The following is a 288,358-nucleotide window of genomic DNA, read 5'->3' as shown; positions in this document are numbered from 1 at the left end:
TGCCCACCATGCTGGCAGCAGGTTTGTATTTATAGTCCTCTCCTGCACCTCGCTGTGCAATTTCTCTGACACCCTATCACCACCACACACACACACACACACACACACACACACACACACACACACACACTCTCCTCCTCCTCCTCCTCCTCCTCCTCTTCAGCCTTGTCTTTTCTATCCGTCTTCACCTCCCTTGGTCTCAGTGATCCTACATCTGATATCCTGCCACCCACGTACCCAGCTGCCCCTTCTTTTCTGCAACCGGTTCCTGGCGTCCGCGGTGTTCCAGGATGGTGCTGCTGGCGACTCCCTACTTCCTGTCAGCACAAGAAATGACCCGCCGGTGCACTAAGTGTTGCCCAGGGAGCGCCAGAGGGGAGGAGCAGTCATGAAGGGCAGAGATCGAACAAGTCAAGATTGTGATTATGATCAGTTTGTAAATTAATGATCAGTTTATTAGTGTGATCTCAGCACTAGATGGCTCCAGTGTTGATCAATTGTCTTTAAAGCTACTCTAATCTATATGTATATATTAACAAATGAAAAAAAAGAAAAAAGACATATTTAATGTGAAATGTGTTGCTCATAGTGACAAACCCATAGAGAATAATCACCTGACTGCTGTTCCCCTCAGCTCTCCAAAGCATTTTAGCTTCTCTCAGCTCATTGTTTTGGTTACAGCCTGCAACTTTACTATTCTGGTTCACTCTCATGGCTTTCTTTTTCTTTGTTCCCAGCAGTGAAAAAGCTCTAAATACCTGTTGTACTTGTTGTATGCTACCTGAGCACCAAACCGCAAACACACATATGTCAGCGACAAGCTGGGACACATAAGCATGTTATTGAGAATAGCATTGGGTAACAGACAGTAGCTAATAGCAAACATTAGCACTGCAAATACCACAATGTTCTCTGGTACTTCAGCTGGTTTCCTGTAACAGTTAAAAACATGAAGTCTGAGTCGTAATTGCACTTCAAAATCCTGTTTGTGCCCCCCCACTTTAAAAATATCGCAAATATCTTGCTTAATATGCTACTGTTTGGCCAGCCATCAGATTCTGGCTGAGAATGTGAATTGAGCTGCTCATTGCGAGGTCCTGATACTCTCCAAAAAAATTGCCATAGATGAGTAGCAGACATGGATGGCCTGCCTACACAGTTCTATAGTACATTTTGGCATCTGTGGACAAGGACGTGTTTCTCGCATGCACATTCAAAAAATTGCTCACTGAATGAGCATGCAGCAGTTCGTAAAAATGAAAAATCAACAGCAACAGTTAAATTTAATGTCTTTGTTTGGAGAGGTGATGAAAAGAGAGAAAGGAAATGTGAGATGATTGATTAGAAGGCTATTCAGTAATTTAGCCTGGGATAATAATATGTTCTGTCTAGACCTGTTGATGTACTATTCTGGCAGAATTTAGCATGATGACCAACTTGACTGTTTCCTGGATTTTGTATTGGTTACTGTAGTCCCTAAATGTATGTAGAAATGCATGAAATGGGATTCAAATTGCAATTTTTTCAGTTTTTCTGGGAGCATAAGGAAAAGTCGTTCCTGATTGATTAGATAAGGTAACATTTATAAACTCATATTATCTCACATCACACATCATCTGAAATTTTGCCTCTACCATCCTCACACAATTATTACAACCACATACGACAGGCATTTTAATGGGTACTTAATAAGTAAAGTGCATTTTAAATTGAACTGTGCTGATTTTATAGAGTCTTAATGTGAGTCAAGATTCTCAGAACCTTTATGTCACTGTATGACTTGGACAGGTGGATGACGTGTTTTAAAGTGCAGATTTAGAGAGATAAATAGTCCCACTGTCTGACCCCTGGGCTTAACTATGGCTCTGTGGTGCCATAGCTAAAAAACAAAAAGTAGAAAAAAATTTAACAGACTGCAGGTGGCTTCTTGGGTTTCTGGTGAAATAAATCATGTGGTGAACAGCTAACAGGTGACAGGGGGACTGCAGTGGAAAATTGCTTGATCACTCAATAAACACACAAAGAGAGTACTGTCAGGTTTTGAAATAATGTAATCAAATAATGCAATCAGAAGTACAATGCATCATATATCTGAGAGAGAGAGCATAGCACCTAGAATTACCTTTTCTCTCTCTGGCAATTTGGCACTCAGCCAGTTCTTAAATACCCCTGTACAGAGTCGAAAATATCTATAGCTAACCCTAAAGGTTAGTGAACAACCCTCAGATACAAACAAGTTCAAGAGTTCAACTAGCCTAGGAGTAGGATTTCATAAACCACAGTGTCACAGTGACATTACGATCACATTGAATTGATCAACATGTAACACATAAAAGAGACAGAGAAATCTACGTAACTATGATTTGTCTTACCACTGGCTCAGATAAGAGAACAACAACATCAACTAACTGTTAAACAGAGGCTATATAACTTACATACAGTGAAATGTCTCATTTTACTGTTTGTGTCAGCAGCATTGACTCGGCGCATGCTCTGCTGCAACGACACTGTCTAGATCCCTGGCCTGGAATTGGACACGTTATGGCACAAGTTTTGTCCCCTCTGCCATAGCATTGCTAAACAAAATACCACGCCGAGTGTAACTTGTATATATGTGCTATGTATGTGTGTATGAATGTGGATGTATCCCGTATGGATGTCTGTCATGTAGTTATGTTGTTGATCTGTACTGTATTTATGTATCTATGTATTTATGTGAGGCTCTGTACAGATTGTACAGATTGTGGCAACACATTTCCTTGAAGGACAATAAAGAATCTATCTATTTTACACAGCAAGGAAAAAATAGACACAGCATTTAGGTATGTGGAACGGGTATTGAATGACAGACTAACACTGACCACTTAGTTTGAGAATAACATTTATAAAATATATAATATATACAAGAAATACATCAAATGATAACCACTATTTAAATCTCTCTCAAAGGACTGATCTGATACTGATTTTTGTGACAGAAGAGAGATTGGAGGGATGATGGCGTGAATGCTCACACTCAGCATTTTTAATTTCTGTGGCTGGCTTTGATGTGGTTCCTGGAGTTAGTTATACAAGGACATTTTCATTTAGGAAAAAGATTCTCCTCTGTCTATTTTCACTGTCCGTATTTATCCTGATGCCTTAATTTCGGCTTTACTGACACCTAAAAAAAGATTTCAGAATCTATTGTGTACAAAAACACCTCCTCTTCTCTCCTCCACACTCTTTATCTCCTATTGGCGGATGAATAATTAATTCCTTATTCAAAGGAAAAGGGCAAGCAGACTCACAATATTGTCTATGAACGAGTACTTATAACCCACAGACCATTGTCACGTCCATGTCTCCCAAGGGAGCAATTCCAACACAATTTACTGAACATGAACATTAGACTGTCAGAACCAGGGCAGAGCCACTGCCTTCCCAACACAATAACTCTGGTCAACTAATGCACAGGGGAGAGAAAGACATCGGGGAAGGCTTTGCTTTCAGGTAATGGCTCTTAGCGACTCCTATTCATTAAACAGAGTGTCTGAACAATAGAGCTCTACGTAATGCATCTGCTTTACACATCCTGCATTATTTATGAGTCAAGAACAGCTTTATATTCAGAATAGGTTAAAAGCTTAAAGGTTGTTGAGGGACTTGTTTTTATTCAAGCTGGTTCATTTAGTGTAATGTTGAAATCCTAAAGGGACACTGATAAACCACAATAACCAACTTTTACAAGACCAGCAAACCAACAAATTTCACGTAACAATAAATGAATAACTAATAACTTAGTGCTAATAACTTAGCACAAAAAGTAAGGAAATTTGTGTTTGGTAGATTATTTCTTTGTTGTAACAATGCTTCTTGGCAATAAATCTTATACCGTCTGGACGCATCGCTGAACATAATGTACTTCCACATGTTCAGGTTCCAGTGCACATGTTGCCGGCACCAGCGCAAAAGGGCCTGACGGTGAAGGGCAGTCATGGCATGCCTCTTGGCAGCCCTATGAGACTGGAGATTGGCTGTGTGCAGTCTGTTCCAGATTGTCTGGGCAGAGAGCCGTCGACCATATCGTCCTGCAAACCTTGACTGCAAATCCTACGGTACCTAAGTTCTGACAGGGTGAGAAAACGGTCTTCTTGGGGTGTTGTCTTCTTGGGACACCCACTTCGTGGCCTGTCTCTGACATCCCCCGTTATATGGAACTTGGCCTTCACTTTGGAGATGTTACTAGGGCTCACTCCACATAATGCCGCAACTTGGTTTTGCGGAAGACCAGCTTGAGGTTGCCCTATTGCATGGGCCCTATCCAGATCAGTCAAACGTGGCATGTTGATTCTTGGAGCAGACACCTACTGACCACTGTAGCAGGGCCCATGCTCACAATCAGGTGCTGCCAAAAGTTCAAAACAAGAGTCAATAGCAATGGCAAAATAAGCTGTTTGGCATGGGCAGAGAGGATTTGGCAAATTTTTCATGGGCGCAACCCACATACTCAGCTCTGCTGCTTATCCCACAAATGCATGTTCCTTACAAATGTGGCACCATTTAAAAGGGAAATAAACAGGCTTTCCAATGGTATAAGATTTATTGACAAGAAGCAACAAAGAAATAATCTAAGAAACACAAATTTCCTTACTTTTTGTGCTAAGTTTATATTGTTATGCTGTTGGGTGAACAAGACGGACACAGAACAGCGGAAGTGACACATGGAGATTCATGATAAGGCAAAGACGGGACTTACTTCAGCCAAGAGGCTACTACAAAACCTAGACCAGCATTCACATCTATAGTCAATGGAATTGGTAAAATGTTGGTAAGGTACATGTGATGTGTTGGAGCTGTGGCAAGGAGTGATCTGGGTTTGGGTGATTAAGGAGGCTTGCAGCTATGATGTAGGAAGACAGAGCAGAGCTAAATGTGTTAAGTGGCATCAAAATTGTTTTACACAGACACATCTCAATCACGTTTTTCAGTTGTCCATCTCATGCTCGTCTGAGGGAATGCATCTTTATGCATGTAACCCTGACCCTATGTCAGTTTTCTTCTGTTATACACACACAACTTGAGTGATTGTGTATTGGGCTCTGTCAACATGTGATGTCAAAAAGCGGGTGACCTACACTCAGTACTGTCCCTGAACACATCCTGTGTATATAGATGGAGGGCTGAACTGCTGCTGCTGCTCTGTCAATGTGCTGCTTATGCTACGCCTCCTTTATTTTGTAACCTGAAAAGGAACTAAACTTATCACACAGTTTAAGAACATGAGATTGAGCTTTTAATGTCTGAAAAGAATAATGTCATCTGCATAAAGTGACACAGAAAGGTTAGGGCCTTTGACCAATATAGAGGATATGTGTTGATTTTGCCTGATGGAAAAAAGAATGTGGTGATGAAGGACATCCTGTCTTGTACCTCTGCATAACATAAAGTCAGCTGTACGTGGATGTCCAATTTCAATTCAAAGAAGTTCCAAAACCAAATGTTTGTGGACAGCCCAAAGGTAAAACCCACTCCATCTTGTCAGAGGCTTTCTCTGCATTTAGAGAAAGAACTGTGCAAGTCTAAGGAAAATTTATACTTGAATCTAAAATATGTAATAAATGAGAGATGTTACATAAGGCTAGACATCCTTTAATTAAACCTGTCTGATCAAAATGGATAAGGAAGCCAATGCAACCGTCTAATCTCCTTAGCAAGAACTTTGGTGAATAATTCAAGATCACTATTTAAAATGTAAATGTTGGTATTAACGATATTAAAGCAGTTATCTGGTCCCTGTGGAATGTTCCAATGTCAATTGATCAATTAATGGATTTAAGAGGTTCTTTAAGAAGAACTGTCCCAACAAGATCCCAAATTATAACAATAATTCTGGTGGATTTCCATCAGGAAATTGATTTTGGTATGGATTCTAGGCGTCTTTAAGCTCATTTAAATTAATGAAATTATCTAGCTTCTTTGCTTGGTGATAAAGAAGTATTTATATATGCTGGTTGGGTTCTCTAGGATTTCAGAAGTATATAGCAGTGTTTTCCTTATATGAGTGCCACTTAATATCAATGGACTACTGATGATTTTCACTCGCACACTGTGTGAGCACAATAACACCCTAGTGCTTCAAATCCAAGAATCTTCCCTCTCCTCATTCTTCAAAGGACATCTACGTGAAAGGTACTGTTATAGGAATAGTGTAGCTGCTTTAGGGCAGTGCGTAATATGTATGTGTAGTGAGTGTGTGGTTGAGCGAGAGGAGAGAGCGAGCGGCAGAAAAGTGATGTGAATACAAGTGGAGCAGAGGAGAAGTTTAGCAGTAAGTTGTCAATCTTGCAGTAAATGTACAGTACAGGCTACATTCTGTCAGCTTTTCAAGACCAAAAAAAGTCTTGTCTGTTGTTTCTACAACTGCTGGAAAAGTGAAGGGCGTTGCAACCAAAGTTAGCAACAATGGGTTAGCCTAAACTGACCAGGCTCACTTAAAGTGGACTGACCTCTAAGATGGACCAGCTATTCTCATTTTACTGTCAAACTCAGCTGCTCTGTCTATAACAGAGAACGGAGAAATGTCTGGCTGCTGTGTTTCTCCCGAGTTTGGCTCAGCACCCATTCTTAATCATTATTCATGAATTATTTGAGTGCAAGTCTTACTAGAATTGATCATTGTATCCATAAATAAGTATTTTATCAAAAAAAATGTAATAACTTCTCTTTAAACTTACAACAATAAAGAAGGTTAGAAACATGAGAATTAATGGAAGACATACAGTAATAATAGGTCCTCATCCTTACTAGTAGACACAAAAGTAATAAATGTTTTCTCCTTGCTAGAATTGTAACACTTTTGGTTTTATTTGAAGCACAAGAATATGAGATAATTTTGTAAGACTTAAAACCTATAAACATCAGCTTGTTTTGAATCGCTTTCATGAATGAAAGCTAAATCAATATCTTTCATTTTTAGGGAATTCCAAACATTTAACTCTTTTGACTGGTAATTTAGCACAGGATATGAAGTCAAGATTTACCATCTATAGATTCCATTTTCATAGTCTGAAACAGTACCTCAGTGTCAGTATCCAAACAACAGGAAGAACAAAGGGGGACAATTAATAACTGATCAACCTGTAGCAAAAGTAAAAAGAAGAAGCAAAAACAAGATACTGCTATTTAATTTGACTCACCAAAAGTATAATCAAAGTAAAATGCATTAGCTTTTATGCCATGGGGACATAATGTTTTAGATCTTCAAATGTTTTTAGTGTTCAACCTTTTTAGTATACAGTACTAATCTGTACTTGGATCAGAGTATCAGCTTTGTAGTGCCCCCACTGTCAACCTCAAGCAGCAGTCCAATCTGCCTCACCAAATTGATGCAGTCTGAATTTCCTGCCCTGGACGAGTTCAGGTCCACTGGTATGTGCTGCCAAGAAACAGAAATGTAAAAATATTCAGTTTTTGGCATATCAGAAATGAAAAACTTCCAATGGCCACCTTTCAATATCCTGTACTTGTGCTCTTTGTTCAAGTGGCCTCTGTGCGAGGAAGCTGGAAAGCAACCCCCTCACTAAGGTGAAAAACACACATGAACTTTGACTTTGTTAAGTTGGACATAATATACTAATACAGGAAGTTAATTTTTTCTATGGTGTGCTTTGAAACCCCCCTAATCATTTTCTTTTTTAGGTCTGCTGCCTGGTAGGCGTGATTTCATGGGGTGCACACCTGAGAATGCAGCCACAGGACTCCAGCAGCTGGCAATTATCTTGTTAGGCTGTACCAAGCAGCCAGAGGAGTATTTAGAGGGGTTTAGTTAAGTATGATGTTTGTTAGGTATTACTTCTGTTCAATATGCATTTTATTTGATCTTTATAAGTCAGTGGTAGACCTAGGGTTATTATTTCTGTGTATACAGTATGTAAATATTATAAAGATTAAAACAAGAACCCTTCTTGTTTGAAGCAATCTGTTTTTTTTCACCGTTTTCCAAGAGCACCCGACACATTTTTGATCTACATTTGATTATATAGAGCAACCAGTCATCTCTTTTCCTATTATAAAGGTTAAGTTGTAAATTTGTTTTTAGTTCTCTGTGTGCATTTTCACTTACAATTTGCTGTGTGTGTATAAATGCTGGATGGGAAAGTAGTGTTGTGCATCAGAGAGAGGCAGCATCAGTGGATGAGTTAGTAGACTTGTAGTGTTTTCCCCTTGGTTTGGAGCCAGAGCCTCCATGTGTAACCGCTGCACACTCTGATGATAAGTATAAATTCCACATAATGCACACACATACATTCACATACAGTACATGCAAAAATTCACACGCAAACACACGCACAGAGAGAGCTGGCAACTATTTCTGTGTTCTCAGTACAGATGGGGATGTAGGAGTGATTTAATGAGGTGTGTGTGTGCATGTGTTAGAGGGGTGATAGAAGGGGTAATCGTCACCCTGCTGGTAAATTCTGTCCTCTATAACCTCTCACTTCCACCTATATCATCACCTCGCTGCTTCCAGCTAAGTGTGTACATGTATGTGTTTTACAGTGTCACACACATATAGCATACTGTGTATCAATACACACAGAAATAACAAAAGAAATCCTAAAGACAGAAATAATATACTGTAGATACAAACTCGACATATTAAAGGATATGGCAGGAGATCTTCTATATTTTTCTTATTGCCAACAATCTCATGTGCAAGGCCAAAAAACACTGAATTGATCCATATCTTCTCCTCTGTGTCGATTTAAAGGCCCTTTGTATGGACCTGTAATTCTGTTTATATGAACGGAAGTACATGTGTGCCCAATAAGTGTGTGCTTGTGTTGCACTGTATGCAGAAGTCCCATTCAACCTGAATAGCTAGACCCACTTTCAGGCTCAATAGCTTATTGTCTCTGACAGGGACTTAATCACGCAACATAATACATAAGCACAGAAAACAAAATAACACTGCAACTAACAGGGTCCAAGCTGAAATTGGGTCAATTCATTTGATAGTGAGTTAGCTTGATTTATTATTTTGAGGTGTTATAAGATGAAACATTGTGCTGAAAGTTGCATTTGTATGGGGCCATAGTGTCTGAGCACGACAACAACAACAACAAAAAAATGTGAAACACAGATAATGTTGGCCTTTCACATATTGTATGCTGTAAAAAAAGAAATAAATGATGCTATTGTGAGGCTGGCCTGTTATTGGCACAATTTAGTCTCATACAGGTCTAAGAAATGTGTTAACTCTCATGTCAGTTGTTTGGTGAGTATGGCTTACTTTTTGTTCAAATGTATTCATTGTAAAATATATATAGTTAGACTGAATAGAATTATTTACAAGCCTAACCTTCAAGAAAATAATTTGAAAAAAATGTCCCACAAAGTCTGGTTTTGTGTGTCCTCATCATACTATTTCTTTGTTTGTTTGATCTTTGTCAGGATCTATATGAATAATCCATGACATACAACACAACACTCACAAAGCTAAACTATTCACAAAGTTAAACTTTATTCATATAAAAGCAGAATTTCATTTCACATGTTTGTCCTTGGCTACATAGCAACAGCTCACTGCTTAAAAGAGCCAATGGAGAATCTGACACAGACTCTCTTCCTCTTTGTCTCTATGACCTCTGACAGGACAGTCACTGGAAGTTAGCCACAGTGTGAATGGACTTGTTGGCTGAGACACAAGTCAAAATGAATACCTGGTGTCGTATCAGGAGGATTGGTCCAAATTCTCCTGCCAGCTAGAACTTTGGTCACTTTTGGCCTGTGGTGATGGAAGGAGCTTCAGAAAAGGTTGTCAGAGGAATCTGTCAAGCTGAAACAACAGAAATCTGATTTTGGATGTGGGGTTTGGTTCCTCCCACTCAACGGTATCATATGGAGTTTTCCTATATGACAGTGGGATGGTAAAACAAAGAGGCATTTGCTTTCCTTAATTCCATGTTTGCGATTTGCCTTTATCGTGCCTGTTGCCTGCAGCGTTTCTTCTTGTTGTGTAATCTGTTTACGATTAACTATGGTATGTCTCAGGTCACATTTGATGCCAGACAGTATTGAAACATTCCTAAAATAAGGTAGCATTCAGCGACATTGAAAATTCTTGTTTACAAGCATTCCATATTTTCACACACATGACGTCTATTAAATCCAGTGCATGTTCAGTGTTTTCTGCCAACGTGTTAGTTGTGTAACAGTAGAAGATAACCTAGCTAAAAGACAGGAAATATATTGACACAGTGAAAGCTCGGTATATTTGATGAAATATGAAAGCTGTTACAAGAAAACTGTGACACACACACTGGAATTCAAATAATGTGATTAATTGAACATGTCATTGTGTTTCATTATGTCTTGTCAGATTGCATATTGTACATAGACAGGCTCCTCATTCTATTCATCTTGCATGATACATTATAAGTGTCTAATATACTTATATGTGGACACCTATGATCTACTGTTAAGATTTATATGAGCAAGGTTAACCTCCCAACTTCTTCAGTTATGGTGCTTGGAATTTTTTTTTTTTACCTTGGAAGTGTTAGATCAGGACTCAGGGGCAAACTCTGAATGATTCAGAGAGCCCTAGAGCTAGATGGGGGACCTGGACCAAACATCACAGACATTTACTGTTTCAGGCCCCCAGTTGAGCTATTGTCAGGGGGCTCCCCCAGAATTTCTAGCAACACCCCTACAAGGACTTCTGCACAGTTGCATCACTGTCTAATGGTGCCCATCAGTTAACATATTCCCAACTGCAGCATCAGTGGTTTTGTCCTTTGGAGTGATGAGATGTTGTTAGCACACTCGCTCTCATAGAAAATACTGTAAACTAACCTCAGGTGTCTGGGGTGGTGAAGTTGTGAAGAACTGGAAAACAAGGGACTCCAGCTCAACCATACTAACCGCCAATACCAATCAATCCTGAATTAAAGAGTGCAGTAAAAAGCAGCAGAGGTACACAGCAGGTCGATGTCCGAGTTTGTTGCAGTTTGTTAAATACAGGATTTTTATTGGCCAGGGAATGCATTCTAAGATCTTATATTCCTTACTCTAATCATATTGCTCCACAGTAAAAAACAAACAAACAAACAAACAAACAAACAAACAAACATTACTGCAGACACACTCAGGGACATAGTTACAAACAGGGAAAATGCTTCTAATACTACATTACTGGTATGGAATTAATAGTGCTAAGGTTTATTTTATACCTGCCAGCGGCAGAAATTAAAAATTGTGTGTTTAACTGTGGCAATTTGCAGGTGCCTGAAAGATGACAGTTGAGGTGATCAAAAGCTCACTCAAAAGCGGTGCAGGTCAGGTTGCAGTTAAAATTTGCTCCCAGTTGGGATTAAATTGTTGATCTGGACCAGAGTCTGCCTATTGAGTACCCCTGCCCTATATGTTACTGTGCATGTTGTAAAGTAGACCTTCTAACGGTGTACACCATTGTACTTACAGGGGACTTGAGGTGACCTGAGGTGGCATAGGTTTGTGTGGGTTGACACTGCTGTTGCACAGGGTGCTGTCATTGTCATGTCATTAAGGAGTGCAGTGAGTACAAAAGCTTTTTTATGGTGAGGTGCAGTAAATACTATAGTAAATACAGCTGAACCTAAAACCATGAGTGTCCATCTAACAGCCAATGAGGCAGATGATTGATTTTATGTCCTGTTACAGTGTAACTGTCAAGAACCTACAGCTTGCTGCTCATTAATGGTCATATTCTACTCAATAACATTAGAAAAGGTTCCCTTTATTCAAAAAATACCTACAGTATAAGTTCTAACTTCCCAGATTGTTACCCTCATGTCTTGTTCCATTGACTGATACATACTGTACTGTTACACTGTTAGTACAACAAATTACACTGTAAATCTACAGCGTTACCAACATTTTTATGTTACATTTAAGCCAGGGTTTACGGATGTTATGCTAATCCTTATTTTGAATATGAACTTTCAGTGACAACTATACTGTATACTGTACTGCTACACCGTTCAATTACATTAACTGTACATTACTGTAAATTGAGAGTAATGACGCTGTATGTTGCAGGCTGTAATCTAAAATGTTACCAAAATTCTCACAATTTCTTAAAAGAAATAACTGTCCTGGAAAACTTTAATTTTTACATTTTTTAATGAAAAAAATATCACTTGATCACATCAGTGGTAAGGTATCACTGATGCTGTTTGTATTATTAAACTGCACTTGGTTGTAAGTAGTAGTGTAAAATATAACAGAGCATAACAGTGGTAAGTTACTAACTGGATTTAAAGATTTTCAAGCTTTTTCACACTTGCAAAAAGGTTAACTCTAAGGTTAAATATAAAATCAGTAAAAAAAAGAGAGAGATGTTGAGTGCTAACAGCAGCTGACGTGCATCTCATCTCGGTTTGCAAGGTGATGTAGGCCGATGAATAATTGAAACTGTGGATGTACAGCCACAAAGTGTAGCACTGGGCCGGCTGTGATAGAGCCTGGCTGAACAAACCGAGAACAGCAGGAGTGTTTTAGCAGGCTGGCTGCCGCTCTGTGATGCCACCTCTAGTCTGGCAGGGACAGATCGCTGTGTAACGAGCCTCATTAGAACACAACTCCATCGACACATCAAAGCCTTCCCTTTTTATACTAGGAGTGGGATCACAATCCTTGGGATATTTCAGCACCTACTCCATCCCCAAACCTTCACATCTCCCTCTCTGAGAGCAGGAGGAGGCAAAGTCAAAGTTTTGGGTCATTTTCAGATCTCTGCTGCTGAGTAGCGGAGGCGGCGCTGATTAATACAGAATTATGATAATGATCTGGAGGATAGGGAAAGGGCAGATGAGGCTTCTTATTATCTTTACAGCTCAGGTGATGATGGATCCGGGCTCTGCTGCTCTCTGACATTGGGAGGGGACACAGACAGACGTTTTCATTTTGTCAAGTCAGCAGGCCCCAAATCAGGAGGATGTTTTTTTTCTTTTTCCAGGCCGCCGCCGTCCGTTTTTTGGTCAGGGCATTCATGCTGGGTTGTAAATATCTCAGGGAGGAGAGTGTGACCTCGTTTCCACCTGATCTCCCCCAAATACACACACACGCATACACGCATGCACACACACACGTGCACGTGCGCGCACACACACACACACACCTCCTCCTCTGTTCTGCATTACTCTAATTGGAGCGCAGGGTATGCAGGCATTGCCAGACACCCCCTTCTCTCTCTGCCTGTCTTGATCAGTCTCTCTCCCTCCTTCCATGTCAAAGTCACATTTTTGTCTCTCTGTCATGTCTCTGTCTCTCTTTTTCTGTCAGTTTTCAGTTGAACTGAACTGAATTCAAGTTAACAAGCTGATTTATCTAGCAATTTGTTCAAGATTTTTGTAGGATTTTGTAGAGGTGGTTGCTCATGGTGGATATTTATTTGTGACACAGCTTCTTTTCACATAGGTTGGAGATGATGCTTAACAACTGAAAGTCAACCAGATGGATTTTCTTCCTCTAAACAATCACTATTTTGTCAGGGACCACACTTTTATATTTCATGTATCCATGATCGTTTATTAATGAAAACCAAGTTCAACAAAAAACAGCTGTAATATTTTGATGAAGGTCCTAAACATCACTGCCAACTTTGTAAGGTAATCAAACCACCTTGGTCACCCAATTAATTTTTTGGACCGATAGGCAAGGTTCCACAGTACATATCAAAACACTTAAACCCTCAAATATTAAAGGAATTTAATAATTGTGACTACACATCTGACCACACATCTTTTGTCTCTCCACTCCAGTTACTCCTGCGTCTCCTTTCTCTTCTCTCTCTGCTCAAACTGTCAAACCTTTTTTGGCACTTCTGGATAAGGTGAAAATGATTGAAAACCAAGCAAACAGCTATCTCCAGCATCCAGGCATACACACCATACTCAGTACAAACTTTCCTATGTACTACAGAAAATATTAGAGGGAACACTATTTATGGAAACTCTTAAGTACTACCTCAACCACCAGAATCCAGGGATGCTCTACATAACATAATTAACAGTGCACATACGAGATATATTTCACAAGTTCAATTTGTGCTGTGGTCAGACACTACTCATTTCCAGATGGAAAACTGAGGAAAAAGGGTCAAAAGGATCCTCTCATGCAACACTAAATTAAGAGCAATTTGTTGAACATTTGTTTCTCGCCTCAAGTCCACTGAATGACACATCACATACATGGTTTAACAGTGGGAAGTCAGTCAGTAAAAGTCTCATTGATTCAAACATTGGGTTTTTGCTGAATTTCTTAAGCTAATTGTAATCATCATATAGGACCACTAAGTTCACCAGAACCCCCCCCCCCCCAAAAAAAAAACTTCCCCTGGGGAAATCATATTGCAAATGGTCAAGGAAAGTAGTTAATTATTGCTATCACTGGTCATGTTTTATTTTATCTTGTATTTATCCCTTTTAGATGTCAAAACATATTCCTAGAATATATTTAGAATTTTTCAGAAAATGAACTAAACAGGTCTGCTGCCCGTTTTTGTCATATTTTTATATGTATTTATTGTATACATCATATACCACAGGAAAGCTACAGGACTTACAAATTGGCACATGGCATCACATAGGAAATTGTGAGAAAATAGCAAGTACATTGTACTGAAATATGTCAATGTGAAGCCCCTCGAAACCGTATTATGCTTATTAACCCCCTTTACACCTTGCATCAAAATGCGTTTTGGGTGATCAGATTGTAGTTGGATAGTACTTGACCACATGAAAGTACAGGTTTAAATGCACCCAAGATGCACTGAGGACGGATTGTGATCTGACTGGCCAAACCACCTCTGGAGGTGGTCAGGGATGCATTGTGACCACATTGAACACAAGTGTAAATGCAATTATGTTGTCAATCCACATACAACAACTACATGGGCGGAAATATGTAATTGCGCACGACTGTTCCAAACCAGAAAGGTAGCAGCCATTAGCCAGTCAGCGAGCTAAGCTACTAGCAAGGAAGCAGCAAGAAAGCTATGGACATTCAAGACATTTGTGGATGGAGTCAAGATGGGACCAAGTGTAGGCTTCTTCCCCTGCTTTGAAAAGCAAGCAAAAGTCCATACAATAGCGCAGATGGCTACCATCTTTACTTTTGTTGTTGTTTTTTGGACCAGTGCAGACAAGAGGAGGATGTGATGTTTGGTTGTTCGAGCTGGACAGAGTGATCAGATCTCAGTGTGGACACTGGAGACACATATTAATACCAGGTAAATGTTAATGTGAATGTAATCAGGTTAAATCATATTCTAGTTACAATCTGGATGCGAGACTGATTTTAATGCAAGGTGTTAAGGGACTAACTGTTACAGTAATAGCTGATAGTTGATCATTTTGTAGTTTATCCTAAGGTCCAGTCCAGCTTTCTCAATCAAAACTGCAGATGTGTCATTCTTTTGGAATGAAGGTCTTAATACTTTTGACTTCCGTTAAACACATTTAAATGAGTGATCAGGTCAGTGTCCTTCTCAGGTAGCCTAATTGTAGACACTTTAAACCAGACATTTTAAACATTTGGCTAACTTGTCATATGGCATTGCAGTGTGTAGTGCAGGTAAAGACTCCAATTTCAGTGTGTGTTAGTGGTGGGATGGGAAAATATGTCAGCTAATAGCATTACAGTCACTATTGTTTTAAACTACTGAGAACTTACAGATTTTGGGTGTGCAATATCAGCAATATCACAGTCAAACATGAAAAGGGAAAAAAAAATCGAAAAAAAAATCCACAGTGACATATGCATCATGTAATGAGCATAAATTTAAAAGTATTAAATTTAAGTAATTCAATTAATCATTAAATACAATTGATAACTAAAACAATGAAAAATTCTGCAAAACAAAATTAACTTTTTTAATGATCAAGAAGATCCTCTCCGCTCTGTCTCACGTCTCTCCCCCTCTCTTTCCAGATGAAAGTAGTTGCTGTAGTCATTCCACTGCTGTTTAATGAACATATTTCCAGTCCACCCACATGCTTATTCAGAGCCACCCACATCAAAGAACCTAGGAGGAACCTTGACTGGTGCTGTGATGAAGACGAGGACTACTGCTCTGTTATTCCAGCACTGCCTTGGGCTTCAGCTTCAGTGCCTGGGAGTTCCTCCACTTAATGTCCTTCTTTCTGACAGTGCAGAGCTCCTCGGCCATGATTAAGATGGTGTGCTAACATTTTTAAACGCTCAGAAAATAAAAACTTAAAACTAGAGGTCAAGTAAATATAGGTAGTTGAGATGTCTGGTCCTGGTTTATAGAAACATGTCTCTATTGAGGCAGAACCTTTATCTTGAACAAAAGTACACTGTGCATAGATGTAAAGCTGATATAAAATATGTACACACCCACTCCAATTTTCTTGTTTTCAATGTTCTGATGCCTTACTTACTATGAACCCCCCAATGCTGTTCTCCACTACCTTCAAGTTTTAACCTGTGACATTTTCATATCAATACCAGGTACCTCTCTGGTGCACAGAAACAGCAACACAAGTTTAATGGGAATAAACAGAGGAAGTGAACTGAGTAGTTAAGCATGAAGTGAAGGCCATACCTTGCTTCATGAAGGTGAGCTCTAAGAACTTAACTATATCAACAGATGTCCCATGAAAAAAAGTAATGGATTAATCACACAGCATGCTCATTAAGCATGCTAAAAAGGAAGGTGACTATCTCAGAGCTAAAACCACACTGTTACATAGCGATTGCCTTTCCAAGATGAGAAGCACTTAAAAACTAGAAGGGACTGAAGAAGCTGCAGATGCTGCTCTTATTCAGCTCAAGACAGTCTGATTATACTCAGCTCAATCACTAGAAACATAAAACATTAACTCCAAACTGACCTTTGTAGTCACAAGCCTGCCTATGCTGATTTTTCTTTTTGCTTGTGAATTAATACTGATCTGATGAAATGAATTCTTGCACATTTAACACGTACTGTGCTGGTTTCTGTGCCATCTTGTGAGTTTGCTGTGGATATGATGGCTGTCAGAAATGTCATCAGCAGAGCTCAGGATTTTAAGTGAGGAGGTGGTGGGAAACTCACACGTTCCTCAGGAATCTGTCATGTTTGGTGCTGATTTCAGAAATAGAAATAAAATACCACCTGACTAAAGCACCAGAAGGGCAGATGGCATTTTTCATGAATCACCTTTCCAACATGTTCATGACCAGATGGTCTGGTGGCATCAAAAAATCCACAACAGAAATGGTAAAACTGAACTACTGTGATTCTTATGAATTTCAAAATATTACATGGCCAATTAAACCTTTTACAGTAACATGAGTGCAGCCTGTCTGTATCTCAAACAGTTAGTGGGAATGCAAAAGGGGATCCAAGAAAGATGAGCTACAAAGTAAATACAATAGAAGACGCCTTTGTCACCGACACTGTGCTGTTTTCACTTGGGAACTGATCAGTTAATCACTGATACATCTGTCTTAGATGTTTTGCAGATCATTTCAGATATCAGCTTGTCAGCTGTCTACTCAGTTAATGACTACTACTCCTGTTAAGCACATCTGGTTTGAACACTGTCAGATGCAGCGTATCTTGTACAAGACAGCAGAGTTCCATGCTTGCATTCACTTCAGTTGCTTTGCTAATTAGCTTCATGGATAGTTAGTGAGCTAATAAAGCCAAAACCTACTGCTTGTTCAGGTTACCTGAAGAAACTCCAACTACAACTGACTGAGTGTTGTAGACTACAGGTTCAGAGACGGTGGGGTTAAAGTGCATGATCCCGTCCAGAGTGTTTGTCCTCCATATTGTTAATTTTATAACTAAGATTAAAAACAAAATCAAAATCTGGCTGCTTGTATCTCCACAAAAGCTCACTAATCAACTTGTTATGTCTTGTTTGTTACAAGAACCTGGTTCCCCCCTGCTTCTAGTCTTTCTGCTAAGCTAAGCTAACTGTCTGCTAGCTCTAGTTTCATTTTACTGTCAAAATATGTCAGTGGTATCAGTCTAAAGCAAAACTAAACTAAACTAAAGCAAAATACCATATTTCCCAAAATGTCATTATTTCCTTCAAAGAAGACATATTATGCACATTTTCAGGGTCTAAATTTTTTATCTTGGGTTCTACTGGAATATCTTTGCATGATTTACAGTTCAATTAACTCCTTATTAACTCATTCTGACCCTTTAATGCTGCTCCTCAGTTCAGCCTCTGTCTGAAACAGGCTGTTTTAGCTCCGGACTCTTTAAGGCCCCCCTCCCGATCAGCCCACTCTATTCTGGTTGGCCAGCTCTTGGAAGCTGCGCTACGGCAGACTTCCGCCAGGTCCAAAGGCACCTGTTCTTGTTCTTTACTCAAATTCTCAACTTCTCAAATACATCTGCACATGTTTGAGCCCGAATCTGATCTGCAATATGAGAGTGGACAACACAAACAACACATGGAAAAACCTTAGCAACAACCTTAGCAAAAAAAAAGGTTACACAATGGACGGCCATTTAAGGGCAGGTACAAAAGGTAGAAAAAACCGTTGCAAATGAAATGAAATGAAACAAAGCAGGTCGAAGCCTGGGTATTTGACTTGCAGGAAGCATTTTTACATAGGTTAACCTCAAGTTTTGGAACTTAGACCATGTTTAACATAAATGCCCAACATCATAACAGTTTATATATGACACAAAAAGACAAAAACCTAGCCAAGGACAGTCTGAAACTCCATTAGCTGTCATCCTCTGGTCTGCTGACAATTGCTGATACCCACGAGCAATGCGTCAGTGCCTCAGCACCAAGCACACGTGTACTGGACAAGCTAGAATGCTCTCTCTGCAGTGAGGCACCAGCAGTGTTACAAGTATTTTGGTTACTCCCTGGAGCTGTAGTTAGAACATGAAGATAGTGACAACCTTCTATGCCAGAAAGGGTGGATCAGGACCACCCCTGACAGAGGAGGATGACCACCCTCTGAAAGACACAGACAATGATGCTCTCTTGTCCATTTCTGCTCAGGCGAAGTTATATTACTCCAGCTTCTCCTCTGATAAGACATGATTTTCCCTGCTACTGCAGACTACAGGAGCTGTAGACTGTGATAAAAGCACCTGCAAGTCATTTTCCTGCCAACCTCCATGCCCTAGCTGTTGATAGAGGAGGCCTAAAGACAGGTGACAGGAGGGACACCTGTCTTTTGTTATCCCATCCTGACTAACATATGGGAGTGGTTGGAACTCCTGAAACTGTATTTATGTTTTATTCTTGAGGCATTCTGGTGGTCCTGCCATGTGGGGTTTATTTTGATTTAGAGTCTTAGTTTGGGATAGAAATCTGTGATTTCAAGGTTTGCAAAAGGTAAGGTTTGTAGTAGAAATGAATTTGATTTGATTAACAGTCAAATACATAAATACAAATTTGTCTAGTGTTGTTATAAAGGAGATTACTGATCTTTCCTTCAACCTGTATGTTGAATTGGTTGGGTAGTACAAGGTGTCCCCCAGGAAATTGGTTTGAAAATATGGTTATCGGCCCTCTCATTAAATACAAGCCCGTTGCTGTTGCTACTCCATTTGTAGATATTTGGGAAACAAGATCCTGCAAAACCTTCTGCAAAACAACATTACAATATTTTGTAATATCTGTTTACCCTTGTTGAGGAAATATCCTGCTATACAGTATATGAACCGATAATTAATAGAGGTTTATTACTACTGATGAATAGGTCGATTGCTAGTTAGCTAACGAGCAGCTAGCTTGGTTAGCTAGCAGGTTGCCCCGTAAATAGATCTCTATGCAGTTAGCAGAAAAATAGCTAAACCAGATGGCTGCTTATGTATTCACTTTTGGTTGGACTGAGTGTTTGAAATAATTTATGTAAAATGTAAATTTATTTGAAAAGCTTTAAGAGGCTTGCACCGCTCAGCCCAGTATACGTTCTTTCAGAGTCGCATTTAAAACTCAGCAACAAAAGTGGTAAGCACAAAATGGCTATGAGACTAAGACCCAGGTTGAAAATGGCAATCAACTATCAAATGCTGCAGGAAACTGAAACTAGAAGCATGGCAGCATAAACAGTAGCCAGATGACAGATGGTGTTAGGTGTCTTACATTATGGAAAAGTTTACAAAGCTCACTTTGACCGTAGCTAACTATCCTCTGTCTGGGTCTGCTATTTCTGGCTTTGTATGTGTGATAGGAGGCGCGGGCATGGACAGATGCACAGTAGTTGCACTCTTTTCAATTCATATTCTACTAAAGGGTTATTATAGTGGGGGAAGTACCACTGCAAAGCAATGAGATATTTCCTTTATGTGTGAGAAGATAAGGCAATGATGCTGATATTCAAAGATTTTAATTTTGTTGCCACTCTTCTTGTCTAGCCATTGAAAATTATTCAGTGAGCGTTCAGTGACAGGACTCTTAATTTGTGTAGGAGCTTCTTAATGTTTGGATTATTCCTCCCACCTCACATCTCAGAGGAGAAGCATAATTAAGCAAGTTGCTGCACACAGTACATGCAAAACTGCACGTTGTACCTGTGCAATTGTGTAATTAAATTTTAAAACTTGACACTTGCTTGACACAAATCGGTAGCACAAGGTAACTCTGGTTGTAATAATGCTCGATTAAAAATAGAGCGTTTTCTAGTGAAAAAATAAAAGCCTGTAATAAACCTGTAGAGCCAGACGCTAACACTGTTCGGAGAATGGGTTCAATTTTCTGTACATGATGGGGAAAACAAGGCAGTAAAACTGTGAGAGTTATGGACCAGTTCCATAGTGACCTGTATACAGTCATATTTAAAACATTCATTTTGTGGTTTATGGAAAGATGGGTGAACCATGACTTATAGCTGGTGACCATGATGTTTTGTCCTGCCATGCTAGATGCCAACAAAGGTGAGGTGAGATCACCTATCCAGGAACACACATACACATCCATACTCTTACACAGTGCAGAATTTCTGATTCCTTGGAGTCTTAATTTGGTTATTATATTTCTTTTTTATGATCTCTTGATATATAGTCTATCATTTTTGTTTAAATTTGTGTTCCTTGGTCTCTATAAAGCAAATGTTTTGGCAACCTGAAAGTGCTCCTTAGTTTGATGCACAGGCAGGTTCCAATGACCTAACATGGCAGTGAAGTTCATTTTTTGACAACACAGTAGCTGATAGAAACATATATGAACTAAACTTGAGGGCAAAAGACTGAGAGACTTGTGTATTCCCACTGCAATCAGAATACCTTATTAGCACTCTGGACAATGTAGCCAGCTGTGCCTGTATAACAACTTTGTATTTTACACAAATTACAGACATCTGGTAGGGATTTGTAATGTCAATTGAACAACAGCGGACAAACAATATCAAGATCTGATATTGTCCTGGATTTAACCTCAGAGCTGTGCAGGGTTTGCATGAACAATCACCTCCATACAGTTTTAAAGCTCTCTCACCATTTCAGTTATCAGATGGATTTTGGTCTTAGAACTGTGTTTACTTTCACTGTGTGTGTGTGTGTGTGTGTGTGTGTGTGTGTGTGTGTGTGTGTGTGTGCATGCATGTGTGTGTGCGTGTGCGCACGTGTACATGAATCCATGAAGGTTGAAATTAGCCGCCTGAAAAATATGATTTCAATCACATTGTGTTGAAATTAAACCAGTGTTTGAACCTCTATATGTGTCTGTGAGTCCCTCATTAACATCTGTATTCCTGGACCTGCAGAACAACTTGTTTTGTTTTAGCCTTTGGACCGATGGCGTCCGATAGTACTGCAATCTTCTAGGCTGCATATTAGTAGCTGAGCTGATAACATCCACTGACACAGTCACCATGGCCTAAGTAATGACATTCACAAAAAGCCAAGCCCTCTGCACTCTCCCCTCACTTATCAGGCATGCATTAAAGTAGTTTCCAAGTACTTTTCAATGATGGTGCAAATTGGAGTTGTGAGGTCTCTGTGTGTGAGTCAGCAGTGCTGTGTGCACTTTAGCCCGAGCCAGTCCTACTGAGTTGGCTGCCATACAATCCCTCCTAATATAATAGAAACCAATTAACTGAGTGGGTGGCTTTACCCAAATCTTGATTTAAAATGGAGCTTTATTAAAAAGAGTTACAATGTGGCAGCATGCTTAACCTGACTTGTGGCAGAGATATGATAAGGAATGTAATCCCTGAGGCGAGAGCTGATTAGCTTATCCAGTCAGAGTCACAGCTAGTGCAGAATGAAAATGGCTGCCATCTTGGGAAAAATAAAACGTTATTTAAAGTCTTCACAAATTTTTTTTGTTTTGTTTTTTAGAGACACGGAGAAAGACAGGCATAGTGGGAGAGAGACAGAATTCAGCTGAATGATAAGTCATTATTAATTCATAACTGTCCGTTGTGACTTTCACCTGATTTCTCTCCTAAAAGCACAACAGGTTCCAGCCTACAAATCTGTGAATGGCTCCCTTTTATATAACCTCTTCTTTATAAGCAGTGCTGATCAACCAGGACTTGACCAGCAGCAGTAGAGTTCAACGGGGCTCCACATGGACTCTTTTCACTAAGGTTAACCTATATGCTCACTGCATACTTGTCAACATTGGGCTTTGAAAATAAGGGAGATATTCCAATTTTTACATTATGAAAAGGGTTCCCTCTTTTGGCTCTGGAGATCTTCACCAGGTGCCTGTACTGCCTGCCCTGCTGTAATGGAATGAACTGTTAGTGTATTCTCTCTGGCTTCTTGGGCACACTTTAGTTTAACTGACCTAGCATGGTCAACATCATTTTTCCCACCATGACCAATACTAAAGCCCAGTTACTGATGTCAACAACCTTGTAACAGCTTAAGAAAACTTCATGTTAACATTGTGTGTAGTGTTAGTACCTGTGAAGTATTAAAAGATCTGTATATCCTTTTATAGCAGGTTTCAATCTTGTGCTTTGACTTTTGTAACTGGGGATGCCCTTTAAGTTATATTTGGATAGCCGATTGTGCCTTTAAAAATATTTACCAGAACAGTAATTCATCTAGATACAAGTGTAAGTTCCTTACCAGCTTTGAATTTGTGTCACTCCATCACCTGACACCTGGGCTGCTTCATGTTTCTCTTTCCTCACTAAACTTTTTCTTTCAGTCATAGACTGTAAAAAAAAAAAAAAAAATGGGCGTAGTCACTGTGACGTCACCCACTGGTTTGAGGACTGCCGTTTTGATTTGATTGTCACCATCTTTGATTTTTGGAGCCAGAAGTGACCATATTTTAATGAGAAGATGGAGCTGACCCCAATGCTAGCTGCTAACTTGGTTAGCATGGTGCATTTACAGGCTATGGTTAACTGTGATAATGCTAATGCCAATTTTCGCTAGTAAAAAACAGGCCTAAAACCATTAAAACAAAATGAACTTACATACTACTTGGGAAATAGGGTCATTTTTTCATAGACGTCCATAAAATTGGACTTCTTTTTTGCAACCAGTGGAGTCACCCCCTGCTGGCCATTAGAGAGAATGCAGGTTTAAGGCATTTCCGCATTGGCTTCACTTTTCGGACTGGGAGTTACCCACTCGGTATGGTGTTAATTACAGTAATTGTGTACACATGACACACAGTGGGAATGCATCAGCAGTCAAGCCATCCAAACTTTTTGCTAGCTACTTACTTTGTGGTCCTTTGTCTGACATTATTATCTGATGATGCACATGTCAGTTAATGTCATATATGTTCCTCTGAACTCTGATTCATTCGTCTGTCCCATAAAAGTGGCTCCAGTCTGCCTGCAAGCTTCAGCACAGAGGGTTTGTTTGTTTTAACACGGTTGGTGGTTTTTTGGTTGCTCCTTGTTAACAGTAAGGGCTGCCTAAGTGTCTCATACGAAGATACAATGTTCAAATGGAAAACAAAACAAGCGCTCCTAGAAGCTACAACAGAAACTGCAATAAGAGGCCAGTCTCAGCCACTAACAGCTGTAAAGTGATGGAAGTTTGCACAGGTTAGACTGCATAAATGCTATTTCAGAATTTGAGAGATGAGTAAATGGTGTTTACATCAGGGTTGTCAACTTTGGGTACCTGGCTGAAGTGAGATTTTGATGCCATGGGCTTAATCACGCATACGTGCAGGCACACACGCACTTAATCACGTGCACATATTTGGACTCAATTGACCATCAGGGTTTAAAACAGTATACACTTTACACATGTGGTGGGAGCGGGAGCTTTGATCTAAGATTTAAGGATATAGCCTGACTACACCACAATAGTAGACATACACTAATCCAATAAAGGGCACACAGGTTCGTTCACTAATGAAAGTCAAAGATGTGTTGTTTCCGATATCAAAACTGCAACGTTTATTTGAATGTTCACAAGTTAAAAGGCAATAACAAGGGTTTACACTCTCTCACACACAGTCACTCGGCCAAATATGTACATCAGTGTTCTTCACTATTTCTTTCATGGGTGCTGCACTGGCAGGACAGACAGCCGCAGTAACCATGAAGTAAATCTACCAACTAATTTGTCATCCCACGACATACAATATGTAATGCAGAAAATACAATCTGAATTAAAAATAGGCTTACCTTAAACCTAGGGTATCTAATGTATTTTAGAAGCATTTTTGTTATATTTGTTGAAATTCTCTGTACATCCCAACAGCAATCAATAAATCAAATGAAAAGCCAGAATCTGTGACTGTTGCAGGCCTGTAATAATCCTGTCCAATCATTTCATTTAGCCTGAATGAAATGTCATTTTATAACAGGTTTCAAACTTGTTCTTTGACTTTTGTTAGTGGGATGTCTTTACATTTGAATAACAGATTGTGAATTAAAAATATTTACCCGAACAGTAATTAATCTAGATACAGCTGTAATTTCCTTACCAGTTTTCCTGCTTTGAATCTGTTCATGTCTCTCTATCAGATGACGCCTGGGTGGCCTCTGTGTTCCTATTTCCTCCTTAAACTTTTTCTTTCAATCTTTTTGAAAGTTCTTTACTTTCTCCTTGTTTTTCTTTCAACACTATTACATCCTGCAATTCATCCTCACTTCTGTCTCTGCAGTAGAGAGTGGGTCTGAGCCTTTGACAGCTGTAAGGGGATGTTTGCGTGAACGCTATTTCAGAATTTGAGAGGTGGCTAAATGGCGTTCATGTGCGTTTAGTCTCCATTACAGCCCTGTGTATAACTGTAAAAAAATAACTTGCGTAGTTTAACCATCACTTTATACCAAAAAGACTCTGACTGTTCATCTCTGTTGCTGTCGCAATGTTTTGGCGTGAGAATTGTTTGGGCAGCGTGAGAGCGTGAGACTGAAGGTGAAAGCGTGTGTCACATGCCAGAAGCATGAGAGTTGGCAACCCTGGTTTACATGTGTTTTATCTCCACTACAGCCCTTTGTATAACTGCAAAAATAAAAAAGTAAAACACAGGAGATTTATGTGGGAAAATACCAAACGGGAGCACTGTGGGAGTGGGGGTGAAAATGCGGGAGAAACCCGTGAAAAATGGTTTACAGGTGTGGCTCACTGATTGGCTGTGATGTCAATAACATTTTAATGAGGAATCAATGAGACCAATACACCCAGGACCACTGGTCAAAGGGTCGAAGGACCAGCAGGTCCACACAACTTAGCACATCTATCTATCTATCTATCTATCTATCTATCTATCTATCTATCTGTCTATCTGTCTGTCTGTCTGTCTAGGGAGTAGTCAAGTGATGTTTAATGTATAATAATCCATAATACATTATGTTTGTTGCTATGAAACATGCCCTTGCTTCTCACACAGTGTGGGCTCTTATTTTATCCTTGCCAGAACGCCTCATTGTCAATCAAACAGTGAATGTAAACTGTAATGTAAATGGATCTGTGGTAGCAACCTCCAGCTGGCTTGTTTGACTTGGCTGGCCGGCGCTGTGTAGTGTAGGTACAGCCATCTTTTACTTTTACTCCTGCAGGCTTCCTGTTTGCCTGCTCCTTGTCAGTGTTTATCTATGGATTACACCTTGTCTGCTTGTCTGCATGTCGCACTCCAATTGCTGCCTCGTCTTCTTGCTGAACAAGCATCTCTCTTGGACGGGCACTGTGGTGCAAATGAGGAAACAGCATCTTTTTACACAGAACAGGATTTATAGGAAAGGTGTTATGGATTTAGTCCTTTTTTCCTAAAAATATAATTGTGTTCCCAGAAATTGGCAGTATTATGTTAAACCTGTTCTCTCAAGCTAGAAATTGAAATGTGTGCATTGGAAAAGTATGTGTTGCTCCTTCTGCAGTGTATAGATTTCTGTTATAGAGGTAAGTGAAGAGGGTTGATGTTACTTTGAGTGACAGTGCTCTAATCTACCAACCCAGAATCCTTTGGAATAACATACATATTAGATGTTTCTGTGCCTTATGTTTGCTTTTTTATTAAAAGTAACCATGATCTTTACCTAATATCAATGATACCATAGTTGCTATACCACAGATATTGCAGAAAGTGGATTTTTAAAAAGATTGGAATTGATTCAATCCAGGGTTTTGTAGAATCGTCCAACCTTAGGGTTGTACCTACAGTGAGGGCCACATTTTCAATCCCTGGAACTGTGTCCTAGTACACGTTGAACTACCCTTGGGCACATAACTCAACCATAACCCACACCTCTTCATTAATTATTAGTTGCCGTGGGCATGAACTTGTTATATTGAACAGATCACAACTATACAACCAATGTGCCCTGTAACATCATCTGAGCTGTGTTGCTTACTGTAAATCAAACAGAAATAAAGATAGTTTTTAGTATAATTTTGGTTTTCTTTTAAATATAAGCCTTTAGTTTTTATTTTAATACATTTATTTGACAGGGACCATGTACAAATAAATAAATTAAATTAAATACTCTCACAGAAGGAGAAGAGATGTATTGTAACAGATTTAGCTACTTGCTAATTTCCATCTAATAGGTGTTCAGATATTTCACTCAAAACCACCAATGCCAACCTCATGGTGGTGCCAGATGAAAAGTCATGGGATCACCAAAGTAATTTGGATTAATTATCCGGGGACCCTGAATGCATGCACCAGATTTTATTGCAACATGTTCAATTGTTGTTGAGATATTTCATAAAAAGGGGACACCTAAACAACAATATAACTTTTCCTATGAGGACATTTTGACATGTCAGAGTAGGAAAATCACAGGTGTGATGGCTGAATGCCATTTAGCTGCTTCAGTTTCAGGGTCTGGTATTGTGCATGCTGTCTCACTTTCATGGCTTATTGTAACACTTGAATAGATCTGAACAATTGTTTATGTTATTGGTAACACCTGAGGGGTGTACTACGAAGCGAGATTAGTGGGTTAGCGAGGTATGTTGAGCCTAAAGCCAGTGTTTTCAATATCACAAAGGTGGCTCTCTTTTAACCTGGCTACATCATCATGCTAACTTATGCTGCAAACTTAACCTTGTCTGGAGCAGGTTACGATGTGAGTCTCAAATTAAAATAAAAAGTGCTGATTTGCTGGAGTCCGTTTAACACTGCTAGTACTGCAGCTATTAGAACACTGATTAGAGAATTGATTAGTGTTTTACCATATTTACCATTGATTTAATATGTCATATTGTAAATTTGTAATGGTGCAATAGGTTTGGGTTACTTGTGGGATGGGATTTTGTTACAATATATCAAACTTTATTTCAAATAAAAAAAAAACTAATAAAAAATACTTTGAACAAAAAAATAAATAAATGAAATTGATTAGTCTATTGGTATTTATCACAAATAATATTCAGTCTATAATATTAATTTCAACTTCGATTTGGCCAAAACCTGGAGTGATTTCCAAGTATCCTTCATTATGGGACAGTCAGACCTGACTACACTTCTTGAGTGTAATGTTTAAATCTGCTGCATCAATCTTAAAGTTTAAGAATTAGTGAGGGAGGCACGGAGAGTGCATTGAGTGGTAAATAAATACATTAACTACGATTTAGTTTTTTCATGAACTAATTTACACGATCAGTAACTTTCTCTCTCACCTTTTTTGCTGTGATAATGTATTTATATTCTTCATAGCTCTCCATTATAATGATCTGTCCCTCCTGACATAGGTAGGCGACATGCGATCGGTCAATTTTGTGCGGAAAAAGAGTCAAACGCCACTTTTTATGGGGACGTGCACAGACCCAGAAGCAGAGAGCCTGAGTTAACAAAGAAAGTTCATAACCACTGTTGTGATACCACTTATCTCTGATCGCGAGTTTAGGGTTTGTCGAGCTAGCTCACAAAAAGAAAGCCTGGGTATGTTGAACTTGCTTCGTAGCACACCCCTCTGTGCTTTTCCTACTATATGACAAGTCAGACCCACTGGCATTGCTGTCCCTTGATCCATGCTGCTAGTGTGGCTAAAAATGCAGCGTAGATATACAATGGACCTCTGCAATGGCTCCCTTGAACATTACAGCATACTGGATACAGCTGGGAGCATATCATTACACAAAACCCAGCAAACAAGTTACCATGATATCATTTGTCCCTTCAGCTGATTAGGAAAAAAAAAACTCAAACAATTCCCTCTTGGGATATTAAAATGTTCAGCAGGGCCTTAAGCGTACAGTAAAAATGCTACATGTATATGTCATCATCATATCTTATCAGTGTTTCCCGAGTAGATTGACTGTGCTATTATCTTCATCTGAGGCCTGAGAGTTGGGGCTGGTAGTTACTAATGATTTTGAGGACTTCTATGAGAATGCACATACACGCACACACACACACACACACACACACACACACACACACACACACACACACACACACACACACACACACACACACACAAAGGGGCAGAATAGTGTGAGCTCCAACACAGAAGCAAAAAAGTAAAAACAATGATGAAGGCAAGATTGCTAAAACACATTTGGGAAACAGTCATGTGACTTCTTTAGTTTTACAGATAGCAGATAGCAAATGAAGGAACAACTAATAGTATTTCAATCTTTGATTTCGCTGTCACTCCTCCAGTATGGTGTGTGTGTGTCTTCTAACTATTGGTTAGGTACTTTCTGAACACATGGTGACAGGCCACCATTAGACTCTAATTTCAGTTATCTAAATAACAAGAAGTCATGTCACCTCTGAATGAGTAAGGTCATGACTTTCTCATTTCCAAGCTGTAATGTCTATTTATTCTCTTCATTCCATTTAGTTCTGGTCAGGCTCATTTTGTGAACATTACTGGTCACATAGCCAGCACTTGATAATTGATCAGTGACTGATATAGGCCAGGATAATGATAGACTGTCTGATATGGATCTGTCTATCTTGTTATTTATATTTTTTTCTCCTTGATACGCTCTGATAGGAATCTACTAACATTGTCTGGTTGGTGTAGATAAAACAGAAAAACACACACACACACATAATTCTCCTAAAGGAAAAAAGAAACACTTATTCAAAATCAAACTGCGTCACAATAGTTCACAATTTTAGAGTGGCAGCCCATTACTTGATGAAACCTCTACTTGACACAGGCTGTATGTTGCTGACATGCTCTTTGATGCACAGGGGGCTAATTGCAGGGAAAGGCGGTGAAAGTTGTGTGAGCCCACCTGCTGCGATGTAAGTATAGAGAAGTATCACATGCCAGATTTCTGAAGATACTGGCTGCGAGAGAACCAGGTCACTGCTTTATTTTGCCACTTGCAAAATTCTCCTCCAAGACAGCCCAAGTCTTTGATCTGGAAGGGAAAAAATATTGAAGATTTAAAATTGGTCATTAAGCTGACACTCTGAATGAGCTTGACCTCTATCACAAGAAAGCCGTGAGTGCAACAATAATAAAAAGAATAAGCTTCACTTTCTTGATAATCAACATTAAATGGAAACAGTATGAGGCTTGAGGGTCAAAGACATACAAGTGTTTTATTAAATGTAATAAATATCTCTATATGCATGATATGATCAAAAGCTGTGAAACAGAAAGAGAAATACATTGCACAGTTGATGTCTCACATATGAGTCCAATAAAATACTGACATAAGAATTTCATTTCACCCTCAAGCAAAACACTGGTTATAACATGAAGTAAATTAGTGATGGTGTGGTTGCCCAGGGGTTACAGAAACAGCGCTGTGAATGCTGAAATTCTCTGATGACGCTGCACATGGGCCAAAAGATTGCATAATGTTAAATAATATTAGAGATGGGTGATAAATGCTAAAACTAATTTCACTGAAGTCTTAAGCTTATTTTAAGATTCTCTGCTCTTTAGTTATTAAAGGGTTTGATATTTGAAATGTATTACTATTATTATCAACATTTTTTGTTCAATAATATGTTTGCATTTACAGCAAAGAATATAAGAATTTATCATAATGCACTATTAAGTGTTAGTGTTAGATGCTAAAGGCTTATCTACACATGTTGCCATCCGTGTCATTTTTATGCTTCAAGTTTATAATCATCTACTACGTGCACAACTACAGTGGTTGTGTAGCGGATGTAGCGAGGTGTGACATCATCCTTTGGTTTGCATTGGAGCCAGTTTGAAGCTCAATCTTTTCTGTTTGGAGCCAGGAGCTTCTAAATAAGGAGTGCGGGGATGTGCACAAATCTGAAACTGTGTTTTAATGACTCTCTGTAGTCTCCTTGGTAATCTAGTCCAGGTTAGACAAGTCTAAGTACAGTGGTTTTTTGATCTGGACCTGTTTTCATCATCAAAATAAAGGTTTCACAAATCTGAAAGTGGATTTAAACAGCATTAAGGCCTTTGCTATGATGTCTAACACTTTTTCATGAGTGTAAATGGTAGAAAAACAGAGAATCAGCTGTTAAATATCATTATTCATGTTTCCCTTTGTTCACTCAGGCAGCTGCCTGTCTTTGACTGTGTCAGTAATCAAACCAAACAACCAATCAAAAGTCATGGTCAGTATTCTAAGTGACCAATCCAAGGATCGGACTGTCCATTCCTGCCTCTGAAGTCTCAAAAGTCAATTTGACAAGCATGCAAGTGTTGTGAGCGCATAGTGAGGGTTGAGCTTGCACTCGTCACTTGTGCACATGGAGCAGAAATGATCTCTTGCGATGATGGTTTTCTGCTTGCAGATACTGTTCTGTGCGCTTGTATAACGTGCACGTGCATGGTTTATATGTACGCGGATTTTGAATCTAATTAAATGCCATATTTAGGCTATTCCTTCAGTTTGATACAGACTTTTTCCCCCTTTGCAATAAGAAATCTTAATAACAGTCACTTCTCACAGAGGCTCTGACTTAGGGGCCACCTGATCCCTTCGGCCTTGTGCCCAGTAGGCCAGCTGGGAAACCCATCCACTGGTTCTTTGAAGTCACACCAGGACTGACAAAAGCTTGTTGGGAACAGGAGAGTTGCACCGTTGTTTGTTTGAAGACAACACTTGACTTGGTTAACTAAGCATGGGTTATTTTGAAAATATTGTTATCATTTAAATCTTTTTAAAGGTTTTAATAATACTTTATTTTAAATTTAATAAAAAATATTAAATATGTATTAAATACTGTATTTCCTCTAATAGAGGCTGGTAATCAATTAAAATGAGATGCAGCTGTGGCTCAGGAGGTACAGTGATTCGTCCACTAATCAGACGGTAAGTGGTTCGATTCCCGGCTTATCCTTAAGCAAGATACTGAACCCCAAATTGCTCCTGTGTGTGTGACTGGGTGAGTGAGCATTAGAGACACTGTAAAGCGCTTTGAATAAAAATGAGCAGATGAGCAGGTTGGCACCTTGCATGGCAGCCTCTGTCATCATGTGTGAATAGGTGAATGTTGGCATGTGTTGTAAAGCGCTTTGAGTGGTCGGTAGACTAGAAAAGCACTAGAAATGCAGTCTATTTACCATTTAAAAGCCGGGTCTACGATAATGGCTGGGGGCATGGTTAATATGAACAAATAAAGGCTGGCCCAAAAAATGGAAACAACAAGGGTGGATAAACTCCTGGTGCCTGTTATATAATGTGCATGCCAGTTAAGCATAAATTGTAGTTACCTGGATGGAACTCCAGTTCTATGAGTACTTGTGGAGAATGTAGGCTGTGTTTCCAACTGTTTTAATAAATTCAACAATATACATGCTATTTTCAATCAAAGCAGACCATCACTGAGAGGGAAGGGGGACGGAAGGGACGCTATATCATTTAAATATGGAGATAATGGTGCATATTTTAATACGAGCATTCATCCATGAGCATACTACCTGTATGCTAAAGCTAAGTGCCCTGCCAAAATGTTCTGGGTGGAACTTATTATTATCATTCCATACATCAGAGTAAGCAATTAATGGTAACGCAGTGACAAAAATTCAACAGAGCCAATGGAAGCACATCAGAAAACAAGGAGGCTTCGTACTAAAATATGAGCAAATATACTTATCAAACAGAGGGCATTAGCAATAAAGGTCTCTCTGTAATATAAGTCTGCTCCCAATAAATGCCTAGCATCCTCTGCAGTTGAGGTAAATAAAAGCCCCAGTCACTATTTGAGGAAATATGGTATATATATATATGTTAGATACATAGATTATTGCTGGAAACAAAAAGCAAAAATTCATTCTGACATATCGTGTGCATATGAATTTATGAGAAAGACTTTCAGACTCAAAAAAAAAAACAAAAAAACTTGACTTACATGTCAAGAGTCATTCTTGGAGAGCAGGTATCATACAGTATTTGTACAATGATGGACATCTCATTTTGTAAAGAGCCTTAAAATTGCAAAGCTGCCCCGCTCTTGCTGATTTGTCTTGTCGCTCTGTGTGTTGAAGTGTAGCAAAAGGTGACAGAAACCACATTTTTACCTCCACACCTGTCTTACTAACGACTCTCAAGTTGTTATCTCACACTATCTCTTTCTTTGCCGTGACTCTTCCTGCCTTTGGTTTTCTAGAAATGCATACCCTTAATCATTGCAGAAGTGCCATTTTTCACCAGACGTTTGCTGAATTGCTTCTCCACTTTGGCTCCATCCCCAAGAGGAAAAATTACATTTTATTCACTTTTCACCAGCGGAAATGTACAAGAAATAACGATGGGTAACCTGTTGTTTGAGAGACTTTCCAATAACCAGTATTCAAACATTAAAGAGAAAATATCAATAAATGTGCACATGTAAACACATCCCAAACACACTCATATAGCATATTTGCTTTCCTCCTGAAAAAGATAAAGGTCTATTCTGGGTCTTTGGCCTTTATAATGCTCCCTCTCATTTCTCCACAGTGTTGTTTGTCCTCTTAGCTGCCTCCCTGCCAGCGAGTGGTGCCTCTTCCACTCCCCGCTCGTTCTGCTATTCTTGCCAAGCTGAGCCACAACTGTCCCTCATGCTATGTCTGCTAGATGTGTGAAGAAAGCTTGGAGGGAGCAAGGCGAAAACGGACCTCTTAAGTGAGTCGGACCCAGTCAGGCGGGACGGCTGGAAATGTCTTCCTCTTTGATTCCCCAGGGAACAGAGACGGAAAACAAATGGAGTCTGACTCGCTTATTTTCTCAAGGTCCTGGAAGTGACCTGCCGCTTCTGTGGAACTGGGGCTGGAGTGCTGATGTGCACCGCCTGGTCGCCAAGCTGTCCAGTGGTCTGTCAGCCCGACACAATGGAAAGGGCCTCTCAACCCTCACCCTTCCATCCAATCCCAGCCACAGACCAAAGCACAGCCTGCTCAGTGGCACTGCTGACAACTCAGTCGCCCTGTGACACAGCGACGACCTAGTGAGTAATTGGTCGCTAGAAGTCGGCAGGCATCGACTTGTGTGGCTTTGCAGGCAGTGATGACTCACTATGTGCTTGCAGTTACTTGCCATTCAGTGGACATACATGCGAGAAAAAATACGAGATCCTGAGGGATAAAACGGATATTCACAGAGAAGTAATAGCCAATGAATAATTAATGCAACAATAACAGCACACATGCACTCACATTTATCTAATCATTCCGCAGTGGGAATGTGTACATAATAAGAATATTATCTGTCTGCAGTGAGGCTGCCAGCACACTCGGCCCATTTGGCTGGGAGCTAACAGAGGAGTTTGGCAACCAGTTATCGCACCGCTGTATCTCACAAACTGGATAGCTGATTCTGGCAGATGAATACAGGATTTTAACACTTCAGAGCTTTAAGTCTGAATTCAGCATTGTGTTAATGATCCAGATCCTAAGAGAGACAGAGAGGAAGGGAAGGAAAGTTACTGATAGAGGTTCAAACATAGTGCACATGATGTATGTACACGTGGAAACACACTCTTTCACATATTCACACATCATACACATTCCCTGCAGGGCCATGCAACACAGATACTGCTCCTCTATTCTGCAATGCACACAAAAGTTAGGTAGTGAGACACAAAATCCTTTAATACATGCATCAATACTGAACACAAAATGGTCTTTTATCAAACCTGTTGCCTCATTCACAGGCAGACAATTCAGTGTCTTTCTCAAGGACACTTTCATGTGACACATGGCTATGAATCGACACAAACTGGCTGAAGAAAGTATTGAACGCATGAGATTACATCAAGAGGAGTGTTCTTAATGGGTAGGGATGTATAGATACTACAACTACAGTTTTGTAGGCAACTAAAGCACAATTATCATTTTTATGGTTATGTTTAGGCACTCAAAGCACCTAGTTAGGGATAGAGAACGATCAGGGTCTTGTTGAAATATTGAAAAAGTAATGCTGAGTTGAAGCACAAGACAGTAATTTTTCAACATTTAATCAAACCAACAAACAAATCCAATTTTTTGGCCACTTGGGGGCAGCAGAAACAAGCTGTGAACATTGACATATCATTTTTAAATTGATATGTTCAACTTGTTGGTCAACAGCTGGCTATTTGCACGTCCAGATACACAGAAACAATAGCACTTTTTTGTTTATGATCATAATTTTAGTCAGTTTTTACAGGTAGTTAACCATAACAATGCACACATAGTTTACAGAGACCGGAGGTAAACATAAAAACAAAGAATACTAAGAGAAAAGAAGACAATATTGACAATGACTTATAATGGTAATAATAATGATAATGGTGACAGCGACAACAGTAATAATAGAAACAATAATGATAATTATAAAATAAAATAGCACTACATGGAAAACAGAAAACTAGGAAAAAATGTCATGGTCTTGGCAACCTGATTAATAAAAGTCCAATATTTACTCTTTTAGCACTGGCTTGGTTTCTGCCAACTCCTGGGGGACATGTCTGGTTCTTTAGCTGCAAAATGCTCCACTGTTCACCACTTAGTTTCTAACCATGTTTGGGGTTTTTTTTTTTAGCTGAAGACAGCTTCCTACTGCATCTGGAAACAACATAAATGACAGCAGTGGGAGTGAACCAAATCAGTAAAGTTGTGTGTGTAAAAGTGTTGTATAAAAACCTAAACAATGAGCTGAAGGACACTAAAGCACTCCATAGAGCTGAGGACTGCAGAGTCAAGTGATAGTTATCATTACTATGAACCCACATACACATAGTAATTTGATCCATTGTTAATGTAACAATATCAATCATAGCAATTTCAAAGGTGTTTTAGCAGTGTAGATCTAACCATGTAGCCAACACAGGACTAAAACCTCTCCGGTGTCAACATCCTGCGCATACACCCACTGTTCACCCTAAACAGCTTCCTACAACATTTGTGTGGTGCATGCCAGTGAACATAATCCAGGAAACAAATTTGGAAATTGGGAAAAACCATTCATTACTAAATAAATATAATTTTTAGGGGACAGGGTTTATTAAAACCTTAGCTGCACAGCACCAACATAATTAACAGGCAACAGACTTCATCCTTGTAATATCAACTAAAGAGCTAGCAGCAAGCCATCAAACCTTTTTTTTGTTGTTTGTTTAATCCACCCTTTATATCTCATCAGGCTGCCTTAAGCACAGTGCTCTCTTCCAACTCTACCCTTTTATACAAGTACAAATCTACAATTTCACATCTGGACCTGCTCGATGTGACCACAGTCATTTTATCTATGACTACAGAGAGGTTGATTGAGAGGTTTCACAGTCTGGCTGCAGAACAGCTCCCTTGACTCACTTAGATGTTAAATACATTGCTTAATGGCACCTTGACAGGAGACGGGTGCTTGATGAGGGCATTTTGCTCTCATTTTTCCAGCCCAAATTATCCCAGCAGGTCACAGATTTAAATACGCAACCTTAAACTCACAAACCCACATCTTTAAACCATTTCAGGAAGCTCTCCACTCCAATCACACAGCCAGTGAGGCTAATTGTCATATAGAAATAACTTACTCTTTTTTAAATTTCTTTCTGCAGTAGCCTCTAGGAAGCATGAAGAGCATTACAAATCCTGCAGAGACAGGAAGTGAATGTGGAGTTTTGACTGTTATGTCAGCAAGACTCAAAGCTATGTTAGTTTGGTAGGAAAAGAGTTTGTCAGGTGTACAAGGCCACTCAGCCACTATAGATATCTACAAAGTCTCCAAATAAGATCAGAAATCAGGATTGAACTTTTAAAGACATGTACTTGCTGCTCAGAATTATTTTGAACATTTTTTGAAAGATGAGGTTTGTCTGACAATTTGCACATTGGGGTCCTAAAATTGAACAAACCTCTTCTTTATCACCACTCCAATTTTCTAGTCTGCTCACTGTTTTCATAGTCATGGTCACACTCATAATCCAAATATAGCATCACCATCAAAATTTGAAACACAGGATGGTCACTATCAAATTGATTGACAGGTCTTTCAATACTGTGCAATTGCTGAATCTGAGTTATTTCATCATTATTCATAAACACAGTACTATTATTCCCCTGTGGTATATTTTCTTTTCTGGAAACCTGTTGAAATTATTTTTTTGTTCCTCCGAGGCTATGAGGCAACAGTCCAGGCAAGGTCGTCGCTGCTGTCACCAGCTTAAACAGAGTGAATGAAGCTCCGGTGTCAGGGCTCCGCTAATTTGAAACATCTAAAAAACCTTTGTGCCTTGTTCAAATCTATCAACGCCTGTGATGTAATTACATTTTAAATAGGCTCGGGTGATAAATTGAATCTCTATACTGTTCTGCCCCTAACCAAACTTGATTAATCTAGTTTTAATCAGTTGGTGGCAGGGAGGTGCCTTGATGTTTCATTTAACCAAGGCTGACGGCTGAGACAGTCAAGCCTTTGTCAGATGAGTCCTGCTCAGACACTTAGTTTTTTCTGTGTGGGGATACTGAATCATGGTGGCGGTAATGGTAATCGTGGTGATGTGTGTCTGTGGGGCGTCCACCCTCCAGTGACTGTCCTGTGTAGATCTAAAAGAATGGCCGTTGTAAAGCAGCTGCTCCTTTCAGTTACTTACAGTAGGCGGGTGAGATAAAAGTCCAGCTAAGGAGAATTGCTTCTAATTATAGATAATAGACACAGACTCATTCCCCCAGCTTCTTCCTCCTCCCAGTGGCCATGCTGGGAAGAGAAACACTTTTAAACAAAGGAACCTTTGCTCTCTCATGCTGCAAAGTAAGAAGCTAAATGCAATATGAAGCCCAGTGAATCGTTATCTTGAGATGTGGCACTAGTGAGCTCCACCGATCATAAATAATAATTACGTCATTAAATAAAGCCTTCTGTATGAAACCAAACCCGCTATTTCATATAACTGAAACTGAAAGCTCACATGTCTTTGTTTTAGTAATGTTGATGATCAACCATTCTGCACATAGGTAAGTGGAAATACCAGCTGTACTCATCTGTATTTTGGAAGATGTCAGCATTGCGTTCTGTGTATTTGCAAAACTATGATCTCAAGTGCCTTCAGGGGCGGCCCATGGTTTGGGGGCAAATGAGTGTATAAATATACATTTACTGCTGTATTATTGAAGAGTAAACCAGAAAATATTCACGTTTTAAGAAGCCGAAGCCAGTGAATTATTGCTTAATAGAAAAGTTTGACATTTTGTGAAATCAAGCCAATTTGTCAAGTCAAGCCAATTTTATTTATATAGCGCTAAATAACAACAGGAGTTATCTCAGGGCACTTTTCACATAGAGCAGGTCTAGACCAGAGAGGGGGAGAGAGAGACACAGAGAAGCACAGCAACAACAATAATAACAATAACAACATGGAAAGATGCAATTAGATGCAGATTCGCCCAGGGACAGTGGGGCGAATCGACATGTCCACGCAAGTTGAACATTTCTCAACTTCAAGGTGCAGTGTGTAGAATTTAGTGGCATCTAGCAGAATGGACTGGGCAGAAATGGCATATAATATTCATAAGTATCTTTTAATTAGTGTATAATCACCTGAAAATAAGAATCGTCGTGTTTCATTCTTTGCAAGTTTCATGGCCACCGTAGGTTCTCCTACACGCTTGGAGGGATATGGGTATTCTGTTGGTTGCAATCTGCAGCCTCACTGCTAGATGCCACTAAATCCCACACACTGGTCCTTTAAGTGAAAAAATTGCGCATATCCTGGAGCTTTACAAATATACTTCATAAATGTACAGAGATGAGAGGAAAAGGGAGAGAGACTGGAGGAAAATAACAAGTAGGAAATAACATAAGGACTGGAGTTTCTGGTGAGTTTTAAATTCAGTCAGAAGCTGAGCTTAACACAAACACACAAGCACACACCAATAGACACAGTTGGTGCGTCTGTTGTTAGCTAGCTTATAGCTAGTACAGTTGGTATTTTGGCTGTTTGGGACAACTAAACACAAACGATCCAGCGGTCAAAGGCGTGCAAATGAGGTAACCATTTGCTTGCTTTATGTCTGAACACACCTTTAAGCTCCCTAATTAACACACATCTTGTTTGTTTAGTCTGTACAAAAACAGGAGTTTAACGACAAGTTTTGGTATTAGGCAACCTGGGAAAATGTGCAGGACTACTACTTGGCCAGTTGCAGTGGACGGACAGGGGACTTTTTCTTTGTATGGTTTAAACAAACAGAATATAACATGTTAATTAGTGAGCTTTAGAGGTGCTGGTTGGCAGATAATTTTTATGGTTGGCCAGAGGCAGGCTAGCTGTTTCCACCTGTTTCCAGTCTTTGTTCTAAGCTTAAAAAGCCAAAATGTCAAACTGTTCCTTTAAGAAATTATTCATTTTATGTAGATTGACTAATCGACAAATTAAATAATTGTTGCATCCGTACTATTGTAATTGCACTCGACCTAATTTAAATGTTTAGATGAGAATGTTGATTGTAAGTCAGAAATCAGATAAATGTCCTGCCTTACCTGATAATTAAATGTGTCAGCTGGTTTCTATGTGAACCTGGCTATTTTGAAGAAGAGGACAGATGAGTCATGTGTGGCTGCTGTGCAAATATTTTTGAATTTAAGACTACAGCTGGTCCACATGACTCCAGTGTAGTGTAATAGTCCTTAATGATATAAATCCACATAGAATAAAATCCACCAATTCCTCCACAAAACATGAACTGTCATCACTCTGAGGGGATTACATCCTTCTTCTCCTGTGTGATAGAGGCACTGAGGGGTGTAAATCTCAGGTCAGGATGACAATGTGTAATGCACCATGACTAATTGACTGTAGCATTTTGAATGGCAAGAGTTGAATGGATGTGAAAACAGAGAAACGATAGGAGCTGTTGTGGAGGAGTGTGGGATGTATTTAGCTACTGGACCGCTGGACGCGTTGGCTGCATCCAGCAGAGCTGGAGCGGCTGGAAAATCACACCAGTGGATGAGCTGGGGGAAAAAAAACATTCCTCCCATGCTGTCATTGTGAAGTTTTTCTCTCCTTTTTGTCCTGTCTTATTCATGTCTTCTTTCCTCCCACTTGCCTCCTTTTCAATTCTCCTCTGTCTGTCTGTTCGTCCTTGCTTTCATTTCTTCCCCTCTTCAGTCAAACGAAAATCTTCATTGGCTCTTCTTCATTGCCTCTAACAGTATAATGTACAAACAGTTGTCAAGAACCAGAGTATCTTCCAAAAAACATTTCATACGGAAGGCTATAAATTCATATGTTTACTGATTGCTGAAACTGTGTACAATAAAAAATTAATCACTCCTCTACTCTCATGTAGTTGAGGTGGGCAAGGATCTGAGTTTTTGAAAGAAATGATGGCATGATCTGCCCTTCAAAACTAGAATAAAAATATAAATGAATAAATTAGAAATGTGTATCAAAGGCAGAAGTTTCATACCTCTAACCATTCATACCACACCTACTGTAAAGGGAGGACATTTATGACAGAAATGCTGCTGCTGCTCTGTGCTTGTGTATGATTCCCTTTCTTATTGGAAATTAAACAAGATACAATAGAGTGGAGGACAACAGGAACTGAATGAATGATGTCTGTGACACTTGAGAAGTTGCTCCGTAGTTGAAACGTTTCTGTCATGTGCATAGATCAGACTTTGCACTGATTGAATGTGATGAGTCCCTACATTAGTCTTGAGAAGCACAGAGGAAAATGGACTCCTTTATCTGTTTAAACAAATTATGATCTTGCTAATGCAATATTTAAATATATATAAAAATATTTATTTGACTATATCTTTGATGGAAACTTGAACTTGACCAGATGGAATTATTCCTTACTTCATGTTGACACAAGTTCAAGTAGTGAGTCAGCAGAGCCCTCTCTGGTCCACCTTGTGTGTTTCTAACTCTTTTTTTTAATTGTTTTTTGTAACTTTGGTATTGTTTTGTGATTTGTATTGTATTGTGATTATCCAGATAGTTCCTGCTAAATTACTGGAATAACCTTCCAGGCACTGCTAGTGATTTTTACTATTCACACATGCAGCTACAGTGAGGAACATTTCTGTCATGCACCTTTTCACACATGCCATGGCAATGCCAGAATAGATGGGGCAAGGGAGAGTCCAGCACATGGCAGTAATGCGACACTTGTGAATGCCAACCACCATAAAACTCAACAGAAGAAGAAGAAGAAGAAGAAGAAGAAGAAGAAGAAGAAGAAGAAGAAGATGGGGAAAGGCCGGATGTACATGAACGCGGCCATAGATATAGAAACGTAGACACCTCATTGGCTGCTGCTGTATGTCACCACTGTATGTCTGCATGTCCACCATATCGGGTCAAGAACTGCCGATAAACAAATAGGATTTTTTTTTCCAACCTCATTCTGCGAAGACCCTCCCCTACACTGCCCCTGATTGGCTCTGAACCTGATATTCTTACCCTAACCCCAGAGCTCTGCCTAACCCTAAGTATCTCATGCCTCATGCCTAAACCTAACCAACGAAAGCAATAAGTATTAGCCAATCAGAGGCAGGGTGGGTCGTCGTGTGTCTTTGGGAAGTTGGGGGGGGGGGATAAGGCAAACAATGTGTATTGAGAGATGCAGACTTCACTACAACACCAACTGTAACTCACTTAATTCTGGACCGATTTACATGAAATTTGGTTTGTTATGAGAAATTTAACATGATACTGGTTACTTGTTGGATTTAAGTCAGGTACCGGGGCAGATCTAATTAGCTCTATGGAATAAGACCAAGCATATCATGCTCTGGCTGCAAAAACCATTGTAACAATACAGAGTTTGTCTGTAAACACAATTTTCCCAGTCTGATAATGGTCATTTTTATTTTAGGGTTACCATCTCAGTAGGTAGCTAGTTTACTTATCTCCCCTACTGCAACAGTAATGTTCATACACAACCTCATCCATATATATATATTTTCTAAGCTGCTGAATCACATCTACATATAGTGAGAATGACAACACCAACACTCTGGGCCTCCTGTCTACATGGGGGCCTGTCAATTGTTCACACCACATAATATATTATAACTAGAAATTTTCAGAGGAATTTTGAGTGTGCCTGCTTCTTGGTATCTCAATAGGATTGGATGTGGTCCTCACGAACATAGAACTCCCTCACACACACTGATCTAAAATTCGAACTGTTCCTCACAAAGATAGACATCCTAACATATACACTAACACACAGACACACACACACACACACACACACACACACACACACACACACACACACACAAGTCTAAAATTTAAATTGGTCCTCTGTATATGTGTGTGTGTATGTGTGTGACAGAGTACACACACATTCTTTAACTTGCCCCTATCAATAGGTTCATAGGCCACACAGGGAGAGAGGTAACACAGTGGTTGAGTAGGAATTGTCAGTATCATTTGTAACACCAAATGGCAAAAGTACAAACAGCTAGGAAAATGAGTTTATTGGCTATTCTGTATAGTTGTGGTAATGTAGGCAGTAGCTTATGTTTTTTTCAGAATGAATACTCAAGCAAATACTGAAAGTTTGTATACTTTATTGTTTTTAACACTACTTTTATAACTTTCAGGGCCAAAGAATTACATCTTTAACCAATCAGTTTTACCAAAATAAACAATGTAAAAACAACTACAGGATCTAAGTAAAATGAAAAAAAAAGTCCCAGTGTTTTATCAAATTAATGTCAAAGATGGAAGAAACAGCTGTTGTATTGGATTGCATTTGGTTGCACAGTTGTACCTATTGAAGTGGCCGGTGAGTGTATTTTGAGATATACTGTATAATTGCTAACTGATATACATATCAAAGAAACAATATGTAAACAAGATGAAGCGGGATACTACATGATGATCCTATGAAATATAACAATTGTGCTATACAACACAGCTCCGAGTATCATGCAAAAGTGCTGCACATAAAAACCGCTTACCGAGGTTGATGAGTTCAGCAGTTCAGGAGATGCAGACACAGTTACAGGATTATCACTTGCCTCACCAGCTTGTGTAGATGTCCTAATTTACCAGGGTTTATTGGGCATCTTCAAATTAAATAAGAAAGGGACGTTTACTTTCAATATCAGGTTTAGTGGTAATTCCAGTTATGTTAGCAAGAGATCATTTGTATGCTCATCATTCCATATATTAACACTGTTTACCACAAAGAGCACAATAATATTATGACTTGAAAATACACTTACCTTGTTAAGATGGTCTGGAAAGGATGCAAAAACTGCACATGCACAATTTTCCCAATTCTGTCAAAATCAACTGCCTTGAAATGAGAGCTATAGAGAACTATAGTATCATTTGGCTCAAAATCCTTCCGTCTGACAGCTATGGCCCAAGCTTTACTTTGTCCAGGATCTTTGAGGAACCTTTGACAAAAACAAGGCCATCTCAAAACTGCATCTGGCATGGATAGCTGAATAGTGCATTAAACTGGCAGCATAAATATGGCTTACTAGATCTAGCTAATTTAGGCTTGCTAGTTTGTATAATCTCATGAGCACAAAAACATTCAAACTGATAATTTTGTATAAATTTTACAAAGAATGAGGTCATTATTAGGGAAATATCACGTTTACCCCCAGTAACGTCATGTTTTTGTTAGGTAGCCATCATCATGACGGTGTTTGGTCATTTTTAGGATAGTCTGAAGCGATATTTCATGTTCACTAACTTAAACAACAGTAAAATACAATATAATTGCCACTTACTTGTGAAAAGTTATCCTGTTTTGCCTGTTTTGAATGTTTCATCTGTTTGTAGAGCCAAATGCAGCACATGCCTGTGGCATTTTTCCAAGCGGTTTACTCTCTCTGACTCTTGACTGTTGACCACCCCCATATGGTGACCATGCAGACATACATCAAATTGCAAACACGGTATCTACCTTTTTATATCTATGTACGTAGTGGAAGATGTCCCTTATTTTCAGGAACTTGGCAGGTGAGGTGCTGTTCTACCTCACACAAGCTCCGCCCTCTACTGGACTCTATGGGTAATACTCTCCTCTAATCACATGCATGTAATTGCCTACTGAAATTTTCATGTACGTAGCTGACCAATCAGGACGCGCCTGCTGAAGGCAGTGCTTCACTGCCACTCTCATCCTTTTCTCTTCAGTGACGGGGAAATCAGCTCACTGATCTTACCTCACCTCCTACCTCGCTGCTACAAGCTCGTTCCTGCCCGTTGTGCCCCAGTCCCATCACTGCTGCTGATGGGCATCTCTTCTGCTTTGAGTGCCTCGGATGGGACCACGTAGAGTGCAGCATGATGCAGCCACTGCCTTGCATGCACTGCAGGACACTACCGCCTGTTCAATCCCGGCAATGGTGGGACCATTTTCAGCTGTGTGATGTCTCACTGCACTGCGATGAGTTCAGGTTGATGAGTTCAGCAGTTCAGGAGATGCAGACACAGGTACAGGATTATCACTTGCCTCACCAGCTTGTGTAGATGTCCTAATTTACCAGGGTTTATTGGGCATCTTCAAATTAAATAAGAAAGGGACGTTTACTTTCAATATCAGGTTTAATGGTAATTCCAGTTATGTTAGCAAGAGATCATTTATACGCTCATCATTCCAGTCAGTTTCCACTATATATTAACATTGCGATGAGAGCTAACTGGAGTTCAAGACTGATCTCCATGGCGAAGATGAGTTCATTGGTATATCTGGCCCTCCAAAGCTGCCACCGGATGCCTCCGAGTGGGTTCTCCGATGGACGATGACGACAACCTCTTGTCTGTCTCTGTAACTTCACTGACCTTCGGAAATCCGCCACCGACTTGTTTCGCAATGATTTCCCGAAGGTTATGGCCATGGCGGTGGAGCATGTTGGGCTCCCTTTGCCCCCCAGTATCCCGCCAAAACCAGTCAGGTGCCTCCATGAATGATTTTACGGCCCGAATCATCTGGCTAAACCCACCTGTGTTTCATCTCCCAGTGCGTTCAAGTGTCCTGGAAGGAGTCACTGGCGGGACTGGTTTCCATCCTGAGATTGCAGGGCCACAAAGAGACAGGCTGACCTGGTGTGCTCCTCCTAAAAGAGGCCCTCACATCCCTCCTGATTCCTCACTCGGCTAGCTGGGCGGCAAGTGGGAAGCTGCAGCCTCCGCTGATGCAGGATACAGACATGTTGGAATATTTTGAGAAAACATTCCGGCTGTGCGTACTCTGCATACTTCCTGGTTCCCAAGAAGATAGGAGTTTGCAGACCCATTTTGGATCTCCGCTGTGTGAACCAATGCACTGAAATGTAAATGTGAAATGTAGGCAGTACAAATTTGCCTGAATATCAATCCCTGCTTCCATTCACACATGACCCCATGCAGGAAATGTTCCTGAACATTACAGGGATAGACTGCATGTGTGAAAGAGGCTTTGATAGCAAATTATGCTGCCTATTTCATAATGTCCAACAAGTGACAAATGACAAGATGTTAAGATGGGACTCACTTATTTCTTTTTTTTTTCACATTCTGAAGGCTATGTGAAGGCTATGTGTTTTGCTAAATTTCTTTTTTTTTTCTTCTTACATCTTTTGCCCCGATTGCACCTGTTTAGACTGATCTGCCATGAGTGACATCTCCTCTGCAACTTAAATGTGGCTCATTCACACAGTGTTTCTTGGTTTTTAAAACATTCTATTTTGTTTGTGTATAAGAAATAACAATTGAGTGATTCATTTTTTACAGTGGGGGTGCCACCATGGTGAATCAAGCTGGGGACCTTTGTTACATCTTTCTCTCTCTGGTTTGCTATCAGCTTTCTACTGGCACTATCTCATAAAGGTATAAAATGCCTCAAAAGAATGCAGGCTAAGGCACACATTTAATCTCTCTCTCTGCATTCTTTACCCTGTGCTGCTGTACTCTGAAAGAGACCTCAGAAAGAACAAGAATGGAGGGGGTGTGGCTTTATATGTAGATAAAGCTTCAATTATAAGGTGGTGGAAAGCATAACAACAGCTGTTGATGACCTGCTAGAATGTATTACAATAGAAATCTGTATGGAAAAAAGAAAAATGTAATTGTGAGCTGGATCTAATATTGAAATATTTAAAAATTGGATGGAAAAAATGTTTGCAAAAACAATTTCAAAGGTTATCTTCATATGTGGGGGTATAGGCCTGTTAAATCCACATAAGCACAAAATAACTGAAGATTTTATCACTGCAATATATAGTATGAACTTATATCCAAAAATCAGTAGACCCAGCAGAATAACTTCACACTGTGCCACACTCATGGATAATATATTCACAAACATTATGGAAGACAATACAGCGATTGGACTATTATTAAATGACATCAGTAACCACTTCCCAGTTTTTGTAGTCTATGACTGTAATTATAGGGAGGTTAAAGAAGTCAATAACTTTAAATATAAAAGAGTGAGAACAGAGGAATCATGAATGCATTCAAAAATAAATTACTAACACGAAATTGGAAAATAGTATACAAAGAAAAAGATAGACAAAGCATACTGAACATTCCTAAAAATATTCAAATCATTGTATGACAAAAAATGTCCAATAAAATAATACAATAGAAAACAAAAAAATTACAGATAGTCTGTGGATCACAAAGGGACTACAAAATGCCTGTAAAAATAAAAATACACTTTATAGAGAATTCATAAAGTATAGACCTGTAGAGGCAGAAAAGAAATATAGAAAATGTAAAAATAAGTTAACTAACATTATGAGGAATAAGTAAGAAGCAATACTATGATAAAATATTAGAGGATAACAAAAGCAACATCAAAGGCATATGGAGTGTTAAACAGCATTATTAGAAATTGATCTAGAAACTCAAGTTACCCTCAGTATTCCATTGATAATAATAAGACCATAAATAATATGGATGATATGGTTAGTGGTTTTAATAAATTCTTTATAATTGTGGGACCAAAATTGGCAGAAAAAAATCAATAACCCAGAACCAACCAAAGAGGGGACTGATGATGATTATGGGGTTAGAAATCAGAGTTCAATGTTTCTTAGAGCAGTAGAGGAAAAGGGGAGCATGGACATTGTACGTAAATCTAAAAACAAAAATTCTACTGACTGGAATGAAATTGATATGACAATAGTCAAGAAAGTCATCAAAGGAATTGCAAAAGCATTAACTCACATCTGTAACTTGTCTTTCCAAACTGGTAAACTTCCAACTTCTTTACTTTCCCAATTCTCCAAGATACTGGAAAAACTCCTTACTGAAAGACTAGACAAATTCATTGGGAAGCATCAAAAACCTGCTTGCTCTTTGCATGCCACCCTGCATGACATGGGCCAAACTCTTAAAAAGGCCACTGCATTGTATGATCATATTTGGGAAATAGCATTTTACATCTTTTCTGTATTAGTGACCTAAGTCACTTGCTGTAGTTGAAGAACTGAAAAAAGGGAAAATAGTTTTTAGACATATTGTTGCTCCCAAGAAAGTTCCATTAAGATCCATAAAAGCCTTTCTTCGACTCCCGTGGTGTTCTGTGCAGTTGTTTGCAGCAGAAAGTGAACTAAGAGCTAAGAAACATTGTAATTACCTGCAAGTAATATATGAATGAAACATGACCGTTTGTGTCATGCTGTCTATGACACATCTCTCAAGGAATTATAGTCATTGTGATTGACTTACTTCAAGTCCTCTCTCATTGAGTGTTTGAATGACTTTGTCCTCCCCATGAGATTTCTAACCTCTTTTGCAAAAAGGCCAGAACGCAGCAATTTGACAAACACAAAAGAATTCAATGTGCCAAGTGCAAAACTACAATAACAGTAACAATAATTCTTTGTGTAAGTGCTGAAAAGACATCAGTCCAGTTGTCAGCCAGCAGGGTCAGATGCCATGCCAACAGAGATCTTGGATAAAGTCATTTTTGAGTCTGCAGTTTATTCTGCTAACAGACAGACTGAGCCATGGTCCAGAAAAGTATGTTCTCCAGCCACAATGGACACTCTACTCAATATAACAACACATTTTTCAGCTATGGACAAGCCATCTGGGTTTAAACGGTTGTACTACTGGTTATAAAGGAGAATCTTTAACTTTCTCTTAAACAATTCCTTTAGCTTGAAGGAATGGTTTTCCAGTTAGTCTCATCAAGAGTGAACACCACCCAGAATCTCCAAATCCAGGCAAAAAACATAACATATAAATAAAAGAAAATTTGCTGTAAAGACCAAATACACAACTGTGATATGAAAACCAATGTTAAAGCGCCATCAGCGCACTTCTAGACTATTTTAAACTACTACTTGAATTGGCTTCCTATTGTGGCTTCCTTCATTTCCTGCATTATAACGACTGCTATAATTTCAGGGTTCGATCTCAGAAACACTCAAGTACTAATCAACTCCTGCTTCCACTATATCGCCTATGATCACTATGTAAAGCTTTTTTCCAGCAAACACTCTTAAGATGATATTATCAGTGAAATGTCAACTCATTTCCAGTATCTTGTTATGAGATATCGATGCTGGAAAAGAATGTGTTATTTTGGGGCTACCAAAACAAAAGAAAATTTAAAGAAACGTCTTCAACACTGCTGTGATTTGAAATTGTTGATGTTTGATGTTGAAACTATAGCCAGCAGCTAGCTAGTTTAACATAGTGTAATGATAGAAAATAGGGGGAAACATTATTGGCTTTACAGGGGGTTATGTGCAGGACATATTATGGACGGGGCACACGCCGTAAAAAGTGTTTTTCAATAGCAGATGAAGAATCGTAATGTTTTGAATGAGTCTCATTCAGATTTCTGCTTTAGTGATGGCAATGTGCTTTTGTGGATTATATCAACTTGAAATTACACTTGCTATTCTTATTTCAGTGAAAGCTTGTGAGTTAGGTTTCTCTTAGTATCGTTTGTCTGATGTCATGACATCCATGCCTCTATGGGGCTAGAACAGTGACAGTTAAATTTTGGCATCAAAAATAAAAATTTGGCATTGAAAACAAAACTTGACCTGAAAAAGGAAACATTGGCATTGAACCACTTGTAGAAAGTTGTATTGGCACTGAAAAAAGTTCCACTGAAAAATAAAACACAATCTTATTATCTTATTTTGTGTTGAGGACTTGGCAAGTTCTGGGGAGGATGCTTAATATTCGTAACCTGGAAGTATTTATTTAAATAATTTAATTCAGAAGGTCAAGTGTCTGAAAAACAGTGAGTCTAGGTTAGTGGACAAGTAGGTAAGTATTTTGTGTGTAGGACTCTCATGGTTTAATACCGTAAGTGAAAGTTGTGTATTCATGTTGTGTACTGGTGTGGCTGCTTATCAGCACATTAGCAGGGCAATATTGAGCTTACAGTAGCTTGCCATCAAGCCAGTTACAGGGCCCTCAGCCGCGGTTCTGTTCAAACCACTTTGGATGTGTGTATGTGTGTGTATGTGCACATGTGCACGTACATGTGTATACATGAGCGTTGGTTCACACATTTGCCAGGCCACGGTCCGCATGGTCACACTTTTTGGACTACACCCAGATCCTCACAGCCACAGTGAGGAAGATCTAATTTTTGTAACTGTGGTGCTTTCAGAAAGCATGAATTTACTCCCGCTGCCTGCATTGCTTCCAATGTAATTACAAAGATGGCCAGAGGAGAAGGAAGAGAGAGGGTGCCTGCCGCTCTTGTACATGCAGCATCTGGATTGCCAACCAAAGAACACCAAACTTTGCTGTGTTAGAGATGCAGTGATAACAAGGTGTTGCGCCAGCGCCTTGGTGGTAGGGCTGCCTTCGTGTTTACATTGGAAATTATGGAGGCAGCGGTGATAAATGCTTGCTGTGTGAAAGCACCACAGTTATAAGTCACTTGGTGGCTAATGTTAAGATAAGCGTTACCCAGCTCAGTATTGCTGTGCTAATGTGCTAATAAACAGCTGTGTTAAGCCAGGCTCAGACTACAGAAGTTTTATAATCCTAACTGATTTTGAAATCGGGTTGCATCATGTACATAAGGAGAAACTTCAGAGATGTTCGTCTCTTTAATCCCAAATATGCAAACACTACAAGATTTGAAAATAATGGTGCATCATGCACTACAGGATATTAAGATTATCGTGCCAGAGGGAGCAATGCACCACCTCACATGATCTCATGTGATCTCATGGGAAAGCAGGCGTAAACAAAATGCATACTGTCATGGTGCAACAACTCTTTGTCCTTGAAAGTTATTTAGGCACATTATTTAGGCAGCTGTGTTCTCGCCACTTATAATAATAATAATAATATCTTTATTTATATAGCACCTTTAAAAACAGAGTTTACAAAGTGCTTTGACAGACAAAGCAAAAGCAGCACAATGCAAAGACAGGACACAGAAAACAATAATAGGTCTGACAAATAAAGACAAAGAAAAACAATAAAGAGATGATAAAAAGATTAAAAGACAATAGTAAGATGATCAAAAGACAAAATTACATAAAAGCAAGTCTGTTGTCTGTATGGGTTTTAAGAAGTGATTTAAAAGAAGTTACTGATTCTGCGAGCCTTATCTCCTCAGGCAGGTCATTCCAAAGTCAAGGGGCCCTGATGGCAAAAGCACGGTCACCTTTAGATTTAGGCCTTGACTTTGGAACAGCCAGAAGTGCCCCACCTGAGGATCTAAGGCTGTGGGCTGGCTCGTACGGGGTTAACATATCTGTTATGTAGCTTGGAGCCAGACCCAGACGTGCTTTAAAAGTGATCAGTGAAATCTTAAAATCAATTCTAAAACAAACAGGGAGCCAATGGAGAGAGGCCAGAATCGGGGTGATGTGATGTTGTGTGTTAAAACCAGTTAGAAGCTGCTGCGTTCTGAACTAGTTGTAGGCGAGAGAGGGATTTTTGTGTTATGCCGGAAAGGAGGGAGTTACAGTAATCTAATCTGGAGAAAATGAAAGCATGGATGATTTTTTCAAGGTCAGAGTGGGAGAGTATTGGCTTAATTCTAGAAATGGTTCTTATTTGGAGGAAGCAGGACTGGACAACTTTTTTAATGTGTGGTTTGAAACTTAGATCTGAATCAAACAGTACTCCTAGATTTCTGGCAGTGGGCTTCATCTAGGTGGATAAGGGACCAAGACTGATAGGGTTTTTTGGATTAGGGGGACTGAACAGTATGATTTCTGTTTTTGAGTTGTTGAGTTGAAGGAAATTTTGTGCCATCCAACAGTTGACATCGCTTATGGACAAACCTTTCTTCCATCTCAGCTGTCCAATGCACCTGTACAACAGCTTGTTGTTGTTGTTACTTTGTGGTCGCCATTTCAAAAGTCCCCTCATTCACTTGTCTCTCTCATTGGCTGTTGTGGTCCCACTTAGACAGTAGTGATGTAATCATCCAGGTTTTAAATCCTAAATATCAAACATGTTTGAAATTATCGGGGTGCCCCGATGAGTCTGCAAGCAGTTCTGGAGGTTTAAGATTGGATCTTTTTCCCTCCCCTTAATTTTAATTTAAAGGGGAGGTATTATGCTTTTCCTTTTTTTCAGACATATATATAATGTCACAATGTCGAATGTTCATGTTAAAAGTGGCCGACGTGTCAAATAACGAGGTAAACGTACGTTGCAGTAATCCCTGTGAGCAAAAAGCAGCAGCATCAGACTGCTCTGAATGCTTGAGTTCCAATGGTTTTTTCTACTTTCAGCCCAAGCTGACATCAGTTCGTGACACATTTCTTCATATGGACATCTCCTACGTACACAGCACGCAAGTTCGCTGCTCCACTACGGGAATAGTTACGCCAAGCCATGACGCCATTACACAGCACAGCAAAGTAAAATAAGTAGTTTACCTGTTGGAGGTGTGCTGGTTGTCTGCGGCTCTTCATGAAACATCTCACTGTGGCTGTTTCTGCTTGTACTATTCCTGCCTGTGTTATTTCTAACTGATCTGCTGAACAAACAGCTACAAATAGCTCCATATGTTGTTGTTTCCACCGGTTTTTAGCGCCACTAACGAAGCTCCGCTAAGTCAGTGAGAGACACATTTTTACTTCACTAAAAATTTCTTCACAATAAAAGCCTCCCGTTAGTCAGTCATTTAAAAGCTTTTAATTTGAAGCAGCAAAGCAGGAAATGTTTGGTTTGCATTGATGGTTAGTTACACAACTCTGATACGTAAAGCTGGCCAATCAGAACACAGTAGGCTCATCGGGAGGGGGGCCTTAAAGAGACAGGAGCTAAAATGGAGTGTAAGAGAAACTGTATATATTGAGGGGCTGCATCAGGGGCCAGTATGAGATAAATGAGTTTTTTGAACTTTGAATCATGCAGAGCTACTCTAGTGGAGTCCAAAAATAAAAATTTAGAGCCAAAATTAGCGTAATAGGTCCTCTTTAATTTTATTCTCATGATTTTTTCCCAGTTTGGTGTTAGTCACTTCAGGCCTGGACACAACTCATTGGACTACTAGGTAAGTTATACTCCTAGAATAGAGTGCTACAGTGCTATGGCAGTGCTATTGACAAGGCTGTAATGTGGCTGTATGTGCAGGATGGTGTGTTCTGAAGTGAACAAAATGTTTGGACTTACAAACTGAACTGAAAGTAATTTCAACAGTTATAATAAAGGTGAAGTGCAGGTGATCGTTAACAGGACTTTTTTAACTTGAGCTTCGACAACAGCTTTTGTTAATGTACTAATTGTTTTGCAAAAATTGTTTAGTAAAATGCACAAATTAGTAACCCATGCTAGCTTGAACTGCCTTTAAATCGGACAAATCTATTTTAAAAAGCACATCGAGGACCTGAAATGTGAAATGACCTGAAAACTGAGCCTCCAACAGAGAACATGTAAAAAATAATTCCAGAGTTCAGCCAAAGCTAATATGAGACTTTTTCAGTGTGATATTAGCCAAATCAAGCAGATATCTTCCAAATGTAGTCTTTTTAGCACTAAACTCCCTGTATTTGTCACTATCCCTCTGCTCCGGCTCAGCAAGGAAACACTGTCTAGGGAAACACAAAGGAAATTTGGGACTAAAAAGTCAAACTTTGGAAGATACCCACTCGATTTTATTAACTCATTGAACTCTGCTGAAGTCTCATTTTAACTTCATCTTAATTCAGTTTATATATATATATATATATATATATATATATATATAGTACTGTGGGCACTGTTGGGCACTTTAGATGTTTAGATTTTTATCCATTATGCAATGCCATCAGGGAGGAGGTTGATTGGTCCCAAATTTATTCATGACATGACAATGACTGAAAACATACAGCTGGAGTCATAGAGAACTATTTTCAGCAACAAGAAGAATGACGAGTCCTGCAACAGATGGTATGGTATGGCCCCCACAGAGCCCTGATCTCAACATCATGGAGTCAATCTGGGATTACATGAAGAAGCACCTGAGATAGCCTAAATAATAAATCCACAGAAGAACATTCTTTCTCCAAGATGGTTACAACAACCAACCTCCAAGTTACCATGAAAAATATTGATTTCATTTTTCATTCTGTTTACTGAACTTTGCATGAAGTTAATTGATAAATAAAAACTATTCATGGCATTGTCTTTGAAAGCATCCTCATTTTACTTTTAATGCCTAAAACTTTTGCACAGTACTGTATATATATATTTGTATTAGGGCTGTCAATCGATCAAAAACAATTAATAGCACAATTTGCTGTGATTTATTGCGACTAATCACTTTTTTCTTCTTAATATTGAAAGCTTGTAATGATGGATATTAAAATGTAAAATCATGGAATGAACGTAGAATCAACACCAAGGAGGTAAATTCAAATACTATTGTTTAATAGCATGTTTTTAACTTTGAACACATATTCTCTCCTGTGAACTACATATTTCCAATAAAACCATCAAGGCCACTGACTGTCATCTTGAAAGGCATATTTCTTATAAGCACTAACAGGACTCTAAAGTGCCCAGGCCTTTAAAGTGCCAGTTGAATTTCAAAACCATCAAGGCCATTAAAATTATATATCAGCTTAGAAGGCAATCATTTCTTATATGCACTAATATAAATGATGATTAACAACAATAAATGTATTCCATGTTCAAGTGCCAGTTGAATTTCAACCAGATCCACAGTAGTCCATGCAAATATGAAAAAAGAACAAGGAAAGATTCTGATTCACACATGGAAGACAGAGAGAGAGTTCAAAGGGACCCCTTTTCCCTCGCCAAAATTTAGCCTAATTTTGGAATGTTATTTACTCTCATTCCCTACAAGCTAGCATGACATTGTACCAATGGATGCCTTGGGTTGCCTAGTTTCATATGATACCAGTATCTTCACTCTAGCTTTAAAAGTGAGCCTGCTGCAGCCTCTGAGAAACAGTAATGCGTTAATCATGTTAATTTTTTTAATATGTTAAATATTTCAAATTAATTCAAAAACTAGTGCATTAATTTTGACAGCACTAATTTATGTGAAATTATTTTAAGAAAGAGATCTTTTTGCAACTAGTATTGACAGAAGAAACAACTACAACAATCAATAATGCTTTCAATGTACATATGGGCAGGTGTGTATTGCTTTAACACAAACTTAATGTGAACTTATCCCTAAACATCTATTCAGAGAGGGCTGGCTACATTTGATGAGATGGACTTCTGTGTTTTTAACGATTGGATCTGCATTTTCCCAAATTATTTACATACAGCCAGTAAAGCCCATCTCTTTGTTTTTTCAAGTGTTGCACTTCATGTGGAGATACAAGGACTGTGGGAGAGCATTTACAAGAAGATCTGAGCTGCTCAAGCACTACAAACTGAATCATAGATATTATCGACGGGGGCCATTCATATCCATGCACTTAAAATTATGTATGTAGAATTAAGCATTGGAATGCACTATTGAGACATTTAGCAAGAAATCACTCTGCCCAATGAACAGTCACCAAATCTGAATCCATGTTCACATGCCATATTTATGATCATAATCAACTCTCTACAGAAAGGGAATATTTTCAACACATCTTTCAGCATCTTAAAAATAAGCAGACTGTAACGTGTGTTCCAAAACTGTGAATATAAAACCAACATATATGAGAACTTCAAAAGTCATAAATACAGAAAACACTCTGATACAGTGAATATCGTGAGCCTGGGATAAATTCTGTTGAAGAATCTTGTGCTAGTGTTGCCAGTAATATTTCAGATGGGGAAAGTATAGAGAGCAATTTCAATTTAAATCTGCTTTTGACAATGAGGATTCTGAAAACTTGGAGGATACTGAACTTAAAACTGATTCAGTCCTCCTTAAGTTAGAAAACATCTTTCATGTGTCTACTGCAGCTGTAGATGAGCTTTCGCAGGAATTAACTATTTAAACGATTTGATTGATTCTCTTTGTCTTCTTATTACTCAAAAGACCATGAGCCAAGTATTACAAGATAATGGATGCCAGTTTGACCAGTCAGTTGTTAAAAAGCTAGCCAGTGCACTCTGTGGGACAAACCCTGTTAAAAAAAATATTTGGAGATAAAGGTCCACTTTCCAGTGCGTAGAGGTGAACGGCTTATTATAAGAGCCACTTTAATGTAGTGGAACCAGTGGAATACATACTGTACTTGACTGAAAGGATAGTAAGCCATTCCAGTATATTTCAATTTTAAAGTCTTAGCAGCAAATTCTTGACTGCCAGACAATCTTGGATCAGGCTGGTAATTTGAATAGTGTAGATAAACAGCCACAGAGATCTTGTCTGCAAATATACAAATCTCTCTTAGATGGTGCCTTCTTCAAAGAATTTCATTGATATTATACATTGATGAATTTGAAATATGTAATATGGTGCATCCAAGAGGAAGCATTAAATTTGTGGTTTGCATTGGATTCTGGATAATTTACCACCAGGCTGTAACTCTGCTTTGTCCTCCATCTATTTGGCTGCTTTAATCAAAAGTAATGATCTGAAGTGCTATGGGTATGAGAAAGTGTTAGAACCTGTAATTAATGATCTTGTAATTTTGGAACCGAGTGGGATATTTGTGACAAAGTTGGGCAAAACAGTAAAAGGCACAATTCAGTGTGTGGTTGCTGACAACCTTGGTGTACAACCTTGGATTTGTTGAAAATTTCCTAGGGTCATACATATGTAGATTTTGCGCTGCAGAAAGATCAGAGTTCCAGACTAATGAAGTTAGAAGTGGAGTTTTTACTTTGAGAACCAAAAACATTCATGCAGATCATTTAGGAATCCTTGAGGAGAATGAATTGCCCAATTATTATAGTGTGAAATCAAAGTGTATTTTGTTAAAGCACCTGTTATAGACATTACCGCTGGGTTTCCTCTAGATATCGTGCATGATCTTTTTGAAGGAATTGTCCTTTTAAACTTGCACTTTGCCTCAGTGTATTCATCAAAAAAAACTATAACTATAAAAAACTAAGTGGGCTGACGAAACTAATCGACCTCATCCCGTGGCTCTTAGTTTTGAATCCAAAACAATTGTTGGGGGAGATGCACATGAGAACTGAATCAAATTTTTGCCTTTGTTGATAAGCTTGTTGTCTTTCCTGATCTTACCAAGGACTCCATTGCATATCTTTAAGATCTCTGAGCACAGAATTTGATTTCAAGAGGTTTTCCCAGACTGCAACCTTACACCAAACACCATTTCTTGGAGCATTATTCATGCTTGATCCATCAGTTCGGTCCATTCATTGCCCTATTGAAGCAAAGCATAGCTTTTTTAAAAGGGTTGCGAGGAATATCAGATTGTACATCATTTGCACACGTGTAGCTTTACAAGACCTCCATTGGAAGTGACAGATGTTTCCACTGTCACATGAATGTTCTTAACAAGGAAATCTCAAATGCTCTGAGACATAAGTCTTAAAATATGGACAAAGTGTGACATGTAATGGACTAAACTCCAAGTGTGGGATGATCTTGATCCATGGCTCACTGGGATGACTGCCAGAGTTTAGTGAAATCATCCAAATGGTGATACTGCAGGACAAGTTAATCTTCATTGTGAAGAAGCTTAGTGGATGGCATATTGAACATTATAGAGCTTATGATCTCAAAATGTCGCCAGGCAAGGAAGTGGAACTTATTGAGCCACAAGAACTACATGATACATACCCACTGGCAGATTACAAAATTGGAGGGATGAATCTTGTCACAATTGAGGCTATATTCATGTTAAAGAGTGAGGCATCTGAATGTGATAAGTTATTTTTTTAAGTAGGAAAACAAAAGCCAGACTCATACACTACTATTGTGTTCTTAAAACATTTGTTTCATACCAAAAGCCAGAATGGTGTTTCAATCAAAAATGGTCTTTATTAATTGACCTGCAAATACTTACAGTAGGTAAAAAATAATAGGATATAATTTCTGAAAATACTTTAACAGTTTTAAAGTATTTTCAGAAATTATATCCTATTATTATTTATTATTTTTGTGGTCTTAGTTGTTACCCTTCACCTGCAAAACACCTATACATTTGTTTTTGTGTGCCCTTTTAAAGCAGCTATAAATGGTTTGTTATTGTTGAAAAGGCTAACTGGCCCAAATTTTATTAACCAATCAGAGCTTTCAAATTTCAACATTGAAGTTCTTGCATATTTATCCAAGTTGTCAACTGCAGCTTTCATTTATTTCATGGAACCCAACATTGAGGTTGAGGGTATAGACATAATGTCCGGGGTTTTTTTGGTTGTTTTTTTTATGTAGGCTGCTGGAATCCAGTCAGCAAATGCTAATGGAACAGGGATTTATACTCAGTTGCCATTTTATAAAGGCCATTCACTGAAGTAGAATAACACACTTGTAAGATGATTCCTACAGTTGCTTAACCCTATTTTATCATTTAAAATCTACACTCAGGGCCAAATCCACAAAGAATGGATTGCACCTGCTAATAGCACCGTGAATTGCGCACCATTTGCACCTGCAATCTGCCCCATTTTAGAGTCCTATAAAAGATTTTGCGCTGATGATATGACGGCGCAAATGTTTTGCAGCTGAGTGCAATTTTCCCTTGTTTTGCATTTGTTTGAGTGAGCCGAGCGATTTCCAGTGTTTCAGGCTTTTCTCCACATTTCAGCACACAGATAATGAAAACTGCAGAGAGCTCAAAAGCCTCAAATTGCGTGTCTTTAATTAACAGAGGCGTGCACCCACAGAGCTCTCCACAGAGCTTCTCTAGTATTTTGCATCAATAAAATAATCTACTGAAATGTCCATCTATTAATGTGACTCAGGCAGGTCTGAAACGTGTTAGATTAATGTCTGTATTAGGGATGTGTTGAATGCCCAGTATTTGTATTTGTATCTGTATTTGTTGAGGCAGTAAAATTATTTGTATTTGTATTTGTATTGACTAAAAGTGGAAAGAGGCTTAAAAATCCTGTTTTTGTTTTTATTACACTTTTAATTTTAGAAAATTAAAGTGTTACAATAAGTGTTCATGAATAAACTACCTTACGAAGGAGGTCCCCACACCAGGTCTCGAACTGGAGTCTCCCAGATCATAGACAACTGTGCTGACTAGTGAGCTAAAACTTAACTCATCGCCTCATTGCAGACAGACCTCTACCTATTTATACACCAATAACACAGAGACAGCACACTGTGTAATGTGTAGGGAGGAACTTCAAAGGCAATTATTGCTTTGCACTTCTCATTTATTACCTATTTTTACAACCTAACTTTGTGGAAAGAAGAAGGGGAATAACAGGTTATGTAGAGTCCCTTGAGAGCACTTCGCGTGTGTCAGAAGCTCAGCTTTATCTCTGGGGAACACCCCCAACTCCGGGAATGATGTCCAAATTAGGAAATGTGCGTCATGTAGCAGGTGGATGTGACTCCCCTCGTTGACCCTTTGCTGATAGACATAACAGTGGAGCAGAGGAGAGAGAGTGAGATAGCAATGTAACCAACCTGCCCACTGGTATTTGACATGGGTTTTTTTCTTTCTTTCCGGAAACAAATCATTTTTAAAATATTTGTATGAATCAAATATTTGTAAAAAAACACTATTTGTGCTTTGCCGAGTAATGTATTCATATTTGGGCATACCCCTAGTCTTTATGCAAATTAATTGTGTTGTGATAATGTAGATAAATTGTTTTTCTTCTGTTTTGATTAGATTTGTATGCATCAATAGCACATGACCTTTGTTACAGCCTGATCAGTCAGTGAAAGATGCAATGACAGCAGAACAGAACACAGATGACACTGTCAGTGACCCAGATCACATGTGAGAGATGTCTGACAACACTGCAGGGTACCTGTCAACCACAGCATCTGAACCATATACCCGAGAAAATGACTCTCAAGCCTACAAAAAAGCCCAACAAAGGCCAAACTGTTGATCCCCTTAAAAAGTGGAAGCTTGATTTGTTACAGGAGATGTCTGTTGCGATCCAGAAGCCAGCTGCTGACAGATGGCAGCTGATGGTTTGGGAATTAAGTAGCAGAAGGACTGAGGTTGATGAAAAACCCTGTGATCAAGACGAGGCTAAAGAGAAAGATTATGAATGATGTAGAGTATATGAGGCCTAGGAGTGTGACCAGCCAGTTTCAATGCCATGCTCATACCTGCCATCACCTACATGTCCCCCTCCTCCACCTGTACAGGTTCTTTCCACACACACACCTTTAGAGTCACTAACACACCAGCAGCCCCCCACATACATATCTATGCAGTCACTACCTCACCACCATCAGTACAAATGTTAGACGATTGTGGTTTTGAGCTATCAACAAAAAAACTGCTGATTACAGAGAGTAAAAGACAAATTCCAGGAAAGGTTTAAAATGGTAGTTTTAACAAATAACAAATCCACTGTTATTTGTTCTATTTTGCAATTGCAGTTCAATGCTACTAGCACTTTAAAACGTTTTGTATTTTGTATTCTGGTCTGATGTATGGCACTACACTCTGAAAGCCAAGTGGATACTTTATTAATAATAACGTTTTGGCCTCTTGAACATATGATGAAGGTCAGATGGTCCAGTCATCGTTATTAATAAATGATCCTCTTGGCCTTCAGAGAGTGTAGCACCTTCCCTTTTGTTTTGATCTTTATTACCTTGTCAAGGTTGAGCATTATTGTGGTGCAGAATATTCTCCACCGGTTGACAAGAATGCCAAAACCATTCTCCACCACTCTGCGGGCTTGGGACAGTGTGCAGTTGAATACCCTCTGATCATGGTCCATTTGCCGGAAAGGACATGGCTTCATTAGGTCACAATGGAGAAGATATGCACCATCCCCCCCCATATATGTATAGGGGGCTTCAATGGCTGAACCTGGCAGTCGTTTTGCAGAGGGAATGATGAGGAGGCCCCGGTCAAGTGCTCCCTCTAAATCCGAAAGATTCGGGCATCTGAGGCCCTGCCCTGAGCATCCCACTGACATACCTAAATTGGTGTGTCACATCAACAACAGCGTTCATCTGCATGAATAACTGATATTTGTAGTTGCGGAAGGTGCTTCTGCTGTGTGCAGCTGGCTCTATGTTGATGTGTTTCCCACAAGTGCCAACCTCCGAGGCTGACTAACTCAATATGCAAAAATCTGACCGGATACAATAAAAAGTATCCTTTATGTAACAAGCAGCTCCATTGGAAGAAACATCACACAGCAAAAAATGAAGATGTAGTTTTTTAAAATTTGACTCAGAAGTTGGAAGTGGTTTTATATGGTATGTGGGCTTAATAGGGACGTTTACCCTATGTATCCTTACTGAAGTAAAGATACAGAATATAATCTTGATCACAAACCTGTTGCCAATAATCTCAGTGTTATGGCAAGTCTCTCCTTGGCAGTGATGGTGAGCTTCATGTTTGTATCCTTCTTGGTTATCAGAGGTGCAACTCTTCTCAGCAGGACCTCAAATTCCTTGGCAGTCATTCTGATCATATCCCTGAATCCCATTCTGTACTCTACCTGTCAACATTGTAATACAAATAAAGGCAAAGAAATTTAAGGCAGGGCACTGACAGAGTGCATGATGCATATGTTGTTTTTCTACCCAACACAGTAACCTTTGTAGTAGCCCAAAGTACAGTAATATTAATATGGAACGGTATCTCCAGTGGAAGGTCAGAGAATTTATAAAATGACTACATTTCTAATGATCACAAGTTTCACTCTCCCGTCCACCTGTGTACAAATAACAATAACGTCAGCTTGTAGCTTGTAGCAGTAGCTTGCACTAGCTCCGTTTAAGACTAACATTAAAACTTTATTTCCAACTCATGATTTCATCCACAGTTTTTTTTCTCATTTTTTGTTTTTCGGTGCAAAACATAGCACACACATGTGCAATCAGCTGTATAATTGTGTACAGGATGAGTCCAGTTGCATTTTCTTTCATTCAGGATACCCTATCTACTGCCATTTGTTTTTTTGTTTTAGATCAATGCAGATTTTCAGAGGCTCATGGCTGTTCCTCTTGAGGAGAAGACCATGGCCCAGTTAGACATGCACTCAAGTCAGCTGATCTGAATCATTCCTGCCAAAGGAGGAGCAACACGCCAAAAGACTGCTGACATATGGACACTTTGGACCAGGTAGATCTGTATCATCAAACGAGACCCTGAGTTTCCTTGGTAGCTAAGAGGGGTGTCACAGTTTATCTGTATCCTTCACAGATGCATTAACATGGGCAGACCAATACTGACCATGTCGTTCATGTGCAGGCAATGTTTTCAGCTACTCAGAGGCTATACCACTGAGCTCACATCCCCTTTTCTTTCTTTCTTTCTTTTTTTTTTTTAAATGAAACTCTGGCATCGTAAATGCCAGTCTATTTTTAAATAAAGTAAGTGTGGGACCTGTAACAGTAAGGACATCTGTCTTCAGTGATTTGGAGAAATGAAATTAATCAAGATTATGTTGTCCTAGACTGAGGACATTCATCTTCGGAGGGAGTGTGTCCTGAAAGCCCTCATCATCTTCCTGGAAGAAGAGAGACAAGATGACCTGATCAAGGAATATCTTGTAAGTTTCAACACAAGTTTGCATGTCAGCACGTCTTGTCAAAGGACGCACACAAAAAATATCCTAATTTGCTGATGCTGTAAAAGGGAGATTTTCTCAACTGTAACAACAACCATAACACCTGAAGCCTAGTTGGATTGATTACATGTTGTATTTATAATCTTGGCCATATTGGACATCATGTATTGTCTCGCAACAATGCACAACACATTGGATCAAACACTTTTTTGTAAAGTAATAAGGATTTGCCTGGCTTAGTTGATTGTACAAGTTTAAAGGAATAGTTTTGGGAAATCTTCTCTTTCTTGCTTACAGATGGTCAGATTGATACACATCTCTCTGCTGGTTGTGGTGTGTGGTGACACCAAGCCAAGAAATAGTCCAGCACATAACACACATCAACCAAAAACTGGCACATTGTGGCTAAATTACCAAAACAACAAACAGAAAACTCAAGACACAAAGTATCCTTAAATTACTTTTTTAATGTTGAAATATCAACATAAATATCTTTTCAACTTCATCTTGACCCGTTTTAATACCAGACTTGGCCAGTCATGAAATGTATGGCTGAACTTGTGCCAAATCTATATAGTGTGTTTGGCATTATTCAGTGAAATGTAGTCATTAACAATTTGTATCCATTGTCTTCAATAATTGTGCAGCCCTAGCAAAATCAAAATCCTCCTTTCATAAACTGTGGTGGTATATATTGTTTTTGTGCTCTGATCAAGATGAGGCATCAGAATTATCAGTGAGTTATCACAGAGTAGGACTCAGGCCAGTGATATTGTTGTCTCATACATAGTGCATAGTTACTGCATATAGTGCAAAGTGATACCAGTGATGATTTGTGTTTGTGTCATGTAACCTCCTGTAGGACTCTAGAGCAGATGAGGGACCTGGAGCAGCTCACCATGGCAGTGTTTGGAAGGAGGGGGAAGGGCTGCAGGAGCCACCTGAAGACAATGGCATTGTCACTGACGGCGTGGAGGTGTTGCATGAACTGACTTAAGTTGCCTCAGCTTGCGCCCTGCTTCTAGGTTTGATATATTCACTCAACCTAGCTTATCCAGAACCCTTTCATTTCACTTTTGAAGTAGTACAAGCAGCACAAGATGTCCCCCAAAGTACAAAATCTGTGTGGCAGACTTCAAAACTTGCAGTAATGATACACTACGATGTATTCCTCCTCTGGGCTATAAAATGCCCTAGTGCCATATTGTGGAAGCACAATGGTGTTTAAACACAGAACATGTAAAAATAAAGCCTCTTTTGGATGTTGGACCTTTGTATGCACCAAGAGACAGTCAAGAGACACAACAATTATTCCATAAACCAAAATGTGAAAGCTTTTTTAACAGGTTTTTGTAGGTGCAGAAGTTATCGTTTTATCCAAACATGTTTCTTTCTATTTGTGGTGAAAGGTTGTATTTCAGTTTTGATGTGTTCCAAAAAACAGTTGCATATCACACAGTATCTGTAGAGCAGAAGCTATGTTAATGGTTAGAGCTCCCAGGAAGAACTCACTGTGGTGTTAATATGTTGGTTTTATGTGTTGTATGTCTATTTACCACAAATGTGTACCGTTAACATCACTGCTGACAATTTTCAAGAGCATATCACAGCATGTATGTTAGAATGTAACACATTTCCCTCCTTCCAGGAAGCCATTGGTTTCAGTGAGTATTAGTACTAGTATAGTGGTATGAGACATAAAGAGACTTGAACATTACAGGAAGTAGGTTTGCAACTAATTTTTTTCATAAACGGATTATTTTCTCAATCAATCATTTGGTCTATGAAATATCAAAATAATAAATAATAAATAATAATAATAATAATAATAATTAAATTTAGAAAAAGGACATAAATTAGTAAACTTTTTTATGCATTTAATGTATAATATGTTGATCTAAAAGCCACGTTGGTGACCATAAAGTTAAGGGTATGGGTTTTTTTTACATTTATATAATAAAGGTCAGATTTGATTTTTTTTCAGTCATCTTAAAATTGTAACTGTTAACACAGTATTTTAATTATACTTAACAGACTAAGATTTCACAGCAAGTTTACTACAAATATGACTTTTCCTGAAACTATACTATATTAGGTTGTAAAGGAGCAGTATTTTGCTTTTGAGTAATTAATGCAAACCATTGCAATCATAGCAATCAAATTATTAACAGGGGGGCAAACTTGTCACTTTTCAACGGAATTTGCCATTTTCAATTCAAAATAAATTAATTATTTAACAGTTAAAAGTAATTTATGTGATTCATGTAGATCTGATGACTTTTTGAATGTCAGGTGTGGGATAAGATAAATACCAGTTTGCCACAGATGGTAGCTGGCCAGCTAACATAGTTAGCAAGTTCATGTTTTGCAGACTAATTCAAAGTACTGTAAATGTAAAACAGGTTACCCGGTCTCCCCACAACGGACTTCAGTTTGACTGGTTTTATATAAAATAATCTGCAGACCTGATCTACATGGTGGAGTGATGTGTGTATTTACTTTAGCTAATGTTAGTCCAGCTGCTGGAAACCGCTGCTCAGCTGAACAGACGTACAAATACTCTTGCTCCGACTTTGTCAGTCCATTTACTGCCACCACTAAAATGCATTTATACTGAAAGAAGGGGAGCTTCACTGTTACAGTTCGTCATTTTTGTGCTGATTTTGTTGGAAGCATGTGTAATTAGAGTCCTGCTGTCTGACACTCAGCTCTCAGCCTGCATTAACTGAGCAGCTGCTTCTGTAAAAGATGTTAGTTTAGCATTAGCATGAGCCTCAGATAGCTAAACTGCACAGCCGCTAGACAACAACTCCGAAGAATTTTCACAACTTTATGCTTCAGAGTTCATCAACAGTACCGCCACAGATCAGATCGAGGCACCCTATGACTTTTCTTTCCTGGAAGGCAGGGAGGTGCGATTGTTTTACATTTTGATTACATTTTCCTTACGGGCGGTCACCAAATACACCTGTAATTCAGTCTCATTAAAAAGTGAGAGGCTCTACCTGGTTACTTACATCGCACATCCCTCATCTTACGATTATCCGTTAATATATATTTAATTTGTTAAATTATTAACCAATAATCGATGAATCACTGACATCCCTACTTTATATCATCTATTTTCTCTGTATTAGAAGGCCCAATGTGCAACATAGCCAAGCCTATGTGAAATTTCCTAAAAACCTGAACGTGTGTGTGGGTGGATGTGTTTTAAGGCCAGGCACCACAGTTGAATAGGGACAAAATAACTCTTGTTCTTCTGTCAGAATGAAACTTATTAATATAGACCCACATACAATATATATCTGTATTATAACCTTTATTTTATGTCATGCAAATATGCAAATTAGGCAAACTCATGAAATAAGTAGCAAATATAGCAATTTGCAGGTGCTTTGTCTTCCCTTAATGTGGGACACACATTTTTCACGAGTTCCATGGCCACTGTAGATTTTCCTTCATGATTGGAAGGTGAGGGTGACGGGAGGGGTATTCAGTTGCTTGCAATAGGCAAATTCACCGCTAGATGCCACTAATTCCTACACACTGGTCCTTTAAAGCAGTTGTGTTAATCTAACTTGTTGACTTTATTTGTAAAACTTAATTAATTTGTGTGTTACCAGTTGAAGTAATTTAATTAAGTTTATCCAACTATTCTCTTTTTTTCAGTGCAGTGACTTGCTGGAGTCTCTGCTGACACTTTACGGGGGTGAAGATCAGGGGATTTTCCTGGTGTTATGAAAAGTTGTCTAAATGTATTCAAAATGAGCATCAGCATCCTTTGAGATCCGAATACTGACATGATGCTAAAAGACAAACATGAATATAAAGTCACAAAAGAATGCATCATGGTCTGGTGCAGAACTGCCCCTACTATGTTAAAATCATTCACATCATCACAACTTTGCATTATCATTTTTACTGATTTTACAATTGACACTCTATTAAAAAGCATTTCCCGTATTTTAGATCTGTGAACATGCAAAAATGCTTTTATCTTCTGTCTACAGAAGCAATTTGTTGGGAAAGCCAGTAACTGGAAGCACAATGTTCTGTTGAACTCTCAGTCTGATTCTCTGCACTGGTTCTGTAACGAAGACTTGCCTATCACTCCTTTCTCTGGTGTACAAGAGATCTGAGAGCATGTTGTCTTTTAAGTCGCTCAGTTTGGAGAGGTGGCAGAATACTCACTCCACTTAATTAGTCCTCAACAACTTTATGCTCTGCTCATGCAGCCCTTCATCTTCACCTAGACCCTTTGAAGGCTTTAGAGTTATATTGGGTGTTCCTGACTGATTCCAGCAGACCAGTGAAGCTGAAGGAAGGTGGCAAATGTCATGGCAAACAGACATTTTAAATTGGTGCATGGTTGATGATCAATGAAGGACGATAATTGATTGAGCTGGAAGATGTATAATGGAGACTCTGCGTCTGGTTTCAGGTTGGCCTTCCCAGAGAGAGGTGTAGTGACGGGTGACAGCCACAGTGATGGCAGCCTGTTTGAAAGGGTTAGTGAAGATGGCCTGGGAGAACAGAAAGTTGTCATGTGCTCAATAAGATGTTTCATGAGTTTTTAAAACTTCATTAATAGAAATATTTCAAAGACAAGGACGAATAGAATGTCACAATGGGATCTAGGGACTGGTGGTACTGAGGAACCAATCACATTTTAATATGGCTCAGGATGACGTTTGAAAAGATCATCCCTGAAGGGCTTTCATATCTGTTTAGTTTTTGAAAACTGAAACTTCAGCTAAGATTAGGCCTGAAGGACAGTGACAGGTGGTTGTTACTATTAGCCAGCTCTCTGCCAAAAAATCTGGAAAGGTGTAAAAGGCAGATATGTCACACTGAACTTGCAGACGAACTTCACTGAAGATTACATGTGAAAAAATAGTTTTAGTAAATACATAAGCAATATAATGTTTTTAAATCGATGAGTGAAATGAAATAAAATAAAATAAACCAAATTACTACATGAAAATCATAAGAAATATATAGACAATAAAGTGCAATTATTTAATTATTTAAGTTTAAATGCATTTTAAAAATAGATTTATTTCATTGAACATATATGTATATATATATATATATATATATATATATATATATATATATATATATGATTGAATATTGAATACACACATTACTCCATTGCTTAACTTTTGTTAAGCAATGTTTGTTTTTGTGTTGTTGTTTTTTTTCTTTCATAATGTTATAGAGCACAACAATGGAAACAGTCCTCTGATTACGATTTCTTAATGGTGATGCCTCAGACTGTACTTTTCCACATGTAACAAAAAAGTTGAATTTGGCACATGAAGCCTATGGTCAGAGCCCACAGATCCACATAGATATACTATGTTAGGGACCCAGATGGGAAAAAGTAGCAGTTATGGAAGTGTTTGCATCTCCTTATACGTAGCAGTAACTCATACAGTAATGGATGGAAAAGAATATTTAAATTAAGTGAAACTCCAACTTGTTGAACTGTCACATCCTGAGCATTGGCTCAGGTATTTACTCCACTGAGTGCCATCTACTCAAGTGTTTCATATTTTCATCGGCATTCTTAAAAAGTGAATGAACATACTGAAGGAAATTGCATAATGGCCTAGTTTCAGTACAGAAAAGTGGTCATGATAACTAAGCTACACAAAGTAAATAGGAAGGCAATGGGGAGAGGCCATTGGGAATTTGAAGGGAAATAAAAACTGTTTACCAGCAACACCCGTGCACAGGGCTGTTTAGTACCAGCAAATTGATGTGAATATTGTACATTAATTTAATGAGACAGGGTTGTTCAAATTAAAATAATTTGTGTTAAATATACTGTACTAGAATATAAAAGCATCACTGCAGCATTCTATAATGGTGCTTTGCTGGGTTCTTTCAGATAACCAATGTAGGAACAACATCAATTTAATTTGATGCTACAGTCTCAAAAATGCCTTGATAATTACATTTCAACATTAAATCATTTTCATGCCGCCTCCCTCTAAAACTGAAGCGTCCTTATTGTAAGAATCTTACAAAATAATGCTCTATCTATTTAAATCCAATTCTGTCTCACACAGGCTTTGCCCTCGCCCTCTACTGGACTCTATGGATAATACTCTCATCTAATCACATGTATGCAATCATGACGGGAAAAAGAAAAGGAAAAAGTAATTTTCTCTTAATGAAAAACAAAGTCTCCTTGAAGCTTATGACAAAGTGCCAAAAACAAGCCAGCGAGATGCAGCAGCGAAACAAGCGTTTGAAACAGCTGTTCTGTATTTTGAAACAGTCAATAAAATTCAGTAAATAGCAAAGCTGCCCGTTTCATTACTTTATATTCATGTAATAAATATACAAATATCAATTAAATGGTAATCTGCATGAGAAATTAAGAAAAAGAAAAAAATATTGGTTATAACAATCATCCACTTATAGTGAACAATTTGACTCGGACGGATGTAATCACTATAAGCGGTTTCCACTGTATTCATAATATTTTAATAAAAACAAATCACATCTCCCCTCCTCCACCTCTCCGGCCCTCCGTGATGCTGGGATGATAGAGTCTCAGGCTGCTTCATCCAGCCGATCACTGAGTCTGTGTAGTACAAAAAGCACTTGCTCAACTGGCGTCCCTGCCTCTGTTCTCTCTCTTAGAGAAGCAGACGGCGGGCTGCCTTATTCAGCTGCAGGCTGTGCTAGTTGAAAGAAGCTCAGCGCTGAGCGCACCCATGAGCACTATGTTAGGCGTGATGTGGTGAGAAAGAAACACATCCCACCTGATACTCAAAATCAGATCTGTGTCTTGCTGCACCTGCTGGTACCATTATTTATCGGACCAACCGAAGCGGTGCGTCTCCCCGGGAAATGGCGAGGTTGCTAGTGGTGTTATATCCTTCACGCCCACAAATTGACAGGGTGGGGATGTCTCATGTCTGCTTAGTGTCAGCACTGTCTCCTGCTGTTTGTCACCCTGCACAGGACCGGCGTATACAGCTAACCACTTGGGGTTACGTTAGCACGGCCGACCACATTGCTTCCTCCTCAGAGAGTAATGCTCTGGACCCACACACAGACTGAGGAGAGGAGACACCAAGTCTGCTCTGCTCCCCTCTGGTTATTTCTGTGGGAAATACGGAGGATAACAGATGCACTGACACAACTTCTGATGCTGTGCTGAGGCAGCCAATGGTAATGTGTTCGCAGACCGCTCTGTCGGCTCCGCCCTTTTACCAGCCCCAATCATCCATTTATGGAAGATTAGGCGGCAGAGAGGGCCAAATCGGAATATCATAGCTTTCTGGCTGCTGCCCCCCAGTTGACTGCCTGTCCTCTTACACAGTTTTATGATGCATGGCATCACGGCTATCAGAGTGGATGGACAAGACACTGAGACAGGGTTATTCTCTCCAGTTTTGCCGTGTCCCCCCTCTGTTCTCGGGCATCAAGAAGATAAATCTATCCTCCCTAGAGGAGATAGATTCTCTCTCTGAGGAGATCCAGGACCTGTTACTGAAACAGGCTGTCTCGATCGTTCCCACTCACAACAGACAGAGGGGGTTTTATTCTGCATATTTCCTACTTCCCAAGAAGATAGGATGTTTTAGACCCATTTTGGATCTCCACATACTGAACCAATGCATTGCCCAAAAGACGTTCCGCATGCTAATGTTGAGGACTGCTGCAACTCTGGTCCTCACGTGTTCTTTTAATGAAGCAATAGGAGAAGAAATTGTTAGGCTCAAAATCAGCTTTATTTTAATATCAGTAAATATGCAATATTACAGAGCTCTGGGTCTGACTATAGTCTCCCTGACAAGCAACAGAGTGTCTGTCAGTTCATGAAGTCTGACACACTATCTCTCCCTGACCCAGTATTTTATAATACATAGATCAAGAAATGTGCAACCGGGGTGTTGTCGTCTTCTCATTGGTTGACGGCGTCCTGCTTCTCCTTTTCGTGGTATCTGACTCCATACGTCCGGCCATGCCTCTGGGTGATCTGAAACTTCAAGAGACAAACATCCTGCTTTGCACAACCTACTGATCAATATCACCTGTTTCTTACAGTGTGCAGCTTAAGACCTTGAGACTATATATGGCTTTGTTTTTCACAGTTGAATGGGCGCATCCCACTCTCATGCTTCCTGTTTTGTTAGCTGAAAGCAGAAGCTGAGGTTAAACTGACCTGTTACTATATTCTGGGAATAAGTGAATTTGTAAGTTTCTCACATCCAGTGTGTTTCCACTTTAAAGTCACAATGTTCAAATACAGCATAATAAGCTTTCTCACACGCAGTATAAAAAATGAATCTAATATCTGAAACACCTCTATTAAAAATAAGCTTATAAAATCTCTTTGCTAAAAAGCAAATCAAGGACTTTGTTTTATTGCAATTATGTTTTAGCAAAAGCATCAATCATAAGAAAATATCCTTCAATTCCCCCTTTTGGTCTCACCTAACTGAGACCAACACCCAGTTACACAGAGTCTTCTTCCAGGATGTCATCAATGGCTAGGGTGTGATTCAGTTCTATGCCTCCATAACGCTGGAGACAGGGGTCTTTATGCTTATCAGATTGAACTGGGAGAGAGCATCTGGACCTGTTCAGGTGTGAGGTGGTGTGTGAGTGTTCCCTTGAGGTTGTGTGTGAGTGGGTGTAGGTGATTGGACCTGTCCCCGGTATCCCTGGTTCCTCTTGGGATGAAGGAGTCCTCCCTTCCTTGTGCCGCCATTCCCACCACAGTGGAGGAACTGCAACAATAAGAGCAAAAAGACAAAACACACCCAACCATCCCCACTTATTATCGGGGATGCACATGATTAACTGCGAATCAAATATAAGTATAAGGTAACAGTAAGAGTAATAACCGATATAATGAAAACTGTAGAGACAATGACTGTGAGTCTAATTCTAGCTCTGTGGTGCTCTTCAGCCAACTGAATTAATGCTTGCCCACCAACTGTCTGGCAGATTGGTGTGTGGTTGAACTGAGGATCAGTGTGTGTGACTAACATGCAGTAAAATAAAATGAATAATACTTAAGTAAAAAATGAATAAAATGATTAAAAAATAAGTAGGCTAAATAGCAACCCTCTAGTGGAGTCTTCTATCCTATCCCTGTAGCTGAGCAGAACCTCTCTCAACGTAAGATGTGTAATGCCTTCTCATCTAATTGACTCACACTGTCCTGTGTTGTGCAAAGCTAAAAATAGAAAATGTCTCTTTTCCTTTCTCTCTCAACAGTTTTTGACTGCTCTTTCAAATCTTTGCTTATCTCTGCCAAGGTCCTGATGGGAGGATCAGCTGCTGCACACATCGTCCAGTGGTACCATGTGTTTCCTTTTCCCTTTAGCCGGACGGTGTGGGTGGTCCTTTCAGCAACCTTGTAGGGTCCTGTTCACCTCGGCTCTGACCACTTCCTTTTGATGACCCTCAGCAGCACCCACTCTGTGTTCTTGGGGGCAGGACTTCCCTCTTCACCCCCTTTTGCCTCAGCAACCTCTTTTGAGAAAGCTGCTAGGAATGGAGTGGTTTTTGATGTCACGCCACCAGCTCCAGGTCCTAGAAATTGTTGCCCATGTGTGAGTTCATATGGGGTGAACCCTGTCACAGAGCTGACTGAGCTCCGAACTGACATCAAAGCCAGTGGGAGGGCATCAACCCAACTGAGCTTCATTTGTGCACACAGTTTGCCAATCTTTGCCTTTAAGGTTTGATTCATCCTCTCCACTTTTCCTCGGGACTGAGGATGGTATACTGTGCCAAAAGCATGTTTTAGTCCCAGACAGTTCTCCACTGCCTGGAGGTCTTTGTTTTTGAAGTGTGTGTCATTATCGGATCTGATTTTCTTTGGAAATCCGTGCATTGGAATGTAGTGATTAATTAAGAACTTAATCACTGTTTGGACATCTTCCTTTTTTGTAGGTACAACCTCTGGCCAGCCAGTGTATGCATCCACTGCTACCAGGAGGTATCTATATCCTGTGACCCGATCAATCATGTCAGTGTAATCAATGATAATTTCCTGCCCGGGGAGTGGGGGCAGAGGAAATTTCCCTTCATGTGGTTTAATCGTTTGCTTATACACACACATTATAAATGTTACAAATACTACACTTTCTAATGTGATTATCAATCATTGCAGGTAGGAAAGGGTGCCACCAATGAGTGAGATAGTGTTTCATTTGTGCACTACCGCAATGAGTTGGACCGTGTGCTTCCTGGAGCATCACTTGTGTCAGACCAGGTGGGAGAACAGGTCTCCCCTGTGGTCCTCTCCAAAGTCCATTGACCTTGGTTGCCCCTCTTGCCATCCAGACACTCTGGTCATGTGGAGAGGCCTTCTGCTGCTCCTCTATTAACATATTTACATCGCAAGGTGGCAGTATATCATACACAGTCTTGCCTGCTTGCATCATCATGTATTGAGTCCCATAGCCTGCTCTCTGTTTGGCTGCTTGGTCTGCTGCGTCATTTCCCCTAGCAGTCAGCGAGTCCGTCTTGTCATGTCCCTTGCATTTTATGACTGCTATCTGTCTGGGTTTCATCAATGCACTTGTGAGTCTTTTTACATCTTTCTCATGCTTGATAGGTGTCTTAGATGCTGTCAAGAACCCTGCTCTGATCCAATGGCTGAGTTCTACTTGAATAGCACCGACCAGAATCTGTATAAATATTTACACTCTTACCTTCTTACCACTCTAAGGCTGCAATCATCGCCTGAAGCTCTGCTAACTGTGCTCATTCCATTCCTGTTACATGTTCCACTGCTATCGTCTCAAACCCCTCCTCTGTCACTCTTACAACAGCCCATGCGGCCTTCAAGCCCTCTGTAGGATGTCTAAAACAACAACCATCTGTGAACAGAGTTTCTTCTGCTTCCTGCAACGGTTGGCTCTGCAAATCAACTCTCACTCTTACATCCTACTGTACTTTTTCTTCACACAAATGCGGTTCCCCCTCCCCCATGTTATCTGCCATGCTTATACCTTCGTGAGTGAACGTTATGTGTGGTGCAGTTAAAGTTTTTTCTAGACGTGTCTGTCGTAACGATGTCATCGTAAATGCTTGGGAGTTGACATATGCCACTACACTATGTGTTGTGAGTATCCCATTACCATGTGTGCTGTTTTGTTCAAAATATTTGCGACTCTCGCAGCGTGTCATGTACATGGTGGTCTGTTCTCTGTAGCATCTAACGTGACACTAACGTATGTGAATATCTGTCTCTCACCCCCCTTTTTCTGAAAAAGCACGCCATTCACTGAATGTGGTTTTTCAGAAAAATCGAGGTAAAACGGGATGGTTTAATCAGGCACAGCGAGGGCTACGGCGTTAGAGAGTTGTTTGAGTGTGATGAAACTCTGTTCAGCGTGTATGTCCCAGCGAAGGGGAGAGGTTTCTCATGCCTTTTCATTCACCAGCATGCGGAGTGGAGTAGTAAGTTCCACATAGTCAGGGACAAAATGCCAGCTGTAGCCTGTCAGTCCTAGAAAGGACAGGCTCAACATGTCTTTGGCCTCAGGATGATCAGTTTTTTCTCTACCATGAAAGCGCTCAATCTGTTTGTGCTCTAGCATTACTGAGTCTGATGTTTTGTGAACAATTTGATATGATTTTTCAGACTTGGAAAAGAGAGCGTTGGGAATTTGGGTGGGCTCCCAATCTGTGACTTTTACCAGTCTCTTTGTCATGGGACCCAACTCCATGGCCTGATGGTCAGCATGCACAGCTAGAGTGATGTGGGGTGTAGCCTCTTTAGACATTTCATACCACTGATAGAAGTCTGGTGTTAGTGTAACAGAAGCAGCCATGCCCTCCAGACCCGCAAACAGGCAATCTGCCGCAACCCAGTACACGGAGCCATCCACATCCATAAAAGCCTCGTCATACACAAAAGACCCACAGCGGTCGTAGAACAGTGTAACGTGCAATGGGTCAGGGGGAGGAGCGTATGGATGTAACATATGCAACCATGGCTTCCATGCCGTGTACAACGAGTGCACACACCACCACCGTCTTGCGGCTCAGGTTGAACTAGCCCTCAGTCAATCTCAGCCCACTCCCCCACTCCCCGACTTTTTTGAGTCGGTGGCTTTCCACAGCTCATTTTCCAATTGCAATTTTAGAAGCTGAGTTTGACTGTTATTTTTTCTCAGTGGCATGTGCTCTTTGTTTATCATCTTCTTGCCGTACATAATGAGTCAGGTGTTTTTCCCATTTTTCCGTGCTACATCCCTGTAGGTCGGGGTTTGCCGCCATTTGACCCTGCACAGACTTTGGCATGCTGTCTAGTACAGCTTTACGGAACAAAGTCTGTTGCAACCTGTTCTGGCTTGGATGAGACCCAGCAATGTCCACCCACACGTTTTTGCATCTCAATTCACTGGCAAGGACCACACCATCAACAAGATATGTTCGAGTGATTTTATTAAAGAAAATTAGTGCATGTAATCCGCTGGTTTGCTTGTAGTGTGGGGTGTGGGGAAGCTTCGTGGGGAATCTGCCGCAGCGCCCGGGCAGCAACAGACCCCCAAAAGCTTCCATTACTCGAGGTGAGCTTGAGCAGCTCTGAGATCTTGAAGATCGGAATGAATGTAGCGATGGTATGTTTGGGAGGACCATCGGCCCATAAGTTGAATGAAATGTTCAGGAACTCCGTTGCGGGAAGCTGAAGTGGCGGCTCCGATTCTGAAGGAGTGTCCAGAGTAATGAGAGGGAGATATTCCGGAGATGGAAAGTATGTGGTGGAAGTGATGGTGGAACCAGAATCGAGTAGCCACTTGGCTGGATTCGGAGATAAAAAGAGGATCTGTTGCTATGGTGCTCTGAGATTTTCTGTACGCCAAGTAATTTGCCAGGGTTTCAAAGGGTTGCAAGGGTGATTGGATTTTAAAATAGAAGACGGGTGTGGGCAAACCTGATTGGTTGGTTTGGGTTTGCTTTAAGTACAGGACCATACTGTTGTCCGAGAAAAAGGACAGATCTGAAATGCAAACGTGGCGGTTAGGGTCGAAGAGAGAGGTAGAGGGGATGAATTCAGAGCATCTGAGGAAACCAAAGAAGGCGAGCAAGAACATAGCTTCTAGCGTACGAGCTACGTGAGGAGTGCCCTATCCAGAGTGGATGATGTGAATGCATGATGAAAGCAGGTTGGCAGTAAGAGGAAGGCGACAAGGATTTTCGTCTGGTTCTTGATGGAGAAGTCCTTTGAGGAGAGAAGTAATCTGAGGATGGCTTGCAGATAAACCCGGATTGCCGGTTATAAGTTTTGAAAAGAAGCTGATGCCACTTAGGTAGACTTTGATGGTGTGTGTTTTAATAGCCATATTAGCCAACAGAATGGGCGTAGGTTATGAAACTAGTCAGGGTGATGAGGTCGAATGACGGGATGTTGTGTTGATCGTGAAAGCGGTGAAAACTTTTCCAAGCTGTCCAGTATGATGAGAGGGTTGAGGGCGATAGGCTGTTGATGATGGAGTTCTGGGAATTGATGATCAGGGGTACTAGAGCTGGATTTACAAGTTGAAGGTCAGTGCTGAATATGGAGGAACTAGAGTAGGCTGGGTATCTGCGTGAGGAGCCAAGCTTCTGAACTTCTGAAACGAGAAACGAGAAAGAGAGTCAGCGATGGTGTTTGAATGACCAGGAACATGAGCTGTGCGGAGGATGTAGTGGTGTGTGGTGAATGCCAGGTTAGGTGGCGCAAGAATGGCATGATGGATGGGGAGTTGGAGCGTCCTTTGTTGATTATGTCTACAACTGCTAGGTTGTCGGAGTAGATAAGGATAGACTTGTGGGACCATTCATGGCCCCACAGAACGGCAGCGGCTATTATGGGGTAGATTTCAAAGAGTGCAGAAGAAGCGACCTGATGATGCGAAGGACGAAGTTGAGGTGGCCCAGGGGCGAGAGAAGCTGCCTTTTGGTACAGCAAGGAGCGAGGAGGAAGTCTGATATGAGAAGGGTGATCTGGTTAAGTTTTTCGACTGGGAGTGAGGCCTGAAATGAATTGGTATCGAGTGTGATTCCCAGGAACTCGAGGGACGTAGAGGGGCCCTCTGTCTTTTCCCGGACAGCGGAACCCCAAGGTTTGAGAACACCGTAATTAGAGTGACCAGGCCAGAAGCGGGTGGCGATGAGGGAGGGGAAATTATGAGGAAGTCATCCAAGAGATGGACAAGGACCGGGATGTTATAGTTGTTGAAGAGGATCCAGCAAAGGGCTTCGGACAAGGAATCAAAGAGCTTGGGGCTGCTTTTACAACCGAAAGTAAGCCTGACGGCAAAGTAGTTTGCTCCCCGCTAGCGGACGCCGAAGAAACGCCAGAAGTCAGGATGGATTGGGAGAACCTTGAAGGCGCTAGTGATGTCAGCCTTTGAGAGCCAAGGTCCCTTGCCGGCTAGTTTGATGAGGGCAATGGCATGGTTAATGGTTGTGTAGTGAAGGGAGAAGTCTTCGCTTGGAATCAAGCTGTTAATGCTGGGGACAGTGCTTCTATGTGGTGCCGAGAGGTCGATGACGATGCGTTTTTTTCCAGAATATTTCCTGGTGGCGATACCAAGAGGGCTGATGCAGAAGGTAGGGAAGGGGGGATGCGCGAATGGACCGATCATGAAACCCTCCTTAACTTCTTTGGAGAGCAGGAGGTCGACGGTCTCGGGGTTGGTTATGGCGGACTGAAGATTCTTGCACTCAAAGGAAGCGGATGGTAGTGCAGAGAGTCCCAAATGAAATCCTTCTCGACATCGGGTTATGAGGAACTCAACGAAAGCTGGGTCGGGGTGAGTGCAAAGTGCCTAGTTTCTGTGAGGTGGGGTAGTGTGGACACGCAGGGCGGGCGTGGCCTCCTCCACAGAAGGAGCAGACGTGGAGGTAGCGGCACTGGGACATGGAGCAACCAGCTTCATTAAAGTTGTTACATATAGTTCGGCCACCGTGGAGCATGATAGGTCTGCCTTTCTTGTCTACTCCGTCGGGTAGGGGGAAGATGACAGAAGGGGCAGAAGATGCTGGCTTCAGGGTTATGTGTGCTGGTGGGGCCATGGCTGCTAGGCGGGAGGAAATGGGACCTCCTGGTCGGACATTTTGTATTTCGGCACAAGTGGGGATTGAGCAGGAGGAGGCGGGGTGGGATGGCGCCCCACAGATGGTGCAGGTGAGGGCAGCAAGAGCGGCGAAGATGCGGCAGTATAGTTCTGAGTCAAGTGTGCCCCAGTAAGTGGCCTCATTGAATTGGTGCAAGCAGACAGCGGCTTCAGAGGCGAAGTCAACGCAATATTGGTGAAATCCGTTTCCGCCAAAGCGGAGGGCCAGGTTGAGCACGATAGACAAATAGTCATCGAGTTCTTGACGGCAAGTGGGAAAGCGGGAGCATAGGATGTCCCTTCAGATGGGGACATACGTCGTAACTGTCAAGGAATCTGGCTGCGGAGGGTTGGTGGAGGGAGGGCAAGAGGAGGAGTGCGAGGTCAACATAATTACCATCGATGAGCTGTTTGTGGATGTTGTCTGGGACTGGAGAAGGACGAGAGGTGTGAGTGTTATGATGTGTGGGAGGGTGGGCTGTAGACAAGGTGAAGTTGCCGGGTGCGTTCAGGGCTGGAATAGGTTGATGGAGAAGCCCGGAAGTAAAAGAGGGAGGAACCAGCTGTGTTATCTGTGGGGGAAAACTGGGAGCCGGCATCCCGGTGCCGCCCAGATGGACAAGGGTTGCTGGGGCTGAAAGGTGGAGGGTTCTGGCATCCCAGTGCCAGAAGCGCCTGTAAGGGCAAGAGGTTGCTGTTGGAAGAAGGGGGCAGCAGGGGGTGCAGGCATCCTGGTGCTGGGCGCACCTGCTAAAGCTAGCTGCTGTGGTTGGAGGGAGGAAACAGCGGGAGGCGCCGGCCTCCCGGTGCTGGAAGCTCCCATAAAGGTAAGAGATTGCTGTTGGAAGAAGGGGGCAGCAGGGGGCTCTGGCGCCCCGGCTGTGGCAGATGGCTGCAGTTGTTGGAAGTGAACGGCGGGGGGCGCTGGCATCCCGGTGCCCCGGCCGTGGCAGGTTGCTGCAATTGTTGGAAGTGAGTGGTGGGGGGCGCTGGCATCCCGGTGCCAGGCTCCCCCACCGATGTAAGCTGTTGAATGGGTTGATGCTGAGATGCATAGGCTGCAGAGGTAATTGCACGGGATGGTTAAGGCTGCCGGTGTTGGGGATGAAAAGCCGATTGGGAGGTGGAAGGTCCTGGGATCATATTGCCTGGTGCTTCTTCTGAATTTGGTAAGAATACATTGTGCATTTGGGAAGTGGTTACCTGATCCCTTATGTTATGTAGTCCGTGTGATCCTCTTTTCTGTCTCTGATATTGCCTTCTTCTTTGGCTTTGGGCTGGAGGGTATGGTTGCTCTGTCCCTTTAACGGGCACTCTGATGTCACGGCGCGACAAGCTTTGCACTGAGACGTCACCCGGAAGACGGCTGGTGTTGATGGTGTGGAGTGAACTACCGGCTGACATGAGTTTGTTGAATAGTTTTGCCTTGTTATCCGAGCGGTGGAATGGAATTCCTCTGTCTTTTAGAGTTTTGGGGAGAGTTACTACAGTCCAATCTGAGATTTTCGAAGCAAGCAGACATTTTGGGGACCTCCCTGGAGCGTGGTGACGCCGCGAACTGCTGCGAGTAGTGAGGCTGGTATCAGGACGATGCCGGTGAGCTGGAGCCAACCTGGTGGGCGAAGGAGTTGGGGAGTCACGGCGACGGCGATGGACAGTCTTAGGACCACTTCGACCCCTTTTTGCAGAGGGAGGAGATTTTGCGGAGGGAGGAGATCGACCGGAAGACGCCGAGGAGTCTTCGGGTGAACTGTAGTTTTGGATGGTGAGGAGAGATGAACTGGGTGGAATGTGGATCGTGGAGTGGACTGAGCTGGAAGGAGTTGCCCGTATTCTGGGTGGCTTGCAGGCTACGGAAAGCGGAGTCTCGAAAACTGAGGCGGTGGGGAAGCTGTAGACCGGATCCTTTGGCATGGACTGGCAGGGACTCAGGATTTGGTTGTCCTGATGCTGGCCGAAAAGGTCATTGTCCGACGGGGATAGGGAAACTAAATCCATGGTCGGGAAATGGTGAGTAAGCAAGTGGAACTTTGTAGTTTTTCTTTTTTAAAGATATTGAATCGATGTGTACAGTCTCAGCTCTGGAGCAGAATGCGAGAGCGAAAGAGGAGGAGACGGGTTTGGTTAGTATTTATGGGATTGCCGGAAGGGGTGCGGTTGAGGTGTGGTCCTTCGCTAGTAACTTCGCTAGTAGCTTCAATAAGAACTCAGGCATGCTCTCCTTGTCCTGTCTACAGACCGTCAGGGAGTGCAATGACCTTTCTGGCACAGGATACATGGCTCGCATTACGTTTCCAATTTTAGTCGCATGAGTGCTGAATGGAACTTGATCTGAAATCCTATCAATCTTTGCAGTTTCCTCAATTTTACGCTGCTCATGCGGAGGGAGCTGTTGCCCAATTAAGGCTCTCCAGTCCCCCAACCCCCGCCTCCAGCCATTAGTCAATTGACAGAATTTGTTCATCCAGGCCAATCCGCCTTCTGTTGGGGCAGGCATTTTTTCTAAAATACAGTTCATGTCGGTGAATGAGAAAGGCTGATAGACAGTCGAACCGTTACTTTTAACCAAGAGAGGAGCTTGCATATGTTTACACTGTTTTGCCTTCTAATCTCTACATTTCTCACTTCAAAATCCAACTCTCTTGTTTCTAAAATCCCACTTGTCACAGCGAACATTGGGGCCTGAATAGCGCTTGGTGCTTTCTCAGTGTACTGGGGAGAAGCCATAGAACACAGTGTCAAGCATGGCGGGTCGGCTGCATTCGGGGTCGAGCGTAGGTCAATTTTTGGGTACAGTCTGTTGGGCTTCAGAGATGGAGCAGTCTTTTCTACTTTGTCCGTTGTCTGTCCCGCGGTCTTAGTCGAGTCTCTGTTCATTGCAAGACAAGTCAGAGTAATAGCGTGAATGGATGCTTTTCTCTCCTCTTTCTCTTCTAATGCTTTCTTCCATTTTCTGTTAATTCCCCATTTTCCTTTGCCCTCAGAGGCTCTATGTTTTTTATATCCTGGACTGCTGCCTCTTCGGCTTTAGATAGGTGTCCCAATAAGCAAGTTTTTTCATGTGACTTTGGCACCTGCTCCTGGAGCCAGGCCCATGTTTTGTCATAACCTTTAAGAATTTTTTGCTGTTTACTTGGCGGGAACCTGTTGGCCAATTCCAATCTGATCAGATTCCACTGCCCGCCTACTGTGTCTCTTGGACAACCTCCATACTCCTCGCACTCTCTGTCAAACTCTCCCTCCATGATAGATTACAACCTGTGAACGTGCTACAACACACTAATAATTCAAAGAAGATATACACATATAGGTCTGGTGTGAATAGCTCCAAATGTCCAGTTCATGCACAAAATTTTGTGGTGGTTCAGTCCGGTCTTACTCTGGGGGTTAATTCCCAGGCTTTGTACACAAACTTTTTAGACACACTTTTCCTATATGCAAACCACCCAATTTCCCCACAGAACAGCTGCTGAGCGAGATGTCAGAGAATCTCACGAAGTGCTCAGCCTCTGGAAGCCACCCACACTTTTAAATTCCCCTTATAGTACGTTTAGCTTCTGACTATATCTCCAACTCTCAGTTGCTATTGATCAGTCACACTTACATAGTAATTAAACCAATCTCGTACTCGCTGTACCTCTGGCGCTAATTTTTCGCTTGTACAGCGTACTTTATGCTGACTCTAACGGACAAAGGAGTTTCAGCCTGTGGGTTGACACGGCATCTATCCGCGTGTCTCCCTCTTGGTCGTTCAGAGCTCAGAACCTTGGGTCAAGGCCACCTCTACTTTACAGCACCTTCCCGCTTTTGCTCCGACTCTAACGGAGGCAGGTCTTTAAACCTTTGGGTCTTTGTGGGGAATCTAACCACCACGGGCCTCCAACCCTCGGGTGGAACGGCGCCGCACTCTCCCTTACAGTGCTCCCTTAAGGGGAGTTCGCCCTATGCTTGCACACTATACTGGTTTTAATTATTTTAGGATGAAAAAACTGCAAGTGACTTCAAAACAAATTTAGACGTTGCCAATTGCAGAACAACAGACGTCTGCTTACCTTGTTTTAGCGGCGCCGCGAAGTTTTGCAGTCACTCGTTCTGCGCTCGTCGAGCCTCACTTCTCCGTCTTCATCACGTCGGGGTCACCAAATTGTTGAGGACTGCTGCAATTCTGGTCCTCGCGTGTTCTTTTAATGAAGCAATAGGAGAAGAGATTGTTAGGCTCAGAATCAGCTTTATTTTAATACCAGTAGAATATGCAATATTACAGAGCTTTGGCTCTGACTATAGTCTCCCTGACAAGCAACAGATTGTCTGTCAGTTCACGAAGTCTGACACACTATCTCTCCCTGACCCAGTATTTTATAATACATAGATCAAGAAATGTGCAACAGGGGTGTTGTTGTCTTCTCATTGGTTGATGGTGTCCTACTTCTCCTTTTTGTGGTATCTGACTCCATACGTCTGGCCACGCCTCTGGGTGATCTGAAACTTCAAGAGACAAACATCCTGCTTTGCACAACCTATTGATCAATATCACCTGTTTCTTACAGTGCGCAGCTTAAGACCTTGAGACTATATATGGCTTTGTTTTTCACAGTTGAATGGGAGCATCCTACTCTCATGCTTCCTGTTTTGTTAGCTGAAAGCAGAAGTTGAGGTTAAACTGACCTGTTACTATATTCTGGGAACAAGTGAATTTGTAAGTTTCTCACATCCAGTGTGTTTCCACTTCACAGTCACAATGTTCAAATACAGCATAATAAGCTTTCTCACACACAGTATAAAAAATGAATCTAATATCTGAAACACCTCTATTAAAAATAAGCTTATAAAATCTCTTTGCTAAAAAGCAAATCAATGACTTTATTTTATTGCAATTATGTTTTAGCAAAAGCATCAATCATAACAAGAAAATATCCTTCACTAACCATCAGGAGATTGCTGGAACTGGTTCAACTAGGTGACTAGTTTACCACCATCGACCTGAAAGATGCCTAAGGGATAGCCTACAAGTACAACAGATTACCGCTTGGCTACTCCCTGGCTCCTCATATGTTCAGCAAGTGTGTGGACGTGGCACTGCAACCACTATATGACCACGGCATGAGGGTTTTCTTTTACTTAGAGGACCTCATTGTTGTGGCCAGGTCCAGAGAATAGGCCATTTTCCACATAGCCAGTTTGGTGCTGCACCTAACTGGTTGGTTTTGGCTATCAACTGGAAGAGGCCCCCAGCCACGCTCGCAGAAGGAGTATCTGGGAGTCGTGCTTGACATGGTCAGTCTGCAGGCTGTTCTGTGGGAACCGAGATTGATGGCACTGCAGCAGGCAGTCCTCAGACTGCTGCTGTGAGAGCGTTGACTGTTATGCAGGCATTGGGGCTTATGGTGGCGGGACATCCAGTCATTCCACTGGGGCTCCTGCACATGCGGCGCCTGCAATAGTGGTTCGCCAGCCTGTGCTTGGATCCCAGGAGGCACAAACACCACTTAGAGAACGTTCCCCCATCAGTGCAGGAGGACCTGCGTTACTGGGGGTCCCCACAGCATCTATTGACGAGATCACCATTGGGTCGAGTGACCTCCTATACAGCGGTGTTCACAGATGCATCCCTGACGGGGTGGGGGGCACCTGTCTAGGGAGAGCGATAGGTGGTGTGTGGCCTTCAGGGGAAAACCAACACATCAATCTCCTCAAACCTCAGGTGGTGCTCCTGGTTCTCCAACACTTCCTGACTCTGGTTCAGGGGAGACACATGTTGGTGAGAACACACAACCACACCAGAGTTGTCTACATCAACAGGCAGGGCGGAGTTTGATCTGCAGCCCTGTTGAAGATGGTGGAGAACCTATTGGTGTGGGCCTCAGAACTCCTCTTATCTCTGAGGGCCCTCCATATTCCCAGTCTGGAGAACATGTTGAGGGGCGGCCCTCTGCTGGATGAGGTGGTGCAGCAGATTCGGAACTGGTTTGGGAGAGTTGAAGTGCACCTGTTCGCCAGTCGAACACCCACTGTCCGCTCTAGTTCTTCCTGATGCCGCAGGACAGTCCACCTTTGGGAGTGGACACATTTGCACATGCGCCATGGCCAAGGAAGCTGCTCTATGCTTTTCCTCCTCTTCATCTCATTCTCCCATTGCTGGAGAGAGTGAAATGAGAGAGAATGTTGGTCATCCCGATAGCCCCCGATTAATGTTCGGCGTCGTGGTACGCAGAGATGACCCAGATGTTGGCGACCCAGCCCTGATCCATCCCTTAAGTGTGGGGACTCTGTCCCAGGAAGTGGGCTCCATAGTCGTGCTGCCCACATTGGGCCAACCTCTCCAGGCTTGGCTCCTGAGAGGGACAGGTTGATGCAGGCTGGATTGTCTGCACAGGTGGTGCGAACCATCCAAGAGGTGAGAGCAGGATCCACCAGTGCTTGCTACAAAGCTAAGTGGTTAGGGATTCCAGCACTGGTGCAAGGAAAGGAGACTGGACCCCCTGACATGTGCAGTGGTACATGGGTGAGTGTTGAGAACATATGCATGGCAGCATCTTGGTCTATGCCTTGTCTGTTCATAAGGTTCTATCTCTTGGACATGACAGGATCCTTTTCAAGGTCCATGCTCACAGGTGTGACTCAAGACTTGTGAAAAGGGTAGTGTGTGTTTCAGCTGTGGGACACCTGCCCCCCCAGGCATTTATATGCCTGCATTCTCCCATCATCCAAGATGACTCAAGAAATGAGGTGTGCAGGGTGCCTGGTTTTTGACCTGTGACCCATGCAAGATTAGGCCATGGAAAGTGAGGCAGTGGGTCAGTGAGGCAGTCTGATGACATGTTGCGGCAGGGCGAACATTCATCGGGCTCCACCTACTGTGCCCATAGAGTCCAGTAGAGGGCAGAGCCTGTTTGAAATAAAATGAGGGTTACAATGTTTTAACCCTAGATCTACAAGCCCAGGTGGAGCCCTCTACCTTTAGACCCTGCTGCTCATATGCTGTTCACTGAAGTGGTTTGTGGATAAGTGAGTGGCAATGAGACTGCTTCATATACTGTGTGAAACACACGTTATTGGTAGGCATGATTGGCCGACTACATACATGCAAATTTCAGTGGGTGATTCCATGCAGGTGATTGGAGGAGCGTATTACCCATAGAGTCCAGTAGAGGGCTCCACCTGTGCTTATAAAACTAGGGTTACAATATCGTAGCCTTTGTCTCTAATTAACCCAGGATCACTTGTTATTTGGACTATCATGATACAAATATTGTATTTTATAAAGTCATCACATGTTTTTTTATTGTATAATCTTAATCTGTAAAGGATAGCTGTCAGATAAATGTAGTGGAATAAAAATTGCAAAATTTCCCCCTGAAATGAAAATGAATGAATGAAAAAGCAAATATTTCAAAATTGCAAGTACAGTATTTAAAAAATGTACTCAGTTACGTTCAACCACTGTCTGGCTACAAACTTTAAATTCAAAGTCATTGGCACTTCTGAAATATATTGGTAAAGACTATTATATCATGAAGATAAAGCTATCTCCACCCCGACCAGCTACAGCAGTAAAATGCTAAAAATACTACATACTGTTGATGCATAAGTATTAACGATCTAATAACGTTACATGTGATAATATAACACTCACAGGAGTGATTTTTCTGAGGAACCGGTATTTTTACTTTGGTACTTAAAGTACATTTTGCTGATAATACTAATGTACTTTTACTTGATTTTGAATGACAGACTTTTACTTGTAGAGTATTTTAAAGATCCCCTCCAGATATATGACATAATACTCTACTTTGAATAATAAGTTCACTGAGAAGTACATTCTCAGTGTATTTCAAGTTTCCACATCCCATTTGTGTAAGTTGCATAGTGGACCATGATTGGCTTCCAAACCAGTTGTGATGTCACAAATCATGCTTGTAGGTACATGCCTTAAACTCATTTTTAAGTTGAGCTCAGAGAAACTTTACACTTTCAGCAGATGAATGTGAAAACAAACTGCACACACATCATTCTGCACAGTGAAGCTCAAGAATCCAACTGAAGTAACAATATGCAAAAGACACTTTGGAGTGTAGGGGGACTTTAAAATTGTTGGACATTTCTGGGTACTTTTTACACCACTCGTTCTAACTCTGATAGTTATCAATACACAGTAAATGTGCCAATAGTTGGGTGAGCATCTTTATGGAAGGCCAGTGTTAATGTTAAATGATGTTACCCCAGTTTTCCACCATTGGTTCCATCTCTGATACAGTATAAAGAAGATTTTGTAAAACAAAAATACAAATCAGCAATTAAAAACACAGCATATGTATTGCATTAAATTATTGCTCCAACCATCTGTAAATTCCTGTAATAGTGAGAAAACCTTACAATACAATGTCATATGGAGTGCACATGATTATGACTTCACATTGTACATGACCAAACCTTTTCATTTACCTTAGGGACTTCGTGACATTTATTTATTGATTTATTTATTTTTGAAATATTGCTGTATTTATTTCCCGTTAGCCTATATTATTATTTATAGGATTACTAGTTTGCTCTGGGTTTTAATCACTTATCTTTAATTTCTTTCTATATTAATATTATCATTTTTACCTTTTAGCAAATCGTGCAGTACAGCCGCCCTCCAACTGTATACATGAGTAGAGTTGTAATCACTGTTGATTGCATGCAGTTTCTGCAGGTGTCAGTATGACAGTAGCCGGTAGGAGGGACTTGATGCTCCTCAACTTCTCATTTTGTCTCTCTGCTCTCCAGCCAGTCGTCCTGGTCCTGCTTGGAGAGAGACGACGACATCAGCAGCAGCACGGCATTCCGGGGAAACACCATGTATCTTAGGCTGAAAAGACGAGTGGAGCCTCACATCAGTTCGCTTTCATATTTTTGATTTCCGTTTTTTTTGTTGCGTCTTTTCTTTTCTTTTTTTCCCTTTTCCACCCAATCTCTGACGCGCAAGGACACTACCGCATCCATCCACGGCAGAAACGCTCACATAGAGCATCCTCTGTACAGACGCACCACCATCCTCCTCCTCCTTCCTTTCTCCTGTACTCCTCCTCTCCTCTCCTGTTCTGTTCTAACCCAGAGGACACCGGGACCTCTTCTACCCCCTTTGCCCGGAGACATGGATCTATGGTTTCATTCGATCCGGATTTGCTGGTGGAGGGTTTTGTTACTGATGAGTGTTTTCCAGGACTATCTGAGCTCCATGCTGGACTGCCCGCCGACCTGCAGCTGCTCTCAAACAGAGATCTATTGCAATAAGTCCGACAACGGCAGGTTTTTCCCTTTACTCGCCCTGCAAGATACTGGGAGCAATGGGACCAGTGTTGACATAGCAGAGTTATTCAAAAACATCACCTCTATGTAAGTAGATGCGGATTATGCCGTGCGTTTTTTCTTTATAAGTAATTGATTACATCCTCAATGAGGCAGTGTCTGTTGCTTTCATTGCACTGATCTGACTTGTTGGTCGATTTATTTTAATTTTTTTATCTTAAGGCTTTTCACTTTTTGCACTTCTATCAGTCTGTTAAGTGGCTTGTATGATAACACCGTCTTTGATTATCCTATGTCTTACGGGTGGTAAATGCGCCTATCCTGTCTCGTGTCCACCCCCTGCACAATAAGTCAAATCCTTTGCAAATCTGGTAGACGTTGCAACCAACAACTTGATCTTGAAGCTTGCTCTTAAATGTGGGAATTTTTCTTCTTTGTGCGTGTGTGTCTGTGTGTGTCCATAAAGTTGCTCCTCCGCAGCGGCACCGCGGGCCTACATGGCCAAATGTCAGAAGGATGTTGCGGAGAACCTCAGATCACCCATTCAGTTGATTCCTGTCCCCAACTGTTCCGACAGATTGTGCTAAATGAAACAGAAAGAAATGGTGCAGTAAGGTCAAACAGTAACACCTCAGCCCGCATCCTTTGAGACCGATGCGACCCGACAAACTTTACTATGTCCAGATGATGCATTGCGTGGTGTAAAGGGGGGGTGTTAAAAACGTCACTTGTGGCTTTCTTTTTTTCCCTACAGAGATGGACATGTATAGCAGGATGCTTGGGTTTTTATAGCATAAAGGGCTTGCTTAAAACAGAGGAGCTGTGATGACGGCAGACTCTCCAACCCCCTCCTCGCCCACACACCCACACAACCCCAGAAGTACATTTTCATTCTGCATCCTCTCTCTCTCCCTCTCTCTCTCGCTCTCTCTCTCACTAGCATCGATCCTTCCTGCTAACAACATCAAAGGTTTCTTTCTTGAAAAGTCAGAAAAAGCGAAGCTCGGGCCTTAAAATAAGACCTCTGGTCTCGATGAGGCTGATTTGCATATAAAGTAAACATCTCCCGTGAAGCGCTGGAATTCCCCGCACGGCTTCCTCCGCCGTCTTAAGCCACAAAGGACTTTTCCTCCCATCAGCTTTTGGTATCCTGTTTACCCTTTATCCATTCGAGGGAGACAACAACTTATTTGGTGACACGGTTCATCGCTTTCCTGTGCCACTAGAGGGTAGCCTGGTACCCTTTATACACTGGGAGCCAAATGCTCTTTACAACACTGAAGTCATTTACGTGACTGTTTTATGAGAGAGACTTTTCAATCCAGTCAGGCACAGAATAAGCTACAGTTTAAAGTGCAAACAACATCAAAAGCAAAAGTCAGTACGGAGATGATGGGTCAGAGGTCACAGCACACTATTAGTAGTGTGACCCTATGATGACTGTCTGATAAAGATTTCCTCTTTGTGCAACAAATTCCGTCCACATATACATTTATCTCTCCTCTTATCCAGTGAGATCCACTGTAAATTTTCTACCTCTTGGATTTTCATTTAAAGTTGCCAAAATTCTGTTTTGTAAGAAGCATAAAGTCATGCTTTGATTGCATTTTTGCCTTTGAGAAAATCCTGATGCCATTGACCCAGGACTAATTGTGCATTTCATGGCCCCGCGCCAGCAAGCTGGTTGTTTTGTTGCTGCTCAGCATGGACAGCAACCTCCACCCAGCACCACCAGCAGCTCAATGACAAAACCTCACAATGTCACATCAGCTTACACATATATACATACATTCATACATTTATACATTCAAACCATACAGAGATGATTTGCATACAATCTGACTTCAGTTTTCAAGATAACAATTATGTAGCTTAAAAGCATACTGTGGCACATAATTAGCAATATTTACAAAAAAATGCAAAACTAAACAATAGACATGGGTTTAAGTATGTATATCTATAAATATATATTGTGGTAATTGCCTTTTAAATGTATAAATGAGCAAGTCTAATAAATAATAGTTGTTCTCTGCTAATTTACTATCTGGTCAGCAAACATGCTCCCTTATAACAATAACCTGTATCCATAGATGTAGAGCAGTCCATGATTGAAGACATATACAATACAAATCGCCCTTGGTCCTCTCTGTAAGGCTTCAGATGTAAGCATTTTTGCTAACAATAAGTCTATTTCAATTATCATGAGGGAAACAGAATGAGATGGGGACAATTTGTGGAGATAGAAGACTAGAGCGAGGGCTCCTAGCAGGAACTGTGGGAGGATTGGCCAGCCAAAGAAATCTGCCAAGTCCAGATAATAGTTTTCCAGTTCTCTCACATTAACGATTCATCGCAAGAGGCATCACTGTTTGAAGTGGATAAGATAAGGCCTTGCTGTGATACTTGAAGAAAAAACAGTTTTCTAAGAGCAACTGAAGCATTTGACAGGTTTGTGTAAGTGCAGCTCTGACTGCAGGTGCAGGTTTGTTTGCAGAATCCAATCAGCGTCTCCACCTCTGGTGATGACGTTTGGCCTCATTTTCTTTTCCTTTTTTTGAACCGTTAAGAGTCTGTTTTGTGAGGAGAGACTGAAGTGTCAGACCAATCTGTTGTAAATTGTTCAATGCTTCCAATATGTTCATCCTCATCTTCTCTACTCTTAAGTACATCCGTCCATTCAACCCTTACCATTGGATATGTATTCACCAGCATACATGCATTCACTCTCTGCAAAGCCTTGAACTATTAAATCAAATTGTGAAGGTGCAAAAGGTACATCTTTGATGGCGATAGTAATAGTCAATCTATAACTTGGCTTTATTTCCAATGGCAATATAGCAATAAAATGGTAATATAGTGTGATATGTTATGTCGACTTGAAACTTGTCTGTAGTCAATTTTTTGTTATTAACATAAAAATTGGAGACTCAGTAGTCCTGGAAGATGATATTGTTTTAAAATCTTGTGCACACAAGATAAAAAAAAAAAAAATCTTTAGGGACTTCAAAACACCAGACCAGCCATCAGCCAAATTACAAGAATTACAAGGTCCCCTGTACACTTTCACAGAATGAACAAATGTTACATTTCATAATGTCTGTTCCACTTATATCCACATTCTGTACATCTGACAAAAAATGAGTTTAAGCACAAGTTTACAAGACCCACATTTCCCCAGGAAAGATGCACTTTTTTCATGCACTGTTACTGCTTATATTGATATTATGGTACTTTAAGGTACTGACTATCATGCCCACATAATCGTATGAGGTTTATAGTGTGTCAGTTATATTTAAAGATCCCCTCCAGACAAGACACATTTTAAGACATATAAAATACTCTTATTTGTGTCTGATATGCTTTTTTCTGTTTTGTTCATCAGTTACCTGGTTAAAAAGTCTTAAAATTTCACCTTCACCTTCTCCATCATCAAATCCAGAATATCTGAATGAATATGCAAATATTTTTCATTTTAAAAATGTAGCTGCTGGACACAAAATGTCTGCTATACTGAAAAGTCCAGTGTTTCCATATACTGCAACACTTGTGTTAGTTGCACGTTGGACCGGAATTGGCTTCCAAACTAGTTGTGATGTCACAAAATCACCTCGTATGTACATGTCTTGAAGTCTGATATAACTAAACAAAGAGAAACTTTCTCCCCAAACTCTGCACATACAGTACATATTTCTGCACAGTACTCATCCAAGTGATGTAACAGTAAGGGGGACTTGAAAGATACAATCCATTAGTTAGTTGTAGCGCCCAGTAACACTCAAATTTCTTGAGTTCATAGTTCATAGCTGACTTACAATAACCTTTCCTACTCAGTAAAATTTTTGATGTCCTATGATGTCATTCAAATGCATATCTTGTTATGTGCAGTGTTTGTTTTTACTATTGCAGTTATTAGGAGACACTATTCCTCTGTGCCTGTGAATATAAAAATCAGGAGTCTTCTATTTGCCTTTGAAAAGAGATGGCTCTTCCCAGAGTGTCATAGTTTTGGCATCTTTAATGTCAACTCTTTCTTCAATCAAAGAGATTGATATGAACTTGTAAAATTGCCATCTGTTTATCCGCAAACAAATTGAGAGTTCCACACTTTAAAACGGTTCACTGCTTATCTCCTTTGCCAAATACGGCTTGAAGTTTATCGTTTAATATCTTTAAAATCTTGATCATCCAGTCTATAAAAGTCTGTCTTCTCATTTCCAAAGACTTAAACTATCCTTTAAAATACAGCATAACTTCACATATATCATGATTAATGTGTTGCTTACAGACGGTGTCACTTTCAGATGTTAGAAATCACAGTTTGGAGTGAGGCTGCAACCCAAATAAAACAACAAAACACAAGCAAAATACAAGTTTCCTGGTTTTATGTCAGTAATGCTGAACCAAAGTCATTTTTTTTAAATGTTAAAGGAGTAGCGTTTTGTTACTGACCATGATCTCTGAACGCAATTTCAATTGTACTATGCCATGAAATATAATCATAGAATGGAGGCTGTGATCTAACAGGATAGGGTATGTTGTGAAAAGGAACAAAAGAAAAGTGAAGCCCTCATATCCATCCATCCACCCATCCATCCCCTCTTTTGTGATTGTATATTTCACCTTTCATAACATTCAAGAATTACCTGACAGTTTTGTGTCTATACAAGCTACTCTCCTTCCCTAAAAAGTTGTTAGAGAAGTTTATTTTCCTCTCTTTTCTTTGTCAAATCTTAAAACAGCAGCTCTACTTGAAAGTATTGATCCTTGGACAACTTGAAGTACACATTTGATATGAAACCTGCCAGCTAGCTGATGCTGCCAAAGAAACCTGTTTCATACAGGAATGTTTCCAAGGTCCGCTTAAGTGACTTGTGTGGGCTGTGAGTGTCCCCTGGTTCAGACATTGAGCATTACTGCATTACATAAATTCAGTGTTTTCTCTACCTCTTAAAACTGTGCAGCCCACATACTGTGTGACTGTGGCCAATAGCAACCTCAAACCCAACTCCAAATATCTGCTATATACTGTAGTCCTTGCATAAGGCTTCTGAATGGGAATGGACTTTTTCACAGGAAACATTTTAACATGTCATACAAGGAAAAGCACAAGTGTAATTAATAACATGACTCATGCCTGCATTCTATTTATGTGTGCAGGTTTCAGGGCCGTCATATTGTGCATGTTGGCTCACTGGCTTTGCTTACTGGGAAACCTAATGAAACAGAGCCATTGTTAATGTTATTAGTAACACCTGTGATGTAACTGCAATGATGAGTCAAAATGTGTGTTGTGAAAAAGTTATACAGATATAGTGAATTTTGACAGAATTTCACTAGAATTGCTGTGTCTAGGGTATCAGTTGGGGACGGTGCATGCATACACATATATGTATTGTCTGTATATGAATTTTGGTTTCCATGCAGGTTGTGTTAACACACCTAGCTAGCAAATTAGCTTGTGTGACACACCTTTACCTTTACCTCTCTTCTCCTGACAGGTCATTACTGTTAGTTTGATAGTCTGTTTATGTCTCTAGAATCACGTGGTCTATAAGTTGTGCTGACAATGGTTCTTTGACCATCTTTTTGTATGTTAAGAGCCTCCCTAAATGCCCATGTCTTTCAAACTGCACACTTCCAGTTTTATTATACAGACTTTCTGTTACAAATTTTGAGTCTCAATCACAATCCGACGCATTACAGCATTACTCTTCTAAGAATTTAGAGACATTATACAACTGCCCCAACTCTGTCTGGACTTTCACAGGCTGTGTAGTAGTCCATGTGATGAGTAAAATGATTGACATGAGCCTCTTTAACGCCTGAATGGAATATATGCTCAAATAAAGGCAAAAGATAGGCTTAATAAATGCAAAAGGCATTACTTTAATTGCATTAAGGATCTTTTTTGCTAAATCTGCTGTAAAATATGTTTATTGCACTGCCTGAGGACCCTGTTTTAAGGAACATTCATCAGATAAATTGCTGATTTGAGGAGTATTATGGTAGCATTAGAGGAGACATACAGGGTTCTAACAAAACAGAAAATCCAAACAAATTTTCATCATTTTATAGTGTAATCTGGTTTACTTGGTAATAACACACTTGCAGACAGATTTCAGAATAATGATTTGATCCATATGTTTGGGGAAAATAACAGACAGACCTTCCAGGGTTTTCCAGGCCCAGCCATCTTGAACACAGACAGAGGGTTTTGTTCCGCCCCGTAATCTGGGATGTCAGATGGATGTACAGAGTGGTGTATCCCCTTCATCCACATGCATTTACTCACCTTCATTCTCACTGAAACATTCCTACTTTCCCCTCCTCTCTGCAGGTATATTTATTTATTTCACTACCACCTACCTCCTGTTCTTTATCCACTTCTTTGTCTTTGTTCTCTTCTCCGTTTTGATGTCTATGTTTCTGATGCCCGGCTTACCTGTATCTGTTTGTCATCTTGATTTATTTTTCTTTGTCACCTTGATATTTCTCTTTTGTCGTTCCCATTTTATTTCAGTTTTTTCTTTAGGGGTGAGATGTTTTTACAAGCCTGTTGGGGTTTGTGTGTGTGATCTGCAGTTTTCAGCGTGTTTGTATCATTTGAAAGCGCAAATAAATTATACCTAAACCTCACTTACCCTCTGTTAGCTGATCATGAAGAATATAGCTCAGACCTTTACACCTGTCTGACATCAGCCTGGGTTATCTGCTTTATATCTAAGCAAAAATGAAGCAAAAATCACACTCTGTTATTTTCTTACTACACTACTGCCACTCTCTTATTGTTGGAAACAAGTCTGTTTACTGATTTTTGACCAGGGCTGGGTAATGTTTGAATGTGTTTGATATTAGAGCCCATACAATACCTGAGTTATGATGAGACGAAACAAACAAACAAACAGAAAGGCACCAAGCTATGTAACTCGACACCAGAATCCTTCGTTAGATAACAGAAGTGAATAACTAACATCATGCCATGTCAAATGGTAACTGCATTTACAAAATAGGATGTAGGGATGTGCAGAGAGCCCAGTATTTGTATTTGTATCTGTATTTGTTAAGGCAGCAAAATTATTTGTATTTGTATTCAAATAAAAGTGGAAAGAGGCTTAAAAATCCTGTTTTTGTTTTTATTACGCTTTTAATTTTAGAAAATTAAAATGTTACAATAAGTGTTCATGAATAAACTACCTTACGAAGGAGGTCCCCACAGCGGATCTTGAACCAGAGTCTCCCAGATCATAGACAACTGTGCTGACTAGTGAGCTAAAACTTCAGTCATCACCTCATTGCCAGCAGAACTCTACGTATTTATACACCAAAAACACAGAGACAGCACACCGTGTAGGGTGTAGGGAAGAACTTCAAAGGTGATTCTTTCTTTGTACTTTTCATTTATTGCCTATTTTTTACAACCTACCTTTGTGGAGAGGAGAAGGGGAATAACAGGTTATGGAGAGTCCCTTGGAAGCACTTCGCTTGTGTCAGTAGTTCAACTTTATCTCTGGGGAACACCCCAAACTGCAGGCATGATGTCCAAATTAGGAAGGTTGATGTGACGCCCCTTGTTGAGACCTGCTGATAGATGTAACAGCAGAACAGAGGAGAGAGGCTGAGATAGCGATGTTACCGATCTATGCGCTGGTATTTTTTTTCTTCCTGAAAGCAAATCATTTTAAAAATATTTGTGTGATACAAATATTAGCAAAAAACCTAATATTTGTGGTTTGCCAAATAATATATTTGTATTCAGGCCCACCCCTATCTGGTAGCCTACTGGTTAAGATGCATGCCACTTAACTGCAACATCGGCAGTTTGAATCTGACAGTGGGCTTTTGTTGCATGTCACCCCCCATCTCTCTCTCCCTTCATCCCCACTTTTAAAAAATAAAAATAAAAATAACGTATTTGTATTTGGGCACACCCCTAATAGGATGCTAACAATGTTAGCTAAGTAATTTTAGCATTATCCCTCAACAACCGGTTGTTTTTACAAGATAGTTTGGTCAATATTGAGATCATTGACTCTGGAAGCATCATGCATTTATTGAACTTGTGAAACAGAATGTGGCACAATAATCATTTTATCTCAATTATCTTGTTTTCATAATCGTTGGAAGCCAATATGGCAATTGAAAATAAAATTTGATCCATCGCTGAGCTCTACAACAATCACACATCAGACATTACTTCTCAATTCAAGCCAGCATGCTGACTGATTTGGAAATTAAAAACATTAGAAACAAAAACTTTCCAGAACTGTTACGCACTTTATGTCTTTGTGGAGCTGAATCTCTGATGATCTCCGGTCAGCACAGAGCTGCTGCTGAAAGGTGGAGCTGATCAAGCAGCTGTGTTTACCAGAGTAATTGAACCAGCTATCAGCCTCACACGGTCCTGGCTTGAATATCCCATCCTGAACATCATCATATCACAAATAAAAAAAACCTCCTGTCTAAAATGAGCCTGCACACAACTGTGTTCTTCCGTCAGAGGCAGCAGTGTATGGAGAGCCATTTCATTCGAAACCCCACCCAAACCGCACACCACCTATGCAGTTACCAGACACCATCTATCCAGTCATCCTGCACTGCCACCCAGTGGATATCGCGCACGCCACCCAGCTGGGTAGTGCAGCGACCCAATTTGACATTGCACGCTATAGCTATAGCTACCTACTACTTCCTACTTCTACCTACTTCCGTTTTTTTCTTCTTCTTTAGATTAGGTAGACTAGACACTACAATGACGTGTTGCTGCCCTCTACTGATTCATATTGATGTTCCTTTTGACAGTAATTTATATTTTGTTATATCGTTCAATACTATACACATATTCCATCAGCTTCTTCATTTTAGTCCAGTTATTCAGGTTGGGTAAACTGTGCAGAGTAAAAACTGTTTCTCCAGCTGCTCTCAGGCCTCTGAACAACTTTGTCCTTTGAAGTGAGTAATTCTTGCACTGGATGAGGATATGTCTCACTGTCTCTGAGTTGCCACACTCACATTTGCCATCCGGGTGTTTCCCAATCAGAGCTAGCCCACTCCTAGGCCCTCAATGCCCAAGCCTCAACCTGATTATGACAACTGAATCTTTTCTTTTGCAGGTAAAATTGCTTTTTGCTTTTTCCACTGTTTTCTGTATTGTAAAGTAAGACCTCCCCTTATTTTCTTTTTCCCATGTACTCTGCCATGTTTCTTTGACTTTTATTTTTTATGATTTTATGTTTATGAGTTTATGACTGAAGTGTATTCTGATAGTCCATATTATAGGGCAATTTCTACTCTATCCTCATGAGCAGCGTTCTTTGCCAAGTAATCTGCTATTTCCCTGCCTTGTGAATTCTGTATAATGTATAATGTTCTTTATAATTTTAGAAAAGGTTACTGAAAAGCAACTTGTTCAAATACTGGAATCGCACAGGGTGTTTGATTTTCTGGGACTGCCTTGGAGTGGTGCTCCTCTTGTCTCACAGATAGGTCTTTGTCAGTCTCTGTAGGTAAATTAGTTTCAGACACTGCAGCTTTGTCATGTGGCATCCCCCAGGGATCAGTCATGGGACCCATTTTATTCTCCATATACATGCTGCCACTACAACAGATTATCAGTAGTTTTAACAACATCTCCTGCCACTTGTATGCTGATGACGTCCAGTTGTATTTTAATTTAAACCTGATGAGCTTCATAAACTCTCTGTGCTGAACAACTGTTTAAATTATGTTTAAATGTTTAAATTGCAATTAGGAATTGGATGGCAAATCATTTTCTGCTGTTAAATGCAGATAAAACTGAAGTTTTGATTTTTGGTCTTGATAATTTTCACTCATCAATCAGGCAGAGTCTTGGTGCCTTATCCTCATCTTCTCAGTCTTCTCTGCGTAATCTTGGTGTTATTTTTGACCAATCCATGAGTTTTTAAACTCACATTAAGATGACTGACTCGATCATGTTTCTTTCACCGAAGAAACATAGCCAAACTCAGGTCTGTTGAGTCAAGAAATTAAATGGAGATGCTAATAAATGCTTTTATCTCATCATGTTTGGACTACTGTAATTCTCTTTTTATCTGCCTTAATAAATCTTCTGTACTCCGCTTACAAACCATTCAAGATGCTGCTGCTAGGCTCTCAACACTACTCAACAGATGGTCACATATTACACCTATTTTAACCTCACTGCACTGGCTTCATGTTAATTTTAGAATTCATTTTAAAATTTTGGTGTTCACTTATAGAGCCCTACATGGCCAGGCTCCACAGTATATTGCGGACCTTCTGCACCCCCACACCACAAGCTGAGCTCTTAGGTCCTCCACCCAGGGTTTTCTAAGTACTTAGACTCAGGGAGATCGTGCTTTCCAGTCGGCAGGCCCTAAGCTTTGGAATAGTCTCCCAATAAGCTTGAGGTCCTTGGACACTGTGGGTTTTTTTAAAAAGCAACTAAAAACCCATCTGTTCAGACAAGCATTTGGGTAGCATGTGGTATTTTATGTTTTAATTTGTCTCTTATCTCTGTTCCCCTTGTATATTTTATATGGTGTCTTTGTTTTATTTATTTGATTTAATTGTATTTGATTTTATTTCTTTGATTGCAAAGCACTTTGTGACTGGTGTCTGTGAAAGGTGCTATATAAATAAATTTTGCTTGATGGCTAATGTTTGATAAATCTCTGTCAATGTATCAGGTCTGGACTTGGATTTGATTTCTCTTACTGTAGTTAAAGCTGCTGCTGAATCACTGCATATGACTGAGTTGTCTGGTTTATTGTCCTCTCCCCACCAAAGTGCCCATAATATTGCCAGCATCTCTGCTGTGAATACTGACATCTGATCTGAAATTCGATGTCCGTTCTGAATTCTTAATTCAGGAATGGTTCCTCCAAATGCACTTTCCCACTCTATGGATACTTTGATCCATCTGTATAAATCTGTAAATATGAACTCCATTCTTGTTTCAGATGAGACTTAACTTCCTTGACCATATCTCCTGATTTCTTTCTTTTGTCAGTGTTGAGTATGCATAGATCAGGTTCTGGGATTAGCCATGATGGTACAACTGACCAACAGACTGGAGTGCATACATTAATATTAATAATACCAACTTCCTCTGCCTTAGATTTTAGCTTATTTCCAAAGTTTGCTTTGGTTTTTCTCACTCTACTTCCACTTGAGGTGATTGAATTTCTGTCCAATCGGCACTATCCAGCTGGGTAGCGTGCACTGTCACCTGGGTGGCGTGCAATGTCCAATTGGGTTGCTCTGAACTGTTGACTGGGTCACATGTGATGTCCACTTGGTGGCAGTGCAGTATGACTGGATAGGTGGTGTCTGGTAACCGGAAAGGTTGTGTGCAGTTTCGGTGGAGTTTTGAATGAAATGGCTTTCCATAGTAGTAAAGTCTGTCTCTTCACTTGTCCAAAAACTAGCTGCTGCTTTTCCTGCTAGGAAGCTCCATGTCCTGACCGGCTGGAATTTGTTCGACCTTCACAAACACAATTGCTCACAATGATGAAAAATGGAAAAAATGCAAAACAAAACGAGCGAAAAAAATACAAATTCACTAAATGACGACTGCTTAGACTCATCAGTACCTATTACTGCACAGTGTACTGCAGCTGGGACAGGGAGAGCAACTCCCTTATGTGACGTAATATGACACGTTGAAAAAAAAGCTTGTTTTAAGGACGCTGCTCAAAATACTAACTTTTCTGTCTGAATTTCTGCCTTTACGTCTCATTAAACCAAAACTAAACAAAAATCATACATTAACCTTTACAGGATAGTTTTCATGATACATAAACTGTAAAGCCAGTAAGAAATTTAACCTGGAAGAGCTCTTTAAAAGGAAATGTCTTCAGGGGCTGCAGTACTTACTAATGCAGGATAGATGCAACAAGGAAGAGGTTTTTGATGGCTGCTACCGTGGTTTAATAAGAGCTATTTAGATTAATCAATTAATTATTGGCCTGTCTTAGGCTATAAATATGCATATGACTTTGAAATGAAGCAGTTTGCTTTTGGGGTGCAGATGATCTTGACAACCTTCAAAACCCTCACTGCATCTCCATTCTCTTGCTTAGTCAGTGTCATCACTACTAATGTCATCTAACCACTCAGGACAGAGTTGCTAACACACGTCCTACCAGTTGGTCCTTACCATACAGACCCCCTGCTGCCTCCGCATTGCGAGGCTCACCTCAGGCAGTGCACGACGGGCTCCTCTGTTATAAGCATATCATCAAGTTTGCATGAGCCTGTCTTTGTGGAAAGTAGGTCATGGCTGCCATCTGAGAATTAGGAGGAGAGAGCGGCGCTTCGTTCAGATCCTTCTGCATGCAGGGATGCTGTGAGAAGTCCCGGCCATGTGACTGACCCAGCTTCTCCCACGCCCCCACCACCTCAACTCCTGCATCTGCAGGCAGCCCTCGCGCCTTAAAGATGCATACTAATGAAGCACCTTCCCCCCCTTTAACAATCAAAAGATGCATTGAGGATCGAGGGGTGAAAAATACTGAAGGCTCTGCTGTTTCAGCCAGGATTAGAAAAACCCTTTAAAGCCTTGCAGTGGCATTCCAGGGGCTTTCTGTTGACATTTAGTTGAGCTTCTGCTTTTATACAGAAGATTATGAGTCAGTGTTGCTACTGTGTGCAACAGTTTATCATGTCGAATTTTGGAGATTGAAGGGAGCAGAAAAAATCATGTATCTACCCATTTAAACTGAAATTTGTTCCATGGTTGCATGACAAACATAAAATAAACCTGACTGAAATGTTTCCCTTGTGCATAGTCAATCAATTTACATCTATTTACATGCATTGCTTTTTTTTTTGTAATTCCTCGCTAGTAAGCAACAGTTATCAAGTACCTACTGCTATTAGACATGTATTGGAGAACACAAGGCAGACCATTTTATGTCTAATCAGGTAGCATAAGCTTTACTGAAGGTTTATTACAGTCAATGATGTTTTAACATGGTATCTGTTGGCTTACTGATGCCGCTCTGAAGCTGTATTATAGCTAATTCCTTCTTTATGATATTGATGGATGATTCATAGTGTGATGGTGGTGGCTCAGGAACACTCTTCCTCTCTTGATCTCTCTCTCTCTCCCTGTGTGTTCCTCTCTGTCGGCCCATCTCTTGCTCACACACCGTTAATTTCCTCAGAGATAACCTCTCCCCAGGTGAGGATGTATATGTCTGAGCCTCACAGTGTCCATCACCGCTGCCGACTCCCACCAGACATCGCCAACACAAAACCCCACCTTCCGCCTTTCTCTCCCGGCCCTAATAAAGCTCTCGATTATTATTCATGTGGGATGTTTTGTGTTTCAAAAAACATCAATCATCATGTATTATCAAGTAGGATGAGTCACCTCACTGTCCTCCATGTCAGTGATGACTGGCAGAGCTGTGTGAATAATGCAGCACTCTCAGTTCTCACTGAGGTTCAGCCATGTTCTCCTACACGGGATGCATTTTGATGAATGCTATTCAACGTTATTCTCGCTTCTCTTTTGTGTAAAGGAAGCGCTTATTTTTAAATCAAAGTCCAAATTCCCGCCTCAGAAATGAATTGTTCATCTCTGTGTGTTTTTCATTCATCTGCAGTTCATGTGTTGTCTGTAATTGCATGCATCAAAATCTCTGCTTCATCATGTCTCACTGTGGCCTCAATTGGCTTCTGCTGTCTGATTAGTTCAGGGTTACTGGGGGGATAGAGCTTATTTCAGCCTTGCAATTGACTATTATAATAATTTTTGTCATTACTTTTGTCATTTTTATGACCACAAGGCTACAGCATTCGGGCAGCTCTGAACTAGAAAAACTTCTTTTAAAAATTGACAATTGTGGTTTTGGTATTTCTTTGTTCTGCCAAAGCAACGCAGTACATTACCCAGATAAGAGCCCAGTGATCTGCCCTCTCTCACCCTCATTCGTCCATCAGTTTTCCATCTGTACAAACGAGTGAGGTCTGTTTGAGGCAATATGTGTGCTGATGTTTGGGCAGTAAACACTCATGATGAATTAATGCCTATACAATGCAGGCTGTTTAGATTTGACTTCCAATAGCATCAGCAGTGAGGACAGGATAAAGCAACACAGCACAAATCTAACTTCATATTTCCCAGAAAGCAGAAAGATATATATATTGGCCCTGAGTGCCATTGCAGCCTCTATTTATTGATTACCTCAGATGGTCTGATATCTGTATTTGCTCTGTTCTGAGGAGTATTGGTGCGTATTGCACTATATCAAAACATTATGGACCTGGCAGGCCATTCAGCTATTCTCACCGATCATTCTCAGTGAGCCGAGGACTCTCGGTGGCCGTGCAGGAGTAGAGAGCACCAGCAGAGTTTTTTAAGACCCTGACAGAGCTCTGTGTGGAGGCAGATGAGAACACATTAAAAGTAAATGGTCCACTGGGACTCAGCTCTCCTTCCTACTTGCTCCCTGTTGGTACAATGACCTTGCTGCTCCAGTCAGAATATCAGAGTCACTTTCCATCTTCCTTCACAGGCTCATCTTTTTAAGAAGTGCCTGACATCACCCTCCTCTGACTGAATCACATCCTCCTCACTCATATCTCCCTCCTCCAAACCTTTTTTAGAAACCAATGCACCCTTTCACAGTGATTTAATTTTTTTTGTGGCACCCATTCACATGTACTCCACTCATGAAGGAGTACACATGAAGGGGTGCCATGAAATCTCTGAGGCCCAGTAGCAATAGATAAGTATATTATTTCACTTATCTAAAAACCGGTAGACACAACAATATGTGGAGACATTTTGGAGCTCTTTGTTCCGCGGATCAGTTAGAAATAATGCAGGAATGAATAGTACAAGCAGAAACACAGCGATGATGATGTTTGATGAAGAGCTGCAGACGACCAGCACACCTCCAACAGGTAAACTACTTATTTTACTTTGCCTGCTGTGTGATGGAAAAACACTCACAGTGTGCCAGCTCAACTCAAGTCATGGCTCGGCGTGTCTACCCCCAAAACAATGGAAAAATGCCATGATGTTAGCAGAGCAGAGCAGTGAACTTGTGTGCCATGTGTGGAGCAGATGACCATATAAAGAAATCCGTCAGGAGCCGATGTTGGCTTGTGACAGATTTCACGAGCCAACATGAAATCCGTTGGATTGAGAAGAACTGATATACTATGCAAAGTTACTGTGCATCTTTTTTGTCATTTTTGTATGCTGGTTGTGTGGTTGTAGTTTCTTGCTCTCAGAAGATCTCAATCTCAACAAAACAGTCTGATTAGAAACAATTAAAAGCGTGAGCTATGGCCACCAGTTTCAGCTGCGGCACATTTAACCGTTTTTTACATGATGTTTTCAAAGTTTACTTCCATTTTGATAATGTTGAAACATCATATAAAAATATAGCAAATGTATTTTTTATGTGTAAGGGGTGTTATTCAGGGAGCTGTAGCTCTGAAATGTGCACTTTGTTATGTGCTATTTTTAATGTCTGTGTTAGTAATCTGGGAGTTACAGCAGTTATCCTGCTGCATACCAAAAATATAAAGTGAAATGGGAGAGTGAGCATTGTGCTGATAAAGCCGATTGGACACATTGTTGTATCTGCTGCTCATGACTCAAATATTCTTCAGGGATGAAAGAGGCTGTGAGAGAAGAGGCTTCAACATGAGAATGTCTAAATTGTTAGACTAAATTATCCTGCTTTTCACAAGATATATTACCAGGGGACTTGGGCCATTTGCATTATCAGCTGACATTGTTCATACATTTTTAAATAAAAATCCCAGCACAAATTACCTTCCAGACAGAGGTCACTAATGTGGTGCCAAGTGAACCATCATAATATGTTTTAAGCATTCATTTGCTTTCTTTTTCTGTCTTTGGAAGAATTGATATTGAAATGACAAAGATGGTTTTACTGCAAAATTTTGCATTGCTAAGTAACAGACACATTTTGACCTTATACGGCCGTAATGGGGACACAGGAGATTTCAGCATATTTCATCATCACATATTTCATGCACTTCATGAAACACAGAGGATGGTGTATAATTTATTAATCAAACAACGTCCCCACATTATACGAGTCAATGTCAACAGTCAACAGGACTAAACAACAACAACCATGAGTGCGTATACCAGGAAAGGCACCTTTGGGAGTCAAACTAATTTGGTACTTTGGCAAAATTAGCTTCCAATGTGAAAAATGTTATCTCTGCTTTGACAAGTCTTTGATGGAGAAACTGTTAAGGTGATTAAGATGTAAGTGTAATGGTGTCTACATTTGACACTGTGAAGTGTAGAGGCTTCTTACTCCAGAAGAAGCCATCACCTGTCAAGAGTTACTGGTGTTTATTGTTACTGGAAAGATCAACTTGTTCCTTTCTGGTTGTTTTAGAGAGATTGACTGTTGTAACTGTATTTTGCAGATTTCAGTGTGTTGGAGTGCATATTTAAGGGCCTTAAATTTCTTAAATAATTATTCCACTTTCAACAAAGTCTGATAAACACTCACCAGCCACTTCATTAGGTACACCTGTGCAATCTAATGCAATCTAGTACAACATCTCTGCCATAAATTCTACATTTATGAAGCTTATAAATGTTCAGTTTTTGTTGACATTGTCAGAAAGGTGATAATTCTACTTTATGTTTATTATTGAGGTCATAGTGGGTGGTGGTGGTGGTGTACTGGAGTACATTGTATTGAATAGTGTTCCTAAGAATTTGTCCACTCCATTAACATACATGAGGGGGGCAAAATATTAGAAACACTTTTTAATGTAATGCACTCCAGCACACCGTCACCACCCACTACGATCTCAATATTAAACATAAAGTAGAATTATCACCTTTCTAATTTCAACAAAAACTGAAAATATATAAGCTTTGTAAAAGTAGGATTTATGGCAGAGCTGTTGTATTGAATTGTATTAGACTGCACAGGTGTTCCTAATAAAGTCGCCGGTGAGTGTATGTGTGTATGGTTATGATGTGTTGTAAAAACATGCACACGAAGGTGACGAACAGCTGCACTGCTTTTTGTCTTGAGATAGACTGATGAAACAACAGGAGGTGTCCTTAGGTTACCCTGTCTGGCTGGATGGGTTAGGAATGGGCTCACGGACCCTCATTTTGATAAAATCCTGAGTGTTAATGTGTGTAAGACAGAGAGAAAGAGTGTGTGTGTGTGTGTGTGTTCGGGGGGGGGGGGGGGGGGGGGGGGGGGGCAGTTATTTAAATGGAAGCTGGAAGAAAAATAGCAAACAAATCAAATATTCAACAACATTGAGCTCTATCTCTTCCCAGTTCCATCTCTCCTACTGGAGGTAATTGGTTGACACTGTAGACTTGTGTGAGAACTGGAATATGTGAGGACTAGATGTTATTGCATTTTACATGTCAGTCAGAAAACAAGAGGACAAATTTGGGAGAAATTTAACAAGAACCTTCTAAGACTTCCCTTTCTGCTCACGTTTCACTAAATCTGTTAAAATTGATATTTATTGATTCGCCCAGAGAGAGAGTATTGTAAAGATGTAGCTTTTCAGTCCTTCTGTATTGTGTAATGGAAAGATTCCTCTGCCAAACAGTGACAATTTCAACTGCATCAATTTTTATTTAACCCTTTAGCACTGACCCCATTTTTTGGGGTGGTCCACCTAAATTAAAGATATGGCTGGCAATTTTCTATATTTTTCTTATTGTCAACAAATCTCATGTACAGAGCCAAACCAACAATGAATTGATCCTACTTAGAAGTATTGCGTATGCATCCAAAGCCTGATATATTGTATTCCTCTGTGCCGTAGACCTCCGTTGTTGTCCAAAAACCATTAAAAACATGTCAGTGAGCCCCACCGCTGCACTGGGTGACATGTTCCTTCATCACAAAGATTACGGTCACAGTAGTTTGTTTAGAAACGACTCCAAAGACTAAGAACAGCTATCACGTTTTCAGTCCTAGCAGAGAGGTTCCTTGTACAGCAGACGCCACTGTGTACGCGCAGGAATGCAGTTCAGTTTACAGAGCTGTGCTAACTTTTTTCTTCATATCAAAAGTTAGGTTTGTGCTACATTTAACATTTCTCAGAAAACTTAAGCACAAAGTCAGGAGGTTGTGATATGAAACTACAGTGACCAGACATCCCGGTTTGTCCGGGATTGTCCCGGTTTCAAGCTGAGTGTCCCGAGTTCTGACAAATATCTGTAAAACACTAAAATGTCCCTGTTTTCAACATTCACTACCATATTGTCCTGGTTTTCACCACAATTAAAATAATAATTATGAATTTATACTTGTTTTCAGTGCTTAGATGTTTATCATGTTCTGTCCCACTCATTACATTACCTAACCCAATATAAAAACATAAACAATGCACCACACATCTGAATTCAACACACATTTGTCTGTATGTGTGTCAATCAATGTGTCATTGTCAAGGCTGTTGCTAGCCTATGACCCTTGTGGTTCTTTCTGACAGAATCTGTCGGCATGCTAACAGTTAGCTATCATGCTAAAGAGAGAGTCGGTCTTTTCTAAAGAGCTCCAGGAGGCTTACTCCTTCCTTCGTAAAGTATTTGGCAATGAAAATGCTGCATTCTGCACACACTGCAAGAGAACAATTTCCATCAAGCACGGTGGAAATGTTGATATAAAAGATCATATTACGACGGCCAGACATAAGTGGTGTTTCCCTGAGAGCTAAGAGCTCCAGAAAAGAAACCTTACATTACATGTTCATATTTATTTATTTATTTACAAGCAGTTTTTGAAAATTACATAGTACCAGCTTGTGCAGGTGGTGCAGTTGGCAGTAAAAGGTTAACAAAGTAGCTTGTCAAATGATCGATACATGATCTTGCTGAGGGACATGCATATAAAATAAATCCATCTGTTTAAAAAGTCAAACTTAGCATGGCAAATAAACTCTGCATACACCTCTGATCTTAACCATCTCTCCTTAGGGTGAAATCTGAAATAGATTAAACCTTTGAACAAAAAACTCTTTGATCCTTCGTTTTGAAGAGAAGACAGTGCTGTTATGTCTCGGCATCTCTCCTCTTCTACCACCACGATGTGTTTTACCAAAACATTACACCCTCACTCACTGTCACCCATGTTAACCAGTGTCTGTGTTGTCACAAAAAAAATAGCGTTGTGTTATTTTGACACCTGGCTAAATATCACTGCAGCAGAATCTAATTCCAACCGTGAGCCTCATTCCTTTGCTGCAGGTGTAAATTCCTCCTGTCAGAGTCCTTCCTCAACATGGAAATGCTAATTTATTTGGAGCTCTAATTAGCACAAGGACTCAGGTGAAGTGTCACACACATGATTTAGTTTAACCTTTTGCTTTGATTTCCCTCAAGCCTGATTTCTAGTGTTCACAGGAAAACAACTCTGTTTTCCCCTTTGGTGCTTAAGCTGTTACATCACTGAGTATCATTTTGACTCCATGTTCTCTGTCTTCATGTGCTTCAACTTCCACACATTTATATTGAGATCTTTGCTAAATTAATGTGTGGTTGTTTCTCAGCATTACAGGTCTCTGACTAATTAAACTGTATCTTCCTTAAAAACTTTATTTCTTTTAAATCAGTTATTCTTTCTCCTTCCTGCATCATATCCTTTTTTGCTCTGTCCTCTTACGCTGTTTTCATACCAAATGCAAAGCGAATTTTCGCCTGGCGTTTGACCACGGGATCATTTGTTTTTATTTGTTTGTAAGCTAGCGAGCAATGGTAGACACCGACTATGTCTCGGGTTGTGTGTGTGTGTTTGTGTGTTTGTGGTCATTTCAGCCTCTGACTGAAACTCACCAGGAACTCTGGTTCTTTCTGTTATTTCCCTGCAGTCTCTATTTTTTCCCCCTCTCCTCTCTGTACATCCATGAAATACATTCATGTACATTTTCCCTCCAGTCAGCAGTCAACATGGATGAAGAGAGACTAATTATATTATAGCATCGGACAGTGGAGGGTGGCACCTCTGTGGCTCACTGCTGCAGACAGGTTGATAAGCGAGAATGAAGATAAATCCACCTTTTAATCCATGAATACGTGAATGATCTGAATTTCACGTATTTGCATCATGTAATTTGTGTTGCATGGCTCTTTGCATTGACTTTGTATGTAATCACGGCACACAAAATATCTCTTTACGTTTGGTGTGAACACACCATTACACTCACCATAATCACCTTAATTAAAATGAAATACTGTAACAAGAACAAGAGGTGATTGTGAACAAAATGATTGAAGACTGCTTTCAGAGGAAAATGAAAAAGAAGAAGAAAAGGAATTAAACCCTTACATTTTGTACGCTATTTTTCATCCCTTATATGAAAAAAATTGTTATGCATGGAGCCCTTGTACTCTGAGTCCTGATGCATTTTTATTTTTAATTCCTTGTAGTTGTTCAGATCTTACTGTAAATGAAAAAGAAAATGTAAATGAAAAGAAAGTGTCAAAAGCAGGCTGACACCACCCAACTCCCCCACTAACCAAGTGGACTTGTGTTTTTGTAGAATATTAAATAGGAATATAAATAGTATTTTGGGATGATTCACATTCTTGATTATACCAGCCCTGTATCCCAAGGAATTACATTCATATTGAACGATTCATCATCACAACTTGTGTATGATATCAGTGGCCAGTGCCAATGTAGGAAGTGGTGTATAGCATAGTGGAAAGTAAGCATGTGGAGGTCATTCTAATAGATGGGTATGTAGCACACGCAGAATTCCATCACAGACCTGCAATTGATGTTCACTTTGCCATCAGCACATATTGTAGTTCAGTCAGAGACACTTACATCAAGGAATGACCATTTATAGCAAATGGTTATACAGTTATATTTGGCGGAAAAGGCTCTGCTGTAGGGAGCTCTCAAAGAATCTGAGCAGCGATGAGGATGCTGCTTAGAGATCTGATCTCTCTAATAAACATACATGAACATTAAATCTTAGTTAAAATCAGAAATATGAAAAAACACATGAGGAGGAGGTTGGGGTGGTGGAGGGACAGTGTCAGATTAAGATGTCCGTGATGCACACCTGCATGAATGTGATAAGATGTTACCAGCCTCTCAGCTGTGGATGAGTCAATGATAGTGAAACAAGTTGAAAACAGGCCAATCAGCTGAAACAAGCACTACTTCAGTGCTCTCCCTGAACTAATGCTATGCTCTATAAAGAAAGCATTTTTTTTTTTTTAAAAAAAGGTGGCATTAAACACTAAAAAAACAACACTGAATGTAATCTGGGGTTTTGCTGAATCATCCAATATCAATGTTAATCTTGAGAGGCAATAGGGTTGGTTCATACAATCTGGCAACTTGAAGATCACAGTTTGTATTGCTCATTATTTTACAGAAAATTCCATTTCCAAACCTGAAAATATCATTTTATTAGATTAGCTTGGTCACAGTTAATGCACAACACAATCAGTCTATCATTGTCAAAATGGCATGTAAAGGTAGACTGTACCAGTCAACAGGGGTAGAAAGATGAGGTCCTGAGCTGTGAGGAATGTACAACTCTTCAACACACACGTAACTGGCCGGAGTGGACTGTGAATTTGAGCCCATTGCAATATTTTAGTTTTGTTTAAACTAGCAATAAAATCCTTACTATTGTATTCTGGATGTGTTCTAAGAATTAAACCACTTTTTCTAATTTTGACCTTGTAGGGACTCCCAAGGTAAGAGTGTCATCAGTCTACTTAAATATGTACTTATTTTTAGCTCTGAGTTTACAGCTGGATCGGTCAATTTCAGTGTTGTTGCCACAAGAATGCAAGTCTTAATGTTGTCTGAGTTAGTTTAACACAGTACCATCCTGTAGGGCACGAAGAAGGTAGTCCAATTAATTTTTGTGCTCAGTTTTCTCCTACAAAGCGAAGGGAAAAAAATAATTATGATATTTTAATGAATCAATTATACTCCTCAGGGATACGGGGATAACTTGATGAGGAGCTGCAAAGTGAACATAAACATTCAATGGAAAAATAAGATCATTCATTATAAATTCACTATGATCTTCTTATTTTAGTACTTAGTAATAAAGTTGCCAAGTCAGAGTCATGTTTACATTTAAGATTTCAGACGAGTAGCTAGTGCTCTTTGTTGACAGGATGTAAAAAGCAACAATAAAACACGCAATATACTCTGGATCACAAACATTGCTAACAACCAGTTATAAAGAGGTCAAAGGTCAGAGTATCTAGACAGCAATGGATAAAGCAGATGATGAAATACTACTAGATAAAGAAATGAGAAATGAACAGAAAATTGAAATCTTTAAATGTCAGTTTTCGCTGTGAGCTGGAAGATAGAGACTCACTTCTTCCTGACAGAGTGCAGCGGAGTGTATCTCAACCCAAACTCAGTAATTACCGTTTCTTTTTTTCAGCTGATAAGGAAGGTGAGAAATTATTCATGTTCTCTAATGTCCAGAATGTTTATCAAAATGGGACTTCAGCATTCAGAAAAGGATGCCTAAAATTGTAGAACCCCGAAGAAGAATACTTTAAAGGACCAGTGTGTAAGATTTAGGGGGATCTATTGGCAGAAATGGAATATAATGTTCATAAGTATGTTTTCATTAGTGTGTAATCACCTGAAAATAAGAATCTATGTGTTTTTGTTTCCTTAGAATGAGCCCCTTATATCTACATAGGGAGCGGGTCCTCCTCCACGGAGCCTGCCATGTTGCACCACCATGTTTCTACAGTAGCCCAGAATGGACAAACCAAATACTGGCTCCAGAGAGGGCCCACTGTAGCTTCTCCTATACACTTGGAAGGGGAGGGGGTGGGATATTCAATTAGTTGCAATCTGCAAGCTCACTGCTAGATGCCACTAAATCCTACACACTGATCCTTTAATTTTCATTGCTTGGCAAAGCTTTTAGCAACTCATAATGAAACTGGGCTTGAATGCAAAACTTTTTGTTGAACTTTTGCTTTTTGACCTTACACGGTTACTGGGTTACAGTCTAACTGTGATGATGCTCCTTTCTCTGGCAGGATCATAAATGAAACCTGGTTACATAAGCTGACCTGGGGATAACCTGGTGCTATTAAAGAAAGGAAGATAGAAAATGGGCAACTTTGAACCATATTTGAACATTAGCTATTGATGAAATAGCTACAATTTTGAGTGCAGGACATAGTGAATACAGATAAACATCAGAAGTGTTAAAGACAGACATGTCTGACCCAGGTAAATTTCTCCATTTCATCATTGTGATTATAGTGGTTCCAATGTCATGTAGTCTCATACAGTAAGAGATTCTTATCAGATACTGTACTATCCTTGAGACTCTCTTTCAGGACTGTGAACTGATCTCAGCTTCAGATGGAGAATGTGGACATGAGCAGAATATGTGCATACAACACACATAAGACTTTTAGTGGTGCCACTTCACTTGTGTTTATTTACCTGCAATTGACATGGTGTTGTATTCATGAATAAATCCCCGTTGCATAGGCAGAAAGCAGAGTCAGGACATTTAGAGTGCATTTAAGTGATAATTGAGAGGTGAGGTAATTACAGAGCAGGGTTATCGATCTGAGGTGGGGTCTTAAGAATCTGTCAAGTCTTGCCAGGTTTGGAAAGATTAGATGAAAAGATTTAAAGTTCCTTAAAGGTTATCTCAACACGCTGTCAGGTGTCTATACAGGCACTTCAATCCGCAGCCCTCAATCCAAATCTTCACTTGTATTTCAATCCAATTCTAAATTTCAAACTTCTCCCCTTCACAATGACATCCAGCTTTTTGAGAGTGACTTTAAAAAGAGGATGAACTGTGAGCTTGGCTAGTCAAATCAATCTAGTCACGGTAGCGGTTCATTACTGGGAGGGCCGAGGAGCTCTCCGATCAGCCTTCTAATATCACTGTGATCCTCTTCTCTTTTCTTACCTAATTGAATTCTCCAGGAGAAATGCCCCTCAGCTGCAGATTTATCATATCCTGAAATTGGAGGAGACTAGCTCCATGAAGGACGTGCACAGAACATTTAATCCACTCCTCATGCTGTAAGCCCAGCGCCATGGTTTCTGCCAGGACATGAGTTATCCCACTGTGGACCACTGGCCTTCAGAGAAGTGTCTTTATGCAGAGTTACCCGAGATGAACAGGAACAGCAGCAACAGGAGGTGCAAGCATCGCATTTCAAATATGCTACCTGTCATGTACAGTATGACCACCATTCACAACAGATGGTGTCGTAATCTGTAATCAAAGCCCCTTAAATGCAGCTCAGTACACAATATGTCTCTACCTCATTCTCATTTCCAAATCTTTACTTCTCTCCACCTAACTTTCAATCTGCTTGTTTATCTGCTATCAGAATAATCTACCTACAAATCTGAAACTGAGTGTTTCACAGAACTTGTTTAAAGTGGCCTTAAAGAAATTGTTACAAAGTACCATGTAACATATTCAATTTTAATTCTGAATTTTTATGACCAAGAAAACATGAGCATTTATATTGCTATTTATATCTTGATCGTATTGTCTTCTCTTGCTGTCTTGTTGTTGTTTTGCTTTTATCTTGTGGTGTGTTAAGTGTTATATTAGAGGACCGCAATGGAAATAACCCCTGGGGCTTTATTGTGTTTTCATGCACAGTGATTTTTAGTGTATGCGCAGTGTTACATGTGTTTTTTTAAATCATCAAATAAATTAATTCATACATTCATTCTTGCAGTGTTAGTCACTAAGCTTTTCCTTTCCTCTCTACTTTGTAGTAATAACGGTTTTGACATCAAAGTTAAGATAAGTTAAGATATTGTTTTTCAAAGCCACCTCATCAGGAAGGTAGTTGAACATAGGATGTGGTGTCTTTTTAATGTAAAGATTGAGTGTGGATAATTAGCGAGTCATAAAGAGGAGGATGTTGTGGATGACAACACATTGGAAATCAGCAGTGGGCATTTTAAAATATTGAGCATCATGCTGCAGCAGCAGACCTACAACTTCTCATGTCGACTTACCAAACGCCATAAAGAAACTGTCTAAAATCCTGCCCTGCCCTGTCCCATCCTGTCCTTTCCTATCTTGCTTCTATTCTTTACTTTCTTACCTGCCCTGCCTGTTGTATTCTTTAGTATATCCTACCCTATCCTATCCTGTCCTGTCCTATAACCTCAATGCCCTATCCTATATCATATCATATCCTAGTTTATCCCTAAATCCTATACCCAATATCCTATCCCATCCATTCTTATCCTTTATCCTATCTCCTATTCTGTCCTACATCATGTCCTATCTCCTATTCTGTCCTACATCCTATCCCATCCTATCCTATCCTATCCTATCCTATCCTATCCTATGCTATTCTATCCTATTCTATTCCAGTGTGTCCTATATCCTATTCTCCCATCCTATCTTGTTCAGTCCTTCTCTGTCCTACTTTTCATCACTGTACAATACCTTCCATGGTATAGTATGAAATATAACCATATATACTATACTTCCATAGTCTGCTTTGAGATTCTGTCTTGTGTGTGCAAAGGATGGGGTGTTGGAACGAGTTCAGATGTATATCATTCCAATAATTATGCATGTCTCCAGATGGGATGTATTTTAAGAGCACCAAATATCTCTGTGCTAAAGGTCTCCCACATTTGCATGCAGTATGGCATTTCTGGCAGAAACCCAGTGCTATACGATCACTTATTTGATTAAACATTATCATGCTCAGCAGGACAGTGGAGCTCTAAAAAGAGTTGAGGGATAATTGCTGACAGTAGCAGAAAGCCTTGTGTGTCTGCCCTCCATCATCTTGTTTCTCATGGGCCATAGGCTTGAACCTAACAACACCTGCTTGTTATTAGGATCATTGTGACTTTGTTTAGCATGTTTAGAAAAATTTCCTATTTTGCCTTAAGTTTTGGATTTTCCTCACTCTTTTGGGGTTTTGTTCATTTACTGATTCATTCTTTCAAGTTTCCTTTTTCTGTCTGACAGATGTAAATGTAAAAAGCTGTGATGTGGAGTTGTTTCATCTTTGATTATCCTTGTTCACAATGGTAACAGACTGTCTGTCTGTTAAATTGTTCAGATTATTTTATTTTGACTCAAGTGTTCCAAAACACTATTGATTTTTTTAAAATTTCACCAAGATGAGATATCCCACTGTTGGACAAACAGCAGAAATTAAACGCTTAACAGCAGGAATTTTAAATTAATTGATGCTTTTATGATAAATATTTCATCAATAATTCAATGGCTCAAATTAATGTGTAAGGAGTTGCTTGTGACAAAGTTCACAGAAAGTGACCTGATTCTGCAGTTGTTGGTTTTTTTTAACAACTTTTAACAAATTATTTTGGTTTTATGGTCCACAACTTAATTGATTTGATTCACTTTCACCATTCTCATCAACTACCTTCTAATTTTCCAGAGTCTGTTGTTGGCATGAAAGCTCTGATAAACCTACTGTATGCTACCTGCCCAGTACCAACTGGCAAGTCATAACTAGCCAGTGAACACGGTGAGGCATTTAACAGCTGAAGAGCCAGATTTTTCCCTCAGGAGTTAGTGGAGACCAAAATATAGCTAAAAGTAGAGTGAATTTTCGACCATTATTATTCAGGTAGCCAGAAACACGACTCCAAATGAATGCTAATGTTGCTTGTTCTGCTGCCCCCAAGTTCCTGACTGCAATGAAGACAAAGCTTTCACAGATTCCTCTAAATGCTATACAGTACATATATTTTAAAATGAATTAATGAGGCACTTAAAGGGTGTTACCGCAATTTGAAAATGGCCTGTATTTAAGATAGAGCATTTATTGGTGTAATGATAACTGTGGGTTGACAGTGTTGATGTACGCTGCTTATTATCCAGCACAGATGGTGGTGTACAGTGTTGAAAGTGGCATCCGTTGATCTGCAGATCCATCGCTTTCTGAGCTACAGCTGAGTAACTCCAATATGGAGTCAGCTGAATCCATAGAGGATCATAGCCTAATGACACTTGGCAAAATGGCACACTCATTATAGTCATTTTCATTTTGGGCAGAAATGCTTGAGCTTAGTCATGTGCGAAGCGTTGATACCTTTCAGTGCACGGACCAATGCTCCCACGACGTTTAGCCCTGCCAAATCTCTGCTGTGGATTGGCTGAGCCTGTAGCGAGCAGTGACACTCAGAGGCTTAGTTTCCACCCAAGGCTGGATCGGTAAACCGGTGACACAGAACAGTCTGAGGGCAGCCGTGGGATGGCATCCTGGCTGGGAATATTAGCAGTGTTAAAACACTCTGAGCTGATGGCTCTGGCAAGGCTTCAGAACAGCACAGTTCTCACGCACGCAAGAAGTGAACTGAATGGTAAACTGGCAGACAGTTATTTTCACTCTGCACTTATGGTTTAGTTTTAGGGACTGAATAAAAGAATTAATCACAAGTTTCTAATATAAAAAATGAGCCCCTGTATCAGGGTTTCACAGAATGGAGTCAAGATACAGTTTAGCTGATGCTGATTTCTGTAAATGAATGACACACACACAAACACATATTCAAACACATATAATCTAAAGGTTATAGTAATGCCCAGAATATACAAAGCTCTCTTAATGAATGGTCAAACATTGTCTGACCTTGCATGCGTGTCTCATGGCTTAACAATTTGATCTACCCAAGTGTATGTCAGAGCATACAAACCCATGATTTCCTAGCTCATAATAATAAGAGAGAACAGCATCAAAGAATAGAGGTTGTTTGGAGAATAAAGACTAAAAGTGCCGACAGATATTAATAAAAACCACAGTGTTCTCTTAATATACAGTCAAGATGGAGTAACTATCCACACAGTAAGTGAGTAATGGCCACGATTACAGAGACCAGCACTTAGTAGAAGCAACTGTTTGGCTGATCGGTCCATGATTCGGGCCATCCCTTCCCTTTAGGATCAGTCCCTGGAAAACCTCTGATAACTAAAGAAATCAATTGAAATTTCATTCCGGCTATTTTTTCATTTTGCTTTGTATTGAACTGAAATCCCTTTGTGAGACCACTCTCTCCCTTTCTCCATTTTTCTGTACCCATGTCCCAGTTGCTGGAAAAATTGGGCTTTATCCTTAGTATTGAATCTATCGTTTCTATGCAGGAGAATCATTTTTAATATAGCTGTAATTTGGTCAATTTTGCCTGTCACTTTTATATCGATATCATATTCTCCAGCTCACAGTCTCTGCTGTTAATGTAATTGAGACAAATTGTCACAATTTGCCGGTTTTTCATATTTTTCCAGTAAAAAAGTGCTGGAGAAGAGCACTGGCCTCATCTATTTCTATGATGTTTCTCCCTGCCAATATGAACACTGAATCATTTTTTTATTTGAACCTTTATTTATCAAAGGAAGACTCACTGAGCATGCATGCTCCTTTAATGTCTTATGACCAACAGGGAGATGTGAGAGGAAAGCAAAGAAGAAATTCCTTCCTCCACTCCTACGTTTCCATGTATAGTACCTGATGTTAAAAGTGCACCTGAGCAAGGCACTCCACTTGCAACACTAATATAGCTTCCCAGCCCCTATCATGGTGTGTGACTGTATGAACATGAAGGGTGGGGCTCTAACAAATCTCTCTGGAGAAATAAAGGTGAAGACGAGTGAAAGAACAGCCCAGTTGGCTTTGCATATTAATACTGTTGTTGGAGGCCATTTTATAAATCAGATTCTGATCAACAGATTGAAGGCGGTTATAATTTCATAGGCTCATACATTAGGAAGGAAGCTGGTACATCTGTTTGCCTGTGCGTGTGATTGCATTTGCATAGAAGTAACAGGCGTGGGTTTGTCTCAGTGAGCAAAGCTGGAGAGATCGTAATACTTGATTCCCATTTACAAGCTTTGAATGCCAAATGTCCCTCATGATTGGTTTGGAGGATGACTTGTTCCATCCTACGAGTTGCAGTAAATGTTGAAGGGAATAGCTTACTTTCCTGTTTTTTCATCTTTCCCCACTTCCTCTGTGTCCTTTTCATACATCTTTCGGGCCAAATCTTAACAATGCAGCTTGCAGATACTTATGAGTCAAGCATTTAAAAAAAAGCACACAAAGAAAAACAGGTTATCTGATTGATGTTAGGCGTGTGCTTTAATCTAGAGGAGTGCTACTTCACCGCTGCGTCCCCACTCTGAAGTGTTTGGGCTGTAGAGGAGTGCTGCTCTGCCTCTATAAAAACAGAGAGGGAGGCAGAATGTAGATCAATATCCCAGGAACACACCAGAGACATTCTATTTTATTAAACATTTTCCCATTAAGGTGGTTGTGCGAGCGTTGTAGATCATCCCAACAAAGTCGTAAATCACACACAGACAGCAGTATTGGAAACAATGGGCAGAATCAGGGAAGATTACCAAGAAACAGAAGATATTCTGTGTTTGTGCTACAGGGGCCCCCATGTATCTTGTTTTTATATTACCACACATTTCAGCTGAGGGAATGGTTCAGTGGTAGCATCAAAATAATTTCATATTCATCACACAACAACACATCTTCATGTTACAGGCATGATTTTGTGCAGTTTACTCACTAAATATCTGTTTCTAATCTTTTTCATGAACAACCATGAAAAACCATGCTTGCCTACAGTTGGTGACTAAGCAGGTTATTTAGTTGGGGAAGTTAGGGAAGTGCCTTGCTAAAGACAAATGATCTATGGAAGCTCATCAATGACAAAACAAATAAATGGACCCAAAGCAGATTTAAAGCTACACTGATCAATATTTGTATTACCAATGGATCAGGTGACTGTGTGTGTAATGTGAAAGCAGTCGTCCTCAGTGACAAAACCACAGAGAATTATCACCTGACTCTGCAGTTCCTTCAGCTTTATGGAGCATTTTAGCATCTTTGAGTTCATTCTTTTGGATTAAGGGCTCCAACTTTACTATTTTGGTTCACTTGGTACTGCAACAGTCAGCTGTTTTCCATGAAAAAGCCCTAAAAAAAAGCTACCTGTCCAACACAGTTACCGAAGTTAGGGACTAGCTAATTGTGGAACATTTAGCCATTGAAGAGCAGGATGTTTCCCTCAGGAGTCGGTGGAAGCCAAACCAGAGCTAAAAGGAGATGAATATTTGACTTAAATTTGTCAGGGAGCCAGAAATATGACTCCAAAAGATGATAAAATAATGTTGTTCCATGATGAATAGGCTAAGATACTCATCATAATAACTATATACAATAAAATGTTAATATGACAGTGTTGTGTTTACATCTTGTTTTGCTGCTCTCAAGAGGCCACATATGAAGGTCTAACCGGGTGGCACTTGACTTTCAAGTCAATTTCAGTGGAGTTTGTTCCCCTCTCAGTCAGTGTTAACATGCAGGGATACAAAGTGCCATAACTGAGTTTGGTACTTTGACAGTATGGAGCAAAGAAATTCACATTATTTGCTCAGAAATAAAAAGTCCCACGGTGGAGTTTTTCTTGTGGTGCAAAACAGCAATTAGAGTCTGTTTTTTGCATTCAAAACTTGTTTTGTACAAACTAATCAGTTCCTAAATGTCCTTACATCCTGACTTGCACATTACTACTCAAATTTGTTCTTTGCTTGCTCAATAGTTTTGTAACTAATAAACTTCCATACATCAATAGCAACTGCTGAAAAAGAGAAGAGAGCTTCTAACTGGTTCTTTATCTTAACTTAGAGTTACTCAGTATGTGATGTTCAAATTGGCATCATCCTCTTTCACATTTGACTTCTGTAGTGTTTATATCTTTGTTCACCTATTAAGAAATGAAAAACTGGAGTTTTTGTCACATTCACGAAGCTTAGAACAAGATAGCAGGTAGGGGTTCAGCGTGTAGCCCAGGGCCACTTCAACACAACAGATGGCTGTTGCTGGGATCGAATCTGTTACTGTTTGGTTCCAGGGTGTTCTCCTCAAGCACTGAACCACCCTGCCACCCAGTTCAGATTGTACTTTGTTGGAGGCCCTTTTCTAAAGCAGATGGAAGGTGGCTGTAATTTCATAGGCTTGTATGTTAGAGAGCTAGCTGACAAATCTGCCTGTACAATTTGTTCTGATCATATCCTTTTCATATCCTATGCACTTACCAGTTATTAATCAAGTCATGTCACGGCAAATCTATTACAATAGCACTTTAAGAAAACTGTCCTTTCATAAAATACTGTACAGAGAGCAAACAATTTAAAGACAGATAGGAAAGAAAAGAAATAAGACTTTCATTCTAATCTTGTCAAGAAAAAGATCTAATTTTTTCCTAAATCTTCTTTCTTCTGTGTAATATTTATTTTGACAAAGTAGTGATTTAGAATTATTGTACTGTCTCACTCATTTAAGTCTGGACAAGAGTGTGTATTTGAATGCCCTAAATGAAAAATGATAGCATCTCCATTACTTTTCAAATTAGGTTGATTTTATTTTTGTACCATTTTATTTGTGCATCCTCCAAGGATCTAGGAATAACATGACAGAGATTGAACGCCCCTGTATTATCATAGTATCTTTGTTATTCATATCCATCTTTTCACAGCAGTCTAATCCACATGCATATTCAATGTGCCGCGGACAATCAGAGGTTCTGAGCAGACAACGTGCTCAGGTCCACAGGGAGGTGTTGCCTGCTTCCTCTGTGCTGTCTGTTGACAGCAGCATGATGAAAATGGGAATAGTGCAAAATTATATCACAGCACATAAAGTGGTGCTGCAAATGAAAACATTTTGTGCTCACATAAATTATACTTTTTCATATCACAATATTGCATCAGTATTTTACGAGGGTATACAATATAATTGAAATGATGTCCCATTGATGCAAGCTGGTCAAATTATTTTCTGTATTTAATCACTGCAGATGCTAAATTCCTGTTAACACTTTCCAAATTAGGGCAGAAACAATATGAGACTGTCACCCTATTTCAGTGCACCAAATTAGCCTTAGCAAGTGTGAATAAAAACAACTGTGAACATTTTAAATATGCAAGGTATGATTCTCGGAATTAGCTCTTTTAGATGGCAAACTGCTCAGCTGATTCTTATTTAGAAATTATTTTGTTGTGGCTCTTGACAACAACTTCCTAATTTCCATTTTTTGCAAATGTAACATTTCAATAATCAATCTGTTTCTGTTTCTGTTTCTTTTGAATTCTGTGTAACATGTCTGTATTCTTTAAAAAATGCTATTTTCTGCCAAATGCTGTTTTCTTTTATTGGGCATTCACTCCTAAAAACAGTACTGTTGTTCAGCCCATGAACTAACTTGTCAGCTTTTATTGTTTCTCTGTTTGTCTTGTTTTTATGCTATTTTCTTGTTCTTCGTCCTCACTGTGGGATGGCAGGAAACCTGCTGGAAAGCAGTTTCTAAACTGAGCAAGGCCCAAAGCTGCTAATGCTTTACATGTTTATCCTAATAAAAAAATAATACATAAAATGAAAATGTATTGAAACTGAGGCATCTGTCAAGTACTTACCGCAGTTAAAGCTAAAGCTCCATATTGAGGCCTTTATCGTTTTCAGAGAACCACATGTTTTGAACAAGGCCTTGGTTTCTGTATTGTTTCTTACCATGTAGGTTATTTAATTTTTTTTCCTGCCAAAATTTGCAAAACAATCTTATTGAATAACCATAAAACTCTACAGTTCTTCAGTTGATATTATCTTCGTAATTCCAGATTGATTTATCTTGATAAGGTCAGTCTGAGGGGTTGATGTATCTGAGAGGCATGAATGAGAATTTTTTCACTAAAAAAATATTTTAGGGCATTTTTATGCCTTTATTTGACAGCAGCAGCAGAGAGATGACAGTAAACAAAGCCCAGCCGGACACCAACTGGGGACCACAAGTGTGCCTTGTATTTTCAATATTTAATAAAATAGAGTTTTGTTGTTTTTTAAGATTTTTGGCTTGTTTTTAAAATTTACCTAGCTTTTCAATTATGTTTGTGTCTGCATTCTATGACAGTTTATGTTGTAGTTTTCACTATTTACAACATTTTGTTCATATACTATTATGAACAAAATAATAGTAACAAATAATATTAGAGGCAACATCCTTAGAGGCTGGCCAAATATGTGCCTATAGCCATCACTGGATAATTGATAAAGACTCATCCATAATGTGGTGTCTATGAAGGCTCTGTGTTGAAATATGTTGGTTGAATATTTTTCACTTTTCATGTGACTTAATCTGGGTTTAATTAATTTGTGTCACAAACAATTACAAAAGTTAAAATTCATCTCTAAGGAAAGCTGAGACTTTTTTAAATGATAGCTGTGTAAAAGTACCCACTATGTTGTTTATTTTATTCAAATGCACAGTTTAGAAGTTCACAATAAAATGTAATGTTTAACAGTATTAAATATATAGCCCTGCATATATGACCAGCACAAAAAGGATACCATTACAATGTTAGATCCAACATTGACTCTGACTCTAAGATCAAACTGATTGAGTAGTTCTCAAGAAGTTCTCCTATAATAGGTTCAGTCTGTAACTTCATTCACTATATTACTGGTGTGGGGAAGGGAATTTTAAGTCTCCTGAATGCATATTTATCACTGCTGTACTCTTTAGCACCTGTGGTTGACTTTTGTCATTAACCCCCTGATACAACTCCGACAAAAACAGTCTTATTACATTGGCAAAGGTCCAGTCGATCCAATCCAGTAAAACACATTATTACATCAATAAATATCCATGAATGGCTGCTGCATCATTTCAAATTAGCCGGCAGATGTCCTAATCTTCCAGGTATTTTCTTTTTTATAACTCAAGTTAGCATGTAAATATTATCCACGTCAGTATCAAAATGGCAGCTGCACACTGACGTTTCAATTGACACCTCACTTGATCCAATAGGAGCTTCCATGTCCTGTCCACAGCCTTCAATAACCAACGAGAGTCCATGTTGAAAGGAAGTGCCTGCCCCTTTTCTTTCATGTGAAGACTGAGCCAATAGGAACAGAGTCTGCTGATAACTGGCATTTCGAATAGCCAATGAAATTCCAAAAAATGACAATATGCAGCTTTAGTGGTTTCTATAAAGCCACAACTTTGCATTTATGTAAATTTAAATAGTTTGCTGTGTGTTACTTTTTATATAAACTGCTTTTCCACCATAGCACTTGTTTTTACTCTTTTATATGCACAAAGTTTAGTTTCAACAGGGGAACAAAGCACTATAATGTGTTTATGCTTCAGTTACTCTGAAGCAGGGTTATTTGGTTTCTCTAAATGGCCTTTTTTTGCAAGACGCCTAGAAATGCCCTTAGAAAAATGTGTAAAATATTCATCTTATATGGTATTGTTATTAAATTTGAACTTGGACTAGGTACGGCTCCATTCTGTGGTCCCATTGTGTTTTCCAGCTAATAAGTCCCAGCTATAGGTCATCTGCAGGTATCTGTTTGCAAAAATATTCAGTTGGAAATAAAAACCTTTTACTTCAGCGTGTTCAAACTTTTATCATTCAGTGCCAGTAGCACTTACTGTGATTCTGGAAAAAAATTCAAAGTGTTACCTTTCAAAAGAGACCAAAACCATGCATGTACTCCTAATGGTTTAAGAACAACTTTCAATTCACTTTAGGCATGCCTTTAATAGGCGTTTTAGGCTAATTTTACAAGAATTTCAAGGAATGCTAAGTTAGGTTTACAGTCTTGCACACTTGGTCATTGTTTGTACAGATGATTCAAGTGGAAGAGTTCTATGCCCACTCAAGGGCTGAAAATGTCAATCACCTAACACTATCTTCACAAAAAAATATTTTGAATGTATACTTTTGTAAACTTCTGTAAATCTTTACTTTTCTACTACTTTCCACACAGTCTGAGCCTGCCCTCTCGTTCTGTCGCTGGGGCAACACAGCAGTGCTGTGAATAAGCAGCGCCTTGCGAGGGGAATCCGTCCTGTTTGCTAGCATGTCACATTAATGACTCAGCTCCCTGCCTTCAGAATCAGCTGCCTTCAGTTCAACATCACCTCTGTGACTCTGTTGGCATGAAGCAGTTAGAGCTGCCACACATTTTCAGGAACACATTTGTTAACTCTCGCATGCATTTTAGTATCATACAGTGTTCGGCTTTTAGTGTATGAATGGTTGTATGGGTGTGTCTATGAATGAGTGGTATTATGCAACACTGATCCACTCCCTGATTTTGTTGTATTACCCAATAGTGTCTTCAGTTTCTTTATGCATCTTGGGCAGATTGGATAGTATCCAATCTCAGAAAAGCTAAGTATAAATGCATCCTAGAAGCATTTGAGATGTACTGAAATCTGATTTCTCAGCTGCATTCTAACCAGTTGTTAAAAAGGTGTAAATGCATGTTAGCTAGCTAGCTGTAATTGCTAACTGGTAATTGCTGCATTATCACCACCATCTAGGCTGGAGTTGGGCTGGTACTTATTTCCATGTAGGCTGGGAATACCAGGACAGATTGCAATTAGATATGTGATCTTGTCAACAGAGAATCACATATGTGGCTGAGTGTAAATGAAAGTGTCTGAAATCTCATCTGAAATACTTGAAATCACAAGTGTAAATGGGAGCCATTGTTGTTTCCTGGCAATGGTAGTAAACAGGTGCACTTTGTTGACAAAATGACTATACAAGTGAGTGTGGATCCGAACAGCAGTAAAAAAGTGTTAAAGCAGACCAGCAGGGGGAGGGAAACAATTAAATCTGGGTAGGGTTAGGGTTAGGTTTAGGACTAAAGCAAACAAACCCAGTGTAAAAATGCTCTCAGTCAGTGGTCCACCTGGACAAATCATGTTTATTTTGCACTGAGTTCCAATCTCCCAAACCATTTGACAAATCCAAGCTCAATTTCACTGTGACTCAGCTCACATTATGGCCACAGTTGCTGGTATTCTGAATGTAATCAAAACTTAAAATCATTGACTGGAAAAACATCCTGAAACAGCAACAGTCATGTTCTCTTACCGCTAACTGCTCCCACCTGCCAGCCTTCATAAAAAAATTGGCAACCCAGTAGCCACCTATAAAGAAATGCGCAGTGGAGTTTCAACACTGCTGGTTACATTTGGCAAACCTGTATTCTCCTCTCCACTAAAGCAGGTGATGCACCCCAGAGCGCAGAGCTCAGATAAACAGAATGTCTCAGACGCTGCCTCATCATTGTACACTAGATGCACAAAAGCCAATAGATATGGTAGTGGAGCACAGGGTTTGCCAAAAACAGCAGGAATGTTTGCTGCTGTTGTCATAAAACCCCTATCTGATCACAGACATCGTATTGAATGATGAACAGTGAATGTAAATCAAATCTCTAGATTATTATACGACTATGTATACAGTGTACATGGAAATAGATTTGTTTCTCCACGTGTCTAAACTGTATGTGTACACAGGTTATCTGTATAGCACCTTCCAAATTAAAAGCCAGCTGTCATCCTGCCATGTAGAAAACTCTGTATGTGTCTCACTGATTATTTGGTTCATAGCACTGATTTGAAATTTGACATTTAGAGTGAAGTTCTCTTTAGCATTTAATCATATTTTCTTCTTTCCAAAACAAAGCAATAAAGCCTTTGCCGTGTCCTCTGCTACGTCTCCTCATTTCCCTGGCTTAATTGAAACTGGTGTGCCCTGTGTGTGTGCCTATTTCATTTCCAAACCATAACAAACAAATCATTTGCAAATGCTCTTTTTCCTAAAGCTAATTTAAAGGTGCCAGCTTCCCGACTTTTATCCCACCACATAGAAGAGTTTTTCCTGGGAGTCTGATAGTATTAGTAGAAGTAAAACCATCTGCGGTATTTATTTGGTCTGTCCCCCTCACACTTCCCCTCACATAGATTAAGCTCCAGAAGCTGCCTCTTGGCAATTAAATCTATCAGAGGGCAGCAGAGAGTGCTTTGTCAGAACTGTTCCAATAATTGCAATTTAAATGAATATGGATTCAAAAAACTTTGACAACACACGCAGTCTCAGTTTTGCAACTTGGGACTGGAAAAAAAAAATCTTGGCTTGTCTTCTGGTTTGTTTTTCTTTTTCCTTGGATGAACAGGAACCTCTCATTTACGATTCTCTTTCTTTCTTGTTTACAGACACATAGAGAACTGGACAGGCCTGCAGACTCTGAGAGACGTGGATATGGAGCTCTACACTGGACTACAGAGACTGTGAGTGTTGACACCGTTATCTGGCAGGGAGTGAGGGGAGACTAGTGACAGACACTTCACTTCTTTCAGTCCTACTGTGTTCCAGATCTGGAAAACGAAAGTGTAACCTGTACCGCTGTTAATCCCTGTTTTCCATTAGGCTGTAATTCAGCTTACAACACAAGTGGCTGCAGCTGCAGCATCACCAGCAACGCATCAGGATTTAGTGTCCGATACCTCTCAGAAAGTGACACAATCCCAGCTAATTCTCTGAGGAGATGACAATGTGTTAGTTGAGCTGCGCAGAGAGAAGAGGGAATGAAGGGTATGTTTCTGATCGTAACGCAAGCTGATGTTTAAACAAGCTTTTAATTCTCGACAGTCACACACCAGTGGAACATCCCCTTTGCTTTGCTTAGCCACTGATCAAATAATGCTAAAAAGCAGCAGGGAAAATTGAATTAAGGGTCCCTGGTGTAGCGTTGTGTTTTTTTTTTTTATTCTCATCTCTTCACTTCTTAAAGCAATGTTACGCTCCTTTCCTGCTTTGCTACCCTGCACTATGAGGTCACACCCTTTACATTCCTCTCACCCCCCCCAATCCTCTCTCAGCTGCCGCCTCCAGGCCTCCTTTTTTTTTTTTCCTTTCTGCAGGGAACAGTATTCTCCTTTGCCCTCCAAAGTCAGAGCTGGCCTCTCCCCTGATCCCCTTGATCCCTCATCAGGGAGGCCAAGTGCAATATCTCCACCACTAAATTAGCATTTTTCTCATTACCACCACCTCTCTCCTGCTGCCTTGTCTGGGGACACTGGCTCCTCCCGACTGGAGTCGAGCCTTCTCAGGGAAGGCTGTTACCTTGTATGACGTTACGTTATGGGGCTGTTAGCAGTGTGGAGGGATGATTGAGCCATAGTTGCTCTGGAATAGTTTACGTTACCTTATTTTATATTCTACTGTATTTGATTGTAATTATTAATTGTAATAATTCATAAAAAATAAACATTGACTTTTTAAATGTTATATGACAATACATTAATCTCCAGAGAAAGAAGCATGCTGCATTCACTATGTTTATTCTTATATCTGCACCTTTCTAGTCACAAGTGTGATATAATTACTGTTGCTTTTGTGCTGATAAATTCATTAGTTATCATTCAATACACAAACCTTTTCAGATTTAAGTCACAATAACATTATAGGAATAGTTCAGCATTTGGGGAAATACACTTATTTGCTTCCTTTCTAAGAGTGAAAGCCATGTCAATCTCATGTCAATCTCTGTTCAAAGCAAAACACAAAAAATCCTCAAGCCTCTTGTTGAATGTGTACATTAAAGAAATGTAAGAACAAGAATTTGTGGTTTTACAGGGAATTGCATGCAACTATTTCTTGGCAAAGGCTAATAAGTATACTTTCCAAAAGGTTGAACTATTCATTTAAGTAATGATTTATTTTTTGGTTAGAGTAAACTCAATCAAAAAAATGAAACTGAATTAATGTGATCAGTCTGATGTATCACTCTGCTAACATGTATGCTAAAGTCGACATAACTTCAGGTAGTTGCCTTTTAGCACTTACCACATCTACCATTTTTAATTTTTAATAGGTGAATATTTTATTTTTTCCTACCACAAAACGATTTTTTCTAAAGATTAGAGAAGATAAATAGTGTAGTCTCTTGGATTTTTGAATGGAGTTCAAAAGCACCCTTCAGGTAAAATAAATGCTTTGATGAAGTGCTATTACCTTTCATTTGGCTCTTTGTGAGGTTTGGAAAACTTTACTTGCACAAAGACATGAATTTTTCAAGTACTGTTACTACTCATTTAAATAAATGTGATTGGATCCAGGCTTTCCCAACTTTAACACAGAATTTTATATAGAGTTATCAAGCTCAACAGTCATCTTTTGTTGTCTTAATTTCCAAGCACTGAAATAATGGGGACATTTTTGTTAATTATTTTTCTGGGGAACTCCTTTGACGGTTTTCAAGGACCCCCCCAAACCCTCTCAAGGACCCTTGGAAGTCCCAGAGTCCCACTTTTGGAACTTTTGGGTGATGAAACACCACATCCCAGTCAAACGCCACAGAGGTGTGATCAGACTTCTAGAAGGTAATTGGCACCAGCAGCTGGGTATAATCAGCACACTGTGTTATGAGGCGCTCACTGATGATGTCAATGACTTCTTTGGTGAGAGACATCTGTGATTACACGATTAGAAGTCATTACCATTGTAGCCTAGAACAGTGGTTCCCAAACTGGGGTGCTGGGAATTCCAGGACTCCTTGAGAGGAGTCCACGGGGTCCCCTGCAAAATGAGGATTAGTTTAATTTCACAGTTATTTCACTCGATACAAGTGAACACAATGAAGGGATGTGAAAGAATGCACGCCATAATCAGAGGTTTCACTCGCTTTAGAGTAAAGACGCACAAGTTCACAAATCTTTCATCAAATGGCGGTTCAAAGTGAATTTCTATTTCGAGCTGAGCTCCGGGGTGTATACATGCGGATTGAAGTTAAAGTTGGAATTAAAGTTGGAATTGGAAGAGACAAAGAACTATTCTGACTCGTTGCAGTGGATTACTGCAGCAGAAACAAAAAAATGTCTTGAAATGTATCAGTACTGCATGGTTGTTTCCTTACTATGAGGCCACCATTTTGTTTATTTTAAACATGTTCATTTTTTGTTTCTGCCCACATGGTTAAACATTTTCTAACTGCCAGAGATTAAAAAAAAAGATTGGAGATCAAGATGAGGAACAGAGGCACGAGCACAATGAAATGCACCAAAAATAAGAAGGGAAATATAAAAAATCTAAATGGCCTACATGCAGTTATATGATCATAACACTGTGCTACTATGTGAATGTGTTTGTATGTGCCCGTACCAGAGAGAAAAGACATGCCTTTGTTTTGGTGGTCTGTTCACAGTTTCATCTGTATTTTATCATTTGTCATTTCAGAACAATCATGAATTGCAACCTGAGGGTGATCCAGGCTCGAGCTTTCGCTCAGAACCAACACCTACGCTACATGTGAGTAAATATTCTATCTTTGACAACCGTGTTACCCATGCCTTCAAAAGATTTATTATGATCTGTAATACTTGACAGCTTGCAGTATATGGCTATAGATGAGTTAGTGTTGAGCAGAAGATGATGTCGTTGATAGAGAGTGGCTTCAGGAAAATTGTGGCGGTGCCATTACTGTCGCAACAGCCGCACATCTTAAATGAGACATCCATTATTTGCCTTGGATAATTGGATTCCTATCTGCCCCAGTTCTTTGTGCTTCAGAGCAACATGCCGAAGACGCAGTTCCATTTAGACTGCACTCGCCAAATGGACAATTTGTCCAGGAGGCCGAGCATCAGAGAGCTAGGCGAAGAGCAAAGTAATTTCTTTAACAAAGGCTGATGTGTCACCGTATGACAGCCTGTTATTCTCCAATTTTCTAGGAGTAAACACGGTGAGGAACACAGTCACAGTCTTTTACCTGAGCACACTGCCATTTGCAATTTCCAGTTGTCGGTTGAGAGGCATTTTGGTCTCTCTCTTCTCTGCAGATGACAGCTGTTAGGCTTGAATCTGTGCACTTTGCACTGTGTGTGTGTGTGTGTGTGTGTGAGAGAGAGAGATAGCAAGTAATAGCTCATAATGGCAATATTAAAGTAAATGCAGTGTTTGTCAACTGAGTCTTTTAGAGAGACAGAGACCATACTGACTACCAGATTTACTTTACTGTATGTTGTCTTACAGGTTGACTTTTTGTAAGCATAAGCATCTGAGTATGTGTGTGTTCCTTGGTGCACATTATGGCATGCATGTGTGTAAGTCTTTAAAAAAAGGTGGTGTTGCTTGTCTCTTTTTCTAGTTAGGTGAATGGAAGAGCAAATCAAACTCATGTGGATTTAATGAAAGCTCCAGAAGATGGATTTGCTAACACACGACTGAAAACAAATGAAAGATTGTAAAGTTCTCACGTTGTCCTCCATCTTACTGTACATAATTGCTGCGCAGTCATCAGGTGTTCAAAGTAGACTTTAAAAGGTCTAAAGCATGAAAAAAATATGAGAAAAGATCAGAGGTGGAGGTGATGACCCTTTTTTCCTTTTGTACTCATTGTAATGGTAAAGAAGAGTGTGATGTTCAGACCTTAAGTTAGCAATTAATATAAGGTGGTTAATAAAATTCTCTTTCCATTAAGTTTTAAATAAAATGTTACATAAATTGAGTTTCAGTGGATTTAGCCTCCACTGCATTTTCACTCCTCTAACATCAAGGCATTTGCATCGTAACCAGTGAAAGCCCCACCCCAGACAGCCAATGACAGGCCTCTATTGTGGTATCGTTAAGGCAGGTGGACGGTTGCTAGGTGACACCGAGGATGATGATGTCAAACAAGATTAATTATTATGCCTAAGCTTAGCCTCAGAAGACCGACCTCATTGATGTCTGTGTCAGACAGGTCTGCTCAAAGCCCACGCCATCAGACGCTGAACTGGTTGCTCTTTTGTGACGAGAATTGAAGCTATTCTCTTCATCACACATTCAGGTCAAAACAGGCTCAATCACACACAGTAAAGATATTATTAATCCCATGTGCTGTAAATGTGTTGACTGTAATTACAGTAACACCCTCCTTAATTACACTCTTTTCAATTAATATTCCTCTTCTCTGTGTTTTATGGCATGTATCGTGCATGTTTTCCTCTTGATCTATGACATTTTTTTGTGCAGCTCGCTACACTATCAAATATTGATACAAAGTAATGCCACAATAATTCAACCAAAACCGGGGAAAGCTTGTGCATTAACTATTCAGTGCAGCATTTTAGGTCTTTCCCCAAGTAAAAAACAGAATACTGTGTAAAACACACCACAGCAATGGCAGTCAGCCTAACAGATATCAAAACAAACAAACAAAAGTACAGCTTACAAGCTCTACCAGGCTGGATATGCTGACTAAAACATCTGCCTGGTTCATTAGAAATGAACTCAGCTATATTTAATATCCTTTTTTTAAAACCTTTGTTTACTTTCTTAAATACTCTTATCAAAGTATCAACGCTGTCATTATAAGGTGACCTCTAAGGGCCCGTTATATTTTATTTGAGCCCAAAATAAAACTAATTACAGTATACCATGGCCTGGGAGACTTAATTCTGTTCAGCAGGAGATTGGTGCATAAAGGAGGTGCAGAGATTAATGCAGCAGTTAGTGTGCTCCTTTAAAAACCCACTGTGCTGTTGATGTGTTCTAAATTAAGTTCACTGTCTTAACTCTCTGGAAAGACAATTCAGATGAGATCAGCTGATTGACATAAAGGTAAATATAAACTGTGTAAGGCAATACAAAGCTCCAGCATTAAATCTGTGTGAAATACACTCATGTCACAACTATTTGATCAACTCTCTGAATTAATGTGCTTGCAAGATGCAAACATTAAATCAACACAGTATTTACTTTTTAAACACCTAGCTGGTGCTTTTCTGCTGAGCGATTAGTGTAAATAAGCAGCATTTCCAAGACCACAGGCATTACAACCACTACTACAAGTAAACTAAACATGACCCTAAAATGATATGATTGAGCAAGAACTAACAGTTCATCAGGGTAATAACCGTTTATCTATACATTATCGCCACTGTCAAATAGTTCCTAAGAAACTACTTGTGCCCAAATAAAACCACATTTGTAGACTCAAACCTGCATTGTTGTGCCATTAACAAACACAGCATTGATATATTACCACCCTATAAAGTTTACATGGTGAACAAACAGTTGCCTATTTACACATCTAGCAGACACAGGGCAACACTGGCATTTATTTAGAGTCATGTTTGTGTCTGCTTGATGAATGTAAGTCCAATATTCAACCACTAACTCCTGAGAAAAATACCTGCCCCTTTAGCTAAATACTCTACTTTGGTCAAAGCTAGTTGCTAAAAGGGCAGGTAGCGTACAATGAGTTTATCAGAGCTGTTTCACTAAAAACAGCTGCCTACATATAGAAATGGCAGTGATTAGAGCTGTGGGACTGAATCAAAACAGTAAAGTTGGAGGTCAGTAAACAAAAGCAATGACGCTATAAGGCTCCATTGAGCTGCAAAAGTAGTGAGAATCCTCTGTGGGTTTGTCACGACGAGCAACACTCTCACTCTCATTGGCTTTATTTTCTAATAATTGTCTCCAGATACATCCCATTTCACAATGTAAAAAATGCAGACATACAATAAAATTAAAATATCAATACATTTTATATTAAGTAATATTACTGTCATATAACAATGTTCATACTGGATTTAAACTGTTTTCTTTTTCTGAGAAAGCTGTGTAATCAAAAGATTGTTGGCTCAATATGGTCATAAAAATGTGCTTGCTAACTTAACCCACAAGTGCAAATTATTGACTGGTATTTGCAACTAAGTTATGATATCGATATTATAATGGAAACTTTTCTCTAGTCAGGCAATTTAAAAACATCTATGTGGGATATCTGTCTTAAAGAAGACACACTCATCAAGTGAACATATTACTGTGTTTGTCCCAGTGGCCCCAGTGCCTCAGCAGCAAATCCCTTCTCACCAATTGTTGTGGCTGGAGAAGAGGATGAAACAGCATACATACAACCTCTTAAGTACCATAGTGGGACACTAAAGGAACAATCAGTAATATTTTGCAATGTCACTGCAGAAATTAACCATACTCAGCGCCGATGAGTACACATTTACATTACTGGCTGCTGAGATTTTAAGACTTGTGAACAAGCAGTCCTGTACTTCATATTTCAACGCATGTCCAACACATCCACCCTTGTTCAAGTTTATTTGCACGTGTGTGAAAGAATGTACAGCAACCAGACAGCAAGGGATATGGTTCCCCTGGCAGTTCCACATCTTAATTTCCCACCACAAAACAAATAAACAGCTTTGATTTTATTAGCGGGGTCAGGCTGTAGGATGAGACAAGTTTGCCAGTATTCAGTGTTGTTATTTTATACTGTTTTCCATTACATTTTACTAAAGAGCTCAATTTACTGATTGTTCATGCAGTAGATATTTTGTAATGTGACTCTACAGTATACAGAGCCATGTATAATTACCTTAAAGAATCAGTGAAGAACATTCATGTGTGTAGACAGACAATAAGGTCTGGGATTGGTTTTATTAAGATGACAGTATTACAGGCAGTGTAAGTTTTGCCACTGAGCAAGTCAGTTATCAGTAACTATAAGTGAGGGTTGGACTGGATTCTCTTGTTGTGGCCTTGTTGCATCACTGCTCCTGTGGCCCAGGCCAGGTGAAGGGTTTAAGACATAATCAACTCATTTTAATGTAATTGAGTGGGTATAAGATCTAATTAATGTAGCTGTTTAATGTAGTTGTTTATCATTTCTTTCCCACCCTCTGTTTCTCCATTACTTTGAGCACAGGTATATTGATATTGCTTGAGTCACATGACTTTATGACCTGACTTAACGACATGACTTTTTGATATGACTTTCTTTTTGGTGTGTGTTTCTGTATGTTGCATTTTCAGCTACACTGTATGACGAATGCTGTAGCTACACAGTTCTTCCCTGGTTTAGTCCAAGCAAAATAGAAATGAATCAGTAATAAAACAGAGTAGCTCTTACCCCAAAATTTCTCCCACTTATACCTTTAAAAAATCGCCTTCAGTAGTCGCTATGTTTCTGCAGATGTATCTCATTTTGCTGTAGTCATTGTGTCAGAAATTCGCTCTCTGTGACATCTGATCGGCAGTTGGAACATTTCACAAGAGCCCTTGTGAAATGTCTTCAGATAATAGTAATTGTATGAAAGCTTTAATCTCCCTCAGAAGGTTCTTAACTGAGGTTACACACACACATACACAGAGTCGTGTTTCCATCACTTCAGAGGACATTATATTGACTTACATTCATTTTCTAGAAGCGTTTATCATTTCTTCAATGAAACCACGCCCACTTATGTATGACGAAAGCCTTGAACGACAGAGGCCTGGACGGCTCCGTTCCCATGGAAACCGTGCTCATGCACAAATGTATAGTATTACTTTCACGTTTCTTACAGGGAACCATGTATAAAAACAAACTGATAAGTTATTGCCATCACATCAGGATAAAAAATAATAAAGTAGAAAAACTTTATTGTCTATTCAAGAGGCAATTTTTAATGCAAATCTTTCTTCAGCCTTCTCTGTCCAGCTTGTTTTCAGTCAGTCTGGTTGCAGAAGCCCAGCGCAGCCCTGGGGGACAACACTTGCTGCACAATGTTTGGTAGAAGTCTTTCTTCATTTCTAAAATGTTGAGTTTTTGGGAGGCCTTTTCTTGTGCAGCAGAATCAGAATCCTGAAAATACAAAACTTGCAAAATGTTTTGAGAAAATATAGCAAAGTAGTGATGATGATCTGAGAAAAACAACAAGTCAATGACCATAACATTAACTTGGAATGACTTGAAAGTAGATTTCAGAACAACCTGGCATAATGCATTAGGATTTTGTGACAACACATCCATAAACAGTAATCATGGATTTGATGGACTTGGACAAGTGAACTATCAATATATTGCATGTATCATATAAAAATTTTAATCAATGAAAGATTGAAGATCTCTATGGAAACAGCAGATGTGGTAGAAATAGTCATCTATTCCTATAAAAGGTACAAGATGGGTGCATAGTTTGTGTGAATAGTTTAAACCCCCCAGCCTGTCTTTATCAAAGACAATTACTTTGACAGCCTTGGAAAACCTGTACTTCATGAGTGGTAAGATTGACACATACTGTTTCAGTTGCTGTCATGCCAATAAGTTAACATTACTAAAGGCCTTTGAACTGACTGCATTCCACAGTTACGAAATACCATGTGGTCTGATAAATATTAAATTCATTATTCAGTGTCCCATATCGCTGTTTTCCAAGCTACACATAATACAGCCTCCATGTTTAACTCAAACTAGTCCTTCAGAATTAACATTTCCCATTACTAAACACCAGATAGCCACTGAAAATACAGTTAGGAAATAGCACAATATCTAGCTAAATCTTGTCACATTTGTGGTCTGATAAACAGTAAATTCATCTGCAGGACCTGCGTGAGCGCGGTTTCCATGGGAACGCAGCCGTCAAGGCTTCCGTTATATGGAGGTGGGCGTAGTTTCATCTGAACTGGGCTGGAAAACAATAGATGTTTCCTGGAGACTTATCTTAACCTTAACCATAACCACCACATGCCTAACCCTAACCTTTACCCTAAACTTAACATAACCCTAAACTAACCTTAACTTTAAACAAGTCTTCACCCTAAAATTAATGATTTATGTTAAGGGGACTAGCTTTTTGACACCATAAGGGAGACGAGTCCCCACAACATGACTGTGTAAACAGATTTACATCCCCACAACATGGGGAATACCTGGACCACACACACACACACACACACAAACACACACACACACACACACTGGTTCCACTGAAGGTTCTGTGTTGTGTCTCTTATGTTATGCATTCATACAGTAATCAAACTGCAGGGCATCATCTCTTCGCACTGCTTCGGAGATTTATTTTACAGGAATTAAGTGTATTATCTCAGCATGGTAATGGGACTGAACTGGGTTAGCTATTGTTTATTGCTCATTGTAGCCTGATCCATTTCAGTCTTACCTGTGCTTGCACAGTCACAAGTGCCTGAGGAAGTAATGATATGACCTTGCTTTGCTTGGTCAGGCAGGCAGAGGAGGCACACTGTTAAAAAATCGTCACACAATGCAGGATTTGCCCCTTTTCGTAACCTGACCTGCTTCACTGGGAGTCATGGCATGCTTGTGGCTTGGACGTTAAAGGAATAATTTGACATTTTATGAAGTGTCCTTATTTGCTTTCTTGCTGAGAGTTAGAGTTAGCTTAGCTTAGCATTAAGAGTGGAGGCAGGGAGAACCTGCTAGACTGGCTCTGTCCAAACATAACAAAATCCACGTACCAGCATCTCTAAAGCTGTTATATCTAATTTGTTTAATTTGTTAAAAAATTAAATGTAAAAATGACAAACTGTGGTTTTACTGCTGGAACTATTTCTTGGCAAGGTGCAGTGACTTTCTGGAGTCTTGTCTCACACTTTTCCAACCCCTCTTAAAAACCACAACTTGACATCTTTTAGAAAAGTTTTTTAAAAACAAATTATAAAAACACGATATCACATGTTAATTCATGAGCATTAGAGTTGCTTGTAGGCATATTTTTTTTACTTTTGAACAGAGTCAGGCTAGCTATTTTTCCCTGCTCGTTATGCTTAGCTAACTGTGTCCTTGCTGTATCTTCATATTTAGCATCCAGACAGAGAGGTGTATTGACGTTTTCATGAAGAGAATATTTCCCAAATATATAACTATTCCTTTTAGATTTGTTAATGACTTCCAACATGAGGCGAGGTGACTTGTTTCAGTGATTAACACTGAAAGACAACAGCCAGCTGATGGCTAGGTGATGACCTGTCAGAGTAATTTCAACTTCACTTCCTGTTCTGCTGCTCCCTTTGATCCCTCCATGTGTCTGGGTGTGAATACCCAGTGTTCATGCTTTGCCTCTATGACACTCACCTCACACACATTTATCCTGCACACAAAGCACTGGTGGAAATGAAGTCTATCAACAAAGGCGCCACTACAAGGTCTTGGGCTTTCAACTCATTTCTGCCACTGCTGGGTCCAGTTTTCTATTTGATGCTGCTAGTCGGCCGGGGCGTCGTGCCTCGTGCTTGTCCCCGCCTGTGTCAAATTAAAGGTCAGCGTCTGGATGGTGAGGCAACTCTTCTCTTTATTCCAGTGCAGCCAAGGGAGAGGCCCAATAAATCTGGAGGGAACGTTGTCACTGGGGAGTCGGAAAGGTCACTCCCCACAGGGAGAGGGAAGTGGAGAGACTCTCTCTCATTAAATCTTCCTGGCTACGTTTTTTTTTTTCTTTCTTTTTTTATTCCTAAATGTCACTTTCATACTCGGGTCAGCTGGCCGGCTAGCCTGAGACCACCTTTAATTAGAAGTCTGATTATTCACTGTTTACCTAGTCAAGGTTTTTAAATTCCCTGCTTTCCTGTCAGCATTCCTTTAAAATAGACTTCCTTTTCTTCCTCCTCGACTGTGTCTTTTTTGAAAGAGTTACTCCTGCAGTCTTGAGGTAGCCTATTCACTTCAGGCGGTGGCTGACTGGGAGATGAAACAGTTACCCAGATGACACCTGTAGTCTCGGTACTGTTCCGCCTGGTGCTTCCACAGGCACATAAAAATAGAATCTCCGAGGTGTAAATGAATGCTAAACCCTGATATACTGTCTGTGTCAAGCATCTCACATGCACATTCAAGGCAGTTAGCTGATGGTCTTACCCAGAGAAAGCAGGTAGGGTCCAGTGTAATGCTTGAGGTCATCTTAACCAAACACAGCTGTCTTGACTCATCAGCTGAACTTGTGACCTTTTTCTATGAGACAAGTTCTGCAGTCATAATGCTACTCTGACTAATGTAGACAGGTGAAATGTCAAATGTGCATCAAATATTTCTCTTTAGCTGGAAAAACTAGTTTACCTAGATTACCAAAATTGAGGTGGTTAGAAAAGTCAGCCGTAGCTAGTCTGGAGAATTGCCATTTTGAAACCCAGACAAGCTGGAGAGATTGATGAGGAAGTAATTAGACAGATTTTATCTTAACCTACGCAAGTCGTTCATTAGAGAGTTGTACTGAGGAGTCTGAATATGAAGCAGAGAAATAGCACCCATGTTGAGCATTTATCTGTTTTGGAAAAAATAAATGACTTCTTTGGTTAAAAATAAAATTGTGACAGCTTTAGAACCTTTATTAAAAAGTAATGTACCTGCTATTACTGGAGCTGTTTCAATCTGTCACTCGGTGTCTTGGAGTGTTTACTTTCATTTACAATGTTTGACTGTAGATTTGAACCAAAGCTGTGTTATGTGAGTTTATGATAAAACACCTTTTGGGGTACAGATGTAGAGTGAAATCCGAGTGATCTTTTTTGATAGACAGCACACATTAACATGTCTAATATTAACAGGTAATTACATTTCCCGAAATCCATCAGTGTGACAGAAATTCCTCTCATTTAAATGCATCTACGATTACTACTACTCTATTAAATATCTACTACTCTTCTCCCGAGGGGAAAATATTTCCATCTCTCTGTTTGGATTTCTGAAATTATAGCAGCTGTGTTTGCAAAGCTGTAATGGTGAATCCAGTTGTGTGGGCTACCTTAAATATTTGCTTCTGTGGGAGTCATTGCATGACTTTTGATCCCTTAAGAAACGCATAGCAGTTGTTTATTTCTCCTCATCCTGCCCTTTCCTAATTTAGCATTGCTCCGGAGGAGGAGTTCCTCCTACACTCAGGCTGTAGCCTTTAGAGACCAACACTGTTAATTCCAGTGAGCTTCCATTTTCATCAGATAATACGAATGCATTATTAAGTTGGGTGCACACTCTATATATAGTACAGGTGTTGGATGCACATAGTTGCATTGCTTTGCAGAATCCATCCTTGAATCAACAGTAATTCAGCTGAGATCACACGCTAACGGTTCATGCCCTCTGTGCTCTGTGTGGGCGCTTTCCGAGTGTTAAATTGGAAGTTGGCGTTGCTCTGCGGGTAAAGGTTGTGTGGACCTGATTCCCTCCCACAGGCCGGCCTGCCGATTTGCTCTGCCAGGGCTGAAGCCATGTGACTGCGGGAGATAGCTGATGGGGAGGTGAAGGGTACTTCAGGATCTCCCTCTAACATTAGATTCCGTAGTAGACCGCCCCCGCCATTTTTCAAAACCTCACCACCCACAATGCACCACATGAAATTACTCTTCAGTGTGGGAAACGGACCATGGGACATGCTATTGCTGCTACAGTAGGTGAACCTAACTGGTGTTTGATAATGCAGGCAGTTTGGCTCTCTGGTTGCCATTATGCAGCAGGGGTAATGGATTTTTCCAATATGGAAAAAAAGGACTTTTTGATGAAAAAAACAGCAACTCAACAACAGATTAGATGTGCCAGTTAAACAGGGCATATAGCAAGCCTTATTTCCCAGACGTGGAGGTTTGGGAGAGCAAACAAGCAGTTCAAATTGAATCAGCACATTCATAAATTCATACTGAGTTCAAATTTACATTCCGTCCTTATGCTTTGGTGCTTGGATGTGCGTGTGGCTAATCTCACTGTAAACACAAACACGGAGGCTTGCTACCCTCTGATAGTGGTGTCATGGAGCATGGTATCTGCTGGCTGTGTGGACTGCAGGGAGAAACGCTCTGCTGCTCACTGGCCGACTATCTGCCATGACTTGACCACTGGGACTCTCGTTGGTTGTGAATGGAGTGCATCAGTCAATGGTCTAGGGCTGTAGTGGTTGTATTTATCTATAGAATGAGCTCTGAGACCAGGCAGAGATTGTACACAGCTTAGATTGGTTGGTGTTCAGGGAGCACAGCTCAGAATACAACATATAGGCATGTGACTGGTGCTCTGTCAAAAAGGCTTGTCAGACATGCTTGTAAGGCGTGTCGGCATGCCCACCCTAATACATAAAGTTCAAATTATAGTTTTTGTGTCTGCATAGGCATAAAGTTTTGTCATGAAATTACTACTGTCTGTCCTGCAAGTCTGTATTGGAACATATAAGGGCCTTTACCATGTGGGCGTGTTGTGTACGGAGTCTGTATGCTGCAGATAGATAATTAATTAATCACATTCATAGTATGACTTGATACGTGTTAGTCCATCACTATCAATAGAAATTCTTAGATACTACCGCTAGCCACAAAAAAGGCTGCTTTTTGCACACATGGTTCCTTCCTGTTTCCTTTGAATTTAGACTTTGGCACAATGAATTGCAGCATTTGTTCCAGAGACAAGAACATTTTTGTATTGTATTGTGGTTGTATTCTACTCCCAAATTAAGACTTTACTTTTTTTTTTGCTTTTTTGACAAGAAATTGTCCAATAACGACTGTAAGAGATACATGAATTTTATACTCAAATACACCCTACACAAACACAACATGCTCACAGCTCACACATGGTGATTGTATGCTGTCTACCCAGAATTAACTAAACAAGTGGCTTTTAAAATTGAACATCTAGCAAAATGAAAAGACCCTGATGTTTTTCTCAGTAGTTGGCTGAATGAACCTTTTCTTGTAACACAATAAGAATTGTACTTGACAGGTGCAGAAAAGAGAACTTCAATGAGATGATCATTTTGCTCTCTATAGGATGTCTACATAGGCCGTTTGCCATAAGATGTTAATGGATAATTTTGTGTTTTAACAACTAGATCTTATTTTGGTGGAACTGGCAATCCTTTCTATTGGTTATGACAATGCTATGTTTACCAAATTAATTGCTCTTGAGATTGAGATCTGGGAATACAACATTGCTAAAATTAAATATGAAGGCACAAAAAACACAAGTGTTGAGGCAATAAGACAAGTTGTATGTTTGCCAACAGTTAAACTATATAATTTATTTTATTCTGAGGTAAAAAAGAAAGTGAGCAAACATTTAATGTCACTAATATTCTCTCTTGGAAAAGTTTGCAGACCTATGCACAGCTACAGCTTAAAGTAGGTCAATGTTGAACCAAAAGGTCTGTCAGTAAACTGCGATGGATATTGACAACCAACAGTTTTTGTGATAATTTTACCATTCACCTTTGATTTCTCTTCCGAATAGGTATGGATAACCAGGGGCTTTGTTTAAAGCTGGTAAGATCACTTGTGTTTCTTGCCCTTTTCAGAAATCAGCAACTACTCCGGTGTGTACTGTGTTACTCATTACCAAGTGGACTGATGTCCAAACCTTTGAAAATAAGGTCTAAGTTACAGGAAACTGGAATCCTTTATTGCCGTGGGTTTGTTCTAGGGGTCTTTCTACCTCGTTTTAGTTAAAATTCACTTAATGCATTTTTAAGGCTAATTTACTAGATGGAAGTAAAGTGCCAGTGTGTGTTTGAATGTGTGTGTTTTTTAGTGTTGCTTTATAGTCTTAATTACTTTTCTAGCTTCACTCAGTCAATGTCCTGACAAATTGATGTGGGAGTGATGTATGGCTATGAAATGCAAGGGTATATTTTGCATGAACATTGTACAGCAATGCATTGCTCATGAAGCGCTGTCCTCTAATGACAGATTGTTATTTGACACAGAATCAAACTTTGATACAAGATTGCAGGACTGAGTTAATGAGAGAAAAGCACAGAGAGAAGAGATGTGATCAAAAGACACATAGAGAGACAGAGACTGGCTCAAACCAATCCTGAAAAGTGAATGAAAAAGAGAAGGGTGTGAAAGAAGACAGGAGACAGAGAGAGGGAGATTCAGAAATAGAAACTGTGAGACATAGGCTGCAGAAGATAATGACAGGGAGAGCGAGCAAGAGAAATTAGACATGAAAGCACTACTAAGGGAGAAGGAGGCCTTCACCTCAAGGCCCATTCCGAGAGACAGAGAGTAGCTGGGCTGTGCGGGCGATCTTTACATCCATAATCACAGCAGTCTAACAGAGCCTAATGCTTTATGACGGCTGTGCTGGTCCTGAGATGGCGGTGGGTTGTTGTGGGTCGTGGTGAGCCACAGGAATAATGGCTTCAGTTAATCTGCAGTGCAGGACATTCAGTCTCAAGGGACGCCATGTCAACTGGCGTGACTGGATCGATAGCGTCTGTAACACTGAGCCTTCTCCCACCGCCTCAAGTTCAAACCTCCCACCGACAGTTCACTGCATCCTCACCTTGCTGCCTTCGCTTTCTTGACGTCGCTTTTGATCTCTTGAGTGTTGAAGAACCAAAGGGGGAAAAAAATGATCGAGACAACATTTTCTTTACCTGGGCTGACAGAGCACCTAAAAATAGCTGCTTTCATCTCAGTGAAGGATTGGTTTTAGGCAGTGTGCAAAAGCTTGTCTGCGGTGCTCTGTCCTCTTAGCCAAGATGCCGGAGTGCTTTCAAGTTGCGGTGCAGGGGTCGAACATGCAGTGTCATCATGCTCCACTCTCTCAGTGTTAGCTAGCTGTGTGTCTGTCAGTGCCTGGTACTAAAAGCTGGAGCAGCAGCAGCAGCACTAGCAGCTTTTCTCTGAGGCAGCCAAATCCCGTAGGCCAGATGAGGTTCTCTGATTCCTGAGGCAGCACTTTTCCCCGGCATCCTTCCCCTCCGCTCACTTCCATCTTCCTCCCTCCTCTCCCCTCCTCCCTCATCGCTCGCCACTCACTCTGCAACCTGTGTGCTGACAGACAGTTGTCTGGTTGAGACCTGACATTCGGCGTACACAAAGCCAAGCCCTCCGACACAGATGCTGTCAATCAAACAACACTGGCAAGAAACCCTCAGATGTGTTTGGACAATGGGATGAGGATTTCAGCCGTGCAGATTGCTATTTACTGTGCCACAGGGGGGGAAGGATCGGGCCTTTTCTCCCCAGCCCTGTGGCTCTGCCGCCTGGCCTCTGGATGGAGCCTCCGGCCTCTCGTGCACTAATGCTGTGTGGTGCCGTGTGAGTGTGGCAGTGGGCTGATTTCCCTGTGACAGAGACAGATAGAGGAGACTGATTATGATAATGTGAAAAAGGAAATAAGGTTTTTTCCCATCTGTATATCCAGGGAGGCTGATAAGATGGCTGTTTGGAGCAGTGAAGTTACAGTCTGTTTACATCGTCACACTACTCTGTTTAAGAAGATTCACAGAGTCACAGATTTCAGCTTCAATAATGCAATGTGCAAAAAATAATTTGTTCTCAATAGAGCTGAAATAATCTATTGTTCAGTCAATGACAGAAAATTCATTTGCAACTATTTTTTATAATCAATTGATCCTTTAAGGGATTTATTTCTAGCAAAATGCAACTTCATTTGTTGCTTATGTGATAGTAAATTTAATATATTTGGATTTTAGACTTTTAGTGAAACAAAACAATTTGAAGATGGCACCTTGGGCTTTAGGAACTTGGAACAGGCATTTTTCACTATTTTCAGACATTTTATAGACCAAATAATTGATTGATAAAGAAGATAATTGGCAGATTAATCAATAATGGAAAGAATTGATAGCTGCAGCCCTAGATCCCAAAAATAATCATGATTACTAATTTGAATTTCAGAATTACAGTTTTTGACATACAGTAATGATCTTATTGTTTAACATGCCATACCAAAAGATGTTTTTGCAAATTGTTCATAGTTGATTAGTAGTAGTGTGAGTGTCCTTAAAGCCAGCAGAGCGTGTATGGATTATTGAGAACCCACATCACACAGTTTTACAGTCTAGATGGCTATTGATCTTCAAACTAGCTTGTACATTTGAGAGAAAAAAACCTGCATTTGAGCCTCATATCCCAGGCACAGAGATGAGACAGCTCAAGTGAGTGATAATTTTCAGAGGTGCTAACTCCCTGCCTCTCTCCAAATGTCTAAAAGACTCTGAAGTGATGTTAGCAATCACAGCTTAAGACTCACTGAACCCTTTGATAATCAGTAGAGCCCTCTCTCATAAATGTCACCATGAGTGCTGCACACACACACACACACACACACACACACACACACACACACTGTGCTGTCATTATCATTGTCCACATCATTGTTTTTTAATTTCCATTTCCTTTACTTTTGTGTTCTGATTTTTTATTTTTATTTCTTTAAAAGTAGGGATGAAGGGAGAGAGAGATGGGGGCAACATGCAACAAAAGCCCACTGTCAGATTCAAACTGCAGACGTTGCAGTTAAGTGGCATGCATCTTAACCAGTAGGCTACCAGAGCATACCTAAATACACAATCTTAAAAAAAAAAAAGATGTGAGTGAAAGCAGATTTGCTACAATTCAATTTGGCCATGATCAGAATTTTTATTCCATATACTGAATCAGAAATGCTTTGAAAAAAACAAATAGCACTAAACATGGTCAATGATGACCTGTATAACTTTTTAGCTAGTCCCTAAGGATGGTGAAATTTTTCACTAAAATGCTATTGACTGCGTATTGTTTACCTCAGTTCTTAAGTCAATGTCATATTTGGTATTTTCAGTAACTCTGTATGGAAACATCAAATGGTTTCAGTAACCAGGAGGAGTGGGGCCCATTTGGATTAACATTAGCATTATCTGCTACTGCTAGTGTGACTAAGCCTTGCATTGTGTTAGCCTTGTGTTGACTGCTACTCTCTGTAACTTTACTCTCACTGCACAAATTGTCTTCTTAAATGAGTAGCAAGGTTTGAGGTGCCATCGGCATATTTTATGATTTAATTTCATGTTTTGAAGAGTGCTAGCACAATATAAAAGTTTCAGGCATTGCTGTGCACAGTAGTCCTGACATTTTTTCAGTGTGGATTGTGGATATTGTGGATGGCTTGAAGCAGGTAGGTGATTGGGTAATGTAGCAAGCTAGCAGGAAGGGGCAAACTGACACACACTAGAGGTGGAAGTTATAACCATTTTACTGATTGATTAGAATAATTCAGTTCAAATATTCTTAGTCACTGACTATGAAGATTGTTTTTTTTTCTAAGCTATGCAGTCATATCATGATTCAAATGCACTTCAGTATGTGGTCATGTCATCCTAATAAGTTCAGCCAGGCCTATACAAGCACTGTTTATAAGGTAAATAGCATAGCAGCCTTTTATTAGCTACACGGTTATCACTTCATGATAGTTTCTGTGACCTTTGTGGCTTTTTAATTATCTTTTAACCAGGCAGTACTATACTGTGTATCAGGGCTGAGCTGCTGACAAAAGTGCTCTCAGTCTCCAGCGAGGGGAGCTCCACTGCTAAAAGCTAATGATTTGGTCATCAACTATAGTGATTCAGTATAGTCAGGTCAGTTGGAAGATTTAGTGTCAAAGGGGTCCTATCATGCTTTTCAGTCATGGCCAATATGTCAAATAATGAGGGAAATGTATGTAGAAATAATCCCTGTGAGCAAAAAAGACTGGTTTCAGGCTGCTCTGAACACTCAGTTTCAAACGATTTTTTTACTTTCTGCCCAACGTAGGCTCGTGAGGGATTTCTTTATATGTTCATCTGCTCCACGCATAGCGCGCAAGTTCACTTCTCCGCTCCGCTAACAATATGGTATTTTTTAATTGTATTGGGGGTAGTCACACCTGAGTCGAACTGGCATTCTGTGAGTGTTTTTCCATTACACAGGAGGCAAAGTAAAATAAGTAGTTTTACCTGTTGGAGGTGTGCTGGTCATCTGCAGCTGCTTGTACTATTCCTCCCTGCATTATTTCTAACTGATCCACTGAACAAATAGCTCCAAATATCTCCATATCTTGTTATTTCGACTGTTTTTTAGCACCGATAATGAAGCTCTGCTGATTCAGTGAGCAACACATTCCACTTCCTGTAAATTCTTCACAGAAAAAGTCTGCTGTTATTTTAGTCATTTAAAAGTTTTTAATTTGAAGCAGTAAAACAGGAAGTGTTGGGTTTTCATCAGTGGTAACTTAACTCAATTCTGAAACAGCTGCCCCTGGATAGGCTTCCTGAAAGCTTGCTGATCAGAACAGAGTGGACTTTTGAACATGATTCACAGTTTTTTGAACTGTGAATCATGCAAAGCTACTCTAGTGGAGTCCAAATATAAAAATATAGAGCTGGAAATGAGCATAATAGCTCCTCTTTGTTTGTGCTGAACACATCTGACACACATACGCTAGAGGCACGAGTGCAGAGAGAGACTTATTTGCAAAGATACGTTTCTGACAGCTGTATCCATTTTTTTCTGAATTTCATGCAAACATTGGTGCATATCTGTGGCTGTGTATCAATGAAGCTGAAACTCTGATTCTTGTATTGCTTTTCAGTGCTAAACCTTTACATCTACCATTTATCTATCTATTTTTGAACCACTCTGAGTTTCACTGGACGATACTGATTTGTTATTAATGCATATGTGCATACATTTAACAGTTTTTTTGTTGTTGTGAGAATACAAATAAAGTCATTCAGGACTTGAGTGTGAGGATCAGCCCACTGCACCTCTTTTGACAAACTGCTCCATCTTTGTTCAGCTTTTTATATTAGACCAAGTTTTCCAGGTGCAGATTTAATGCAAACCATTCGGCTTTGGCTGTAATTAAATCTGTTCTGCTAATGATCCAATTAAATCTGAAGAAGTTAAAGAAAGGCTATGGCACTTTAATTAAGTCATGTCAGTGGAGAGTAAAACATTGGCATTGCCCTGCCTGGCTTCACAGTTGGCTTACTGGCTAACTCAGACTGGAGAGGATTGCTCTGGCCTCTGGTTTGAATGGTGTTCCTGTGTGATAATACATACCAGCTTCACACTTCCTCCTGCACAGCTTGAGGCCACTCACTTCCATGCTCTTTCCACTAATCCTATAGATGCTCAACAAATTCATTCTTTTTTTTTTACTGTCTTCTGTTTGACACCATGAAGGCTCTGATACGGCTTACGCTACACCCCAAGAAAAAAAAAGAACCAAAACAAAAACAATAACACAGTATGATATAAATGGAATAACTATAAGGCCACTGTAGGGGAACATATCTGGTGGAGTTGAAAGGCATTAGATATTGAACGGTCCTTTTCTCCTAATTGGCCTGATTATTTCCTCAATTAATTGACCCCAGAGGGGAGGAGGTACCAATGTGGTCTTGACCTGCCTGTTTGAAACATCTATTAACTGCTTTTACTGAAGGAAAATAACAGAAACGGACGTTATGGATTTAAGTGTGGTTTTGCACCAAACTCACAATACTTGGCTTCTTAAGTCAACTAAGGCATTGATTCTACATTTGTTAAAACAAAATTTTGTAGTTTTTTGTGAATATGATCAACAAAATTTCAGATATTTTTCAAAATCAGTTTCTATTTCTGTTGTTATCCCTGTGTGGTCCCTTTTTCTCCTTCCCCTTTCTCTTTTTCTTCCTCTTCATTGAAAAACCCATTAGTAATCTCATAGTCATCAGTGAGGTTATTGCATTTAGTGGCACAGAAACTCAACTTAGCCAAGATGCACAAAATTATGCCTAATAAGGTATTTGGCAGAGTGCTAGCCAATGACCTAGGGGCTGCTCGGAGGCCGTGCTGTCTGAGCTGTCTTCAGCGGGCCTAGTTCTGCATGGCCCCTGGCCGTCTGTCTCCAGTGGGGTGATGGGAATTAAGATCTGGCAGCCCCGGCTGGGTCAAGGTGGCTTCCTGCTGTCTGAGACTCGCAGGGATACCCGGCTCAATGCCAGCCACGTCACCCCTGCCAGTTTAACGGTACCATCTGCCCTTGCTCCTCCTTCCGCTCAGCCAGCCTCGTCAAAACAAGTCAAGATGGCAGCCCCAGGTGGCTGTGTATGACAGCTACGGCAGAGGGGATGCTGGGAGTTGCTGAGAGCTGCTGTGCGGTAGTGGCAATCATCCAGGCAGGCACAGACTGGTGTTATACCATATAACCACCTCAACACCTTCTCAGCTGCGAGACAGCAATGTAGCAACCTGCTGCCCCCTCCACCAGACAGATCCCTGGTTGGGGATTACAACTTAGCTTTGGATCAGCTCAAAGGGCTGGCAGACTGCCTGCACTCTGCAACATGGGGGTAGCCACAGTTTGATTTCTAAGCTGCTGTTTGTTACTATGTTTCTGTTTCCTGGCGTTTAAATTATTAAGTTCTGGAAAAACTTCAATGATCTCTGGTCTTGAACCAGCAGATCTCAAACTGGCAAGTAGAAACCTTCAAGCCATCATGAGATAACTCTGGGGATGTTGTGATATTGTGAACCATAATGCATCCATGTAAATATTTATTTGTGGCACATCATTTAGAATTTATTCTTCAATATATTCTCAAAGTAATTTTTAAACTGGTTAATATTCTATATGTTGCTCTCATAGCTGTTAAATAGTTTAATGGTCCCCATGGAACATACAGTATTTAATAGGGAGCATGCTAAACATTTACCACATTCTTAATTTTAAGGCTCACAGCTGGCTCCAGTTAGGTGATTGATTTACTAAGATGTTGCATTCAAATTACATTAAATGTAATTGTCTGGAGTGAGAATAGAATAATGGTGATGTTAATTAATTAACACTGTGTGTTTGGACCAGTTTGACCATTGTGAGCCACTGCATCAGATACATACAATTAAGAAGAGGTAAATTAAATATGTAATTTATTATATAAGTAATATTTAATGTGAATTAAATAGGCAATATAATCCATGATAGGTCATTAATACACCTGTTTGCTTTCATTACCTGAACAGGTGGAAATCAATGTGCCTTTTACTACACAAAGTGAAACTGATACACTTTCATTATGACCTGGCACAAGATTCATTATGCATGGTACAGTATTGCTCATATTTCACAATTGCATGCACTAAATATTAATAATGTTTGTATGTTTTGTCTGAGACCTGTACCTGTTTAATAATGAACTAAAGTAATGAGAACATTATATTTTTCTTTGTGAGGTAAAATTCTATTAAATGACAGACAGCGTGTTCATGCAGAAATTTACCCTTGTGTCATCTAAGTATTGAAAGAGAAATGGATCAGTTACACTGCTGTAAGTTTACATTTCTTTCAGTATCACAGTAGATTTTTACCCAGAATTTCTTCTTGTTGTTGCTTAAAGCAACAGAGTTTTGGCATATTTATTTTGCTATTGCAGTGATATGAGCACTGAAAGTAAGAAACTGCCTCCGTATTTACACCGGAAAATCTTAATTATCATCCTGTTGTAAAAGATTAAATGAATTTAAATAAAATGAAAGGTTATGTATTTATTCATACATATTATGAGCACTGCAGTTCCAATTCTTCACCAAACAATAAGTGACCATCACTTAATTTGAAGAGAGAAGTGCAGTTGGTTGTGCAACTTGCTTCCTAATGACCATATTTGTGGATATTTATGTTTATTACATTTTCACTATTCAGTTTGCCATTTCATGCCTGATCTTCTTCATATTGCACTTTGTCCTCAGTGTGCTTTCTCAGACATTTGCAGAAGGGAGAGACGAGCAACTTCTTGACATAAAATAGTAGAGAATTCAAAGTGGTTGCCAAAGTCATGAAGAAATAAACTGTACTTGTAGCTTGTGAAATAATTGTGTTAATATTGAATTGTCATTGTTTGTAACTTCCAGTCACAATAGTAGTAAAATAGTTCAAAAGCATAATGAAAAAATAACCTTATTCATTTGATAGTTTGCAGTTTTAGTCTGCACAAAGGAGGGTGTGTAGTTGACAGCTTCAGGTGTGAGATAAAAAGGTTGAACTGCTGCCGTAAATGCTAAATTTCCTCACAGGTGATGTCATCATTGTCTACTCTTTTCATCTCACATCCCTCCGTTTTTCACCCTTCTTTGCTCCTGTTGAGCTCAGGTGGAGTTTAAACCCTGCACACCTGAGTCAATGTGATTAGCTCTACTTCCCGTCTTCTATAAACCATCACTCATTACTGGGAACGCTGAGGAGACGCCACTTGGCCAAAGCCGTCCTGATGTGTGATGCATGGCAAGGTGATGGTGTTATTGTTACAGGAGTGCAGTGTGATGAAAGGATAAATGGATCCTCCAGGCTAATGGAGGGAGGCGGCCCAACCTGCAGCCTACTGAGTGGAGCCAGCTGTAACCGCACTGGGAGGAATCTCTCCGGCTGGGCGGCAGAGCTGTTTTTCATGTTCAGAATGTTGCTGTGCTCATTTCTGCCACCGAGAGTGGGAATGATTTGGATGTCACCTGCTAGGGTTATGTTTCTGAAACACGAGGTCCATCCACCTGAATTTATCATTGTCATTCAGCTCACAGCCTCTGTGCCTCGCTCCCTCTGCAGAGAGGCTGCCGGCTGTGCAGATGTTAGACATGACAACACGCGATGAGCTGACAAACAGCTGCTGTTCACCAAACCTCTACTTACATTAGATTTTAATTTTTTTTAAAAATCTGTTCTTATTATGCTTTTATGAGCAATTCTCAGCATTACTGTGGGAGCTGGACAAGTAATTACTTTCAACTGACTGCCTCTGGAATATCACTCATTTTGATGCCATTCCTTGGTAAATTTTACAAAACACCTCCTGTTGGATTAATATGATTATTTCTTTTAAACAGAATTCCAGAAGTGCTGCCTCGCTTTAAATAACTTACAGTAGCTCATTTTCTCACAGTGGTTTAAATTAACACTACTGCTACCTACAGTACCTCCGCTTGTGACATTTCATTTAATTTTATCGGTCGTCCATCCCCTTAACCTCAGAGTCGAGCCTCCGAACCTGAGCTCTCCATATGTACTTTGTGTTATGTGTATGCAGTTGCTGTCAAGCTGCAGGTGGCAGGCCATAACTTTAAGATAACAACACATTATGTGAAGATGCTTAGACAGTAAATCTTCATTCCCCAACACCCTTACCTGCATTTCCATAAATTTGCATCATTGTTGTGTTAGTAAGTGGGGCATTGGAAAGTTGAGTGTCCTTGAGGCCAGTGTTTTTGAGCTGTCAAGGAGAAACTGCTCTTTGGATTCAGTTCTTTTTTTCTTCTTTTTTTTAATGAAACAGGAAGGAGAGGAGACAGTCCTCATTTCATGCATCAGATTCTACTTGAAGGCGCTAAAACATACCCACTTGACACCCATGGGTCACTGTTTTCCTAGCTGTCTTGCTCTTGCATGTTATATGCAGTTAACAAGCTGTTCAAACATCATATACTGTAGGACGTGCGCACTGAGCAGATGCTTTTGAAAAACACAAATACGCCTTCTGGCATCACTATAGGACCAATCTAATATAGAAAGCCACTTGAGCCTGGAATAAATACAGCTATCTTGTGAAGAAATGCGCAATGCCCTTCATGACCCAAGCCTTTATAATAATGAGTAACATCTTATTTATCTGATGTCTGTCTGTCTAGCTGTGTCTCTGACTCTGAAATCAGTGTTTTGTTTCCCAGAACTGCTTCAACAAATTTAATTAAAAAACTCTGTATTTCAGTGTTTGCTGTAGTCGGTCTTCTGGTTTCCACAGTAACCGACACACACACGGGATCTTGAGATGCACACTGCGGGGCTAAGCTACACTACAGCCATAGAAGGAAAGCTTCTTTTGAAATTAATGAAAGCTTCTCCATTACTACAAAGTGCTGGCAGTATGCTACGCTGGTAATGTGCTACACTGGCATTACATTCCTGACCGAGCACATGCCTCAATAGTTGATGCATGCATTCATCTTTTAATAGTACATTAAAATAACTAGATAAAGTTGCTGTTGGTGTATTGATGATGTACACAAATCATAAAATGAACACAGGCTTTGATGTCCAATTTACAAAAGCTGACATATTTTTCAGCATGAAAGAACTGGATAATTTGTAAGCTAATGCTGTATATTAGTGCCTGGTTGTAATTTGTGGAGATTTGGAATACGCTCTCTAGCAGAAAAACATAGTTTGCACTCCTGGATACAGCAGTAATAGAAAGTAAGAGTACATTTAAGTACACTTTAAGTACTTGTACTTTATTAATAATATTTTTATTTTATGATACTTTCTTCTTCTACTTCACTGCTTTTCAGAGGGAAATATTGTACATATTATCTATCATTACTAGTTTCTTTGCGGATTATTTTACATACAGTACAAAACATATGATGAACAAATAAAATACGATGCACTGTTAAACTCCTCAACAGTATATGAAGTAGTAAAAATTTGCTTCATTGCAACAAATATCCCTACTTACACATTAATGCAGTTATCAGAGACAGTAAAACCTAGTTTTCAGATGCAGTGTGGCTGTTTTGAGTGAAATAGCTCTAAAACCCCACTGTACACATCACCGCCCAGACACAAACAGCTAGTAAACATTGTTAAGCATTTAGTAGCTCAAGAGCCAGATTTTTCCCTCAGGAGTTAGTGGAAACAAAAACGGAGCTTTAAGGAGAATAAATACAAGACATGCATACTGTTATTCAAGTGGACAGAGACACAACTCCAAATAAATGCTAATGTTGCTCATATCTGCTGGATGTGCAAATAAGCAATTGTTGGCTAACAAGTTCACCATATCAGCTTAAAATGTGATACTATGCCAGTAACTGTTCACAGCAGTTTCCATTATTCCCAAGTGGTCAAAAATTAGCAATTGCAGGTTTAAGTAAGTTTTGCTGATAAGACTTTACGTATGTAACATTTTAAAAGCGTGAGTTTTAATCGTAATGGAGTAATTCCACAGTGCGGTGGATGAGACTGTATGTTCACAGACATCTGCAGATAGAAACAGATGAAAGAGCAGCTGGAAAAGAGGCAATAATTAACATGTACACCTGGGTGTCATGTTTCCATCACTGCCGATCGAAGCTGGAACCAATAAATTCCCGAATTTATTTGACCAGGGAATGAATGAAGGTTGTACCCTTTCCCACTGAAGACGAAAGCTGGATGTCAGTTGGTGTTAGTGGGTTTTTTGTCTAGTGTGAAAGGGGTTTGAGTAACCCGTAATGGCAAACAAAACTACAAAATTAGATTTCTCCAAGCCAGTCCTCTTGGGGAAGTGTATTAGTAGTTCAGCAACTCTGCAGTGAAAACTTGGGTTTCTTCAATAGTTCACCCTGCAGCTTCTGACAGCAGCACTGGAGTCCCCTGCTCCACATCTAGATGAAACACTTTGATTGCTCAGTCCTTCAGTGCTCAAAAGACTTGTGTCCATTTTCTTGCAGCTCCCAAGACTGCCGTCTATGTTATTGGTGGGGAGAAACAATCATTGTGGTGAAGACAGAAACAAAGGCTGGGCCTGTGGCTCAGTAGTAATGTTTTAATTAACTGAAACAATGTTTAATCCAGTCCTCGGGACAGTGGAAGTACAAATGGGCACAGCAGAAGCCCAATGTTGCACTCTGGTCTGTCTTTCTGCTCCAGGCAGCAGTGAATTTGGATGCAGGTCCGCCTCATATGAATGCCTCGATCACTTCTCAGAAACCTCTGCATTATGACTAGAAAGCACTCAGCTGGTCAGGCTCACAGCTAGGGATTTATGGAGTCCTGCTTTGGCGAAAGGTGCCAAAAACACAGTCATTTTAAATTTATTCTCCTTGACTACCTTCAGTCTTTATTTTCTGGATGGAAATTACTGAACCCCATTACCAAAATTTCAGTAATTAGATCTACCTGTTCAGAGGCTGCAGCTTCATTATTACCTCTGTCTGAAGACATTGGAGAGTACTTTTCCATTATGGATGCTGACGTTTTAAAGTGTAGCAAACAAATACAAATATGGAACGTATTTACAAAAATCATGCTCTGTTGACTTGCCTGCTTGCCGGAAAAGCACTCTCTGAAAAACAAGGCTGGAAGAGAGGCTGAAAATGTTTCTTGCAGTCGTCTGAAGAAAAATACTCTCGGGTGTCTTTACTGGTGTTTTAATCAACTCTAACATTTTATCGATTTCAGCAAGAGGCATTTCATAAAGCAGTAGGCCAGAACAGGTTGGCAGTGTGTACCTTCAGCTGAACAAGCATCAGACTTTTCTCCATGGGAACCCTGAGCCCTGGTTCACTATCAGAAAACTCCGCTGCGGCCCACAACTCCATCTCCTCCCTCTGCTTGTCTTGTAGAACGCAGTATTTCATTGTGTTTCGTCTGAGGCTTAGTGCATATTTCATCTCCTTAATTAACAAACGCAATCAGAATCATGCCTATAAGGTTCGAGTCTACCTGTGGCAATGCTGTCAGCCCGGTGGCACTTCTGTCTCTGCTTGTCTCATTAGATTGATGACAGTTTTCATTACATTACTCAGTCTTTATAAACATCTCCATCCTTATCTGAAAAAATAATCAGAATCATGGCTTAAAGGCTTCGTTCTCTTGTGTCTTGGAACGTTGACTCACATCTCTCCCTTGCAATCAGCAGCATAGACAGATGACTGTGCACAATATTGTTTTGCATTAATTACAGTGACAAACTGAAACCACAAATGATATTGCAGGGATGTACTCCAGTTACTGATGTCTTTAGCATAACGGTACTAACCTGACTTAAGGGCTCAGTGAGCTTGAGTGTCATGCCTTCAATTCTGGTTCACAACCCCTGTTACATCACTTCCTCTTTCATTCATCTTACCACCTTGCAGAAATAACAAAATAAATGCTGTGTGGAGATCAGAATCAGCCAAACAATGCAATTGCATGGAGACTAATTTGTTGGTACTATTATGCTGATAGTGGAATTCATAAAAAAATATATTGAAAAGGCAGGATTAAGGCCTTACATTCACATTCCTCATCATTCACAGCTGTTGCTGGAATGAAAGTAACAGATATTATGTGTATGTTATTAATGTTGAGTCACCATAAGGCCTGTGTTTACAGAATAGCTATGGGGCTGGAGATTAAGTCATTTATTTCCAGATACTGAATGATTCAGGTAGCAATTTGTTCCAGAATGAATACACATTTCACCACTTTTGAATGAAGAACGTCATATTCATATGTTAGGGTCCTTTTTAACAATGTGGGTCTGATGATGCGTCATTTGGTTCAGAATGAAATATCTCATCAACTACTAGATGGATTGCCATGAAATAACGTCCTCAGAGGATGAATTCTACAATGACAAGATAGATTGGTACAAGATTTCGTATACACATTCATGTTCCCGTCAGGATGAATTCTGTGTGAACACACCTATAGTCTTGTTAAAAACTGCCTCTAAGAGGGTTTCATTGAGCTTCTCTACCACTTTACTTCACACTGAGTTACATCTATGTAGAAGTTGTGTAGTACAACCATAGTACAGTCTGCTATGCTGTTTATCATCAAGAGCTGCTGTTATGCTTTTGACAAACAGTTAGGATCATTCTAGCAGCTGAGGGTTGTGTACCTTGCTCAAGGGCACTTTGATAGTAGCTAGGTGCTGCATATTCACCCAGTTTTGGATGTGGAGGAGGAATAAACAGGTTTAAAAGCAGATGAGAAGAATTCTGCTGCGAGATTAGCACGACACATGCATACACATACCACAACCAAAGGATTTTTCTGAGATTAAAGAATCGACTATTTTTATCCCCCTTTTCCCCAGAGCCAACCTTACCTATGCTTGATGCAGATTTGGGGCGAATAATATTCTCGATTATAATGAAGTGGTGGCTGTTTGAAGTTTCTCCTTGGCTGTTTTGATGAAATGAATTCCATACGGTACCTCCAACACAATTTATGAGGCTCACTCCCCCGTTTTGTATTTTCAGTGATTGAACTGCCTAAGGAGGGAGATTTGGAGCACATTCATTCTAATTCATTTATCAATAATACTATACAAGCCCTATCTCACTGAAACACATGCATCACTACATCATGAGATGTATCTTTTTCTTTTTTCATAAATGATTTACAGTCTGTCTTCACGTTGGATTGGTGGTAGACCAATCTGAGATGTTTTAATAGGACACAGAGTTTAAAGAAGAAGATATCAGTATCTGGAGTATGTTGTTGATGCTGTTGAGAAGATGACAGCCAGTAACAGAGGGTTTACTGGTTTGATCAACAGCTATGACAGGTGATTGTTTTCTACCCGTGAGCAAGCCCCCAATCTTCTCCAGAGGCACTGCACTGAGGCTGACGCTGCACTCTGTTGCTGCCTGTGTCTGCAGCACATGTGCTGAATGTGTAACTAGATAGGAGTATGTGAGAAGACAAACTCCATTTGCTTTGTGCAAATTATTCATTTTTAAATTATTTCCGACTTTTTAGCATTAATAAATCATTACCTCATTGATTTTGAGACATTTGTGTTTAATTACTGTAAACAAATGAGAGCAGTGGCCTGCCAGCTTTTGCATGGCATTTTACACAGTGTGTCCCCAGGTTAGATTTTATGTAAGTCATCTGGATATCCTTAAAACTTAAAATAGCATTGCTTCATGGCACAAATCAGGAATGAAAAATGTTTTGTAGACAGTGAAGTGAAAAGCTGATCCTCTTCTGTAAGGCAAAAAAAAAAAAAAATCTGAGGAGATGAGTTGGCTTGGGGCTTCCCATCATATCAAATAAGCTTTCATCTTATGCAACTTTATGCAACCCTATGGGCAGACATCCGCACCTGGCAACTACGGTATGGTTGAGGTTATGGTTTATAAGAAGACGAATGTTCATTGTTCTGCATTCTTGTAATATACCTCTCTACATATATGGCACACTGCTTCCTGCCTTGACACTGAACGTTTGCATCAGACATACTGTACATTGTGAAGTGCAGAATTGTACAATATGAATGTAATTCCTAGGGATCCTGGGCTGGTTTATGGTAATTATAGTAAATTTAGTAATTAAGTTTATGTAAAAATTCCAAATTTTACATATCTGACCTCTATAAATATTTTTTTGTTATTGCTGACTTTTTGGTAGTCTAAATGGATAATCAAGTTAATAAAAAAGCAGGTAAAATGTACATGTAGTAAAAGATCATTAAATATAAAAAGCCAACTATGAAATCTACAAGGCTAAAGACAATTAATTATGGCAAATAGAATTAGTACAGAAATTAACAGTGACCAAAAATGATTAATTTAATGTGATTAAACAATCCTCCATTTAAGCAGTGAGTAATGATAACTCATAGTGAGTGTATGTAGGCTATAGGTCAGGTTTATTCAGCCATTTACACTGGAGGTCTTCCTTCCAATTAAGCACAACGGCAGCTCATTTCTCTAGTTTCAGGTGTGGTACTTGGTGGATTGTGCAGACACTTGAGTCATTGTGGGACATGTTTGAAAACCACTAGTATAACTTTGTAGTGCACTACTGTATATAGTCAGCCCAGTCTCCTATGAAAGTATCTGCAGGGGATGATTACATAGTTAATAACAGTTAATAATTATAGTTATCAACACCTAACATTTTCTATATGTATACAGTAAATATTACAACATCTATTTTTGACTTTTACCAAGTGGTTCAGTTGCTAATTTAAAGGGTACAAATTGTGCTTTTTGGGATTTTCTATCATTTATATACTGTTATGATGTTGGATATCTACGTTACACATTGCCAAAGGTTCAAAACATGAGATTAACCTATGTAGAAATTCTTCCTGCATTTCAAAAGCCCAGCCTTCAGCCCTGAATGCTTCGATTGTGATGGTGTTTTCTACCTTGCCGACAAGCTGACGATGGCTCAGAACAGACAGAACAGCCGTCTGTTCCATAGCCTTTGTTGCTAAAGCTGTTGCTAAGGTTTTTCCATGTGTTGGTTGCAACATGTACAGATGTATTGGAGTTGTTGACATTTCGAGTAAAGAACAATAGATAGCTATACTACTGTACAAAGATACACCAGTAGAGCCCCTAATTAAAAATAGACCTGGAAGGACCTGGAAATGTGCATAATGAATCACCTTTTACCACACCATCACTGTAGTTACATGACTATTGCAAATGGTTATACAATGGTGAGATCTGGTTGATAAGTGTCTGCTTTTTTATAGGAGAGCATCATTCCCCCACAAAATGATCCATTAACATATAATATATGGAATTCAGAGATAAATATACAGTATGCACACATACATCAGAATATTAGATCTTTGCAAATTCGACAGCACATAAAGTATTTACACATAAGGAGAAGAGAAGACTGGGTTGGTGAAGCTGCAGCGTTGGAGTGATGTCTGTTTAGTCTTTGGATTGTGTGTGAAAAGGGAAAACAGGGAAGCTGAAAAGTGAAATAACAGAAATGGAGAACTTAGGAAATAGAGCCATCAAAGTGTTTTAAATAGATTAAATGAGGTGTATTTCAGGGCTTACATGATATGCATTTCATGGTTTTGGATGAAGAAGGTTGCTACTTGTAATGCTAACAACTGACAATAAAAAAATAAATAGAAAAATTGGTGATTTACACTTAAATGTAAATGAAGTTCCAGTGAGAGGTGTGTCAAAGGTCATAGCCTCCAGGTAATACTTTAAAGCACTAAAAAGATATCTACAATATTTCAGATATGCATTCTCAGCCTCTGACAGAGGCAAAATATGCATATCAACATACATTTAGTACTCTATCACGTGTATTCAGGCAGGATGCATGCAGTGGCTTTCAGCTGCAGAGATGATGGTGCATTGGACCAGTGGACCATGAGACACGTAGTTACACTGCATGGGATGAAAAGCATGAAATAAGTTCAGAGAATTATCAGGCAGAGACATGCAGGAAGCTGGAGTGGCATAGACTCATGCAGACCTTATTAGTAGCTTGAACTTTTTCTTTGTGACCTCCCAGCTATAGGACAGACTTGGGGTTGCAGTAAGTTCTACGTCAGCAAGTTAGAGGAACTACTTATTTTGAGAATACATTTGGTGATAAGCGGTAACGGCTTTGATGTTTTAGGCACCGGATCGCCATAATAAATACAGACATCCGCTATAGAAAGGCTACTGAATAATATGTGTCAAAACTCTCCAACCCCAAAATAAGAAATGCAAGCATTACTCCTCTCTGTCTTTGATGCTCAAGTCAAGTTCTTGTAGAGTGAGTCTCCTGGTAAATGTGTTCTTTTTCTGGGTGTTTGGATGAATAAAGACATGAATGAGAACTGCGAACTTTGGGCTGAATCACTATCTTGTTGTATCAGTCAGTGATAGGGAGAAACAGAATAAATATATCTTTTCATGAAAAAGATTCAGATTATTAAGAGTTTATGTCTACTATGTGATAATTACCCTATTAAGTAATGTAAAACATACCATTCTCTGATTTTTACATGCTGCACTGCTCACTAGTTTTCTGTTCCAGACAAGAGATGGCCTAGTTCAAAGTACTTCCATCTTTATATTATTATTGCAACATTTTTTCATAAACTCTGCATGGGTGTTGTATAAGAAAACCTTCCTGTTTGAAAATGTCAGCCTTTTCAAGACTGAAGTAAAACAATTTCTTTTAAGACTGACACCCATGATATATTAAAGTTAGACATCATTATTTGAAAGGTGTGTTTTTGGAGCTTACACAGTCATCGGAGTTGCTCATAACATAAAGGGCTCTGAGACATTTCAAGAAAAAGGAAAAAATCTCCTCATAAATTACAAAATGCTGCAAAAGAAACAGAAAGACAGGCAAGCGATTAGTTGCTGCACCAAATATCAGCAGCCTCTCCTCAGCCTGGCAGTTGACGACTAGATTTCACGACGTCCATATTGCTGATCCGTTGCGACACCTCCGCTCAGTGGCTGTCTGGTTCTCCTCTGCGTGGTCCTGAATGTCAATCTGCAGAGCTCCCCCACACTCAGACAGTAGCTACCAGTGATGCTGCACTAATTAGCCAACCCTCTCGAGTAGCCAAGCCTTCCCAATGGCATCTGTGCCAAACAGAATTATTAAAGAAGGAGGGAGGGGGAGTTGCACCTCCTCTGCAGAGGAGCAAACACCCAAGTTCAGTTTAGCATTCACTTCGTCGCCCTCTGGCTGGGGAGCCAATGTTGTCATCAATATTAACACCTAGATACATCCGTCTGTGTAACGCATATTTTTTACCCCAACCTAATGAAAATTTCATGTGAATCACATAATTATAATTCCTTATTCAAATGAGCAGTGTCTGAGAAGCAGAGATGATTTGTGGCTCAGTGACTGAAAAGCTGTTGTGAGGATGCTGATGCTGGATCTGTTTTACAGTTTGGTCAAAGTAATGGAGGTCTCGAGGTGTGTGTCTATATGTGTGTGTGTGTGTGTGTGTGTGTTTGTTGGGCAGCGGTATATGTCCTTCCAGGCCTGGAAAAGGGAACTGCCGAGCTTATAAATAGATTAATTTTCTACACCGCTAATTTTTTTAATTTAATAATCATTGGCCCCCCTTTCCACAGCGCTTGGCCTTCTTCACCTCCTGTCTTCTGGCATTCTGTCGGCTTTGATGGCTTATTTGCTGATTTGTTTATATATTTATTAACTCATTTAACCCACCCCCCCACCCCCCCCCACCCCCAATCCAATTTTAGCTGACATTTCTTGTCGAGATGCGAAGGATGACCTTTGAAAACAGAACACTTCCTGTCGGAGATGTGAAGGAGGTCTCACTCTCGGCTCAGAAAACACTCTTCCTCTCCTCTTCACATATCTCTATGCAAGGACATAGGGAGGAAAACAGATTCACATTTGTCAATTAATTGAAAGGCTTATGTGGATTAGTATTGTTATGGCTATGTATGAAGCAGATAAGTATAACGGTACGTTTGTTGTGTACATGTATTTTGTTAGTCATTTGTAATACTGACATTTCAGGATCTCCACAAACAATAATAAGAATCATAAATAACATCTAAATCAAACAAGCATGTCAAAGATGAAGGGAACAATGACTAATTGTGAAGTTAAAGGAATAGTTTGACATTCGGAGAAACAGGCTTATCCAATTTCTTGCAGAGAGTTAGATGAGAAGATCAATACTCCTCTCCTGAGAGCGGTATCAATCTTCTCATCTAAATCTCGACCAGAAAGTGAATAAGCCTGTTTCCCAAGATGTCAAACTATTCCTTTAGATGTATATGTGTGGCTTACTTAACATGAATTAACCAGTTTTATTAGTATTCTTTGATGTTTTATGGCTACTGTTTGTTCAGTATATTCTAGCCAGCTGGATAGTATGTAGTAGGCTACTGAATTAAAGAGGATGCAGAATTTCATCATTTTCATGAGTGATTGAAGAATGTGTCATGAATTTCAATTTAATTTTCACAAAACAACTAATGATCTCCCATAAATAATTAAAACATAAAAACACAAAAAGGTTGTCTTTAAACTTACTTCTACATATGTAAATACCCAGCAACAAAGCAGAAATGAATAGTACATTTCTTAGTTTTATGGTCATTTCTGTTGAAAGCTAGTAGCTAGTTGTTAATCTTCTGTTGGGGCTCCAGCTGCTGGTCCACAGTCCAGAGACACTTCAGGGCTCCTTGAGATGGTTCTAAGAGTCCTCAAGGTGGCTCCAGGGGCCTGTGTGGCTTTCAGGGTCTCTCTCTCTTTTTTTTTGTGATTAAACTCCCCAGAAATGATCCTACTTGATAGACTATTCTAATTGGGGGATTAATTGAAGCTGTCAGTTTGATTATCAGATACAAAATCAACAACAAAAACTTCAGATGAGGCTCTGCGGTCTGATTTGTCTCTATTTGAAGGCGCTCTGAGGTCTAATGTATGTATATTTGGAGATCTTTAGTCTAATGCGTGTCTATTTTAGTGTTTGTCATTTGACGTGTGTCTATTTGGAGATCTGTAGTCTAAATGTGTGTCTATTCTGGGGATTTGACGTAAATGTTGAGTGGCCCCAGCTCCACATCACCTAATGAGCTGCTGTTTGCTCGCCCACCTTTTCTCTCTCTCTCTCTATTTCTCTCTTTCTCTCTCTCTCCCCGTAATATATTCTTTCAGTGTATAATACAGCCCCTTTGGGACCACAGGTTTTCTTTGGGAGGGGAAATTTCATGCAGCGTCTTTACATATTCTCACAGAGTATTCACGCTAACACACATTTCAAGGTGACAATATTTAACCAGTGTGTATGACTTCATGCAAGCATGTGGTTGTAGTACTCCTAAGGGTTTTTACCTGTGTGTGTGTGTGTGTGTGTGTTTGTGTATGTTTATGTGTGTGTGTGTGTGTGTGTGTGTGTCTGTGTGGGTGGGTGGGTGGGTGTGTGTTCCTGCAGGTATGTGTATGTTTGCATATGCATGTGTGATTGTATGTTTGCATGTGTGATGTTACAGGAAATAAGAGAGACCTGCAACATCCTTAGCTCCTTGTTGCCATGGCGACACTTCTGGTTACAGGAGTATCTAATAGGTCTTCCATACAAATTAACCTACTTTGGTGTGTGTGTGAGTGTAGTGAGTATGCGTCATTATGAATTTAGTCAGTCATGTACATAGACATTTTTAGAATAAACCCTAAAACAATTATTACTACTACTGTTTGCTTTTATACTGCTATGCATATTTACATTTTTATATGTTTTAATAATCACATATTGTTCAAATCAGTATTATATTTATTTATATTATATTGAACATATTATCTAGAATTGTATTCTTGCTTTATGCCTCATCAAGTTCTCTTTCTACACCATAAATTGTTTTAATCCCAATTTCTTTACACATACATAACATGTTATAGTGTGAAAAACATCTGTTTGATCTGTCATGTTTAAAATGCCCATACGCAGTATTCTCATATGTATCCTGATTTTCAATTGCTGTATTCTTTAGGGATTTGTAATGTTTCACTGTCTGCAGTAAAAGCCGGTCTTATCTTACTATATGTTTGTTGTATTCTGTGTCATTTCAATTAGCATGGCTGAATAGATCATCCCTTGCTGCTCTAATAAAGACTGTGAGGTGTGACATTAGGTGGTGTGTTCAAAGTGACAGTAATGTGCAAAGCGTGAGTCATCAAGTGAGTACCATCCACATCAAAGAAAACAAATGATCTGATAAAATGTTGTTCTTTCTTTTCTCATGATGTAATACATTAAATGGGCTGATAATAGCATTTGATGGTGCACTTCATGACAAATTGCCATGTTAATGCTCTTGCAGTGATGTTGTATTTCTCAATAAACGTATCGACAAATGCCTCATGTTCATATTTAAACTGATTCAAGGTTCTGGTCAAATCACTTGTAAGTCTCTGGCTATTTGCTATTGAATTTGGTGGCTTCCTGAGCCGGAGGGGTTCCTTAAGTCAATTGAATTATTTGACTTGAAAGCGGTCAACTTTCTTTTATTGAGTTGGCTGAGCCCTGAAGCTCCACACAACCAGGCCTGTTTCCCTTTCTTTGTCAATAGTACTTTGCTTCGTTCCATCCATTAATGCAGGCCTGTGAATTCACTTCCCTATTTTCCCCTCATTTTATTTTATTTTAGTTATAGATTCATATCACACTGCAAATATAAGTGCACAGTGATGCTGGGCTGAGACAAGAAAACCCAAAGAGACTGAAAATTTGATTTTACCTCAAAAGGAAGAGAAAAAGTATCAAAATGACCCACAGAAAGATTTGCTAATTGGGTTTATGAAACAGAATGACATCAAAACTACAAGAGAGGAAATGGTGCAAAAACAGATCAGATATGACGTCAAGCGAGAGACATAAAACAATTCATATAAAATAATTCACTTTAACTTTGTCTTTGTTTTTTCTTTCCCCTACAGAAACTTGTCAAAGAATCCTCTCACCACTCTGTCATGGCAGCTCTTCCAGCACCTCCAACTCTCAGAGCTGTAAGTCTTTCTTCCCTCGTCTGATCTCTCTCACTGGCTTTTGTTTGTATTTTATTAGAGCAATTTATCATCGCTCCCTGTGCGCTATCTGCCTCAATACAAATAGTCTTCAATGGATTCCATTATAATTCCTGTCTTTGTTGTACAAAACCTCTAATTTGTCTGAGCCCATGTAAAAGACTGAACCTATAGGCGGCATAGTGGCACTGTGATCTTATAAGTCATTTGTTGACTCAATTAACACACACAAAGGAAATGTAATGGCCTGTTAGGAGGAGGGAGTGTGACCCCATTTTCTTGTTTGTCATGAATATTTTAGCGATCATTGTGTTTATGAAAAGAGTTTGCTCTTTCACCACCACTGAGAACATTGCAATGTCGACCTGCTTGTAATTTACACATCATTACGCCTGTCAGCACTGTCCATCATTTGAACCTTCACTATGCTCCGAGCACAGACGCTGCTTCCTGTGCCTCCTGGCATATAAAGCTGAGGTATAGCAGGACGTGATACAAGACTATTTCAAGCAGGCCTCTTTATTGTGCTATTTTCAGAGGTAGAAGCAGGGCGAGTCCTCTGAGAGCACGGCACAATGCTGATCTGGGGTAGTCCTGCTTCTGCATGCTCCAGGCAGCAGAGCGGAGGGAAAGCCCTGCTGACATTGACAGCATAGTTTTGCATTTTGGGCATTTAGCTTACGCTGTCATCCCGAGCAAAACTAATCCCTTGCACATGCAGGACCCACCGATAACACAGAAAGCTCATTCTTATCCATCCTGTGTAGGAAGTAATTCACACTAGACCCCATACCAGCGTTACACAAGTGTCATCTCACTATGGGCCCTCATCAGAGGCAGATGGGTCTCTGAATCCCTCATTGTGCCCGTTATTGGGTTGTGAATTTCATTATTCTCTGGAACTTTTGTACTTTTTTTGTATTACAAGCTGTCCAATTCGGCTTTTGTAGAAGCTAGTTTGGCATTTAGTTTATCTCATTGCTGCTGCTGCTGCTGCTGCTGCTGCTGCAGTGTCTCAGCTTTGTGTCCCATGCTTCAATATGAACAGTATGTGAACTGCAATATACTGAGTGGTGGAAAAAAGTATGCAGATCTTTTAGTTAAGTAAAATTTAGTAGAGAGAAAGATTTAAAGAGAAATTTTTCTGTATTTCCTTTTTTTGCGTTCTCACTTATTTGAAGTGGGTGTGGCTCAGTCAGAATATACTTCAATGCACCAATCAGGATTTAGCAGCATCTAAATCAGAATCTGATGGTGGGTGGTTTGTTTACTGTCAATAAAATCAAAACAAACCACACCCACACTGTCCTGATGAAACACATTTTCTGAGTTTTTGAGTGTTTAATTGTTAAAAAAAAAAAAAAAAAAAAAAAAATCACTGAATATATTTATTTTAACTTTGATTGTGCTCATTTAGTCTTAGAGAAAATATTTTAAATTTGAAGTGAAGTTTTGAAGGCCTTTAAGTAAAAGTGCTCAAGTATTATCAGCAAAATGTGCTTACTGTACATATCAACAGTGAAAGTATAGCCCCTTTCGGAGTGTTATATTGTTGTAATTGGATTTGTGTATTAATATGTAAGCATCATCTTGATGTTGTAGCTGGTGAAGATGAGTATAGGCGTATCATATGTTACAGGCTGATAATATGTTTTGTATGTAAAATATTAATCCGCAAGTAACTACTAACTATAGCGGCCAAATACATAAAAGAGTCACTAAAATATGATGAGGCAGAGTAATATCAAAAATAGAAATTCTCAAGTTAAGTAACTCAAAATGTTGCAGCACTCAAGTTCATTTAATTACTTTCCCACCATAGAGTACATTATATAATGCAGCTTTAATTTCACACATATATACAAGAGAAACAAGATGAGCGTCACTTTGCCTACAGACAATGTGAAATGTATATTATTACAGTCCAACAGTTATATGACCTTAAATTCCTTGAAAGACTACATCACATGCAACAAACTAAAATAAATAGTGCAGATCCTTTCTTAACCAAACCACCCTCACAGCTCACAGAGCCGGATTTGCTCAGATGTGCAATCCTATTTCTTCTTAAGCAACCATTTTAGATGCGAACAAATGGTGTCTTTGTTGTTCTACATGAAGAGTACGACCAGGGCGATGCCAGTGTTTCCATAGTGAATGCTGATGAGGAGCGAGGGTTTATGTCTATTCCATTTGGTGTGTTTGGCTAAGAGGTGTCAGTTGGAGTGGCGTGGCGGCACAGACGTGGGTCGAGGCGTTATGCAAGAAGGAAGCCATGTGGAATCAAGCCTCGCTAATAGGAAATGAGTCACTCTATCATGGACAGAGTCTGCGACGTGGTCCTGACATCATTACTCTCCTCACTGTCTATGTGCTCACCCAAACCATATTAGCTTCATGAGTGCCAATCATTCAATCATGCCAAATGAAGCGTGCTCACTGGGTGGCTATTGCCTTTAATTATTAGAATAATACACAATGCAGTATCAATGATAAGTGCTCGCCCGTACTGCTGAACCACACTGATATTATGTAAATAGAGAAAGATCAAACCAGCTGAAATAATTTCTGTTTTATGTGACGAAAGGAGAGCATGGCCCTTTGCCATGACACTGTCGCTACACCGTGTTATCTCAGCCACTCTAGGCACTGTTATTGCAGTTGTATTTATTTTTGTTAACAATGATAGAGTACCATTTTCAAAGCTGCTACACAGTGACAGTGACCTGCAATGAATAGGAAATTTCACAAATTGTTTTTTTAAACTTGGAATTACACCCATAAGCATTAAAATAACAATGTTCTCATTGATTAATTCATTGAATATTTCATTAAGGTCCATTGCATCCAAGTTAACTTCTAATTGCTTTCATAACTTTTTGTGAAAATGAAATGAGAATAGCAAATGGTGTGTGTATATAGAAATTACAATTAAGAAAGGAGGCAGTTTACACACATCAAACATGCTCACTATAAAGGCAAGACAGAAAAGTGAAGACAGGATTGATTCCCTACTTAAATCACCATTAAACAACATGTAGTTTCACCAAGCAGTCTGAGTTTGGAATTACATGCTATATTTGCTGCCTTTAAGTACAACTTTAAAACTAATTAATTGGATGTAAAATGTGTACTACTCAATAAGAAGAGTTGTATCACCCCTAAAGAATCATTGGACCATTTATTCAGCTACTTTAAGATGAAAGCAAGACTTTTCTGTTAACCTCAAACAAGATCAGCCTCTGAATGTGTAGTCCACTCGAATCAAATCACAATTGCAATCAGTCAACCTGTATGATGAGGCAACAGTTTAATGTGAAGAGAAAAAAAGTAAGTCTGTGTGTGTGTTTTTTTTTTCTATATCAGGCATTCCTTATCAAGCCTTGTAAAGAATAACAGCCAAACAGTTGCTTTGTTTGCAGGTTGGTTGCACAGATCTTTCACACTCCCTGCAATATCTTAATATCAGTAACAATGGCAATACTATCAGTGAAATCTCAATAATCTCACGTCTTTTGTGGCTCCTGTGAAAAGGCCCCACCATCACATTGAGACTTTACAATAGAAGTCTGCTGTGTGCTGCCACTGGATGAGACACAGATAATCGGCTCTGCCTCTTTGTCTATGTGCCCTTTAGCCAAAGGACTGGAGCTACTGCAGTGTGGTGCACAGCCCAGCCAATCACAAGCCTGAGAACAGCAGCAGGGTGAAAGGGACAGCTAAATGCTGAATCTGCCGCTGAGGCTTCCAGGCTGATATTATTGGAGATTATTTGAAGGGGAGTTAGCGGCAGTCACCGATACTTCTGTCTTCGAGGAAGCTCATTCTATCTGGACCACAAAAACAGGAAAATATTCTTCTTCTTTAGCAACTAAAGCGATCTGCCTGAGGCAGTGTGCATCCCAAATCCCTTTATTCTGTTAGCGCTTCTTTAATCCCAGCTCTCTGGGAAGCAGGGGCCGACGCAAAGTCAAACATTTACGCCTCTCACTGCAAAATGGATTTTTCTTTGAATATGGAAGAAATATGAATAGATCAAACCTGTAATCTTTTGATTTGACTGCCAGTGGATTAGGATGAATTAAACATTACATTTCTAAGGGCTGTATGACAGGTAAATTACAGAATTTTAACCTTCATTTTATTAGGGCCCAATTGCACTCGGGGCAAATTCTTACTGAAATACATGACATTTACACCGAGTCTTCAAAAACATCAAAGACTGACTTGCAACAGGAAAAGGGTGTATTAAAATGTTAAATGTGCTAGAAAAGACTGGACTGGGGACAGCAGAAGCCTAGACATTGAAGAGGTCACCAGCTTAAAACCCAGACTGTCTGGTAGAATCTATGTGGGGGACAATAAAGAGGGAACGCTCACTTATTAACTCTATTTTCTTGAAAGCAGCCACAAATACAAATGCAAATACCGTACAAGGTCAGGGCAGATTTTTGCAAGCACAAGTCTGGTGCAGCATAGTATAATCTGAAGGAGAGGCTGAAGCGGGAGAAATGCATTGTTTATAGTTGGAGTTGGAGCTCATTAATGACACATCAGTAACAGTTGATGGGATTGGTTCTTTAGGTTTACCTCCCCTCAGAGGGAACTTTTCTTGGATGCATATAATCCAGACATCCCAATATACAGAACATTAAATATGCTTCCAAGTGCAGATGATGTCTGCTTTAAATTGAACTCAGGTGTCGGCAAAAGTTTATATCCAGAACGCACAAGTTTATTTAATATGCAAATTAATTTATGAAATCCCTGCAAGATAATGATATGGATGCAATTAGGCTACAGCTGCTGTAACATCAAGTACAATATCCTGTCTTTCCATTATTTGTGTATGTTGTGTATATTTTTTGTTCACAAAATAATTTCCCAAATTTGAGTAGGTTTACATAATCTTACGATAATAGTGTACAATAATTACACTACTCCAAGTACTGTAGGGAATACGATATGCACAGTGCAACAAATTAGAGACTACAGAAGGAACACACACACATACGGTATTTCTATTGCAGTATGATGCTACAGTGATTTCATCAGCTGCAAAGGAAGGACTTCAATCCTACAAGCAGCTGAAGATGACATTGTGGTCAAGAATCCCCTTTTATTCTAACTTAGCTCAGGCTCTGCTTCAATCACGCTGCAATATTTGATGTATGTGTGAATATGTAGAACACGTGTCCTTTATACCAAACTCTCTACCTCTGATAATATTACAACTAACTGTTTTGAGTCATTTTGGATACAACCATCTAACAAATTCTATAAATGTAACTTGAGTCACAGCACCGTCTCTGTGTATTTATGATAGGAAGTTGCAGAAGGGCAGAAACACATGCTTAAATTAATACCAAAATGGACACCAAAGTTTCACTGCCCCACAACTGCATCATTCACAGTCACCAGTGCACAACTTAGGCACACTTCAACTCGAGCAGGGCTTGACTGGAGCCACAAAATTACCAAACTGTCAAAAGTACAAAAAACTGACTGGCATCTAGACAAGTCTGTGCCTTTGCCTGCTGCATCGGTGTGAAAGTATAGCCTTTTGGCGCATGGCAAGTTATTTGACTGTATTTGAGAACCAACATTGCCATTCATCTGGAGTTGTATTTTGTCCACCTGAGGAATGTAAGATCAACATTTACTCTCCATTTAGTTCTGTTTTGGTCTCCAAAATGAATTAAACATTACAGAGCTGTGAGACTGAACCACAACAGTACATTTCTGGGTCGTAAAACAAAAACAATGAGCTGAAATACGCTAAAACACATACAAAATATTGATCAGTGCAGCTTTAATAAGTAACTTCACATTAAATCTTTTGTGGAAATTTTTTGCACCGACTTTCAAACACATCTGACCGCGCCCAACAGTAATATGCCATTGCACAATCATGAATAGCTAAATGTCACCCAGTAGATGGTAACAAACCATGCTGTGTTAGTTACTTCATACTTACTCTATGGTATAGTAGGGTGTAGAGGTTTATGTAGGGTTTGGTTTCTGAGGGTGACTGATTAAAATGCAGTCAGCTGGTTTGTATTTTGGTGTTTTATTTTGTGTCAAAATGATACTAAATGCAATTACTGAACGGCACAATATACAAGTGCCTAAATACATTGACAAATTCACAGCACAAGAGTACACTATAAATGTCAGACTGTAAATAGATACTCCTATCACTCCTCATATCATCGTTCATTCTGCACATACACCATGAATACACACATAAAGCACCGTTTAAAACATCTATCCTAAAAATAACCACCATATATCTAAAGGGTTCCTGCTAAAAAAAAAATACAAAAAAGCCTTAAGCCTCTGCTCACTTTGTCCATTTTTCTTACCTGGAGCCTTCCCTGACCTGACTCGGGTGTCCCCTCTCCTCTACATGATTGCAGTGCAGGTGGTGTTGTTGATAAGCCAAAGTCAGGTCTAGCTCCTCAGACAAATTATGCCATAGTGGTTTGAAAAAAAAGAAAAGGAAAAAGTCAGACAGTGAGAGAGCCTGGAGGGCCAATGACTGGCCAAGTGGTTGCAACCTTACCTAAAAGCAATGGTGGGACAAAACGGTGATTTATTTATTCACAGCGTACCGCTTTATCCATGACATAAGCAGAAGATACAGCGTGAGAATGATGGAGCAGGTCCAGGAGACAACCAAGAGTGTGGTAAAGCAATGATACACACTTAGCACAGTGTGGTGAAAGCAACTGTTTAGCAAATTTAGCTGGATCAGAGGGAAATGCTTATGTTGTAAAAGCTCTTGCTGACGAGAGGAGTATTAAATTTGACATCGGTTGAGTCATCTCTCCATTTTTTTCTGCATTTATCCCCTCTGATTGATACATACTATTCTTTCTCAAAACTATAATCTCTCCAACTCCCACTGTACAATGAAAATGGAGCATAATTTGACATTTCTGACAAGAGGTAGAGCAGCAATGCATCAGTGATGTGCAGTAGCAAGCATGCAGTATAAATTGAGACCAGTTCATGGCTACATCTGTTCATTCAGCCCATTTTCTATGAATAGATAACAGATTGTCAATCAGCTGCTTTAATATGCTAGAAGCCAATCTGATGGCATGACAGCTACATTATCTCTTTCCCACACTAAAATAATAATGATGACAGTAGTGGCCACACTGTTTGATTGACAAGTGATCTTTGGGAAGTATGATGCAGAAAAACAACAGCAATGAGTGTGTTGCACCAAAGATGGAGACAGAAAATAGAGGGATGTGATTAAAAAAAGACAATAAAGTACTTTTTTTTCCTCATTAATATACATTAACATCTGGATGTGTAGTACAATGTGACAAGCAGAGCACCAACTATACATCTTCTTGCTGAATTACCACAAAGCCAGGCATCACAGAAAATACAACACACAGTCACACCCGAGATCAGCAGCACTGTGGTATAAATAAGCCAAATAAGGCGATTTATTAAACACACAGGATTTAAAAAGCTAAAATAATTCCTGACAACTGTATAAGGAGAGGAAGCAGAGCATTCAAGCTGAGATCAAAGTGTTCAAGCAACAATGCAGTATAGCTTATCGTTGCTTGTGATCCACAGCTCCTCAGCCAAAGCACCTGTGTGTACATTTCTCAGAAAAACAGCCTCCGGTGGTGATCATTACCTCTCCTCTGGAGTAGCGGGGTGGATCGTTAGCCAGCTTCAAGGAAACATCATGCTGTTAGCTCTCTGTATGTGGGGTCACACTGCTGTTTGCTTTTGTTCTTTTCTAAGTCTAATCTGCTCTCCTCCAGACATGTATCAACTTCCAGCCGTCAGTTTTTCTTCTTGTTGCTTTATAGCTGGTTTAGATGGTGGAACTGTAAGATCTGGTCGTGCACGTGTTTCAAACACAGGGTTGTAGCTTTCTTATGTGAGAGCATTATCCTGCTTTTTCAAGTGCTGTACTTGTACAGAGGAATAGTGGGTAATGTATGGAGGCGGTAGTTCTTATTAACAGTTACCATAATTACAGTATAAGGGGGGAAAGCCTGGACCGCCTTACTCTGGTGAGCTTTGATCCCTTGTGGTTCAACTTGCTCAGCATTAAATGCAAAGCTTTAACAGTGAAATTCTCCTCCACACCAGCGTGTAGGGAGCTACTCCTCTGTGCTGCTTTTATACGTACATGTGGAGTTTTCATAGTACACATGGACATTAATACATTTATCCAACATGCTGTTGAATGTACATGTATTTCAGATGTTTTGTGATGCTCTCCATTATGTAAAATGTCATTTCTAATGAAAAATTACCTGAAAATGACTTGTGATCACTTCTGAAGAACATTGCTGCATTTGCTCGTAACTAATTGGATGCAATAACATGTAAATGGATGCATTAACATGTTATCGGGTCCCAGGGCAAAATTTTGCTGTTGGGCCCCTATTTGGTGCAAACATATTGCAGCATATGTGCCTGTTGCCTCCAAGTTCCCATTAAGTACATTACAACAAGGAATAATACATATATATATATAATTTGATATACGTATATATAATTTGATTGGGGACATGCATCATGTAAGCACAATGTAAGAAAAAAAAAGTAGAAAAAGTAGATTTTAAAAAGGGGTCCCTCCACAAAACATGGCCAAAAAAAATTGCAATTGATGCAGGGCCTGCCTTAATTGATTTTGTCCATTGGTGGTGCACATTCCATAATATTCAGTAATTAATCAAATTACCAAAACCAGCTGACATGCTGTGCAGCTTTGGCTTTTGCAAGGCAGGGATTCTGGGGAAGTTACATGTGCAATGATGAAATGTATCCTACAACTCCAGCTTTGCTGTAGTCTTTTAATTTCCTCCATGTAAAAGTACAATGAGATTTATTTTTCGATCATTTTAGACGGAAATGGTTTTGTTGCCTGTTGAAGGTCCTATAATAAAAACAGTGCAAGTCTCCAAAGACACAAAAGTTTGTTCAGTCTTAGATTTTACCTTAATTAGTGTCTCTCCTACACAATTCAATGAAAAATAAACACACCCAAAAGATTGGGTGTGTATGTTTCTCTTTGCAGGTGGAAATGTAATAAAAAAGTTAAGTTAGGCTGAAATGGAAACTAGACTTTTTTTATTTATGAATTTATTTGAGTTTTGACTATGATCATTTGATAGTATTTACATGATTGACTGCAATCATAGTGCATCTGTACAAAATAATTGCTAATAATAACATTTAAAATGAATAGCTTCTCTGCAGTTATTAAAGAGAAAAGCAATTCATAATGGATAGATGTGGTGTTGTGTCCCTTTCTTGTAGCAGTAGTTGAATGTGAAAAGGGTCTGCTCTAACTGCAGTATCAGATCCAGTGAGCACCTGATAATAAGCGAGATCCACCTGCGGGAATCTATTCTCATTACTTTATACAGCATGATGGACGTACCGCATACATTATTCATGCTTTCTGCAATATATTATTGACCTCTGTCAAGGACAATTGGACAGGCATTCATCTTGACAAAATTGGCCAATCACAGCCTCCAAATTGTACATATGCAAAATGCAGAGGTGGCGCACAATGTTGAATAATGTGGCTCTCCATCTCACACTGCTGTGAGAATGAAATGTATGCACAGAAGAGCCTAATAGCACCTGCCTGCTGCTAATACAGCCTGAAACTGATTGCCTGAACACTGCTTTGACCTTTGACCTATTCACATTTGAATGCTACAGAGCCAAAACACATCTGTGGTGACTGTCATATATGTCATGTTGTTATATATGACCGTCCACTGTCATTATATTCCTGTTTTTTATAATTAACACTGTTAATCATATACATTGTCATTACTAACAATGTGAAGAATGTTGCTAGTTAGGTTGAAAGTGTTGCCAGTAATGTTGCTTTTCCTGCAGCTGAAGATTTATTAGTCATTTTTACCCACTAATGATGAAAGTTAACACAATGTCTACACAGGCTGCACAGCGAAAGCAACATGTTAGTGGAGCAGCAGCTTCAGTCGTCTATTAGTGTCTACACAAGATGCGTTCAGGCACATATTGAGTGTAGGCCACCTGGTGTTTTGTTTTATAATTATTATTGTATTATTACTTTTTGAATTGCTGAAAAACTCTGGAATCATTGCTGTTTAGTTGTAAAGTTAGGACTCTATGCATACAATGCTCCACCTGTTGAACATCATTCTGCAGTATGATTGGGGATGAAGCCTCCATCCTGCATGCCTTATTTAGGCTTCTGAACCACTTCAGCTCCACTTCACACTCATTCTTTAAATACTTTGCCACACAACAGTAAGATGCCATTTTAGTTGCTGCAGCTAAAAGAATCCAGTAATATTAACATAATAATGGCATTTACAAACTGGAGCAGATGTTGATCAGAATACCAGGATATCGATTCCTGGTCTCAACTCTTGCTGTCATGTTGAATATTGTTATTGTTGCTACTGGTGACGAGACTTATATTGCTTCAACTACTGGTTGCTGGCCTCAGAAGAATGCTATGGCATTGCTAATATTGATTTTTTTCGTTTGTTATTGTTAAAGCTGTTTATATTGCTGAAGATATAAATTGTCTTACGTTTTAGTAATACTAGTCTCACTGCTTCTGTTATTTCTATGTTTCATCCAGATAATGGTGTGGAGAGTGTTGTTTGTATCTTTAGATAGTTGGACAGTCTGGTTTGTCATTGTCATTGCTGATTTTGTTGTTTTATTTAAATGTGTTTCAAGGCGTCTGGACAGTGTGGTGTTTGACTGTGGCTGTGATATCCGTTGGATCCAGCTGTGGCAGCAGAGAGGAGAGGCCGGTCTCCACACGCAGCACTTGTACTGCAGGAACGGAGCCTCCAAGATACGACTGCACAACATGTACATCCACAACTGCGGTAAGAGGAGGGGAGGGGGAGAGGAAGGAGGAGGGAAGAGGAAGGAGGCGATGTTAGTTTTAAAAGGAGGAGAAGGAAAATAAAAAAGGTGGGAGGAAAAAGGGGGAGGAAGCAACATAGGGGGGAGGAAAGAAAGTGGAAGGGGGTTAAAAGAGAGCAAAGAGACAGGAAAGGCATGAAGGAAAGGGTTAAAGGTGAAATAGAGAAAAGAAGAGGGTAGTAGGAAGATGAGTTGAAGCGGGGAGGAGGTGAAGGGGAGGAGGTGTGACAGAGTTCAGAGGGTGAATCTGATGTGAGGAGCTGTGTGTTGATTCTGACAGAGGCTGTAGACTCTGCAGTATTATCTCCCGGTGGTGACTCATCCCTGTGACATCTAGTGTATGTGAATGTGTGTGGGAGTTTGTCTGTGGATGTATATTCCAATGCCTCCTTTGTATTCATTTAATTACATTAATGAAAAGTGATTAATTGATTTGGTGTGAAAGTATGTAGACACAGGCAGTGACAGGCATGTATTAATATGAACGTACACTGTGTGTGTGTGTGTTTGTGTGTGTATTTGTATGTGTGTGTTTTCAGACTTGCCAGAGATCAGCGTGAGCCACAGCAGTGTGTTGGTGATGGAGGGCGACAATGTGACAGTGAGCTGCAATGGATCTGGATCACCACTGCCTGAAGTGGACTGGACTGTTAGCGGCCTGCACTCCATCAACACACACCTGGTGAGACACAGACACAGACACACACTCACACTTACAATACTAATTATTACACATAATAGCATGCATTTGTGTGAAATGTATTGTCAATTTCTGGACCACTTTTGTCACTACTGTTTTTTGTCCAGATTTCATATAAATGTTAACTTTTCTATTGAGCTGATTGGCTCAAAGGCCCATTTTGATCCATAATCTTAACCAGAAGGGGTTGCATAAAGAAGATCCAGAAAAGCAGGGCTTATTGCGGAAAGCCTGTCTTCAATGAGCCTAACAAGATAAAGCTAACTCAGAGCCACAGTAATGAGATCAAACTAAATCAAGCCTGATTTAAGAACACAGACCTAAGACATCCAGCAAAGATCACATCAATTCACAGTGAGGGAAACTGACATGTAAGCCTGTTATGTTCATGGCCATAGAGCAGCACATATGGAACACATACTATGGAGACTAAAGTAATGAGACAAAAACCACTGCAGTTAGCAAAGTAAAGGAGAACTTTGGCCCTATGTTGCAGACATTAGTTAGTTCAGACAATGACACAAGGACAAGTGAACTCAAAGACATAACACTTCTCTCTTAGCGCAGTCTGTTAGAGGGCTGTGTTTGTAATGTTGTCTCTGTGAACTAAATGTGAACTTTGAACTTTGTATCATTAAGTGCTGGAAACTAATTTCATAAGATGCAAACACGTTTATTTCATAGCACAAAAATTAAATACTTGGCATTATCAGTTTGATGGTTCTTGGTTTGTGCACGTGACATAACAACCTTCACAACGTGGAAATACAGTTTATCTTATTTCATTCATTTATTTTATTTAAGTGACATTTAAAGAGAGAATCTATAGTGGAAATGCTTCTAGCTCTGCTGCTGCAGTCATGAGTCAAAGTTGTTTGTTAATTGCAGTACATTTAAAAGCACTGTATGGTGACTGTACCGTGCAGATAAAAGATTGAGCACATGTTTTAATTACACAGTACTTTAAGTGCAGCCCTTGTCAAAACATGATAAATTTGACATTGTATAGAAAACTGACTTATAGAAAATTGACTTAACCTGCTTTCTGAATAGCTGTCCCACAAGTGCTGGCTAGCCCACTAATCTGGCTCCCTAAGACAGGCCTCAGTGATGTCACAGCAATAACACAGCAGAGATAAACAGCAATAAGAGAGTAATAGCAGTTTTTGAAATTGCCATGTGTCTGTATTTGTCATCTGTCTTTAATGCTTGCAGCATTTACAGATGAAAGTTACCTCAGCCTCAGGCTTGATGTTTTAAGGTAGATAGATACTGAAGCTGATTAGCATGAATGAAGTATTGGGGAACCTGGTCAACCGAAGGCAAGAGGGGAAGAACAAGAATTGTGTTTGGCTACCTGAAAGTGAAAAGTTGTGAATTTGTTAGTCCTGTATCCATTCCAATTAGTGCCAAAATTCACAATATATCACTGAGGCACTCAGGCTTAAAGAGTTATTAGCTGGCCTTTTTCTCACAATGCAGCTGCTGCGATTGTAGCCCAGATCACCAAAGTGATTAATTTCCAGTGGTAGTGTGCGCTTATTCACTCTATTCTGTTTCTTTCCAGAATTAAATCAATTAATAATGAACTGATTCTTTTAATTAAGAAATTAAATATTGAAACTCCAGTAATTTAATTGCATGTGCTGTATATCCTTCATGTACCTAAACATGTCATGTCATCTTTCTGTGTCTCTCATTATCTCTCTATAGTCCAATGTTTACTGGCCGAACATCCACTCCATCAACCTGACTCTTTTCAACATCAGCCGAGATGACAACAACTTCCAGCTGACCTGCATTGCAGAGAACGTGGTGGGGATGACCAACTCCTCCATCCAGCTCAATGTGCAGTGTAAGTTGGATTTTTTTTCTGCGATTAAACCTCAAGGGAAACTCTGGTCTAACACTGCAGAGGTGACAGGAGCGAGGTGACATTCAGGCACAGAGTGGACACAGTAACTTATGAACAATGACAGAGATTTCAAACTCACACTACACATTCTCCTCAGGGACACCCTTGTGTACATTGATGCATAAATTTGCATGATGATGAGAAAACATGCTCCTGATGTGAGTAGAACTCTGATTTTATATTAATGCTACCTGTGTGTTATGTGAAGGTAAGTATGTTGACATAAAATATTTTCTAATTGTGAACTAATTTGTTTAAATAACCTCCTAATTTGCATTGCTGTTTATATTTAATATCATTAAGGTTAATCCTTGGACTTTAGGAATCTCAAATGCCTTACAAAAGAAATCTGGCAGTTCAGCATTTGGTTTGTATATACTATAGAGTAATATCACCAAGACAAAATTATGACAATATAAATAAAAACCATAGCTTGCTTGACAACAAAATAGAGCACTGGGGGCTTTTCACACTAAATAATGTTTAAACGTAACTCTTCTTCTTAGTTTTATTTAAACCCTGGGTTAACAATCAGTTTCAATATTTCCATTTTTTGGATTTCACACTGTATATTAAATGACCTTAACATATTTCTGTATGTAAAAATTACCAGAATGTGGTAACACAACAGCTGCTGCCTTTAGGACCAAGAGCAGAGTTTATCAACTGACAGTTAACCGTGGTGCTGATCCTCTTTCAAAAATGCTTAAGGGTTAAATGTAGTTTGAAAATCTGTACTAAATAAAAATTGCAATCACCTGTGCCATAACAGAAATGTCATAATCACAATATCTGTATCGTCTGCATCAACAGTATGTGTCTGGGGTATTAGGTCATGTTTGTTCACTTATTATGGACGGTGGCTGTGCATGGCAAATATTGCTGAGGAGTCAGTCAGCTTGGTATGGGGATCATATTGCCATCTGCTTGCGATCATATGGAGGTTAAATCTCCATATGATCACATGGAGATATCATAGTTACTTGCTTTCACAAGCCAGAATGAACAAGTGCTGTCACTTGTCAGGAACAATAGCATTTACAAGACTTTTATGGACTACAAAACAACACAAGGTGCAATTTATTTTCTCATTTACATTCACATGTGCAAACTTCTCACAGATGGGCTGATTGCTGCTTCAACACATAGAAAAATTAATACTGTTAATGTGAGCTGTGAATGAGTATATACACCAACAACATGAAAGAAACAAACACTCTATTACAGTATACACAGATGTTAAGTACCGTAATAGTGAATCTTTTCTCATTTCAAGTATAATGAGGGCTGCGGCTCCTAAAATAAAGTGGATCGATCACATTGGGCTCTTAGATTGTTTATTTTCTGTGGCTTCAGTTTGGATCATTTGAGTATAGTTGCTCAAAAGATTTGTACTTGTATGAGACATTCTGGCTTTGAACTGCCCGTGGGAAGTAGCCTAAGAGTCTGTCCATTCTTGATTAAAAGCTCTGTTTTCGCTGTCTACCTTTCTCTTTTAAGAGCACGCCATGTGACATTAATTGAGGTGAGCTAATACTAAAAGGTGATGTGAAAACACTGCAGAGGACTGATTGGTCAGTCATTTATCTCATTCATGTTTCACAGAAAGCTTTCCACCACTCCCTCTCTTTGCTCTGCCACTCTCTCTCTCTCTCTCTCTCTCTCTCTCTCTCTCTCAGCTGCTGTGCTGGAAACACAGCATTCACACGAAGAAAATACAACACAGATTTGTCCTGTTGTTCTTTGTATTTACTGCTGTATTAGTTGGATGTAATGAATGAATGAAAAGGAGAAATGCAGAGGAGGAAAATGAAACAGAAACTAAGAGCATCTGTCTCCACAGTAAATCATCTGTTGAGTGTTTGATGGTTGTTTATTTGTGCTTTAGAACGTAACCGCCATGAAACAATCACAAAATAACATTGTATTTCTGTCATTCATGGGCTTTCTCTCTCGCAGAGAAAGATTTCCACTGCTGTCTCTCCTCACCAGCCTGTCTCTCTGTCACTTGCTCACACAGTCGCATAGCCCAGAAGCCCCACCCCACTATTCGCTAATTGCTTGTTTATTCAAAATTTATCAATATTGATCTTGTTGTGAATCCGAATTGCACCAAATTCAATACTGCACTTCCTTGGGTCCCCAGCAATACACCTATTAAGTGTAAAGTAGATTGGATGAATGGTTCTTGAGACATGTGAAGGACATACATACAGACATACAGACATACATACATACATACAGACAGACAGACAGACAGAGGATTCTTTGCTTTATAGTTAGATAAACACACAGCTGAAGATTTTCAGATACACCCAATTGCGCATAAATATCGCAATTAATGGGATATTAACACAGTGCTACTGCGTTATGTTGCTCTAATTCTTAGACTGCTAATAGCCCAATAGGTGGCACTAGTACACAGACTACAGACCTCATATGTTAAGAGTGAATGCCATTTCCCTGTAATTAAGACAACAACTAAGTGGTCATGCTCCCCAGAATATATATAAAATGATGTACATAACTTTTTGCAAAATAGCAATGACTAAAACATTAGATGGATCATATAACAAGAAAATATGTTTTAAAGACAACAACCCACATTATCAAAACAGAGGTAAATTACTGCTTCACATAGGTAGCTTACTGATGTGAGTTACATGTGTGTAGCAGTTAGTTACTTTCCCTCTGAACATTACAGGGCATTCCAACATTACCAATAAACAGGTGATCACTTAATTATTACTTAGCAAGAAAGCTCAGGCACAAAATGAATAATGTTAACTAAAATATAAATATTAAATAAGCTTTCATTGTGCTGGATCATAGTAATTAAACTATGCACTTAACTGAAATATAAATAAAGCCACATCAGTATGCGCTTGTGTATATCAATACATGATGTGTTATTTGGGTCGGGATGCACTGCAAACCCAAAGGTTGGTCTTTTACTGTGGGCCTGCTTTTGTTCAATTTTTCCGTTTGTGGACGGAAATCCAAAAACTTTCCATATATCGCTTCTTAAATGGTCAGGAGTGCTGATCTCTGTGGGTGCATTGCTTTTTGCTATTTCTGATATTGTAATGTTACGTTAGCACATTTAATGTGAAATTGTGATTCAGACAGACTCAGAAAACATTATTGTTCATCAGACGCAGGGTTTCCGCCAGTGTATTGCCTGGCCCAGTGGCCCGCCCACTTATAGTCGATTTATAGTCAAAATTATAGTCAAATTATATTCAACTCCCGAAATTTGTTCCAACAGCCCTGATGGCAACTTTCATGGTGGCTATGATGGACATGTTAGAATATGTTGGGGACTGAAATATATCTTATATTAATAACACTGACAGTCTAAGAGAATAATTTACAACAGGAAAAAAATCTCCTTTATGAAGCAGAGCAGCCAAATTATGCAGGTACATTTAGAATGCAATGAGGTGTTGTACACTTACAAACCAAGTGAAATTGATGTAGTCGATTAGCAAGAATATACCCTCTAGCTCACATGAAAAGTCAGCCTTGATCTGTGCGGAAAAGAAACGGAAAATAAAATATATAACCCTCAGCAATGATAAAGCAATGATTTGGTAACCTTCAAAAGCCATATTTCTCTAATATCCAGACCTTGAATTACATGATATACCTCAGATCTTACATAAGTTTACCCTGTGGATCAGCCCTGAGCAGATTTGGGACAGACTGTATTCAAAGCTGATATTTATCAAGGGTTCCTGACATTTTTCTCTTTGTAGCAAGCTTGCTGTTGTAGTACACAATCTATTGTGGCTCTTTGCAATGTATCACACTGCAGGACAGGGGAGATTTGTCACAAGTTCAAACACTCCCAACTGTAGCAGAGCTGCTAAGGACCATGCTAGAACGACAGAATGACTTTGCAACATCTAGTCTTCAGGGCTTCCTCCACATGGACACTCTATGGATGTACATCTCCAGGCATTTTTTTCTGTTGACACTCTCTGCTGGTGCTGCAAATTAACTTATTAATTTTTCACCACATGCTCTGATGGTAATTACATTTCCTCCCCTGTGCAGGCTATTGTCTCTGGAAATGTCATAAAATAGCTTAAACTGCTGCTCTGATTAGGGAGTAATCTGATTGACAGTGACATTACCAGCCGTCAAGTAACATTCTCTGCATTCAAAGATGAGTTCCCTATTTTAGTTAAGCTGTAATTAACCACAATGCAAATTCTGCAGACCCATTGTTCTGCCGCTTTCTGGAACAATAGCAGCTCTACAGCATTGTGGAGTCACATAACGCACTGTGTTTTTCCCTTTATTCCTATAGGCATGGTGTATCTCTCTATTAAGAACAAGACACTAACTTATGCCAGACGTAGTAGTTCTATTCCCTGAGTAGCTCCACAGGTATAGCAAGGCATTAACTAATTATGACTAATTTAATGAGGAAGTACTGTAGGTGATGGTATCTCTCCAGAGACTCTACATAATGTCACAATGCTGCTTCTTACAGGTTCAAATCTTAATCCCAGTGTGGGTAAACCTGGAGGGAGAATGTGGCAATATCTGTCCCATGAAACTCTTGCCTCCCTGTCACTGGCAGCCATGATGTCCTTTCTCAAGTCTAGCTAGAACATGGCATTTGAAATATGCCACCAGTGTTACCACTAGATAACGTTGCACAACTTGGCTTGTATTCATTGTCCTCACTGATCAAAGCCATGTAGTTATCAAAGCTTGTCATCTGTATGCACACCACGAGGACACAATGTTGTTATAGGCCAGTATGGAGCCCCATAATGACTTGTATTGTATTGACCGAGACTGGGCTGACAGCCACGCTGAGGGGAAAATGGATCGGTCCCTAAATGTTCATCAACAAGAGAATTTTGTTTTCTTTTCTTCTCCTTTTGTTTCTCTCTTTTTCTATAGGTAGCACAGCTGTAAGCCACCCTCACTTCATGGCTATCTTCCCCCCTCCTCTTTCTTTTCTTCTCTCTCATCTCTTTCTTCCTGCACTCAACATCACAGTTCTGCACCCGCCCCCACACCAGCACATTCACACATACACATGCCTAAGCCTTTACTTCATATTGAATGACTTCATTGTCACTATTGTCTGGCAGAAACAATATCACCAAAGCAATTTATGAAATGACAGCTTTCTAACACCAATAAACAGCTCATTCATCTCTTTACTGGATGATTATTTGGTTTGAAAACATGAGATATCCATTGGTACACAATCAGAAATCAAGTTATAACAAGTGAGTTATTCTTATTATTGATTTATCTTGTTATCTATTAATCTATCATTTTTGATTTACAAATAACAGTCTTATCAAAGTTGATAATGCACAATCACAGTGTTTGTAATTACAGTTTCGCTGTTGTAGTCACAAAACCCAGGCAGGATTAACAACCAGATTAACAACCATTGATGCTGATGCAAATTTGAATAAGAATTTTATAAGAATTTGCACCACTAAATTACAATATCAACCACAATGCTTCCTGCATAATTACCTAACCATGCCCTTTGTAGAGGGGGCATGTTTTAAAATCTAGTTTTAAGACTAACCTTTTTTTAAAGCTTATATTGTGCTCACATGATGAATTCTTCTAAATAAAATTGTTTGATCATACTGCCTCAGACAATTTGAAACATAGAAAACCTAGACCAAAGTATTAGTTGGTTTCCGGATGTCTGAGCAAATAATGAAACGACCATGATTTGTTGTATGTACTGTTCTTAAGGAGAACTTGGAGGTGATAGGGTACACACAAGATGTGGGGGACTCAACAGGGGCCACACAAGGAATTTTGCCCCAGGGACCTTCTAATGGGTTTATCTGGCCATGCAAAATCCCAATTTCGTGCCCACAGTAATCATCTTTTTTTAGCCATGCTAGTGGTGCATCTCTAGGCTCAACAGCTATTGGACAGATTGCCATGCAATTTGGTACATAGACTCATGCCGCCCTCAGGATGAATAGTAATCGCTTTGGTGATCCCTTAACTTTTCATAATGTCATCATCAGTTCAATTTGTTTTTGTCAAATACTTTGGTTTGTGATCAATACCTGCAAAACTAACGACATTCCCATCAGCCTCAGTTGTACTTTGTGTTTAGTGTTAATTAGCAAATGTTAGCTTGCTAACATGCTAAACTAATGGTAAACAGTATAGTTGCTAAACATCAGTACTGCCGTTCCTAAAGCCTGGGTGAAAAGAATGAGACTGTATGATGTGTCAACAATGTCAGAAGGAAAAACTGTTTATAGCTGCTCTGAACTGCCACGCTTGAACACTGGGTGAAAAGCGGGCACACTTTCAGATAGTCTCTCTTGGAAGGCATTCATAGTGTTGCACTCATTTGTATACAAAAAGTGACAGAAGTAGTTGTCTGAAGAATGAAAAAAAGAGAGTTTGAGAGAGAAGTTCAAACCTTGCTTATATCTCACCTCTGGCCAATCATTGCATGAAGTAGGTGTAAATGTTGGACTGTTTGTTTTGGAAAGTCACAGAGTTGTCGCATGTAGTCCCACAATCTCGATGTAGGAAAGGAGTGAGGGGAGGAATTTTCAGATGCTGTTTGACCATCCAACAAGATTTTCTGCTGGAGTATACTGGTGCCTTTAGCACGGCTGTAGACTCTTAGTCTTGTTACTTAAAAAATGACTTAACTAACATCAGCCCTAGTTATTGATTGTCAAAATTACAATCAGTATACTTGCACTATTTAGTAGCACAATATGAATTACATGAAACTGCAGGGGGAGAGTCACTGGGGGAGCTGCAGGTTTGTCTAAATGACAGGCCAGGATGGAAATGGTACGCCATAAACACACGTAGCAGCTGCAATCAAGTTATATAAATAGGATTACTCACACAAGTCTATAGAAATTGCAGGGTTCATTGAGACCTAGAGCAATGGTGTATTATGAATGTGTATGCGTGTGTGTAAATGGACTGTATTTATATACCGCCTTTCTAGTCTTCCGACCACTCAAACCGCTTTACAATATATGTCAACATTCACCCATTCACACACACACACATACATGCAGTGATGGCAGAGGCTGCCATGCAGGTTGCCAACCTGCTCATCAGGATCTAATCTAATACACACACACACTTATACACCGCTGGCATAGCCATCGGGAGCAATTTGGGGTTCAGTATCTTGCCCAAGGACACTTCAACATGTGGACTGGAGGGACCGGGGATCAAACCACCGATCTTCTGATTAGTGGACTACCCCTCACCCCACTCCCCCCCAGCCCCCCCGCCCCCCTCCTCCTGAGCCACAGCCACCCTGTGTGTGTGTGTGTGTGTGTGTGTGTGTGTGTGTGTGTGTGTGTGTGTGAGCGAGCGAGCAGTGGAGTGGGTGGGTAGATTTGGTGGGGGTTGGGTGGGTGGCTGGTATGTAGAACACACAGAGAGAGAGACTGCCAGGTAATACCGTCTGCCAAATATTTCCTTTTGATGATGTAGCTGCAAGAGTGACTCATTGCAAAGACAAATCAGTGGATGAATTGTTTATGAAATGTATCTGATGGTATTAAAGTGATAAATTGCCTCTCAGCTTGGCGGCGTTGTGGATTTAGAGGTGTGTTGTTGCATGTCAGGGAAGAAATACTCTGTGGTTGCTTATGCAGAGGAGATTCCTCTGTCTATTTCAAGCAAGAGGGGTCCCTCTATCTGTATGTTTTCCTCAGAGTCCCGTGTACTGCTGCAATATGTAACACAGGCAAGAAAACTGCCTCCTAAATGTTATCCTCAAATCAAAACAGCTTTGTGTTTAGTATGAATTAATTATGAAAGGTTTTGATCAGCTCAGGGGTTGTGGAACTTTCTCAACTCATAACGTCTTTAGGTAATACTTCAACACAAAAATGAGGCACATTGATGAGGGTTTTAGGTTGAAAAATCTCTAGGGGATTTTTGGTGATCTAGGAATTATTCTGTCCCTCCACCTCATAAATAACACAGTTTCTTTCTTTCCTCCCTGCAGTTCCTCCAGTCATCCTGAGACTGGCTGAACCTGAGCAGCGCCACGACACCTGCATCGAGTTCACGGTTCGGGGTTACCCACACCCCAAACTGCGCTGGTTCCACAAGCAAATGGAGATCCCCCAGAATGAGTACATCCGAACAGAGATGGACTTCTACCAGGACTATCTGGAGGGCTGTCTGACTTTCCAAAACCCAACACACATCAACAATGGCAACTACACTCTGGAGGCCAGCAACCCTCTGGGAACGGTCACCAAGACGGTGTATGGTCACTTCCTTATGGCTCCGGGCATCGATGAGGGTGAGTAGATCATTTCTGTTTGGTATCTGTTCCTCACTGTGCTCTTTGTAATGGGTAATGATCTTTTTTCTGGCAGCACTGATGTCCCCATAATCACAATTGAGAGAATACTGGTGTAAAATGGCATTTACACAGGGGTTACTAACACATTTTTACTGCCTGAACATAACCTTCATTCCTTTAGATTTAAAAGAAGAATAAAAGCACAGGAGAAAAGAAGAACACTGCCAAGTAACTGCCTGATTCCCACAAGAGCCATCATGGCCCACTTTTTGGAAACGAGCACCATGATTCGAACAAGTTCTCGACCAGTTGAATTTCTTGTTTAAAGTGCCTGTTGTGTGAATTACAGGTTCCATTCTGGGTGGAAGAACTATTGGGGGCTTTTAGTTTTTATTAAAATCTGCATTCACAGGATGTAGGTTGTAGAGCTGATCCCTGCTGGCTGGAAAGCAGCCAGAGTTCATCCACAGTTCAGTCAGGTAGATTGTTCGCTTGCAGTTCATCTTCAGTTCACAGGGAGGGGGAACAAACCCACAAAGGCCGGCAAATTTCTCCCCATGGTCAATATTCCAAGGTTAATACCTTGTGTCAATTTATTGACATAGTGTGACTTTCTTTGTCTTCTCTTTTGCAGACATAGTGGAACTAGGTGAGTATTTCTGTTTTCAAATTTAAACCTGCTTTTTATTTTTTACTGCTTGTTTGGCAGCATTATGTACACACACACGTTACTTGGTGGACGATCACTGTCAAAATACTGTAGTAACCATGGAGAAATTTGTTCACTTTGTGTTGCTATTAGTTCATAAAAAATATTTGAGCATTGCTGCTCAGTTTTCTGGACCCTGACAGTATTATTAATCTCTAGGAAAGGTTTGCTAAACTTACAAGCATACATAATACTCTGTGCCTTGCTAAAGGGCAACCAGATTGTTGAGAGAGAGAGGGGGCAGCATTCACCTTCCCTGCTTGGACCACCACCGACAGTCAAGGGTTTCAAACTGGCAACCTCTGTGAAATATGAGATCCCAAAACACAATAATACCACAACTATTCATATACATCACCCCAAATATGCTGACAGTTGCAGATAAAATGGTTTTATCAGTTGAATTTATGATGATTACAAAACATGTAAATTCCTGTGCTTGCGTAGTGATGGGTTTATCTAAGAGAAACTTATGGTACCATAAATTTTCTTTTTTATTGGTACTACCTGTTGCCATATGTTGTTGTTATTTATGATTAGAGGTTGCACCCAGTCTATGGAAATGTATCCATGCGCATTATGTATGCATGTGCACTAATGCAAATATTGTGAGACACTGCATTTACGTAACAAAAGTGAAAACTCACCATGATAATAAACTTTGCATGAAAAATAAAATATTTTTTCACATTACAGAGGGAAAGTGGAGTTTGGAGATTTATATTTATAGTTAAATAAAAGTGTCTCTACCGCTCTGCTGGGGCTCATGACTCAACCTGTGGACGGCTGCTTTATAAGCCAAATAATATGACTGCATAAACCTGGAATCCTGGAATCCCTTGCCTGTCACTCAGAAAAACACGGAACATGAATTAAATTTAGATCCTGACCTGTCCTGTCGCCATATTGGGATAATTAATAATTATGAATATTTAATAAATATGCACAGCTTCTGTCTTTAGTGACACACATATTGATCCTGCTGCTGTGTGATGACTGTAGGTTTTTATTAAAAACAGAGGAAAGAATCCTACATACAAACAGCTGCACAAACAGACAGACAGAGCTTCAGTAGACTTATGTCTCAGCGACACACCTGTTACAAACGCTGCCATAATCGCATTAAATGTATTTTCATTGACGTTTCAATCTGTATTAAATACATAATTTGTAGAGAAAAGTGAAGGAGACAACATTTAAGAATACATGAAATGTTTTTACCTTGACAGGTCTGCAGTGCCTAGTTACAGTTATGCACTGATTGGACAATCGCTGTTTGGGGTTTCATAAACTGTTCATTATTGAGGGAGGGTTAAGTTTTAGTCATTCTCTTTGATGGAAATGCTGCTCCCCTCTGTAACCTCTAACCAACCAGCCACAGTGTACACAAGCTAGTTTCCTCCCTGTTAGCAGGTGATGTGTGAATGTTTGTGAAGCGGTTAGTGCAGTCATATTGCCGGAACGATGCTCTGGGCCAATCTAACATTGTGTCGTAAATCTCCTGTGTATGATGCGTGGTTTGGCCTCAGGCTGTTGTGGCAGCCTGGCTGCTGACAGCTTAAACAAAGTGGGCTGGTCTGATCTCAGACCTTCATCAGAGTCTTCGTCCATCTCCATATGAGGCCATACGTTCTAATCAGCCATGGATTACAAAGCTGCAGCATGGCCAGGGATCCATTAGGCAGGCAATGACTTCATGTTGCCACACATACACACACACAAGCTGCTTGGGGGAGTGAGGCAGGTGAGGGAGAGGTGTTTAGGTGATGAGAGTGTGAAACATTATAGCAGTGGTGTGTGAGGGAGTTCAGCCGTGGAGGGGAGACAGACAGGCTGACTGATACTAATACTGCTGAGGAGAGAGGAGGGCCAAGGGAGGAGAGGAGAGAGGGAGAGAGGGAGGAAGGCTGGGATGGAGGGACAGGGAAATGGCAGTGAGGGCACACACACACATCACACACAGAGCGATGCACTTCAGTGTACTGTGTGAGTCTGAGCCAGTGGCAGCCAGTCTACCATGTGGCCATTAATTTGCCCACAATTACTCTCTGATGTCCTGACTGGAGGCCTCAGACTGGAGTTTCCCCGACACCAGTTCATTCATTTCATGGCTCTGTCTCTCTCCTCTTCTCCTTTACTCCCTAAACCCAAATTATTGATTTTAAGGGTTGTGACCTGTTGTATTTTAAGACAAATATATATTTTAGGATAATTTTGATACATTCATCACATTAAGTTTCTGCTATCTTACCTGCTTCAAAAGGGTTGGGACAGATTTTGTAGATGAAAACATCAAGTTTGGGTTGGTTTGGTGCATTTTACAGCTGATTTAGTTTTTCCTAATTTAAAATTGGGCGCTCTCGGCTGTATGAGCTTCTTTTCTGTTTTTCCGCTTGTATAACTGTGTATAATTATAAAGCAGCTTGGTTTAATTATTCTGTATCTTTGTCCATGTGCAAGCACAAGCATGCATTTGTGCAATTTTAATGAAAAGGATTCCACAATGTCTTTTCTGTTACTTTGATCTGAGGCTTTGCTAAAACTCTAGATGTTCAATTCCAGGTTTTGGTAGCAACCTTGTGACAGAGGTCAGGCTGAAGTTTGCATGCAGGCCTATGACCTAAGACCTCTTACTGACAGCGTTTCATTAGCCTCTTCACATGAAAATGCATTGTTCAAAAATTGTGGAAAATTACTTGCTTTTTATGACACAAAGTACAGTGAAGGCACATTTTTTTTGCTGTATATGCAACCCTCTGGCTATATATGCCCATACATTGACTGGATTCACTTCCTGACAGAAAGGACAATGTCACTCCATGTCAAGAGATGTAATTTTTTTTCAAGGTTAACAAACAAGGAGAGATGCATAAAAGAAAAAAAAAGCACAAAAGAATATTTCCAACTGTCAACTAGACTTTTCACAAAACATTAATAAAACCACTTGGCTTTGTGGAAATATCCCCTGCAAATATGCTCTCAACTATGTACACTTGAGAGCACATGAAGTTGCTTTATTGGAAGTCTTAGACTTATATTGAAACTTGCATGTATAGTTCTACATCACCCGAGGGGTTTCATATGTATGTGATAAGTGAGTGAAAAATAACTTCAGTTTTATACTGTATTTTCCATAGACCAGTGCATGTGAATACACTGCAATAATTATAGGATGAAATCTTACCATAAAAAGTGTGAAACATACTCTGTTTATTACATATGTATTGTAAATGTGTGTGAGCATAAACCACAGCCATTAAAGCTCGCAGCCACTGATGTTGTGTTCTTGTATTCTAGTACCTTCAACGCCGTCAGATGGCGATTCAAGCCGACCAGATGAAGATAAGTTTGGGGTGAGTTTTCTCCTTAATGATGTTGATGAAACAGCTGCTAAAGATGTTGCCCCTGGACTCAGTAGAGAGCTGCTGTATGTTTTAAGACAAATCAAACTGCTTTTTATTTTGTCAAAGGACCACAGCAGGGGTTTGTACTTTGTGTTGACATGCAGCACTGAGGCAAAAAGACAACAACACCAAATGTTACAGCCATTTCTCAAAGTTGTAGGTTTGGACACTAATGATGTTGATGATGGTAACACTGTCCCTCAGTGGCAGTGCTGTTTATGAAATGTTCTGCAATGGGGGGACTCTGTACATTTTCTGAAACTAAAGCTGGTGCTCTATAAAGATTATTTATTGTAGTTTAATAGACAGAAAGAGATGCTAACACTACCATTTTACCACTTTCATGGCAGACATTTTGACTTGTCATGGCAAGAAAAGCACAGGTGCATTTAATAACATTAATGATGGCTGCAGTTCACTGAGGTGTAACAGTTCCAGTTCTCTGGTCAGGTGCACGCTGGACCAGTGGCTTTGCTAACCATAACACCTGAATGGAAAACAGCCATTGTTTGTGTTATTAATATATAATATATAATTAATATATTTCATGATTCTGTAATTTATCCTTTCTTTTCATTGTATATTATTATATGTCTGCATATGTCCCTGTTAATTGTGCTGTTGTCTGTCTTGGCCAGGACACTCTTGTAAAAGAGATTTTTAATCTCAATGAGACTGGTTAAATGAAGGTTAAATACAATAAATAAATAAAAAATTACATACACCCGTGTTTTTCCTGCTATCACAAGTCCAATTATCTGGTGTGAAAAAGATTTACAAAAACATTCACATCACTGTGATGTGCTGTGGATAAAACTTTGAATTTACAGTAACTGACTGTTCGTAAAGCCTCTCCTCCATTAGTTAATGTTGCTAAGCCTGCCAAGCTTTCTGTTCCCACATGGCACATAGGCAGTTTACAAGTATGATGGTCATGGATGGACCACTTGAAAATGTAATAGTAATTTTTGAAACAATTGGTCCTTGGGTTTGAAGCAGAAGAAGACAAAAGCAGATGTTATCCAGATTAGCCGGATTCATATCAGAAATAATTGGTTGTAATGATTATGATGAGCAAGGCTCTTAAGAGGCAGCAGACACTTTTTCAAAATCACGTAGTACAAACAAGTGTGAAAAAGCTGCTGCATTTTTCTCCAAACCGCACTGTGAGTAAGTCTGGCTATAGATGAGGATCATATTTAAATTTTATTCTTTCAGCTGAAATACATCACAGCCAAGACAGGTGTTTAACTGTTTTTTTCCAGACTGCTGTAATATATGAGAAAGCAGTAGTCTCAATCCGGTGGATTAAACTCTGATTTGCAGTATTTAAGGTGATCAGAAATCTGGAAAGGATTACGATGTCCTCTGATGCAGCATTTAATTTCTCTCAGGTTTCCATCGCTGTGGGTTTGGCGGGCTTCGCTTGCGTCCTCCTCCTCGTCCTTTTTGTTCTCATCAACAAATACGGCCGGCGCTCCAAATTCGGTATGAAAGGTAAGTCTACACAAATAGTCAGACAAGCAGATAGGCAGGCAGACAATTAGCTTTGTTAGGGTTTTTTTTTCACTTTCTGCCAGTTGCATCATTGTGCAAAATCCATTCCCCCAGCTAATCTTCTCTTAAAAACCTTTGTGCGCCACAAAATGTACAGATGCAGTTACTGTAGAAATCCTACTTTTTACTGCATGTTTACTGTACAGCACTCAAGCCATATCCCCAAAGAGGACTCATTCGGAAAATAAAGTTTTTTCCCTTTGGAAAGGACAATTAATGATCTCGGTGTTGTGTTGCAGCATGCCAAATGTGGAGGAGTTCTGCTAAAGGCTTTACATTTGCAATCACCCATCAAATACATACATGCAGACAACAAGATCAATATGAAAGGACAGTGCACATGCAAACAAGGTCAATGCACTGTACATACACCTCATACTCTCACTGTGTCTGCTGTGTAGAACGATCGCAGAAGGAATCCTGAATTAATTAGTGGGCTCGGCGCTGTCGATCATGCTGAGGAATTCAGTAGGATTAATATGGCTTTTGTGCATGCTGAGCTTTCATTTTGGGTCAGCTCCAGGTTTTTGCTTATCTCTCTGGCGTTGGTGTTGTGGAAGAGGCACAAGCCTTCAGAGCGCTGATCTAGGAACAGAGAGCAGAGCAGAGAGGAGAGGACAGTAGCGGCCTCAGGTCTTGTGATTCAGGTTCAAGTGTTTGCCCACCTGGACGCCAGCTCCAGCTCTTATAATTTGGCAGGCTGACTGATGGGGTGTGCTCGTGTGTGGTGTTTTGGGGTGAGTTTGTATATCACTCATGACAAGGTGCATGGATTCAAGCTTAAGATCCTTCTTCATATGGATTTCTTCTCTGTCTGCTTGTCTGTCTACTTTCTCTACATACAGTATCTGTCTTTTTCTACCATTTGCCATCTTTTTCTTTAATCCAACAGTATGTTCAAATAACATGCCACCATGACTCATCACCTCAAACTGGGCATGTTCTTCATTTCATACTGTAAGCATGGTCTAAAGTGGCATTAGCTGCCACCACCCCTTAATTACCTACTTTACAGGATTAGAGTTAGTTACTTACCTCGGTAAAGAACTCTCTGCTGTAATTATTTAGGGGGCGGCAATTACTGCATTGGCTTAAAGCTGGCTCTAATCAAGGATGAGTCTTGTAGCTAATGAGGCTTTACAGACGTGCTTGTAATGTCATGGCAAGTCATATGAATTTAAGCAGTGCAGACAAACTCGTCGGACATAAAGAAAACAAAAGTCACAAATCCTGATGAAAAAAAAAAGATAAAAAAAGCAAGATGACATGACAGGCAGTGTTTGTATATATGTGATAAGATTTAATTGGTGCCACAGCCGCCTGCTAATGATGCATCATTTTACACAACACAAGTTTAATATTTATGATACCCACCTGCAACCATGAGAGTGATTTGTATTTAATTCACAGTCCACCTGGAACCAGTGTTACAGCACTGCCTGATTCTAAACACTTGCTCTCACATAAAAGGAAGCACAGGTTCATACCGCCGGCAGCATTGAGAGCTTAGCATGTTTTAATGCTCAGAGCACCTTGTGTTACTGTAAGAGTTATTTCAACTCTTAGCAAAAGGGTGCTTCAAATTCAGTTTCAGTACACTCCAAGCAGGAGTATTGAAGAAGGTAATTTATCTCTTTGATGGCAAGGTCCAAAGTTCTCTTGGACACTGTAGGGCATTTTTTAAAAATTGCATTGCAGGGCTATCTCAATGAGAACCACACAGTTCTTTCAGCTACGCTCACTGCTTCGTACAAAGTGTTAAGATTAGCTGCTTTGCTAAAGGGCACCTCAACATGTTCTGTCAACGGACTGAAATGCATTTTTCAACATTTTTCTCTGCTCGTATTTTTCCTAGAGTAATTTCAACTAAACTGCCACACAAATAGTTTTTGAAATTACTGTAATAGCGCAGTAAAAGGAGGAATGTTGAAGGCTGGGCAAATTATTGGGTTGAGCTATTACTGTTGCTGAATTTGAGTATTTTTCCCCAGTTTTCACATAACGGTCAGTGTTATGAGGACCGTGTACTGCAGCTTATGATGTACAGGATGATTATTCACTACTGTTACAGCTTTGTTCTACATTATTGCTGCCATAATACTAAGCTTTATGTCCTCATGACATAATTAATAAATTAGATGCATCATTATCATGTAGTGCTGCCATGGTTTCTCTTTTCATTTTTTATAAGGTAGTAGTTTGTAGCACTTGACTGTGGTTCGGTTTAAATAGAGATGCTGCTATCTCCACTGTCACTGTGAGTGATTGGAGGTATAAAAGACTTAAAGGGAGGTGATGTCAGTATGGGCTCTTTCAGGACCTCAAACTGTTCTGTACAAAGACCTTATTTGTCCAGTGTGTGTGTGTGTGTGTGTGTGTGTGTGTGCGTGTGTGTGTGTATGTTTTGCCCCTCCCACTCTTGTTCTGGAGAATCAGCTGGAAGGCCTGAAGAAGTCATTACCTTTGGATGGAGCCATAATGGATTTTCGCTCCACTAAATCACTGTGGCTCTTTTGGTTGTTGGAGTTTGATCACCGACCGTTCTGGGCATCCAATAAAAACTCAGTTTTTCTTTTTTTTTTTTTTCCTTTTATGTGGTTGGAGTGTGTGTGTGTGTGTGTGTGTGTGTGTGTGTGTGTGTGTGTGTGTGTGTGTGTGTGTGTGTGTGTGTGTGTGTGAACTACATTCAATTGATTTGCTAGCATTTCAAGGCCCACCGCCAGGTCCATCCACTGGCTGCCCTGCATTTACAGCTCTTACTGATACACTGCTCAGTTTATATGGTTGTAATTATGGTTGTTATGAAAGGTACTTTCTTCCTGTCTGTGTGTGTTTTCATGTGTGCTTATGCACATGTGTGCACATGAAAATGGACTTGTACTGTAGATAACTTGTTGCTCTGATCAATATGTTGTCAACTTACCTCCCAGCTAAAATATTTTGCAGTTTAAGCAAGAGGCTCATCTTTCATCTTGTGATTCACACCAGTGGGTTTTGAAGTGTCTTTGACAGAGAGTTTTGTCAGCAGGGAATCAATAATACTTCTTTAGAAAAAGACACTCAGCATGTCAGTAATAAGTATTATGCTCCCCTGTCATCTTTTCTTATGTTCTGGTAGAAAATTACCCTGCTGCTGTAAGAGCAGCCACTAAAGTTAAGTATAAGTAGTAACAAAAGTATATCATTTTGTCACCTCACTCATCTTCTCAATAAAACCTTCTCAAAATGGAGATCCATGCCTGGGGTTTCCATACATTTTGAACCTATTAGGGTACATATCTATTCTCAGACAGAGTGCAGTACCTGATTTTATAAACTGTTACTGACTGCAAAATTTAAATACCTTATAAACCAAACCATGACATGTGTTTTCTAGCTTCATTCTAGCATGGGTGCACACACTTTCAGAAAAGCTGGGGATAAGGAGCCATTCACACACCTAAAAGTGATTAAAATAATTAGGTTATCAAGAAAATACAATTGTAAAAAGGAACTGACTGATACTTGATAAGTTCCGGTGTATTCTGATTCTCATTTGATATTCTGTCTCACAGAGTTTTTGTCATTAGTACAATACTTACACAGATTTGAATTTTGGAAATAAAACCATTTTGATCTAATTCTGAGGGTCCCGATAGGGCTTTGGAATCAGTGCCACATTGTGCTGCATTCTGGGTATTTCTGGGGCTCATCCACAATAGTTGTTGGCAGCTGCTGTGTGTTTACATAAGGAGCAGATGATACAGGCACTATTTTTGGCTGCATTTCACTCCAGAGTTTAGACTCAAAATATAGAGACAGAGGTAACATTTCAGGAGGAGCTGACAAATGATGGAAGAACTGAATTGTGAGGCATTCATGTTAGTTGGTGGTTATCAATCAGAAGTTTAAAGATGGATGTTTCTTGAACTCCCTAAAACTTGATGTATTTCTTTCTTTGTATAGCTGTGTTATTTTTAGTTTATGACCTACAGTACATCAGCACAGCTTTCATATACACTTTCTTGTGGTGCCCTCAACCTTTGCTGTCATTTAGATTCTAGTGGAATAGAGTATAGTCTTCCTCACCACAACCATCCTTACCTGTGGAAGTGATTTTAGAAGTGCAGGATTTTAAACTGTCATCATCAAAATGTGGTCATTTATTTATGTATTTATTGGGACCATGTACAGTGTTAAACATAAATGTTACCATTTGATGTACTGTACCAGAGTTAGCTTATAGCTTCATCTGTAGTCCCTTAGGCAGGTCAAAATCAAGTGTGAAATTACATGAAATTAGACCTGCAATGATTTGTCAATGAATTGATTAGTCAAATGTCAGAACAGTAATCTGCAATAGTTGTGATATTCTATTGATTGTTTTTATTGATTTTTATTGAGAAAAATTCACTGGTTCCAATGTCTGGAATGTGAATATTTCCTGTTTTGTATAATAGTAGACTGAACATCTTTTGGACTGGATTTGGACAAAACAAGCAATTTAAAGACATTCTGTTGACCAAGCAATTAATCCATTAATCAGGAAAATAATCAGCAGAATAATTGATAATGAAAATAAGCAGTAGCAGCAGTTAGTTGCAGTTGCACAATAAATCACACCTACTGTATCTCCATTTGTTATTCACTTTTTTTCATGTGGCCTTGTGACAAACAGTACTTTTAGGCCATTGTGCCTGTTGGATAAATAACACACACGTCTGTAGTTGCAGAATGCATCTGAAACAAAAGTGGCCGTGAGTCTTTAACCCTATTAATACTATGAGATTTGAAATGCTGACTGAAGCAAATGACTGACCCAGAAATGCTGAGACACCAAGAAGTCAGGGTCAGATGAGGCAGAGTTTGAGGGACCAGGTAGCAGATTACATGTGAGTCAAGGTGAGCAGACACTGCTCACATTTAATCAAATTTATCCATCTAGCCATTTAGTGTGTTTCTCAACAGTGACAGTGACAGTAATAGCGTTTCTCAGAGTGCACAGGTAGGTTTCTCTCAGTGATCAGAAGAGCATGTTGGCTGCTGTGAGAACTGAACTTGTGACATTTTTAAGACATTAGCCTGTCCACTCTCATTGTTTGATTATCAAAACAGACAGTTTTCAAGTTTTTAGACACACAGATAAACATGTAGGTAAATGAAGGAAATCCACTAACACACACTCATACATGCACACCTACACTGACACACTTATACACAAACTGTACCCTGCGGCAGCCTGCCAGCCTCTGTGATCCAGGCGTGTGTGTCAGGGCAGCTTACCCTCCTCTCCGCTACATTACCTGAACCAGGCCTGGGGATGATCAGCCCACACACACACTCATGCACACACACTGCAGCATTTACTGCATCACTGCCTCGCTTGTCCTCCAGTGGCCAGAGTGAGCTCTGCCGCCAAGCAGTGAAACATGTCCACCAATAGACAGACAGACAGACAGACAGACAGACACTTTGATCATTGCGTCTATACCAAGTCAAGCAAATTTTCTGCTTCTGCTATCTGCTATCTTTCAATTAAATGTGTCTTACTTGCCTTCCTAAGTGGACCAACTGTTAAAAAATAGAAACTGAGTCAATTAAACATACAATATAAATGCAATGAAGAGTCATTCTATGTGAATGTAATGTCATCTCTGGGTGTTAGTATGGTTACTATTCAACTAAGGTCCATTTTAGTCTGAGAAATTTCGGAAAATCAAACAAATCTTTGCTAAATGTATGGATAATATTTCATGATCATGGCTGCATTCATCATTTTCATTGCATAACAGAAAAGTGTCTTTTAAGCAATGAAAGTGACATAACTTGTTTTTCAGGGCTTTCCATAAAATATTGCCTTGTGCACTGATTTGACCAAATTTAAGAAAATAAAATGAATGAGTGAATAAAATTAATCATTTAGGTCTAACGGCCAATTTAGGAGCTTGTACATTTATACTTATATAAATTTATTTTAATGTTTATTATAACAAAAAAAATCATACTTATATGACAGTATAAGTATGATTTTTTAATACATATAATTTATATGACAATTTAAATACATGTGTGATGGCAATGACAAAAGAATTGGCAAAAGGGAAATGTTCATCAGTTAAAGAAGTGATTTTGATCAATATATATTTTGAAAAAAAGCTTTGTTATTGGCACTAAATGAAAAAAAACTGTATTGAATGTGTGAATTCACACTAAATCACAGAGGGAAGAAATGTGCGAACACATTAACACGCTCACTGATCTTGTGCAAATGGAGACTTTTAAATGGAGGAAAAAACACGTTTGGCTTCTCTCATTTTGGACAGATGTTTTATGGATGTTTTAGAAGCCTTTTTTTGAAGTGTGGCATATGAGACTTTGCTGCCACATAAATTGTTGAAGATATATATTTTTTTAAGTTGTTCTTATATTGTTTAAATAATAGTTTTTTCTCCATTATATCTTTGTCTGAAGTAATTGTAACTTAAAAGATCTATACGGAGATCATTTTAAACATTTTCCATCTGCATTCAGGTTTTGCAACTTAACACGTCAAATCACATGTAAAAATGCTCTGCGTCATCAGCAGATACAAATACACAAACCTCGTGTCTTTCCTGCACAAATGGTGTTTACCCTTTGCTCAGTTGCTACAGCCCCAGCCATCTTAATTGGCTGTAATTTATTCTTCTGAACGCATGCGACAGATGGGGACTGCCAAGAAAACATCAACAGGCACACCGGGAAGTGCTTCTTTTTCTTTTTTAAAAGTCCTTGTTGTCATATCTCTTCCCAGAAAAGACAGCAGTTTTTAGGAAGTAAAGTCCATCTTCCATCATCTCTGTCGTCATCTTCTGTTATTTTTCAGGTTATATCTGCTGCTGCTGCAGACTGCCAGCGCTTTTAGCGAACCCTAAAAGGAATGCTGCCTGCAACCTCTCAGGCACAGCATGATGTCACGTGTCTTTCTTTTCTCTTTGCACCTTGTATAGAAAATGAAAATACAAAAAAGGGTTGTTTACTTATTTATCTGACTTAAAAGTTGCATGAGAGCCTTCCCTAGGACTTTGACTGTGGTGCTGTCTATCCCTGGATGGATATAGAGTGCAGAGTGGCCTGAGGTTGTTGCTGTGGACATGCTGTTCCTGGGACAAATAGGATTGCTATTTTTTGTTTTTATTTTATTTTGGACTTAGGACTGTCAGCACTAGACTGCTAATAGCTAAGTGCTTTCTGTCCTCTCGGTGTCTTTCTGCAGAGCTGTATACTGCACCACTGTGCCACACATTATAAAGTAAAGTAACTCCCAGTAAAAGGCCAGGCTTGCTGAGTGGTCTTGTTGAATGCACTTTGACTGGGTGTTTGGAAGCAGTTTTTGCTATCAATAGTTCAGTAGGTTGTCTGCGGCCTTCTCAGTTGAACAACAGCTTAATATAGCGACTTTAAAATGTCAAGATATAGTAGAATACAGATGTAGGAGAAGCTACACTTTTCTACTGCAGTGTTTCTGAACTGCTGCAGCAATTTGGCTCTGTCCCCGAGGGGGAACTGTTCAGAAAATATCATGTTTGCTCTTTTTTTCAGCCATGTAAAGATACAAGGACTAGCCGTGTGAAAGACACGAGCATTTTGTTTTATAATGAATACAAATGTAGTTACACTGTAAACCATTTAAGAGGCAGAGCTGTCTTCTGCACAGCTGAACAATAGGTCCATGAAAATGCATCAGGGATAACTACATTGTACTGACTACATTGTACTTCCATGTTTCAATTAGTATTGATCTGGAAAACTTGCATCGATGCCAATCCAATATTCTTAAATTAGCAGAATATTTCATATTTTATATTATTTTTGAATTTTACACCTTTTTAAAACTTTATTTAGCTTGTGTAGCACCACAATTATTAAATTTATCCTGCACAATACACCCACTATCTTTTGTCAGCCAATTTACTGTTGGCCAGGTTTCTTTTGAGGATCTGAGTTGTTATTCTTATTGATAGCAGACTAACAAGGGGGGAAATTTGTAGAATGAATTTCTTGACTGGAATTCAAGATAATGCTTCACAATGTAAATCACGTGACATGCACATAATGGATAGAGATGTATTCATGCATATTTTTTTGTTTTTCAAGGTGAGAGAATCTCCATCAGCTCTGCAAGTAATCATAAACACAAGAATTTCTGTCTTGAACTCTCATTCAACCTCCCTACCATACAGTATTCCCTATCCTGGAGGACTTTGCTAATGATTATTGCACTTATATTCTCTGCAATTTACATGTGGCCTTGAAATAGACTCATGGCGTATAGTGCTGATGAGTTTCCTCCAAGTTAATGAACATTAAGGGACTGAGTCTCACCAGACAAACCTCTTGGAGTACGGCAAACTCAGCTTGGACAGCACTCCCCACATCCTGGAATACAGGACTGACTGTTCAATTTTGGCTACACAGTGTCAGCAGATGCTGCCCTTGTTGTTACCATGAAACAAGCCATGTTAAAGGCTGGTTGTGACTAAAAAATATGAATATGAAAGCAGATACAGTAGAGGGTGCCTTAGCGGAAGAAACTTTGCTTTTGAAAGTAACTTGCACTGTAAAAGGAGCCCCACAAACATGCTGAATAGAGAGTTGTAGCTTAGTCATAAACCTCAACATTTCAGCCCTTTGTTCAACTCCTAAAACATTTGGCAAGACTCCAGTTTGGATTTTCTACTTGTGGAGGGAGACGTTTTGCTCATTACACCTCACGAGAGAGCATCAACTCAGGGTCTGATATGATATTCCTGCATCCAATTTTTCAAAGACTGAAAGAGAGAGGCATGCTGTGACAGCGTTTAAGCCCACCTCTAACTGCTACTTCATTCAGTGTGAATTTTAGCCACTGGCCCAGCAAGCAGCTCATGTTATGTAACAGCCAAATGTAGGGTGCCGCATACTCACTCCTACGCTGGATCGGATTGTGATTCTTTTATACTGACAGATACAAAATACCAGCTATTGCACTGAAATTAATTTCTTTGCTAAATCGGTGATGATGTGACTGTTAATAATGTTTAATAATGACAAGATTCTATATATATAACTGTGAGAATATTTAACATTGACAGTACTCCATTATATGTTTGACAGCAGCATATCCTGATATGTGTTTAATGGTGACATATTATATTATATATCATATGACAGTAAAAGTAATCTATTATATGCACAAATAAGCATGACAATATTGCATCATAGGTTTAGTAGTGACAGTACTCCTCTACAGCATACATTTAACAATGTTTGTACTATATGTTTGATAGTAGCACATTCTGAAGATTCAAAGGTTGTATTTGTGACATGCTTATAAAATATGTGCAGTGAAATGCAGGGTGGCACCCTCTTGAGACTGTACTAAAAAGGCTAATGTGTAAAAACAGAGTTCACTATCCTGAAACCCTGAGGAAATGAGCTTTTTTCCCTTATTCTTCTATATTATTAATGTTGACAAATGCTTACCTACATATTATATAACAGTAAAATAAGCACATATAAGATTGACAGTATAGTACAATACTACAGTATAGTGACAACTTCCTACTGTTATATACGGTAAAGGTGTTCTACTATAAAATATATACATATACGAATTACAATATTGTATCATGGATTTATTAGACAGCCCAATATTCTGCAATGTTTATTTGTTCTGCATATATTAATATCGATATTATTTTAACAGTTACATTTTTCCACTATACACTGTATTATATCACAGTGAAAGTATTTTACTATACACACATTATTTTGCGATGTGTGTAATAAAGACAGTACTACAGTAGAATAACTTTGGAGTGTATGTGTAATAGTGAATAAACTATCTCTCTATCCATATCCTAAAGGTTGAGAACCACTGTTCTAAAAAAATCTTGGTACAAACTGCACTTTTAGATTGACTGCACAGCATGTATCTTTCTATAGTAACTCTGAATTCATCAGGCAGCTTTCATTCTGTTAAATATGGAGCTGTCTTTCCATCAGCTAGACTTCCCATCTCCCCATGTTCCCATCAGCCTCTCCCCGGTTTGCATTAACACACCTCTGGGCCTGGTAGACCACAGTCTCTGTGTTATAGATAGAGAAGAAGCCTCCATCTTTCATAAGGGTGGTTAAAGTTTTAGCTCTAGAGAGTAATTGTTGTGTAATCACAACTAGGGGATTAATTATTAATAGAAGCATGCACACACACAGAACACATACACACAAAATGCATCTCCTCGAATCTCTTTCTGCATCTCACCATCTCTGTCTCTTTGCTGTTCCTCTATTTGTGTCTCGCTCTCTCTCTCCCTGTACCTTTCTCCCCATATGTCTCACGATTACTGTAGCTCATCTTTTCCTCTCTCTCTTTTTCTCCCTCTCTCTTTCCACTTTAATGGAGTTAGTGAGCACCGAGGATAAAACAATTAAAACAAAATTCATTTGAATGAATTAAAGAGTAAGGAGCTGCAGTAGCTGACACTTCTGAGGCAAGACGAATTATCCTGCATGGCTGGTTTAGTAGCATTTTACAGTGGCCTTGTCCCACCTAATTAACCTGTGTATTAACCCGTGGAAAAGCATTGTTAGTACACAATAATGCAAAAGAGATGGGGGATAAATACGTGAGGAAGGAAACAGTTTCTGCTCTGTGTTAATATTGCTCTGGACCCTTCTGATGGACTTAGTTGGGTAGCGTACAGCTGTTACTTGTTAGCCTTGAATAACAAGTCACCTTCCCATCATCTCCATACATTTTCCAATATTTTCCAGTGAGGAGCAACAGGAGATGCACAAGGTTTGCAGATCGGCTTACGAAAGACTTCAGTGGCTGTTAAGGAAATGGCAAGGCCATCTGTGCTGCTCTAAGAGGGTGTGAAATGAAGATGGAGAGTGTGTCACACGGCGATGAGGGGTCATTACTGGCTCCTCAAAGACAGCAGATTATGTCAATTTTACAGGTCACAGTCTTGTGGGTCACCACATTTTTTATGTGCCCCGTCTCTGTGACACCTTAACACTTGGTAATGAGTCCAGAAGTGTCTGGAGTTCAAATGTGCATTAAGAGCTGTGATGCTCAGGAATAGCAACTAAACGGGTGTCACTGGCAATGATTAGATGCAGCCAGATGGCATCAGGATGTTGCTTCTTGTGCTCAGAGTCACAGCGACAATCACTCTCTCTCTCCTGGCAGATTGTCACTTTATGTGTTTATATGTGGTGAAATGACTGAAAACACCCTGTAGGTTGTACATCCTGCTACCTCAGTAGCGCCATTTGTATTTGACTGGGCTGTCTGATCCAGAGCAGTTTGCAATGCTGTTGAAGGATTTTTCCTTCAACCCTGTTCATACTCTGTTCTGCTGCTGACCCTGACCTCTGACCTGTCTGTTGAGAGTAGTATGAGAAAACAGGAATTCCCTGCAGGAAACCATTCAGTATTAGTGAGTAAGCCAGTAAGCACTTAGGCCCTTGACAGGACTTTTTGTAGACAGAATGCACTCTGATTTTGTGCAATGTTGAAGCCACTGGATGTATAAATGGAGGTGAAATGCTCTTTTCATCAAGTCTTTTTAAAAATTAATTTCCATAATCCAGTTTGTTATGGTCAAAAAGGTCTGAGGTGAAACAATGGAAATTGTTTTTGCCATGAAGTTACATGTATGTTTTGTTTATGTGTCAGGCCTTTAATTGCAAATAAAAGGGCACAGAGCTTTAGTTTGGTGAACACACACATGCGCACCTGTCCAAAATGACATAAACACCTCTCATATAGGTTAAATAGCCCTGTAAATGTAAATGTTTCATTTAGTGCAGGTTTTAAGCCACATTAAATTCAATTTCTTATGTAAGCAAGGCTAACTCTTGATTACATTTATCTGTAATTTCATCCACAATGTGGGCTGTATTCTTCTCATTTCCCGTCTAGTTTAAAAATAACTGTGCTATTCAACACAGTTGTACTGTTTCCAAATTCAGAGTTTATTGTGCAGATCATTTGGACTATCCTCAAATGTGTTCTGATCTCTATCAGTCTTAGAATACATCCCAGTAAACCAGCATGTTATAACTCCACCTGAAGATACTACAAACAGTGATTTCCTCTGGTGTATTTGTGCTGCTTTAGCATTTTTTCCAGGTTTTTCAATGTTGCATCAAGATTGTGCATGCACCTTTGGTCATCAAAATGTGACAGAAGCCCACCAAGTGAACCAACATCTGTTAGTGCCACAGAGTTTACACTTCACAGCACTTAGTATCCATTTTCATGAAAACAGGGCACATTGTATTTTATAACTGAAACATTTTTGTCACAGGAATATCTTTCCCTCCATTAAAGGCATGCCTGTTCAGCAGACATGCTTTAAAAAAAAGAAAAGAAAGAAAACACACACACATACACACACACACTCCCAGATGAACTTCTGTCTTTCAGTTCCATTTACAGTGCTTTTGATCGGTCTGACAATTCAATAGGTGCTGTAAAACTGTATTGTAGCTGTAATATTGCACTTCAGTTGCTTGGCAAAGTGTCATTATTTCTGTGTTTGGGCTTCATGGCAGCTAACTGGCAGGGAGATAAACTCCATGTAGCCCAGGGGAGCACTGTGATGATGAGCTAAATAAACAGGCTAACAGGCTAACAATGCGACAGCACATCAGAGTCTGCTGAATGCAGCATGGGGTGGAGCTGGGAGGTAAAGGAAGGGAGAGGACGAACAAGGGAGGAGAAAAGCGTGGAGAAAGGGAGGAGAGGAGGAGAGAAAATATGGGGCGGAAAGAGGAGGAGGTGGTGTTCAGGGAGCTCTGACAGGCTGGCTCAGCTGTGTTTTAGCTAATGGGTGAACTGGCTACTCTGCTGACACTCCTCTGTGACTGTTGAGATGAACATTTCACTGTAGTAGGTTCAATTCTTTTTACCCTGAGGCAGCTCTAAAACAAATTTCCTTGGTCCTGATAGATGTATGGCTTTCCATAGGTTTAAACAGCCAAGAATATTATAATTATCATTACAGTCAAGAAATATACATGAGTAAGCAAAACTGGTGTTGAAATTAACACTCAGCATTGACAATTTCATTAGAACATTACAAATTGGATTGCAAGAGTCAACAAACCGTGTAAATGACATCATATCATATGCATGATGTACAGACTGCACGTTTATTCATATCATGTTACAGAATGTTGCATATGTACAGGTCTACAGATGTGTGTTCGGCAGCATGTGTGTACACGTGTGTGAGTGCACTTGATTTAATACCACCTCCAGGGACTGAGCTCTGATTTAAGAGCATCTTCATGGCGATCGCTGCAATAGGCACTTTCTGGGTCTGTGAGAGCTGGCATCATTTAGATTTATATATTTACCCCACCCCCCCAACCCCTACACGCACACACACACACATATTTGAATGGTACATTATGTGTGCACACAAAGGCCCTGTTCACACCTGGCATTAAAATGCGTCTCAGGTGATCCGATCACAAGTGGACAGGTTTAAGTGCAAGTGTGAGCTTACCCAAGACGTATTGAGGACACATTGATCCAATCACTCAGACCACATTCAGATGTGGTCTGGGCTGCATTGTTTGGCAGTGTGTATGCAATGTCCTGGACCACAATGAAGGACCACCACTACGTGTGTGCGTGGAGAGGGAGGGGCTGAGCCACGCTCTTGGTGAAATTTTCCTTTTGCAAAAACTTAATAAAGTATACTTAAAAGGTGAAACACAGAGAGCAGAGGAGAGGAAAGAAACCTAGCGCAACCATAAGCAACAAAACGCAGTAGAGACTGTATTTATGCTATTTACCTAATTTATGTTTGCTCATTTCATTTCAGCTCAGTGTGAGAGTCTCTACTGCGTTTCAAACAGAAATGATTAGCCGTTGTGTGTTTATTTGCGTATAGAGTGGGGAAGTGAGATCTAAACAGTGGTCACTTGAGGCGCATGTGAAGATGCATTCTAATGCCAGGTGTGAAATGATGTACTTAGAGCTGTCCACTTGTGATCAGATCACCAAAGACGCATGTTAATGCCAGGTGTGAACAGGGCCAAAGAGAGAAAGGGGGAGAGAGAGACAGGATATTGTTTGTATGTGTGTGTGTTTGTGTGTGTGTGTGTGTGTGTGTCAAGTACCTTTGCTCTGTCAACAGTAAAGCACAGTTGAAGCCTATTTCCACTGAGAGAGGGGCAGCAATATGTTTTGGACCAATGCTGTGGCTAAGATAAGATCCACGCTACTGCAGCCCACAATCTGATCCTACCGCTGTGCCAGAGGGCAAAATCCAATTTCCTCTACACTGTGAGAAAAAAAATGCAAAACAAGAAAAGCAAAACATATTTTTTTAATCAATGATTAATGCTTTGTGGGAGATGACTATTTATCTTTTGCATATTCTAAGACAAAATGTAGCAGCTAATATATTGTTTGTATTCTCAGGAGGTTTTTGGCAGAATAATTGTACGATAAGGCCTGCCACATCTTTAACCTGAGCTTTTGTCTCTCCCTGGCCTTCTTCCACCAGGCCATGTTTGCCTTCTCACAACATGACATTTGGAGCGCAAATTGTCTGGCCTTTCAGGCGGCTGGACTGTCTAGCTCATACTGACAAGACAGACAAAACAGTCTCTCAGATAACTGCTCCATCCTCAATTATTAGACTTCTTTGAACTGAATGTTTCTCGGCACTGTGCATGTCTGTCATCTGCTGGAGATAAGCAGCAGGGCCCACAGTGCAGCTACGACTCTGCTGTTGATTTGCTACTGGACTTTGTCACTGTGGGTGGGGAGAAACACTTGCTCATAGGTCAGCATGAAACCCCACCCCCAAACAGTGATTATCCAATCATGGTGTGGCAACCATGACTATGCACAGCAGGACTTTTGAAGCTTTGGATTTCTCCACATGTTGAAGTGTCGATGGGGCTTTAGGAGGAAAGATACTCTGTATACAAAGGGTTTGGATGATGGTTTCTCCTGATACAAAAATACAAGAGCAAATGTGTTAGCAGTGGATGTTTGTCTGTTCTAATATAATTTGCAAATGTGGCCAACTAGCTTGTTCCCAACAGTAGTAATCCAGCATTACTTCCAAGGCCAGGGGCATTTAATGTTACATTATTTTGTGAGGCTACAGGTTACATTTAATAAAAGCCCAGTTGCTTTACAAAAGTAATACTAATCAATACTAGAACTAGAGCTAATCAATACTACTGTAACATTAAACATGCTCTTTGAAAATACAAACAAGCATAAATCTAACCTCTGTTTTGTTTGTCCAAGCATGAAAGCTAAGCAGCTAAACATAGTTATGTTAGAATGAAACAGTCTGATCTTACATCACATTCATAAGACCAGGAGTTACTATAAGACTGCAATATCAGAACAACACTTTTTCTTTATCTCTTCTACAGCACATAGATCTTCAACTGGTGAGCATACTTAGTTTTTCCCTCGGGCATACACCTTTAGCCTCAGCCTTTTAGCACAATGTCATGTGCATATTTAAGACTCTTTTACAGCATTCTCGTTTTAAAACAAGTCAGCTGGAAACCTGAAAAAGTCAGCTGCAGACATCGTTTTTAACCAACTCGTAAAGCTAATGCTTGATTAAACCTAATTACAGCTGATAAAATATGCCAGAAACATTTCAGCCAACAAAATTGATTGCGGCGCGATAGAAATGAGAAGCTGCTTTTGTCTACCTCCGTCTGCAATCAAGAACCCTTTGTTTCAAGAATTACTAAAAAATTTCAAGTAGTAAACCTGCCAGCGTTATAATTGTAAACTGCATGTGTGTCGTGTGAGAATGGAAAGCTTGACAGGCATAGCAACATTAACTAAGGGGGTGTGAAGGGTCAGTAGTTCAGTATTTTTTTATATACAATATGAGATTAGCATGTTTGTTAGTGTGGTATTCATTTTAGATAAACTCTATAATGTATTTAGGCGTGTCAAAAAACAATACCATGTAACATACACATGAAGATTGCGCAAAAAGGGAAGAAAAAACAAACAAACTTGAATTTAAATTATCTCTCTTCAGGATGCAGCCAAAGTGCATCAGTAGTTCATCAGGAATGCAGCACGGAGAGGCAGTGCTACAGCAGCACCATCTGTATGTAATCCGCTGTTGATTAGCATGTAGCGCTACTGTATCTCTCAGCTAGCCAGCCCCTCCTGTTGCCCCCAGAGTCTTAATCCTTCCTCCGCCTGTTGTGTTTCTGCTCCACTGGGGACCAATCGCGCCAATTCCACTCATCGAGCTTGATAATTAGTGACAATTGTAAAAGTAATTTACAAACTCAAGCGATGCCATTGAGCAAATGGTGCCAATTAACTAGAGATGCTAATGTGGGCAGAAATGCGGAAAAGCAGCATCCGACCTCCATTACAGTGAGAGGAGGAGGGCCAGAAAGCTGTCCTCTGTGTGTCAGGGAGAATTGTGCAGGGAGGAGAGGGGAGGGGATGCACATTGTGGGACTGAGCTTGTCACCATGCTGCAGATTAATCCCACAATATGTCGTGACCAGGGCAACAACATTTTAATATTTAACGCTATTAGCTGCACCAAGCCCTTATTTAGAGTCACCGGCACAGAGTCCAGTAGAAGAACATGGTTCAATTCCTTCATCATCAACATAACAACCATGTCAAGATAGGCTTTTTGGAAATAATACACTCATCTTGTCAGTTGAAATTAAAAGGCTGTGTGCACCAGAAAAGGTCATCACTATCTCAGCAATCTGAGATGCTGGACATTACCACAAACTGTTATTAGTGTCAGATGTTATTACGGGTTGAAAATCTTCACCACACACTGAACTTAGGAATTGAAATGTAAGATAAGAAACCACAGCAGACCTTGCCAGTAGAGTAGTTGCGTCTTAGCCCCTTGAGATCATTTATGGAATGTGAAATTGTGCTTTTTTTATAGTGTACCACTTAATATCTGCAGCCTGCAGGTTTCTTTCTTCCTTTAATTAAAGTTAAAATAGCCTGGAAACGGAAAATAAGAATCGTTAAGTTTAAAGGTTCACCCTTTGACCAGTAGATGTGTTTAAGTCTCCAGCAGGAGGTCATGAACTGAACTAAAACGTTTTCAGGCTTCTGCTGTGCAGTAGTAAGTTAACAAACTGGATAAGTTTAAGACACTATGTATGCATTTTTATGTGATCTTTCTAGTGAGGGTATCAACATGCTTTGCTGTTTGCCGTTTGCCACAGTGTATTTTTAGCCATGCTAGCTAAAAATATTATTAGATGAACTGCTATGAAATTTGTTACAAACATTCATGTCCCCTCTCAGTATGAATTGTACCTTTCGTGATCCCTTCACTTTTCATCACATTTTAATTTAATTTGTCCAGCTCTCGTTTAGCCTCAAAACTAATGACATCCACATCAGCCTCAGTTGTACTTTGTGCTTTACCATGTTCTAAGATGGTGAACATGGTAAAGATTATACCTGCTAGACATTTTCATGTTAGCATTGTCATTGTGATTCTTCTCATTTGGCAGACATGATCATGTTAGCATGTTGACATTATTTAGCTCAAAGCACTGCTGCGTCCAAGAACAGCCACAGAGCTACTAGCGTGGCTGTAGACCCTCACTCTTATTTAATGTCACTACTGGGGGGACCAAAGTCAGACAGAAGTGCTCTAATTCTGCACATATGGCTTTAAGTTTTATTTTTGTTGGATGATTATAGCTGTTTTTTAAATTATGATTTTCAAAGTTCAAACTCAATGCACTGTAACTGTGTTGCTTGTCGGTCCTCAAAGGCAATAATTTAAGAAATGGGAGAATGATTCTCTATTTTTTCCCCATCCATATAGGCCTGCTCCAGGCTTTGCCTGATTTTCCATTCTCTGTCTGGGATTTGAACTGACAAACTTTCACTCTCAAGGTTGCCTACATATCTTCTAGGCCCTCAGGAGGAGGTCTCAGGATAATGTATGCTATGAACATATAATGTAGATGACGTGGACAGATTAAATTTGGGCCTATTTGTGTTTTAGCGGAGACAATGTCTCAAAGAGGCATGTTATTTGAAGTCAAGGCCCCACTGTCTCATTATGAGTAGTGTAATTGTTGCTCAGTTCAATGCTTCCAGCTTTCCCAGACCTGAAAAAGAATTGGTAATGTGACTAATCCACTGTAAGCAGGAGGGAGCCTTCTGGTTAATGGTACAGTTTGCCCTCTGCTGAAACCCCTCTCTTCTCTTCTCCTCTCCTTGCTGTTCTCCTCTCCTCTCCTTTCCTCTCCTATCCTCTCCTCCCCTATCCTATCCAATCCTATCCTATCCTATCCTATCCTATCCTATCCTTTCCTCTCCATCTTCTCCAGGATAAAAAAAAAACAGGAGTTGTATTCCCATTCTGTCAGTCACAACCACTCTGCCTCCTAGGCCTCAGCCTCTATCAGTGTAAACAGAAGAGGGGAAGCAGTGTTTGGCGTTTTCTCCTGTCTAAAAACCTCCTTTTGGTGTCTCTTTGATCCCGGGCGCTGGAATAGTAATTGCTATCACTTATGAAACAAAATGACAAGCGCTGCCAACAGTTTAGCAATGCAAATACAAAAGAAGAGAGAACCGAGAGTAGTGGGGATAGTGGTCTATGAAGAGGAGTTGATGCAGTCATTTTGGGCTGTGTGAGGGTCCTGCGTTTGCAGCTGCATGCTTTTGATTATGTTTTGAAGGGCCATGCAATGATTTATGTATGTATAGTTCTAATACATATATTCTTTTTAAGTGGTAATCCACAGGACACATGCTTTTTTTGTCCTTTATTTTCTGCACCATTTCAAAGTAAAGCCATAGGCAGCTCTAGATGTTTTGGATAGAATCTGCCTTTTGCACAAACATGCAGAATATAGCTTTGAATATAGCTATCTTTGGAATAACAATTAACCAAGAGTCAGCCATGGCGCAGAGCCTGTGAGTGAACATTGAAAGAAATGTCTATATTGTATGAAACCCCTCCAGAAGAGCAGAGAGCCAGCCCAACTGGGAGTCGAAGTCTGGCCTTTCTGGCTTACATAAGGTGGACGTGGCCAAAGCAGTGATGGCTGGATGGTGGTTATTCAAACTGCATACAGAAAGAGAGAAATGAAGGAACTGGATAGTTCCTTTTCCCTCTTTAAAGCTGTGGAAGTGGATAAGCCTCTGGTGTTATTCACAGGCTCCCTCTGACATCCTCTGTTGATGTTTATTTAAATGGCACTCAGATCGGTGTGGAAATCGTCCCTTTGCAAATGCCCAGCAGGACACAAAACAGCTGGGCTCTGGAACGGAAACAGAGAAAGAGGGCGATAGAAATATTTCTGCAAGGACAGAAGGAAAAAAAGAAGGGAGAGAGAGAAAACTTGGGGGGTTTATGTAAAGTGAGGGATTTGTGTAAAATGTATTTTGTGTAATGAGACGCCCCAATTCTGCTCTTTGAAATAGTGTACCTGAAGCCGGAAAAATAAAAATCTCTCCTTTTGCCTGTCCCCTACGGAGCCGGCTGTTCTCGGCTTCAGCTTACACTGGGCCTATCCTCCATTTCACAAAAACACCCCAGTGCTGTATTTTCTCCAATTTAGTCATCAGGAGAGGGTGTCATTTCAGAGCTCCTGCTGGGAGATTGTTCTTTCTTCTAGGTCATTCTGACACAGTGTTAATATTGCAGCTTTCCTTTTCATAGCACTAACAAACACAGCCATCGACCCCATTGGTCATCAGAAGAACGGAAATGTCCATTCACTGAGTGAGCTGCTGCTCTCTGCTGTATTTGTTGGTGTATTTCTCCAGTTTTGAGTGGGATTTGCTGCCTCTGCTTGGAAGGTGTTGGACACCCGTTTTGCTCTTACAACATGGGAACACTGTTTTCTCAGTGTGATGAGCATCATTTGACAGTCCCCTGCCTCAGCATCCAAGCCCATTTCCAGCCAGCTCATTCACTTTATTGCCATTCGCTGATGGCAGTACTTTGAAGTGTTTGCTAAGGGAGGGTGGGGGGAGGTGTGGGGGCAGGGAAGCTTTAATTGGCTGCATTACTTGGTTTGCTTCTCCTCTTCTTTCTTGATGCCCCCAGTCACAGTGAGCCGCATTAGACGACCTACATTTTGGTCATTACACAGTTTTGCTTTACCCCCGTCCCAATCTTGATTCAGTGCAACCAGTCTTCCTCACGTCGTGTTTAGGTGTCTTCGAAGCATACCAATTCATCTCTACCAGCTACCTGCAGAATGAGTTTGGGTTGTTTGATTTGTGTATCCATGGTCTATGGTCTCCTGTGTTTACATTGACATGGATGCGTTCACATGGACTACAGGGAGAGTTAAATTTAGCAACTTCATCCCTATGCACATGACACTGATTGACAGCCCGCTGTGGGTAATGATGCGTTCCGTTTCACAACGTGTCGCCCACAGCAGTCGCCCTCAGAGAAGTTTTGATGTTTGTTTTGTTTCAAATGCCTATACGCTCTTGTACATCCAGCGCGACATCTCCCGCAGTATGTTTGGGCTGGATGAAGCATCCATGTGGAGAGAGAGGGTTAAATCAATCCTTTTAAGGCCTTGAAATTTGTGGGAACAACCTGTTGATTTGTGCCAGTGCTTATACATTGTGTTGCACTTTTTTCATCTTTGTTTTTACTGCCTCACTGACCGCATTTACACTGTAAAAAAAAAAAAAAAAAAAAAAAAAAAAAAAAAATGGTTAAATGATATAGTTAGTGGTTTAACGGTACACAAAATTCACGGTTGGTATGTACCCCAGCTTTGGGGTTATGGTACCATTTCAGGTAGAAACATTTTGGTTTGAAATTTTGAAAAATGTAAACATCCAACAATGGCTCATTGGTCATAATTATTACTGAAACAGTTTAGTTGTGCTGCAGTGGAAAAGGAAAACAACCTTTCTGTTGCTAGGAGTCAGACATCTGCTCACAGCTGACAATCTAATGATGTTGTATATAATAATATATGAAAATATTTAAAGCCATGGTAAAAGTCCATGTAATTGAAAACTGCTTAATTAAGCTGGGTTTTGTTTTATTTCTACTTAAAATGTGACTAGTGTGCTGTCCCGGCCAGGTCTCCCTCGGAAATGTATATATATACATATATGTATATATATGTGTGTGTGTATATATATATATATATATATATATATATATATATATATATATATATATATATGTGTGTGTGTGTGTGTGTGTGTGTGTGTATTCACTATGGAGATAACGGAGCATATTTCAATAATATTATTGCACTGTGTTTTTGGTCTCTTGTTTGTCATTCTGAGGGCAGCAACACTACAGGGTAACCGTGGTAACCAGGGTAACGAGGCTACCTTGGCTAAGCCAGCCAGCATACACCCATGAGCATGCTATAGCTAAGTGGTGCATTGCCAAAATGTTCTGGGTGGAACTCACATTCTAGATTTATTGTTCCACACCTTGGAGTAAGTGGATTATTGACTATTTTTGACAGTAATTGTTTGGGTGATGGAGTGTATTCTTCGTACGTCCATACCGTGATGGTTCAAGACGAATACACCTAGGTAAGAACCGGGATAAAAGTGACACTTTTCAGATAAGTGTCATTTTAGAGATAATATTAAGATAATTAAGATAATATCAAAGTTTGTTTTTTTTGTCATTGTGAATACCAGGTGCTATTTTGTACAAATGTAGAGCAACTTTAGTATAATTTGACTTTGAACAGAAGTTGCACATTATTACTTTTGACCCTGTCAGTCAGATTGAAAATAACACACAGGTGGGTTAAAAGTAACGCAACGGTATAAAATGGAATTGTTTATATTATGCCTTGTTAGTATGTAATTGCAAACATATTACGTCTTTTATCTTAATAAAAAATATCAAATTTCATTTTCAATTTCATCAAACATTTTACAACAACAGTATAGACAGTATAACTTTTAAAGAAAATTTAACTGTATAACAGTGTGAAAATACACTTTTCATTTGCCGTATTCTCTTTTTTATTCATTGTCAGAGTTGTGACAGATACACTGCTCAGTACATGCCTTGTGGGACCAGTGCAGACAAAAGAGACACTGCACCCACACTTCCCCAGGCATGGATGAGCTGAACGCCTCCCCACACACAAGACATTCCTCATCCTTGACCAGAGAAACTGTAGGTGCAGTGGTCTGATCAGAGTAGAGTCTGCTGTCAGACACACCGTGTGGCCGCATTAGCGGCGAGGCGAAAGAAACAGCTGTTACAATTGTCCCAACAATGACTCCTGACAGTTAAACCTGACTTACTTCTATACTGAAAAACTCTGACATGGCAAACTTCAGGATGTGTTAAAATACTTAATAATCTGTCAAATGATCATGACTATGACAAATGAAACAATAAACACAACTTGTCGTTCAAAAAAATTACCACTTGAATGAGTTTACTTGTCATGGTCGAAAACAGCTTTTCAGGTAAAACAGTAGTATGATGTATCTACATGATTTTTCGAGGTTCTGGTAAGTGTTGTGTGCTGTACACACTGACACAATGAGACATATCAAACTTGTATGTGCCCAAAGCAAATCACTTTGTTACTTTCATCCCATGTTACTTTCTGGCTTTCCCCTACTGTTAAACTCCTAAATATAGCCTAGAGTATACTATACTATATTATATACAATCTATACATAGAAAATGAGCTTTTAGATTTAAAAAGACATATTGAAAACAAATATCATTGACATAATTGTATTTGGTGTATTACTGTTTAAATACCTGATAAAATGAATTACATGCTTTTGATATTTCTAATCCTGGTTAACTGGTTGCAGTATGCAGTTTTTATCTGAATTACACTGAAATGTAGTGTGTACATTCATGTTATTTTTAGTGCAACTGTGCAAAAGATAACACTTTTCTTAATCTTCTTAATTGCAGTTTGTCACACATTGTATAGCACCATGCAGAAAATGATCTACATATCACCCCTACAGTGATGTAAAGACCCATTTAATAGCTGAGAAAATATCAGCATTAAAGAAGGTTTTCTAAGAAACATATACTGTATCGAGTACTTCATCCTGAATGTATCAGTTCTGTATTACATTTGAGGCATTGTGAACTCTTACTCAAAGCAACAAACCTGTGAAGAAGAGCTGTCCTTTCTCAGGGTGTAGTTGTACAGTGTTCAGGTTCAAATGAAGGGAGGTTGATGTTACAGCTAACCTTGGCTATGCGCCCTGCATGGCTGCCCCTGTAAGCCATCAGTCTGCTGGGAGTCTGACTGAAATATTAAAGAGCCTGTCTGCTTGCCCGGTGTAGCACCTCACCACAGAGCAGCCACTGTATATAGTGTAGTGTAGTAGATGTCATAGCTAGATATGTAATGGATAGAGAACGAGTAGAAGATTATTCTCAGTTTAATTGACACTCATATTGCTATCAGTCCTTTGATATATTTATCCATCTATGTATGTATTCATGAGTGACATGACCTGCCTGTGGTGCATAATATTTGTTGCTGACAGAGGACTGAACTAAAAAACTGTGTAGGTATAAATCTATCCTGTTATTATGAATATGACACCCTTGCAGCAGTAAAAAATAGATGGAAGTCACCTCTCCCTGTCGTAGATCACTTTACAGCACACCAGACCCCATGAGTGGCAGCTCTGATTTTGTTCATCCCGGTACATGCCTATATTGGTTGATTGGTGGTCTGTACTGCTGCAAAGTCATATTTACACATTTCATGAACAGCCCAGTATCCAAAAGAATTACGTCCATATTGGACCATTCTTCATCTCACAACTTACCAATGCCATGTCAAATGCCAACGTCCTGTGCCAAGGCAGGAAATAGTGTGCCCTGTATGTAGAGAGGTGGAAAAATAAGGGAGTGAAAGTTGTAGATTTAAATGCAGGAGACCAAAGTTCACAGCCTTCAGACTGTGTATTCACGTTGGCTTCTTTCAATCATTCACCAATCATACTTTATTTGCCATAACCACAGATATCGTAGAAAGCTAGAATTTTAAAATCGTTTGACAAGTTGGGGTATATGTACACTACTGGGAAATATACAACAGAAAGAGAATGTGTGTAATCAACCCAGTCTCAAAAATTATGTTTATATACACTTCTTGGTTTTACTTCCCTGACAACATTTTTTCAAGTGATGGAAGAGCTACATTTGTGTACCGTTAGAAATTCATTGTAAGTTTGTTCAGGGTGACTGGTGGGCATAGAAAGTGCAGGAGACTAGCTTTGCATCCTGGAGTCCCATGTGTTGTCAGGTGTTGTAATGGCAACAAAAAGGTTAATGTTAGCAAAGGATTGTGGTTTTGGTTAAATGTTAGTAAAGTAAAGATCTTTCACTGACCTTGACCCTGCGCTGTGATAATCTAAATATAACCATAAAAAGTAGTAGTAGTTCTCATGCTTTTGTTGCTATGAGCCAATGTTGTAGGAAAACAAATTAAATATGTTGTAAGTGCTTATATGCTCAGTATCAACCTTTTGTGACTTTACAAATATGGTAATTAATAACTTATATTCATTATGCTGCAGAAAATGTCATTCTGGTGGCACAATGTTTCTGGTAAAACATCAACAATAAGCAAATGAGTTGTGTATAAATGTAATTTCTAGGAGACAGGATTGGTTGTAATACTTTTCAATCAAGTAGTTGTTTATTTCATAATGAATAAATACAATCCGTTTGCACAAAGGTTCATATGCCAAGCTCAGTGTCTGTCTCTGATAGCCTTTCACAGCTACATCACACTCCTGTCCCTTTATGTTCTCATCACTGTAACAGCAGCTTCTATACAAAGCAGAGGTGATGTCCAGTAGTTATGCAATACTGTATATGGCATTAGGCAGAGGAGTGTGAAGGTTGATTTAAGTTCATGTGTCTCGGTTAGATGTGTAATTATAATGACTCCATACACACGTGTGCAGGCGCACACACATACATACACACCGCCTCATCCTCCTGCTTCTTTCCCTTTTACGCCTCCCAGGCTAACAAATCTGTTTGGTCCTGAACCCTCCAACAGAGGGAGGCAGTTGTGAGAGAATTGAAGCAGAAATCAAGACCCCCGGGGCTGGAAACAAGAAAGAGGAAGAGAAAGAGGCAGGGACAAAGAGATACAGTAGAGAGAGATGAAATAAATGATGGAACCCTTTTTAAAACTGCTTTTGAGTCATGATGAAACAGCAGTTGCTCAAGTAAAACATGCTGATGGAGGAATTTAGGTTTTGATCAATTGCTTTTTGCTGTCATTCTGGAGGCATTTTATTTGCACATCATTATTGGTATGATTGCTAGTATTTTCACTCACTTTGGCAACAAGTACAACATCCTGACAACAAATGGCTAGTGAGCAGGAATAAAGTAATCAGGGACATGTGGAGAGAAAACCCAGGAACATGAGCACATGCAGAGAAAGTGAAAAAGGGTGCAACAAGAGGAAAAAGGAGAACACTGACACCTGATTGATTGATACCCTGCAGTGGGTCAGTGATTGAATACTGTGTGTTTCTGTGTAACTGAACCTGAGTGAATGTTAAGGGAGTACGACCTGAATGTACTTAAGTGCAGAAAACGTAGTTAACAATGACCCTAATGTGCTTCCTCCAATTCATTTTAAGCCCACATAGAGCACTTGCCTCTGTTACCTTTACCAGCTTGGAAAATCTCTGATTAAAAATGAATCAGCTTTTCACTGGTGTATTCTAAACTTCCATTGCCTTGTTCACTTTAGCATTACAAGAGTCTCATGTTACTCTCCTGGGACAGCAGCTTTTTAGCCACGCAAGAGGGATGGCGATGCCACTCTGGCGGTCAGTCAGTCTACCACTTTGGTTCAGACTGAAATATCTCTTCAACTATTGGATGGATTGCTGCTGAATTTGGCACAGGCATTCACTGTCACCAGAGGATGAAGCCTACTGACTTTGACGATCCCATGGTTTTTCCTCTAGAACCACCATGGGATTTGATTTTTAGTGAAATGCTTCCACAACCATTGGATTTCTTGCCACTAAATTTGGTACAGATCTCCATACACTTTTCTTCTAGGCCCTTGTCCACTTGTTCACTTGTCCAGTGGACTATCTAAACATGTATGTAATGGATTGACACAACATTTGGTGAAGACATTGATGGTTGGTGGTTGATGGTTGGCTACCATGAGGTTGACATTTGTAGTTTTGGGCAAGATGTGTCAACAACTTAGTGATATTGGATGAATTGTCACAAAAAAATCTTTAAAAAAAATCTGAACTTGTCTAGGACTACATTCCCACCAGCCTCAGCTGTTCTTTGTATTTAGTGCTAATTAGCAAATGCATGCTAACATGCAACTAAACTAAGACGATGAACATAGTAAACATTATACCTGCTAAACATCAGTATGTTAGCATGCAGACGTTAGCATTTTGCTCAAATCACCACTGTGCACAGCCTCACAGAGCAGCTAGCGTGGCTGTACAGTGAAGAGATCACTGTTCCTCAGGTCCTATTTGGTCAAATCAGAATTTTATAGAGACACACTGGTTTGGGTCCTTCTGTTTTCAGCTACCTTTTTAGCTACTCAGCTACACTCATGTGTATACTGTGTGTCTGTGTGCAGTGAACTGTTCATGTTCCATGTGCAGACTGAAAAATGTTTTTCTCTTGGGAGCACAATGAAGTAGCTGCCTGTCTAGCTACCCAGCCAGCTATAAATATTTATAAATAGGGAATCATTCAGGTTCAATGCTGCCTTTGAACTGATTCATTCCAGTTTGGTGATATATGTCTATTAAGTAAAGCCTTAGCCAAATATTCACCACATTTTATCTCAATTTATCACAGTGAACGGATTATATGTTATCAGCCCCAGTGACTAATAAGTTACCTCTCTACTAACCCCCACCACTGCTAAAACACTTGTTGCCTCCCAGTACGATGGTGGGACACATTAGCATGCAGAGGCTTCACTCGTAGCACTGATATGCACAATCATCAAGCCGTTTTGTGGGCTGCAGTGGCTGAATGTGGCTCTCGGTCTCCTCTGTGATTTACATGCAAACCCTGCCAGATGCTCGACATTGGGGAATCGTTTCATATTCTAATGCCATGACAAGAAATATAGCCCTTGAGCATTTGGCTGCTGCTGTGCATATGCTTGTACAGTATGTGTGTATGCATGTGCTGTTGCCTTTACTGCTGAGTTTATGATGCAAACTAGTTTCTGTAACAATGTCACCACAAGCTTTTTATTTGGCCTCTCTGATTATATTTCCCTGAGAGAAGAATGAAATCCTAAACAGAGTGAAGACTTGTACAGCTCTGAATAAATTCTCTGATTGCTATATGTTTTGTTTTCAATTTGTGTTTGGGCGCATAACAGGTAATAAAATGTGGGTCCTGGTTTTGGTAAAGATCCTGACGCTGTCATTGTCATAAATCAAAAAATAGAGCTGGGACAGCTCGGCTGTTGGATGATGTCGTTTTCCATCACTTTTCAGACTTGTGTAAAATTGCTTCGTCTGTCTTCAGGGAGCTTACAGGGTAATGTGTTGTCAAAGATATAAAAGCTGATAGGGCACTGTGGGAACAGAGTCAGAATAACAATCTCAGTGTTTTGTTTTATTATCATTCTGAACATCAAGACCACAGATATACAGCAGCACAAACTGTAATTGCTTCAGTGCTGTGTCATTGCAGATAATGTTCTGCGTGGTGTAGATGCTTGATTTTAGAGGACATACAAGTGGCTTCAGATAGAATGACTGATAGGTTCACAGCAGATTTCAAATACGTGTTTATTTCTGTCTCGACTGCAGTCCTTACCCTCAGTGTTCGCCATTGTTTATACCACAATAAAGAGAGAGCACATTGAGCTGTGCGGGGTGACTGTAAATTGTCGATAGCCTATATTGCAGAGGACCATAAATATCAGCTGTCCTATAGCGCTCAGTATTTGCCACGGTTGGTCGCCATTAACTGAAGAGGACACGGAATACAGTCAAGGAGTGTTTCACTGTAGAGACTGCTATTTGGATAAACGTGAGAAAGGGGGTTAGCGTGGGTTTGCCGCTGGCCTGCATTGCTGTCACATGTTCACTTTGCTCATCTCTGAGTGGGGGGTTGAGTGAGCAGGTTGAGGCCATTTGTCAGGAAAGCTATTTACATGTCTTCTTTGGTGCGGTGAGGGGAGTTGTCATCTGAGCTTTGCACATAACCTCAAGGCGTCTTCACACGATAGTGGCATTTGGCAATTAACTGGCCTTATTATAGCACTAATGCTACCCTCACTGTGTGTATATGCACAGTGTCTGCTACTAAACTAGCAGCCGCAGCATCATAATGGTTCTCAGTATTCATGTGAGGCGACTATTTATATACGTATTTACACCAGGGATCTCATTTTAAGGTTCTTGCTTGGAAGTGTTGGCTTAGCAATTCCGTCCACTCGAAGAGGCTGGTGTTAAGAAGTCACATTAGACATTTGCTTATTTCAATTAATGTTGAAGGTCAACCACATTGCTGAAAGACAAATGATCACCTCTGATATATTTATGAAAAGAGCAGATATGACAGTTTGGGTCCCATCGTCTTTCCTCACTCACAAGCATGATGTTTGCCTTGATTTCACTATTTTCGACCCCTCCCCCATATGAATTTAATTCATTTCACATCCATCATTAACTAGAAGAGCCTTGCCTCAGTAAGTTATCCTTCCTGTGTTCTCTTGTTCAATTTTACATGTCCTCAAGTTAATTCCACTCCTAATTAACTACCTTTGAAAGGAATCTGTGCAATAATTACCACAAGGAGGTGAACGGAAGCAATCACACTTTGCACAATTTATTCCAGACCACAGGGAAAACCCTACAGAGTCACTCGCTGCCTCATTTTTTTGTCCTGAGAATCACCTTCAGCTTTCACTTTTGAAGCAGAGACACAAACAATCAAGGGGCTCCCCTGCTGTTTTTTTTTGTCTGGTCTGGTGTATTTTCAGAAATAATTATTCTAATAAAAACAATTGTGAAAAGAGAAATAAGAGCTTGAATAGAGAAACTGTGCAGGTGAGACCGGAACAGCCCACAGGGTGTTGTAAAAAAAATAGGTCCTGCAGCAGAGAAAGAGGAGGAAGAATTAGGAGCAGACGTATAATGACATCTAATGTCACCAATGAAGAGAGTATCACAAATCTGTCCAATATCACAAATCACAAATTTGCCTCAGGGGCTCTACAGTAATACAACATCCTCTGTCCTTAGACCCTTCCACACAACAGCAGGCACAGTCATATGTTGGCTACCACACAGAGAAGTTGGACATGTGCAGTTCTTCCAAAAGCTCACTGTAGCTGGTTCCTATTGCTCCATTACTCCCTTGCAAATATGAAAAATAATCAGCAGATTATAAAAAAGTCTTGTATTGTAGACAATCGTGCTCAGCACTAATCATTTGCATTAGCAGTAACTTAATATTGCTTTGATGTGGTGAAAAAGAGCGAACAGTAAACAGTGAGGCTGTGATTAATTCGATCAAAAACGAGATTGTATTTCAAGAAAATATTAAGGATTATACATTTTAATCCCTAGAAAAGTCCCATTCCAACAGTGTGTTAGTCCATATCAATACTTCCCAATAGTTCCCTGTGCTGTCTGTGGCACTCAACCTTAAGCCTCTAATTTGTACACTGATTACTTTAGAGAGGGAATTAGAGGATCCTAACCAGATTTTATTGTCCAAAACCAAAAACTGAAGGAAAAAAAAACACACATCAAAACACAGATCAAAATCAAGAGTCTGAAAAAGCTTAACGTTGAATCTGTTTCATATATTTTTAGAAAGAATAAATAAATAAAAAAAAAAAAATCATATAAAATCTTTGGCATTTTATAGCTACATGATAAATTGCAACTGTGGAAGTTAGCGTGACACACACACACACACACACACACACACACACACATAAAAATAGTCACAATGAAAAAGGAAAATAACTGCAGCAGTAGCACTCATTTCCTTTCAAATGCAAGTGTTAAAATTGCAGCAGCTGTTATTTTCTTTGCTTTTAGGTGGCAACATTAAGATGAAATTAGCTAAAGTTTTAAATCACGGCTGCTATTACTTATCTTTCCTATAGGTGGTGCAGGTGAGCGTGTCTGCATTGACCAAACAGTGGCTCATCTGTAGCCTGCTAACATAAAAGTGTGAGTTTGGGAGGTTCCATGAGGCCGTGAGGTGCATGTGTGTGGTAGGGGTGTTTTTTTAGAGAAATAAAAAGGTTGTCTTTCACACTTGCAGGGAGTTTTTTTAGCTTTGTTTAAAAGCTTTTGGTTTTAATTCAGTGTGATTACGCTTATAAGCCTAGAGATAAAAGTCAGCATGTGTCTGAAAGGTGGCTAGCTCAAAGGTTCGATTGCTCTTTCAATCCATCACAGAGGCCTGGTGCAGCACTTTGACAATAGCTTAATGAATGAGTCTATTTTAAAACCCAGGAGGGGAAGGCTGCGCTGTCTCTGCTCCTGTAGAGTAAATTAGATTGACTTCTAAACTCTGAGAAACAGATGATGCAAATGTCACACTTGATCAATTGATTTGGCTGAATTAGCTAATGCACCTGAGAACTGCACCTTACATAAACATAAAACATTTGCTGGAACGCCATGAGCTGGGATTGCAGACCGTTACAGTGAAGGAACATTGAGTGATGCCGACTAGAGTGACATGTCTGCCAAAGCATCATGGAGGAATTTCAGCAGGAGTGACATATTGCCTACAGAAAAGTAGGAGGATGCCGGCTGGAGAAGCATATTAACTGGCAAAACATAGACGAATGTGAGCAATGAGATTTAACTAATCTTCAAACGATGGTATGCCACAGTGATCTAGGCCTTTTCCAGAAGGGAACACCGGACACACAGGTGTCTATTACTCTGTGTGTTAAATGAAGGATTTCTTTCTCTGTAGTCCCATGTCCTTTGATGATCAATTACATGCTTGCCAAATTGTGTGTCAGATGCAGCTGCATATGAAGGAAACAGTCTGCATAAATTCTCTTTCCAAGCATTTGTTGAAGTATTTCATGGGCAGAGATCAGGGTGGGTCTTAAATTTCATGATTTGGATCAGTTCCATGATAAAAGTTGTTGCTTTGAGTTATTTTGACTCATCAGTTTGTGCTCTATTCACTCTTAAGATGCTGATTACTCGCTTTGTCAGAAGTATTGCTTTTGAGTTGAGTTTAGATGCAGTAAAAAAAAAAGTACAGACAAATGATCTTCAGTGGGTGTCAAGGTATGTCCACTGGATTTGGCTGTGAAAAGCTCTGGCTCCATCGCAGCTCCATTGCAATTCCAATGTCCACTGGAAATGTTTGAGAAGTGGAGTATCTATTCTCCAGCAACCACATTTCTAATAAAGTTTAGAGTTGTTTTGCTGACATTTTTTGTGTTTTACGAGTATATTTTGTACATATGTACAGCTCATTTAGATGGGACAGAAACCTATTTTTGCCTCTTTCTTTCCCTGTCACCACTCAATTTAAATGTCAATATAGCTGATCACTTCTGTTATCATTATTAAATTTTTTTCATCTGAATAATTTTTTCAGATGACGTCACAATCATAAAACAATGTTTTATCAACATGGCAGTGCAGCATCTTGGAAATGACTGCTGGTTAACAGATCACTGTTCACAAATTACTGTTTCATTCTTATTCTGTTGTCTGACAACAGACAGAGAAAAATGTGTAAAACAACTAAATTGTGCATTTGGCTGCATTAAAACGCAGTACGTGATCACAGCTGAGAATGTCTGTCTCTCTGTCCTTCATTCTCTTGGTTTTTTCTCTTCTCACTCACCAGTTACATTATTGTGTAAGTGTTAAGATAAAGTGAATAACAACTGAAATCATTAATATATATATATACATATATATATATATATATATATATATATATATATATATATATATATATATATATATATATATATGTATATATATATATATATATATATATATATAAAATATTCATCACAAGTCAACTGCCAATTACTATCTGCATTTATGTGCACTCACAAGTGTTTTCAGGGATGCGAGCGGCTCCAGAAAAAAAAAAAAGACCTAAAGATAGTGGAGTGGAGAAAAGAGTACAAGTGAGACACATGTTAGTTAGAATTTGTCTAATCTGATTTCAAGGTAGATGCGACATTGTTTACATCTTATCATCACACCTTTTGTGTCAAAGACTGTAATATTTACAGGAATAGAAATATTCGAGCTAGAAGTTCACCCAAAGCTCAGCTATATGATCGTTATCCAAATTCTGAATCAGTAAAGTTTAAAATGGGTCTTTGACAGGTCAGAGTGTATGGCTGAATTTGCCTGCTGTATGAACCATATACTAAAAATTGAAGGGGATGAGACATGAAAAGAAATAGACTAAAGTTGGTTCATTTCATTTTCCACTTCTCTTGAATAAATCAAACTTGCTTTAATGGAGAGAAACTTTACTCTCAGATTGACGTTTCGGGGTAAAATGTCCAGTCTTGAATTCCATTCTGTGCACAGGCAACGTCTTAGATGACAAAAACTCTCTCAGAAGCCGTTGGGCCTTTTCATCACTCACACTAACATAAATGCAATTTTTAGGATGTTCTCAAGTCAAGAAGTCCAATTTCCCTTCACTCCTCAGAAAACCGTCATCTCCCAAGAAATCAAGAGGTAGTTTTTTGTGTCGTTTTTGAGCGCTGTGGTTTGGAGCGAAGCCAGGCGCTCCCTGAGGCCTCATCGATCTGGCACTGGAGTCTGATCAGATGGCTTTTCATTCCATTTCATATATTGTATTAAAAGACGGAGTATAATATAGGATCCTTTTGAGGAATCTTGTTTCAGTTTTTAAAGACTTCAGCCATGACTCAGCATGATATTCTGTGCAATGATTTTATTTCAAGTATAGTGGTGTTTGAAGCTGTATTTTCTAGTATACTGCGCATATATCTTTGTATGCTTTCCGAGTAGTGGAGGGTCAGAGGCATCAGCAGAGATTTAGAGCTGCAGTGTGCCAGTCGTCCCCAGTGGTTGGGCAGGCAGTCGCCCGGCGTGGACCTGTGCTCTGCTGTGCACATCTTTCCAATAAAGCAGGTGCTCAGGTATGAAAGCACTGCATAACGGCAAATGTTGTAAATAAATTGCTGCTCACATGTGTCACTTCATCACGCCCCACCTCCACCCACCCCACTGCGGCTGAGGGTCTATAATTTGATATGACTGGGTCTTGATTACTATTTACTGTGTTGTCAAGGTGAGGGAGAGACTCAGCTTTGTGAGTAAACAGATTCCCTGTCACTGCTTCACTGAATCAGCTACTGTTGGCTGTTGACTTTATATCCGCTTGCTACTGTATTTCCCATCTCTCTCGTCGTGCTTTCATCCCCTCTGAAGATTGCAGTTGTCAGGGCTCTGTGTTGCTTTTGACACAGCAGTGATAAAACTGCAAACTGGATCACACTGGCTGACAGTAAATCATGTCAGGGACTTTTTGAATTTTGATTAGAGAAAGGAATTTATGGTGGTTATTGACAGGTACGTGTTGTACGACACCATAAATTCAACCAGCAGAGACTCCAGCCTCACTGCTCGGGGAATGTCTATATTGATAATGATTTAAATATATGCTGATATTTGAATGTGGGTGGGTGTATTAATGAATTCATGACTCAATCAATATTTTTTATCGGTTGGATGGCTGAGAGTTTTGGTTCAAGAAACACACCGAATGTGTGTTTCACCATTTCATCACTTTCACACTTTCCTGTACCCAGCCTAGTTTCTTATGTGATTTTTTTATACATGAAGTTATTTTAGTGCATTTTAATTTTTAATATGTTGAAAGGTTTGATGATACCAACTGTCAATTCAATTAGATATAAATTAATCAGTGTTTCTACTTAACAATTGCTGGTCAGTTGGGGTGTTAGATCTCATATTATTGTGCATTTAACCATGGAACTACTTTATTTTAGTAAATATGTTTTGTATATTTTCTTGTTATTTCCATAATTTTGTTATGGTTTATGTGCAGGCAACTGTACTGTATATTCAACTTGAAAATGTTTTATTGCTTCACATCCATATCTTGATACTAAATTTCACGTATCATTGGGTCAATCAGATAGAAAGATGAAGTCATTTGCAGTACATAAGTGTGAAAGTGCAAAAAATATTTCACGTTTACATCCGCTGTAACTGCCACTATGATGATACCTCATGCATTTGTATTTATTTCCATTATCAAGTATGTTATCATATGCAACAATGACACTGATCAACAGCATTAAAAGGCAAGCTTAACCTGAGCTCCATGTTCACACTTTGAACTGTAAAATAACTTATCTAGAGCTGCAATGATTAGTCGATTAATTGATTAGTCAATTGTCAGAAAATTAATCAGAAACTATTTTGATAATCGCTTAATCTTAAAGCAAAAATGTTTGCTGAATGTTGAAATGTTTGATGCTTTTTTGTCACACATGATATTAAACTGAATATCTTTGGGTTTTGGACTGTTTGTCAAATAAAACAAAACATTTGTAGACATCACCATGGACTAAAGGAAATTGTCTATTTTCTTACATTTTAATGACCAAACCATTAATCCATTAATCGAGACAATAATCATCAGATAATTGATAATGAAAATAATCAGTAGTTGCAGCCCTAAGCTCGTTCTTCTGTCTCCTTCCAGGTCCAGTAGCTGTGATCAGTGGAGAGGAAGACTCTGCCAGCCCTCTTCATCATGTCAACCATGGGATTATTACCCCCTGTACTCTGGACGCGGGCCCTGATGCAGTTGTCATAGGGATGACTCGCATTCCTGTGGTGGAGAATCCCCAGTACTTCAGACATGGACACAACTGCAACAAGCCAACCACCCGTAAGTACATGTAATGTTTCAATCATTTTGGGGGTGCTTTATAACGGTGGTAATGTATCCCTCATTACCATTGGTGACAATACACATGACCTTCCTTTATGGATATATAAATGGATCAGTGTTGTTCAAGTATGGGGCCGAGCATAATAAAACTGTATGAACTCATTGTACTGTCAGACGCTTCATGAAAGAAACACAAACCCCCTGCCAAGTGTTATGTAGTGTAAAGAAAAGTGTAGCGTCTGGTCAGAGATATCTAATAACACCATGTTCAGCGTTGCATCTCCATTGTAATTTTCTGTTTATCTTTACAATAAGAAGTGCCGGGGCCCTCGGGGCTATCGTATAATTTAGTGTCATCTACAGAGTTAGTGTGATCATATGGTGTTAGCATCTGGTGGCACAGTTCCAGTCGCCTCATACAGGATCTGTTTAGACAAAAGCAGCCTTCTGCATAGCAGCTTCTGGTGTTCAGACAGCCCCCTCCCCACCTCCCTCACTCTCCCTCGGGACTCATGTCCCAGGTTGGGGAAAGACAAGACCACTTTAAGGCCCAATTACTCACAATTACATCAACTGCTCAAGAGAATCAGCAGAAAACAACTCTGCCAGCAGCCAGCCGCAGCCTGGCGCCTGCTGCTTCCCTTCCAGATGATACCAGTCAAACCAAACGGCTGTAGTCATAGAGAGGACTCTTTTCCTGTCTCACACTAGATCAGGCATTTCCCTGCTCTCTCACTCCTGTGCAGCTCAAATATGCATTGTTTACATGTTGGCTTGCTCTCAAAATGGCCGTTGGTCAGGCTACAGAAGTTGACTTCTGAGTGGGAGCCAATGAGAAGAAAGGAAATCCCATTTAGATGTGATAAATAAATGACAGGTCTTATGTATTATGAATTGCATGAATTGTTAATGGCCAGACGGTGACTGATTTATAACCTCTCATGCCTGGCACAGGAGATCTGATTGTGAGCTAATGAATAAATGACAGTGGGCACAAATGAAACTTTCTCCTGATCACCATGCAGCACCTGGAATTGAAAGTCAGACCTTGCATGTGCGACATAACTGTATTTTAAAGATGACAGCTTGACATAGGCTTTACTGAACATCCTCCCCATCAGAAAGCAATATTCTTTTGCCTTTTTAGATCGAATTCTACATGAAAAAGGACAAACTCAACAGCCACTGTAGGAAATGAACCCTAAATTCATCACAAGGTCATAATGGCCACTGTTTTCTGCCTTCGGCTGGAAAAACAAAATGGCTCTGAACGGCTTCTGCCTGTGCCGATCATTTCACTGAAATGAATGTATTCTTTACCCTCAGGACAGGCATGCGGGGAAAGGAAATGTGTATCCATGTGTATAGCTGCAGTACGTGTGTAGGTGTATGATAGTGAAAATGGATCTGTGCATGTATGTGGATGTAGGCATACTGATTTGGGTAGAATCAAATGTCACCTTATTTTCCTATACCTTCTCTGTGGTTTGGAAAGTGTCTTCAGTCAGGGGGCCCTTGGGTGTCCCTGGGGCCCACTAGGTCCCTATTGTCCTGCTGGTCTTGCTCAGCATGATTGTTCTGCAGCATCATGTGTTAACTGAAGAGCTTCACTCAGCTCAGATACAGTACGGCTGCTTTATTGATGGTCAGCCACCAATCCATAATATATTCATTCATTTACTTGAAAGCTTCTTATCCAGGTTGCTGCCAGGGTGTCTCACACACATGCATGCGCGCACACACAAACACACATCTCTCCCTAGTCCAGTCCAGCAGCAGTCACACCAGAGCACACACATCCATAAATTTAAATACACCCACGTTTTTCCTTACCTAACAGTATGTCCATCAGGAGTTTACTAATGTGATGGTCAGTCCCAGTCTGCTTCCACTACCAGCCTTCTGGGTAATTTATAGTGTTCCTCGCTGTCAGGCTCTGCATTCTGAAATCAGCTCTCACAACAAGAGTGAGGAGGAGAAACAGTCTGCTGCTGTCTGCCATGCTGGCTTCTGTTAAAACAGCTGCATTTGATAGAAAATCGCCTGCTGTATGGCTCACACCAGTGATTCCAGTGTGCCTTACCAGATGTTGATTTTCAAGTCAATCCTGGCAAAAAAAAAACAAAAAAAAACCTTCAGTTAAATATTTTTCATCCCACAGAACAGTGTTGGAAAGAGGACAGACTGAGCACACAGTATCTCGGCTGTCAGGCTGTGGCACCTGAGAACAGTGGAACTGCGGCTGTCATTCCCACACTGCAGGAAAAACAAAAAATTACATAAATATCATCCAATTGCAGCTGCCCTCTAGTTGAACCAGCGACCTGCACACATGCAGTTGCACACAGGCCGGTGTATAAGATGAGGGCATTAAGAAAATAAAGTTGTCACTCCAATGCCAATTTAAAAACATGAAGTGCCATCACGGAATTGGTTCATCTTCTGGATGAACCAGTGGCCTCGACTTTCGCTGCGGTAAACAGGCGAGCCGTGACTGATTAGGACGTTCATTGAGATCAGGATTTTTTTTTCCACGCCAAGCTGAAAAAGGCCAATCCTGGGGAAATGTAGCCGCATTAGGGAGATAAAGGCAGAAAGGCAAAGGACAATTCTTTAACCTAATGACAGATCCATATCTAGCCGGATCCGCTGTCTCCCAGCAAGTGGCTTTGTTTTATCACTCAGCTTGCTATTTTAATTACGGATTTGTCACATCCCGCTGGCCAAAATTAGACAATTGCTTTTGATGTTTGAGTATGGCACATAGCCTTTCATTATATCCATGTTATTAGCAATATCACACGTGGACACAGCACGGACAAACCCCCTCTCTGTCCCTTCTGCTTTTGGTGTAACAGAGACATAATTACGCTCAAGGTGATGTTTTTGAAGATGAAAATGTTTCCAGCAGAGACAAGGAGTGACTAATTTGGCAGCTTGAAAGCTCAGCAAATGAATGGAAATGCAGAGCAGATTGATTGAAAGGCAGTTATCATGCACCAAGGCTATGATTCCATGAATTATAGTTTGAAACAGAACAGCCTCATAGGCTAGCCGGTTGTGAATTCAAACAACCTACTTTAATTTGTTAGTCAGAAAGTCTGAGTTCTTTCAGCTCAGACCAGAAAGCAGCCAAATAGAAACTTCTAAGGAAAAAGGAGTTTGAAAAAGATGTATATTGATGCCAGGTGCAATCCTACGAAAACTCGATATAAAATATGCCTAATCCACATCTAAATTCACGGAAGATCCCATCAGCCAAATCTCCAGATATGCCCAAAGAAGTAAGCAGTAAGATGTGTAAACGCAGTTGCTTTTTTCAGTCTTCATACAGTACAACAAGGTAGACTAAGTTAACAGTAAGCACTGAAAATGAAAGAAATTAATGTAAATTAAGAATGTTGGCGTCTGCAAACACATTTAATTGGTTTTCAAACCTTTGCAAACCAGAGAGGTGACAAGAAGCTCAAAACCAGCGAGTCATTAAAAAAAAACATTTCTTGCCTCTTACCAACTAAGAAAAAGTGCCTGAAACAATGTGACTTATCATTTTATTACAAATATGGGACATATTGTTATAGCATGTGTTTTGTACAACTGAACATGACCAATGTGTCTTCAGCATTAACACTGAACCAAGCAGCTTCACATTAAAGTTGAATGTTAAAGCAACACACCCTCATCAGCTCATTCCCACCACTGAGAATGTGGCCCACTAAAAAAAACCTAGAATATTAACATCTTGACTAAGCAAACTTCTTAAAAAATATAACTATAAATGCACTTTTTTGATTTATAGGAACATACTGTGTTTTCTACTGTGTCTGTGGGGACTAGCAGCTCAGGTTGCATAACATGCCTCTCCTCTTAGATGTCAAATATAACTATTTTATGCTGGTAGTCTAGACTTTAAAGACCATCCCCTGGGCAGCAAGTGCAAAGTACTTAGTGCTTAAGTGTACTTAATGCTTACATTTTAATCCAGCAATAACATTGGAGTTGTGCTTAGGGAGAAGCCATTGTCAAAAAGAAATCAATCACAATTTCATCTCTCTATATATACAGTGTGTGTCGCAAGACTCTCTTGTTTATGTCTCAGAAATGGAACCAAAAGTAGTCAATTTTTCCCCCTTAAGAAAATGTAAGCAGGGTGCTGTTAATGGTGATGCATTTTATAGCTTATCTAGGCATACATGCTTATTCAAATGAGCCAGAGTATACTGAGGCTGGGCAGCAGCAGCAACAGCAGCAGGTTAGGAGGAGTTACCCACTGAGAGTCAACAGTAAATGCCGGTGTTCATGTCACAGTTGCCCAACGATGTCAACAGACACAGAACCCCTGTGTTGCACTGAATTTAATGGTGGAAAGCTTTTTGTATGCCATTAGCTGCTGGATGAGTACCTCTCACCTAACTATTAGCATGCTGCACTTGTTGTAGACAGGTTAAACGATAAGTATATTACAATGATCTTGGTTAGATTATGTCCCTTTTGATTTCTTTGTAAATCACAGTGACAAAATATGATCACAAAATCAGTAGAACAGGAGAAAATGTGAGTAATTTTTGCAAGTGAAGAGCAATAATTTAAAGTATGATTTTGTTCTCATGAAACACTTAGACGTTATTTTAATCCTTTGTCTTTGTGTTTGTAGCATTAATCAGAAATTTCATGATTTATAACCATTCATAAGATGCTTGAGTTTCAATAAGTTTTATTATAAATTTCATATAATTCATAATGTTTTATGAGCACTCACTTTTTCTCCTTGTAAGAGGTTCCTTATAAAATGCTGTATGAATTAATTACACTTCCTGACAAGTAACTTTATGTACAAAGTAAGTAAATGCAGAGCAGATGCAGGAAATGAGAGTTTGTGAGGATGAGGATGCATTTTTGATTGAGCCACCCTTTCTCAATGTTAAAGCATTCATCCTGCAAAAGACATGTTGTCAATGACCAGGAGACATGCATCGATCGACACACCACACACACTGAGGAAAGCTGTCAGGCAGAAACACACACATGAATGCACAAAGTTGGCAGGTAGTTGGACAAAAAACACTTCAAAATGAACACACAAACACAAACACTGGGGGAAAGTTGGCTGGTAGTTGTGGTGAAATGCACACACAGACACAGACACAAACACACATAGACACACACACACAGACACAGACACAAACACACATAGACACACACACACAGACACACAGACACAGGTACAGAACAAAGCCCTCCAAACATCTGTGCTCCCGCAGCAGCCTGACCTGACTAGCTGACTAAATCTCAGTGCTGCGTTGTCTCTCAGCCTCCAGGGAGAATGTTTGCTGCCGTTGAGGCCTCAGGTGAGCCGGGACAAATGAATGATGCTGAGCTGCGGGATAGAGATTTAATCTCAGGGTTTTTCAGCGTGCCACTCTGGGTAAATAGGCTGCAGGATGTAGCTTGAGTCCGCCTGCAGAGGAAACTGAAGGTTAACGTAACTTGTCCTCACTGCTGTCGGTCGGCACGCGCTATAATAGCTGCTTCATTCCCATCAGTGCTGAGGACACAGTGGTCAGTGGCTATTTAGCAGCTGAATAAAACAAACCTAGATGGAATATTCACATCCAGGAAATAAGGAAGAGGGGGCAACTGGTACAAATGGAAAGTTAAACAGGTTTTCAATGTTGCTGCATTTGTAGTGGGTACATTGGCGTCCGCTGTAGAAATCCCCATTGTTTCATTAATTTGCATAGATGCTAATTTTTTGTTTTACAGTTGGGCTAAACCAGGCCAATGTAATACAAATCTGTAATCTATTCACCCTCCCACATGGCTAATGGCTGTGATGATAATGTTCTGTTCATATTTAAGTAGTATTATCATTATAGTCAAAATGGGGTCATGCTGCAAGATTGGAGGAAGAAATTATTTGACTCTTGTCACATAGGATTCAAAATATTTTACTCTTATCTTGAAGAACATATTGGCTAAACAGGGTGATTACAAAATATTCAAAACACCAGGATGATGAGAGTGATAATAAATTATTTTAAAATTACATTTTGTCTTTTGTTAAATGCAGTTTAATCGGAGGTGAACATCTGAAATCTACAACAGCATATAAAGCTCTGTTTGCAGTAACTATATACTGATGCCAACATCAATCTCACTGTTACAGTATAGTGTTTCAATATAGCCCAGTGTTATCTTATATTGTTGTCAGCAATGTACAGGGGTCTTGTCAGTCTGGTTCATTGTATCAATCAGTTACAATTGATGTGTTGATAGGCTCTTTTTTGAAATAAAGTTACTGAATGGATTTGAAGAGTTGCCAAATCTAATGACAAAAATGTTGAAAGTGATGTTCTTCTTACAGGCAGAAAAGTGACAGGAGCGTCCTGCTACCTAATGAATAGCCCATTAAACTTTTTAAACATGACTGGCTCACCAATCACTCAAGTGAATAACTTCTATCTTTTCCTTGAGCATAGACACATTCTGACTTTTCTGACCAAAATGCATCCTGTGGTACTGCAGATCATGGTTTGTAACTTCCAGAGTCTTAAAGAGAGTAAAGTAGATTTTTTTAAACAAGTCCTGGAGTAAAAGTGCAACAAGAGTTAATCTAACATCCAGTGCAGGTGGATGTAATTAATGCAATTTAGAGTAGTCAAGGCAAAAATGTTACAATAGCGAATATAGTTTAGCAAATTAGTATACTTCAGTTTAGTTAATTTACATAATGTCAAAGAGAAGAAAAGATATCCTGAGAAAACAGATAAAATGTGATTAAAATGTCCTGTTTGCATGTTTTTGAGATAAGACATCCATATATGAAATATTACATCAGCTCATTGCAAAGGAGAAAATAAATAATATAAAAGTCAAGATAACCAACTAACTTTTACAGAAAAGATAAAATATAGAAAAAATAAATATATTACGCTCCAGCAGTATGTGTTTAAAACACTTATGGAGCCCCCAACTGCTGACAGATGACAACCCTCAATTTTTTTATATTTTTGGCATTTCACCAACTACCTCATGCAGGGAAGCTTAATGACGGGTGCTGCAATAGAATAAGCTTCAATAGCTGGATTGTCAGCATGACAAGCAAGCGGTAGTAAGGCCAACACTGATCCTTGAATAATCATGAATGATGGAGGTGTACAAAGTAAGAGATAAAGAAAGAGATTCTTCATATTATCTTCATATTTCTCAAAGAAAGTACAATAGTAGAGAAGTAGGATTCAGTGGGGAATAGATGTTAAGTAAGCCCGGAAACTCTTCAGGGTTGAGAATTTTTATACAGTTTTCAGCTGAGTGTCAGAGACATTTGCCCTACAAAATCCAGTCAAAACACATTTTGAATTCAGATGTATGTGTATCGACTTATGGATGTTTTTCTCAACTCTTGGAAAGCAGAATTTTAGAGGATGAGACTCTGACAGCAGAAATGTGTTTGTGTCACTGGTGGGGCTCTCACCCGGCAAACTGGCTGCCAACCCTTACAGACACTTCTGATCTACTTTGAAACTGGGACATTTCTTCATATTTAACACTGATTTCAGAAATAGCGGTTTAGATAGTGTCTGATGGAAACACCAGAGGAGCAGGTGACATTTTTTATGAATCACCTTCACAACATGTTCATGACCAGATGGTCTGGTAATTCTGTGGAAATGACAAAAAACCCAGAGGGATGGTCAGACCGAACTTGTCGTCTGTGTCTATGAATCAGGAAACATTTTCAGAGATTACATCATTTGGTGAACTACTTTTGGGTGAAGCCATGACGAACACGGTGAGTCGGGTGGAGCCTCTTACTCCTATTCATTTTCTATGAGAAGCAGCAAATTACTTGGTAGGCAGCACAAAGGAGAATGTTCAATGAAATGAATTGTGACTTAGAAGGGTGAAAAACCATGGGAACCAATCACAAATTTCACATAGCATGTAATGTAATTGTAAAAACGGTTATAGGCTAAAGTTACCCTGTGGAGTTTTGAACCACTAGAAGTGCTATAGAGCAGTGTTTACAAGCGATTAGGTTTGTATTGTTCATTGGTGCAAGGATGCACAAGTACGTGAGCAGTACAATGTGGTGACACAGTATGATATGACAGCAAGCCAAGAAACGTAGTGATACACCAAGAAAGTCAGCGAAGAAGAAGGTTGCTAGCAAAGAAACATGTAAACAATGCATAATTTCAAATATTTCCATAAAACTGGCTTTACAAATGTTTTCTGAGGAAGGATTTCTATTTATCTGTAAGGCCTCAAGGTTACACACAATGTTTTTGGTGAGAAACACTGAGTTTAAACATAAATTTGTTTGTTAACTATAAAACATTTGGGGGCACCTTTAACCATCCAGAATTCTCTTTTTTTTGGTATTCTGATGAGCTTGTATTGACAACAGATGCAACAGCTGATGAGCTCTACCTCATCAGTGTTCTCTCAGAATATATAGTCTTGTTTGTTCTTAAGTCCTCAATGACATATTTTTTATGATACATATAACCACAAAAAAAAAACAACACAAAGAATGCACAGATGGAGGACAAAGGATAAAGATTCAGGAAGTTTACTTGTTAATCAAGGACGTTTTAGACTTGGCTAACGAGAATGTATAGGGAACTCTGCTGTGAGAACAGTGTCTCAGCAGCATCATAGCTTATAGTCAAGAGCCCCGTGAAACTGTGGAAAAACTTCAGCAAATAAAAGTGCAAAATTGTCCAAGGACAGTTCAGCCAATACTTGCTGATATAAAGTACACCACTTTTTTCTTGAGATAAAGGAAAGAACACTGAGCATTGCATTTGTGATGCTACTGTCAAATGTGACTTTAGCTTAATTTTACATGAGATTTAATAATTCATTTTATTATCTCATGGTGCCTCATTCATGTACTGTCTATGGCATGGACTCTGGTACAGTAAAACTTTTTAGTGAAATTCATACAGATATTGGTGAGATTACACTGAATAATCTGTCGAGAGGCATTAATACATGTGTGCCTTCTTTACATTGTTGCCATTTCACTTTATGTACTTTATAAGGAGTTATGGTTCGACAAACATTGGACACTGATTGCAGCCTTTAGAATTACATTAAATTTCCAAGGTTCCACTATAATGATATTTCTAATTTATGATTTATTTTAATATTTAATAACATTGTTTCGACTCCTCACCAATAAAATTGTTATTAAGCTTGCTTCATCTTATTCATATGTCAAAGCAGAGAGCAGTCATGGAGTGCCTCTCATATTATATAAATGTGTTGTTGGAAACTATGTATTCTTCTTCTTTCGGCTGCTCCTGATAGGGGTCACCTCAGCAGATCATCCATTTCCATCTCTCCCTGTCCTCTGTTTGCTGGAAAATATGTATAAATACTGTATAGAAGTGTGTGCACACTTATTGAATCAGTACAGTTTTTATGGTAAACCTATAAGTTGGCATGTGGCAGTAAGAAGTCAACAACTCCTACAGCTCCCCAACTCTCACTCTTCTCTTGTGCCAGTCTCTCTCGACTACTCTGCCTCTTAATCTCATGAGTTTAGTCAACTTGCAAGACAGTTTTACTTGACTAATCAGTGTCAATATAACCTTAAACCTCATTCACACAAACATTGCAAGCAATCAAAAAAAGAAAGAAAAAGGGTCAAAGGTCACAACATCCCAACAGTAGATAATCTCCAAATAATCCTGTTAGAATGAGTTATTAGGTAGGGGAAAAAGAGTATCAAAGGAGACAGGGATGGCTTTATTTTTCTCCTCTCACCATGCTTTTACACAGGAGGGCATTTAACAATTCTGTTCTCATTATAAAATGTCCCCCTGTGTTGTTTCAATGCCAACAGTAAAACCAAGAAATCCAGATAAGAGATTTACAGCTCAGCAGGTCCAGTGTCATCTCACGGTCTATTTGTGCTTTGGAGATTTGAAAGCACTTGAACCCTAATGTTCCCAGTATTCTCTCTTGAGTAGCTTCAAAGTTAGATAAAACGTATTTTTACACAGTGTGACAACATCACATATTCTGTAACTGCTTTATTCAGAACACCACTAAAGCTCTATTACACTTATATTGAGAGAAATATTCAAATATTCAAAATGTTTTTTTTTTTGTTTGTTTTTTTTTTTAACTTATTCACCTTTACATTAAACAGAGAATTTCAGATGTCTTGTGCATCATTTTTTACACACTCCTGCATAATGCAGCATGGCATATTTGGTAGTATATCTTTAGAAACCTTGCCTAGACTTTAAAATACTACAAAGTAGCTTCACCCACAGTGCAGCATGTACAGCTGAAAATACACTGTATATCTGTCTCTGTGATTGTATTCTGTCTCAGTCAGTCTTCCCCTGTTTGATATTCTCTCTCTCTCTCTCTCTCTCTCTCTCTCGCTCTCTCTCTCGCTCTCTCTGTCCCTCCCCTTTTTGCCTAAATTTTCTTTTTTTGTGTTTGTTCCCATGTTTTTGAGATTATGACAAAATATTCATTTGGAGATTAAAAAAAATCCTTCTAAACATATTTTTCTGCAAATGTTGTGCCCTTAAACAGGGGAAATAGTGAGGGGAGAGGGATGAAGAAACTGGTACACAGTTCTCGATTTTACGTCTGTACCGAGTATCAATTATATACAGTACAACAAAATTCACACCTTTTTTTTGTATGAATACACTGAGTCTCAGGACCACAGTTTCCACAACTAAGTCATTCTTCCATGTTTTTCTAAATAATGTAAATTATAGTTAAAAGTTGTAGTTGCATAACCCTGAAAGGAATGACATTATGTTTCTGAAAATTTTAAATTCTAATCTGCCACACACACATAGCATGTTTTTCTGTTTTACATCATGTACTAAAGCATAATATCTGCTGAAAGGTTTTAAAAAATTACTCATCACTATCTCTCTCTCTTTTCTCTCCCTGCCTGTCTGTGTTTTAGTTGTCCAGCATATAAAGCGGAGAGACATCATCCTGAAAAGGGAGTTGGGTGAAGGAGCGTTTGGTAAAGTCTTCCTGGCAGAGTGTTACAACCTTAGCCCCACCAAGGACAAGATGCTGGTGGCTGTCAAGGTACATCACTGTGTGTGTGTATATGTGTGTGTGTTAAAACAGCGTTAAAAGGTACAGCTCAAGGTATAATTTTTGGGTACACTTATTTGCTTTCTTGCCAAGAGTAAAATGAGAAGATTGATACCACTCTCCGTACAAAGAGTGGTATCAGTCTTCTCATTTAACTCTAACAAGACAGCAGATTAGTGTATTTCCCAAAATGTCAAACTATTCCTTTGAACTATAGTACAGGGAAAACATGATTAAAGGGTCACTGGTGGAACTTGGGAAATCACTCTCACTGTTCATGATAAGTTGAATCACTGCCATGTTATATTTGTCAGTGATAGCAATGAGCAAAATTGACATTCACTAGTTTGGTGGGTGAAGGCTCTCCAATCTGGCTCTGGGTGACCCAACCTCTCTGTCTATCCAAAACTTGGTCCCATATGAGCTAAGGGACCAGCAGTTACGGTCAAAAGGAGTTGTGGCTTTGCAGATGTAACAACCAAAGCTAATACCCCAGTGAACTTGATACTTTGTTATAAATGGGGATTCCACCAATTTTACATATCAAAGTCTGTTTAAAAAGTTCTCTAAAGCCTTTTGTGGCTTCAGAGAAAGCTGTGCAAAATCAGATAATTCAAGTGACTTCACTTGAGGCAGCAACGGTTCAGGCTGAAGACTATGAGCCTCATAATGAAAAACATCTGGGTTTGTGGAGTTAGAAATAAGTGAGGTTACCAGACCTGCTCCTCATCTCAGCAGCTTGAGGCTACATTAGCTGCAACTAGCATAACACACCCATATCACTGACTAAACTTTGCATTATGCATTGAGTTGCATTGTGGTAAAGGCTTTAAAAAAGGACAATATCTCTATTTCTGATTGATTTTTATGCTTTCTTGTCCATCATCCATTGTGAGTTCAACAATGTTACAGGAGCGCAATGCTGAATCAGTGCAGTACTCTTTTAAGGGGCCTGAAGCATTTAGAACCATTTCCCCAGTGTGATGGCTCTCAAAGCCTTCATGGTGTTCAACATTATGTTGTGCCTGGCAGCCCCCACAGTGAATATGAGGAAGTGTATGAATGTGAAGCAGGATAATACTGAATAAAAGGTTGCAGACTCAGCAATCCTACCCTGGATAAAATTGCAGTCAGAAAACCACCTTGACCTTGACAGCAGAAGTTAGTGAAAGAGATACAGATGAAGATGAAGATGAAGATGATCTAGTACAGAGGTATTCAATTAAAATTCAAAGAGGTCCAGTTAGAGAAACTTTCTTCAAGTAAAGGTCCAGAACATCATAATGTCTAACTTATGCTATGATTCAGTGCCATATATATTGAAGTAACGTAGTAGTTGTATAAATGTCTGTATGTAGCCAACAACTGACTCTCAAATCAGATAAAGTACAATTCAATTATATTTCAACTATATTTATTGTCAGTTTTCACATTGAACTGGAGGGATTATAAGTAATAAGTAATACACTAATAATAAATAAATGTTCTTTTTTTGTTTCAAGTAAAATAAGGGCTGCATTTAAAAATAAAAAAACATGACAGTGTCAGGCAGTAGCAGGAGACGGACCAAATGCAGGACACAGGAGCAGCAGGAGCTGAAGAATAACTCTTTATTCATGATAATTCAAGCAAAGCTGAACAGGACTGGAAAACTGGGCACAGCAGAACAAACAGAGCAGTACAAAATGAAACAAAGGATTCAAAAGGGCTGAACTGAAAACCAGGACTTAAATACAAACTGAACCAATAAAACAAGAAGGACACAAGGGCAGGCTGGGAGACAGGGAGCAGGGCAGGGCTAACAAGACTGATGCAGGGCAGGTGTAGAGGAAAGAGCAGGCCGGGGAAAAAAACACAGGGCAAACAGAAAACCAAAACCCATATACACATGAATATAACTTATATGTCACATTGTTAAAGTGTGTTAAAGTTAAAGAACTCAAACATACATTACTATTGATGTAAACATGAAACAATAAGTCTGTCAAGTGGAGTGGCCGTGTATTAAGGTAGCATGTAACAACAAAAATAGGACTGAAAGACAACTTTTGCTCTTTTGTTTCTACAAGGGTCAGTGTGTAGCAAGCAACAGTCCTCAGTCACATTTAACTTACTTAAGAAAACAACTAGTGTGAAAACTTCAATTTCAACTCTAAAGGCCTACTGCCACTCAGTCCAGTTCAACAAACAGGGAAAAAGTCTGAGTGCCTCTGGTGGACTGGTGTAGGGACATCAAGCCAGACTGGGACAGAATCATGACAAACAGAGAGCTTTTGAAAAATGCGCATCGTAAAATAAGGTGCTTTTTGAAAAGTGAAATAAAACGTGTAGCTTGAGTTTCCCTTTTTCTTCTTTTTTTTTTAACTCCATTTCACATCTTAACAGTCTCAACCAATTTTATAAAAAAACAATCTCATCACAGCTTAACCACTGAACAGCTTTTACACCTTTTACACCATTTTCTCTTTCTTTACCTCTTATATCCCACTCCCCCGATTTCTCTTGTTCAGTGAGAGAAGTGAGCTCTAGCTTGTCCTGCCAGGATTTTAAGTCTGAAATGTGTTATAGGAATCTGGTGGATCGATCATATTGGGCCCTTAAATTGTTTATTTTCTGTACCCTCAGTTCGGATTAGAGTGGGTATGTTTGCACAAAAGATTTGGCTTTGTCTCATGGTGACGCTTCATCCATTCTTGATTAAAAGCTCTGTTTTTGCTGTCTACTGTCCTCTTTTTAGAGCACACCACGTGAAATTACTTTCCTGTGACTCATTTATATGTCTGACTGACAGTCTCTCATCTCGTCTCTCCCCTGTGTGCTTATCAGAATGCACAGATTTGATTGGCTGAATAGCATCACATGAGATGATTTAGAACACATTCAATTGGTCTGTGAGTTTCCTGGGCCAGTAAACCAGTGCCGTAAAGGCTAGAAAAGCTGCGCTGGTTAAAATAGAAATTCTCTGTCAATATTTAATAATTCTCATTAATTTATCAGTTATGCTTGCGGACATAACAGTGAATGCGGTCCGCATATTAGTGACCTTGGATCTGGTGTTTGGCTGTCATTTTCTTTTCTTAATATTACTGGATTAACAAAAAAGAATGTTTCCTCCTCTACAGTGAGCTCTTTATTTTTAAAACACAATGCAATGTGCATTTTCATTTTAACATGTCCCTGTCTGTGATAAAGAAGGAAGAGGCCCTCTGAATACACTTAAAGGTCAACAAAGAGAAAATTCATTGCTTTCCCTCAGTTTATTGTAGTCGAGCACTTGAAGGTATTGTTTTGGAGGGATGCCCAGACAAGAAACATTTCCTTAAGAGTGCGGTTTGATTTGGTAATAGAATTTTATGGCCATTTTACTTACTCTGCCATACATCTCAACTACCTCCAGCACTTCACTGCAAGAAGAGAACAAATGAGTGAAATGTATTTCCATCCCAAGGTCTTTCCATCTGTAGTAACGTCAGCAGCAGGCTGAGAAAGCAGGACTCAAGGCCAAGGAGATCTGAAGCCTGTACTATGAAGCAGGATTTGAGGTTAGCAAGGTAACTTCAGGTTTAATGCTGGGTTTTCAGGGTTACGACAGTGGTCACCTTTTACTGGGGTACTTCGCCATGGTAGTGATGCCACACTTGGAGCAGGTTAACTTCAGAGGATAAAAACCTGTAAACACCCCAACCACTGACCAATCAGATCACTGGAAAAAAAGAGTCATCATTCTTACAGGATTCCGAAATGGACAAAAGGCCTGAGTTTAGAATAAAATGACAAGTACTGTAAAAAGGAGCAATATACAATATATTTTTATAGGTCATTAGAAACATTTTATTGTTCCAGACTTTCTATTTCCACTCTGGTTTTAAAACAGATCTTCTAACAAATGGAGAGATCGTTAACGACACTAAACACATAATGATGATTTAACTGCATTTTAAAGTTTGCAAAGTTTGTTTTATTCCTGGATTGACAGCTGACAGTGTCCATGATTTTACACTCTGATTCCATCACCGCAGCTCGGAATTACATGAGACAACTGTCTGATGATAATTGGAAATAAAAACAAAAGATTGTCATTTATTAGAAAAATAATCCAACCGCTGTTAATTGGCTCCCATGATTATAAATGTAACATTTGGGTCAGACAGACCTCATCAGTCATTAACTACTTTTCCACTCCTTGCTTCGGTAGCAGAAACTAAATAGCAAAAAATACTCACTCTATACTTAAGTCATATATAATAATTCCTACATGTGTTTTAAGCCTTAGCCAGCTAACGAAAGGATAACCTGGTAATGTTGAACTTGCTTCGTAGTAGAGGCCCCAGGAGAAGCAACCTGCTGTATTTCCCTGTTGCTGATGAAGTGTCAAGAGTCTTGTTTCCTCCTCCAATAGATGCAACAATAAGGCATGTCATTACTGTTACTTGATTTTTCCCATCAATATTTGATATTTCACATGTACTCCTCTTCAAAGGGGTTCAAGTTATTCCCCGCTTGATCGTAATTACCAATCAGATCAATTTGTTTTGTGTACAGTTGTTGCAAAGCTGCAGCCAGCTGCACTGGCACACTCCCAGTAGGGATTACTGGCCTTAAAACTATGTACAAGATTATGAGGTGGATATACAAGTATGTAATGCATATCCGCCTACTGTGTACACTAAATAATAGAGAACATGCAGTTCAGTCAGGGCAGACTAGTTTACAGTTTCACAGAAATACAACAGAATTTGGTGGAGACTCAGTGTTGTGTTTACTGCCGACTATCAGGAGAACCCATTAACTGAACAGTAACTGATTTACTGATTCATTATCTTCACTATTTCCATGGAGTCTTGGTGCTGGTGGTGGTGGGGATGGAAGTGAAGGCGGGCAAACAAGATAATCAACAGCAGGGACAAAAGGGGGCAGACATTTGGGCATGAAAGGGGTCCAAAGGATAGTGTCTGGATCCTCCAATCATGACAAAACTTGTTATGCGTACAAATTTGATTCAAACCAAGTGGGGGGGGGGGCGGGTGGCACTAATTAGATTATGCAGGAGAAAGAAAAGGAGCATGGGGCGTAAGTTAGCATAAGAGGGAAAGTGGTAAATGAAAAAAGATGTCAGGCAATGCAGCACAATTCAGGAGCCAGACATTATGAAGGGTTCGACTCACAAAGATGTGTTTTTGGATGGACTGGAAGTCCAGCCTGAACCAACCAGGGTAGGAGGCAAAGTTTTGATCTTTAGCCTCACAGAGGCCAAAACTAATGTTGCGTTAAAAAGGTCCTTGTCAACTTGTAAAGTAAAACAAATGTCCACCAAAGTGGTGAACTTGTTTTGTTTCTACAAATGAACAGCTAGCAATGAATGTACAAGTCTTAATATAATAACATTACTTCTATTTATCTGTTAGTCCCTGACAACAAAAACAGGAGTTAATGCCTGGCTTCCATAAATAACAGAATCACCGGATTTACCATCAAACAACTGACTGTCACAATGGATTGTAAGATACTTAGAGCTTCAAAGGATACACTGGCTGATTCCTCCAAAGTCAGACAAAAGAAGGCTGCATTTTCAGAGCCTTTGGACAGGCGCAGGCATTATCAGCTCATTAAGACTGCCCCAACCATACTCTAGGCCATATTCAGACCAAAACAGGCACCTCTGCAGGGTTGTGCAGAGGTATGTGGGAGTGTGGGCATTTTTATTTGTAACCGCCTTGAAACAATCAGAAAATAATGTGAAATTTCTCCCATTCATCGGCTTTCTCACTACCACCGCTCATTCTGTTCATTCAGTCTCTAGCTTGCTCGACCACAGCTCTCTCTCTCTCTCTTCCTCTCACTCTCTCTCTTTCTCTTTTTCTTTCATCTTTTTCGGGAAGCCGTCAGCAAAGCACCTAACTTTACTTTTAACGTTATCAAACTAGGACAATTTCCTGCCCTCTTCCAAGTAATGTCCTTCCTAGCGTCCTCCTTTATTTATTTGTACAGCTCTGATCAGCCTGATCACCGGCTATGATTGGCTACCGCAGCGTGACATCAGGTTGCGTTTCTCCAAAAGTTGATTCTGGTTCACCTGTCAGCCTAAATGTACTACCCCCCATACGAAGAGATGGAAGGACTGGTGTTTTCACTGCAATGCCTGATTTGGTGTGAATTCAGCCTTACACGTGTGTCTGACTTTCCCTTTCAGACACTGAAAGATCCTAACCTGTCAGCCAGAAAGGACTTCCAGAGGGAGGCTGAGCTGCTGACCAACCTGCAGCACGACCACATCGTTAAATTCTACGGAGTGTGTGTAGACGGAGACCCTCTCATCATGGTGTTCGAATACATGAAGCATGGAGACCTCAACAAATTCCTCAGGTCAGTTTTTCCCTGAGGGTTAAGTCAATTTAACCTTAATGTACCAGATTAGTCCTGGTTGAGCAAATTAGAAATTTATACTATGAACAGGCAGTAGCAACATGTGCTACTAGGAGTGTTTTCACTCTGGGTACTGTTTGGGCTTTTATATGGAAGTTTCAATTGACTTATTGCATTTTAAACTTAAGTAAGACATCTAGAGAGAGTCCAAGGAAATTCTTTTTTTCACAGTGTGTCAAATTCCTGCTGCTGATACAATATCCATCCAACTACACAGTTTTGCAGGTTAGCAAATGTGAGTGCTTTAGTGTTTTTGTTCCATAATGTCAGACTGTACCGAGGGAAGTGACCTCTGATAAGCCTCAACAAAAGTGACACAATACCTGTACGGAGAGTGCTTTCGTAATGGGAATCTTTACTGGAGTTGATGTCAGTGTGCACAGGAGCAGTCTGGGATAGAAGTGTGCTATTTCAAATGCGTTGACAGCAGCAGTGTGTGTGTTCTATCTTATTTTTGAAGTTTGAGCGCTAGTTGAAAAGATGACATGTTACGACTGAGTGTGAGTGCGTGCATGTGTGTGGATTTAAGAGTGCGTGAAGACTTTCTGTTGGGAAATCATTCCTGAAATGAAAGGCAGTGTCGCGAATGATGAAATTCTTTCATGCAAGGTGCAAGACGTGGCTGATTTTTGGTCTGTTGGTCCTGTTGGTCACATTTAACAGATGAGATGTGCAGGGAATCAATAGGAATGAATAGGGGATCTAATGTGCAGGCCCAGATCAACCTTCAGATAAATGGAGGGTAGCCTGCATTCATTCCGCCACTACTAGATGTCTATGAAGTAAAAAAGAAGCAAAGACACAAAAAGAGACACACCAAGGAAGAGTACTGCTAATCCTACTGCAGTAGAGCTGTGCGCACACTTAAAGCAAAGAACATTAAATTGAACTAAAATTGAGAGATGGAAGAAGACAGACAGCCTGAGAGAGCAAGAGAGAGAGAGCAAAAGAGCTGTAGCCAGTTCTCCCTGCATGGTGCCCGGTCTGTAATCACAGTGACGAGAAGGTGATGAGAACAGCAGGAACTTCTCACAGGGAATGAGTTCTTCATCGTCACCTAGAAATACGAAGCGGGGAAAAAGCTCTCAACTTGTAGTCAAATTGTTCTGTTAAATGTACAAATTACAGTACCTTGATGAAATTCCTGAGCCTTAGTGATAATTCCTGACAGGCTGGAATACATGAAAATGTAGCAAAACCTGATCTAAAACCACAAAGTGACAGAATTAATAACAGTGCAGATACTTGCTGTAACAATTTATTGTTGCAATTAAAGCTGCATGAGTGCTTGCAGGTTATAGTTAATTTATTAATATTTCAAACAGCCTCTCTTTATTATGCTGATTACCCTCAGTGTCTGGATGAGGGTTTATTAGTACTGTAAGGAGCTTTGGGTTATTTGTTAAAGGGGAAGTCAGGTTACAGTCTGCCACGCTGAAAAGGCATTAAAGGTTCCTCATCCATATTAGTGGCCTCTGTTATCAATGTCACTTCATCAGATCAGTCATGTTTACATTATTCTTTGTAATCCAGAGCCCACGGCCCAGACGCCATGATCCTGGTAGACGGCCAACCGCTGCAGTCCAACGGAGAGCTGGGCCTTTCCCAGATGCTGCACATCGCCACCCAGATTGCCTCGGGCATGGTCTACCTGGCCTCCCAGCACTTTGTCCACAGAGATCTGGCAACCCGCAATTGCTTGGTGGGCAACGGCCTTCTGGTCAAGATTGGAGACTTCGGCATGTCCAGGGACATCTACAGCAGTGACTACTACAGGGTAAGGCGCTGGCCGTAATCATGCTGCTTCTTGTAGGTTTTAATACTAGGAACAGATAGCATAACCATTTGTGGATTCAACCTGGAACAGACCTGACAAAGCAAAGTCTTATCACAAAAAGTATATTTTAGTTGTAGGTGTTCACAATTCTTTTCATTCGGTTTGCAATAGGGACCAAATCAACCTCGAATAAATCCTTCTGGGCTGCTAACTAAGAAAGGTATTTTTAAGGGTTGAAGACTGCTGCTCTCTCTAGTGACATTTTTCGGTTTATATGTTTTTGTTTCCACGTTTTTTTTCGCTTTTTTTTTTTCAAAGGAGCAATAACAGCTCTCCCTCCACAGTGCAGCCCCAGGCCCCCACACCAGCCCAGATACATTCAAGGATGGAGAGGTTTAGCAGTATGGTAGGAGATGAGCCTGCTGAGCCTCCAGCCCGATGCTTAGAGGCTTGTTTATATAGCTTCCGATTCATGTCCTCTCTACTGTTTAACATGATTAGCAACTCTGAATGCCGCAAACCAAGCGGCAAGTGCTGGGCTGAAGAATTTTGCATTTTGCTGAACAAATAAGTGGATATTATGGAGAGATGGCTGTTACATATCTGGCTCTGTTAAACAGCCTGGACTTGTGAAATGACTTTAGGTGCGCCTGATTCCGTTTGCTCAGTGTGACAGCAGGGCCAGTTCGGATTTTGCTGGGGGCAGCGCCAGCAGTTATGAAGTACTTGCCTGCTGGGTGAGCAGCCCTGCACACATAAAATAATTTGTAAGGAAATTTTAGCGAGATGTCTTTAGTGTTTGATACATGGTTCCTCCATACACACCATCTGTGTAGTTATTAAAATCTGAATATTTAGTTTAAGTTGTTAAAGAATTACAGCAGGATTCTGTGTGTGTGTGTGTGTGTGTGTGTGTGTGTGTGTGTGCGTGCGTGTTGTTTAATGCCATTTTGGGATGTGGTTGAGTGTGTGTCAGTATAAGCAATTTTACTAACTGTTGTGGCTCTCAGTGGACATAAAAGTGTCAAGTTGGCAGTGGTAAACAAATTTCAGTGGGAACAGAAAATCACTAGACAGACTTTATTAAAAACAGTCATGCATAATTCTGTGTAAAAATTACTGATCACAGCAAAGCAATTGTGGCTGAGGCTATTAAGACCAAACATAACACAAAACTAAAACAACATAAACATAACAATATAAATTTCAGTATTGTCTTAGTCCAAAATCAGTGTCAAAGCTTCAATTAAATATGCGTGTTGCACATGGAAAACGATTGAAATTACAGAATATCAAAGAACTTCTATGTGCTCTGTGACAAAGCGTAATGGTAGGTTCATTTTCTAGCCACACTTCTGGAATGTAAAATTAAAAGCTTATTATGGGTTAGGCATCAACGATATATAAATACTTCACTTACAGTTGTGGATACTCATCATAAGCTCTTTGTGGAGGAGAATAATTGAATGTTTAGACACTGTCAGCTTCATGCTGGCCAGTTTACAGTACAGCCTGGTAACCATGGCAAATCTTATGCATCTTGTATGTAGTTTACCTGTTAACAGTATGCATGCATGGATTTTTTAGATCCATAATAGAGGGACAATTACTGTCATAGTAATACAGTGCCAGTATGATCCCTGCTTCTCATAGTATTTTGACATTTATGGAGGTGAAATGTTGCTTCTTTGCAGACGATGTCATTCTTCTGTTCCTTCCCACTCTACTGTCTCCAAATGCAGTTTACAACAGCCCTTTCAGAATCTGTTAAACATGGAAACTCTTAGGGCCCTATTCTTGTGCTGGCACAGGGCGTGAAGTGCACTGGCGCACCTGCGAACGGCAATTTTCCTGCAGTGCACTGAGGTCATGTCCTTGACTGCACCAGGTTGGTATCTTGGTGACTTGCTGTACGCCACAATGGGAGGAGTGGCACAGTAGAGGGTGTGGCGATGCCAATCCAGCAGTGCACCGCAATCTCGGTGCCAAGAATGAGTGTGTCTCATGCCGTCTACCACTCACCTGCTCAGAGCAGGCGCACTTATATTGTGTATAATTTTGTCACTTTTTTTTGGTGAAGGCACACCCATATAAACCTCTCTGCAATCACGCAAACCTCCTTTTCCGTGTTTTGCTCATCTTAACACTTTCCAGATAGTTTTTTTCTAGTTATGCCATAAATCCCTGCAAGACTGAATTTTCTTCTTACAGATACATCTTCTTGATGCAGTGCTAGGGCACATCATCAGTGATGTTACAAGGGATCATCAGGTGTTTTGGGTCTTTCAAACATCATACACCAACCGAGGTTGATCAGACCGCGACCTGTGCCCTAGCAGCAACCTTTTGGATATTTTGTCTTTGCTCTCTCTCTCTACATGTGTGTCTAATTAATTGACATATTTTCCATTATATATCACTTTCTAAAGAAGTATATCATATATTAATATAAGTCATGCCAGTAAAACTTGTCGAAACTGGAAAAAATTTTGAGCTGCTGGTATAACTGTGGGTGTACTGGGCAGCTCCCACTTTGTCTGTGGTGCAGAGAGAGCACAGGTGGGTTTCTCTGGACAAGTAATGGATAAAACTGAGTGTGCTTCCTTGTTTTGGCCCAAAGAACAGTTCATCTAATTGTCTCTAAAGACCAAGTCACAGCTGATTTAGCAGGCACATACTGCTCTGCTGGAAGATTAAATGGTTCAGTTGATTGTTCTTGTATGTGAGTGTCTGTGAAGAAAAGAGTCAGATACAGTATATTAATAAGTAAGTGTCAAGGTGGTGAAAGTGGTTGGAAGTACTCACATGCCAACACAGGTGCCCAATCCCTGAGTGCAGAGCCCCACACAGGCAATATTCATAAGTGGGAAGCCAGTGAGTGATCTTGTCCTTGACACAACACTAGAGACTTTTTCTGGTTGGTCAGAGTGTCTGTGCAGCGGGTACTGGACCTTGAGGTGATAAGGAGAACCTTGGAGCAAATTATGCTCCTCACTGACAGAAAGCGAGTGGTGACTCCACTCACATGGTAACACAGGAGTTAGCAGTAAAAAGTGAAAAGAGGAATTGACCCATCTGAACTGGAAGAAGGGGAAAATGCAGAAATATACATAGTAAAAATGTGTCAAAAAATCACTTAAAATGGCTTAATTTACTTACCACATGTTATTGTGGTAAGTAAATAAAGTGTGTGTGTGTGTGTGTGTGTGTGTGTGTGTGTGTACCCAACAATCAAAAACAAGTACTGTGATTTCAGGTTACTAAATACACATGAAGAAAAAAATAAATAGCTGTTGCTGCAGTGTATTAGCTAGAGGTAGGCCAGATGTAAGGGAACTTTTTCAGTCAAATTTGGTTCCCCCTATCGAACTTGGGTGAATTTATTGAGGAAATTTTAGACAGTTGAATAATTTATTGAATAATTTACTGAGTAAAAACACACACACTGCAGGAAGGAAGGGAGAATATTCTTGCAAATCACTGTGTTGGATTAGGCAGAAACCAGACAAATGGGTTGTAAGAAAAAAGACCTGTGTCAGTTTGAATTCAGGGTGGTGTGTGTGTGTGTGTGTGTGTGTGTGTGTGTGTGTGTGGCATGCCTTGTGTGAAGCTGCACACTGCTGTTTGGTGCGTTGTGATAGCATCACTGCCCGCCTACACAGAGGAATATTGACAGAGCCAGAGATAAGGAGCTCCTAACAGTATTGGACACTTTCCCTGTGTTGAGTGATTATAAATAGCAGCGCCCTGCCAAGAACACAATCCTCCCATCGCTGACTAGTCGTATTGACGCTTGTTGCCCTCTGGGACTCCCGAGACATTTGCAGCAGGAGGGAACAACTTCAAGAGAGAGATGAATATTGTCCTAAATCACACCCATCTGTCATACCCCTCTGCTCTTCCAACACTGAATATGCTTTTGTCTTCTTTCAAAAGAGACAACAGCAGAACCTGCGCAGGCCGACAGCAGCACAGGTGCCTGCTATGTAGATGTTTTATACCACTGCCTTACGATATATCAGGTAACGTTTTCCTAAGTTCAGAGAGTGAGGCACTGAATTATGCATGTTTAGGTAGGTATAAATGACAGTGAGTGCTCTGAAAGTGCTTATGAATAAAAGGTGCAAAAAGTAAGACTGAGTGGAATATAGGTTTTTACCAGAAATGTATCAGGGAGAGCATCTAGAGGACAGATGGAGAAGCTCGTGCAGGGTCTCAGATGACCTGCAGCTCTTGTCAAATATCATTATTAGATATATTATTTTCTCACAGTGTAGTGACAGGTTTCTTTGGATTGCATATCCCCTTTAACACAGAATGGAGTTACTAGTACAATATGCATTGCAGTGAATTTGATGTCTCTTGACAGCTAATTTCCCTTTGTCATTTTTCTTATGCATGCAATTGTACAATATTCATTGGTTATGTCAAATCAGAATCCAAAAAAGCTGCTCCCCGGTTTGTTGCAGTAATTAATTGCAGCAATTTGCGTTAGAGTTCTAGAAAGCTACAGGTACTCTGCAATTTTAGATGCTGGTTCTAGATAAGGAGAGAAATGGCTTCAAAACAACTCAATACAGCCAAATTATGAACAGTGACATAGGTTCTTCTCAGAGGATAAGATGAAGAGGCTTATATTCTCTACTTTTTTGCTAGAGAATATTAAAAATTCCTCAGACTTTTCTCCAGAGGCTTGGTTTCAGCCTCAGTGTTTTCATTTAGCAATGGCAGAGTTTTGTTCTTCATTTCTATGAGTGTAACACTGTCTGAATGTAAAGCAGGATGGTGTTGAGAAAAAGCATACGTGTCCAGTTAACCTCAGTTGAGTAAAAGAAGTCAACAATAATTACAGTCTTAGTATAGTTATATAGTTAACTTTAACATTTGGGTAGAAAATACAAACGTTTTAAAGCCAGAATCTGCATTTTTGAATCACTGACTAATGACTATCAAACAGTGTAACAGTGTTATAATCTAATGACTCAGTTTCAAGGACTTAGTGTTCTTTGTGCCAAGAAGCCTCTGCTTACCTGCGCTGCTTTGCTTTGAAGAAAAATGGTCCCCAGGTTTCTACTGTTTCAAGGATCAAACAGATGCTCCTCTGCTGCATTATTTATCAAGCACAAGCTCCTCAAAACTGTATGCAGCTTTGTGCTAATGAGTACACAGGCCATATTTATTACTGCTGCATGAAGGAATAAAAAAGTCTGTTTTGCCTCTCCCCTTGGGCCATGACTTTTTTTCTCTCTCTCCCAGCACTGCTGTCTTACATGATTATTCTCTTATGGAGTCATAAATCTTAAGAAATAAAGGTTATGCTACTGTTGACCTCAGGGGAAATTTGTGGCATTAGATTGACCATAAAAAAGCAGTTTCTGCTGTCTTTAAAGGACGGGCTCACAATTTTTCAAGTCTGTTCTTCATATGGAGGATGTCTGACAGCAGCTGGGCAGGTGCAAACCTGGCAAGGCACCAGGGCCTGATGACATTCCATCCATCCATCCATTCCATCTACTCCATCATCTGGGAATCCTACAGGACAGTATCAATATCCACCCTCTGGAAAACATCCACCATTATACCAGTACCAGAAACCCCACCCCTCTAAACCTAACCACTACTGACCAGTCACCCCAATAGCCATGAACAGCCTAGAAAAACTGATCATGTGCTCCATCCTACCAGCCATCAGACAACAGCTGGACCCATATCAGTTTGCCTACAGGGCTCACTCCCTCCTCCAACATCTAGAATCACCTGGCAACTTTGCTTCAATCCTCTTTATCAACTTCAGCTCCACATTCAACACAATTCAATGCCACCAGATGATAAAGAAACTCCACCACATTGACATCCCTCCACTCCTCATCCACCGGGTCCACAACTTCCTCAGCAATAGACCAAAGGCTGTAAGAATAGGCAGAGTAACATTATCAGCCATCATCACCTGAACCCCTCAGGGCTGTGTCCTCAGTCCCTTCCTTTACACCCTCTACACAAACGACTGCATCAGCCCTTCACCCATCACCACATACTACAAATAGTCTGATTACACTGCCATACTGGGACTACTCAATGACAATAACTCCATCACAGCCTATCAACAATCCATTTCTCATTTCACACAATGGTGCACTGACAAATACCTCCGACTGAACATGGACAAAACAAAAAAAAACTGCTCATTACCACATCAAACAAGCCCCACACTGGACTGAACCCCACCTCCACCCACAGCAAGACAGTAGTGCAGATCAAGAACTTCAAATATCTTGGACTCACTTTAGACAATAATCTCAGCTTTGATCAACACATCACTGATATCCATAAATTATCTCAGCAGGGACTCCACGTCATTCGCAAACTCAGAGCACTTTCTGTTGGTGCCACCTCTTGTGGCTTTGCAAAAGCATAATCCAACCCATCCTGTTGTACTGTTCCCCCTGTTTCTTTACCATGTTAGCCATCTCCAATAAAAACAAACTTACCAGGATCACCAATGCTGCCTACAAAATCATCCACTCCCCTAAACCCTATCTCTCAGACATGAATGACAGAGCCATCACACCTCAAGCGAATGACACTGATCAACCCCTCAATCCACACCTCACACTACTGCCGTCAGGCCATAGATACAGGACTATAAAATGGAGAAGAGTTTTGTCCCTCTTGCCATAGCAGCACTGGACAAACTGCCTCGCTGACAGTGTACAGATCCAGAATCATCTGTGGGTGTGTGTGCAGATACATGTATATGTGCTGCGATACAGGTGGGGGAATGAATGTTATGTGTTTATGTATATCGGTGTGTTTGCAGTGTGGCTAGCTGTATATTTCTGTGTGGAATATGTACAGGCTGTGAAAACATATTTCCTTTGGGACAATAAAGACTATATCTATACATTTATTTAAAGATTTATCTGAAGCTAACACGAAGCTTCAGCCATCCAAATGAGTCAAATCAAGAAGATGTCTTTCAACAATTACAGTTAACAGTCTTTTTAGTACCAAAGGCCCTCTTTTTTTACTTTCATTGTAGCTCAATAGGGAAACACTGTCTAGGGAAACTTTTTATGCTAAAAAGACTGCAAATGTGGTAGTTATCCACTTGATATGACTAACTCAGACTGCTGAAGCCTCATATAAGCTTCAGATGAACTTTCAAATGCCTTTTTGCATAAAATGACACACACTGTGGACACACTGTGGATTTTGTCCCCTATCATTTTCATTGAAAGGACATTTGAAGGGGATCTTTTGATAGCCAGTATGAACAGGATGAATGATTACAGCAAGGAAAACCTCTTTCAGTGTTCATATAGGCACCTGACTGTGTTTTAACTTTAGGCAGATTTTTTTTAACTTTAGACAGAGCCAGTATAGCTAATTCCCCTTCCTTCCAGTCTTTATGCTAAGCTAAGCAGAAAGAAGCTCAGAAAGAAAGCAAATAAGCATACAATATTTCCCAAAGTATAAAACTATTGCTGAGGAGCTACCTATACACATTGTATTACACAAGTCAGTCTGGAGAGCTAGGTGCTAAAAATGTGAATGTAAAATTGCATGATAGCAATTGTGTAGTGTGTGTGTGTATTTTGAAAACCTTCAGAAACTTTCACCACCCACCAGCATGCAGCGGCCAGAGTAGATACCACTTTATCTCCACTTGGCAGCAGCGCAGCAGGTAGAAACCTAATGGGCATCATAGCCTCTAAAAGTGAACTTGTGTTCGCCGCTGTTTGAGCTGGGGGAGCAGAGATAGCAGTGTGGTTAAAGCAGGGAGAGAGAGTGTCTAGATGGTTATCAGGGCCCTTTAAGATGTCTGGGGCCTCCCAGGGCTCCCTGCAGGCCGCAGAGCGCCCATCGAAGAGCCCAACTGGGCCAGTAATCTTTCCCTCTGCCATGCTGCTGTGCTCTCCACGCCGTTAATCCAATCACTCCCCTGCCACGGTGGGACAGGCAGAGAACTAATCCAGTTTACACAGCAACAAAAAAAGCCCCAGACTCATTCCTCACTCCCCGCAGAGCATTGCCAGCTTCTCGATGTGACATTGAGTGAGAAAGATGAGGATAATTACAGGGGCAATTATTTTATTTTTATTATGTGTTCAGCCTTTTTTCCCCTTTTCCCCTATGTTCCAAGCTAATTACCATGGCCTTGTCACAAAAACCCAAGGTGATAGCATGCAATCATTTGGGAAGCAGAGAGTCAGCCAGTTTTAATGCCCCTCGCCACGGCAGCAGCTGAATCATTAGTATGCATCTGATGAGGTTTAGCCTTGCGTGCAATGGGCAGGGTGGACCTCAGATAAGTCATTTAGACTAACAGGAACTTAATTAATTTTGTTTAATCTTTATAAAGCTCCACAGGGGGACAGATTGGTATACAGCCCCTCGCCAACTCCTTCACCTCACTTTCAGCCCACCTAGCTTGGCTCAGCACAGAGGTTTTACACAACGGGGGCGACTGGTCTCGGCATCAATATTGGCTTAATGTTGTGTACAATACTGAAACGTGTCATGTCTAATGAGACCAGGTGGAGTATGAGTCAGTGTTCATTTGGCCATTAGCTTGCAGTGGAACCCTGGCAAATGAGGTTGAGGGTGAACGAGAGGGAAAACTCCTGCCAGCCGTTCTTGCAGCCACAAAATCCACTCTGGGGACTGATGTGTTGTGTTATGGATCAAGGTGTGCATAAAGGGCACCTTTCGTTATCAAAACAGAATTTATGTTTACCCTAATTACAGTTGAGTGACATTAACTGTGGGGGACAAAAACTGCCAAAATCAAGAATAAATAAAGAAATAAATGAATGACTCAATAAATAAATTAATATGTTGTTAAATGCACCAAAATAATATTAAAAATAAATGTAAGTATTAATTAATTTATAAGATGTGATAAATTGATATTTGTTTTAGTTTGCTTTTGTATTTATTTACCTTTGTATTAATTCCTGTATTTATTTACTTTCCCATTTAATTTTTAAATGTAGTTATTTATTTATGTATTTATTTATGTATTATTTTCCTTTTACATTTCACCCCCTATTATTTATTATTGTTATTTATTTCTGTACTTTTTTTTTTTTATATTACTTTATGCATTTCTGCTTCATTATGCAAATGAGGGGGCTGTCATTCAAGGTGTATCATGGGGTCAACGTTTCACCAATTGGTTGATTGACATTAGAGTGCATAGATAGACTGTACATGCCTCGCTTCCACATGAAGTCCACTTTCCTAGCAGGAAAGGCAGCAGCTAGTTTTCGTGCAGGTGATGAAATGGACTTCACTGCCTCAGTAATCGAAGAATATGTTTGTGTGCGGGCTCATTTTAGACAAGAGGGTTATGTTATTTGCAATATAATGATGTTCAGGATGGGATGTCGAAGCCAGGACCGTGTGAGACTGATAGCTGGTTTGGTTCCTCCGGTAAACACAGCTGCTTGATCAACTCCGCCTTTCAGCAGCAGCTCCATGCCAACCGGAGATTATCAGAGATTCAGCTTCACCAAAACATGAAATATGTAACCGTTCTGGTAAGTCCTTGTTTCTAATGTTTTTAACTTAGAATTTAGTCAGCATGCTGGCTTGAATTGAGAAGTAAAATCTAGGGCTGTGCAATATGACGATATATATTGTGTGACGATAGACAAATGTCTATCGTTTCATATTGTGCTCTATTGTATATTTTGTTGTGTTGCAAATCATATTCTTTAGAGCAATATTTTTCATCATTTGGAGTCTGTCCATCTTTTGCACAGATTACATATATAAATTGCTCTTCTTGGCTTTTTACTTATAATGTGTTCATTGCACTTACAGTAATGTAGCAAGTGTAGTTGTCATTGACTCGAGTACTTCACCTGATTCACTGTCTCTCCTCTGCTGCGCTGTGTGTGCAGCACACACACACACACGGAGGGTTCAGCCCCACCATCGGTGAAACACAGAGAGCAGAAGAGAGTAGCACGACAATAAATGACAGCAAAACGCAGTCGAGACTATGTTTATATATGTTATTTACCTAATTTATGTGCACTCGTTTCAGTTCAAACCAGTGTGAGAGCCTCTACTGTGTTTATGGTTGCACCAAAAACTGCAATGCAAAAAACCACAGTTCTTTGAATGGCTGTTTGAGGCTGGCTCCAAAAGCAAGTCAGTCCCCATAGACCCCCATGTTACAATGCCCAACTTTACAGAATAAACATGTTTAGAGCGTGGTACAGAAAACGGTTTTGGTCTCAATAGCTAAGTACCCCATTCATGACAACTATACAGGGGGGGGGATTGTTATGTAACTCACCTGATTAAATTTTATTAAGGCTTAAAGTTATGCATAATCAAAGGCGTGGCCACTTTGAATGACAGGTGGGTGCCATCACAGGCAAGTCACTACCAGGGCAACGTTTGGTAACGTAACCATGGCGTAATCCCAGATTCACAGAGTATAGGCATAGCCATAGCTATCACTCTTTCAGTTCATGAACGTTAATTGTAATATTTTGGTCACCTAAAAAAGTCTGCATTTGGTTGTGCTAAAAGACTCTCTAAGAAGTTGTATGTTCAGTTTTTTCCAATAAGTACCTTTTGTTTTAATGGTTTTAAGCCTACTTTTTGCCTGCAAAAATTAGCATTGGCATTTGCATTATCACAGTTAACCATAGACTGTAAATGCATTGTGCTAACCAAAGTAGCAGCTAGCAGCTAGCAGCTAGCAGCTAGCAGCTAGCAGCTAGCAGCTAGCAGCTAGCAGCTAGCAGCTAGCAGCTAGCAGCTAGCAGCTAGCAGCTAGCAGCTAGGCCTCAAAACAGACGACCACAAACCAATGGGTGATGTCATGGTGGCTACCTCCATCATTTTTACAATGATACAATGATAATTACCAGGTGTGCCAGCTGATTGCTCAACAGCATCTGATGATGTGATCAACATCATGTAAAAACCTTCAGTTCCTTTGATATCCCACATCTTCTTTAAATAATTTTGTGTCAAGAAAGAACAAGCATGTTTGTAAAAATTGTATCCTGATGTTTGTAGTTTAGTCTAATTTGGCTGTTTTTCATGTCTAACATTTTCTTTTTAACATATTGTTTCTGTTCTGAAACAGGTCCAGGGAAGCTTTGGATGCAGCCATGAAGGAGAGGGAGTGAAGGACCTGAAGCTGTGGAGACCAGCCATCATCAACCAGTTAGCAATTTCCATCTCTCACTTAATCTAATTTGTTATTTGAGTCAATGCATGTATTAAATATTATATCACTTAATGTGATGCAAATATTTTTATCTCCCCCAGCATATGCATCAGCCCTGATAGAGTCTGAGGGAGGACTACCCCACCACTGGTCTGGGGTCCAGATCCTGCCATTAGATCACTAAACAAGAGGCAGTCCTCCTGTGACTCGCACAGCCTTGACAATTTAACTCAGGACTTTAGTGTGAAACCCAGCATGGATGTTGTGGTTCTCAGTTTGCAGTTTGAAATTATTACAAATCAGATTAATTCTACAATTCATAGTCATATTTACCAAGAGGTTACATTTTCAGTCAGACTGACACAATTGTGTATTTATATATATTTGAAACCTGGTAAGAGATTTATATGAAATTTGGGGGAAAATTTGGGTGATGGGGTATTTTTGGACATTTTCGCGATTTACTCATGGTTATTAAATAAAAAAAACCTGTCTCATGATTGTCTATCTCTGTGTGTATTTTATTGTAGAGCCAGACGCAGATTGAAACATGTTGAAATAGCTAATTAAGCATTGTGCAGCTTTGGCATATCCACTCATTTTTTCTTTTGGCCGAAATACATCCAGATACATCATTTAAAAACTTACATTCAGTATGTTTGTATGTATGTTTTACCTGATTCTAGACAAAAATATATACAGCATATTTCATACAATGTTTTATTTGTTCGTGGTTGCCTGCTGCTGTTCACTCTTTTATTGATCAGTTGATTGTGATAGTAACTTCCAAGTTAGTGTTTTGAATTTTGGTGGTGGGATTAAACCTTGGTTTATATTATGCTTTATTTTACCCAATGCAGTTGGAGAATATTAGAATACACTAATAGTGTTTTTTATATAGGTTTGTTATTAGTATTAGCGGCTGATGCCTGCAGGCCTAGCCAGTAAAGCAGCATCTGTTTGGTAATTATGAAGCTCCTCTTAACTGTATACAACATTATAATACATCCAACCACTAGGTTGTTATTGTGATAACTTCTATGAATTGTCACCTTAATGAGGCCATTGAAACCCTTTGTAACGTCCTTTGTCATCCTATTAAAAACTTAGATGAGAAACGTATCTCTCTCTTTATCTCTCTCTGTCTCTCTCTCTCTCTCTACTGTGCAGCAGTGTCATAAACGTAGTGAGGAGTTAAATCAGACACTGCAACATACAACTGACCTAACAAGCTGATCGCATTAGCATTAGTTTCTGTTGTGAGAAAGTATCTTGCCAGTAGACAGTCACGACTAATGTTGGTACTGCCTGATATGTGATAGCAAATATTACAACATTGCGAGGTGAAACAACACTGTGTTATAATATGGTATAACTCCTCTAGTCTATTAGCCGCCTCTCTTAATAGCTCCGTCACCGAGTCTCTAGCTGACGTCGCCATTACAACCCTCTACCCACTCCTTTTCAAACCAAACACTTCTCCTTCCCAGGCTAGCCACTGGTGTGGGAGCAAGGCATGTGAATGTTGGATCTATGCAATCTGATGATGATCAACCAATAGGCAAACAGTTGACTCCATGACACACTTTGAATGACAACCCTCTCATTTGCATAATGAAGGAGAAATGTACAAAGAAATGTTAAAAGAAAATACAGAAATAAGTTTGAAGGAATAAATTGGGGTAAAATGCAGAGGAAAAACAATACAGAAATAAATAAATATTTAAATCAATACATAAATAAATACATTTAAAAGTGTATAAATTAATTAATTAAAATTAAAAGAAAATTAAATGGAAACATAAATAAACACATTTATACAAAAAATTACACAAAGGTAAATAAATACAGAAGCAAATTAAAACAGAAATATCAATATCATATTTTATCATTAATACGTTAATCTATTTAAAATATTATTTTTGTTGCATTTAATAGTATATTAATATATTTATTGAGTAATTTATTTATGTCTTTATTTATTTTTGGCAGTTTCAGTTCTCCATAATCAATACCAGCAGTTTTGATTATCTTCCAGGGTGGTCCTGGATTATACTTGTTTAGGCTGGGAGCCAGATACTGAGCTGGCAGGGCGGAGTTACAAAAATTAGGAAGTAAAGGATGTTTCTGTCTTTCAGATTCAGCTAATAGTTATAGAAGTAGAATTGTGACTGGAGGATCCGGGGAAAATGACACAAAAGTGTTCTCTCCTCACTTTACAACTCCACACCGAGATGCAGTTGAGGAGAGTACTTAACCCCTGAAAGACTGTCGTTGTACTGGGTGGCTCTGAGCTGTAAATGTATTAATGTAAAGCAGTATGGAGCTGAAAAATAAGTGTATGCTCAGTAAAACCCTCTCTGGACCTTTGGATAAATGTGAAAGAAAAAGATTTTGAAGCACAATGTGCTGAGGAGTAAAACGATTCAACATAACCCTTCATTTTGCTAATGTCTGTCATAACAAATACTCAAAATCCAAATTATCTGTGAATTACACTTAATTTGATACATGTAATAAGACTAATTTTGAAGTGAACTGTTTTAGTTTCTCATTCGAAGACAGGAAAGAGTTAAAGACTGACTACAGACTTGTTTAGATCGACCTCTTTCCGTGAGAGAGGAGTGGAAGTGAAATGATGCCCTCCATTTACTTTGCTGAAAAACCAGTAAAACCAAATGTTGGAGAGTCTGGAAGTTAATGGAGTGTGATTTTGATTCACAGTCAGCATATAGGTGTTGTTGCTGAAAACTCTTTGTATAATGTTCTTGTTGACCTCCAGGCCATGGGTACAAATATCAATTAGTGTTAAATGTAAGGAGGGCACACAGCATGGTGGTATCACTGTGCAGTAAACACTTAACACTACACACCAGTTATTGACCCACTCAAGACACTCACTCAACCATTGTGTAGATCCAATATACGCAGGGTACAAAATGCCATGAGGTTCTTCTATGTGAGATAAAGGGGTTCCTTGAAGAGCCTTTGTTTCGAGTCCTAGCAAGGATTATAAACTATTTATGAGGCACTTCTTCAAGGCACCATCTTGGGTTCTCTGAGTTTTGCAATAACACCAACACCTAACAGTTTTTTAAAGCTTGTTCTTATTAGAGTATTCTTTAGTTAGGATGACTACAGGTTAACTCCTGCAGCCTTCAGTAGTTGCACCAGTTGTTCACAAGTTCAAACTTAGCCAAGTAATAATGCAAGTGGTGACTACATGACGAGTTATGCATCACTAAATAAAAATGAGTTGCATCACAAAGACAAGCTCTTATGTCGTGATTCATTTTTTTACTATACATTTACACCCTCTGTTTGCTGGGTATAACTGTTATGTAGCTAACTTACAAATCTAACTTTAGCTTGGTAATTGCTAGTGCGACCCACTCACACTAAAGAGTAAAAGAGCTAATATGGAATATGGTTGACAAATCTGACCTGAAACTTGATCAAAATGGTCATTAATAAAGATGTGAAGTGGGAAGATTTTATATCACATTTTCCAAAAAAATAACCTTATGACCAAATGACGTAGCGTATGCAATTATAAATAAAACAAAGTCATCTCTACATATACAGTAGTAGTATCTGCAGTTGAATTTAAAATGGTGTTTGGCCTCCTAAAACTCTTATTTGTGTTACTTATAATGCTAAAGTGACTTTTTGTTTACATAGTTGATTACTTTTGATTTATGCATTCCTAAAGTCTTTGCATTTCAAATTTTAATCAGGTCCAAACTGATTTAATAAATCACTAGTTTGAAAGTAGCTAGTTGGGGAGAACTTCACACACACTTAGTATGGATTCACCAAATGCTGGTGAAACCCAATCCTGGACTTCAGAGAAGGTTACACATGAAGGACAAGTAATGGCCGAGGCCTCATACTCAGCAAGTAAATCTGATGACTAACTAACTAGAGGACATTCTGAATAAATGCCCAGGAAGGAACAGCCTTTTTTTTTTGCAGATTGACAAATCTCATGTTTCTTTAAAACATCCAGAAAATTCATCTGCTGCTTCAAACTGACATGCAGAGTTTGTGTTTGAAAGGAAATGTGCAATGAGTGTGCTACGGAACTAGAAGGTAATTAGTAAGACTTGAGATGATTTTTAATGATTTTTTTGTTTTTTTTGTTTTTCTTCAGTACTTAAAAAGCCACACAGCGCTCACAGCTGAAGGCACACAGATGTTGGAGCTAGTAAATGGAGTTTGGAGAAGAGCTTATTATGATTAAATGAATCTGATTGTGTTGTAACCCAGAGGTGCAGAGCGGAGGAAATCTCAGTGTGGGTAAATTCAGCTACAAGCTGAGAGGTTGTCCTAATGATGATTTCAGGGCTTGAGTGTTTGTGTATTTGATTTTGTTTTGTCCTTAGCCACAGAAAATGAGCTCAGAATGATGCATGGATGGATGGTTGTGATGATGGATTTGTGTCTGAAACCTGCATGGGTGTTTCTACTGACTTAAAGATAAAAACCTCAAAGAGGTTTATAAATTCATCTTGTTATTATCTTCACAAAAATGTCAAAATAACAACAGCAAAGGCCAAAAACTGAACCAGATAAGAAAAACTTAATGACAGCAAAAATCACCAAGGAAGGAAGAGCAACAAATTCCAAATGAGTCAAGACTTTTTTTTTTTTTTGTGATGATTTTAATCAGTTGTACTGTTGAACACATCTCTTAGAGGTAGAAACAAAAGGTCAGCATGTACTAAGAACTGTAATGGCTCATCCACGCGCAGGCTTCAAAGCATGTTATTCATATCATCTGTCAATTGTGTACATTGTCTCCCAGTATGAGCCCCACAATAATCTCTGTAATTAATACTGTCCTAGGATTCTGAGCTGAAACTTGCAATACTTTGCTGTTCTTTCCCACATCAGTCTTGTCCAGCTCATCACCGCCATGATTAAAGCACAGCCACTGACATGAATGGGAAATAGATTTTATAACCATGCCTGCTAATGGAAGCTGAGAGCAAGGATGATTAATGGATGATTGTTTAATCGATTAATATCCAGCCTCAGAGGATTTACAGCAAGGGAGACTTCATTTCATGTTCTGCTGGTTTGAAGACATTAAAGAGCTTACGCAGCTGCCTCGACTGTTACCCTGCTTCATGCAAACCTTCTTATGAATGCAGGAGATTTACGTGTTGATTTGAGCAAATGAAAACAGAATTTAAACATTCACATGTACATTAGCAGCCAAAGGGACTTCTTCACCATGAGGATCCATAACCATGCATTCAGCAGTTTCCTTTTTCCATTGGTTGAAACGGATTTATTTTAAAACTGATTAGAACACATTCAATTCCAGCTTTGACACTCTGATCCTTTGCTTTATGCCAATACTTCTGCAGAAAAGGGATTGCTTTCTTATATCTAGAACAAAGGGGTGGTTTAATACCATAACCTAAAGAATTTCACATCGTGCAATTCAATTCATATAGAGCGGGTGGCAGATAACTCAGCATTTTCCTGTATTGCATCAGTGTCAACATCCAGCAGTACAGCAGACATTCAGGAGATGTTAAGCCCATCGTATCAGTTACATGCAAGGACAGTTAATCCCCTGATGCCTGGGAGTTGTGTTGATGACTGAATTTTCTAATCTGTGTTTTTAGCCACAACATTTCCATTTGCAATCAAGATCTCCTCTACTTTTTTCTTTTCTCTTCTCTTTTCTTCTCCTCAGGTTGGAGGACATACCATGCTACCTATTCGCTGGATGCCCCCAGAGAGCATTATGTACAGGAAGTTCTCCACGGAAAGTGATGTCTGGAGCTTTGGAGTCATCTTGTGGGAGATCTTTACCTATGGGAAGCAGCCCTGGTTTCAGCTGGGTAACAATGAGGTACAAAGAGCCTGAAGGATTAAAGCTAAACCTCCACACAATACATACATTATAACCGTATTACAGTAAAGGCTTTCATGCACACGATGAAAATCATACCCCTGGGTTATCCAGGGGTAAACACTGAAGTCTTCTATACATGTCCGAACATCTCTCATGGGTGGTGCAAGTGAGGATATTTATTGCAAAACAGTACATTTAATTGATCCCATGTTATTTTTAAAGAAGCGAGAAGCACAAGTAGGATAGAAGTGAATAGATTGGCCTTCCTTTACAAAGCACCGTGGAGAGTAGGGGAATACTCTGCTTTGCTTCACCTGGAGTGGAAGCAAAAACTGTCTAATAGCAGATTTAAATAAACATTGCTATTTTGGATCTTAATCTACTAGCTCATGTTGTTTCTCTTCTCTTTCTGAGAGTCACGCCTCTCTGGCCCAACGAGGTGATAAATTGATGCTGCTTTGCCACCAGACAAGATGCCGCATTACATAACACCCATGATTGGTTTGCTTTATCATTGGAGGCTTTGCTTTGAATCAATAAAATTCAATTAGGATTACTCTTGTAAAGCCAGCATATTGAGAAAATTAAATTGACCTAAAAGAATAACCTGGCATGTGGCATGCATTGCGCTTATAAGTATTTCAATTGAAACATCAATATGTTCGTGGGCTTGACACAAATTGGAATTTCTACATTTCTGTGTATCTTGAGCAGAGAGGGGTTTGAAACACTCAACTGATTAGACTACATTGCCAGGACTTTATGACAATGTAATGATAGTGTTAACTCACAGCCGAAAGATCTTTGTCTTTAATGTAACTTTGTCTTAAGATGGTGTTACATTTTAATGCAATACTTGTTATGCACTTATTCAGATTCAGTTAACTCAATGATATATTATGGCAACAGTTATAAATGGGTATCAGTGGCAACAATAAATGATCAGCTGGTGAGGAACTTGTTTCAAAGAGGCTTCATTCTCCACTGCACTCTATAGGCTCAATCACTCCCTCTGTGAAGCTGAACAATGAAATTTCCAACAAACTAAACACATAAAACTGTATTTTCAATTCTAGTGGAGATCCTCAAGTTTTCAACGATACAAAAAAAAGATATATGTATATATATACACAAGACATGTAGAATATTTCCATTTAATGGAATAGTGCGGCCACAAAAACATGGAGTCTGGTGTTTTATTCAGACTGTAAAAAAAAGGGATGTAGTCACCATGATGTTACCCATTGGTTTGTGGACTGCCATTTTGAAGCATTGAGTTTGGCGATTTAACCATTGCCATCTTGGATTTTTGGAGCCAGAAGTGACCGTATTTGGACAAGAGGGTGGAGCTGAACCTAATGCTAGCTGCTAACTTGGTTTGCCTGGTGCATTTTACAGTTTATGGTTAACTGTCATAATGCTAAAGCTAATTTTCCCTAGCGAAAAACAGGCTTAAAACTATTAAAACAAAATGTACTTACCAGAAAAAACTGAACATCCGACTTAGAGGGTCTTTTAGTACAACTAAACACTGAACAAGACTTTTTTAGGCCACCAAAATGTTAGTTAACCAAAATGTTACAAGTAACTTTCATGAACTGAAAACACACTGTGAAATAGTGGCAGCTATGCCTATACTCTGTGAATCTGGGGTTACGTCATGGTTATATAACATAACCAATGTTCACAAGGTAGCCACGCCCTAAAGCATACCCTGCTTTGTTGTCTATTTTACTCTAAATGGGACCATAATTTACAAAATGAACATCATGCTGTATTTAAGAAGATTTGAAACTAGCGTTGGAGACTATAAGCTCATTAGGAAACTGTTTACTGAGGTAATAAAACAAGTGAGAAGTAGAGTAATTTTCTAATAGACTTCCATACGATCGGTCTTCTTTTTGGAGCCAGTGGAGTCGCCCACTGCTGGCCATTAGAAAGAATGCAGGTTTATGCTATATGCTAACATGTTGCAACTACAAAACTTCAAGAATGTGCCTCTTCTGTTTAACTCTACCCCTCCTGCCTGGGCCTCTTAATAGCAGCTGATATCAAATAAGGTCAGAAGAAGGAAAATCTATATATAACAGAAAAAATTGGATGATTTTGCAATTTCTTTTTTTACACACAGCAGTGAGGTATTTGAGAGACAGTAAGTAAAGCCAATGTCAACAAAGTAGAGGGGTTAACCTCAATCCTAAACCTATTTTGGCATGTTTTAATTTGATGATTGATTGGAAATGGTAATGTCAGAAAATTTAATTATAATATTGCAGGTTGGTGAGGCTGTAATAGAGAGTGCAGGAAATTGAATTGCCATCTTGATATATAGAAACAACCTTGTCACTTGATAGGTTTTGAATTTATCAAAAAACTTTCCATAGGTTACAAGACCATTACGGTTGTAAATGAGCTAGATTCTCTGTCATTCCTGATTACTCTCAGGATGACATGAATGTTTTGCCACATCCACTTGGTTTGGTGCTGTAGCCATGACCACTGCAGCTTTCACTGTTGGTTTTGTTTGTGATGTTTGTGATCTGGGAACTTATGCAAAGAGGCTCCATATTTCTTTGCATCAATGATTCCTCCATCCTCTCAGTCTCAGGGTTGCCTGTCTGTCAGGTCCCTGATACTTTAGTGGCAAGACATGAGACTCACAATACACAACAATGGAGAGAGAGGAGTGCTTTACCTTGGTAAACAGATGCAACAGATGAAACAATAGGAAAGGATTTCCCCACGGGTTTGTTCAAATATTTTGTATTGTTTCAGTTTTTCACTGCTATTGACACTTGAGTATAAACCACAGTAAAATCCTATTTGTTTAAACACAGATTAGGTTGGTTGTACCTTCTTTCCAGAAAATTAAGCTTCAGATGGCAGTAGATTATCAAATGCTTTGTTCTGGCACCGTGTTGTTGTGCTCCTAGCTTGCAAGAGCATGAAATTGCATGACACCATAATATGTCTTACAGGGAGAGTTTATATTCTTCCTCTTCAGCTATGTTGGTAATTATTCTACGCCTTTGAAAAAAATTAAAAGACAGAAAAACACATCATATTTCAGCTGGTATCAGTACTTAAGTGTGAAGTGCAAAGAAATTAATGTTGTGACAATCCTAAAAGAAAAAAAACACACTTTTTCAGTTGAAATACAGTAATTACACATAAATAGGCCCCTTTCCATTTTCTTAAACTACAGTAGCATGGAATTGACACAAATAATAAAGTCACGACTGCAATTAGTAATCTGGCTAATTAGGGAACAAGTCCAACCGAGAAATGATCAATCACCCTATTAGCAACATCACAAACATCTACCCCCTCAGATATTCAGTATTATTGTTATTTTGTGCTGTGGGACAGGAAAAAAATATTGTTTCCCTTTAATATTGCACAAATTTAAGACTGAATGTGTTCTGTTTACTTCTTTCATCTCAGTTTCATTAGCTCAAATCTCAAAGGACAGTATGCTCAGTGTCACTGGTTTCTCATTATGAACAAACGAAAGCAATCAGTCCGAGAAAATCGTCTGTCTCACTCCACTGCCCCTCTCCTCTGCAGGTTATTGAGTGTATAACTCAGGGCCGGGTTCTGGAGAGGCCTCGGATTTGTCCTAAGGAAGTGTACGACATCATGCTTGGCTGCTGGCAGAGGGAACCGCAGCAGCGACTGAACATTAAGGACATTCAGAAGGTCCTGTTCGCCATGGGAAAAGCTACGCCAGTCTACCTGGACATCCTGGGCTAGCAGTGGTCTGGGATGGCCCATTCCTCGCCAGACAGACAGATCGACAGAGACATACAGACAGACAGACCTACACGAATCCAGGAATAACCAAACCAACCTGCTCCACTGTCGAAAAACACCTACAAAGTTTGGGAAGGACTTAAGTGCCTGCAACACTTTTGGATATAGTGGATAAAACATATTCAAAAAACACGCACTTTTACATTTTGTTTACTTGCGTATAAGATGTACAGGTTTGAAAAAGACTTTTTTTTTCCTCTAAAACTGCAAAAATACACAAAAATGGAGACAAAAATGGAAGTAATGTGGACTGGCAATAGGAAAAGGGCCACAGTTTGATTATATTAATGGAGAGAACACATCAGAGTTAAAATCTACCCTGGGTTTGGTTTTATGAATATATATATAGAAATATTACATATATTTTATATTTATTTCTTTTTGTCAAGGTGTTGAAAGGTCTGCCATGTGTGTTGCTAAGGGCTCGGCCCTGTCCGGAGATATCACCGACAAACTATTGGCAGGGACTTGATGATGGAAGCCTTACTTGCAGTCTGATTGGATGGCACTGAGCTCTAATGGGAACTTCTATGGAACAACACTGGATGGTTGAAACAAAGGAGTGCTCTGTAGAGGACCTACCCAATCAGACAACTGACAAATCTATTTTAATTTAAAAATAATGTACATATTGTAAAATTCTATGTGTCAAAATTATGTTAACTTATTTTTTCTGATGTTATTTTGGTTCCTTTTCTGACTGTGATCTGGGTATAAAGCTATGGTATTTGTTTTCATCCTTATCTAGAGGAGATTACTCTTGGGAATTACCTGTGTAAGTACTGGTAAGTTGTCTATGTGGTGAAGGTGAATGGCAGTGAATACTGTTAGAAACACCTGCTGACACTGAATCACAAAGACTTTGGAGAACGGTTTGAATCCATGGTTCAACACAACACTTTCCAAAAAGGTGATGAAACCTCATATCCACTTTCCAGTTCATTTGCTTTTCATGGTAAGAATAATGCATACATAAATAATATCTTACACCACACCCCTCAAACACATACACACACGCTTTGAGAAACTGTTCTGTCATGTTCAGGCTTTTTGGTGTGAAACTGCTTTTCCACTCTAATGAAAACATCTTTTGTAACTGAGAGTAAAAACCATAATTTTTAGTCGCAGGTGTTTGCCTCGCATTCAATTTAAGAAAATCTATAACTTTAAGGAACACTTTGACATTTGGGGAAATACACTTTGCTTTCTAGCTGAGAGTTAGTTGAGAAGCCTGATACAGCTCACATTTCTGTACAGTAAATATGAAGCTACAGCTAGGAGACCGTTAGCTTAGGTTACCTTAAATACTGGAAACAGAGGAAAACAGCTAGCCTGGCTCTTTTCAAAGGTAACAAAATCAACATACCAGCACCTCTAAAGCTCTAAACTTATTAGCTGCCTTTAACAGACACATTCCCCATAAACCCTAGACCATTGCAGGTTAAACATACAGTACATACAAGTAAGTTGCATTGACGTACATAAGTACCGACATTGTGGCACTAGTACATTTTCATGGGAGTTGTTTTTCGTATGCTCAGAAAGTAATCACAGTGGCTTCAACATCTAATAGCAAGAGTTCAAGTGGATGCCAATTTGTCCAGGAATATGAAAAGTATAACCCAGGGACATGCTTAAGATTGATGAACAAAATGTTCAATGAGAGATTGCAATGAATTACAGAAGCTAGTGGAGGCCAGCTCAAACGTGACATCAGGCTTTCAGCTCTTTATATCCCATTTCTTTAATCAAAATTTGAAGTGTAAAACATTACCTCCTAAGTTTTGTCATCCCCATGAGGCTGCCAGCTGACAACATGTCACAAATAATATAACATAAGACAATAGGGTTACAGTATAACATGTTAATTAGTAATTTTCACAGGTGCTGGTAGGTAAATTTTGTTAGCTTTAAACAGAGCCTGGCTAGCTGTTTCTCCGTTTCCAGCCATTATGTTAAGCTAAGCTAAGCTAAGCTAACCAGCTGCCGGCTGTAGCTTCATATTGAGCAGACAAACATGAGAGTGCATCAATCTTCTCATCTAACTCTCCACAAGATTTCCAAAAATGTCAATCTATTGTTTTAAAGTATTCTAGATTGATACTATCAGCATCTTGTCACTTCACACTCCGTGAGAAGAAACACAATGGCTTCCTCATCCACATTTAATTTATAAGAAGAAAATAAAAACACTTCTTTTTTATTATTCTGATTTATTTTTCATCAGCTGTACATGACTCACAGTCACTCTTCTCTTCCTCGCACTCGTGGCCTTTGCATGTTTAGCTATGATGAGGTTTTACACCCGTCTATTGCTCTGATAAAACCTCTTCTGCCTCAACCAGAGAGGAGCCACTGAAGCAGGTAGATTGTGTTAATTTATGGATGGTACATCAAAAATAATCACTGAAGTAGATCAGCTAATTGTGTTGCATTATGTGTTCCATATTTTGGATAATTATTTAATGAACTGGAAAACATGAAGAGTTTTGTTCCAAAATGTGATAATAAAAACAAAACAAAACACATGACCCCCAAAAAAGCTTAACAGCAAAAATAAAAAATAAAACCAAATGATATTACTTTTAAAATGTAGTTAGTAATTACAAGTACTCAGTTGACAACATGAGCTCATTTTTGCAGACTGGATCCTGTAGATTTTTCAGACACTCAAAGATAAACCTCAGGCAACGATTTTATTTTATGTTGTATCTGGATACATAGCGTTTTGGAGTGAAACTCTTCACATCTCTTCCTTATTATCTTGACATGAATTCTCACAGTATCACAGTGTTGTCTCTGTTCCCCCTTGGGACTATGTAAATCATTAATGAGCATTCAGTTATTTCAAGTATTTTATATGAAAGGCAGGATCAAATCCAATGAGTTACCCAAAGCATTGAGTTTTTGTGTGTTCTCTTGTGGTAAAGATAAACGCTTAAAGACATTACGACACAGACCGTGATCATTTGCAGGGTATTGTAATCCTTTCATGGTGAGTTGAATATTGTTTAGAAAATTTTAAGTTTTTCTTTTCTTTACTTGGATGAACTAACTGAACACTTTTTGAAGCAAAGTTGGCATATTACCATGTACACATGTTACAGAATATAAAAATGTGGTATAACAACTGCAGTATATAAAATACTGGTATTCCATGATAGATCTTTGTATTAATGTGACTCTCTTAAGAAAATGTCTTCAAACAATCAGATGATCTCCTTTTCCATTTTGTCCTGTCTTATAAAGATGTGTGAATTTGACAAAACCTTGTCTTCATCTAAATCACTCAGAAAGCTGAACAGTATGTGTTCAGTGTGCATCTATCTTATCTGCTAGTCTTTTATTCGCTCCTGGAGTGATAGAAACATTTCTTTTCTCCAAGTTTAGAGGTCAGGACTGTCTGCAGATCAGCAGCTCCAGAGCTCATACAGATTTACTGTTTTTGTCAAAGAAATTTCAGCTGGACAGACAACCTGAGTAGCTGAGAAGCTTCTGGCTCCAGAAGTAGAAGTCCCATTCATTTTTCCCATTGACAATGATATGAAACTCACAGTTGGAGCACTAATGGTGTGGCTTGGCATGAACGTTTCCTGGTTGAATCATCAGTACAAAACATTAACAGCCGTGTTTGAAAATATCTGGTTCTTTGATAAGTTTAAAGCAGAAGCCTGTGTGCATAGAAAGAATAAGGTTAGAAGTCAAGTACAACTTCCAAGGTGCAATTTGACAATAACCATCTAATCATATAGCTAAAAATTCTGTTATATGTGCTACTAAAGATGCTAAAGATGATGGTGTTGAGAAGACAGCAAACACAATCTGCTGCCTATCTTGCTCACTTTTAGATTCTGACTTATTTTTAATTAAATTGGCAACTACAGTGTTGTATTTTGTTCACAACATTCTGAACTCCTTTCTTGTGCCTCAGACTGGCCCTTCTTCTCCATAGTAACGGTGGCCAAGCCTCATAGGTATTTTAGTATTTAGAGTAATCTGCCATGCCAAACTGGCAGACAAAAACATGACTCTGAAATAATTAAAACTGGTGACCAATAGGATTTTTACTCTATCAGGGAGAATGCTGTCTTTTTAAGTTGAGTAAAACTGCATATCATTCATTTTAAAAACTGAAATCAGAGCAGGGAAAATGTCTTCCAGAATAAATGGTCCTTCCATTTCGCATCTGTTTTATCACAGTCTGAAAGGACATCTTTTATTTTCAGATGACTCGACTCCAACCAATACAAGTAAATAATGCTCAATGTAATTTGGTGATCTGCTCATAAAATTATTCTTTTACCAACATCATTCCCCAGCCAGCCAACTGCACCCACACACACAGGCATCCTTAAGGCTTTAAGGCAAAGCAGTTCATTCTCCTGTGAGGAAGAACTTTACACCACTGAAAAGTTATTGCAGCAGCAATAATTTGACCTTCCATCTTAACATTTGCCTGGTAAACAGCAGAATTAGCACAATGCAACACGCTACAAGGTATTTTACTGGGAATGTGCACTTTCATATATTTGAATGGCCAGATCACATTAGAATGTGCTGCAGACCAACATTTGAAACAGGATAAACTCCTTTGTTGTGTGACCCTGGATTTTTTTTTGCTAAAGCCCCTCTTTTAAGTCATGCCTGCCTCACCGATGCAGTGGTCTCTATTAAATAACACCTACAGTTCCTACTCCTTAAAATAATAATACATTTAAAAAAGAAAACCTAGCTGGTCCAATCATCTGATCAGCCAGAGGATACACTTTCGAATCTAATAGCAGCTAACTAACTAACTGAGGAAATGGAATAACTACAGATTAAGTGCCTTGCTCAGAGGTGCATTATATGTTGCTCTGAGGCAGAGACATGTATGACATGCAACAAATGTCCCCAGTAGGAATTTAACTGGGGATGTTGCAGTCATATGATATGCATCTTAACCATTTGATACCGGGACACCCCACTGTCCGAGCTACTTCATGTTAATCATACCATCATGTAAAACTTTTTATAATTTGTGCTCATAGGTATGAACATATGGTCTGCAGTAAACATGAAATGTAAACAACTTCACACACTGGTGATGCAAAAATAGAAACAGACATTCTAGCTTTATAGTTGCTACCTTGAGGCTTCATTGGCGAGTGTCCACATATTAGGTGACAGCCATCTCATTATTGTTTTAGCTGCTCTCTTACAAACAACAGGAAACTGGAGACACAGCGCTGAGGGATTTGAGGTCAGTAAGTAGTGCGTTATGATGGTGGTACTGTAATTGTTTATTGATTTACAATTACACAGTGTTTTGTGTGTTTAGGTTTCAGTGTGTGTGTGAGTGTGTGTGTCCTCATATTTGTGGTTTAGTGTCTCAAGTGTCCAGTTTCTAGCTGCTGACAATAACATCATCTTGATTTCATTGTCAGTCAGCCAGCTGAGCTCCAAAAATAAATTGTGTGTGCCCAAACTGCTGTTGCATTAGTCAATAAAATGCAGATTGCAATTTTATTTACTAACTAATGACATCATACGCCAAAAAACACACACAAACAGTTGAAATGGATTGGGAGTAAGACACACATTGTAAAATATGTTGGAAAATTCATGTCATTTCACCATCATTTATTCATGTACAGTAAGTGTTTGTGTTGTTATATACCCAGAGTTCTCTTTTTAAATAATGATAATGAGTACTGGGGAGTTTGGCCCAGTCATCACAGATAGCTGCACTTACATAATATAATAATGCATAGTATGTATTTAAAGGATAGTATGTAGACATCATACAACATGAACTGTTGGCAACCAGAATTTTACAAAAGTGTTGAAAATCATTGAAAAAAGTGTCTAAGCCTTCTCTAATATTTTTGATGTTTTTGTTTTTGTTTATTTTTCCATTGGCTAGCAACAAGCCAAGTAAACTCATACACATACTGCACAGTAACTCATTTTCAGGAAATCATGTTTGATTAAATAAAGGACTATATCAGCACACTTTAGCCCATTCAGTGCAAATCAAATCAGTTTTTCATTGCGCACTATTTGCTTCCATTCATTTTAGTGCAGTATGTAAAACAATGAACTTGTTGAGATTTTAAAAGTCCCCATGGTAGATAATCCATCACAGTGATTTTTTAGCTGGCTTTTTTTCAGGTTCCATTAAAGCTGAAGGTTAATGCACTTTCAACTGGACACTGTTCCCATATTCTCAAGAAGAAGACTCTGACATTCAGCCACCTACAGTATTGAAGACAGAGATGATTCTTAGGACAATCCTTACACACAGTATTACATAAGGTGACCAAAAAGCACCTCAGTACCCCAAAATATACCACTATAATCCATTGATAAGACATTTCTAGATTGCTGTATCTTCCTAATGTACTCCCAAGTACTGTAATTACTAAAAATAAGAGACACATGTGAATATATACTGGTATGTGGTACAGAACATATGGAAAGCTGTGGGTGGTTCCTACTGCATGAAAATTAATCAGTTATCACCCTATAATACAGAACCTATACTCCATACACCTATATGTAAAAGTACTGACAGATCTGGCAAGAAGCAGAGATCATTTGCAAGTATAGTCAATGCTGAGGCATATTGCAGCTCCTATTGACCTTGTAAGACATTTTGTTGACACAGTGACAGATTATTAAAGGTTAAAATAGACCACAAACTCCAGCAACTGGTGCGTTATAGTGACATTTTCTAAATAAGGATCACCAATGTGATGAAAGTTGTAAATATAACCTATTAATCTGCAGCCACTGCTGATTCTTCAGTCGCCAAGCAATATTTATTTGCTGAACTGTGAGGTGAATAGTACCAGCTGCCTGCTGCAGTCTCCCATGCATGTGACAAAAAGTCTCTTGCTGAAAAGGAGAATATATTGTTGCGTTTTTCAGGCAGATTGCTTCTCGGTATTTCAGTATTGCTTGTCAGCATCAAGTGCTGCAACACAGCTAAGCCATTTGAGTGACAATACAAACATATACAGAAAAGACATAATTTCTAAATTGTTTTTAAAAGTGCCTTCACCTTCAAGTATTTCATCCAAAGTATCTGACTCACCCTCAACTATGTCTTTTATAAACACAAAATGACAAATTACTCACTCTCCACACAGGAAACGGTTTGTCTTATTTTGACAAAAATAATCCTGAACTGTATTCAGCTGTGTCAGCTCACCACAGATAAGCAGGTATTGAACTTCATTGATAACTGTGGCGGCTTTATAGAAAACACAAGGACAGGAAATGATGGCTGGGTTCTCTGCATACGCTCTTTGGTGCAAAAGATGAGGAGGTGAGCTCATTTGTGAGGAAGTGGTTATACAAACAAAAAGAGAAGCAACACCGAAGCTCATTACATAATCCAATACCTTGCTGATTTCTTACCTGCACACACGCAAGCAAATGTACTGACCTTGAATGCAAAATTGTCAACTGCTATTTGATCAAATATTCCATATGAAAAGTTGAGAAATCATAATCTTCTGTTCTGCCTGAAAGCAGTCTCTGGTGCTATCACACTGTAAACACTGTTTTTGTTGAATACCTGAACCTTCTCACCACCCAGAAAAAATACCTTTGACTAATCCCTAAGGCTTTCTTATCAAGTGTGATTGAATAAAGCCTTCAGTCCCCAGAAGATGGGCTAACCTTTATCTTTCCTATTTTCTATTTCTCAATCTCTTTCTTTTCTCCCCACAACAAGATGTTTGTGGGAGAAAGAGACCTGTTAACTGTTTACCCCCTCGAATATGCACATCTTTTCCCCAGTGGGTGTGCATCTGAAACATGAAAGGCTCCGAACAAAATGGAAAATTTCCACTCCATTTGCCATGTAGCCAATCAGTGCGCAGTGACCCAGATAAGAAGTGTGATATTGATGATGACAGCAATAAAGACGTATTTTCACCACAAGCCTTCCTTCTAATTAGGTTGATCTGCGGAGAAAATAAATGAATTTTGACAAAATGCAAAAGAGGTGGTGTGCTGGGAGGATTAGACAAGAGAGTGTGACAGGCGGAGGGGGGGTGAGATTCAGAGGGTTTCTTGGGGTTAAGTGACTCTACTGGTGGAGAATGGGTGACAATTACCACTGAAATGAGATTTTGTGGCTTCAGGTGCCTCCTAAATATGGCGTTTGGTCAAAGTAATTGTTCAGGGTCAAGTGGGTGATATTCATTGATGATGCTCTGGCTGTTTTTGCATCTCTTGAAGAGACCCTGCACTTCAAACAAGCTATGGTGTGTACAGTAGTAAAAGTGTTTTTACTACCATTTCCAAGCTGTAAACGTATCAACCCAGTCTCACAGCTGATTGTCGATTGCACGAAAAAAAATGGAAAATTTGGGCCCACGTACACAAATCTATACATTAAATTTCGTCACTATTTCATGAACCGTCATGACTGTGTTTGTATTACACTGAGGGGTGGCCTTATTGAAAACTGAAGGGTGCTGGTAGTCTAGGTGGCTTGTCTTGGTGCAGGTTAGAATCCCAAACAGACTTGAAATACAAAACCTGGAGACTGACGTGCAAACAGGTGTAAAAAATACATACACCATTTCACACATATAAACTGGTATTTATAAACCCAGAATGTACTGTGAGAATGTGTGCACCACACGCATACTTCAAACCATGCATACATACATATGTTATTTTAAAGTCAGCTGCGGGTGACATGATGAATAATCTACATACTAAAACATGGTATCCAGTTTACACCATACGTGTATGGGTTTTTGGCAGTATACACAGTGATTTGTAAAATTCTAATGAGAGGCGCATTACTGTACTTTCGTGTGATCAATTATATATAAAATAAAAATGTTTGTTTTTTTAATTTACACTCGAGGCATTGTTTTATTTGTCTGTGATAATATTTGCTTCATTTTTTTTTTTTTTTTTTTCTTTATTGTGAATCTCTTTATAAAGTCTGTTTTGATATGGGCACTATAAGTAGCCACAGCCATGCGTAATGGTTGCACATAATAACAACTGTACTGTCACTGTTGGAGAATCACACAGGTGCAGCTCAAATAAGTGGTAGAGCAGGCCGAAGTACTGATATGCAAACAAGTGATTGAGGGCATTTCTAAATTCATGTATGGCTAACTATGGGATGGGAAATGAGGTTTGTGCTTGTGCACGTGCCCCCAGTTCAACAATGACAGATTTATAAAAACAGAACCATGCATACACATAGATCAATAAATCTGACGAAAGAATGTGCATGCATATTTCTGCCTTTGTGCATATGCAGTTTAGTTGTGAATCTGCAGAGTTTTGGAATGTAATTAAAACACTGACTTGCCGTGTCCACAGTTCCTTACATGTTTATATGCTATATGTTTTTATGTGAGGGATCAGATAATCAGCTTCAGGTGGTGATTGTTTTGTATTTCTTCTAAATTATTCATACTATCAAATGACATATTCAAATGCGTGCGAGAATATCATGGAGCAGGATGAGAGTGTGGCCAGGGAGCAGGAAGCAATCAAGCAAGGAAGTAAGCAGGTCAGCTGCCAAAGTGCCAGGAGGAACAGTCATGCACAGAAGCAGTGAAATACCAACCTCCACACTTCCTCCTGGAGGGAGGGTGGAATCAGCTGCCGCATTAAGTTTCCACAACAGAGAGGAAGATGAGGGATGTCACCCCACAGCAATCCGCTGCACACTCAGCAGGTGTTGACATCGAGATTAACCTTGGACTGCTGTGAGTCCAATTCCTCTGGAAGGCAGTGTCTTATTAAAATGTACACACGGATCTCTCATCCAATCACTGGCTTCTAGAGCTTCCAAGTACTGCCCCTTCTTCACTGGCCTGTCAATCAAAGGTTCATCAGAGCATTGCTGCAGGGACATGGGAAACTGGCTGGAACTTTTAACCCAACAATGACCGAGTCTATCCTAATTCATATTACCTTGACTGCTCCCACAGAAGCATGTCAATTTCATTCATAAGGGAGCAAAACCATAAGGTAAACTCAGTCTGAAGAATGTACAAATTAACCCTTACAGTGCCCTTACAGTCATATTTCTTGCTAGCTTTTCAGAACATACAAATAAGAGCAATAAAAAAATATATTTAAAAAAATGAAGATGCCTCGTGCACAGCAATGCCTCTCTTGTGGGTGCCAGCTGATGCACGGAAAACTACAGAAAATCAAAAAAGTATTTCAGTGAACACTAGGATACTAGACACTAAAAGAAAATATATTTTTTCAGTTTCTTTTACAATCATTTACATATTCCATTGTTTCTTTCAAAATAACCTATTATATTTTATGTTAAATACATATTGTTAAATGGTAAGTGCTCCAAAACCCGTCAATATCAACATTCTTACACACTTTGGGTCTCTAATGACACTTTTGACACCAGAAAATTGTTTAAAAAAACAACAACAAAAATCCAAAAAAACAAAAACAAAAAAACCCAACTAGGAGTCTATAGCTATGTGAGCAGCTCTGTGAGGTTGTACAGCAGCAGTCTGAGCCAAGTGCTAACATCACCATGATGCACCATAATGCCTGATGTTTAGCAGGTATAATGTTTGACATTGTCACCATTCGGTTAAGTGTGTTAGCACGCTAACATTTGCTAATTAGCACTTAACATAATACAGCTGAGGCTGATAGGAATGTCATTAGTTTTTAAGGTATTTAATCATTAACTAAATGATTGAACAAATTAAATATTTGACCTGATGTTGGCATTAGAGGAAAAGTCAGTGGATCACCAAAGTTATTACAATTCATCCTGAGGGTGGGATGTATGACCACACTAAATTTCATGGCAATCCATCCAATAGGGTAGAGATATTTCATTCAAAACTACAAATGTCACCTCGCTGGTGGCACTGGAAAAGAAGTCTCGGGATTACAAAATTCATCTGGTAACCATGACTGTCTGTACCAAATTGTATGTTATATAAAATATAATTAATATAAAGCGCAACATAATGCTTGATAGTGAAATTATACATGAACAGCAGAAATGATAAAGTTGTAACTTCAAATAGGAATTTGTCCTCTTTTCTTCCTCCATCTCTGGAATGGTCATAGATACAGTAACAGAGGAAATATTAGCTGAGGTGAAACTGCTGTCATCCATCATTTCATGACCATGGTTCCTGAGCGGAAACATGTCACTAAGAGATGTTTGTGAAGACTGAATGTATAGGTGGATGCTGTTTTATTGAGCCCACAGTACAGGCAGACATGGAGCACTCTCTGTATATCTCACCCACAACACTTGTGATGGGCTTGTTGAGCAACATGTCAGTCATTTCCATGGAGACTATCAGTTTTGTTTTTTTTCATAATGTAAGCATATTCCTGTTAATTAACCCATACACCATGAACCAAATACCATTTTGCAGCAGCTGACAACATGCATGTTCACTTGCAAACCTGAATTAATATTCTGCTGTATTCAAGTGCCACAGTGGAAGTAACACAACATGTTGCCATAGCAACTCTGAGGAAATGGCATTTCAGATGGGATGGGATGTTGATCAGTCCTGATAAGTATGGACAGTGTACACAAGGATGAATACAACAGCTACCGAGTGTGTTTCAATAAAAGATAAAAGGTATGTGCTACAGTTACGATAAATACATCTGAATTTTAAAAAACATTTCCCCTAAGAAAAGAGTTGTAACCATATTTTGGGTGGTTTATAAAAACTTTGTCAACTTAAACTGGTGAAAGGCATTGCACATTATCCTTAATTTTATTGCATTGTTGTGCATTTTTTTGTGCTTTTCACAAATTGCAAGGCCTGCCTCCCCCCTCGCACCACCTGACACTCTGCCTGTCAACGTACACATTTAAAATATATATCTTGTCAGCTAAGTGCCGAGTGACACCTCACTGGACATGGAGCCCTGCCTTCCTGCCGCCACAGACAAACCAGCATCTTCTTCTGTGGTGCGGCTGCTGATTTGATAGCTGCTGATCCTTCCTCCCTCCATTTAAAAACGGTTTATCATTACTTTTTTATGTGACATTTTTTCTTACATTGTAATTGATGTGACTTCCAATTTAGTCAATTACAATACTTAAGCCAATAAAAAATACTTAAGTAAAAGTAAAATTACAGATTTTTTAAAAAAAGCACAAGTACTTAGTTACTGAGAAAATGTCAGTTGTTACCTGTATCCCTGCAAGTTATGGAATGTCATGAAGAACATTTCAAGTACTTGAATTAAGTACAATTTTGAGGTACTTCACTTCAGTATTTCCATTTCATGCTTATTTATACTGTAGTTCTGCCTCTACAGTTCAAAGGGAAATATTGTACTCCATGACATTTATTTGACAGTCTTATTTACTACTTACTTAACAGATTAAGATTTCACACAGAAAACATGAGTTTGTGTCTATAAAATACATATATTTGTAAAACTACAGAACAGTATATATATAATATTTAAAATTGACTTCACCTTGAACAACTACAGTTAAAACGTACACATTAATGCGTCAGTAATAATAACCTTATAATAGACATCTAATACTGTAGCACTCACAGGGGCAATTTTTCTGTACTTTTGAGTACTTTTACTTTTGATTCTTTTCTTGTCTGAGTTTATTCATCTCTTATGGTGAGTTTGCTTATGAAGTATAAGATAACAGTCTATATTCTCACAAATATGAGACCAGTTTCATATATTTGGTGTAGCCCTGGTAGATTCTGGCAGCAGTTTGGAGAGGTATAGATTTTCTCTTAAAAATGATCAGATATTCTGTGTATTGATCAGTACGAACCAAGGCCTTTAGATCACATTCCTCCCCCTCCCATATCAAACCTTCTTTGATCTGAGCCCAGTTTAAATGTTAAAATGTTTTAAAAACCTGGTCTCTCTCATATTTTCTTTAGACCATTTCTGTGCCATCTGCAGACCAAGCATGTGATTCCATTTAAAGAGAGGACCAGAAAGAGAGAACACATTACACCAATTTTAAAGGCTCTTCATTGGCTACCTGTTTGCTTCAGAACTGATTTTAAGATTGTTTCATTGGTTTATAAAGCTCTTAATGGTCTTGGTCCTACCTATTTATCAGATTTGCTTTTATCCTATGAACCCTCTAGAACCCTCAGGTCCTCTGACAGTGGCCTTTTAATCATCCCTAAAGTCAGAACAAAAACCCACAGTGAGGCATCCTTTTATTACTGTGGTCCACATGTCTGGAACAGCCTTCCTGAAGACCTGACGGCAGCAGAGAGTGTTGATACTTTTAAAAGCAAACTCAAGACCTACCTTTTTAGTCTGGCTTTAAATTGAACTTTATATTTATTTAAGTATTTTAGTCTGTTTTACATATTGGTATATCCTTTCATTTTATTTTTTATTTTCTGGATTGTTTTCTTTTTAATAACTTTTAATATTTCTGGTTTTACTCACTTCAACACATCTCCTCTCTTTTAATATTCATTATTTTACCTAGTGCTCTTAACCTTTCATTTACTTTTTTTTTATACCTCACTTTTCTATTATTACCTTATTTTGCTACTTTGAGTTTTTATCTATTTGTAATCCTGCCTCTGGTGTTTCCTCATTGCAAATTGACGAAATTTATGATAGTGTTTCCTCAGTTCCTGCTTTTATTGAGTACTGTTATTATTGAGTGCTTTATTAATTACAAAGTCATTTATCGCTTTGTGTGTGTGTGTGTGTGTGTGTGTGTGTGTGTTACAGTTATCTTTAAAAATGTAAAGTTACCCAAAAAACATTCATCATTATGAGATTATCTGAAATTTTAAACAGAAGGTATATTATATTTTATCATTGTTGACAATGACATTGTTAAGCCAACTAGCATTAAAAATGCTATAATTAAACAATCAGCATTGCTTGTTTCTTTATGGGTTCTGATCACATCTTATCAAGTTCATTAAGCATTTGGTGCTTACTTTGGCACCAAACACCCTATACTGGGCAAACTCTAATTAGCCAGTTAAATGCAGAAATAATACTGTGCCAAAATACCACAGGCGCACTGATAGGCTACTCAGCCTGCCCTATGAGAGGTAGAGAAAATGGTATGGTTGGATTTATAGATGGATCATGAAGTGAGGATTTGTTGAATTAGAAGTGACAAATCAGATCCTCTTTCCAAAACTCCCTGTGTCACATAGTTAACTCAGTATTCCTGTTACTTCAAACATTTCTGTATCAGTGCACCTCTATTCTAATGCAAATTTGATATCTTGCAACAAAGTGGTGAATTTACTCAACTGTAAACCTGCTGACTGGCTGCACACAGTCAGCGAATGACAAGAAGCAGAAGTGTCACACTAAATCCCCCTAGCAACACTGAACCAATTTTTAAAAAAACAAAACCAATTTTATAAATAGTTTTATAAAGTATGTGTTTCTCAGTTTGGTCACGGGGGAACAGGAGATCAAACAGCGTTAAGGATACTATCTAGTGGTGACTGAAGAGTATAAGAAATGGGAGTATAAGAAATCATCAAAGGGCATACAGTAGATGAAATATCACTCTTGTAGCCCACAGACCGTATAGTCTTGACTTTTCGGGTCATGTCAAGAGACTTTTCTCTTTATTTTGGCCTCTAATATATGTACCTTCTCTAGACCTTAAAGTTTGGAGTCTAAATACACCAGTCTTAAATGTCTGCTCAACTTTATTCCTGTGCAGAAGTCCAAGGCTTCAACCTATTAAGGCATTTTGATCTGGGATTATGAATGTGTGATGGAAGGATTAAGACCCAATTAACTTGCAGGCAGTGAATGATGATGATGTTTGAAGACTTTCTTCTCTTTTTCCAGCTTCTTCAGAGTGAAGCCCCGTTGCCTGTATGCCTTAGTGCAAATATTTTTAAGATCTATAGTCCATTAACAGTAGGATTTTCAACAATTCATTACTCAGACAACTCACAGGCAATTGTTAGATATTCTGCCATGGTGTGTGTGTGGAGAGAGAAAATGTGTGTGTGTGTGTGTGTGTGTGTGTGTGTGTGTGTGTACATATGTGTTTGTGCACAGCAGAACTGCCCACTCTGAATAGCTGTGAAGGCTCCGGTTTATATTTTGGGTGATAAACAGATTAGACATGCTCTAAATTCAAATAGCCTCACAGCTCAGTAATTCCAACATCTTACCCACATTCATTTTGTGTGTATGTGCGTGTGTGTGCAGCCGTGCATGTGCGCATATGCTTATGTCAGTATAATAATAAGATTTTGCATTAACTATAAATTTCTCTTTTTTTCATGACTCTCAGACTTGGCTGTGACATTATTGTAAATCCTTCAGTAGGGATACAGTAGCAGTACATCAGACTCAGAGAGCCGGCTGCCCTCCTCGGAGCCAAAACACCCCCGCCACTCACACACAAAGGCACACACACCAAAGCAGATTCTTTATCTTTTATCCTCAACTGCCCTCTTCTTTTAGAGATTGAAATTTACAATCCAACTTTCCCTTTGTTAGCAAAGATAATACTGCTTTCTGCAACTGCCAAAGTTAGCAGAATAAGAAAATATGCAACAACCTGACAGTACCTTCTGCAGCAGAAAAGAGCCTCTTTTTCCTTTTTGGACTGAATTATGTATAGAGGCTTAGAAGACACTCCCTGGCCACGGTGGTGTTACTTTCCATATTACTTATTCAGCGTGTCTAACCTTAGGCCCCATTAGCGTTGGAGAAGTAGAGCTATTTCCTCAGCTCTTCATGTTCAAACACAGGACCAACATAGAGGCAGGAGGTGGAAACCCACTGTGAGTCATATGTCCTCCCTCTCTCTATATTCTGTCTCCTGCTCTGCCCTCCTTTGGCAAATTAAGGTGAGATTTAGTAGCTTTAAGCTACATATAGCATGCACTGCCACAGGCAGTAGAATCCCAGGGTTCGCTTTATTTGTCTACAGGATGTGACATTGTTGCTCTGCACATCTTTGATCTGCTTTGTCTTCTTATGTTGGCTTGTCTCAGTGAATCAGTGATGGAGAACAGAATGTGTTTATTTCTCTGAAATGTGCAGTGCTCCAACCGTCACCTGGATGAGGTGATTTGTATGTACTGCCACTGCACACATCAAGTCTAATGCCTTGAGTGCTCATTTCATATCACGATCCCAAGTGTTGTAATGCAATTGAATTTGGGCATTTTTTATTCTTTTGTGTCTGTCTGCCTTTGACATGTTGTCAGCGTGGAAATTCACAGCACCCTGCCACTCTTCCTCCAGCAACCTCTTGATGTGCCACAGTGAGAGTCATGTCATGAATAAACATGTTGATGTACAAAAGGATGAGTGTTTGCTGGAGATGAGATAGACAGTTTACATGTGTTTGAAAGGGAGGGTCTGCAGAGAGGGAAGTGACAGGGTCATAGAGCCCAAATTAAAAACCAAGCTGCATCCACCAAAATCTGTTTTTTTGTTTGTTTGTTTGTTTTATTTGGATGTCTAGCAATGGTTAAGACGTGCTTGTGGGAAACTCTGGTTGTGGCTCCTGCTGTTGCTCTGCGATTACTGAAATCCTGTTTGTAGCACTCCTTTTCCTGAAAGTTGAAATATTTTCAACTTCTAGAACTTGGCTCTCTGAGTATTTAAGACATGCTGAGCTCTCAGAATTGTCAGGAACAAGCAACAATACTTTCTGACATTTGGAAATAATCTGGGAAAAAAGCTGGTACTTTTAAGTGAGAGGCTTGTGCTGCTTGTCAACAACTTATGCCATGTCAGACTGCAAGGCCAAGGACCTGTCTCTTTAAGACCTGCAGTTATCATGCCATTGGCCACTCACTGGTCAATCGAGATGAGCGAGTGAAGAGCGATGTAAAAAGTTCACATCCACAACCATCATGTCCCAGAACACAATAACACTGAAATTCCAGTCTGTGCATAATGATAGGCCTATCTATCCAATCTGGCAACAACTGACTTATGTTTCAACAAAATGTTATTTTATTTAATGATTTACTTTATTTAGTTTTATTCTAAGATTTACTTACTAAGAATAAAAATGTCCTGACAGCTCCGATGGAGCTCTGGATTCATCCTGGGAAGCGCTGTTTATTCCAATTTCACTGTATAAACCTAGAATATGTGTAACAGCTGACCTGTCATATGTGTAGAAAAAACATCAACATTAGATCCTGATCAATCTGCTGCTGTGCCACGTGCGTAAATGCGCACAGCACCTCTCTTAACTCAAATGAAATAATCTGACACACTGACAGTTGTGGGCAACAAACAAAACATCAGTACTGACAGACATTAACACATTACAGACCTGCCTGAATCACATTAATAGCTGTATTTTGACAGTCAACGTAATAGGTTATGTAATTGATGCAAAATACTAGACAAGTAAAAGAGGCAAAATACATTTTTTTTGTGTGTGTGATTTTGGAGAGCACTGTGTGTGTATGCACCTCTGCTAACTAATGCCATGTAAATTGTTGCTTTTGCGTTCTCTGCAATTTTCTATTATGGACTGGTGGAGGAAAGCCTGAAACACTGAAAGTAGTAGTGGAAACTGCTCCGCTCACTGTGCTCACTGCCTGACTGCATCCATAATACATCCATGGCCTGCATGAGTCTTGTTATGTGCTGCGCCATTTTTCTCCCCCTCTGTCCGATGCTATAACTAAAGTTCCCCTCAGTTACATTAATTTATCAGTTTTTGAGGACCAGAAATATTGTATTGCCGAAGCACAGAATGATTGGCCCTACTGACGCCACCGGTGTTACCTTTTCTAAAGACATCGGTCAGTCATCATTTTTCAATGTTAAAAGTGAAACATACTGTTTAAAAATATGAACAAGAAAGCATAAAGCTTTGTCTTGCTTGTCCAAGTATCTAAGCAGCCAGGTTATGTAAGCATTAAGGAGTTTGTTTTTACATTTTTCCTTACCATAGGTCCGACACAACAAGAGCAGTGTTTCTTTATTTCCATGTCTTTTACATGGATCATCAACAATGACAATGTCATCAAGTGCATATTTAAGACCCATGTGCAAGATTCTTGTTTTAATACTAGTCAACTGGGAACATTAAAAAGTCAGCCGTGATTCAACAGACTCATGGAGCTAATGTTAGTATAATTAGTTAGCTACTATAGCCGATCTGCCAGCGCCAAGCTGTCAAAATCAACGTTGCTGGCTAGAAATGAGAAGCCTGCTTATGTCTACCTCTGTCTGAAATCGATGACTCATTGCTTCAAAAATTATGAAGAATTTTGAGGGATAAATCTGCTTCAGTTCTCAATGTAAACCATATTTGTGCCCAACAATAATGGAAAGCTTAGCGACAGTAACTAAAGGAAGAGGGAGCTAATAGTGAACGGTCAACTCTGTTTTATCCTTTTTAATTTTATTGCTGTCTCATGTTAGCTTGGTCTTGGTCATATAGTATTACCAAGTATTGTATTACCAGACATGCCATATCCCTCACCATTTTGAGCATATTATCAAAACTACCTCACTCTGACATGCATGTGACACACACACTGTCTGTCTCTTATCCTGTGTGGTTTGTGAATGAATAGGATGGAGTGCTGAATAGCAGGTGCTGAATGCTATGGTGGCTAGCAAAGCGGCAGGGAGATGTTATCAGAGGGGAAAAAATAGTCTCTCCTGGTTGATTTCCTAGTCATGTAGTCCGCTTGTCTGACTGCAGCATAGCAGATAGTGTCAGAGGGACATCAGACGAGGCCTGAGGGATTGGCTGCTAACAGATCAACCAGGAAAACATGTTCTCAATGACATGATGTCTGACCATGGGTGAATACTGACTGTGTTTTCACTGTGTGAAGCATATATTTGCTGTATTTAAAGCTGCACCAAGGGAAATTTGTATGTATAGAAGCACTCGTCTTACTAAATCAAAAGTCTGGGCTGTAACAGAGACAAGCATTCCAATACCTCTGACTGAGATGCCATCGATTTTACTCTGCTTGCCTAAATTAAATTCAGGTATGGCCACTGATACAGCAGGAAATCTTCCCCCCACAGGAAGCGACATTCAGTAATTAAGAGTGAAATGCAAACTGTATTCTAATCAGCATTAAAAAAGCTGCAGAGAAAGCTCTACTCACCAACATAGTTGCAGTTCTTCTCTCATTCCTTTTTAGAAGACTATCAATGGTTGACACATGGATCATTTTTGGACATATACAGACCTAACCTGAAATGCATTACTTTTGGACTTTGTGCACATGGCGAAAGCTGGATAATCCTGTATTGCTTTCCATGTGTCAACACATGGGACAATAATTCCTTGTCCCAGGTCACTGATTCCTGTGAAATGTGCAGAACTGACACTGTGATGTCCTTAATGTAACAGAAACAAGACTAAAGACTATACTTACCATGATCACCATCTTAGTTTAGCATGTTGGCATGCAATTAGCACAAAGTAAAGCAGAGACTAATGTCAATAGTCTCCCAAGTATTTGGTCATAAACTAATTTATTGCACAATAAGTAAAGTTGCAGTATTGAAATTTCTTTTGACCTGATGATGGTGGTAGATGAAAACTGGGGGATCATCAGTTCTTACAGTTCATCTTCAGGGGACATGAATATCTGTGTCATATTTCATGGCAATCCATCTAATAGTTGAAATATTATAGTCTGGAACAAAGTGGTGGAGTGACCAACCGACTGACCAAAATTACCATAGAGTCATGCTGCTTCTTTTTCAGCAATGGTGTCCATTTTTGAAAACACTAAAGTGACAGTGGGGAGCAATCTGTGTGTTTAAGAGGGCATTTACAGACATAACCTAGTTTTCTACATAACTGGACTTATCATCAGTTCTGGGTTTGTTACTCATTGAGGTAAATTGTTGTGTATCATTAAACGACTACCTGGAGAAGTAATATTATTTATTTTGTTTCATGTCCTTTCATCACCTCTAAAACGAGGTACATTTTGTCTAATTTTTTGTGTGAATCCTATTATTTTCTGGTCAAAACCAAATTCACAGTGAGCCAGTTTGTGTTGAAGCCACTATTCCCAAAAGCCTAAACCTTCACTTTGGCACCTAGACAGTGAAGTAAGTCATGTGAAAGCCTTCTTTCTTTTCTTTTTTATATTAAGGTAATACTTTTCTCATTCCAGAACATGGAACCAAGTAAGGCCTCATTCCTAAACTTCTGATGCCCTGCAGCATTTTCATCGTCTGCCTCACGGCTAATTTACTCTCAGTTATAGTGACCAGGGGCCTCATTTATAACCATTGCATACGTACAAAATGAGGCTTGAAAGAGGTGTACGCCACTTCCCATGAAAAAGTTGGGATTTATAAAAACAAACTTGATGGGAGAACATGTGCACCTGTATGGAAACTCCGACCCATGTGTATTCAAGCCAGCAGTGTTATTTATGCTAGTGTGCTAGTGAGCCATAAGTATTCCATAAGCACCTTTCAATTTTAAAAGATATAAGCCAACTCAAATCTCAAATCAAAGTCCGCTCAATATTTCATCAGCGCTGTCTCACCATCACATTCCCAACCCCTGGAGCTCAGAGGAGAGGGCCAGACTATATGCAACTTACAATGCACTTGCGATCAGTTGTGGAGAGCGAGCACTGCAGCTGCTGAAATGCCAGGATGTGGCAGGCAGCATGATTCTGGAAAGTCTGGCTTACTTTTCCCTCATGTAAGTGTGAATACTTATCGCCTCGACCACATTAACTAACTGATGAAATTATCATCAGTTGTAGAAACAGAAGATCACATCAACACATCACATCATCACATCACATCAACTTTAAAGAATTGCAGAATAGAGAACAGAGAACATCCTCTTGTCCATCCAACAGACAATATCTTCTAACACTGTTCATGTATCACCAAGTATGATTTTAATTTTCATATATGTTTGTGTGTAAAATCACTGCAGTGAACACAACTGTGCTGTCAGATGCACAGAGCGTACTGGAGACACCGCTGTGGCTGCCACACACACTCTACCTTCTCCAGTCACCTCACTGGCTCATCTTCACCACCTGCACTCATATGGCTGAGTAGAGCAACACATGTATGTTGAGTAATATAAAATATAAAATCCACGAATACAGTGTTTATTGTGTTTCAGATATTAAGTGTGTGGTCTCATTAGTCATGTATGTGTCTATATACAGCAGATGTTTAAAAAAATACCAAGGGGTGAGCTTTGGTGTCCCTGTGCCTCCACTAGTCCACACCCTGACAGTGTGCAGCAATGCGCTTCTTCGCATCTACCTCCATGTCTGACCACTTTGTTTAATTTCAGGAATTGTTTTGTTTGTTGCACTGACTGCATTAACATCTGCTGTTACTTTTGTTGTTCTCCACAGAAACAACATGCACATCAATATTCATGAGGGCTTTTGCATTGACCATTTAAGGTTAATTGTGGGAGTGAAAGGGGTGGGATATGAGGTTTGTCCATGTGCACACATTTTCAATGTTAAAAGTGAAACATACTGTTTAAAAATATTGGTTGGGATTTCTAAAGGAAAAAATACGTGCATTTGTGCATGCACACAGTTTTATAGATCTGATTATTTTTTGGTACACGCCATTTTCGGCTTTTATGCGCCCGTACATTTTTGGTATGGATCCTAAACGGTGTTTTACGAATGAGGCTCCTGATCAAGTCCTTCAGCAGTGCAATGCCAATATCTAATGACATCATAAAGTCTTGTCTGGCCTGACAGCTTTCCAGGGGAAGACAGTCAAGTAAACAGCTAAAAGTCAATGTTGGCCTGAAGCATCCTGGGTACACAGGCCTCATTAGTGTAAGACCTGGGTAGGACAGATGTCCAACAGGGAGATGCTTTATTCTGTCTCTATGCTTAATCCAATATTTGTGATTGAAATACTCATAACATCCTGTATAAGTAGCTCTTCTGGTAATAGTTAGTTAGTGGTTATAGAAATTGCATTCCAATTGTGGAATGTGATGACATCAAAATACATTTAAAGATTTTTTTTGCAATCCTGCTCAGTTTACAGTCTATAAACATATAAATGCACAATATAAACTAGTCTTCTGACTTTACAATATGTAGAGGGAGCACCTGGGGACCAAATCCAGATGTGAGCCTCGGTCAAGGGCAAAGTAATCCTTATACAAGACACTGCAGTATTAGAGATGAATTTGAAAATCATATATTTTAGGTAAGAGTATTCCTTGCTATATAATATAAATGCCTTAGGTGAGGAAGGAAAGAAGAGGACCTGGAGGAAACACACATGTACATGAAGAGAATATCTAAAAGTTACATAATAAGTGTAACTTATTATGTTAAGCACAATCTGCAAATCATAAACTTTGCTGATGTGTTTCTTCAAGAGAGATAGCCAGTTCTAAATATCCTTTGGTTAATGTGGATAATAACAAATAATAATCATAACATGCCCACAAAACATTCACAAGAAGTTCAAATAAGGGTGTAGTTTGTTAAAGGGACCCATCAGAAACATTACAGATCTGCTGGGACTCAAAGAACCTTGTCTCTCCTTCACCAAGGCTTAAAAGACATACTTCACTCACTGTAAAACCAAACACTCAGGTCGAGATTAAAGGGAGGAAGCAAGATGAGAAGAAACATAACTGCAGATTCTTAGCAGTGCTCCCTGGTGAGGGAAGAAACTACAGCTGGGTTGGGAACAGCACAACTCTGGTTAGACTACCACAGTCTGTCATTTCAATCCTATTTAACACACCTCGAAACACAATGTTCCCTTTTGTGGTGACATTTTCTTTTGTTTTAGCTACATGCTTCTGTAAAAATTCATTGCAGCAGACAGATATGTCTGCTTTTTTTCATTGAGGGACACTTCCCACGTCAGAGACAGTCTGGTATGTACTACCTTGGCCATTGTATTCCTGTCGGTGTGATGGTTTTTTTGAAAAAAGATATTTCTATTGGTTTTAGTTTTAAGGAAGACAAACGTGTTATAAGGAAATATAAGAGCAACTTATTCTACACAAAACACACTGAAGAAGAACTCCCACATGATAGTAAAACTAAATAAATGGAGGAAAATGAAGATGGAAAGGAGAAAAGACATATATAGATATACAACAACAAAAAAAAAGGAAAGGAAAAAAAACATGTTGACAAATGAATGGGTACATGACCAGATATCAAGGCAGTGAAGTGTTACATACGGCTTGATTAAGACTCATGTATGAGCCCCTCTAGGGATGTCTGTCCAGATAAGTCTGTAGAGGCCTCTCTGCATGGTCTGTGCACTCTCTGTTCTAATGTTATTTAAGAAGGGGTCCCAAATTTTATAGAACATTGAAGGTTTGTCCTTGAGCCAATAGGTCATGGCTTCAAGAGGGATGAGTTCAATTATACCTTGTAACCACTGAACCATGTTGTTCAGAGACTGAGGTGAGATGCACTTTCTTGCACCAAACAAAAGAACATCAAGCAGTTTTAACATATGGGGTCTGAGATTCACTGCAGAATGTCATTCGAGAATACAAGACAGAGTTTTAAGATCCAGATTTTTACCAAACATTTCAGAAATTTCTTTACAAACCTTTCTCCAGAATTTTTTTAAATAAAGGGGACAATCAAAAATACACCCCTCAGAAACCTTGCATTTATTACAATATTTGGAAAATATAGAGTTACATTTATTCTGAAATTCGGAAATCCAGATTTAAAAGAATGGGAGTATGGAGAGAGATATAATCCTTACCTTTAATGTATTCAGGAGGAGAAATTGCCCTTTGCTTTGTCTGAAAACCATTTTTTAGAAACATATAAAATATTACAAAGAGGAATTAGATCCAGAGGGGCAGTCTCCAAGCTAAGCCATGTGGATCAAGGGTCATTTCTAAACCATTCCCAGAGATACTGACAGAGGCAAGTCAATTGGTAATATTTAATATTCAGCAAGGCCAACCCACCCTCTCCAAGACAGAGTTGCAGCTTTTGTAATTTCAATCTGGCCCATTTGTTTTTCCATAAGAAGGACGATATTAAACTATTAAAAACTGAGAGTGATTTCCTTAATATTTGGTTGCACACTCTTTGGCAATGATGACTGCCTCCAAACGTTTCTTGTAGTCATCTATAAGCTTCTTGCACCTGTCAGCTGGTAGTTTCTCCCACTCTTCCTCTGCAATTTGTTCAAGCTCTTGAATGTTTGCAGGATTCCTTTCCCCAATGGCAGATTTCAGCTCTCTCCAAAGACTTTCAATGGGATTGAGATCAGGACTCATTGCTGGCCAGAACAGTAAATTTTTTTCATTTTCAATCATTCTTGGGTGAATTTGGATGTGTGCTTTGGGTCTTTATCGTGCTGGAGAACCCATGCTCTTCGACCCAAACCTAGTTTTCTTACACTGGGTAGCACATTTTGCCCTAAAATCCCTTGGTAATCCTCTGATTTCATGATTCCTTCAATACAGTCAAGGCCTCCAGTACCAGAGGCAGCAAAGCAGCCCCACAACATTATGGATCCTTCACCATGCTTAACTGTAAGTAGGGTGTTTTTTTTTCCTTATAAACTTCATTTTGTTGTCTATAAACAAATTGCTGGTGTGCATTGCCAAAAGGCTCTATTTTCTTTTTGTGGATCATCCATTGGCTAATTCAAATCATGTGGGCACTGACAATTTATCAGAGGTGATTCTAATTTATCACAAGTAAGTCAAATGTTACTATTTTTTTCAAACTGATTTGAAGGGTGCCAATACCAGTGTCATGGCAATCTTTCAGTTTTTATATTTTTTTCCTCCTCTTCTTTTTTAAAATTGATATGGTTTCATCATTTGCTGTTTTGTACCAAACATGAGTGTCTCAACTCATGTTTGGTACAGTGTCTGGTGGCTCTGTTATGCTGTGGGGGGCATTTTGCTGGCATGGTCTGAGTCCACTTGTCCCCTTAGAGGGAAGGGTCACTGCAAATCAATACAAAGTTGTTCTGAGTGATCACCTTTATCCTATGATGAAACATTTCTATCCTGATGGGAGTGGTCTCTTCCAGAATGACAGTGCCCCCATCAAAAGGGCAAAAGGGGTCACTGAATGGTTTGCTGAGCATGCGGAGCCGCACTTCCAATTCACTGAGCCTCGCCTCCAGCATTGCAAATAAACTGCCTTTATTACACTTACCATTTTCACTAAAGGAGGCAGAAGAATAGCTAAACATAAGACACATCGAGCAAGAGAGAGCAGGAGAGCGAGAGGGAGAGAG

The 288,358-nt window shown here is 39.6% G+C and overlaps 1 protein-coding gene and 2 long non-coding RNA genes across 7 annotated transcripts; 2 read left to right on the top strand and 1 right to left on the bottom strand.

Annotated features, from left to right (window-relative positions):
- The first annotated feature begins 6,099 nt into the window (after positions 1-6,099).
- On the top strand, positions 6,100-7,955 carry LOC137189550 (uncharacterized). Its single transcript, XR_010929659.1, has 2 exons — positions 6,100-7,566; positions 7,681-7,955. It is a non-coding gene; the product is annotated as an uncharacterized lncRNA (long non-coding RNA).
- Positions 7,956-69,458: 61,503 nt separating this feature from the next.
- LOC137186782 (uncharacterized) lies at positions 69,459-88,344 on the bottom strand. 5 transcript variants are annotated; one of them, XR_010929113.1, is made up of 5 exons: positions 85,677-88,344; positions 85,409-85,585; positions 81,191-81,289; positions 80,857-80,985; positions 69,459-70,468 (listed from the first exon to the last, which is right to left on the bottom strand). It is a non-coding gene; the product is annotated as an uncharacterized lncRNA (long non-coding RNA). The 5 variants fall into 5 exon arrangements; XR_010929103.1 differs by lacking the exon at positions 85,677-88,344 and adding an exon at positions 81,730-83,690 and having other exon boundaries at positions 85,409-85,592; XR_010929106.1 differs by having other exon boundaries at positions 69,459-71,279; positions 85,409-88,344.
- Positions 85,938-266,387, top strand: ntrk3b (neurotrophic tyrosine kinase, receptor, type 3b). The gene is made up of 16 exons (XM_067595824.1): positions 85,938-86,179; positions 123,160-123,234; positions 126,182-126,253; positions 160,422-160,490; positions 171,249-171,403; positions 171,983-172,125; positions 173,857-173,998; positions 182,064-182,366; positions 186,376-186,431; positions 187,877-187,979; positions 222,788-222,976; positions 233,931-234,061; positions 240,261-240,433; positions 242,027-242,270; positions 259,178-259,336; positions 262,907-266,387. Exons 1-16 carry the CDS (start codon positions 85,938-85,940, stop codon positions 263,090-263,092), a joined length of 2,442 nt encoding a protein of 813 aa, XP_067451925.1. The 3' UTR covers positions 263,093-266,387.
- The last annotated feature ends 21,971 nt before the right edge of the window (positions 266,388-288,358 follow it).

Source organism: Thunnus thynnus, chromosome 1 (assembly GCF_963924715.1).
Source record: "Thunnus thynnus chromosome 1, fThuThy2.1, whole genome shotgun sequence".
Classification (NCBI taxonomy): domain Eukaryota; kingdom Metazoa; phylum Chordata; class Actinopteri; order Scombriformes; family Scombridae; genus Thunnus; species Thunnus thynnus.
Note: the sequence above shows the minus strand (reverse complement) of the source record. Positions and strands in the feature narration are given on the sequence as shown.

Coding starts and splice junctions, on each gene's coding strand:
- ntrk3b (XM_067595824.1), top strand. CDS start 85,938: ATGGATCTATGGTTTCATTCGATCCGGATTTGCTGGTGGAGGGTTTTG. Junction 86,180..123,159: donor TTCAAAAACATCACCTCTAT/GTAAGTAGATGC, acceptor TCTTGTTTACAG/ACACATAGAGAACTGGACAG. Junction 259,337..262,906: donor TTCAGCTGGGTAACAATGAG/GTACAAAGAGCC, acceptor TCTCCTCTGCAG/GTTATTGAGTGTATAACTCA.